At 36.4% G+C, this 239,659-nt stretch overlaps 46 protein-coding genes, 3 long non-coding RNA genes, 4 other non-coding genes and 4 pseudogenes across 73 annotated transcripts; 27 read left to right on the forward strand and 30 right to left on the reverse strand.

The window, feature by feature from the left end:
• The first annotated feature begins 222 nt into the window (after positions 1–222).
• Positions 223–3,223, forward strand: LOC106416057 (serine/arginine-rich splicing factor SR45). Its single transcript, XM_048741682.1, has 12 exons — positions 223–494; positions 581–646; positions 764–855; positions 1,058–1,104; positions 1,177–1,257; positions 1,353–1,524; positions 1,604–1,823; positions 1,895–1,960; positions 2,057–2,170; positions 2,431–2,497; positions 2,598–2,662; positions 3,005–3,223. The coding sequence occupies exons 1-12, from the start codon at positions 322–324 to the stop codon at positions 3,072–3,074; spliced, it is 1,233 nt and encodes a 410-aa protein (XP_048597639.1). The 5' UTR covers positions 223–321; the 3' UTR covers positions 3,075–3,223.
• Positions 3,224–3,313: 90 nt separating this feature from the next.
• LOC106416059 (DNA polymerase zeta processivity subunit) lies at positions 3,314–4,607 on the reverse strand. Its single transcript, XM_013856894.3, has 5 exons — positions 4,505–4,607; positions 4,344–4,424; positions 4,146–4,258; positions 3,794–3,983; positions 3,314–3,690 (listed from the first exon to the last, which is right to left on the reverse strand). The coding sequence occupies exons 1-5, from the start codon at positions 4,533–4,535 to the stop codon at positions 3,479–3,481; spliced, it is 627 nt and encodes a 208-aa protein (XP_013712348.2). The 5' UTR covers positions 4,536–4,607; the 3' UTR covers positions 3,314–3,478.
• On the forward strand, positions 4,528–7,610 carry LOC106415989 (UDP-glycosyltransferase TURAN-like). 5 transcript variants are annotated; one of them, XM_048741681.1, is made up of 17 exons: positions 4,528–4,637; positions 4,724–4,801; positions 4,945–5,053; positions 5,153–5,186; positions 5,265–5,320; positions 5,421–5,558; positions 5,637–5,785; positions 5,870–5,959; positions 6,042–6,108; positions 6,197–6,260; positions 6,335–6,440; positions 6,521–6,663; positions 6,728–6,900; positions 6,988–7,040; positions 7,119–7,194; positions 7,278–7,406; positions 7,485–7,610. In XM_048741681.1, the coding sequence occupies exons 1-17, from the start codon at positions 4,528–4,530 to the stop codon at positions 7,506–7,508; spliced, it is 1,599 nt and encodes a 532-aa protein (XP_048597638.1). In that variant the 3' UTR covers positions 7,509–7,610. The 5 variants fall into 5 exon arrangements, with proteins under 5 accessions (XP_048597638.1, XP_013712263.2, XP_013712265.2 ...); XM_013856809.3 differs by having other exon boundaries at positions 4,627–4,801; positions 4,903–5,053; XM_013856811.3 differs by having other exon boundaries at positions 4,627–4,801; positions 4,903–5,053; positions 5,442–5,558.
• Positions 7,611–8,059: 449 nt separating this feature from the next.
• Positions 8,060–10,072, reverse strand: LOC106415990 (post-GPI attachment to proteins factor 3-like). Its single transcript, XM_013856813.3, has 5 exons — positions 9,970–10,072; positions 9,522–9,622; positions 8,888–9,334; positions 8,629–8,816; positions 8,060–8,548 (listed from the first exon to the last, which is right to left on the reverse strand). Exons 2-5 carry the CDS (start codon positions 9,620–9,622, stop codon positions 8,250–8,252), a joined length of 1,035 nt encoding a protein of 344 aa, XP_013712267.2. The 5' UTR covers positions 9,970–10,072; the 3' UTR covers positions 8,060–8,249.
• A 148-nt stretch (positions 10,073–10,220) lies between these two features.
• Positions 10,221–14,524, forward strand: LOC106414445 (LOB domain-containing protein 3). Its single transcript, XM_013855108.3, has 2 exons — positions 10,221–13,031; positions 13,754–14,524. Exons 1-2 carry the CDS (start codon positions 12,852–12,854, stop codon positions 14,066–14,068), a joined length of 495 nt encoding a protein of 164 aa, XP_013710562.1. The 5' UTR covers positions 10,221–12,851; the 3' UTR covers positions 14,069–14,524.
• Positions 14,525–16,118: 1,594 nt separating this feature from the next.
• LOC111200638 lies at positions 16,119–17,080 on the forward strand. The gene has a single exon (XM_048741683.1). The coding sequence runs from the start codon at positions 16,565–16,567 to the stop codon at positions 16,970–16,972; it is 408 nt and encodes a 135-aa protein (XP_048597640.1). The 5' UTR covers positions 16,119–16,564; the 3' UTR covers positions 16,973–17,080.
• Positions 17,081–21,683: 4,603 nt separating this feature from the next.
• Positions 21,684–22,472, forward strand: LOC106414038 (auxin-responsive protein SAUR41-like). Its single transcript, XM_013854754.3, has one exon. It carries the CDS (start codon positions 21,946–21,948, stop codon positions 22,384–22,386), a length of 441 nt encoding a protein of 146 aa, XP_013710208.1. The 5' UTR covers positions 21,684–21,945; the 3' UTR covers positions 22,387–22,472.
• Positions 22,473–25,632: 3,160 nt separating this feature from the next.
• LOC106413911 lies at positions 25,633–26,820 on the reverse strand. Its single transcript, XM_013854642.3, has 2 exons — positions 26,500–26,820; positions 25,633–26,344 (listed from the first exon to the last, which is right to left on the reverse strand). Exons 1-2 carry the CDS (start codon positions 26,716–26,718, stop codon positions 25,829–25,831), a joined length of 735 nt encoding a protein of 244 aa, XP_013710096.1. The 5' UTR covers positions 26,719–26,820; the 3' UTR covers positions 25,633–25,828.
• Positions 26,821–38,563: 11,743 nt separating this feature from the next.
• LOC125578571 lies at positions 38,564–40,305 on the forward strand. The gene has a single exon (XM_048741684.1). It carries the CDS (start codon positions 38,577–38,579, stop codon positions 40,161–40,163), a length of 1,587 nt encoding a protein of 528 aa, XP_048597641.1. The 5' UTR covers positions 38,564–38,576; the 3' UTR covers positions 40,164–40,305.
• A 5,104-nt stretch (positions 40,306–45,409) lies between these two features.
• On the forward strand, positions 45,410–46,723 carry LOC106414197 (transcription factor MYB58). The gene is made up of 3 exons (XM_013854893.3): positions 45,410–45,644; positions 45,739–45,868; positions 45,954–46,723. The coding sequence occupies exons 1-3, from the start codon at positions 45,506–45,508 to the stop codon at positions 46,522–46,524; spliced, it is 840 nt and encodes a 279-aa protein (XP_013710347.1). The 5' UTR covers positions 45,410–45,505; the 3' UTR covers positions 46,525–46,723.
• An 887-nt stretch (positions 46,724–47,610) lies between these two features.
• TRNAR-CCG lies at positions 47,611–47,683 on the forward strand. Its single transcript has one exon. It is a non-coding gene; the product is annotated as a tRNA-Arg (tRNA).
• A 54-nt stretch (positions 47,684–47,737) lies between these two features.
• Positions 47,738–49,227, reverse strand: LOC106416226 (putative rRNA methylase YtqB). 2 transcript variants are annotated; one of them, XM_048741688.1, is made up of 7 exons: positions 48,974–49,227; positions 48,792–48,855; positions 48,510–48,708; positions 48,343–48,416; positions 48,097–48,252; positions 47,853–48,006; positions 47,738–47,786 (listed from the first exon to the last, which is right to left on the reverse strand). In XM_048741688.1, exons 1-6 carry the CDS (start codon positions 49,176–49,178, stop codon positions 47,877–47,879), a joined length of 828 nt encoding a protein of 275 aa, XP_048597645.1. In that variant the 5' UTR covers positions 49,179–49,227; the 3' UTR covers positions 47,738–47,786; positions 47,853–47,876. The 2 variants fall into 2 exon arrangements, with proteins under 2 accessions (XP_048597645.1, XP_048597644.1); XM_048741687.1 differs by having other exon boundaries at positions 47,738–48,006.
• A 4,633-nt stretch (positions 49,228–53,860) lies between these two features.
• Positions 53,861–55,673, forward strand: LOC106414458 (metacaspase-8-like). The gene is made up of 2 exons (XM_048741685.1): positions 53,861–54,374; positions 54,759–55,673. Exons 1-2 carry the CDS (start codon positions 54,029–54,031, stop codon positions 55,538–55,540), a joined length of 1,128 nt encoding a protein of 375 aa, XP_048597642.1. The 5' UTR covers positions 53,861–54,028; the 3' UTR covers positions 55,541–55,673.
• A 1,063-nt stretch (positions 55,674–56,736) lies between these two features.
• Positions 56,737–59,055, forward strand: LOC106416225 (putative ALA-interacting subunit 4). Its single transcript, XM_048741686.1, has 8 exons — positions 56,737–56,878; positions 57,429–57,487; positions 57,580–57,654; positions 57,735–57,848; positions 57,939–58,009; positions 58,084–58,381; positions 58,474–58,763; positions 58,886–59,055. The coding sequence occupies exons 1-8, from the start codon at positions 56,791–56,793 to the stop codon at positions 58,941–58,943; spliced, it is 1,053 nt and encodes a 350-aa protein (XP_048597643.1). The 5' UTR covers positions 56,737–56,790; the 3' UTR covers positions 58,944–59,055.
• A 188-nt stretch (positions 59,056–59,243) lies between these two features.
• On the reverse strand, positions 59,244–62,120 carry LOC106416223 (metal tolerance protein 10-like). Its single transcript, XM_013857077.3, has 6 exons — positions 61,761–62,120; positions 60,957–61,069; positions 60,625–60,870; positions 60,419–60,499; positions 60,109–60,339; positions 59,244–59,728 (listed from the first exon to the last, which is right to left on the reverse strand). The coding sequence occupies exons 1-6, from the start codon at positions 61,951–61,953 to the stop codon at positions 59,387–59,389; spliced, it is 1,206 nt and encodes a 401-aa protein (XP_013712531.2). The 5' UTR covers positions 61,954–62,120; the 3' UTR covers positions 59,244–59,386.
• Positions 62,121–64,568: 2,448 nt separating this feature from the next.
• On the forward strand, positions 64,569–67,507 carry LOC106411773 (DEAD-box ATP-dependent RNA helicase 36). The gene is made up of 6 exons (XM_013852593.3): positions 64,569–65,261; positions 66,012–66,334; positions 66,426–66,629; positions 66,709–66,790; positions 66,879–66,977; positions 67,166–67,507. The coding sequence occupies exons 1-6, from the start codon at positions 64,665–64,667 to the stop codon at positions 67,319–67,321; spliced, it is 1,461 nt and encodes a 486-aa protein (XP_013708047.2). The 5' UTR covers positions 64,569–64,664; the 3' UTR covers positions 67,322–67,507.
• On the reverse strand, positions 67,304–68,858 carry LOC106442536 (ankyrin repeat-containing protein BDA1-like). The gene is made up of 2 exons (XM_048741689.1): positions 68,164–68,858; positions 67,304–67,969 (listed from the first exon to the last, which is right to left on the reverse strand). The coding sequence occupies exons 1-2, from the start codon at positions 68,281–68,283 to the stop codon at positions 67,550–67,552; spliced, it is 540 nt and encodes a 179-aa protein (XP_048597646.1). The 5' UTR covers positions 68,284–68,858; the 3' UTR covers positions 67,304–67,549.
• LOC106414816 lies at positions 68,512–71,105 on the forward strand. The gene is made up of 3 exons (XR_001282940.3): positions 68,512–69,040; positions 69,955–70,463; positions 70,716–71,105. It is a non-coding gene; the product is annotated as an uncharacterized LOC106414816 (long non-coding RNA).
• Positions 71,106–71,133: 28 nt separating this feature from the next.
• LOC106414805 lies at positions 71,134–76,489 on the reverse strand. The gene is made up of 9 exons (XM_013855389.3): positions 76,297–76,489; positions 73,147–75,652; positions 73,004–73,081; positions 72,647–72,799; positions 72,362–72,525; positions 72,111–72,258; positions 71,900–72,022; positions 71,730–71,817; positions 71,134–71,492 (listed from the first exon to the last, which is right to left on the reverse strand). The coding sequence occupies exons 2-9, from the start codon at positions 75,523–75,525 to the stop codon at positions 71,290–71,292; spliced, it is 3,336 nt and encodes a 1,111-aa protein (XP_013710843.2). The 5' UTR covers positions 75,526–75,652; positions 76,297–76,489; the 3' UTR covers positions 71,134–71,289.
• Positions 76,490–83,489: 7,000 nt separating this feature from the next.
• Positions 83,490–85,087, forward strand: LOC106414811 (syntaxin-51). The gene is made up of 6 exons (XM_013855394.3): positions 83,490–83,657; positions 83,877–84,098; positions 84,172–84,377; positions 84,466–84,566; positions 84,638–84,682; positions 84,827–85,087. The coding sequence occupies exons 2-6, from the start codon at positions 83,881–83,883 to the stop codon at positions 84,956–84,958; spliced, it is 702 nt and encodes a 233-aa protein (XP_013710848.2). The 5' UTR covers positions 83,490–83,657; positions 83,877–83,880; the 3' UTR covers positions 84,959–85,087.
• LOC106414808 (probable ubiquitin receptor RAD23a) lies at positions 85,064–87,782 on the reverse strand. The gene is made up of 12 exons (XM_013855391.3): positions 87,602–87,782; positions 87,191–87,352; positions 87,015–87,053; positions 86,895–86,924; positions 86,734–86,807; positions 86,479–86,656; positions 86,291–86,401; positions 86,156–86,215; positions 85,927–85,974; positions 85,713–85,822; positions 85,525–85,609; positions 85,064–85,425 (listed from the first exon to the last, which is right to left on the reverse strand). The coding sequence occupies exons 1-12, from the start codon at positions 87,665–87,667 to the stop codon at positions 85,309–85,311; spliced, it is 1,080 nt and encodes a 359-aa protein (XP_013710845.2). The 5' UTR covers positions 87,668–87,782; the 3' UTR covers positions 85,064–85,308.
• A 331-nt stretch (positions 87,783–88,113) lies between these two features.
• On the reverse strand, positions 88,114–90,258 carry LOC106414812 (serine incorporator 3-like). 2 transcript variants are annotated; one of them, XM_048741690.1, is made up of 6 exons: positions 90,124–90,258; positions 89,676–89,911; positions 89,357–89,596; positions 89,159–89,270; positions 88,916–89,090; positions 88,114–88,830 (listed from the first exon to the last, which is right to left on the reverse strand). In XM_048741690.1, the coding sequence occupies exons 2-6, from the start codon at positions 89,857–89,859 to the stop codon at positions 88,300–88,302; spliced, it is 1,242 nt and encodes a 413-aa protein (XP_048597647.1). In that variant the 5' UTR covers positions 89,860–89,911; positions 90,124–90,258; the 3' UTR covers positions 88,114–88,299. The 2 variants fall into 2 exon arrangements, with proteins under 2 accessions (XP_048597647.1, XP_048597648.1); XM_048741691.1 differs by having other exon boundaries at positions 89,676–89,914; positions 90,124–90,212.
• A 633-nt stretch (positions 90,259–90,891) lies between these two features.
• Positions 90,892–91,369, forward strand: LOC106414815. The gene has a single exon (XM_048741692.1). The coding sequence runs from the start codon at positions 90,909–90,911 to the stop codon at positions 91,188–91,190; it is 282 nt and encodes a 93-aa protein (XP_048597649.1). The 5' UTR covers positions 90,892–90,908; the 3' UTR covers positions 91,191–91,369.
• On the reverse strand, positions 91,240–93,658 carry LOC106414806 (annotated as a pseudogene).
• A 337-nt stretch (positions 93,659–93,995) lies between these two features.
• On the reverse strand, positions 93,996–96,745 carry LOC106412385 (wall-associated receptor kinase-like 4). Its single transcript, XM_048741693.1, has 3 exons — positions 95,659–96,745; positions 95,446–95,568; positions 93,996–95,371 (listed from the first exon to the last, which is right to left on the reverse strand). The coding sequence occupies exons 1-3, from the start codon at positions 96,584–96,586 to the stop codon at positions 94,158–94,160; spliced, it is 2,265 nt and encodes a 754-aa protein (XP_048597650.1). The 5' UTR covers positions 96,587–96,745; the 3' UTR covers positions 93,996–94,157.
• Positions 96,746–99,124: 2,379 nt separating this feature from the next.
• Positions 99,125–101,567, reverse strand: LOC106414012 (annotated as a pseudogene).
• A 404-nt stretch (positions 101,568–101,971) lies between these two features.
• On the forward strand, positions 101,972–102,044 carry TRNAK-CUU. Its single transcript has one exon. It is a non-coding gene; the product is annotated as a tRNA-Lys (tRNA).
• Positions 102,045–103,013: 969 nt separating this feature from the next.
• On the reverse strand, positions 103,014–104,755 carry LOC106363117. Its single transcript, XM_022691429.2, has 5 exons — positions 104,340–104,755; positions 103,796–104,013; positions 103,590–103,718; positions 103,375–103,506; positions 103,014–103,304 (listed from the first exon to the last, which is right to left on the reverse strand). The coding sequence occupies exons 1-5, from the start codon at positions 104,668–104,670 to the stop codon at positions 103,191–103,193; spliced, it is 924 nt and encodes a 307-aa protein (XP_022547150.2). The 5' UTR covers positions 104,671–104,755; the 3' UTR covers positions 103,014–103,190.
• A 242-nt stretch (positions 104,756–104,997) lies between these two features.
• On the reverse strand, positions 104,998–106,838 carry LOC106364560 (phosphatidylinositol-glycan biosynthesis class F protein-like). The gene is made up of 8 exons (XM_013804108.3): positions 106,585–106,838; positions 106,437–106,502; positions 106,261–106,303; positions 106,013–106,067; positions 105,806–105,854; positions 105,616–105,683; positions 105,425–105,533; positions 104,998–105,319 (listed from the first exon to the last, which is right to left on the reverse strand). The coding sequence occupies exons 1-8, from the start codon at positions 106,777–106,779 to the stop codon at positions 105,206–105,208; spliced, it is 699 nt and encodes a 232-aa protein (XP_013659562.2). The 5' UTR covers positions 106,780–106,838; the 3' UTR covers positions 104,998–105,205.
• Positions 106,839–107,270: 432 nt separating this feature from the next.
• On the forward strand, positions 107,271–108,122 carry LOC106367092. The gene is made up of 2 exons (XM_022691430.2): positions 107,271–107,693; positions 107,791–108,122. Exons 1-2 carry the CDS (start codon positions 107,414–107,416, stop codon positions 108,003–108,005), a joined length of 495 nt encoding a protein of 164 aa, XP_022547151.2. The 5' UTR covers positions 107,271–107,413; the 3' UTR covers positions 108,006–108,122.
• Positions 108,119–110,970, reverse strand: LOC106367091 (vacuolar fusion protein CCZ1 homolog A). 2 transcript variants are annotated; one of them, XM_022691427.2, is made up of 10 exons: positions 110,742–110,970; positions 110,404–110,611; positions 110,226–110,319; positions 109,955–110,138; positions 109,820–109,858; positions 109,600–109,712; positions 109,015–109,518; positions 108,781–108,936; positions 108,485–108,702; positions 108,119–108,401 (listed from the first exon to the last, which is right to left on the reverse strand). In XM_022691427.2, exons 2-10 carry the CDS (start codon positions 110,577–110,579, stop codon positions 108,371–108,373), a joined length of 1,515 nt encoding a protein of 504 aa, XP_022547148.2. In that variant the 5' UTR covers positions 110,580–110,611; positions 110,742–110,970; the 3' UTR covers positions 108,119–108,370. The 2 variants fall into 2 exon arrangements, with proteins under 2 accessions (XP_022547148.2, XP_022547149.2); XM_022691428.2 differs by lacking the exon at positions 109,820–109,858.
• Positions 110,971–112,553: 1,583 nt separating this feature from the next.
• Positions 112,554–115,832, reverse strand: LOC125578572. 3 transcript variants are annotated; one of them, XR_007316681.1, is made up of 5 exons: positions 114,819–115,832; positions 114,484–114,743; positions 114,328–114,405; positions 113,465–114,240; positions 112,554–113,388 (listed from the first exon to the last, which is right to left on the reverse strand). It is a non-coding gene; the product is annotated as an uncharacterized LOC125578572 (long non-coding RNA). The 3 variants fall into 3 exon arrangements; XR_007316680.1 differs by having other exon boundaries at positions 113,465–113,633; positions 113,714–114,240; positions 114,484–115,832; XR_007316679.1 differs by having other exon boundaries at positions 114,484–115,832.
• A 262-nt stretch (positions 115,833–116,094) lies between these two features.
• LOC106367089 (DNA-3-methyladenine glycosylase 1-like) lies at positions 116,095–118,233 on the forward strand. Its single transcript, XM_013806788.3, has 5 exons — positions 116,095–116,876; positions 117,224–117,281; positions 117,397–117,480; positions 117,583–117,715; positions 117,804–118,233. The coding sequence occupies exons 1-5, from the start codon at positions 116,423–116,425 to the stop codon at positions 118,101–118,103; spliced, it is 1,029 nt and encodes a 342-aa protein (XP_013662242.2). The 5' UTR covers positions 116,095–116,422; the 3' UTR covers positions 118,104–118,233.
• Positions 118,234–118,250: 17 nt separating this feature from the next.
• On the reverse strand, positions 118,251–121,136 carry LOC106367088 (cinnamoyl-CoA reductase 1-like). 2 transcript variants are annotated; one of them, XR_001273784.3, is made up of 6 exons: positions 120,820–121,100; positions 120,551–120,705; positions 119,988–120,173; positions 119,393–119,745; positions 118,707–118,806; positions 118,394–118,621 (listed from the first exon to the last, which is right to left on the reverse strand). XR_001273784.3 is itself a non-coding variant. In XM_013806787.3 (5 exons), exons 1-5 carry the CDS (start codon positions 120,950–120,952, stop codon positions 118,417–118,419), a joined length of 1,032 nt encoding a protein of 343 aa, XP_013662241.2. In that variant the 5' UTR covers positions 120,953–121,136; the 3' UTR covers positions 118,251–118,416. The 2 variants fall into 2 exon arrangements, 1 of the variants encoding a protein (XP_013662241.2); XM_013806787.3 differs by lacking the exon at positions 118,707–118,806 and having other exon boundaries at positions 118,251–118,621; positions 120,820–121,136.
• A 502-nt stretch (positions 121,137–121,638) lies between these two features.
• LOC106367087 (sister chromatid cohesion protein PDS5 homolog E) lies at positions 121,639–126,323 on the reverse strand. 4 transcript variants are annotated; one of them, XM_048741697.1, is made up of 14 exons: positions 126,023–126,323; positions 125,505–125,708; positions 125,241–125,422; positions 125,023–125,149; positions 124,752–124,949; positions 124,612–124,662; positions 123,846–124,532; positions 123,661–123,753; positions 123,501–123,574; positions 123,359–123,410; positions 123,190–123,276; positions 123,048–123,094; positions 122,906–122,968; positions 121,639–122,817 (listed from the first exon to the last, which is right to left on the reverse strand). In XM_048741697.1, exons 1-14 carry the CDS (start codon positions 126,128–126,130, stop codon positions 121,899–121,901), a joined length of 2,892 nt encoding a protein of 963 aa, XP_048597654.1. In that variant the 5' UTR covers positions 126,131–126,323; the 3' UTR covers positions 121,639–121,898. The 4 variants fall into 4 exon arrangements, with proteins under 4 accessions (XP_048597654.1, XP_048597653.1, XP_048597652.1 ...); XM_048741696.1 differs by having other exon boundaries at positions 123,048–123,097; XM_048741695.1 differs by having other exon boundaries at positions 123,658–123,753.
• Positions 126,324–127,672: 1,349 nt separating this feature from the next.
• On the reverse strand, positions 127,673–129,101 carry LOC106367086 (40S ribosomal protein S12-2-like). The gene is made up of 5 exons (XM_013806783.3): positions 129,004–129,101; positions 128,840–128,885; positions 128,151–128,454; positions 127,993–128,058; positions 127,673–127,899 (listed from the first exon to the last, which is right to left on the reverse strand). Exons 2-5 carry the CDS (start codon positions 128,845–128,847, stop codon positions 127,840–127,842), a joined length of 438 nt encoding a protein of 145 aa, XP_013662237.2. The 5' UTR covers positions 128,848–128,885; positions 129,004–129,101; the 3' UTR covers positions 127,673–127,839.
• A 1,731-nt stretch (positions 129,102–130,832) lies between these two features.
• LOC106367079 (factor of DNA methylation 1) lies at positions 130,833–134,225 on the reverse strand. Of its 3 annotated transcripts, XM_048741698.1 has the most exons (9): positions 134,149–134,213; positions 133,847–134,043; positions 132,846–133,760; positions 132,577–132,758; positions 132,373–132,462; positions 131,994–132,281; positions 131,700–131,915; positions 131,292–131,524; positions 130,833–131,033 (listed from the first exon to the last, which is right to left on the reverse strand). In XM_048741698.1, exons 3-8 carry the CDS (start codon positions 133,753–133,755, stop codon positions 131,294–131,296), a joined length of 1,917 nt encoding a protein of 638 aa, XP_048597655.1. In that variant the 5' UTR covers positions 133,756–133,760; positions 133,847–134,043; positions 134,149–134,213; the 3' UTR covers positions 130,833–131,033; positions 131,292–131,293. The 3 variants fall into 3 exon arrangements, with proteins under 3 accessions (XP_048597655.1, XP_048597656.1, XP_048597657.1); XM_048741699.1 differs by lacking the exon at positions 133,847–134,043 and having other exon boundaries at positions 134,149–134,225; XM_048741700.1 differs by lacking the exon at positions 133,847–134,043 and having other exon boundaries at positions 132,846–133,763; positions 134,149–134,164.
• A 48-nt stretch (positions 134,226–134,273) lies between these two features.
• TRNAL-CAG lies at positions 134,274–134,353 on the reverse strand. The gene has a single exon. It is a non-coding gene; the product is annotated as a tRNA-Leu (tRNA).
• Positions 134,354–134,442: 89 nt separating this feature from the next.
• LOC106367083 (Golgi SNAP receptor complex member 1-1) lies at positions 134,443–136,109 on the forward strand. Its single transcript, XM_048741701.1, has 5 exons — positions 134,443–134,691; positions 134,906–135,145; positions 135,293–135,460; positions 135,575–135,688; positions 135,806–136,109. The coding sequence occupies exons 1-5, from the start codon at positions 134,653–134,655 to the stop codon at positions 135,917–135,919; spliced, it is 675 nt and encodes a 224-aa protein (XP_048597658.1). The 5' UTR covers positions 134,443–134,652; the 3' UTR covers positions 135,920–136,109.
• Positions 136,110–136,509: 400 nt separating this feature from the next.
• Positions 136,510–138,597, reverse strand: LOC106367080 (DCN1-like protein 4). 2 transcript variants are annotated; one of them, XM_013806776.3, is made up of 11 exons: positions 138,525–138,597; positions 138,365–138,440; positions 138,057–138,141; positions 137,836–137,910; positions 137,699–137,735; positions 137,536–137,619; positions 137,363–137,423; positions 137,169–137,275; positions 137,014–137,079; positions 136,827–136,944; positions 136,510–136,721 (listed from the first exon to the last, which is right to left on the reverse strand). In XM_013806776.3, the coding sequence occupies exons 2-10, from the start codon at positions 138,438–138,440 to the stop codon at positions 136,849–136,851; spliced, it is 687 nt and encodes a 228-aa protein (XP_013662230.2). In that variant the 5' UTR covers positions 138,525–138,597; the 3' UTR covers positions 136,510–136,721; positions 136,827–136,848. The 2 variants fall into 2 exon arrangements, with proteins under 2 accessions (XP_013662230.2, XP_013662232.2); XM_013806778.3 differs by having other exon boundaries at positions 138,522–138,572.
• Positions 138,598–140,316: 1,719 nt separating this feature from the next.
• On the forward strand, positions 140,317–141,012 carry LOC125578235 (leucine-rich repeat extensin-like protein 3). Its single transcript, XM_048740579.1, has one exon. It carries the CDS (start codon positions 140,317–140,319, stop codon positions 141,010–141,012), a length of 696 nt encoding a protein of 231 aa, XP_048596536.1.
• A 1,182-nt stretch (positions 141,013–142,194) lies between these two features.
• Positions 142,195–143,000, reverse strand: LOC125578236 (annotated as a pseudogene).
• On the forward strand, positions 142,961–143,859 carry LOC106367076 (pollen-specific leucine-rich repeat extensin-like protein 3). Its single transcript, XM_013806768.3, has one exon. The coding sequence runs from the start codon at positions 143,101–143,103 to the stop codon at positions 143,698–143,700; it is 600 nt and encodes a 199-aa protein (XP_013662222.2). The 5' UTR covers positions 142,961–143,100; the 3' UTR covers positions 143,701–143,859.
• A 165-nt stretch (positions 143,860–144,024) lies between these two features.
• LOC106367078 (chlorophyll a-b binding protein CP24, chloroplastic-like) lies at positions 144,025–145,226 on the forward strand. Its single transcript, XM_013806770.3, has 2 exons — positions 144,025–144,371; positions 144,517–145,226. The coding sequence occupies exons 1-2, from the start codon at positions 144,142–144,144 to the stop codon at positions 145,064–145,066; spliced, it is 780 nt and encodes a 259-aa protein (XP_013662224.2). The 5' UTR covers positions 144,025–144,141; the 3' UTR covers positions 145,067–145,226.
• Positions 145,227–145,249: 23 nt separating this feature from the next.
• On the reverse strand, positions 145,250–147,520 carry LOC106367077. Its single transcript, XM_013806769.3, has 5 exons — positions 146,320–147,520; positions 146,041–146,123; positions 145,803–145,914; positions 145,636–145,688; positions 145,250–145,561 (listed from the first exon to the last, which is right to left on the reverse strand). The coding sequence occupies exons 1-5, from the start codon at positions 147,098–147,100 to the stop codon at positions 145,403–145,405; spliced, it is 1,188 nt and encodes a 395-aa protein (XP_013662223.2). The 5' UTR covers positions 147,101–147,520; the 3' UTR covers positions 145,250–145,402.
• Positions 147,521–147,581: 61 nt separating this feature from the next.
• LOC106367075 lies at positions 147,582–150,383 on the forward strand. Of its 2 annotated transcripts, XM_048741703.1 has the most exons (6): positions 147,582–147,721; positions 147,936–148,272; positions 149,656–149,712; positions 149,797–149,859; positions 149,943–150,011; positions 150,096–150,383. In XM_048741703.1, the coding sequence occupies exons 2-6, from the start codon at positions 147,958–147,960 to the stop codon at positions 150,180–150,182; spliced, it is 591 nt and encodes a 196-aa protein (XP_048597660.1). In that variant the 5' UTR covers positions 147,582–147,721; positions 147,936–147,957; the 3' UTR covers positions 150,183–150,383. The 2 variants fall into 2 exon arrangements, with proteins under 2 accessions (XP_048597660.1, XP_013662220.2); XM_013806766.3 differs by lacking the exon at positions 147,582–147,721 and having other exon boundaries at positions 147,872–148,272.
• Positions 150,384–151,272: 889 nt separating this feature from the next.
• On the forward strand, positions 151,273–157,554 carry LOC111200397 (mediator of RNA polymerase II transcription subunit 15a). Its single transcript, XM_022691445.2, has 4 exons — positions 151,273–151,522; positions 151,953–152,064; positions 152,202–152,325; positions 157,201–157,554. Exons 1-4 carry the CDS (start codon positions 151,416–151,418, stop codon positions 157,281–157,283), a joined length of 426 nt encoding a protein of 141 aa, XP_022547166.2. The 5' UTR covers positions 151,273–151,415; the 3' UTR covers positions 157,284–157,554.
• Positions 157,555–158,590: 1,036 nt separating this feature from the next.
• LOC125578573 lies at positions 158,591–160,154 on the forward strand. 2 transcript variants are annotated; one of them, XR_007316683.1, is made up of 7 exons: positions 158,591–158,812; positions 158,912–159,155; positions 159,255–159,366; positions 159,524–159,599; positions 159,690–159,769; positions 159,870–159,941; positions 160,020–160,154. It is a non-coding gene; the product is annotated as an uncharacterized LOC125578573 (long non-coding RNA). The 2 variants fall into 2 exon arrangements; XR_007316682.1 differs by having other exon boundaries at positions 160,077–160,154.
• A 4,801-nt stretch (positions 160,155–164,955) lies between these two features.
• Positions 164,956–171,114, forward strand: LOC106367074 (mediator of RNA polymerase II transcription subunit 15a). 3 transcript variants are annotated; one of them, XM_048741704.1, is made up of 12 exons: positions 164,956–165,209; positions 165,810–165,930; positions 165,993–166,104; positions 166,437–166,554; positions 166,640–167,911; positions 167,994–168,064; positions 168,213–168,287; positions 168,485–169,636; positions 169,719–170,063; positions 170,134–170,337; positions 170,424–170,512; positions 170,613–171,114. In XM_048741704.1, the coding sequence occupies exons 2-12, from the start codon at positions 165,818–165,820 to the stop codon at positions 170,818–170,820; spliced, it is 3,759 nt and encodes a 1,252-aa protein (XP_048597661.1). In that variant the 5' UTR covers positions 164,956–165,209; positions 165,810–165,817; the 3' UTR covers positions 170,821–171,114. The 3 variants fall into 3 exon arrangements, with proteins under 3 accessions (XP_048597661.1, XP_048597662.1, XP_013662218.2); XM_048741705.1 differs by having other exon boundaries at positions 164,957–165,209; positions 170,131–170,337; positions 170,596–171,114; XM_013806764.3 differs by having other exon boundaries at positions 164,957–165,209; positions 170,131–170,337.
• A 6,582-nt stretch (positions 171,115–177,696) lies between these two features.
• On the forward strand, positions 177,697–183,696 carry LOC106367073 (protein TOPLESS-like). Its single transcript, XM_013806763.3, has 20 exons — positions 177,697–177,835; positions 178,052–178,174; positions 178,260–178,439; positions 178,524–178,796; positions 178,874–179,051; positions 179,125–179,248; positions 179,456–179,737; positions 179,812–179,991; positions 180,071–180,144; positions 180,235–180,426; positions 180,881–181,384; positions 181,466–181,552; positions 181,728–181,874; positions 181,950–182,060; positions 182,129–182,308; positions 182,398–182,526; positions 182,612–182,707; positions 182,789–182,977; positions 183,060–183,226; positions 183,316–183,696. The coding sequence occupies exons 2-20, from the start codon at positions 178,095–178,097 to the stop codon at positions 183,527–183,529; spliced, it is 3,387 nt and encodes a 1,128-aa protein (XP_013662217.2). The 5' UTR covers positions 177,697–177,835; positions 178,052–178,094; the 3' UTR covers positions 183,530–183,696.
• Positions 183,697–184,423: 727 nt separating this feature from the next.
• On the reverse strand, positions 184,424–186,155 carry LOC111200313 (arogenate dehydrogenase 2, chloroplastic). Its single transcript, XM_022691084.2, has one exon. It carries the CDS (start codon positions 185,581–185,583, stop codon positions 184,534–184,536), a length of 1,050 nt encoding a protein of 349 aa, XP_022546805.2. The 5' UTR covers positions 185,584–186,155; the 3' UTR covers positions 184,424–184,533.
• Positions 186,156–186,626: 471 nt separating this feature from the next.
• LOC106367071 (pyrophosphate-energized vacuolar membrane proton pump 1-like) lies at positions 186,627–189,588 on the reverse strand. The gene is given in 8 exon segments (NM_001315900.1): positions 186,627–186,833; positions 186,915–186,974; positions 187,044–187,454; positions 187,534–187,864; positions 187,935–188,021; positions 188,097–188,476; positions 188,551–189,125; positions 189,333–189,588. Coding segments are annotated over 8 exon segments (2,307 nt in total).
• Positions 189,589–197,312: 7,724 nt separating this feature from the next.
• LOC106364559 (F-box/kelch-repeat protein At1g15670) lies at positions 197,313–198,950 on the reverse strand. Its single transcript, XM_013804107.3, has one exon. The coding sequence runs from the start codon at positions 198,579–198,581 to the stop codon at positions 197,505–197,507; it is 1,077 nt and encodes a 358-aa protein (XP_013659561.2). The 5' UTR covers positions 198,582–198,950; the 3' UTR covers positions 197,313–197,504.
• A 3,338-nt stretch (positions 198,951–202,288) lies between these two features.
• LOC125578574 lies at positions 202,289–206,184 on the reverse strand (annotated as a pseudogene).
• A 5,400-nt stretch (positions 206,185–211,584) lies between these two features.
• Positions 211,585–211,666, reverse strand: TRNAS-AGA. Its single transcript has one exon. It is a non-coding gene; the product is annotated as a tRNA-Ser (tRNA).
• A 2,718-nt stretch (positions 211,667–214,384) lies between these two features.
• LOC106367070 (auxin-responsive protein IAA5-like) lies at positions 214,385–215,644 on the forward strand. The gene is made up of 3 exons (XM_013806760.3): positions 214,385–214,887; positions 214,978–215,062; positions 215,157–215,644. The coding sequence occupies exons 1-3, from the start codon at positions 214,560–214,562 to the stop codon at positions 215,212–215,214; spliced, it is 471 nt and encodes a 156-aa protein (XP_013662214.1). The 5' UTR covers positions 214,385–214,559; the 3' UTR covers positions 215,215–215,644.
• LOC106367069 (cyclin-A2-3) lies at positions 215,399–218,200 on the reverse strand. Its single transcript, XM_048741706.1, has 8 exons — positions 218,089–218,200; positions 217,212–217,543; positions 216,881–217,132; positions 216,694–216,786; positions 216,489–216,622; positions 216,075–216,420; positions 215,855–215,989; positions 215,399–215,780 (listed from the first exon to the last, which is right to left on the reverse strand). Exons 2-8 carry the CDS (start codon positions 217,425–217,427, stop codon positions 215,727–215,729), a joined length of 1,230 nt encoding a protein of 409 aa, XP_048597663.1. The 5' UTR covers positions 217,428–217,543; positions 218,089–218,200; the 3' UTR covers positions 215,399–215,726.
• Positions 218,201–239,659: the final 21,459 nt, after the last annotated feature.

Here is a 239,659-nt window from a genome sequence, read left to right on the forward strand (position 1 = left end):
TAGTTGGCGGTTTGGGATAAATGTACACAAACCTATACACTATATATATTATGTAGAAATTCATTTAAATCTATATTTAATTTTGAAAACAAACCCGCGCTTTTAAGCGCGGATCAAAATCTAGTACCATATTTAAAAGCCATCAAAAGTGATACATGGCCTTATAAGCTAAAAGGCCTTTTAAAATAAAACCCACCCACGAATCTTTCTATTGGACCAAACAATTTTTCTTTTCACAGTCTCCCCTCTTAACTTTTATCCGCTAGGGTTTTGAAGCAGCGAGAGAGAGGTTTCTTTCGCCTTCGCTCGATTATCGCGCCCATGGCGAAACCAAGCCGTGGCCGTCGTTCTCCTTCCGCCTCCGGATCCTCATCTCGTTCCAGCTCCAGATCTCGTTCCCGCTCCGGTTCGAGTCGGTCGAGGTCTCTTTCTTCTTCGTCTCCTTCCCGTAGCGTCAGCTCAGGGAGCCGCAGCCCTCCTCGTCGCGGCAAAAGGTTAGGGTTTCTTCCTCACCTCTGGATTTGGTAATGTTGCTCCTTTTAGGAAGTGGATTGAGTCCAAATCTGGTTAATCTTTATAGTTCCGCTGGGGCTGCTAGGCGAGGTCGCTCTCCTCCTCCTCCAAAAGGAGCCTCTTCACCCTCTAAGTAGGTCTAGTTAGAATGTTTGACATTGAACATTAACATCTTTCTTTTATCTCTCCCTGTAAAGAAAGATGTTGAGGCTTACTTTTGCTGACTTTACAATCGAATTATAAATTTCAGGAAAGCTACTACGCCTATTCAGGAATCACTTGTTCTCCATGTTGATTGTCTTAGCAGGAATGTGAACGAAGGCCATCTGAAAGAGATATTTGGTATGTGGATTGTTCTTTCGTATCCCTTCTTCCTCTGATTTAGTTACATGGTAACTGTGTACACCAGAGCTGATGATCTCAACTAAGATCAGTAGTATATTGGTCTTGGATAGTCGCTGGCATTATGGTTGTTGTATTTTGCTTGGCTTCAAGTTATATCTTCACACTGTGTGTTTATAATGGCTTTTTGTCGTATTTTTAGGAAACTTTGGTGAAGTTGTGCACGTAGAACTTGCGATGGACCGAGCTGTAAGTTGCTAGTTCGCCTTTTCTCTGTTGTTTCTGGCATTACTTGTTCCTAACTTGTTCTCACATTAACAGGTTAATCTTCCAAAAGGATATGCTTATGTTGAGTTCAAAGCAAGATCTGATGCTGAGAAAGCTCAACTGTCTATGGATGGTGTATGTCTCTCTTCAAATATGAACTGCACTATGTTATTATCTCAACATGTTATCTGAGAAGATTTATGCATGCATCTTTTGTTTACTTAACGCAGGGTCAAATTGATGGAAATTTTGTGAAAGCGAAGTTCACTCTACCACCGCGTCAGAAAGTTCCTCTACCTCCACCTCCTAAACCTGTTTCTAGTGCACCAAAAGGAGAGGCTCCAAAATCTGATAATGCCAGTGCTGATATTGAGAAAGATGGGCCCAAGCGTCCAAGAGAGAGTATGTTTTTTGTAATTTTTGTATTGTTGTATATATGCTTCATATGGTGTTAATGATTATTACCAATATATGTGATTAGCTTCTCCGCTACGGAAAACGTCACTTTCTCCAAGAAGGCGATCACCACTGCCTAGGAGAGGCGCATCACCTAGGAGATTGCCTGTTTCTTCTCCTCGCCGGAGGCCTAGCTCTCCTATCCGCCGTCGCGGTGATACGCCACCTAGACGCAGGGCAGGATCGCCGTTTAGAGGCCGTTCTCCATCTTCTCCCCCTCCAAGACGACAAAGATCTCCTCCAAGGTTAGCTGTGGTAGCATTTGTTTTGTATGGTGTTTTCAGAATCAATAGACTCACCTTTTGTATGTCGATAGGGGCTCCCCTAGAAGAATCCGTGGCAGTCCTGTTCGAAGACGGTCTCCTCCTCCTCTAAGGCGGAGGTAAGTCTATGAGTTACACAAATTACGCTCCTAGTGATTGTAGTATAGGAATTAAAGGTGTCACTGTGTAAATATTTTGAATTGGCCATGTTTCAGGTCACCTCCAAGAAGGCTACGCAGTCCCCCCAGAAGATCTCCTATCCGCAGACGTAGCCGATCCCCAATTCGTAGGCCTGTTCGCTCTCGTTCAAGGTCCATCTCACCCCGCAGGTATGTCTTTGATATCTCCTGGATTTTATTTGGTTGCAGTTGCATAGCTAAGATAGTGCATATGATGATATAAGAGCCATGCCATGGTTTTTTAGATTTTGCATAATTTACGCGTATACTTCAAGTTATACTGTGTGTTATCCTTGTAAGTAGGTTTGTTACATATTGGTTCATAGAGACGTTTACACCAAATATGAACAAGTTATATAGATCTATGTGGAGTCTGCAATTGGTGTAAAAGTGTCTTTGTTTGTAAGCAGGGGAAGAGGTCCAGCTGGGAGACGTGGGAGGTCATCTTCTTACTCTAGTTCGCCTAGTCCCAGAAGGGTAAGGGTTTGTTGAAGATCCCTTTTTACTTATAAAAATGTTGATGCCTTTGCTTAGATATGTGTTTTGACTTTCTGTGTGCGTTTATTAAAACTTACAGGTTCCTAGGAAGATCTCAAGGAGCCGCAGTCCTAGGAAGATTTCAAGGAGCCGCAGTCCGAAGAGGTAAAAAGACTTTCTTCGCTTAACACATGTCCAAAACAATTGAGTCTGCACTCTGTCGCATGCATTAGTATAAAAATGCTCGACTGTGAGCCCAACATCTGATGGGAGATATATAGTAGGAACGGACGCTTATAAATGATTGACTTGATAACTATAGAACTCCACGTGATTGATATTGAAGATCAATAATAGTATATGCAGTGGTGATAATCTTGGATATGGTAGTTAATTAGATTGTGATGAAGAACGGACAAAAGGAGTTGGTTGAAATAATCTGTACATGTTTTAGCCCACACTGTCTACTAATCTTATAGAATGGACTTGTTGTTGCGTAATGTGTAGGCCACTGAGAGGAAAAAGAAGCAGCAGTAACAGCAGCAGTAGCAGCTCACCGCCTCCTCGCAAAACATAATGTAATAAATCTCCATTCATCATGTCTCTGTAGAAGTTTCACCAGTAACCAAATGAGAGTTGTGGCTATAATGTTGGATGTTTCTCCAGTGATTTGGATTTCAGTAGTCTTATTTTATGAGTTATGATGACCACAGACTTTGATTTTTATATCACTCGTGTTATAAAGAAGCTTAAGAGAAGATGAAAAGTAATAAATGGAGAAAAGCGATCTTGTTGGGGCTCAAGTATTCCTCGTTATTCCATAAGAATTGACTTGATTTTCTAAAATCGTAACAATATACTTTTCTCCTTAGCGTTCTGCTGAGACGATACAAAACAGTTATGCATCAGGATTGAGAAAACGGGTCCACTGAGGCCCCAAAGCTCATCATTTCATACAATCGAGATCTGTAAGCTAAGACATCACAGGGCTTGACAAGGTTGTGTTTCAGACAAACTAGGGTGTTCCAAGTAAAGTTGCAAGCAGAGTGGTTCGCTGTTCAGGGACTTGACGGGCGTAATAACTGGCGGTTTCATCCACTGCTTTGTATCTGTTGGAATCCATAGCTCACCTTCTTTGCTTGAACCCACGTCAGGAAGTGACCTTAGATAAGCCGTTACCTCCCATCTACAATCTGTATAGAGTAGGCAAAAAGTTAAAAAGCTTTGGAACATAATAACATCGTTGTAAGATGTGACATCTAGGAAGTAAAATAGTGGAGCTAGAGATCCATTTACTGGGAGGAAGAGGCTTGACAAGGGGGTTTGCGACGGAAAGCTTGACTAAGAAGGACCTAAGCGCAAATTCCAGTTGATTCTCCTCTACTGAAGCAGCGGAAGACAGGTTAATGGTAAGCTTGAAGATGAACCTCTCCACAGGAACATTATCACTACTGAAAAAGATGACTGCTACTCTTTCAACAAGACCCTGCTTACAAACATTGTTCAAAGCGTCATTCTACAATGACCATATGTATGTTACCAAATAATTTCTGGAAAGAAAGGCAGATCTTGGAGGTGGGTTTTCTTCAGTGGTGGAAATAAAAAAGAATATGCTAAATTGCTAGTGTTTTCATTGACATACACTAACCTTTTGGATAAAAGGAAGTAAACCAGAAGCAGCAGAGTGAATATAGTCGCGTAGCTCAGGATGCCTTGCTCTTTGCACCACCACATTCATATATCTCCTCCTTTCAAACGCCGCTTCACAAACTCACAAGACCATGTAAATTCAACAACCGTATTAAATAACACACAATTCACAGCTGTTTGCATATATCTTACTCACCAGATGGGTAAAAGCCTTTGAGGAAAACAATCATTGTGATGGCTACTTCCAAAAACTCCACCAGAGTACGAGCAACTTCTCCTGAAAGCAGGAGATGAGACAAAGCCTCACTCAATCATCATACATATTCATAATAGTTAAATCTGAAACCAGAAAGTTACCTGTCTGACTATCATTATCCTTCATGTTCATCAGCGTCTCACAATCGCAAGTTGCTCGATTAGCCGTCGACGGGGGGCTCGCCGTGAACCTGAACTCCTCCTCGTTTCGTTTAACAACTCACGCGACAAACACGTGACTCTTTAATTATAATGGGCTTTTAGTTCGTGAGCCCATTTAATTACTTCTCGGGCCTAAGTTTATGTTTTTTTTTTCATTAGTGAATCTCTCTCTCCTCCACCTTGTCGGAAAAGTTTTTGCCCGGAGCACCGTAGACGGAATCTGGGAGATACCGTAAGGTTTGATCTTCTTTTCTGAACTCGTCTTCTTCTGTATCTCTTACAATTTCTATTTGAATTCGCATTTAAAGTGTTGATTTGGTAGTTTTTTCGTTGATTAGTAACAGAGCCTGAGCTCGATAAAGTTGTAATATTTAACTTAGAGAAGAGGATACGATGAGGGGGAAGAGAGGAAGAGCTTGTGTAGTGGTACTTGGAGATCTTGGTCGAAGTCCTCGTATGCAGTATCACGCTCTTTCTCTTGCTCGTCAGGTTCATCTCTCAATTTGATCACGTTATCTCTCAATTCAGTTCTTCTATTTGGTTGAATCAGTTTCGAACTCATTAGCTTGATTGTATCATAAACTGCAGGCGTCGTTTCAAGTGGACATTGTTGCATACGGAGGTAAAGATTCAAACTTTTAGTGTGTGTTCTTGTGACTAATAATTGCATTGTTTGAATGCTTTTAGTTTTCATCATTAGGTTCTATACCACATGAAGCTGTTTTAAAGCATCCATCAATCCACATTCATACCATGGTACTCTTCTTGGATCAACTCATCAAACATATAAACTACTAGAATAATTTAATGTAGATTCATCATCATCATCTGTTCTTCTACGTTTTGGATACCATAGGCACAGCCTCGGTTCATTCAGCTCTTGCCGAAGATGCTTTACCCTGTAACGCTCTTGCTCAAGGCATTTATCCAGTTTACAATGCTTTTCTGGTTTCTTTTCGTTAAAGTACCAGCACCTGACCTTTTCTTGGTTCAGGTAAAGTCTTTGTTCTTTTCACTTTTGGAATTTTCTAGCTTCTTCTTGCTATTACTTAAAGAGAGTTGTTTTCTGCAGAATCCTCCGTCAGTTCCAACACTCGTCGCTGTTAAGTGGGCGAGTTCATGGAGGCGTGCAGCGTTTGTTGTAGATTGGCATAACTTTGGATATACATTGCTGGCATTGTCCTTGGGAAGGAACAACGTCTTTGTATCTTTATACCGCTGGTAAGTATATATACAACCTTTTTATAATGGCTCTAAACTATTGATAGCTCTAAGGTTGAATTGATTATCTTTTGCATGCTTTAGGATTGAGAAGTATTACGGAAAGATGGCAACAGGTTCGCTATGTGTGACAAAAGCAATGCAGCATGAACTTGAACAGAATTGGGAAGTGAGGTGAGATCAAATCATAACTAACCAGTATAAAACTTATGTGATTCTAATTTTGTATGCTATAATGTTCTGAATTGAAACACAGAGCCAAAGTTTTATATGATCAGCCTCCTGAGTTTTTCCGCCCTGCTTTGCTTGAAGAAAGGCACGAGGTTTAGCTGGTCTTTTCTTCCTTTTTAGATTAGCTTTATCAATAACTTCCACTCTGAGGGTATCTGAAACTTTGGTTTACTTCCTTAGTTGTTTTGCCGAGTGAAGAAAGATCTTTGCCATCCATCTGGTGTCTATGACTTCATTAGTAGAGGTATCTCCTTGAAATTAATACTCCATGTTTCGATTACTTTTGAGCTGATACCAAATCTTTTAATTCAAATTTAGAGTTGGAGAATCAAGTGCTTGACGAAACCCTTTTTACTACCAAAACTAATGCTGACATCTTGCTGAAACAAAACAGACCAGCTCTTGTTGTGAGCAGCACAAGCTGGTGAGGACACATCATCATTCTTCTTTCACTTGTGGTATCATCTTCCCATGACATTGAATACTAGAATATGAACTTTGCAGGACCCCTGATGAAAATTTTGGTATCCTATTGGACGCCGCAGTGATGTATGATCGGCGCGTTGCTGCAAGATCGAAAGGAAGTGATACAGCCGAAATTTCAGAAGAGCAGGACCTTTATCCCAACTTGTTGTTCATCATTACAGGTAAAGATAATAATATTTCGCTGTTTCTGTTTTTGATCATGAGATTTTTACATTGTCCATGAAGGGAAAGGACCTGAAAAGGAGATGTACGAGGAGAAAATCAAAAGATTGAACCTCAAACATGTGGCATTCCGCACAATGTGGCTCGCAGCTGAAGATTACCCATTGCTTTTAGGTTCTGCAGATCTCGGTGTTTGCTTACACACTTCCTCGTCTGGTTTAGACCTTCCCATGAAGGTAATAAGTCCATTATGATTAGAGCTCATATGTGCTAATAAGGTTAAGTCTTAAGAGTGGTTTTCCAATTTGTGAACTGCGTTTCAGGTTGTTGATATGTTTGGATGTGGCCTACCAGTTTGCTCAGTTTCCTACTCATGGTAAATAATGAGCGACTTAACATTACTTTCGTGAACAAAGACTATAATAACGTTATTAAACCTTAAACAATCGTGAAGCATTCAAGAACTCGTTAAGGATGGGCAGAACGGACTCTTGTTTTCATCTTCGTCGGAATTAGCAGATCAGTTACTGGTAAGTAGTAACTCATTGTCTCTCTGTAAAGACACGTTTTAACCTAGCTAACACCAGTAATACTCTTATATTATCTGCAACAGGTCCTCTTCAAAGGCTTTCCAGGGAACTGCGATGCACTAATGTCGCTTAAAGCGGGTGCAATGGAGACTGGTTCTTCAGGTCGATGGGCTACAGAGTGGGAAGATTGTGCAAAACCTTTGATTACTCAGGTAAAATCCTTAAACTCTCTCATTATCTAAGACGCATATACTTTCGTTGAACTGCTTCTCATAACATGATCCATGCAGGTGGTGTCTCAAAATGAGGATTGATTAAGAGAAAAGTCAAAGCTGGGCTTGAGAATTTATTCACACAACTTTTGTAGAATCAGAATTTGTCAACACAATCATATATATCACAAGATTTTATCATAATATTAACAAAAGTCTCGAGTCCAAAAAGATTAGCATAAGCGTGTGTATGAATGAGAAACTAATATCATATACTTTCGTTGAACTGCTTCTCATAACATGATCCATGCAGGTGGTGTCTCAAAATGAGGATTGATTAAGAGAAAAGTCAAAGCTGGGCTTGAGAATTTATTCACACAACTTTTGTAGAATCAGAATTTGTCAACACAATCATATATATCACAAGATTTTATCATAATATTAACAAAAGTCTCGAGTCCAAAAAGATTAGCATAAGCGTGTGTATGAATGAGAAACTAATATCATATACTTTCGTTGAACTGCTTCTCATAACATGATCCATGCAGGTGGTGTCTCAAAATGAGGATTGATTAAGAGAAAAGTCAAAGCTGGGCTTGAGAATTTATTCACACAACTTTTGTAGAATCAGAATTTGTCAACACAATCATATATATCACAAGATTTTATCATAATATTAACAAAAGTCTCGAGTCCAAAAAGATTAGCATAAGCGTGTGTATGAATGAGAAACTAATATCAAATCTCAATTGACCAAAAGTAAGGACGGCCAAGACAAATCTCTGAATAAAAACATTGGAAATAAAAACTCAAGAAACCTCTGCATCTGTCAGACAAATAAGCTTACTTAGCCTTTGTCTTAGATTTCTTGAGAAGACTAGAAGTTCTGAACTCAGCATCGTCTCTAATAAAGCTCCACCAGAGAACAGTTAGAGGAATGGTTGCAGCATGCCAAATGGAGTGAGCATCGAAGTAGCCTTCATATGGAGGAAAGTCATATATCTCCAAAAGCATAGCTAAGCCTGAAGCTATCACCACCATCCAAAGTTTCCAGTTAGAAGGATGTCTAGAGACAGCAGCCCATCTTGCCCATAGGAGAAGCTGAGCGACTCCCATGGCCACACACACAATCATGTTCCAACCTGTAAACAACATTGTATTCACCAAGAATGTGAGAAAGAAAAATCATATTGAATTGGTTTCAGAAGAGTTTGCAGTGTACCATAGTCGAGCTTGTAGAAGTTAATATACAGTATGTGAGTGGTGACAAAAGCTAGCACTGGAGCAGATACCATGACTCTTGCAGCCTCTACCCGAACATCAAACGTTCTCAAGATGGATACAATGAGTGAGAATCCGATAACCGCTATTGCAGACGAGTAGTCCAACCTCTCAGTGATGTCAACATCCCTGAGAAAACCATACAGACAGCTCACCACAAGATTGTGGATGATAAAAAGTAATGTGTAGATGATTATTACCGAGTGTGGAAAACCGCACTCCAGAACCAAGAGTTCATTGACAAGAAACCGTAGATATGCCACAAACCGACGTACTCATAGTACGCCGTCTTATCTTCTCTGAGAGGCAACTTATAGTAAAGTGCAATGAAGAAGGAGATCCAGCCGTGGAAATGCATCGCTAGGTTGAGAACAGAGAAAGCAACAGAAGCAGGCTCCTGAATCCCAAGGAGACGCTTGAAAGGCCATTTACCATGATACTTGAGTGGGGGTTGACCGAGAGTTTCGCGTTCTTTCTCTCTATTAACCATACAGTGGTAACGGCAATCACCTTGGCATCCCCACTTTTGCCATTGTAGGTACAGAGGCTCTTGTGTGTACCATGGACCAGTGTTGGATGAAGAGTTGCACTGAGGAAAGCATAGTTGTCCAACGCAGCCGCTTACCTCGCATTCTCCAACACATGCCCTGATACAAATAATTGCCAGATAAATTCATAAATGTGCATTAGCCAAGATGCTAGCTACTCCTACCAAAACCCAAGCTCATGATAGAAACTTAAAGAACAAACAAGCTACCTTGAAGATTACTCTAACAATACAAAGCAAGATAGATAAGCTTTGTACGAATCCTAAGGAAGCTGAAAAAGACAAACCTGTAGTTTGGATCGGCATCGCCAAGACTAGCATAGGAAACACTGAGAAGGCATTGAAGCAGTAGTAGTAGTGACAGAGGTTTCCAGTAACACAATGCCATCTGAACAAAAGGAAGAGATCATTCTGGTTAATGAAATTTTGAAATTTCTCAAATTTCAAAATAATTCGAACTCGAAAGACTTTTCAGAATCTCTTCGTTAAAGGATGAAACTTTCACTTTGTGTGACGAAAACCCAACAGTATCCATGGTGCTACTTTATAATCTAATCCTACACTTTCCAGATTCGATCAGGTTTATCGAAAAATTCATAAATTTAAGCAAGCTCAGAACACAAAAGCCCACACAGAGATCTAGTAGTTACGCGGGAGATATATAGAGATAACCGAACAGATAGAATCAACAAAAAAAAAAGCTAGAAAAAGAGCAGATCAGATAGAACATAATACCTCCGTGTCCGTCAGAGAGTCTGGTGGTCTTGGCAACAAAAGAGAACCACAATAGATATCGAGGAAGGAGAAACAAAAAAAAAACACGTGTTTTACTTTTCATTTAAGCAAAACGACGCGTTTTCTATGTTTTCTTTTTTTTTTTTCTTATCGAACAGAGATTTTACTTTGTCAACGAGATCTTTTATGTCATTTTTTTACAACAATAATAACTAAACTAAGATCTTACCAACTCAGAAAACCAAACCGATAAGATGGAATCAACATAAAATACAGCTGAATGAGAACTCCGACACCTCGTATAAGTTTGTCCGCAACTAGATTAATTGCTTTTGGTATACGTTGAATTCTTACTACGTCGAAACTCTTCCAAGTGTGTAACAAAAGCTGGTCATTCGTCAGATAAAGACATTATCTTTACTAATTGAGAATAGTCTGTTACAAAAATTACGTCTGAAAATCAAAGATCTCATGCACTTTATAACTCATATCAAAGCTTCAGATTCTACGTTCCGTATTTATGTCATTTTCTCCTATATATTTATTATCTAGGGGATGAAAAATAATATATTCTTTGAAACTAGTATTGTATATCTTTACGTAAAAAGTATAACTCTATAAACCACTAGATTCCAAACAACTTTATTTTCTATTCAGAATTTATTTTTTCTTTTATAATAAGTTGGACGTAGTGTACAATATCACCATTTCATCAAAAGAATCCTATTTGGAAAGCAGAGAGAGAAAGCAGATCTGGTTTTGGGTCCGGCGTACGGCCGGCGCGTGAGCGTTCGTGCCGTCGCCGGAGCCCATTTTCTTTAGGTTAAAATCGTTTCCCGACTTCTTTTTCACCTCCTCTTCCTATTCGTTTTGTCGGAGCTCTGTCCAGTTCCAAACCGGAGTGGTCAACTCGGGGAGTGAACAGATCCACGCGGTGGCGCGGTGGCTGGAGTAACGATGCGACTGGGTGAAGGGTGAGGTGGGGTGATGTCGGTTTGTCAGATTAGGGTTTCCCGGGAGGTGGAGGCTCCTTCAGATCCATCGCCGCCGGTCTAGTTTCCGGGAGGCGGAGGCTTCGTTAGCTCCGCTTTCGCCGGCTTCGGTTTCCGGGGGGTGAAGGCGGTCTTTGCCTTGCGCCGCCGGCTTTTAGTCCCCTAGGTTTGTTAGGGTTTTGTTTTTATCTTTGGTTTTTGCGGTTTCAGTTTGGTCTAGTTGGAGGAGTTCGCGTCGAAAGCCGTTCGAAGCTCTCCGTTGTTGAAGGTGTGGTTCTGCCGGCGAAGCTTTCTTCCCAGTTCCGGTGACGAAAGGAGGCGGATGAGATCTCGGGTTACCGATTGATCTATCCACTATTGGGAACTCGCGGTTGGAAGTGTTTGCGGCGATGAGGCTTGGTAGCCAGTGAGTTACGGTTCTTCCGGTGGATCGTCGGTTTGATCACCGGGGATGGCTGGAAACGGGGGCACGCCGTGAGCGAACGGAGGCACCGTTTTTAGTTTTCTCTAGGGTTTCGTTTGGTGGGCCTTGGGCCTTTTTGTTGTAATTCTGGGCTTGGCCCTTTTAGTAATAATATCAACTCTTGACGGAAAAAAAAAGACGTAGGTAATAATATCAACTCCAAAACAGAAGATATCTACATCTGGCAGCCTCTCCCTTCAGGTACTTACTCAACGCGATCAGGCTACTATGCGGCCGCGATGAGGAAGAGTGAACAAAGACCACCAATCCAAGGACCCTTTGATTGGATAAAAGATGTCTGGTCTGCACCCTGCTCACCAAAGATGAGAATATTCATGTGGTCAGCGATACAGAGAGCGTTACCTTTAGGAGAACAATTACAACAAAGAGGAATCCGAGCTGATGCGTTGTGCCATAAGTGCAAAGGAGTTGAGTCAGCAATGCATACCTTTTTTCGATGCCCTTTCTCACAAGAGGTATGGAACCTGATCCCCCTCAAACATGTAGTTCACTTAGCTACAGGAAGCAGCTTCAGAGACGCTATTGTGGCCTTCCGACAAGCAGTCTGCCTTCCACCAACAGGAGTTTCAAACAACATCCTTCCATGGATCTGCTGGGCAATCTGGACAGCTAGAAACCTTGCAATCTTTGAGAACAGAACCCTATCAGCAATGGAAGTAGCAACCAAAGGAATCAGGTTAGCTAGAGAATGGAATATGGCACAAGACAAAAAGAAAGCCACAAAGAATACTCCACCTCGCCTCCATAGACCTCCTCGTGCTTCGGTATCGCCAGCAGTGCTAACGATCGGCAAATCAGACGCGGCTTTTGATAATAGATCGCATCGAGCATGACTCGCATGGAATTTCACAGATTCAGCAGGAACTATGATCATCCAAGGTTCCAGGATCCAGGACTCCATCGGATCTCCGCTAATAGCTGAAGCCCTGGCCCTTCGATCTGCAATCCTCTCAGCGGTGAACAGTGAGGTTACACACCTCAAAATGTTCTCTGACAACTCAACGCTCGTTCGAGCCATCACCAACGACACGCAGGCCTCGGAAATCTTTGGTATCGTAAAGGATATCCAACAGATGACCTCTGCTTTTGTCGAGATATCGTTTTCTCATCTTCCTCGTTTACAAAACATTGATGCCGATCTTTTGGCAAAACAGATTCTGCGTTTATCTCTGTAATGGACCCGTTAACGGGCTGACTTGGGCCTGAGGCCAGTTTCTTTAATTTTAATGAATGTGTCACAAAAAAAAAGCAAATCTAATGGCTTGTTACTTTTAGATTGGACCTAAAAGAATATTCATGTCGTAGTTTCTATTTTTCTCTATATAAACACAGTCCCAGTTTATTCTCTGAAGCCTTCCTCTCTTCTTAATCAATTGCTTTCAAGTCTCAGAAACTCTTTCTTCTAAATGAGACAAAAGGGTCACAGACACGGAGGAGCAGTGTCACCTTGTGCCGGATGTAAGCTTCTTCGGAGAAAATGTGTGAAAGATTGCGTCTTTGCTCCATATTTTCCGGCTAAAGAGCCTTACAAATTTGTCATTGTCCACAAGATCTTTGGTGCTAGTAATGTCAATAAGATGTTGCAGGTAAAATTTCACTTTTCTCTTTTGTTAAGTTACGTTGCTGTTTTAATTTATGACCGGGAATATAGTTTTATGAATATGAAACATTATTGTATAAACATGTACATATAAACTGACCAAGGCTTATGGCTGATGGTTCCTTCTTGCTGCAATCGGTCGCAATGGTTTAAATAGTGTCACGGAATAATTTAAAAAATTTAGATTTAAGTTATTAAACCCTTTAATTTGAAAGTGTAGGGTCACTTTCTAGCTTTGATATTTTCTTTTTTTAAACAAGAAAAAAAAGAATAGTGTACGAAGTCACTTTCTAGTTTCTATCAAAAGTCTATATTGCATATGTCATGTTAAAAGGCAGTATCATGACATTATTGCTTCTTATTTGTTATCTTATGACTAGTTTATAACGCGGTGATTAATTTATGTATATCTATAACCTCTTACTGTTTTCTACTGTTAACATACAGATGTCATTTACGAAATCATTACAAACAAACAACACGCATAATGTGTTTCAAACAGATGTTTACTACATATATAGTGACATTATGTAGTGCAAAATCATTTGATTCATCATTAAACATTTCAAAAGGAAAACGCCATCGATAATTTTATCTGATTAAGAGAATCAAAACCCTAAAACAACATGTTTTCAATGTCTATTAATATCAGACAAGACCAAGTAAAATATTATTAATGTCCTCAGTAAACCGATTTAACGATCGTAGGTGTTGTCGGGGAACCACCGGAGCGACTCCGTAAATTTGTTGGTGTACGAGGCCAACGCCAGGGTACAAGATCCTGTGTACGGATGTGTAGGAACAATTTCGTCATTACACAGACAACTCGAAACTCTCCAAACTCAGCTAGCTTTTGCTCAGGCCGAACTGGTTCATCTGAAGACGCTCCACCATGTTGACACTAGATCGCCGCCGTATATGGCAAGTAGCATTACTTTCCCCACGATCAAAGACTTCTCCAGTGACGTCAACATGACTTTTATGTACGATAATGGTGCCGGCGAGTCCCTTTGGTCGTGCTAGCTTTTCCCTGATCTATCCATGCAATAGTTAAAAAGGGCAAAAAAATAATCAGATTATAGCCAATTTATAGGCTATACTAATGAACGTAATAAGTATATATATATTAAAAAAAAACAAATTAGCTGCATGGAAGAGCTAGTAACAACTAAAGAAATAAGATTATAAACTTTATTTATGTGTTGAACAAAAACAAAAACTTTATTTATGTATGTCTTCTTTTGAGGATTTTTTTTCTTAACTAATGTTGGGAAAGTTAATAGAAAAGAGAGAGGCATATTAATGTAACATATATGATATAGACTAGTAGACTAGTAGACTACATAAGTTAATGTTTTACAAACTCATGATTTATAACTCTGAAAGAACAATATGCTATGCAAGTCTATAACTATGTTAATCTATACAATTTGAATACTATTATGTGATCATTTAAAGCAAATGCCACAAGGACCACGGTTTTTTACCTCTCGGTTTGCTTCTGAGCATTGAGTTCCTTGATGTTAGCTAAGAAGGCATAAGCGGCTCCTAAGAATGATAGATGACAAAGAAAATCAACAATTTGAAACTGTGGCTGATGTAAAACCAATACTAATTAAGAAATAACAACGAAGACTCAGACGCACCTGGCTTGCCTGACGAACTCCTTACCGTCCATCCAAGGTGTACGGTTCCTAGATGGAGAATTTGCAGCTCATGATTGCTGACTTGAAGGGTACCAGATTGTTGTCTTTGTGGTTTGGAGGGAAAATTGGCTCTGTATCTTTTTCATGTCTCTATTTTGAAGTCTTCTTGTCCCGATTTCAAATAAAAACTAACTTTTAATTACTTCTCCCTCCAAACCAGAGAAACTTTTGATTACTTTATTGTAGACTCTATGGTTTCTGAAAATTATTTTTATTTTTATTTCTAAAACTAAAAAATAATGTAGTGCGGTTTTGGTCCTACATTACCAAACTACAAAATTGACAAATACTGCCTTGAGTTTGCATTTATTATGTGTTATTAAATATTCCATGTTGGCCTATTGGAAAATATATAAACATAAAAAAAAAAAAAAAAAAAATCTCTCTCTCTAGAAAAGCTCTCTTCCATCTCTAGCCAGCCTCCGCCGTTAAATAGTGCTCCGGCCGACGGAGTGGGCTTTCACAGCCACCGTCGGTCCGGTTTTTTCCTTTTTTCATCTTTTCTATGCTTGCCTTTGTGTGTGGAAGAGGGATCTTGATCTCGGCTCTCATGATAGGTCTTTGACTCCGGGATGTTTTTGAGGCTCCTATGGCTCTATCGTCGCCGGCATATGACTCCGGGGGGCGGAGGTTATCTAAACTCTGCGCCGCGGCTCTATAGTGTGCATGAGGTTTGGTTGATGTTCCCGGGCTACTTTCTGTGTGTGAACTGTTTCGGATGAGATCTCAACATTTGTTGATTGATGCTCTCCGTTAATGAAGTGAAGGAGATGAAGATGAATACGGGTTTGGTTATGGATCTTGTAATCTTGTGATTGGTGGCGGTGTGGCTTTGGCTGAAATATCGACGAGGTTCGATGAAGCTCTCCGTGGAAAGGAGGCCTGCCGCTGAGGATGCATGTGATGTTGCAGAAGATTTCCGGGGTGGTTCTGATGAAGCGCCGCTTTGGTTTCCGGCGTTGGGGAAGATGATAGGGTTTGGCGACATGTGTTCTTTTCGTTGTTGAGAAGTCAATACGTGTCTTTGACGTGTGTGTTTTGGTTGGGCACTTGGACTTTTGGTCTTGGTTTTATTATGGGCCCGACTTTTAGTTTTTGGTGTAATATTGTAGTGGGCTTTGTACTTTGATCATGGTTTTTATAAAATTATCATTAGATGGAAAAAAAAAAATATAAACATAAAAATCCTAGACACTGTTATTGCAATAGTTAAAGGCTTCTCATTTTCTGGTTACAAGTTGAGATGTCACATCTATGCAGTTGAGCGGAATCTCCCAACACGTGTATAAATACATATTAATACCGTATCTACGTATGTCCAATTTTCTTAAATGTACAAAACTCAACCGGTTTTTGCCGGTTTGCATTAAATATTTATACGTTAAAATATACTCTAAATTGGAGCCTACTTGTCAGATTGATCTATCTTGTCGTGTGGTGAAACTCACAATCATAAAGCCTACTAATCTCCTTTATTTCCTGGTAAGTGGTAAACCGGAGTATATACTAAACATATGAGACTAAAGTATCGGTTAATATAGCTGGTAACTCAGGGAACCAAGTTTACAAAAAAAGAATAAAAACTCGGGGAACCAGGGACTCTATATAAATAATTAAATATAGTTTAACGGTTTAACGGTTCAAGAAAAAAAGTTTAACGGTTTAGATTTTATTGGTTTTCAAATTTTAGAAGATTGGTGTCCAACTATCCATATTAAAAACGGGTATACCCGGTTTATCTAGCAGCTATCGTGTTTGCCTACAAGGCTTTTAGCATTCACTGCATGTCTGGACCAGAGTGGTTTCTTCGAGTATGTCTGTGTGCGTATACACAGATACACGTACATGCAATTACATACACACATGTGTAGTATATATACACACATCTAGATGCAAAGAAAAAACATCACCATCTTCTGATCAATTATCTTTTGCTACTCGAAATAGACCCAAAGAAAAAATGTACTGTCTCCAAGTTGCAGCTTATCACTTGTTCTTCAACGCATCCCGGTTGTGTTATCTTCTCGCTTTGCTTATCTTTGTTTTTCTCAGATTATTTTATATTTTCCATGATATATCAGTTGTTAATCACGTCGGCGACTCCGGAACGGCGGCGTTTCGGGCTATTACTGATACAAAACAAGTTCATGGAGAGTTGAATGTAACTTTCTCTGGTGTTTTCTTAGGATCTCTAATCCAAGATATTGCTACTAATGTTTAATGTTTTCTAGCTAATGTTTTTTCGAGGACATGTTTTCTCGTTATGTATTATTCATGCACTTGCATATATGTTTAACGATGAATTCCTAGTCTTGATCTCTATAGTTCATTATTTTATTATAAAGCTTTAGTTTAATCCATTCTTTTATGAGTATAATTTTTCAGTTTGACTGCATGTTGTAGCGTAGTACTAGTAGCTATACCGTCGTGTCTATTAAGTCCGCTTCTAATTGCGTTAGTTTGAGGACGGAACATAGATTTAATTCGGTTCGATAGAGTCACTAAATACAGTATTCATATTGATTAGTTCACGGCGGGCAGATACAATAATATAGTATAATGCTTTTAGTTTATATATCATCGTTTACTAAGTATAATTAGCTTATACAATAAAAAATGAACACGGAAGTGACGGCTCCGTTCAAAAATATTGGGCCCTTGATCTTTTCAGAGGCCCAAAGTAAATTAAATTATTTCGGGCCCAACCGACAGGCCTCGCTGTTTATCATTCTTTTTTTTTTGTTAATAAAGGCAGATTTTAAGATATTTGTCCCTTGTAAATAAAACTGTATGTTCGATGTAGTACAAAAAAAAAACTGTCTGTTCGATACGAGATTGCTCCATAGTCCGTACGGAAGTAAGGAAAAAGGAGGACAGGCAGAGAGTTGGTGGGTCACACTCTGACTGTATGTATAAATGACCGTACAACCTAACCCACCTGCCACTCTTTAATACCTTTAATGACACGTCACTGAAATAGGTATTATATTATTTGATTTAGATTTTAGGAGTAAACTTGTATTTTCCATTTCGCTCTTTCAATTGAACCCATCCACTAGAGAAATCGATTGTTTTGTGCGTATGGACATATAAACAATATAGAAATTGTTGGAAAAAGAAACAATATACAAATAGTTGAAAATTCGTAAATGACAAATATATATAGCTACTAGGATCGTTAAACATGTCCTTTTAGTTTGTTTTGTTTTTTTCTGTAAACATGCCGTTTAGTTAATGTAACATTTAATTAAAGAACAAAACAGGACGCAAAGGGACAGGAGTGCCGTGGACAACTTGTCTAGTGACTCCGAATTTGGATGTTGTTCTGTTTCATATATAAATGTTTGATTACGCCTCGATGTTTTTATATGATTGTACCTATTTGAGTTTTTTTTTTTTTAAGAAGAAGTTGTATGTTTGATACATGCGAATAACGTTTACCAGACAAGAATTGGTATTGTATATCTAGACGAACAATATGAGTATGAAATGTTGAGGAACATCAATGAATTTTGTCGGCAAAGCAAAATATAAATAAAAATTTTAAATTATAAATAAAATAAAATGTTTAACAGGAAAAAATCCTGAAAATTCAAATAATCGACAAAAACGAAGAGCTATTTTCTGGATCCAAATTTCAATTATGTACTATTGTCTTTGACGTTTTGGTCTATTTGTAATAGTAGTATTTAAGAACGTTGGACATAAACTACCCGCGGAGTTTTCGTCCAACCATCTTTAATCTATTTGCCGATTTACTTTTTAAAACAAACAAAGCCCCGAATTAAAAATATTTCATTAGTTATTACACTAAACTACCAACCTCATAAATGAAGGGTTCAAAACATTTCATATTTCTTTCAACTCTGACATGATGATGTAAGGAGAACTTGCTACTCATACTCAATTTTGATGCTCTAAATTTCAGTAGCTCAAATGTCTAATCTAATTAGTAGTATTAATAATATACATAACGACGTAATATTATTAATATGTTCAAAAGTGATAAGACTTTTTGTCATCTAAAACATAACGATTCTGTGACAAATTTTATATAAGCAAATATAAATATAGTTTTAACAAGTAATTTTAACTATTCCACAAAAAAACTACATTAAGTCAAAACCTATTTTATATAATAATCAACGAATTGAATCAATTTATATTACTTTGGAAATCTTTCTTTAAATTTTTTTGATTAAATATAGAAGTTATATCATTTGAACAGTAAATTTTGTAAAAGCATTAACCAGTTATTTAGTTAAATGGTAGACCAAAAAAAATTCACAAAAATAGCATTTTATATCATACTAGCTAGCAACAAACACAGTAAACCAGTAACATGCTTTTTAAGTTTCCACAACAAGTAATAATGGTTACTCTCTTGACTTTGTATGGTTTAAATTTTACCAATCTTTCTATTTATATGATTTGATTTTGAGGTAGTGTTTATCAAAAGAAAAGGATATAGTTAACCTTTTTAAAAAAATTAGAAAATATTCTAAATTTATAACAAAATTAATAAATACTAAGGCTACAAATTATAGTTCCAAAGGTTTAACAATAGAACTATTATCCCTCAAAAAAATAACTATCCGGCTTATTTTTGATTAAGATGTTTTAGATCATCTGCAGCGTTATCGACTTGTGTCAATTATGCTGAAAAAGGCCCTGTTCGAAACTATGCTAGGCGCTAGTCGGACGATGATTCCAGGCCTAGCGAGTTACCGAAAAATCGGGGATTAATCAGGGTATACGTGGGAACTAGTTTTTATTATTATTATATTTAAATTAAATATATAATATAAATATATTAGAATGTAATAGTTTTTTGTATATTATTGAAGTTTTAATTTATTGGTTTAACAAAAGTTATTGTTAATGTCATATTTTTATTTTTTTATTAAAATAATGTTTATATATGCGTCAGTATATGTACATACGTCAAAGGACGTTGTGGTCTATTGGCGTTTGATGTTGTCAGCGTCTTAAGAGGTACAGGGATCAATCTACCGATAGAGTGTTTTTAATTAATTTTTTTTTTTTAAAAAGCACCTATGAAACAAAGTTCCACATCGGTTAAACATAAGGAGGGGTAATACTGAAGACGCCTATAAATACTCATTTAGAGTTGCCACCATTATAACTTGCAATTGGGTTTCCATAAACCTGTTGTAAGCCCAACTAGATTTTGACCCGCACGCCCGTGCGGATGTATTTTTTAAAAAAATATGATGCTATTTGATTTTTATGTCACTATTTAGGGTTGGTCAAAAAACTCGAATTCGAAGAATTGAACCGATCCCAATCCGAATAAGTAGTACTAAATCTGAACCGGAATTGATTAAATATCCGAATTATTCAAAATTTTGGTATTTGAAGAACTGAAATCTGACCCGATCCGAACCGACGTATTTTGGGTATCCAAAATAGATTTATATACTTATATATATTAATTATTTTTAGATTTAATATATATAAAAACATCCAGAATATATATGATGTAAATATATACAAATAATCAAACATAAATACTTAAATATATGATGTAAACATGTAAACTTTTAAGTTCACTTAAATACTTGAAAATATGATGTAAACTTCTAAGTTCGCTTAAATACTTATATATATGATGTAAAATTTTAAGTTCGCTTAAATACTTGAAAATATATACAGATAATCAAACATAAATATCTTAAATAGTTAAGATATACTCAAAACTCCAAAAATACTTAAATTATTATTAATTCTCTATCCAAATATTTAAACCAAACCTATTTAAATTGGTTATCCAAATCCGAACCAAATCCTCAAAGATCTGAACTGAACACGAAATCCCAAAAAGACCCGAAAATGAACCCGAACGCCCACCCCTAATCACTATTACATATATATCATATATGTGTCATCATAGGTTACAAAATATGTGTTATCATATAATTAATCGTATTTTATACGTACCATCAAATAAATTTTCTTATAATTAATAATATTTTATACATACAATCATATAAATAATCACATATATTATATTTTAAAATTTAATGTAAAATATAAAAACCATAATTTAAGTTGGTGTTTGAAATTGGGCTTTGTATTGTATTTTTCTTATATATATTGAAAATATTTTTATAATAGTTATTAGAAAATATGTTAGTAAAAATCAAATTTTGAATAAATATATATATATATATATATATATATATATATATATATATATATATTTGAATAAATTTTTGATATAAATCAATTTTAAATTATTATTTTGATTTGAATATATTATATATCAAATAACATAGACCCATTACTTTTTAATATAATGTAATGGACTTCCAATTTTTAGTAGCATAAGCCCATTATTATTTTTCCTAACTTACTATTATCCATGTTTCCAAACAGTATTATTTTTGTAACTACTATTCATATTGCCAAACAATCTCAATGTGTACTTCAACTTTAATAATATAGATAGTTCAATTTTTTTTTTAGTTTTAAGCATCTAAGACTGGTAATATTATGCGGTCAACGCGGTGCTGTGACCGATCAGGTCATAATCGCGGCGATTGGACTCTGAGCAATGCCTAAGCGGTCGCCTAAGCGGCTAGGCGGCCGCGTTTTCTAACAGGGGAAAAAGGTAAGAGCACCATTATCGCATCACTTTTTGCGTCTCTAAAGGGGTGGGGGGCCCATGTTTTAGAAAAAACCGTATGCAAAGTGGGCAGAATAAGAGACGTTTGCTGTGTGTGTTTTGAACTGTTCGCGGGCCCCACCGACACGTGGCGGCCCGCGATTGGTTCGAATTTTAATTTTTTTTTTTTTTTTTTTAAATTAGAAAAAAAGAAAAGTTAAAAAAATAAGAAACCTTTATAGGGTATATGGGATAAAGATGGTCTAATGGATATTTGTAAGAGTACGTATATATGAAGCTTTAGAATGTAAATAAATTAATAGATAAGTTTAACTTATCAGTAAACAAAACATAATATTAATAGTATTATTTTTCTGCAAGTTAAATTTCGTGGGTTGTACCTGGCAAGTACTGCCTATGTACTCTCACAGTTATGCTTTCGTCATCATCTTTCCATGTCTTTTCTCTCTATATATAACCCTCTTTTCTAGTTTTCTTACTCTCTCTCTCTCTCTCTCTGGTTTTGAACTTCATCGCTCTTCAAACCGTCGGAGAAAACAATAAAGATGAAACATCTAATCCGCCGCCTCTCTCGCGTTGCCGACTTAGCCTCCGAGTTCTCCTTCCGCCGATCCACCTCCTCCTCCTTACGCATCCGCCGCGGTCACCATCGTCTCCACATGCAACCGCCGTGGTCCATTTGTCAGGCGAGACGAGTCAACACCGTCCCCGCCGGTCACGTACCCGTCTACGTCGGCGAAGAGATGGAGAGGTTCGTGGTGAGCGCGGAGCTCCTGAACCATCCTGTCTTCGTGGGACTGCTCAACAGATCCGCTCAGGAGTACGGCTACGCTCAGAAAGGAGTCCTCCACATCCCCTGCCATGTCATCGTTTTCGAGCGCGTGGTGGAAACGCTCCGGTCGGGTTACAACGAGCCCGGGGAGATGCAGGAGCTCGTCGCGTCGTTGCTCTCAGGCGATGAGCTGTTACCTGGAACTACAGAGTAGCTCTGATAAGAATCCAAACGGCAAACTATGCTTTTCCTCAGATTATGTAAATAACTAAATATATACAAATTTTTATTTTTCTTTTATTTCTTAAGAGTATTGAGATTCTTCTAGTGTTGTCAACATCTGTCTTAGCTGTGATCGAGAAACTGAATTTTCGATAAAACCGAACCGAGACTGAAACTGCAGAAATAAAAGTATACATGAAAAAAAAAAAAAAAAGAGAAAACCAAAGAAACGTGGGTTCCCATACGTTTCACCGTTTGGTTTAACAAACTCAATTATACTAAATTGCACGTTTCGGGTTATACATAAGTGTCATAAGTGTATAACCTTTACCAAGAAACGTAAGATTTCAGACATTTACGACGGTAAACTTGGAATCCGAAATCTTGAGTTCAACTTTGCACTTATCAAACAAATTAAGTAGGAACATTCAACTCTTAAACGTTTGGTCTAGTGAGTAAGCTTGCATGTTTTGTTTTGTATTTTTCGAAAATCTGTTAATAAAGTATAGACGAAAAATAATACTGCGACACCATAGTATATCGGGTTTTAAAAAATTGTTGTACATGCAGTAGTACCTTCGAGGACACCCGACAAGAAGAAAGAGTAGAAACAACAGGTGTTTCTTTTGTAACAGAAGAGTATATAAATGCTTTTTGGATGTTTTATGTAATTCGTAGTGTTGTAAACACATTGTTGCTATCGGAATTTATATTCATGTATGGAAAAATATATAGAAAAGTCGTTGAAAATAAAATAATATCAGAAGTAAAAAGTCAATTCAAACCTCGTATAACAACTGGAGCAATAAGAACAGTTTTAGAAAGCATCGTTAGATTTTGATTACATGGATCAGAATTGCACGGTGTGTGACATTTTCTATTTTTTGGGCATTGTGTGGTGTTGGACTATTTGCCGGAAAATTGAGATGTATACTTTTTCATTTTTATATCCATAAATCAGCAAGATTTCATTGACGTGTTAATCAACATTGGTTTGAAGGAAGGTTGAGTTGGCAAATTTTATTGCACATGTGTTTCTTTATTTCGTATGATGATTGGGAAATTTAATTAAGAGTTAACGAGTTCGCATGAAGTAAAATATACTACTCCCTCTGTTTTTAAATGTAGGTAGTTTTAGCAAAAAGAGTTTGTTTCACAATATAAGTAGTTTACATATTTCAATGTACCTTTTTCATTTATTGGATATTGTGTGACCAATAAAATAATATTAAGTTTTTTATAATTGATTGAATTAATTGATTAAATGATATATTTTTTTAGATAACAACTTTCTAAGTATTTGTGCTTTTAAGTAAAACTACTTATAATTAAAAACAGAGGGAGTATAAATTACCGCTGGCATTCTTATAACCAGTATATCAACTATTGTATATAGATTCACTGAATCCTCAAAATAATAATTTATACTACTGCGAGCTTATATATCATTTTTATATATGGGTGTATAAACTATGAAGCACCAGCAAGGTTACAACAGTGGAGAAGTTAAAACCGCTTTGACAGATAACAACAGATTGAAGACGCATAAATAAATATAAACTGATGGACTTTTGTCAGTAGAAAACACACAGAAAAAGCAACGTGTTGGGCTTGGGGCGCCTATGAAGATAATCCGAAAATTTAGATGGGTCACAATTACTTCGTAAGCTAATGTCAGAGATATATAAAAAGAGCAACGTCATGTGAGCTAAATTCTGAATAGGGATTTTGCCCGAATATGGTTAACAAGAAAGTTATTCTAAGTTTCCATTTTTAGAAACATAAATATGTAACTAGTGAACTTTCACCATATGATGCGAAAGAAACCTGTTGTAATAATAAAAAATAATACTAAAACGAGTGTCCCTGATCTATATAGCAGTGTTTTGAGGCTTAAAAGCTGAGCCACCAATGACATAGCTCGATGCCTATGTTTGCTATTGCTAAGTTATTTGAACTTGGACAACGGCCAAGTAGCATCCGAGTTTGACAAAGGCAGCAGATGAATTATATAGCATCCATAATCTTTGAGTAATTTATTTGCTAATCATTCCCTTTTTGGAACGGTACTAGGTCGAACTAATTAACACATTCGAAGTTTCAGTAGGTAATTAAGAATCGCAACCTAACTGATAACTTTCAAGAAATTTATAAAGCGGATATGATGTTAATATTACGCCTTAAAGTTGAGGAAATTGGGACAGTTGATTAAGTAAAATCATATTCTCTTCAATTCTCCTAAGAGGGAGGCTGCATTTTACTTTTGACTCGTAATGCAATTGTTCCTTAAGGATACAACAATAAACTAACTCAACAACAATGTTGTTAAGACACTAGTTGACAACTTGGTATTTAATTTATGAGAAGTCAGTATCCAATTAATCAAAAAGAACTGCTTATTTGGTTTAGATATTGCTGTGGTCTAGTGTTTCGAAAAAATGTTGCTGGCTCAATAAATACATTGGAGTTTTTAATAATTCGATAAAGACAAATACCAACCAAAACGTATAAACACCGTATTCCTTCCGGAATGTGTTAAATGAAATAGTTACTATACGAGATATCTACTGTACGTCCCTACTCAAAGTAATAAAGTAGTTGCTTATATAATTTCTTACGATCTACTTTATGAATACATTTATTTTCAGAATATGACTTAGTTTCTCATAGACTTCTCCAATGTAATGAAGATAAATATTTGAAAACGACTCTCGTCACAAATAAAAACGGAATGAAATAAATGTATTTATATGTATGTGTGTGTGACTGTGTGTGCATGCATGAACATGCATCGTTTGCCTATGGAATGAAGCAAAATAAGGTCAGCGAAACTTTAATGACTCGTCGTTCCACTTAAATTCGCATTTATTCGTCAGTTACGCCTGCAGTAAACGCGTCATACTCCACTTTAACTTCTTCATTGGAAACAAAATACACTAATTAAAAAAGTAGAAATAGTACGGCGTATTAATTAATTTTCGTAAATCATATGGTTTCCTTATAGTTATTAATCCAGCACCAAGAAGTGTACCTGATATTTTAATAATCGGTTGCGATGAACTAAAAGAAGTAAACGTATACATCTTCAACTAACTTCGAACTAACATATGACTTTGGGCCTTTCCTTTGACAAAAATAAACACTTAATTTAATAACCTCTACGTTTATTAAAGATGCGGAATAAGCAGGAGTAGAGTTATGCAACAAATATTATCATAATATGAGTGCAGCTAGATTAAATATAATTAAACATATTGACCAAATAATCGATTTAACATGATGTCAAAATAATAAAAAATCGATTTAACATTTTGGTACCTCTTTAGAGTGACTTAAACAAGATAAACAAAGCAATTTTATTAACACCCATTATTTTCAGTTAAACCCCTGATTTACCTATGATTTACAGAACTTGAATCTACGATATAAAAATATCAAATAGATATGTTGAGATCAATTTTAGTTTTTTTCATGGCTGCCAAAGGAACAAACGAGTTACACCTAGGGCACTTCGGATTGTTCTTCATCACCAATACATACGATAAGCACCCTGGACATCCAACCGCCACCGGAGACGACGCTTCTGCGGTTAGATCGCAAACGCCATCTTCTGGCGATTTGCGTTTCTTTATCATCTCGGATGATTCTTTCCCCACCCTCTCCAGAGCTGACTTCACCTTGTCGAGTGTGCAAACACTCTGGAAACTCGAACTCGACGATGGTAAAGAGAGAGAAGAAGAAGAAGAAGGTGGTGATGAAGAAGGGACTAGCTTCAATTCAAGACTTGCGTCGTCGAAGAGACTTAACAATGGTCTTTCCGGAGGCTTACTTGAAACCGGTGGATAATTTAAATCTTGAAACCTTGGAACAGTTTGGTTGGATTGGTCTGAACGACGGAGATGAGTAGAGGAGCTCGTTGAGTTGCATTGTTGAAGATACACTTTCCCTGACTGTCATAAAAAACCATTAAATATCAGATTAATTGTTACAATTTACAAACAACTACAACACAAACATTCAATGTTTTAAACTTTCCACACATCTATTTGAAACGTTCAGAGAGCATTAAATAAAAACAAATTATAGAGAAAGCAAAGCAACGAACCTTCAAGTCGAGACGCTTTTCCCAGCCGTTGGGGACTTTCAGGTCAAGATCAAGCTCCAGATCATGATCATGATCGTCTCCTCCACAACCGGCGCTTCCGAGGAGATCACGAGTCATTAGCGCCACCGATGATCCCGGTCCGGAGGAATCCTTTGCCGTCATGCGATCGTCGTTGTACCTACCTAGTATCCGTACGATATAGCTTACGTCAGCAGTCATAGCAGAAAGCAGAGACAGACAGAGAGAGAGAGTTATGGGGACTGTAGGCAGAGAGAGAGTTATATAGATGGAGACAACATCTAAGACGAAGGAAAAAAAGAGTCTCGAGTTAACGTGGCCAGTTATAGCAAATTTAAAGCCAGTCACTTTATTTCATTTATTCTTAGAAAATACCCATACTAATAATACTACTTAGTATGATGGTGTAAGTTATGATTTTATTTGCATGACAATTTATTTACGTTATGCAAATAATTTTGTTTGTTTTCACCGTGAAAGATCCAACTTGATGTATAATTAACAACTTGGAGTTACGAACAAATTCATGCATAAGCATGCAAGGCTAGGTACTGGTAACCATGTACCAAAGCAACAGTAATGCTCTTGGACAGTTCACGATTTTAATATTTTTTGATGATCTACATTAAAGTATGTTTATTGCAGGTCTTTTAAAATGAAGTTTATATCGTAATATAAGATATGGTTTTTTAATTTTTAATTTAAAAAAACTAAGAGATGTTTTTTATGTCTCTTATTTAAGAAACGTCTTTTAGTTTTTTTAGTTAAAAATTAAGAAATCATATTTTATTTTATGATAAAAACATCAACCTAAAAAACCTGTAATAAACATGTTCTCCTGTATTTTACCTCCCAGTACAACTAAATGGATAAATAAATAGATTATGGAGGGAGAAATTCAAGGAGGAAGGAAACACAAAGTGTAATAAATGCGAAGAAAAACGCATTTATGTGCATGGAAACTCCACGTAGATTCAGCTTCTCTGATTTACATATTTACCCCCTTTGTTCCTTCTCACTTATCATATTTCCAAGTCCAAAATTTGAAATTTCACACTTAATCAATTAACTACGCATTGATGAGTAGACATCGGAGTATATGTTTAATGCAGTTTCGTCTTCTGCTGTATTGGGCACGTCAAAAATATTTAATGAAGTAGGTATTGCTATGAATGTAGTACTGAGATTAAACCAGCATTGGTATTATGATCAATTCTATTGGTTAAAGTATTTATTCCTGCGAGTTTCGAAAATCTTATTACAAGCAGATATACTTATTTTTAAAGGCAAATAACACAACTGTATCTTTGAAATATTTATCTCCATTATCGGCTTTACGGTCCTACCTATATTCTTTTTGTTGCTGAATACCAATTTTCGGCTATGGTTAATTGATCGTACAAGACAAAACAGGAAAATATATAAATGTTATTTTAATACTGAGTAAATATACCATTTAGTTTATATTATAGAGTGCAAGAATTTAAGTTTTAAGGATTAATATATACTGTATTTTTTTGGGTCTAGTCGTTTATAGTATGTTTTAAAATTGTAGGGTTTAATTATCAGAAATTTAGGGTTTAAATTTGGATTTCAATTTCAATTTATATTATTTTGTTAAGTTTTAAATTTAACTTTTTCGCTATTGTGATATAGTCAAAATCAGCAGTATATATATATATATATATATATATATATATATATATATGTATATTTGAAGTTGTAAAGAATGCTTTTTTTTTGTCACAAAAGTTGTAAAGAATGCTAACTTCAGTATAGTAATCTATACCTTTAGAAAAAAAATAGTAATTTATATAATACAAAATATTCTCTCTGTTTCTTAAAAATAGATATTATGGTGTTTCGAATATATTAAGAAAATACATTAATCATGCATATTTTTAAAAAAATATCAAATTCTAATGTTTTTTAACCAATAGTTTTTCAATATATTCAATTAATTTTATTGAAATTTGTAATTTTGTATAGAAAACATAAAAAAAAACTATTTTTGTGAAACAGTTTTTTTTTAAACTTCTATTTTAATGAAACGGATGAAGTATATAGGAGTAAGTTTTACTTTTCCAATGGCACATAATATGCAGATTTAAATTTAAATGGTAATACAAGAAAGTAACAAGAATACCAGCACAAGATAATGGTAATACAAAAAAGTAACAAGAATACTAATTTAATTTTGTGAGTTTTGTCAACATCAATCTAATTTCATAAACTTGAAGAGAGGGTACGTGGGTTTTCGTCGGAATGCTTGGCAACGAACTTTTTCGTTCATCCAACTAGTTAAATCATTGCCTTAGTTTTCAATTAATTTCAATTCGAACTGATCAGTATGGTTTTTCCTTGGGTCAAAACCTCTGTATTCTATATAACCATGTATAAACAATAGTTTCACTTTACAATGAGTCGCAAGTTTTTTTTTTCATGTACTATCTCTTTTTAATTTACGGGAACATGTGCCATCAAGCAAACCGAATTGATAATTTCCTCCTTTTTTTTTTACTTTGGTAGAATGCGTATAGTTAGTTGCCGTTTGACAACCCTCTTCTCATTGCTTAAAAGAGTATAAGCAATAGAAAGAAGTAAAATTTGAAAAACTGTGTTGATGGGATAACCAATCAGTTGGAGTTCGTGTGGGAAAAAAAGGGAGGTTTTAGCATTCAAGAGCCTTAAATAATAACGTTGAAAACGTTAACGTAAATAAATGTTTTAGAAGGTTAGGAAGTGATGATGCTCACGCATGATATCCTAATTCTTAGGACACCAGCACAACTAAAGCTCATAAATTTCAACCCCAACACACACTGTGCAAAATACATATCCACATACCTCATTGCCGGATTTGATGAATAGTTAAAGAAATAGATTTATTTTCTGAGATATGATCTACTTTTGAAAAATGCATGTACATAAATACGCTAACACTTATACGTAAACATTTTTTTGGTCTAATACGTAAACATTTTATTTGATGACATGTTGCATAATGAGTGCTTTTGGAGCTTTTTACATGTTTCTAACATTAGTTAATAGTTTAATAATAAGTTACACTGAAAACTAAACGAATAACAAAAATGTTTAACCCTATGAAAGGGAGGGACTTTTACATGGGATAGCTTTTTTTTTGCTTAACATTATTATTTGAAGTTGTTGATTGGAACAAAATTCAGTGCCTGCTCAACTACAAGGGCAAGCAGTGCAAACGCCCTAAGCCCATAATATTAGAGATCTAATTTTTTGTTATTTTTTGAAAAAATCCAAATTTTATTTAAAATAAAATAAAATAAATATACATATATTTCTAAGCTTTTTATTTTATATGTTTTTATATCTAAATTTGTAGAACATTTTAAATATATATATATTTTAAAAAATCATGCTAAAATTGTTTTTTTAATTATTAAAAGATCTAAAATTTTTTTTGCCAAAGACTCTTATAAACCATGAGCCGGCCGTGGAACAAATGAAGAATGTCACCAAACAAAACGTTACTTTAATTGCCTATTTCTTGCTGAGGTTAGTACGGCATGCAAATTTTGGGGGTAAACTTTCGAGGGGGAATTACTCCCAAGTTCCTAACTAGACGGCTAGGGCCTTGAATGCATATAGGGTGAGTGGGTGACCCATATAGTACTCCTTATGTTTATTAATGTTGCAAATTCTACCTTTTTCACACATTTTAATAAAATACATTAAATTTGTATAATTTTTGTGTTTATCTGTTTCATAATTTTAAGCTAATAAAAATTCAGTAAAGGCAATTAAGTTTTTTGAAATTTGCAATTAGTTAATAAAACATGTCTTGAAAATATAAAACATAAATATTTTTAAAACAAATTTTTTTTCTCTAGAATATGTAATATTAAGGAACAGAAAAATAGTATACTGGAATGAATTAAACTGGACAGATATTTATTAGTGGTAGCAAAATTGGTGTTGGGATTTGAATGCATTTAAATGCGAGATCGGTAAGGTTTATTAATACGGCAATTTATGGCATTTTGATCGTTATAATATCTTTTTTTTAGAAAAGCGAACTTTAATTGCTAAATTTGCATCTGAAAACCTTAAACTCCGAGGCCATGATGAAATTGTAGCAGCCTGAGATCAGATTCTCCACCACCAACTAATTCTTTCAATTTTGTTTTGTTCAAACCGTTGCTTCGATTATATTTTCTTCCAAACATCCATACCATATTTTTTCCGTTTCATTTTAATTATTGTTTTATACTTGAACATACAGATTAAAAATATATTTAATTTTGTATATTTATTAAATAAAATATTTATTATCATATATCTAACTACGTTTCAACTAACAGAAAAAAGATTGTAATATAGAATCTATTAATTTGCATTAAAATCATAAAACAACATTTATTTTGAAACAAAAAATTTACCTTAAAACAATAACTAAACTAAAACAAACTAAAACAGAGAGAATAATATACCGGAATGAATTAAACTGGACAGATATTTTAGTGGTAGGAAAACTGGTCTTGGGATTTGAATGCATTTAAATGCGGCAAGGTTTATTAATGTAGAAGCCGTAAAATACTAACGATAATATAAATACGATGTTAAGGAAAAAATAGACGATTCAAAAACCGAAATGGAAACGAAACCATGGAGTCGAGACGAATCTCTTTCCTTAACTCTTAATATTCGCTCCGTTAGTGCGACGGATCTGTACGAATATGAGTCCCAGGATAAAACCATGTAAGGTTATCACGCGGCACTCGTGAAGAACCTCTACGAACTAATAATCTACGAAACACTCTCTAGACTTACGCGTAAGAGTTTTTGCTGGTATTTTGCTGTGAAAAAGTTGAGAAATGAATGAAGATGAGAGGCGATATTTAAAGAGACGGAGACGACCCACTTCCCGCAACAGCTGCTGCACGTGGGCGAGAATCTTCCCTCATCCTCAAGACTCTCTCTTATCTCGTTTAAAACTTTCGAGAGGATAACATGCATGACGTTTTTATTTTCTAGACAAATTACTTGTCATTTTTAAATAAAATTGTATGCTGTTTTTTTTTCTCTCAAAATAAATGGCAAAACATTGAGCTTAATTTGGTCCAAAAAAATAGTACTTATCAGGCCTCCCAAGCCCAAACCCAAGCCCACGCCGAGCCGGCCGAGCAGCCGCAGCGCGCGCGTGGGGAGCTCTCTCTTCCTCTGAGCCGTTTAACACATGGTATGTGTGAGTGCATATATATACAGCTCGACTCTTCTCTTCCTACCCGATGTGGGACTTTGTAAATTTCATTTCATTAACCACACATAAGTGGGCTCTTAGGCACACAAGCCCATTCATTTGTTATTCACATATTTTAATTAAACCCAATTGATTTAATTGATCCAACAATTAATACGGCAATTTATGGCATTTTTATCGTTATAATATGTTTTTTTTTGAGAAAAGTGAACTTTAATTGTTAAAACTGCATTTGAAAACCTTAAACTCAGAGGCCATAATGAAATGGTAGCAGCCTGAGATCAGATTCTCCACCACCAACTAACCTTTTCAATTTTGTTTTTTTTTGTTCAAACTGTTGCATCGATTATTTCTTCTTCCACAGACAAACACTGTTGCTTCATGCACTAAATATGGTTAATTTAATTAGTTATTTTGTTTTATTTCTTTGCAATGTACACAATGTTGAATGTTTCTTCACCCAATTATTTTGATGACCTTTTAATGTCTAGACGTTGAAGTATATTTTAGGTTTGGTTGACTGTATATCGCAGTCACCGTCACCACCGGCCCACCGCTGGTATCAATTTACATCGACTGAAAACAAGACACACTCAGAGACTCACAGTTCTCGAGGGCTGGGCTTAGGCTAAAAAGGCACATACAGCGTATCACAAGCCCATGAAATGTAAAAACACAGCCTAGCCATTTGGTGGTATCCACATATAGAAGCCACAAATATGTAACGACTGAAAACCATTTTTTACTAAACTCATCAAATACCTGTTGTTCTTCTTATGTTGCTTAAAAATATTACTCCCTCCGTTCCTATAAGATGTATGTTTTGGAAAAAAAATTGTTTCAAAAAAATACATTTTTTACCTTTTCAATGTATGATTTTATGAAAAATTGTAAGTTTCAAAAAAATTAATAGTGTTTATTGAATTTCTATTGACTAAAAGTTATGAAAACAATGCATATTTAATGAGTTTTCTTAATATATGTGAAAAATCTAAAATATGCATCTTTTAAAAACAGAGGGAGTACAATATAAATTTACCTCCAAAAACATTAAGTTGAATTCAACTTTTTAGTATGATAGTTTATTCATAGAAATACACTGTTACTGTGCATGTTTAACTAGGCAAGATTAAAGTAAATAAATAGTACTTAATCCTTTGTAAACAAACGGTGCGTCATGCACATGTAATGTGATCGTCTAATCCTTTCTAATTCCACACCAATTACCTATTTTCTTTACTAATTTGTGCATTATTTTGGATTATAAATGTATGGATCCTGTGTTTGGATCTTGTGAGTGATTAGTTAGGTAGTCATGACTCTTTGAAAAAGCCATCACCATTAAGCAAATCTTCTACCAACCAACTCACATAGTATAATTAAAAAAATTAGTTATATATTTCCAAGAGTAGGTACCCTATAATGGTGTTACTTTGTAAATTCCATCATTGTTTTCAATTTATCAAACACATCGTCATGTAATGATTTGGTAACGTTAATCACCAATAATTTTGTTCAATCACATATACTACTAAACTAACTAAGACCTGAGTCAGCATATCCAATTCTAAACTAATCACCTGTCATCTAAATGATGTATTATCATTACATACTTTTGGTCACGACGTAGCGTAGCTTGTCATTATATATAAACTCAGGAAAAGAAAAAAAAACATGAGCATGCATATCCATTTTAACCAACTATATATTTTGTGTATATATAATACTCAACATGTGAGTTTTAAAATTATTTTAAATTATAGATATTGAACATGACGTACCAAAATATAAAGAATGCGGGCATGCTTTCTTTACTTAGTTACAGTACAAATAGACACATCTATATTTTTTTGCATTAATTATTTATGTTAAAGATCTCCTATTGATACACATTCAAATAGTTAATACAAAGTTGGTTTCTGATGTGAACATACAGATAACTTGTTCAACTAAACAATTGTTCAAACAAAAGTCAGTAAGTATGATTTTGACGTTAAATGCTTATATCAGTTGTATTAGACTAAAAGTGATGAATTTCTGTTTCTTTTTCTTTTTACTGGACACAAGGCAAACCAATACATTTCAATTGTATTAGCTTTCTCCTCCTCTCTGCCGGATTAGTTCAGGTATGGGTTTGGGCAGCTTGTATATGGAACTTTTGTTGATGCTTGTTGCAATACTTTACTTCTAAAAGTCTTGTTTTCATGCGAACATTCTTAGTGCTTCGTTGATGCTATGGTTTTTTTTTTTTTTGCGGGCTTTAGGATCAGACCAGTTTTTAAGCAGTTTGGATTTCAATCTCTATTGTAATCAGACTTCCGTTATTCACTTAATGACATTTACATTTTTAGCACAAAAAGAAAAACTAATATATATATCGCGCTTCTGGTTTTGCCCAAACTATTTTGTTTGGCAACCAAAGTCTTGTTTAAACTGCTACTTAAGTGTGAGCTAATGTCTCACCAAACTTTTACTTACTCTATATGTATATGTAAAGTTTCTGTAAAATATAGGGAAAAGGTGAGGTCAGTCCTCGTGATCTCATATTATGGACCAGTGGTCTCATTTTTAAAGCAAACTCCATTTAAGATTTTAGTTCTGAGAATAGTTAAGTATATTCGTAGGAAAAAAACGTTGTGATTAATTTAAAAACATGGCTTGTGCCTTCAATATATTGAAAGCCTAATAGTTATTAAGCCATTGTATAATGGACTAAATTGTTAAATAATAAGCAAATTGAACTAATTTTATACATTTTGACATATAAATAGTTTGGTCTGCCACATTTCTGCATTGCTTAATATTTGACATAGCTTTAAACCAAATGCTTGTATTGTACATATACGTTGGAAGTTCCTTGTCAATAGCTAGCGCCTAGTGGTACACATTCAAAAATCGAAGGCGGATTATTCAGTCACACCTTAATTAAAAATGTACTACAATTTCATTGTACTTGTGGTATGCGATTTCTTAAAGAAATGGGCAGCCGAACCAAACTGTAGACTAACAAAAAGGCATGCCAATAGCAACACGTGTGCTTTCGTCATGCAAATTCCAATCTTTTTTAATTACTTAAAAATTTATTTTCTTCTGTTCGTCATCGAATGTTACGTTTCAACCTTTTTCCATTTTATTCAACTTAGTTTACTAAAATTTCTCTTTCATTGGAACCTAATTGATTCAACTTTAAATAACATTTTCGTAAGTTGTTCACCAAACAAATGCAACCTATAATAATTCTTACTTTATTAGCGATGCATTCCAATGCCATAGCGAGACAACTTCAATATTGTTACATTCACTCCATTAACTAGGGGAATTTCAAGTTTTTTTTTTTTTTGAAGAAAGCCTTGGGAATTTCAAGTTTATCACTTTTATGGTATTATTATTTAATTTTACCATTACTAAATGAACATTTTCAGAAATATTTTTTCATTAAGTAGCAAAATACTCTTATACCATTGTTCTATATATAAATATAATAAATATTTTTTTATGTTTTCAAATTATATTTTTAAATTCGATTTTTTTTTATTTTTTTATTTTTATTTATTTTTTTTTCAAAATTTCTTTTGAAAAATAGAAAAAATATGTTTGAAACTATTTTTTATTTTATTTTTAAAGTATTTATTTATATATTTATTAGAATACTAAATTTCACATTCCAAAAATTATATCCCACTCTTCAACTTTAAACCGTAAGTTTATATTGGTTAACCCGAAGAGTATAAATGTTTTTACCCTTCATTAAAATTGAAGATATAAATGGTTAGTATAAACATGAAAATTGTATTATAAATGTGGTATTCATGACAATTTTTCTTAATTTTAATCATTTTCAGTTTATTTTTAATTTAAATAAATACAGCAACTGTAGACATGACAGCACTCCAATAACCAATTATATTGTTAACGTAAGCACGCGTTTGGTCATATCTTGTTTGGTATTGACTCAAAACCTCACCGTTGATTTGGAATCATAAACTCAAGTCCCTTGCTAGCTATGGGAGATGAAAACCAACTGTAAGTTAACTAGTTAAGTAAGCTATTATTTTTTTCTTCTATTAACAAGTAGCTAGTCTCTCTTCTATGGCTCAAAACTCGTCTTTGATGATACCATTAATAAAGCATTTCTTTCACTGAATTTTAAACTAGAAGTGCAATAGCACCAACGTCTGTGCTTAAACGAATTGGCCTATCACATCCGTGAATAAGAACATCTCCATCCTCACTCCATTTTTCTTTCTCTAAAATAGAGTAAAAATGAATGTGGAGTAAGAAATACTCCAACTCAATTCTATATCTCACTCCATAATGAAATTTATTCCATAAATGGAGTAATCTATTTTTTTTGTTTGTTCATCATTATAAAGTGGAAAATAGAGTAGGGTTGGAACAATTTTACTCTATTTTCACTTTTGCTCCATTTTTTAAAAAAAATGGAGTTTTACATTGGAGATGCTCTAAAGACATCTCTAACCTTACTTCATTTTTTTCTTCAAAATAAAGTAAAAATGAATATGAAGTAATGAATGATCCAACCCAATTTCATATCTCACTACATAATGAAGTTTAATCCATGAATGGAGTAATCTATTTTTGTTTATTCATCACTCCATTATGGAGGGAAAAATGGAGTAGAGTTAGAATATTTTTACTCCATATTCACTTTTACTTCATTTTAGAGGAAAAATAGAGTTTTACATTGGAGATGCTCTAAGTCAGCTATTATTTCAAATATGTTTATACTGATTTTACAGGTTAATCAATATTCATGGTGATTTAATGTTGAAATTTGAAAGGTTCATTTTAGATTTGAAAAGTAATGCCCAACCTTTTTTTACTGTGTAAGTAAAAATTCTAATGACAATAATATCTATTCTATACATGCCTCGTAAATTTTAGTTTAGTATTGGATCTAAGTCATTTTGATTACATACGAAATGAATAAATAAAGTATTGAAGTGGATGTATTGATTGTAATTTTTTTTAGGTTAACATAATTTTAGTTAATTATTGCTGAAACTTTGAGTATATATTAAATTTAATTAAAGAAGTAGAAGTATTATACCATTTTTACACCAAAAAGTATTATACCATTTTATGTTTTATACTCTTTCCGTTTCGAAAAGATTTATGTTTTAGAAAAAAATAGTTTTAAAATGATACATTTTTTGCATTTTCAATGTATTAATTTATGGTATACTGTAAATTTTAGAAAATATAATTGTGTTTTGTTCAAAAAAAAAATATAATTGTGTTTATTGAAATTATTTTGGTTAAAAGTTTTGGGGAATTTTACATTTTTTATGTTTTTCATATGTGTAAAATTCTAAAACATACATATTTTTAAAACAGAGGGAGTATAAGATTTTAAAGTTATAATTGTTTGTGAGTACTTTATATCTTTGTAAAAATACAGAATTAGCAATTAATAAGTAAACAGTTTATTTTCAGTTCGAAATAATATACTTATTATTATACAATTTTTTTAAAATAATTGCATAAATAATTATTATATACAAAAAATAAAGTTGATACGATAAAAAAACAATTTCAAAAACATCTTCAATCTCTTTTTTTTTTTACTCAAAAATAGAGTTTGTAATAAAAAAATTCTAATCTCATTCTAATTTTTTATTTTATAGTGGAATAAAAAATAAATTTACTATATAAAAATAGACTAATATATTTATTTTTTGTTCCTTACTGCATTTTCACTTCAAAATAGAGTGAGGTTTTTGTAAAAACGAATTCAAAATTACTACATTTTATAGAAAAATTAGAATTTTACATTGAAGATGTTCTAACAATGTTTTATATTAAAATGTTATTCGCCAATGATTTAAGTAACTGTTTCTGATGCACAATATATGTCGGTCTATAGCATCATTTTGAACGAACTTATAATTTTATCAATTAACTGGATTTTCTTATTTAAGGATCTGATAAAAGCTTGATCTGTTTGACGTTCTTCTTTTTTTTTTTTTGCAAAAATAAAACATGCATACGAGGTCACAGAAATTTATTTACTCATTCACAATTTCGGAAAACATAGCCTGTCGAACTCAATTTTGCACAGTACTTCTATTTTATTGAAACGAATGAGTTATTCAAACTATATATAATAGTGCCTTCCCTAATATGAGACGGCAGACTAAAGGTGAGAGCATCCTTACGTCTTGTTTGGCAGATTAATAACTTAAAGTATAGAGAAAATAATAATTATAAGTTAAGTTTTATTTTATGAATTGTCAGTTTACCAATTTTTTTTTCTTTTTAGTTAGAACCATTTTTCAAAAGTTGGTTTAGCCAAAGATAGAAAAATTGTAATGGCCCTTTCTGATTTGACTAAGAGAGACTTCATGATCCATGTAAGACCATGTATAGTTAGTCAATCATCAAAGTTATTAGTCAAAAATATATATCAAAGTTTACAATAAACTATTAATATTAAGTTATTAACTAATGTGTTGCGCTAGTCAATTTTTGTACACAATAATAATAACCACAAGGACAAACCTAGTTAGTATCTTTTTTTTTTTGGTAAAGATATATTCAACGTATAGAATGTGAGACTCAATATTGAAGTTTCAAACATATGTTTAACTGTGAGATAATAATTCCAAAATAAAAATATTTATTTTGACATAAATGGAAGTATATATTAGAAAAGAAGGAATCATGCCAGATACTCACCTACAATATAGACAAGTTTTAGACAAAAATAGTTTAATTGCATACAAGGAGAACAACTAGAATAATGGAGAGCGAAAAGGGCGTTTTTAGGGTTTTGGGGGGCGGCGAGCACGATACGGCCATGGATGATTTCGTGGACCAAGGACGTCCTCCGGGTGATCCACCAGACATGGCGGGCTCGTGGGTGAGGAAGGTCACGGGCTCGAGCGCCGGAGGGATGCCAAATCCGGAGGAGTTGATTGATGAGGCGTTTGTTTCAGAAAGAGTTAGGCTGGAACTTCCGAATGGAGAAGAGGGGGAACCGGTGATCACGATTGAACAAGAGGTGCTAGAAGCCATGAACGGGCTGTGGAAACACTGCATGATTGTGAAAGTTCTAGGGCGAGTTACTCCCATTGCGGTATTGACCCGGAAGCTTCGGGAGATGTGGAAGCCAAAGGGCTCGATGTGTGTAATGGACCTCCCGCGACAATACTTTATGATCAGGTTCGGAGATGAAGATGAGTATTTGGCGGCGCTTGCAGGGGGGCCTTGGAGAGTGTTCGGGAGTTACCTTGTGGTTCAAGCATGGACACCATCCTTCGATCCCCTAAATGATGATATCGTAACGACCCCCGTGTGGATTCGATTGGCAAATATCCCTATCAATTTCTATCACAAATCCATCTTGATGGGTATCGCTAAGGGGCTAGGAAAACCGGTCAAAGTGGATTTGACGACGTTGAACTTCGAAAGGGCCAGATTCGCCAGGATTTGTGTCGAGGTGAACCTGAGAAAACCCTTGAAAGGCTCGATAGTGATAAACGGAGACAGATATTTTGTATCATATGAAGGTCTATCGCAAATCTGTTCTAGCTGTGGGATGTTTGGCCACTTGGTGCATAGGTGTCCGAGTATAATCCAAGAGCGAACGGCCATTGACAGGACCCCTAGAGTTCAGAGAACCAATCCGGCGGAAGCACCTCAAGGTTCTAATGGTAACCCTGATCAAGCACGCCAGGAGGAGGACGGGTTTACGCTGGTACGTCATTCCGGTAGGAGAGGGGAAAGTTCGAGAAGTCAGACGGTGACAGGGAACCAGAGAGAGAGTTCTGGCCGAAACCTCCGGGAGATCCCGCGAATTAAGGAAACTTCGAATATTATGGTTTCGAACAGTTTTGGAAGGTTGATGGAAGATTTGGAATCCCCGGAGATAAGGCAAGAAGTTGTTGGTCAAGATGAGAATAAGGAGAATGAGATTATTCAGGGAAATGCGAATATTCAGGTTCACAAAAATCAAACAAAGAGTGTGAATCGCGAATCAGGAGTGATCTTTTCGGCGGGGAATTCAAACGGGAGTCGACCCAAAGTAAACCCACCGATAATAAAGAAGCAACTAGGAGGATATAAAGGCCCAGAAAACAAAAACACAAGGCCCAAACCAGTCTCGAAGTCAAAGCCCATGAGAGGGCTCGTGTTTGGTCCAACCGGGGGAGGGATCGAATTGTCAAGCAATGGGAAACGATTGAGAGTTGAGCAGGATAATCTGGGGAGAGCCGGTGGTCTCTTTCTACAGGACAGCCCCGTTAGAGTAGATGGAGTTCTTCCCCAATTGGCTGATAAGGGTACGGAGTCGAACTCGATCTTGGATGTGGTGGATGTGAATTTGGGAAGTGATGCAGGTATGCAAGAGGTCCCATCGGAGACAATGGAGTCTCAGGAGGCGTAACAGTTGTCCCCGGCTTTTCTTACTATTTCGTGTTTGTTAATGATGAAGATTCTTATGTGGAATTGCCGGGGGGCAAATAAACCCAATTTTCGACGTTCGATTCGTTACTTATTGAAGAAATATAGCACTGATGTTCTCGCAGTTTTTGAGACCCACGCACCTCAAGGTTCTAATGGTAACCCTGATCAAGCACGCCAGGAGGAGGACGGGTTTACGCTGGTACGTCATTCCGGTAGGAGAGGGGAAAGTTCGAGAAGTCAGACGGTGACAGGGAACCAGAGAGAGAGTTCTGGCCGAAACCTCCGGGAGATCCCGCGAATTAAGGAAACTTCGAATATTATGGTTTCGAACAGTTTTGGAAGGTTGATGGAAGATTTGGAATCCCCGGAGATAAGGCAAGAAGTTGTTGGTCAAGATGAGAATAAGGAGAATGAGATTATTCAGGGAAATGCGAATATTCAGGTTCACAAAAATCAAACAAAGAGTGTGAATCGCGAATCAGGAGTGATCTTTTCGGCGGGGAATTCAAACGGGAGTCGACCCAAAGTAAACCCACCGATAATAAAGAAGCAACTAGGAGGATATAAAGGCCCAGAAAACAAAAACACAAGGCCCAAACCAGTCTCGAAGTCAAAGCCCATGAGAGGGCTCGTGTTTGGTCCAACCGGGGGAGGGATCGAATTGTCAAGCAATGGGAAACGATTGAGAGTTGAGCAGGATAATCTGGGGAGAGCCGGTGGTCTCTTTCTACAGGACAGCCCCGTTAGAGTAGATGGAGTTCTTCCCCAATTGGCTGATAAGGGTACGGAGTCGAACTCGATCTTGGATGTGGTGGATGTGAATTTGGGAAGTGATGCAGGTATGCAAGAGGTCCCATCGGAGACAATGGAGTCTCAGGAGGCGTAACAGTTGTCCCCGGCTTTTCTTACTATTTCGTGTTTGTTAATGATGAAGATTCTTATGTGGAATTGCCGGGGGGCAAATAAACCCAATTTTCGACGTTCGATTCGTTACTTATTGAAGAAATATAGCACTGATGTTCTCGCAGTTTTTGAGACCCACGCCGGAGGTGATCGTGCCGGGCGCATATGTCAGAACTTAGGGTTTGATCAGAATTTTCGTGTGGATTCGGTGGGCCAGAGTGGAGGTCTATGGTTGTTGTGGAAATCTGATGTGGGAGATGTCGAAATCGTGAAACACTCCGATCAGTTTATTCACGCTAGAATCAGAAAGGGAGTGGATACTCTAAACTTGGTGGCTGTCTATGCAGCACCGACTGCAACCAGGCGCAGTGGGCTCTGGGAACAACTCAAGGAAGTAGTACAGCTGGCGAGTGAGCCAGTGGTTATTGGTGGGGATTTTAACACGATCCTTCGGCTTGATGAAAGGATGGGCGGAAGCGGACGACTTTCTCAAGATTCCTTGGAGTTTGGGAGCTGGATAAACGCCAGTTCACTCATTGATATGGGATTTCGAGGTCAGCAATTTACATGGAAGAGAGGACGAGCGGAGAGTCTCTTTATCGCGAAACGTTTGGACCGTGTTCTCTGTTGCCCTCATGCCCGACTCAAATGGCAGGAGGCAACAGTAACACACTTACCTTTTCTTGCGTCTGACCATGCTCCATTATACGTTGATTTGGAGCCTATACTACAGACGAACAAGAGTCGTCGTCCATTTCGCTTTGAGGCGGCATGGCTAACTCATGAGGGGTTTAAAGATCTAGTGACAGCCTCGTGGGATAGTAATCTGGATACGAGACTGGCGCTAAAGAAGTTACAAGGAGTTCTGAAAAGATGGAATAAGGAAGTGTTTGGTAATGTTCAGAGAAGGAAAGAAAGGCTCTTGACTGAGATTCTGGATGTTCAAAAGAGGATCGAAGGTAATCCAACGAATGAACTACTACAGAAGGAGAGTAGTTTGACAAATGAGTTTGATGTAGTGTTGGAGCAGGAGGAGATTATTTGGTATCAAAAATCTCGTGAGAAGCTCCTTACACAAGGAGATCGCAATACAAAATTCTTTCACACTTCAACGATCATCCGTAGGAGGAAGAACAGGATTGAGATGCTAAAAGATGAGCAGGGGCAGTGGCTGACCAATGGAGAAGAGCTAGAGAAGTTGGCGATCGCCTACTACAGGAGACTTTATTCTTTGGATGATGTGGAACAATCAGTGGAAGCATTACCTCGGGGGAGCTTCGCGACGCTGTCATATGCGGATAAACATGATTTGCAGCGGCCTTTCACTGCAGATGAGATAGCGACAGCGATCAGAAACATGGGAAGCTTCAAAGCCCCAGGGCCGGATGGATTTCAACCAGTGTTCTACCAGCGATGTTGGGATACGGTTGGAAGCTCGGTGATTCAGTTTGTGCTCGACTTCTTTAGAACGGGGGAATTACCGCAGAACACAAACAATGCAGTCTTGGTGCTTATCGCGAAGGTTGTGAGACCTGAGAGAATAATGCAATTCAGACCAATAAGCCTCTGCAATGTCTTATTTAAAACGATCACAAAGACATTGGTGGGAAGGATGAAAGGGATCATGAACAAAATCATCGGGCCAGCACAATCAAGTTCTCTTCCAGGCCGACTTACCACAGATAATATAGTGGTAGTCCAAGAAGCAGTCCATTCGATGCGCCGGAAGAAGGGCAGGAAGGGTTGGATGCTGTTGAAATTGGATCTCGAAAAGGCTTTCGACAGGATACGCTGGGATTTTTTGGAAGATACTTTACAGGCAGCCGGGTTCCCTGATACTTGCGTAAGGTGGATTATGCAATGTGTTACAGGACCATCGATGAGTCTGTTGTGGAACGGAGAGATGACTGATAGTTTCAAGCCACTGAGGGGCTTACGGCAGGGAGACCCCTTGTCTCCTTATCTTTTTGTTCTGTGTATGGAACGGCTTTGCCACCTTATTGATCGAGCTGTAGTGGAGAACAATTGGAAACCTATACGACTATCACGAGGAGGACCGTTGTTATCCCATATCTTGTTTGCAGACGACCTTATACTGTTTGCGGAGGCCTCAGTTGCTCAGATACGTGTCATTAGAGGTGTACTGGAAAGATTCTGCTTAGCATCTGGCCAGAAAGTCAACTTGGAGAAATCCAAAATATTCTTCTCTTTGAATGTTTCGCAGGAGATGGGAAGAATGATTAGTCATGAGAGTGGTATTCAAACAACACATGACCTGGGCAAATATCTTGGCATGCCGGTGTTGCAGAAGCGGATTAACAAGGACACCTTTGGAGAGGTCCTTGAAAGGGTTTCATCTCGCCTTGCAGGTTGGAAGAGCAAGACGCTGAGCTTTGCGGGCCGTGTGACACTTACCAAATCGGTACTGTCGTCAATTCCGGTACATACCATGAGTACAATTATGCTTCCACAGAGTACCCTTGATCAACTAGACAGACTTGCGCGCAACTTTCTCTGGGGGAGCTCCTCAGACCAACGGAAGCTTCATCTCGTGGCATGGGACAAAATTTGCCAACATAAGAATGAAGGAGGTTTAGGAATCCGGCGCTCAAAAGAGATGAATAAGGCACTGATAGCAAAAGTTGGATGGCGAGTTATGAATAATGAGCAAAGTTTATGGGCTCAGGTGGTGAGAAAGAAATACAGCGTAGGTGATCTCAAAGATATGAGATGGATGATGGCTAAAGGAACTTGGTCTTCTACTTGGAGAAGCGTGGGTCTCGGACTAAGAGAAGTAGTGGCTCGAGGGCATAGATGGGTGCTCGGAGACGGAAGACAGATTAAGTTTTGGTCAGATACTTGGCTATCGGATGATCCTCTATTGCTATCGCTCACATCTGTTCTGCCACAAGGTCAAGAAAATCAACTAATCAGAGATTTGTGGAAGGACGGCATTGGCTGGGATTTGGAGAACATTGCTCCGTATCTTACAGAGGATAAACGACTTGAGCTTCTTGCAGTCGTGCCTGATCACGTAACTGGAGCGAAGGATAGAGTAGCTTGGAAAGGAACCAATAATGGAAGCTTTTCTGTAAAGTCAGCCTACAGGCTGTTAACTTCTGTTGTCTCACCGAGACAGAACATGGAGAGGTTCTATCAACGTATATGGACGGTCGTAGCTCCGGAGAGAGTACGATGTTTCCTGTGGCTAGCTGGACAGCAAGTTATCATGACCAATTGTGAGAGATACAGACGGCATCTTGGTGCTGCGAACACGTGTGAAGTCTGTAAGGGAGCTCCAGAGACGGTATTACATGTTCTTCGGGATTGTCCAGCAATGGAAGGAATATGGAATCGTGTGGTTCCAATGGGTAAAAGACAGACTTTCTTTACCCAGCCACTACTTCAATGGCTGTTTACAAACCTGGGGGATAACCAGATGATAGGAGAGAGCACATGGTCCACCTTTTTTGCAGTAACGGTATGGTGGGCATGGAAATGGAGGTGTGGAAATGTTTTTGGGGACACTCGATTGTGCAGAGACAGAGTAAAATTTGTCAAGGATAAAGCAACAGAGGTGACCAGAGCAACATGCGCCCTAGGAAATCAGAACAGTGTGCCGCAACGAGAGGAGAGAAGAATAGGGTGGATAGGTCCGCGAGATGAGTGGATTAAACTCAATACAGACGGGGCATCACATGGAAACCCTGGTGATGCAACTGCAGGTGGGGTGTTGAGAAACAAATTTGGAGATTGGTGCGGAGGCTTTGCAATGAATATTGGTCGATGCTCTGCTCCACTGGCAGAATTGTGGGGGGTGTATTATGGACTGGTATTGGCATGGGAAAGGGGGATCACAAGGTTGGAGCTAGAGGTGGATTCAGCAGTTGTGGTTGGATTTCTTAAGACAGGAATTGAGGAGACTCACCCACTGTCGTTCCTGGTACGTCTGTGCCATGGCTATCTTTCAAAGGACTGGATTGTCCGAATTGATCACGTGTATAGGGAAGCTAACCGTCTAGCCGATGGGTTAGCCAACTATGCTTTTACTTTACCATTAGGAATTCATAGTTTCGATTACGTACCATCTGATGTAATTTCGATTCTTGAGGATGATGTCTTAGGCGTTTCTCGTCTTAGACATGTAGTGATGTCGTAGTTGTCGGACTTTTTTCTAATAATATAGGGAGGCTTTTCTCCCTTTTGCCCACCAAAAAAAAATATAGACAAGTTTTAAACTTAATCAAATCCGATTTGACAATTGTCATTGTCTTTCCTTTATAACATATTTCTCATTGTCAGGTCACACACCACTTCCTTGTATAAATACACATAGTACCAATTAGATTTGGTAGAAAGGAATCTCAAAAGTGTGTGAGAGAGAAAAGACAGAGATAGAGAGAGAGAGAGAGAGAGAAAATGGGCAAAGGGAGAGCTCCATGTTGTGACAAAACCAAAGTGAAGAGGGGACCATGGAGCCAAGATGAAGACTTGAAACTCATCTCTTTCATTCACAAGTATGGTCATGAGAATTGGAGATCTCTCCCCAAACAAGCTGGTAATATATCTGAGCTTACAGCCTCTTCCATTAGCTTTTCTTTAATCTCCTGATTCTTATTCTTTGTGTCTGCCTTTCTATGCATGCAATGAAGGATTGCTGAGGTGTGGCAAGAGTTGTCGCCTTCGATGGATCAATTACCTCAGACCTGATCTGAAACGTGGCAATTTCACCTTAGAGGAAGAAGAAACCATCATTAAACTCCACCAGAGCTTTGGAAACAAGTCTGTGTTATATCTTGTTAATACCATTGTGTGCCTCTCTATGTTTTGATTTTAACAATACCTTTTCTGCATTTTTGGATTTTAGGTGGTCAAAGATTGCTTCTAAACTGCCAGGAAGAACAGACAATGAGATCAAGAACGTGTGGCATACACATCTCAAGAAAAGATTGAGCTCATACATCAACCATAATGCCAATGATGAAGCAGCATCCAAAGGTTCTTTGAATAAAGAAGAGACGTCTCAAGAGTCATCTCCTAATGCTTCTAGGTCTTTTGGTGGTTCCAACACTGTTAGCAAAGAGGAGGAGGATGATGTACAGATAGGTGAAACCTTTGAGTATTTTCAAGATTACAGCGAGTTGGCGGGGTTGCTACAAGAGGTAGACAAACCAGAGCTGCTGGAGATACCTTTTGATATAGATCCTGACGTGTGGAATTTTCTAGAGGGTTTCCAACAACCTGAGAACAGTTTGACTCCAAAGGATCATCAAGAATCTGAAGAAGATGAAGTTGATAAATGGTTCAAGAACCTGGAAAGTGAACTCGGGTTAGAAGAAGATGATAGCCAACAACAACAAGAACAGCACAATGAAGCTAAAGAAGATTCACCCTCCCCATCACTCTTGGAGAGTTATGAGGTCCTGATAAATCATTAATGAAGAGCCATAAATGAACTCAATTTACTGATTATTCTCAATTAAGATGTACAATAGAGTAAAAATAACAAGATCAGGTAGGTGCAAGTAGTAGCAATAGCAAAGAAACGTAGAAACTACAGAGCCAAAAGATTGCTTTGTATTGAAACCAAGGAAACATGGTTTGAGATGGAATAATAATACCTATCAGATAGCAACATGAGATTGAGTAAGATTAATTGTTATTGTCTTGAAACTGATTCAGCAGCTACGGTTTCTAAATACAAACAAATAAAGAAGGCTTGAGTCCTTTTCAAAAATAGATGAAGTTTTGCCCTCAATTTGCGTACAATCATTATCATATCTCACAGCCAACAAATAAAAACTTGAAGAAAAGAAAAGAGAAGTTTTCTTGTATAACAGAGGAACTTACCCTAAAATGTTTTCTTAGCATTTTTATAACCATTTTTATGCACACATTCCACAGCAACGAGTTCGATAACCTGACATAAGTAATCATCTCTAGGAAACCCACAAGAAGTGATGACCACAGACGTGGAATGGCAACTGAATCTGATTCTACTGAAAAAAAAAACATAAAGGTTTCTTCTGGGATTATAAGCCAAATAATTAGCATTTAACAGTTGTGTGAATAATTCACTTCGATGTGTTCATCAGAATCCGACAAGACATTACACATTATGTAATGTCTTGTGTTCTAAGTTTTTGTTTAACCATCTCTTCTAGTACCAGAAACTAGTATCCAAAAAGTTTCTTGACACCACCATTGAGATTAGCTACACCTTTTAATCGTTTAACAACCGTTATCCAACTTGAAACGGGAGTTTTTTGTAGCAGGAAAGTACATTGCAAACACATTCTCATCTCCATTTTCAGAAAATGTTTTACAATTATAGTATGTTGGAATCTGGAATTTACCATTTTTACTTACTTGAATTTCTTCCATTGATTTTGTTGGAATCCTAGGTTTCCTCTAAAAAGAGAAGGAAAAAAGAGCTTCAGTAAAAAAAAATCTCATGGTCTATTGTTTTTACCGTTTCTCATATCTTTATGTCTAATACAATACAAATCAAGCTACATTCAAAAGGCCGCGTGGCCTAATGGATAAGGCGCTCGCCTCCGGAGCGGGAGATTCTGGGTTCGAGTCCCAGCGTGGTCGCTTTTTCTTTTATTTTTATAATGTTTTCAAATCTTGGGCCAGAATCCCCCCAAAAAAATGAAGCAGCTTCGTATACTAACAAAAACAAAATCTGAGGTTACAACTTACAAGTTACAACACTAATAAGAACATACCATGCAAGTGAACATGGTGATGTAAATGCACACAAAGCTTTTGTGAATCTAAAAAAAAATCACTTTTCTCTCTTGAACATGAAAACAAGAACCGGTGCTAAAGGTCGGTTCAACATTTGCAACTTGCAGCAGACCCAATCACTGACCGGTAAACTCGACCCAAAAGCTTCAACCACTTCTAACTCTTCCCTGAACAACAACAAAAGTGAAACAAACAATTAAAAAAAAACTTCAGATTTCACCTTATTAGATCATGGAAGCTTTTTTGTTTTTCATTACCTTCCACCAGGATGACCAATGTAAACTACCAAGCTTATGAGACCACCAGGCATCAAGACTCTTTCAGCAGCCTTCAATGCCAATAGTGTTGTATTCGAGGCAGTGATTATCGACTTGTTTCCACCTGGAAGATACCCTAGATTGAATGCAACCATCCTAATTTCATAAAACAAGATTGCATTCATCAAAATATCGCCATGGATTCATCAAAAAACGTTGCATAGGTTCATCAAATTCAAACCGTACCTCACACTAGAGTTTTCAGGAACAATCTCTTCCATCTTACTATGACACATGTTAAAGAGTTTCACCCGTTCCTTCTGCATTCCTTCAGCATAAATGGAACAAGACTCTACATAAGTAAGAACCAAAGCTCTATAGAACCTGAGGTTTGGTTAATCATCTAATCTAACCTCTTCTGAGCCAAGGGTTTGATCTAACAAACAAGAAGTGCTCTCAATGGCATCTTTTTGAATGTCCATCGCATAGACACATCCACCACAGCAATCAGATTCATCCGTAACCATCTTAAACATCGCTAAAGTATCGTTGCCGTTTCCACATGTAGCGTCAATGACCATATCACCCTTTTGGATTACCTGCTCCCACACACTGAAAAGTAATAACCAGATTGATGTTTTATCATGTAATAGCCAAAAGCTCCATACTTTAAGTAATGGGTTTAAAGTACTAACACATGAGCTACTTCTGTTGCCTTCTTCCTCCCAAATAGATAACCAACAAAGACATCTTCTATCCCTGAAAACGAAGGAAAAAGACGAACTTTTAATGCTAATCATGATCCGGAAGCTCCATAGTTACTCTATTTCTTTCCAAGTTTAGATTTTTATAGTAACCCAATAATCAGAAATTTGACCTGGAAGTGGAAAATTTCGTGGATGCGAAGGAGACGATGAGCTGAGAGAAGCAACACGAGAATGTCGAGTTCTGGGTAAAGAGTTTCTTTGCGTTGCGATTCGGGAATCGAAGGAGGATAGCGTTTTGCGGAAGGGAATGGAGAATGAGCGCGCCAACGTGGAGGATAACATTGACATCTCAGCTCGAAACAACCCAGCCGCCATTGCAGAGCTTTTCAAACGGAGCTTCGATCTCGAGTTTGACCTTTTCTTGCAGTATCCAATCCTCGGCCCAATAAGCTAATATGTGGGCTCATAAGAATGAAACCAAACGACGTCGTTATCGATCTATTATCTATGCATACATTTGCTGAAGAAGTTTTTTTTTTTCTTGCACATCACTTGTTGTGATCAGAATGTGATAGCTCGTCTGCATGCATGCAACAAAAATAAGAACATTAGGGTTATGAATTTTACAGCTTTCTGTAAAGTAGTAAACCTACTTGGCAAAACTTTTTTGACATGATATCAAGTCTTTATATAAAGACAAGAGTTTTAGCCAAAATATGTTACCTAGTATATAACATGTATAACTGATGTCAAAAAAAAAACATGTATAACTAATACTACTAAACGGGTATGTGTCCTATCCGTATAATTATCTGATGCTTTCTTAATTTCAAATTTCAAATGATGATATTATTATCTGTGTTTGATGATTAACTACCTCCAGCGAGAAAATCTTGTTTCCGGGTCTTTAAAGCATATCAATTTGGGTGGCTTTGCTTTATCATTTAGATCCTGACACTACTTGCTGTCACGAATATAACAAAACTTCATTGTCAACGAAGATTGGTGAGCACGTCGTTCTACTACAGTTTCCATTGAATAGTTTGAACAAATGTCACATACTTTCTGCTTTGGCATAGAGATGAACAGTGTTTGAATTACAATAGCTTAGTTAGCTCAGTTAACAAACTTAACGAGGGTTATTAGCTAGCAAAACAAACCCAGACCAAAATAAATGTTAAATTGGATTTCACATCACATATGCTACCTTAATTAAACCTTAAAACATATGCTCCTACGATGCCGGCACCTCCGATGCCCGCAGCCGAGATTCATCCCGATTTGATGGTGCCTCCGAGTGCTCCTTACTCGCAGTACACCGTAGAGGACATTCTCCGTCTGCCAGGCAGAGAAGGTTTACCAGTCATCGACCCCGACCGACCGGACGGAACTTTATGGTATGTTTCATTATTTTTTTATTCTTTTTAAATTATTTTATAACTTTAAAAAATAATTTATATTTTAAATTTGTATTTTTCAGGTGGGGGATTGACGGATGTCTTGCATCGGACGTAACCGACACGATAAAAGGTTACTTCTCCATGGCACATCCGAACTGGAAAATGACGCCCCACTACGTCAGAAAGACGTGGTTTAAAATTTACGCTGTAAGTTCTATTAATTAAATATATATCTTTAAATTTTTTAATTATTTATATATATTTTTTTTCTGAAAAACTAATTATAAATTATTTTTTCCAACAGCAAAAATATAATTGGGCCTTCGGGATCACTGAGAGGGTGAGGAAGAAGTTTGAAGCGAAGGCGAAAGTTCGCTTGTTGGACACGGTCTCCAACTGGAAGGGTGACTGGATCGTGAAGGGGTATGAGCGTGGCAAACCCGCTGAGCTCACCACGGATGTTTGGGATGGCCTCATCCGATATTGGCGTCTTCCTGATTCCATTAGAATCGCCCAGTCTTGCTCTAACTCCCGTAACACAGTCGATGAGCACGGGAACGGGCCGATGCTTCACACTACGGGCCAAAAACCCCACGCTGGTGTCCGTTTGGAAATGGTAATTAAAAATTTAATTATATTAAATTTTTAGTATATTTTTATATATATTCTAATTAACAACTTTCTTAAATGTTTTTTTAGGCCAAAGAGCCCGTCTCTTATGCAACTTTACGAGAGGACCCACAAGAACAAGGCGGGCCGATTTATAGATGGCAAGTCCGAGCAAATCTACAACGATTTGGCTGCTCGGGTTGAAGAACGCCAGACCCAGCTGACCCAACAGTCCACCGATGGATTACCCGTCACCTTATCCACACCTGAAGTGGATAAGCTTTACGAGGAGGTAAATTTTCTAAAATTTTAATTTTTTTAAATATTCATTTAATTTAACTTTAAATTTTTACTAACAAAATTTATTTTTTGTTTTTAAGGTTGTCCCTAAAAAAAAGGGACGGACGTTGGGGATTGGTTCCGTCAACGATGTTCCGAGAGCGACATCGTCTTATGTTCAGCGACGGGATGATGAAGTCTCTCAGCTGCGTAGGGAGTCCGAAGAGCTGCGTAGAGAGTCTACTCAGCTGCGTAGAGATTCTACTCAGCTGCGATCTCGTATGGGTGGACTCGAGGGCTTCTTGGACGTTGTAGCGGCCACAAATCCGGAATGGGCGACTTTGTTGAGGACCATGCGACAAGAAAATCCTATCCCAGGCCAGTCACCGACCGACGACTCACATGCCGAGGCGGATGTTCAGGCGAGGAGTGATGAATTCTACGAGGCGATTAATTAACGACCACCCAAGTTCTTTTTAATTTCGGTTCTTGTATTATGAATTCAAAACTTATTTATATATAAAATATTTTGGTTTTGATTTTTTTAGAATTTTAATTTCATTAATAATTTAAATAATTTAAATTATATTTATAATTATAATTTTTTATATTTCTATAAAATAATGAAACAAAGTAAATTCGTAGCTAATTTTGCGGCTTCTTTACGTGGAAGCTTAACGTGGTTTTTACGAGGAAACGTTTGGAAATCTATCAAGGTTTTTACGTTTTCTTTACGTGGAAAGCTTTCAAGGTATTTACGTTAATTTTACGAGTATTTATTTACGTGGGTTTTACGAGGAAAGATTTTCGTGGTAATTACGAGGAATGTTAGCGACGTCCTTACGAGGAATCTTTACGTGGTCTTTACGAGGAAAATTAGCGACGTCCTTACGAGGAATCTTTACGTGGTCTTTACGACGAAATATCCTCCTTCGCTTTTACGACGAAATTATTTCCTCGATAACTTACGACGAATTAGCGAGGATATATGCGTTACGACAAACGTATAACGACGAAACGGGTTTCCTCGCTAATTCGTCGTAACACTGCTTTTACGACGAATTAGCAAGGAAAACTGCCCTCGTAAAACTTGTGTTTTCTTGTAGTGTAAACCTTGAAACAAAGTATTTCTATGTAGTTTTTATAATCCATATGCCTAAAAGAAACCATTCAACAAACACGATAAGCATAGATTCAAAACCAAAAATTCACTTAAAAGTTAAACTGATACCAAAACCAAAACCTAAAGGGCTTAAATTAATTAGTCTCATAACTCATACGAAGCGAATTAATAAACTGACCTGAGATAGTTGTACTTGCAAGGGGAAATACTAGAAAGATAGTGTCAAGTGCCAACTCTTTATTAATTAAGTAGTAATAAACCGGCCACCCTTAGACTTATCCCAATGATATCAGCATAATAGCTATCATGTTGACCAACCACGAGTTGGTTTAGTAGATAAAACTCTTTGATTGCACATATTCAATTTTTGTTGAGAACAATTTAAATTTTTTTTTTGAATATCTTCTACATTTTAAATTAGTATCAGAGTAATTGTTTTTGTTATAAAATAAATACTGTTCTATGATTTCAATCCAATTTTTATGATATTAATTTATATTTTTACGTCTAATTAAATTAAAAATAATACGCTTTAAAATTTTAACAAATAAATTAAGATAAAATTAAACAGTAAACTGTTTTTTAATCTGTGTGAAAAAAATCAAAATCTTAAACGATTTCTAATTTTAAACAGATGGACAATTTGGATTTTACCTAAAAAGATGTATGAATATTCAGACTGAAAAACTTTTAACCATAAAAAAAAAGGCCTAATGTTTGTAAGTTTTCTTAATATGAAAGTTAGATATATCAATACTGTTAAAAGGGAAGAATTTTGAAAAAATCTACCTATGAAAGTTGTTTGGACCTATTATTTTTAAATTTTTTTGGACTTACCATGTATATTATAACAATAATTGACAACTTTTTTAACTTATAGACCCACGATTATTACTCTAACCATGCGAACTGTATACATTATTATTTATACATAACCACTAAAACAGATTGCTAAACCACCCTACCCAAACAAAATACATTACATGAACCAAAAAAAAAGCACACCCTATTAATTATAACTGTTACGTTAACGAAATATTCATTTCCCTCACATACTACCATCGACTACAAAACACGTTACATGTAAGACACTACACTACAAAGAAGTTTTATACAAGATTTGGGTGTAAGATTATATGATTCAAACACTAAATTTCATTAGTGAAATAATCTTCAAGATTATATGATTCAAACACTAAATTTTATAATTATGAAAAGCAAAACAAAACCAAACCAAAGCGCGGGTCAAAATCTAGTAACACGTTTATATGTATATCTGACATTAAAAAAAGACCAAGGAATTATCAAGTGCAACCGAAAGGCCACTAAGAGCATCTGCATTAGTGAACTCCATGGGGAGTTCACACAGTTTTCGAAAAAAAAAATATATTAAAATAAACAAAAGCAATGAACCTCCCTCTTAGAAGTCCACTGCACTGAACCCGGATCATCACTGTAGCGCGGGCCCCACGACACGTGGCAGCCCGCGATTGGTCCGGTTATAATTTTTTTTTTTTTTTTTTTAAAAAACAAAAATCAAACAGAAAAAAAAATAATAATAAAAAAATGCTTTGTGAACCCCTTCCAAGGGGTTCACTAATGCTGATGCTCTGACAGCACCCAACGAAGTTTCCCTCAAAGAGGAAAAGACAAGATAACAGCAAAGAATGCTAGCTAGTATTTTTATTGGTCATTAGTTAAATGCTAAATCATTCGATTATTAATAAACTGATAAATTCAACTTAGAAAGAAAGAAACAAAACAAGCGGAGACTCTTCTCCCCAATAGAAAGTTAGTTATTTATTCACTCGTCAATGGCAAAGAAAGCGCTTTTGATCGGCATCAACTACCCTGGAACCGCCGTCGAGCTACGTGGCTGTGTCAACGACGTCCGTCGCATGCAGAAGTGTCTCATCGACCGTTATGGATTCTCAAACAAGGACATAACGGTTCTGATCGACACAGACAAAACCAGCATCCAACCCACCGGCAAGAACATCCGCGAGGCTCTCAAGAAACTCATCGCTGAAGGAGAACCCGGTGATGTTTTAGTGTTCCATTACAGTGGACATGGCACGAGACTCCCAACAGAAGAAGGATTGTTCGACGCAACAGATTATGATGAGTGTATCACTCCTTGCGATATGAATCTGATCACAGGTATGTGCCCTTTTTTTGTAAAGAGGTTTGATTTCATGTGTTAGAATACTCTGTTTTTGAAAAGCAGAGTACTCTGCTATCGAAACTTGAGCAATACGTTACGTTTCCATTTGATATTTTTGATTCACCTTGAATCTTTTTACTTGTAAATGTTCTTTTTTTTTTTAGCAAACTTGTAAATGTTCTAAAAATCGTTTTAGACGGCAAAACGAACCTAAACAAAACTATTTCGGTTTAGGTGTTTGAAAAAACAGTCTATGCATCCGTCTAATAATAATCCTCTATAAAACGTCTATCTACCGCAATTTTTTTGTACATATTGTTGTTTTGAATTATGTTACCATTTTTCTAATAGTCATCTTCTTGCCGAACATGTATTTGTAGACAATGAGTTTAGAGACATGGTGGCAGAGGTGAAAAAGGGATGTCTGCTGACGATAATCTCGGACTCTTGTCACAGTGGTGGTCTCATAGAGGAAGCAAAAGAACAGATCGGGGAGAGCTACGTGAACAAGCCAAGATCTAGAATTGTTACTTTCTTGGTTAGCATTGTAAGGAGTTTGCTAACGACTTGTGGAATATCCTCGAATGATTCTCAGAGAGGAAGTGGAGGAGGCCACGATAGTTTCACTAGAGAGAGCGAGTTAGAGGACGGCGAGACAGTAGATATGAAAACAAGATATCTACCTCTCGATAGTTACATAACTCTTCTCAAGGAACAAACCGGACAAACCGATATCAAATATGGGAAAATCAGACAAACACTTGTTAAAGTGTTCGGCCAAGACTCAAGTCCGAATGTTATGCTCTCTAATTCGGTGAAAAGAAATGCTCACAGAGGATTGCTAAGTATGTTCGTAGGCAAGCGCGAGGTTAATACAGATGGTGCAGGATCTGAAGTTAAAAGTAAGCATCCCAACAACGGTATTTTGTTAAGTGGGTGTCAAACAGATCAGAGATCAGAGGATGTATACGTGACAAGAACTGGAAAGTCGTATGGAGCGTTCAGTGACGCAATTCAGACCATATTGTCGGGGACGAGAAAAGAGATAACGAACAAAGAGATGGTTTTGAGAGCTAGAGAGATTCTCAAGAAACAAAAGTTTGGTCAACGGCCAGGTTTATATTGTCATGACCGTTATGTTAATATCCCATTTATTTGCTAACACACATGGAATTCATTAGAGATTTTTTTTTATGGTATAAGTTTACTTTTTGTGTGATTTAAAAATTTAATTGAAATGCTTATATATTTTTTATTTGGGGATGACTTAAGTGTCTCAGTGACTAGTGATTCAAATAATGTACATGTTTCTCTCTACATGACCATTTCAATTAAAATGGTGAGGTGCTAACAACCACACTACGCAATTTTCATGGATAGTTAGAGCATGTACAACGCTATAAATCAGGCAATCCTTAGGAACAATTCTTAATGCTTTTTGATTAAAGAAATATTAAAAGAGGAGGATAAAGTTAAGGATAATCCTTAATTAAGGATTAAAATACGGAAATCCTTATTGTGCTGGCACACTTTGATTGGTCAGCTGAAAGTGTACGTGTTCTTCATCTCCACCTTGTCTCTTCCACATTATCTGCTTCACTCTCTCTCTCTTTCTAGAGCAATAATGGCTACGACTGCTTCTTTCTTTACAATAGCGTCGTCATTCTCCGAGCCCAGGATTCAGATCCGTTCCTCGAAGCGCACAAGCCTTTCACTCCAATACTCAATTCCGTATAAAGCCAATTCTCGGAGCAGGAGGAGACTCGTGGTAAGCTCCGTTTCAGCGCCCAAAGTTGAGCTCCGTACTGGACCGGATTATCTCATTTCATCCCTCCTCTCTAAGGTCTGTATCGGTTTGAGTCAAATACATTTTCAATTTTAAATTTTAAATTTTTAAATTTCTAAGATTAAGAAAAAAAAATTCTAAGGATTCCATATTAGATAATACCATTGGACCTATAATTATGTTAAGAGTTCTTAACTATTGAAAAAAAAAAAATTATTATAATATATCTAAGGATTCCAATGGTGGGTAACACCATTGGAGTTGCTCTTACCTCGTAAATTGTAGTGAGACCAGAATTAGATATACGTAAATTGTAGTTGTTGTAAATAACACTACATTGTGTACATAGGACCGGCTCGATCGATTTTATTATATGGTACTGATCAGATCACCAAACTAATTCCGGTTCAATAATAAACTTGGTCTTATGACTGAAGAAATCTCAGTGGAAAACTCAAACTCCGGTTAGACTATTTTTGCGGATATCCGAAAACTCAAATCCAAACCAGCAAAAACGCAAAAAAAAAAAAACATTATATTTCTTTTGAAAATTTATGGAGATAGTTTTTCTTATAGCCAGATATATATAGTTTCTTCTTATTTGTCAAAAAAAAAGTTTCTTCCTAATGAGCTTCTCTGCAACGTCCTCAATTGCCTTGGGCGGTGGATCCCCTGAGGCTTCTGCTGCCAAAATCACCTCAAAGCGTCCAAAATGTGATCTATAATTTTCATCCCCAAATTTTAGTACATTTTTTTTTCATTTTCTGGTTATTTTTCATATTTTGTTATCCGCTGATCTGATAAATGTGCGCTTTGCGGTCATACCTAGTTTTCTGGAATGTTTTTTTTTTTCCATTAAGCACCTTTATTTGTTTTTAATTGATCAATCCTTCTATGTGTTTCTATCGAGAGGAATTTATGTGCACAAATGAATGTCAGAAACTCAGATTCTTTGTTTGAGATGTTGCTAGGCTATTAACTGGAAATTTTAATTGTGTAGAGATATATCATATAGGCAAAAATTCACATTAGTGATAATCTTAATCTTGTACTACATGTTATACACAATGGCTGCTTGTATTTTCTCATTACTTTGGAATGTTTAAAAATCCATCTCATGTGAAATTTTGACTTGTAGTTTAAACCCATTTCTTGTTTGTTAGATTAACTCCCAGAAAATCAAACTTATATCTTCTTATAACGAGAAGCTGCTTAGATTTGTAAACTAGAAACCTAATCTGTTGGCCAACATTTTCTGCGTCAGATTCAAGATTTACACAACAGGAGCTTCCAGCATGCAAACCAATTCTTACTCCAAAATGGGTAAAGCTTCAAAAACTCATACAACGTCTACATTCTTACGAGTAGGGTTTTCAATGTTTACTATTGTAGTTCGTGTTTATCATCTTGTGCAGGTGATTCTGACCTTTCTTGTCTCCGGGGTTGTCTTTATCCCTCTCGGAGCGATTTGCCTGTTTGCGTCTCAGGGTGTATGTTTCTGATTCTGTGTTTTTTTTTCTCACTTTCAAGCTACATTTATTTCTGACTGTGAATGTAACTTTTTTACAAGGTCATCGAAATTGTTGATCAATATGACATAGACTGCATTCCATTATCCTTTAGAGACAACAAAGTGAGGTACATACAGGGCATAGAAGATAAGAGGTGTAACAGAACAATAACGGTAGATATTCATCATCTTTATATCTTGGTATACATATAGTTTTCCTTCATTACCTTTCTTTCACAACGTTCTTTTTTTTAATTATGATAGGTGACAAAAACTATGAAGAATCCTGTCTATGTATATTACCAGCTTGAGAACTATTACCAAAATCATCGACGGTAACATCTCACTCATGTTTGTGACTTTTCATGGAATCTAGGAGTACCATCTTTTGAGCATGTTTCTGGTGCAGGTATGTGAAAAGTCGACAAGATGGACAACTGAGAAGTCCAAAAGATGAAAACGATGTGAAATCATGTGCGCCAGAGGATACTGTAGGTGGTGAACCTATTGTTCCTTGTGGTCTTGTTGCTTGGAGTTTGTTCAATGATACTTATGACTTCACTAGAAACAACCAAAAACTATCTGTGAATAAGAAAGACATCTCATGGAAAAGCGATAGAGATTCAAAGTTTGGTAAAAACGTCTTCCCCAAAAATTTCCAGAAAGGATTTCCCATCGGCGGTAAAAGTCTTGATCCAAAGATTCCCGTCAGTGATCTTTTTCTTGCAGCATGAAGCATTTAATTTGATCAAAGAAACCAATGATACTATATGTACATTGTTAATATGTTTTTTGGCAGTTGAGTGAGCAAGAAGACTTAATAGTGTGGATGAGAACTGCAGCTCTACCAATATTTAGAAAGCTATATGGTAAAATAGACACTGATCTTGAAGCTGGAGATACCATAAACGTGTTGTTGCAGAACAATTACAACACTTACAGTTTCAATGGAAAGAAAAAGCTTGTGCTATCTACCACTAGCTGGCTTGGTGGAAGAAATGATTTCCTTGGGATTGCTTATTTAACTGTTGGTAGCATATGCTTGTCCTTGGCTGTTTTCTTCTCCGTCCTGTATCTAGCAAAGCCAAGGTATAAATCTATAACATTCTCTCCAATACAATGCATAGAGAATCTTTAAGAGTCTACATCACCAAAACTAGATATGTTGTAAGTGAATGTAATGTTATGGATTCTTAATATTTGTGTTTCAGGCAACTGGGAGATCCATCTTACTTGTCATGGAACAGGAGTGCTGGAGGTGGACGATGATAGATCTGTTTACTATGTTATGTTTTTCTTTTTTTTGTTGTAACCTTACTATCTTATGTTACCAGTCACACCCTTAGTATTCACTAAGCATAAATTCACAGACTTTGATTCATTAAGAAACTGTTGAGACAAGAAAAAGACTAAAGCAGTACCACTAAGACAAATTGTCTTAGACAATCATAATCAGTTTTGTAATAATATAAAGTATAAAAATCAACAACCACAATGCGTATCCCAGAACGTTCAACGATAACGAAACTACACTCGTTTTCACTCGCATATATATAGAAACAATAGACCTGAAAAGAAACAACATTCATTCGATTTCCATACAGACAAAACGACATGATGAGAACATAAACTGAAGGACTAACACTAGAAGATAACTTATCATTCACGTCATGAATCTTTTATGATCTGTGTTTTTCTACAAAGCTCAAAGTCTAATTACACTTGTGTTCAGGACGATGAGTGAACTCAAAGTCTATGTGAACAAAAGCTCGTTCCACTTCAGCAAGTTGCTCGAGCTTCTCCTGAAGTGTCTCCCCTATGTTGTGAGCCTCTTGTAGTCTCATATCCTCTGGCAAAACAATGTCCACCTCCACAAAGTAGTGTGACCCAAACGTATAGGCCCTGACAGTGTCAATATGCTTGATTTGTTCGTGATGGTTCCATACCAAGAATGTCAGTTTCGTCAAGAACTCTGGCGGCGCAGAGCGTCCTATCAGTGAATGGACGTTCTCTAGTACGGTTCTTGCCCATGTTCCTATGGTGTACAAAGCGATCTGCGACCATAAAAGAAAGAAGCATTATTGGAAGGAGAAATACCTTCAAATAGCAGCAATAAATCAAGTTTTTGTTCCAAAAATAACAAAAAAGAAAATAAATATTTATATATATGAATTTAAGACTTCGTGATTAGAGTTTATAGTTTAGTATTTAAAGGATGAGATCAAGGTTAGAGTCTAGAATGTGAGGTTATTTTGTGTTTTCATTAATTAACAAATGCTATTTTGGAAAAAAAATTGAATGCTATTTTGCTACAAAAACAAAAAAAATGCTATTTATCAGATGTGCCATAGTGTAACTAAACATTACTTGATTATTGCAAAGTTAACAGAGTTTTTTAATGAGTAAAATTGAAAAGATTTGAGAGAAAACTTACAAGTATAGCACCAGAGGGATCAATCCACCAGTAGAATTTGACAGCCAAGACGGCTGTTGCTAAGCCAATTGAATTAGTCACAACGTCAAAGAAGTGATCCTGAGCATAGGCCCTAACTATTTCATTCTGAAATCCCCTGCAGTAAAGCATGAGTAAGAACTTAATGATGGTGACAGAGACCATGATCCCGATCATCCATTTCTCCTCTGTGCTATTCATATGAATACCATTCTGTAACAAAATAAATAATTGGTTAGAAACATCAAATAACCGATGGAAGAAGTTACCGGAAGAAAACATTTTGATGTACCTTGGAGGCTAGTTGCCTTCCTGATTCTAGCAAAACTTGCAGTCCAAGAGTTGCCATCACGGAAGCAAACACAATGATGCCCTGTTATATATATCAAACGTTATAAGTAGGTTTAATTTCTTGTGAGACAATTAAAACTGGTCCTTGGTGAATCAGTACGTGAAGCAGAAACATTACAAAGAGTTAATAGAGAGAAGATCATATACCACAGGCTGCATGCGTCGTTTGCCTATAGGATAATGAAAGTGGTTTGGTTTGCTCATGGCATTAGCTGTAAACCACAGAATAAAACCAGACAAAAGATCCAAGAGAGAGTCCAAAGTTGAAGCAATCACAGCCATGGATCTACTCTCCATAGAGGCATAAACCTTTGCCACAAAGAGCACTAAATTTGTAGCGTTTGAGATGTGAACAGCCAGTCTCTCACTCTTTGCAAGCTTCTTCATTTCTTCCTGTTTACATAAAAAAATTGACGATCCATTAAGCTGCTTAATAGCTAGGACTGAGGAGCAATACCCTAAGAGATGCATAGCCGGACCTCAGTTGGAGCTCCAGATGTAAAACCGGTTTCGTGGATAGTCTCCATCTCATTGAAACCCTCGAGGAGCCTCTCTTGCTTTTTGTAGTATTCATACACTTTACGTTCCTTTCCTGCATTGACAGTTTGACACAAGATATGATGCTTAAATTAAACTTAAAACACTTTTCCATGATATGATGCTTAAAATTAAACACTTCTCCAAATTATTAAAGATTCAATACATATATTATTATTTTTTTTATCAATTTGGGGGCGAATCATCCATATATGTTAGTTATTGAAATTTTAGGAGCCCGAAACGACTTTTTCATCTTGTTATACTCTGGGTGTCGACGTTAATGGGTTTTAATTTCCGTATGATTAGTTCTACAACGCGTTGCATAAACCTCTGTAGAGAATCTGATTCAGCATCCACATAATTTTAAAACAAAGAATCTGATCTGGCATATACAGACTCCCAAAAAGCTTGAGATTCTATTAAAAAGCTTCATAACTTTGAATCAACAAAAGAAGAAAGTTTACTATTCCCTTGAATCGATCAACAGAAATGGTTTTAGTAATCAGAATACAATTATAGTTTTATATTCTGAATTTATTTTGGGAACGGTTAATATCTCACAGAAGAGTGTGACAGTTTATATAATAATCCAACAAGTACACATTTGCTTAATTACTTTTGTGTTTCGTGCACGTGATTACGTTCAGACAACAACTCATGTAACAATCTTCGATGATCCACACGAAACACGTTGAGCGAGAACCAAAAAGAAAACTGAAACACGAAGAACATATATAACTCACTGGGAGTACGGAAGTAACGAGAGAAGCGTGTACGACCGTCGTGACGGCCAGTGGACGAAAGTGAAGAAGGAAGTCGAAATGTCTCGAGGCTGAGACGCCACGATGATGAAAGCGGCGGCGGCGCATCGTCGTCGCTAGGTAAAAGCTCGACACTGTATTCATCTGCCTTACGGGTTATATGCTCCGTCGCCATTCTCCGATCAGTTTCTCTCTGCGTTCGAATTTTAAAAACCAAAAAGGGAACGGTGGTTCTTGGGAAGTTGTGAGAGACAGAGAGAAACAAAGATTTGTTGTTTTGAATATATGAAGAGGGAATATAGGAAGTTCAGTATACAATTCGCACACAACTCTCTCTCTCTCTATATTATGACGAGAAAAAGTTAAATAAACAAACAAAATGTCAATTACACATTTATTTTGGTGTGTAATATATAAAAATAGAATAAAATAATTTTTTCTTCTTAATATATGCACACATTTGATCAAGAAATACACGTTAGTATTTACAAACCTACTCTATTTAGAGAATTTGAGTTGAATTGGTGAAAGGTTATAGCCATAGTGAGGAATTTGGTATAATATATTTAGCAGTATGATATTTTATTTACTTTTAAAGTTTGTTAAGAACCGCATAGTGATATCTAGGGGTTGGTGTTCCAGTTTGGTCTGGATCTATTTGGATTTAGAAAGCTATATTTCAATTCCATTCAGGCTATTTATAAAAAAAGTTATTGAGAAATGTTTTTGTTCCAAATTATATGTCGTTTTCGGTTTTCTATGTAAAATTTATTAAAAATTAATGCTGTATGACCAATGATAATATATCTTCTATTTTTTTATTGGTTGAATTGTGGTTAAGTAAATAATTAATGATGTTTTTGTCTAGAAAATATAAGAAATTAATAGTTTTCTTAATTTACGTGCATAGCTCTAAAACGACTTATATTAAAAAACGGAAGGAGTACTATTTTAAATTTTTTAAAAATTAAAAATTCAAGATACTAGCTGGACGAGACGTCGTAGGGGATTTAAGATACACGAAATACATTTTGTCTTCTGTATTGGAAATGTGCACGTAATGTGAAATTAATCGTTACAAAAAAATATGAGACTTATATGTCGTTGAGTTGACGAAGCCAGGTGGTCACTGGTGGTGCAAAAGGCATGGTCCAAAGAAACCACGCCAAAACTTATATTACAATTTTAGCTTACAAAAAAAAAAACTTACATTACAATTTTTGTCAAAAAAAAAAAGAAACTTACATTACAGTTTCTTCATTTAAAAGAAGAAAAGGAAAATCAAAAGTTTTTTTTATTTGAGAACAACATGTAAAATAAAGTTTTTTTGTGGATTATGATAAAGACTGAATGATTAATTAATTTGAGATCAAAGTGGTTTCCCACGATCGCAAAAGCTTTTGTCTTGTATGCCTTTTGTTAACTCAAACTTTTCTACTTTATGCCACCATTTTCTCCGAGTGGTTTTCTTTATGTAACATCGTGTTATTAACAAAAAATCCCATATATCTCTAAAGTTTCTCCCTGCATATATCAATTTGTGTCTGCCATTTTTTCCTGAAAGTGGATGCGATGTCACTTCATCACTTATTTATTCGGTTCACAGTTAATCAATAAATTCGCTTGCTTAGTTATCGTATAAAACAATACTATGATAATTATCGTCATAATCTAAGAGCCACATTTTTGTGTACTTACGAATGTTCCACTTTCACTTACGTAACGTTCATAATTCGAACCTTAACAACCACAAAAAGAAGAACAAGCTAGGTACCTTAACGTTCATTGTCCAAGCTTATATCAAAGGTCCCGAACACGTCGATCTTGAGGCATCATCATGTCCACTTTGGCTCAAGTTCGAGCAAGTTCTGAGTTATTATAAAGAGTCCAAGAGGCATCAATGTTGATAACCGCAACAATTTTGTACTTTTTTTGTATTTCTTTCTGATAGAAACAAAAAAAAATCTGATATTGATGGTTTTTTGTTTCAATGATCCAGGAAGCTTGCATTATTCTATGAGACCATCGTCTATACATACATACACATATGGTGCAGATTAAATGATTTAGCTTGGACTCATGTGCTTGTAACTCAAGATTCTTTTCTGCTGTTTGTTTTCTCTTTTATTAATTCTTAGTGCTTAATTGTCATGTACGTGAATTGAGTAACAGGCACAGCGCCATAAAAATCAAACTAATTAATGACTTGTTCTTTCAAAGGGGTAGTAAACAATCTTGAAACTGGTTTGATAATTTATCGAACATCTAAGCTAAAAAGAAAACTTCATGTGAATGTGGAGTCAGCTAAATTAACAGTTTACTAACTTTGATAACAATTTTTTCTTTATAACTGTGGAAATCCTAGCTAGGCCTAAATACTAAGACGTTAAGTATGCGACTAGATAGCTAATGCTACTCTAACCTGCCAGAAACCTGCCGGAGCTCCTTTACCGATAGGCCAAAACAGGCCAAGACGATTTAGTTAACTTTTGATAATTGTTATAGTTAATTGTTAATAACTATGTAGATTTTTATACAATATTGATTTTTTTAAAGAATTTATTTTAATTTATTTGCAATTTGTAATGAAATAGACATAGATGGTTCTTGAAGTCACATACCAAATAAATCATTTTTCCCAACAAATACAACAAGCAATGGCTAAACTGAACTCGATCTTAATTCTTAACTGCTATATACCAATTTTAAATTCCGGTTTAATATCCAGGTTCATCTAAACCGGATCTGAACACCCCTAGTTTACGCGTCTATAAATACATCCAAAAACAATCTAAACGGCGGCTAAACGTATCTCTCCGTCTCTTGTTCATCTCCGGCGCTAAACTCTCCTCAAAGCTCTCAACTTTCTCTTCCAATCCAACGAAAATGGAAGAACCCACGTCGTCTTCAGAAGAATGCGGAATCACAATCATCGCCAAACCCCGCAAAAAAACCCTAAACCCCCAAACCCAACTCCCAAAACTCGACCCCACTCCCCAATTCGAGAAATTCACAAGCACCGACTCCACCACATCCGCCGCAAACTTCGAATCCCTCGGACTATCCGAGTGGGCCTCCGAGACCTGCAAGGAGCTCGGCATGCGCAAACCCACTCCGGTCCAGACCCACTGCATCCCCAAGATCCTATCCGGACGAGACGTCTTGGGTCTCGCGCAAACCGGTAGCGGCAAAACGGCGGCGTTTGCGTTGCCGATACTCAACCGCCTCGCCGAGGATCCTTACGGAGTGTTTGCGCTCGTGGTGACGCCTACACGAGAGCTGGCGTTTCAGCTCGCTGAGCAGTTTAAGGCCTTGGGGTCGTGTTTGAATCTGCGGTGCTGTGTGATTGTGGGAGGGATGGATATGCTGACGCAGACGAGGAGCTTGATCTCGCGGCCTCATGTTGTGATTACGACGCCTGGGAGGATTAAGGTTTTGCTTGAGAATAATCCTGATGTTCCTCCTGTCTTCTCTAGAACCAAGGTAATACTAAAAAGTTTCCACCTTTGTTACTCCATTTAGGTGTTTTTATAGAGGCTTATTGCCCATTTTATATTGGATTATTGATTAGGCCTAGAGACCAATTTCTTGAAAAATGGTTTAGTTATCCTTCTTTCTTATTTCAATTAGGTGTTTTATAGAGGATTATTGCGGATGTTATAGGTGATTATTGATTAGGCGGATGTCTAGACCCGAATTTTTGAACTCTAGACCAGTTTTTTGAGAAATGGTTTAAGAGAAATTTGACTGTGATTAGATGTTTTATAGAGGATTTTTGATTAGCAGACGTATAGACTGAACTTATAGGAGATTATTGATTAGGCGGATGTATAGACCGAACTTTTTTGAACCTTAGACCAATTTCTTGAAAAATGGTTTTAAAAAAATTGGACTGTAATTAGGTGTTTAATAGGGGATTATTGATTAAGCAGACGTATAGACTAAACTTATAGGAGATTATTGATTAGGCGGATGTATAGACCAGTTTTTTGCACACTAGACCAATTTCTTGAAAAATGGTTTAAGAAAAATCGGACTGTAATTAGTTGTTTTATAGAGGATTATTAATTAGGCAGACGTCTAGACTGAATTTATAGGAGATTATTGATTAGGCGGGTGTCATTTTTTGAACTCTATTTCGATTCTTGAAATTATTGTTGAAGAAAAATCACTGGTTGCAACCTTTTGATTAGTCTTATTGTTTTTTTTTTCTTGTGGTTTTGTTTGATTTAGTTCTTGGTGCTGGATGAGGCGGATAGAGTTCTTGATGTTGGTTTCCAAGACGAATTGCGCACCATCTTTAACTGTCTCCCCAAAACTAGACAGACGTTGCTGTTCTCCGCTACGATGACGAGTAACTTGCAGACTTTGCTTGAGCATTCTTCAAACAAAGCTTATTTCTATGAAGCCTACGAAGGGTTAAAGACGGTTGATACGCTGAAGCAGCAGTACATTTTCATAGACAAAGATGCGAAAGAGCTGTACCTTGTGCACATCTTGTCCCAAATGGAAGATAAGGAGATTCGATCAGCCATGATTTTTGTCTCCACTTGCAGGTTTTATTTCCATAGCTTTTTACGAGTTCATTCTATTGAGCTGGTGATTTCGTTTGAAGGTTCTGATTAGACTTGGTTTGTGTGTGTTTAGGACATGTCAAAGGTTGAGTCTTATGCTTGAAGAGCTGGAAGTGGAGAATGCAGCTTTGCATTCACTGAATTCTCAGTCTTTGCGACTCTCTGCACTCAGCAAATTCAAGTCCGGGAAAGTGCCGATATTGCTTGCTACTGATGTAGCCAGCCGTGGATTGGACATTCCTACTGTTGACCTTGTAATCAATTATGACATTCCCAGGTAACTTCTGGTGAAGGTTTTTTGTCTATTCTTTGTGCATTGTAGCTTACTGATATTCTAACTCCATGGCTCGCATTAGATATCCGAGGGATTATGTTCATCGTGTTGGACGTACAGCTAGAGCTGGTAGAGGAGGACTGGCTGTAAGCATTATCACTGAGGTATAGCTGGAGATTATATGGAATTACACGAGCATCGTCTCTTAAGTTTTCTAGTTCATTACCCTAATCTTTAAATTTTCTTTTACAGACCGATGTGAACCTTATCCATGAAATAGAAGCGGAAGTTGGAAAACAGATGGAACTGTACAACTACAGAGAAATCACTGACAGTTTAGAAGTCACAAAGGTAACATTCACTATGTGATCCATTAAAAGTTCTCGTCTTATGTATATAGCTTAGTTTTATACCATACCAGTTAAACCAGCCCAGCTGCTTCACCAGGGTGTCTAGTATTAGGTTTTAGTTTGTCTTTTGTATATAAGGCAATTTAACTTCAAATAAAGATACCCAAGTTTATAAATCTGTTTCTGCAGGTATCAAAAGCTAAAAGGGTGGCAATGATGAAGATGCTAGACGACGGATTTGAAGACAAGGTCAAAGACCGGAGGAAACTGAAGCGTAAGACACTCGCGGATAAAGGGATGCTGAAGAAACGGAGCAAAACGAGAAAATCCGCAGAAGAAAAGTGATGACTAAAATCATCTTAAAATTTTGTTCTCACAAGTGCATTTTGATCAGCAAAACTCTGAGAATCATTGTCTATTAATGTTCTTACTTTTAGTCTTTGAATCGAATCTTCTGGTGAGAAACATTCTAATGTATCAGTCACAAAAGTTCTTTTCCACTAGTAAGAACAATACTATGAGATTAAACTACTTCGACTGTTGATAGTATTGTGGCAAGGCCAAAAGACATTGTCATATCTGCCCAGCTAAGTGACCATCGTTGTCCGAATCTGGAGATTTTTCTTGCCAATAACCGCCAGGAGGACTAAGACCGGCCTGGTATGTGGCTGTTACTATCAATACAGCCACCACTAGTATCGCATTACGAAAATCGCTTGATTCTTGAGACCCGTGTCTGGTCTTGCTCAAATTGTTCACCCCTAAGAGCTTGTTTTTCCTCTCAATGGTCGATGTTTTTCTGCTTAAATATCCCGCAAGAGTCATCGAGAGAGGGAAAAGTCGTATTTCTAGAGCACTGGGGAGAAGCCTAGTTGCTCTGGTGAAAATAGGAGACGTGGGAGTTGGGAGTAGGTCCATTGCGGTCTTACAGTTGGAGTTCTTGGCTTCTGCGTTAACCGTCCTACGTAGCAACTTCATTATCGAGCGTATATCCTATTAGAACCTCACATTGATTACAAAATCAGACAATCATATAGTTTTGCATGAAATGAGATCAAGATCAGATCATAACCATTTTCATAGAGTAACAGAACATATCTATCGACCAACAAGTGCATTTTTGTAAGCAGGTTCTATCATTTTTGTATTAAGAAAAGGACACACTAAATGATCAGGGAGATATCTACCTCAGTTTGATTCATGGATGCAGCGATATGAAAGACTGTGTTACCATCTTCATCTTTCCAGTCCAAGATTTCTTCCCTGTTCACTCTCCGAAGCCATCCTAAAAGAACCTTAAATGCCATAAACTGGCCGCTCCTCGAGGCAATGTGCACAGCTGTCTCGCACTTAATCGTCAGGTCTTATACAGAAGATGGGCAAGCAAACAAGAACTCACTCAACAACTCTTGTTTACCTAACTCAGCCACTCAAGTTAAGGACCTTTGTTGTCCTAAATTTTCAGGCCACTCATTTACATATTATATCTACTATCTAATAATACCACTGGCATATCTTACTCTTTGGAAGAGCTACATCTCTTTTAGGATAAGATGTATTAGGGGACTTTCAATAAGAGCGATCGCATTTTAGCATAGTGTAAAATGTATATTAATTTATTTTCCACTACAGCGTCCTGAGTCTTTGAAACTATCGATCGAGAATCGCCAAGAGAATGTCTTACTACTAAAAATTATGGAAAATATATAGGGAAGAAGCAAGATAGAGAGACTGTTTCTAAGGTTTTCAGAAGAAAAAAAAGAGACTGTTATACAAAAAAAGAGACATGTCTTGATTCTGGTTTGAATTGAATCGTCTAAGAAGAAGATGGGTCATCTGTTTAATGAGTTGTTGTTTGTTGTATTTTATGTTTGTGTTTCTTGTTCTGCTTATGGCATGGAGTCATTGTATTTCAAAAGTTAATGAATTTTAAGTTTGAATTTTCAGAAATTAAGTTTCATGGCTTTGTGCTCTATTTTTGTGTTAAGGAATCTACTTTGAACACTGCAGATGGCTGAATGGGACGAGCTGGCTAGTTGCATTGAGAACAATGATCCTCTGTTTGTAAGTTTTTTTGTTAAAATATTATTTATTAGACATTTTTTGTATAAAATTTGTTAAACTTTTCAACTATATTTATAAATTTGTTATATATAAAATACATTAGTAAATTTCTATTTCAGATGATAATTAAAACTCTAATTAAAATTAGCAACAAAACATATTTTCTTTTGGTTTCAATTTATTCTTTTGTATCCTTATGCATGATTTTTATTTTATCATAATTTTTCTTTCTGTCCACTTTTCTTTTAAGTCGTAATACATAAATTAGTTTTAGTGTTTCAGTTTTTTCAACTAATCTTTTACGTTGTAAGAAGGTATGTTTGTTAGTTCATAGTTTTTCAGTTGTGATAAAAGCTTGATAGCTTAACTTTGTTATGACAATATTTTTAGATTGTGTTTACGGATTTTGATGATAGTCATATAATAGATATATAATAGATGGTTGAAAAATTGATTATAGAAGTCTAATGGATAATTTAGCATAAAAATGCAAAATATATATATATATATATATATATATATATTTCAGCAATAAGTATTTTTATCACAGTTTATTTTTCTAAACAAACTATAGACTTCAATTCTATTTAATGAAAATTTTAGGAGTTTTATACTGTTTATAATCTTGATAAAATGTGTAAAAGGACATAGTTTCAAATTTTGATTAGGGCAGTGAAAAAGATTAGTCCGGCACTGTGAGGAAGTCGGGAATCAACGTGATTAAGGGTATGTTTAACACATCAGAATATGCTCAACAAGTAGGGTAAAACAAAAGCACTTTCCTATCTATGTAATAATAATTAAAACCATTTTGTAAACCTTTGATATGTGATGGCGTCTTTCATTAAGGGTTTTTTGTCTGTACAATATATTGCTTGACTGAATCATTGAATATTTATTTTGGAAAATTTCAGGTCTTGAAAGAATGGAGAAGGTCATGAAATTCTTGTGGTCAGGCCACAAAGTCACGGGTGTTGCAGTGTTGTAAACTTTGTATTTTATGAATTTTGTATTCTTGTGGTCAGACGAATCATGTAAAGCTTTGTGTGGTCAGGCCATGAATCAGGTAAAGTTTCTTGTTGTATCACGGACTAGCAAAAGTTAGACAATATAAGTTTTATAAATAATACATTTTCTCCATTCTTTGTTTTTCATTCTCTAAACAAACATCTCTAAATAATATCTCTTCTCCATTCTCTTTTTTTTTCCATTCTCCTTCTCATGTTCATTCATTTTATTCACTTCTTTCATCTAAATCTAAAACAATTTCCACACATATATGGCATCTTCCTCCCACAACTCTCTTGAGGGACCAATTGATGAAATTTTCGATCAATATTTTGATCAATATTTCGATCAGTATTTTGATCAATATTTCGATCAATATTTTGATAAACATTTTGATCAAACGTTCGAAAATCTGGTAATTGATTACTGTGATCAAGAGGATGAAAGGAAAACAAAGAAAGAACTAGTTTTATCAGTATTCATTAAGAGACCCATTAGAGTCTCTATGGTTAATCATGCTTTTAGGTTTTAGTTTATCTTGATATGAAAAGAAAGATAGATCATTTATTAGCCACGAGATATTTATATATATATATATATATATCCAGACATTTAACTTCAATCAAAGGCCTGAGGCTTACTCAAGTCTCTAAATCTATATATGCAGGTATCAAAAGTTGAAAGGAGGGCAATGAAGAAGATGTTAGACGATGGATTCGAAGACAAGGCCAAAGACCAGAGGAAACTGAAGTGTAAGAAACTTGCGGATAAAGGGATGCTTAAGAAACGGAGCAAATCGAGAAAATCCGCTGAAGAAAACTGATGACTAAAATCATTTTCAAATTTAGTTCTCTTTTGCAGTTTGATCAGTAAATCTCTGAAAATCGATGTTTATTAATGTTCTTACTTTTTAGTCTTTGAATTTGATTGTTTGCATCCTCAAATCTTTTGGTAAGAAACAATGTATTAGTCGCCACAAGTTCTTTTTTCACATTAGTAAGAGCAATACCATGAGGTGAAGTGCATTTCTTATGCATCAGTCACAAGTTCTTTTCCACATTAATATCTGATGAACAACTTCACTGTTAATACAAACGCCTCAAACCAATTTTATTACTTTAACTTGTTCTTTGGTTTTGGTATTGGTAAAAGAAAAGGGAAAGGAGAAAAGGGTCAACAAATATCTTCCTCCTGACCCAAACACCTGGAAAGAGTAAACCTATAAATAAGAAAAGACTGTTTTACTTTGAAGCCTTATTGTGAGCTGGTGGTTTGGATTGGTTGGAAGTTGCAGCAGTTGACATCACACGTAAACGACCAGCGATCTCAGTGAAAGATGGCCTTGCCGTCGGAATAGGCGCCCAACACTCCTCCATTAGTATTCTCCAGTCTGAGTCACAGTAACTTGGTATGGTCGGCCTCAGTGTGTTGTTCACTATCCCACCTGCACTTGACCGTAAATTTAATGAGTTGTTACGATACACAGTCATGTCCAAGAAAAAAATAAGCCGACCAGACAACATACTGATGTTTGAAAATCATCTATTAGAACCTCAGTTTCTTTGAAAATCAGTCAAAGCAAAACTCAAACCGAACCAAAAAATTACTCTTATCAGACCTAGCCGTGTCTGGTAATCAGTTTCTATATCAAACCAAGGGTCGTAGGTCAGTGAATACGCACCTATAATAGCACCATAGTGCATATTCGCATATGGTTCCTCTCCGGTTAGAATCTCCCACAAGACTATACCAAAAGAGAAGACATCCACCTGCAGGTAAAAATGTAATATAACTCAGAAAGGTTTCGTTTCCATTCTTTTATACTCACTATGAAAACAGTTTAGTTTTTACCTTCTCTGAAACTTTGCTACTACTGCCGTTTAAAAGCTCTGGTGCCATCCATGGAAGGGTTCCACGTACACCACCAGATACCAACGTATTTCTTTTAATTTTTGACAAGCCGAAATCACCAACCTAGAGGAAGAACAAACGAGTGAAAAGTATTAAAGCACAAAATGTAATTCTGTTCAAAGATATTATCACATATGAATGAAGTTTTTACCTTGCAGATTGGGCGAGAAGGATCTTTCAGGTTCACAAGTAAGTTGTCACACTTCAAATCGAAGTGAACAATGTTCTTGGCGTGCAAATACTCCATTCCGAATGCAGCGTCCATAGCAATGATTAGTCTCTTACGACGATCCAGGTGTCTGGAAAACATAAGAATGAAAAGCAAAGAATCTTTAACTGTTTCATCAGATAGGAAAACACTGAGACGTTATAAGAGAGAGAGAGAGAGAGAGAGATATGTACCTATCTTTCCTGAGTAGAACATGTCTTAGAGAACCATCAACCATGTACTCTGTTACAGTAGCCAATGTTCCACCAGGTCCATCTTTCACAACACCATAAAATGCAACCACATTTGGATGATGAAGCTTTGAAAGTATCCCAGCTTCTCCCCAAAATTCACCAGTCTAGGACACAATGAACAGGGAATGCAATTAGCATCTCAAGACAACCAATGTTACAAATCTTATTATCACTTTGCATATGTCCTAGGAAAAATATGCAATAGAAAATTGCAGAAACACTCACTAATCTCTCTTGTTCAGATGATCGACCAGCAAAGCAACTCTTCTTTATCCTCTTGATGGCAACATCTGATCCTCTCCATTTCCCATGATACACTGTACCAAACGTCCCAGAACCAAGTTCCTTTAGCTCCTCGAGATCATCATTCATAATGATCTACAAACAATCAAGAACAAAAAAAACCAGACAAAGGTTAGAACCAGATAATTAACTTTAAAATCACAAACAGAAGACTAAATGTAAGCACACTGCTCAGTGGTTTAAACTTGATATTTGATTCTTCTAACATGTCTGAAAACTTCCTAAAACACTAACACAGATCCTTTCTTCAAATACAAAATAAGTAAAACTCCAGCATACCTGTAAGTCATTTTTATCGTAATCTGCCAAAGAGGAACCAAGTGGAGGAACAGCATTCCTTGTTTCTTTCTTTTCATCCTACAAGTAATCAACCTCATTAGTACATTCTCGTTTTGGAATCATGAAATAAGAGACTTATATACCTCATGTCCACTATCTGGCGTCCTTAGATTCTCAACCATAGCACCAAACTCCTCACTCTCTGTGACCTTCATCTGTGCATCCTCGTTAGCGCCAGCAACATAAGCTTGACCTAAATTCTCCTGAGGATCATCTCTGTTCAATGGAGCGACGTGATGCAGCTTGGTAATCCCTCCGCTATCTTCCATGTCAGATGGAAAGCCAGGTGGGAGATCATCTCTTTCACTGAACTGTTCATCTGCCAGTTTCCGGAAATAAGACCAATTCTTAGGATCATGATTCTCTACATTCAAACTAACACCAGCACCATCATGCTGATATGCATTGACGCCGCCTGGTGGCACGTCTTCAGAGAGCGCCTTTGCAAATATCTCAGAAAGGAAGTCCTGAGGAAACCTATCATTGATGTCAATAACAACACCTGAGGAAGCTTGACCTTCAGGGCTAACTTGACTGGTGGTTGCTGTGTCTTTATGGCTAAGGTTAGGAGCTTCAGCCTCAATACCTCCTCCATTAACCATTTGATTCTTGTTGGCAGCGTCAGGGCTTAAAATCTTATGCTCATTCGATGCCCCAACTTCATGTGATTTACCCTCTCCTTGCTTTGCAGGATCTTGCTGAGCTTGTGAATGAGACATTAAGAACTGAGAGCCTATAGAGTCATCAGACTTTGACAGGCGGTTTAGCATTTCCAACTGTTCACGAGGTATCCTCTCAGAACGGTATACTCTCCTTGTGGGTGGTAAAGGCTCCGAGTAATCAAGATCGATTAAATTTGACTCAGAGTCAGTTTGAGCAAGACCACATGTACCACTTGACGACGAAAGCTGATCATCCTCACCTGATACAGGAGTCTGCTCACGAACAACAGCATCACGGTAAGTAGCAGCAGGCTTCACAGGAGTGTTCTGTCGTGGATCTCTTCTTGGGGGCAACATATGTGTAGCATCCTGGCTAGGAACAGTTGGAGAAACTGATGGCTCCTGAACTTCGACATTATCCGCTTGAGGAGGACTCTGACGAAACTCAGGCTCTACATTCTCACGAACTCTCATCTCAGGTTTTATGTTTAGCTCTCTTCCCTGCACTGCTGCGTTTTGCTGTATGACACTAGGGTAAGGGTATGGCTGCTGCCCTTGGAAAGGCATGGAGATAGAGTAATTAGAAGAACTGTGTTCAGGATGCATTGGAAACTGCTGTCTTTCGTCATAGTATTGTGGGTACATTCCATAGGAGCTAGGTGAAACTGATGGTGGATACTGAAGAGGAATAGATTGAGGATACTGAAGAGAGGGGTTTGGTGGAATGGACTGAGCATACTGAAGAGTAGAACTCGGAGGAACAGCTTGCTGAAACTGAAACGCAGCACTGTGTGGGATGGATTGAGGAGGATACTGAAGCAATGAGCTTTGTGGCGCAGAGTCAGAATACTGTATAGAGGACGGTAACTGCGGAGGGGCAACACCGTTGGTGTTCCTAACATCCATCTCAGCTAAATTGTTTGCAGATCCATTAAGAGTAGAGTTGCTTCTTGAACCAATGTCCATATCATTAACAGCCACAACATACTGAAACTCAGAGTCAACATCATTCTGCTTAACCCCCAAAAGAGAACCATCCAAATCAGCGACGGAGAAGAGAAACATTCTAAGCTTCTGCGAGCCCCCACGGTTCTCCATCTCGTTATACTCCTCCATCATGTTCTGGAGATCTTCATCACACGTTACAGACACCAAGGCGTCGAGATCTTCACCGGGAAGCTGGTACTTCACCACATGAGTCCGGTAGTAGATTTCAAGAACTTTTTGCCTAAGCTCCTGCCAAGATATGTCTCTTCTTATGGAGATAATGTGCGTTTCGCCTCCAACGTATCTGAGCTTTGAATCGCCTGGACGCGGGAGTATTTTCCCACCGAAGCTGCAAAGGACTTTAACCTTTGCTGTTACACTACCTGAGGCTGAGGAAGAAGATGCATACCCATGAAAGTTTCCTAAACTTGTATCTTGACATAACGAAGCTTCTGGTGCTGACTGGATATGCCCAAGTTGATTTCCAAACTCATGAAGAGGGTAGTTTGTTCTGTCATATTCTCTCATCCCGTTTCCCACCATGTCATTAGCTGCATTGGGGTTTGCAGACCTTTGAGAAATCACTCTATCTCGCAGAAATTCCAGAGAGAACTCCTCTCCTGTTTGAATTGAGTAATGAAGCCCTGGCTTAACTTCTGAAGTGTTAGAATTGAGAGGCCGATCATTTGCACTCGTGGGGCCTGTTTGATTAGGAGTAAATGCTTGAGGTTGAGGGAGAGAGTCATTCATATAGCCAGGTTCCATATGGTGTTGCTGGAAAGGATGCTGTTGTCTGTGACTGTTTCTATCCATCACAACAACAACAAGAAGAGTCCTTCAAAATTATTCTATTTGCAAGAAGAATCTTGCATACTTGACTATAATGAACACACTGAGATGCCAATTTGCTTCAGAGACTGCAGAACCTTGAACTGATAAGCTGCAATGAAGACAATTAATATACGTTTAGAAGCTTTAATCTTGTTATACAATAAAAAAATGGCATGAACAATAGGCCTTCAGACACAGGGGCGAAGATAGAAGTTAATTACAGTGGGGGCATGAGGTAAAAAAAAAATAATTAATGGGTGCACCAATATAAGTTTTCACAATTATCTAACTATTATTGTAACTTTGCCTTAGAAAAATATGAAAATACAAGATACTAGTGGGTGCATATGCACCTAGTCTTCCCTTGCTTGCTTCGCCACTGTTCAGACATATTCCAACAGTGTGGATGAATAGATAAAGCAATGAAGACATCTAATACAACTTTAGAAGCTCTGAATCCTCTTAAAATAATCAAGAAAATGGCAAGAAGAGGAGGTCCTTCAGACAGATTCAACTGTGGATGAATAATTAAACAAATTAACTCCTAAAAGGATGCTTTTGAATCTAAAAATGGAAACTTTTTCATGGACTATTAATCCAAAACCTCAAACACAGATAACCCACAAGCCCATAGTAATTAACAAAAAGAAACAAAACCATAGTTTGATTCAGGAAGATTAAAAGGCAGCTGCTTTCAGAATTAAGAAAATGAAAGAAGAAGAACACCAAGAAAAGAAATGTATAGCTTTTAACCTGAGCGGTGAGCAAACTTAAGAAAGATTGTGGGAGCTAGCTACAGTCCAAAAACATCTTCTCTTTCTTTGATGGAATCTCAGGATAAATACATCAAGAACCCTAACGTCTTTCTTCTTCTTATTCTTTTGTTTTCTCTCACTTAGCTTTCCTCGTTTCTTACTCAAAGGATGGAGATTAGAGGAAAATATCTATACTATTAAAGCAGGATCCTATTGTCATAATTACCTTAGGGGTATGTTTCCTTCACTAACATTGCATGTTTTATTAAGGGCAATTAAGTGATATTAATAACAAATCTATATTGGGTCATTATTTTTGGATCCAGCCCAAATCAAATCTCTCTTGGGCCATTTGGGCCTATTAAAAAATCAGATTCAATTCTCACTTTTTTTTTTCCTTTGGGCCATTGAGTCCAAGTTCAAATAATTTTTTTTCAACTATTCTTAATTATTATTTTTTTCTTTTCTTAATATAATTTAAGCATTCATAAAAATAATTGAATTTTTTTTATTGAAAAGTATAAATCTTTATTAAAAGTATATAATTTTTTAATTAAAATATTAACCCCATAATAAAATTAATTTATCAGAGTTATACCAACTTAATTCATTAAAAAATAAAGTTTATTTTTTTTAACATAAATAGTCATTTAAAATGAAATCGATAAATAAAGATAAAAATTTTAAGTCTTTTATAAATTAAAATACAAATATAGGAAAATATGACATTTACTAAATATTTGTCAATTGAAAAAATAATAATAATAAACTCGCGCTTTGAAAGCGCGGGTCAAAATCTAGTATGTTTTTAAAATTACCAAATGGTCAGACTACACTTTTGTAATGGAAAAATACAAAATATTTAGTGTTAAGATTTTAACTTAACTCCGTCTGACTCGGTTTCTAAAAAACCAGAAGAAATCGTGAACCGTACATCTTTCGAAAGACGGAACAATGGACGGCCAAGATGATAGAATAAGATCGGTGGAGTATGGAATCAAGTTGAGTCAGTCCCGTAGCTTATGTTATACGGTTTGCATTAAATGTGCACTCTCATTATCATCAGATCCTAAACTTAATAACCAACGTGGCCATACCTTTTTTTATTTAAATTTTATCTTCGTTATAAAGACTCTCTTTTGATTTCATCAATTAATGCTTTTTTTCCTTTCCTATATATCTGTGTTACTATGGATTTCTTATGAATATGCAATTTCTTGTTTTGGAAATGCTGATTAATAATAATAATAAATCTAAATATTATATAACCAAATTATGATCTAAAGTTAATCTCTAACTCTAAAGTCAGTTTTGGAAATTTCAATAAGGGGATATATTATCTGAACATTGGGCCTACACTAACAAATACTAAGTTCTTGTTAACTTTCAAGTTTAAGCCCATTGGGCCTACACATCGTGTGTGAGACCTGCGTGTGATGCGACGTCGTTTGTAAGTGGAAACGTGGAAGTCAAAAACGTAGTACTACGAAAAGGAATCTGAGCATCGTCTTCGTCTGTTTGATGGTAATGGAGCCAACAGCTTTGGCTCAGCATGAATGTAAGTGACAACTAAAGAGACATTATCTTTTATTTCAACTGTATATATCTATGGTGCTTAACGCACTGCTAATATATTATAGGTTAAATTCATACAAGTCACAAGTCTTCGTTGATATGTACATCAATATAAACAAATTAAAATGGTCGAAACTTTTACTATCTTTATTTGTATTCCATTACAGTTTTTTTTTTGGTTTGTGTGGTTTGTCTATGGAGCCCATTGCGATTCACACGGTTCAAAGTCTTCGTTATATAACTATAACATAAGCGTCTTGAAGTTCCTCCCAACATCGTTCCAAAGAGTTCACAATGCGAGATTAGTACAAGCGTAACCCGCACGGATGATAAGTATAAGTATCAGTGCAGCTGCAGATCTGGTTATGAAGGGAATCCTTATTTACCTGATGGATGCCAAGGTGTGTGTATCAGCTTCCTTGTCACTTTGGATAGAGAGCTTTGTGTAAAATCCAATAGTTATGATAATTTAGTTTTATGTTGTTTTGCCCATAGACATTGATGAATGCAGAACTATATATGGGGTGTGTGGAAAGAACAAGTGCGTGAATGTTCCTGGATCATTCAGATGTGAAAAAACATGGCCAGCCATTCTAGGTAAGTTACTATAATTAATGTTTCATGTTAGGGGTGGACAAACAAACCGAACCCAAACCTTTGAGATTGTATAACATACATGAGTATAACATTTGGATCAAGGAGATATAAGGTAAACGATCTAACTTTAAGGTTGTGTATATTAGAGAGCTAACTTACATGATTTGAGATTACGAGATTGTAAAATATATGTCGTGATCCCCTTCTCGAACTTGCTTTAGAACATCAACGTTACGTACCCTTGAAAGTCGACAGCTTTCTCCGAATCAAAACACCATTAACGATACGCAACGAATAAACGAAGCAGAACCTGTTAGAATATAGAATATTCTCTTAGTAGATAAGATACAATCTTTGTGAAATCTTGTAGTTACGATACTCATGTAACAACCTTGGCTATTTATGCCGTGTGAATAGAACCACTCTCCTCAAGGAGATTAACCAAGCTTTCATGGTATCAGAGCACTAAGTGCAATCTTCTCCATTGTTCTCTTTCTCTCTCTTTCTCTTCATCGTACTCTCATTTCTCTTTTCTTCTAATGGCGGTTCCTCAAACCCACGTTGAAAGAGCATTTGGTGTCACGAACATCAAAACTCATATTCCAATCATCCTTGATTTGGAAGATCATAACTATGACGCATGGCGTGAACTATTCCACATGCACTGTCTCACGTTTGATGTCGCGGGCCATATCGATGGAACCTCGCTCCCTGATGGTGACAATGATGCGGCTTGGAACAAACGTGATGGACTCGTCAAGCTTTGGATCTACGGTACCTTGGCAAAGAAGCTATTCCGGAGTTCATTCAAAACCGGAGGAACGGCGAGAGATGTCTGGATCCGCATTGAGAATCAGTTCCGCAACAACAAAGAAGCGAGATCGATTCAACTTGACAACGAGCTCCGCACGACCGAGATTGGAGACATGACAGTGCAGGCTTATTGTCAGAAACTCAAGTCTCTCTCAGACCTTCTTGCTAACGTTGATGCCCCTGTAACTGACCGAACTCTGGTCATGTACCTCTTAAATGGGCTTAACGAAAAGTTTGATAACATTCTCAACGTCATCAAACACAGAGAGCCATTTCCGACGTTTGATCAGGCTCAGTCTATGCTTGAAATGGAGGAAAAGCGCATCACCAAACCGGCAAAATCAACAACGTCTTCAACAGACACAGCTTCTTCCTCAACGGTTCTCACGGTGACTGAAGACAAGCCGGTCACCAACTCTGCTCAACGCCCCAACAACCCGGCTTACAACAACAACAGAGGAAACAGACGTAATAACAGAGGAAACAGAGGTCGTGGCAACAACAATAACCGCTACAACAATCAGTCTTGGGGACCCAACACATACTGGCCACAACAATTCCTACAATGGCAGCAACAGCAATTTCAACCATGGGCTATGCAGCCAAACCAGTACCAGCGTGGCCTGTTAGGACCACGTCCTTCAGCTCCTCATCAGGCTCATATGTCTACGGCTCAACCTCAGCTTACAACTGATCTAGCACATGCCTTCAATACCATGACATTGACTGATCCTTCAGCGGGCGAGTGGTACATGGATTCAGGTGCAACAAGCCATATGGCTGCGAGTGAAGGTATTCTTAAGTCTAATCTGAATAAAAATATCAATCATTGTGTTGTTGTTGGCAACGGTTCTCGGATTCCTGTAGTCGCCTCTGGTAACACCTCTCTACCTTCTTTCACTCACCCTTTGTCCCTAAACACTGTTCTTATCACACCTCAGATTGTAAAGAATCTAATCTCTGTTAGAAAATTCACTAGAGATAATTTTTGTTCTGTGGAATTTGATCCTTTTGGGTTTTCTGTGAAGGATCTTCATTCTCGGACGGTTCTTCTCCGCAGTAACAGCTCTGGGGATCTCTATTCAGTTCCTACAAACCTGCCTCAACCGCAAAACTCTTCTACAGCTTTTCTTGCTTTCACGCCCAATGTTTGGCATAAGAGACTAGCTCACTTGAATAATCAGTCTCTCTTTTCTTTACGTGCTTTGAATAAAATTGCTTGTACTAATGACAATCTCTTCTCTTCTTGTGAGGTCTGTCAACTTGGGAAACAAGTAAAACTTCCTTTTCAAAAATCAAACTCTTTCACTACTAAACCTTTTGAAATTGTTCACTCAGATATTTGGACTTCTCCTTTAACAAGTATCAGTGGTTTCAATATTATGTCATTTTCTTGGATGATTTTTCTCATTTCCTATGGGTTTTTCCTTTGAGACGAAAAAGTGAAGTATTTTCCAAATTTCTCCAGTTTTATAAATATGTGGAAACACAATTTAACACTCGCATTAAAACGTTGCAGTGTGACAATGGAGGTGAGTATCAAAACTCAAAATTCCAGACTTTCTTTACCTCTAATGGGATGCAATTTCGTTTTTCATGCTCTCATACATCTCAACAAAATGGAAAGTCAGAACGTATGCTTCGAACTGTAAACAACGCAATCCGGTGCCTTCTTTTCCAAGCACATCTCGCATCCGGATATTGGGTTGAAGCTTTACACGCTGCAGTGCATATTCTTAACATCCTACCCTCGGTGGCAATACAAGATAAAACCCCTTTCTCAGTTCTTTTCAAAAAGAAACCGAGGTATGATCACTTAAGAATCTTTGGGTGCCTTTGTTTTCCAAATCTAAATCATTCTAATCTTCCAAAATTATCTCCTCGTTCAACTCCTTGCCTCTTTCTTGGTTACCCTTCTCAACAAAGGGGATACCGGTGTCTTGATCTTAAGACAAACAGGATCATTACATCACGCCATGTCTACTTTGACGAAAGCGTGTTCCCTGCTGCAGAGAAAACCACTTCTCCTTCTACCTATCACTTTCTGCAGCATCATGATGATCCCTCTCCTATCTTCAAAGCTATTCTTCAAAATAACTCAAACACAATTCCTCAAGTGCCTGTTGCTGCTTCTACTCAAGCGCCAGTGCCTTCTCAACCGCTAATCACTCAACCTCAGGCAGCACCTCTCGCTGTCCATGCAATGCAAACTCGAGGTAAAGCGGGTATCACTAAGCCAAAGAAGCAGTTTTCTCTTCTTTCAACTGTTTCGCCAATTCCCACTAGCCATAAAACTGCCTTGCAGGATCCAAACTGGACCCCAGCAATGAATGATGCTATTGATGCTTTTATTGAGACTAAGACTTGGGATCTTGTTCCCAGGCCAAAGAACACTAACATTGTGAATTCGATGTGGCTGTATAAGCACAAGTTTGATGCAGATGGGAAACCTTTTAAACACAAAGTGAGGCTAGTTGCTAATGGGAAGTCTCAAGAAGAAGGTGTCGACTACAATGAAACGTTTGCTCCCGTTGTGAAACCAGTCACAATACGCACGGTTCTTGATGTCACCCTCGCAAATGGATGGCCAATACATCAGCTCGATGTCAAAAATGCATTCCTGCACGGTCTTCTGGATGAAACTATATACATGCATCAGCCTCCGGGTTACACAAACAAATCTCATCCAGACTATGTTTGCAAACTTAACAAAGCAATCTATGGTCTGAAACAGGCTCCTACAGCTTGGAACTCACGTTTTGCCTCTTTTGTTACTAATATGGGTTTCAAGTGTAGCAGGAGCGATGCATCTCTGTTCATCTACAGCAAAGGTTCACGACGAGCCTACCTCCTGCTCTACGTTGACGACATAATTCTGACTGCCTCAGACGATGCCTTCCTCAAGAAAATTGTGACAGACCTACAGACCGAGTTTCCCATGTCTGATTCGGGCAAACTTCACTTCTTTCTTGGAGTTAAAGCAGAGTTCATTAACGATGAAATCTTTCTCAGTCAGCAAGCGTACACAACTGACATCATCAACAGGGCAGGCATGACAGAGTGTAAACCTCTCGCGACACCAGTAGACCTGAACTCAAAGCTGAAAGCTGAAGAAGGTGAACGTGTTCCTGATGCCACGCAATACAGACGCCTTGCTGGAGCACTGCAATATCTCACGTTTACGAGGCCAGACATAGCTTATGCTGTTCATCAAATCTGTCTCTTTATGCACGATCCGCGCATACCACATCTTCACGCTCTGAAACGCATCATACGATATCTCCAGGGGACAAAGGAGTTAGGCCTTCAGCTTCACAAGGGCTCTGTCAAACAACTGGTAGCATATTCGGATGCGGACTGGGCTGGTTGTCCAGACACACGACGATCAACTTCGGGGTACTGCGTTTACTTGGGAGACAATCTTGTCTCTTGGTCCTCAAAACGTCAAACCTCTGTTTCGCGATCAAGTGCGGAGGCTGAGTACAAGGGAGTGGCCAATGCAGTTGCAGAGCTAACATGGATAAGGAATCTAATGTTTGAACTTGGCATTCCAATCTCCAAAGCTTCGATCGTCTACTGTGACAACATAAGTTCAGTTTACTTAGCTCATAATCCAGTTCGTCATCAACGCACTAAACATGTCGAAATTGACATTCACTTTGTACGAGAAAAGGTGGCGCTGGGTCACGTTAAGGTTCTGTTCGTTCCATCCTCTCTTCAGTACGCTGATATTTTCACAAAGGGACTGCCCACCAGCTTGTTCAATGACTTCAGAACCAGTCTCACCGTTCGCTCTCCACACGCTGCGACTGAGGGAGGGTGTTAGAATATAGAATATTCTCTTAGTAGATAAGATACAATCTTTGTGAAATCTTGTAGTTACGATACTCATGTAACAACCTTGGCTATTTATGCCGTGTGAATAGAACCACTCTCCTCAAGGAGATTAACCAAGCTTTCAAAAACAATCAAGACTGATGGTGGAACTAAGCACACTCGGAGAGCAGACCCATATTCTGAAAAACCAAACGAAGACCAGAGAGAAAGCAGACAAGCATGGGAATCGAAATGGATATAGATTTATTACAGTTGGTCAACAAAATTCATAAATTACTTATTTGGTCCTTCACTTATGTATATTTTCTGTTTTGTAACCACTTACTTTCATGAATAAATTACTAATTCTAACATTCAATAAGAATTCAGCAAACGGCGTCGTTTAATCTCCATTTCATAGAAAACTACGTCGTTTAATCGCCGGTTCATGAGAGATCTCTCTTCTTCCTCCGTTTCATGGTGTTGCGGCGAGCCGATATACACACTACACGACACGATCTCCGTGAGAATTCGAAGCTTCCTGCAAATTTACTCTCGGTGAGCAATTCGAATCTCTCAACGCTGTTATTTAAGTCTCTGATCATTCTGGGGTTTTTCCATATTGTGATCATGAATCATGATCGTCCGATTATCTCAATCTCGTAATCCAAACAATGAAAGTTAATTCAAGCCAAAAGGCCTCGGCTTTACACGAATCTTTACAGTTAATTCAGTTTGCTCTAGATAAAAATCCATGCTTCGTTTGATGATTGCTAGGTGAATGGCGTCATCATCGTCGGATTCATGGATGAGAGAATACAACGAGGCTTTAAAACTCGCTGAGGATATCAACGGCATGATCTCCGAAAGGAGTAAGTCGGCCTTAACAGGGCCTGATGCTCAGCGCCGTGCTTCAGCTATACGTAGAAAGATCACTATTTTCGGAACTCGGTTAGATAGTCTGCAGTCTCTTCTTTCCAAAATCCATGGGAAGCCTATGTAAGTTCATTTCTGATTGCTTTACAAACCAGTTAAAGAGTTGTAAAGTGTTGATCTTTTTGACCTGTTGCAGTTCAGAGAAAGAGATGAACCGGCGCAAGGATATGATTGGGAACTTGAGATCGCAGGCAAACCAGATGGCGAATACTTTGAACATGTCGAACTTTGCTAATAGAGACAGCTTGCTTGGGTCAGAGATAAAGCCAGATGACACCATGAGCAGAGTTAGTAGCATGGATAACCAAGGGATTGTTGGGTTTCAACGACAAGTTATGAGAGGTAAAAGCTGTTTTGGGTAGTTTGTTGGCTTAGTTTTGTATTAGTTTCTTTATTTGAGTTTTTTTGTTTTTGTTTTTGTGTGAGTTAGAACAAGATGAAGGACTTGAGAAGTTGGAGGAAACAGTGATGAGTACTAAACACATTGCTTTGGCTGTTAATGAGGAGCTTGGCTTGCAGACTAGGCTTATCGTATGTTGTCATTTGTTTTTGACTGCCTTGATTTGGGTTTCATTGTTGTAACAAAGCTGGGTTGTATGCAGGATGACTTAGACTACCATGTGGATGTTACCGACTCTCGCTTACGGGTAATATATACTCCCAACTCTCAAAATATTTCAAGAAAAATATTATTGTGAATTGATACCTGATCTGATGGTGATGTTTTTCTTATTCTAAGCTAACTGATAATACAAGCATTGATCTATTATGTATGTTGTTTGTTATTATAGAGAGTGCAAAAGAACCTTGCTGTCATGAACAAGAATATGAGAAGTGGTTGTTCTTGCATGTCAATGCTTTTGTCAGTGCTTGGGATCGTTGGTCTTGCTGTTGTAATATGGCTGCTAGTTAAGTATTTGTAATCTCAACATTAAGTTCACTTGCCGCTTCTGTGTGAATGGTCTCAGTATATCTCCTAATGCTTTTCATTCCTTTTCTGTTGTGAGAACTCTTAATAAATATTAATATCATGTGTGCAGTTTTTGTATTCATTAAAATTAAATAACTGATAGCAAGTAACACGAAGAGACATAAATACGTTTGTAAGAGATCTTTAACGAAGAAACTCATCTGAATTCACAAATAAGATATGATCATCTGAGATTCTGAGCAGAGTAAGAATGAAGGGTTCAGATGAAAGAGGCTAGCACAAAACTTTTTCATTATGGTCTGATTTGGTTAAAAGGCTGTTTTTTTTTGTTGTGGTGGGAACTCAGTCTTCAAAATCTGCCGAGTTCTCTAGCAAATAGTTTGCAGCCAACTCCTCGTTACGGTCACACGCAAGGAAGGCTTCTATGACCAATGCTCTATCAAATCCCATTGCCTCAAGCTGATCACAAAAGAGGTTTAAGGCAAGAGTTAGAACAGATGAGACGAATGATATTTCGGAATGTTATAATGGTGTTAATGAATGTTTGTGTGTGTGTACCCGTTGAATCGCTTCTTGCTCTGCAGGGGTAACATTGACTGCATGGGGCATTTCTTGCTCGGGTTGGTCAAGAATATCCATTTCCCTGAGAGTTTTGCACAACCAATAAGAGACATTGAGTCATGAGATCACATATAGATCCGATTCAGCCAGTGGCCAAACCAAGAAAAAGATATGCAGATACACACCCGTCAGATCCTTCATAAGGCTCGTTGATTAACTGAAGAAACTCGGCTTGGTTCTCTTGAATGAGCCTCAAAAGTTGGGGGTTCTGCTTTCCAAGCTCTTGAAGCATAGGCTGTAACAGCAACAGAGATGAGATGCTCACAAAGGAATAACAAAAGTCAGGCTACTAGTTTCTGGACCCAAAAGCACTATAGAGAAAGGTAAAGGCTAGGTTACCTGCAGAATCTGGGGGTTGGAATTGACCATCGATCGTAATTGTTGGAACTAAAACAAAATGAATATACAACAAGATTAGTATTATGAGGAAGCTGCATCGAATGATTAAAGCAATATCATATAGGAGTAGGCTAGAATCCACGTCCCTGAAGGTGATGAAACAGGTTTCCAACAAATCATTCTATTTGATCTCACAGATGAAAAGACGGGGTAAGGATAGAATGACAACCTGATCATTGCCTCTGAGGAAATCAAGCGTTCCAAGTTCTCCAGCACCAGCTTCTGCTTCCTGGAATAATACAAAAATTCACGGAACTCAACTACAATAAACTCTTTTCGACGCACAAAAACACCAAGCTCTTACCTGAGGAAACAAATCCAAAGGAGATGAGTTAGGTCCTCCAGAGGTAGGAGGAGCGGCAAGGTCTGCACCAGATATGTTAGTTAACGGAACAGTTTCTCTTTCAGGAATTCCCTGGAAAGTAAAACAATTTTTAGCAGTTTCATTCCCTTAAACATCCACAGGACACTGTTAGAGAGAAGAGGGCATACAGAGTATAGATAATCCACCGCTCTCTCAGGGTTGTTATAAGCTGCACGAAGTGCACGAGCAACTGTTTCTTTGTCCCAGCTGCCTCCTCCCATTTCCATTATTTGTTGAACCATTTGCTCAGTACTACTGCCACTAGCTAAAGTTGAAGCAGCTTGAGCATTGGTGTCACTTGGTGCCCTACACATACAATCAAACGTCTCTTTAAATCCTCAAAATACAAAATTAAAGTCTATTGTGTCAAAAATAAAACTTACGCTGGTTGTTCTTGGGCAAGAGTGGAAACTGAAGCTGGCACAGGTATAGACTGGGTCGTCGACGCAGCTGCAGGCTGGTTGATAGGTACAAGTGTGTATTAAATGAATCCAGATGATGATTGCATAACAGCCAAAGAAGAAGGGATGTGTAAGAAAATTACCATAGCTGAAGATGTGGTGGTGGAAGTAGGCTGTGAGATAGGAACAAAGTATTTCCACTGAGAACACTGGACTGATCAAGTGATGGGCAACAACATAAGAAAATAAGAAGAAACACTTACCTGAGCCGAAGATGGACCAGCTGAACTTGCAGTTTTGCTCTATCAATGGCAAAAGAAAAGTATAAGTAATTTTCAGTAAGAGGAGAGACGAATAACAAAAGATGAATTTTCAACAAAAAAAAAAAATAATAACAAAACATGAATCTACATGTGAATCAACAAAATAAAGTAAGTACCTTGCTGAGCATAACAACAAGAAAACCTTCCTCGGTAACCTTATTCTCCACCAAAGTAGTTTCATCCTTCAAAACCTTGCCATTGTGAATCAACAACTGCTGTCCACATGGATAGTTGTCTTTGCTCTGCGAATCCTCAATATTCTTTTTCACCGCCATTATCTTTCAAAAACCAAACACAATAACATAAGAACACATACACAACAACAACTATACTCCACTCCACTCAACAAGACCAATTGAGAAACTTAAAATTCTGAATCTAGCTGCTCATCAAGTCGTGTATTACAATAAATTGGTATTGCAGCACGGAGATTTAGCGTCTCTTTATTCCAAAACATATCTAAAGTCACTGACTTTACATACAAAATTACACGTAGTAGATCTGAACGAAGGAGACAAAGGACTGACCGTGTCGGTGGGCAGAACCCTGATTTCAAAATGGCTACCCTTGAGAGTCTTGACGGTGAGCTTCATGTCGACGGATTGAACCAGGCGGCGTCGGGAAAGTCCGGCGAGGGAGCGAGATTACAGAGTGAGACCTAAAAGAGCGTTCTTTCCAACAACAACTGCCAAAAACAAAAACAGTCGCAATCAATCAGGCGAGCGTTTCGGATTTTAAAACGCGGCAAGTGTGCGATTCGCTGCAAGATGCTTCCAAATCCACGCGCATCGCACGTGACAAATATCTCTCGTATTTTCCATTTTTCATTTTTCCAGTAATATTTAGTTACAAAAATATTTAAAATCTTCATTTTAACCGACAACTAAAAATATCAAATTTCCGTGAAAACAAAATATGAAATCCATGATAGAATTTTTTTATTAGTTATTTAAGGGGTTGTCATAAAAAAAAACTATTTCAGTGAACTCCAAACTAATTTATTTTACAAAATAATTTTATTATTTTTGAGTATTTGCTATTTCAAGTCAAACTGAAATATTCATTCATAGTTATATTTATTTTACAAATGGACCAACAAAGGCCAAGCGTGAGATAACAGCAACACACGGGACTCAATTTTATAGTCGAATGATGATAAATCATTTTTTTACAAATTCAAGATTCATGAAAAGTTTTTCAGAATCTTTGGTTGGATTTATTAAGCTCAGAACTCACGGTCAGGGAAGAGAATCGGAGCAACAAGCGACCAGATGAAGAGACCAGCAGTGGCCCAGCTGGTCACAACACGAACCCACACAGACGGCCACCCGACATCAACCAGTTTACCACTTTCACCCACCGAGGTTGACCAACCAGTTAAGAGCATTGCAGAGTACATGCTCGCGAGGGAGAAGATGATGTGGAAGAATGCGTATGAGTATGTCACTGGCTTCTTCTGCTCTTTCTCTTCCTTGTCTTCTGCTTTCCCGTCTAGTGGAAGCAGAGGCTTCTCTCCTGCACGGGGAGAATCAGGAGAGGAGAGAAGCGTGGTGGAAGAACCAGCACGAACCGCGGAATAAACGACAGAGAGAACAGTTGTGAGTAACCCGATGGTCATGGTGCCTGTTGAAACAGCTTTGGAATGTTTGTGGAGACCATTGCATTCGTAGTCTCGGGGTTCACTCGCAAGTCCACTGTAACAGAGGTACATACAGTAGACAGATATAACTGATGCTGGTAAAATGCTTCCACCGACCTGCAAAACAAAGGTTAATTTGGCTTCATTAAGTCCAAAGATGAGATCAACAAGAAACTAAAGGTTTTAAAAGTCAGAAACTTACAGCGGGATGCAAAACCACAACAGCAAAGACGAAGACAAATATCAAAGTCATGACAATGAAGAAAGTGTTGAGTCCACAGTCGTGTCCAGATGGAGTAAACCAGTGGAAGAGAAGTCCAGAGAAGACGAATGTTGCCAGGTAACATACAAGCGAAACAACGAGCAACGCAGCATACCTGTATACAAAAACCTAGATTAGCAGTTGCATAATTAAGTCAAATGATTGAAAACATTTTCCACTAACCAGAACTGCTCGTCGTAGCCAACCCATGTGTCATTCCAACCATGAACGAAATCCAAAAGAAGTACAACTTGAACAAGAAGAAAAAATCCAGCACCAAACTTTGACATCGACTCTGAAAAAAGATGGTAAATTGATTCTCATTAGCTCTAAGTTAATCACTTCATCAGGAGCAAATAAAGGAGATATGATGGCACTTACCATAAAAGCTGATGACTTCATTGGGAACGAAGAACATTAAAATAACCAAAATGAACCAACAGATGACTTTCATCATCCAGCCACCATGGTGTATACCATCACGAGGGTCTTTCTGAGTCTTCACACCAATCATCATAACCGATAAAATCGAGAAAAACACGAAGTTCCCTAAGCTGACACGCAGCACAGCATCAGTCTCAAACCATTCCCGATCAGGCGTCTTGTGAAAATGGTTAATCCCTACACAAAAAATGCCAATCATTCATAAGCTAAAAGGTTACAATGACAAAAGAAACAGAAAAGAGAGAGAAAAACTTACAAGGGAGCTTCTCCATGAGAGGAGCAGCGACCTCACGGAGAATCCATGAAACGATCAAAGAAAGTGCAAAGAGGCCACAGTAAGCAATCCTTGCGGAACGTCTGCTGATACTAGAAACAACAGTACGGCAAGCATCGCATGCACAAGCAGCACAGCACGATGCTAGACAAGAAGCTGCCCACATCTCTTATTTTTCCCTCCTTCTCAAAGATCAAAGGGTTGATTTCAATATTGAGCTGCTAGTAAGAGAAGAAACACACAAAAATACATATCATCAAACAACCTTCTTCTTCTCATCTAATCATTATCAAAAAAATCCCTAATCTTCAAATTAAATTGAAATTGGATCAAATAATGTGACTTTTTTTCCACCAAATTGGAGAGGGAATCAAAATTGAAAATTCTAAACTTTACCCAAAGAAATAAGCCCTAAATCGAATTAAAATACCTTTGGATAACGATCGATCAAACCTAACAAACTCGGTGTACCTTTCCTTGCGATTCTCCTGGCTAGCTAACAAGGACTTTGTATTAATCAACGATGCAAATGCGATGACGATGACCTTTCATAATAAGCCCACTAATGACCCAAGGCCCAAATATTTAACTTTTTTTTCTTATAAAAGAAATGGAAGGCAAACACGCATAATCACTTTTTTCCTCTTTTTTTTTTTCTTTTTTTTTTGTACCCAAAAAAAGAAAAAAAAATCCCTAAATTTCCGTCGTATGTAACGGAATTAATAAACAGCGTACGGTGTCATCCGGCAAATCGCCATCTCTTCCTTTCGATATCGGAAACGCTTCCGGAGAATCATCGTCTAGCTGCGGCCTCATTTTTTTTTCTTCAAATTTGCGTATCTACGGAGCTGGAAGCAGCAGCTTTTCTTCTTCTCCACCTCTTCCTCTTTCACCGGTTCGTTTTTAGAAAGCTTCACCTACTTTTTGGATCCTATTTCGACGTTATTCTGATTATGTATCCTTAGATTTTGATCGCCTCGTTTCCTCGAATCTCTCTTAATCCAAATGTTTGTTTTGATCGATGCGATGGATCCAAACAAGCTTGGCTTTGTACCTTTGACGCTAATTCAAAATACTAATCTCGTTTCGAAATTGATTAATCTCCTGGCGATAGATCATAGATTTGATACGTTGCTCTATAAATGGCTTATGATTGAGAATCTGATTGGATCTTCTCTGTCATTGACTCAATTTGCAGGTCTGGTTATCAACGCCATGGCTCTTGATGGGATTGTTGTATCTTCACCATCGAGGAGAACTCAGTCTCTAAAGAGGCAGTGGGAAGATTTGGGCAGCTGCTCCACCGTTATTAAGAGGCATCGATATCTCTTAACAGCTTTGGTGCTTTTGGCCTTTCTCTGCACTGTTTATCTATATTTTGCTGTTACTTTAGGCGCTAGGCACTCCTTGTGCTACGGCTTGACGGGTAAAGAGAAGGCAATTTGCCAGTTACAACATGTCCAAGCTCTCTACAAAGGGAAGCTGAAATTTTTCTAGAGCGTGTCATCGACCTACATGATTGTTCTTGCTTGCCCTACTACAATTCTTTTTGTGATTCTATTGTGACTTTTGTGTGTATTATATTATTATTACAATGGTGAAAATTCCAGAGATTTATAATCGAAAACATAATTCATTTTTGTTCATTAATTAAAAATAAAAAGAAGTTTCTTACAGGTTTTTTACACTTATTGACCTTAGTGTTCCCCAATGACTATGTTTTCTTGATTTGCATGGCTTGAGCAGCCTTCATCATCTTCTTCATTGTTTATTAAATGTACTTTTAGATCTTCAGGTGATGAGCGGATCTTCTCCAGCTCAATCGAAACCTCTCTCATGTTTGGCCGCTTCCTTCCTTTCCGGCTTAGACACCTTCCAGCGACTTCTGCGACTGCCATCACTTGGTCCAGCTTGCTTTCCTCTTTGATTCGATCATCAACGATGTCAACCACTCTGTTTTCTTTCATGGCCTCAAGGAAATGAGTTGCTAAGCTCTTTCCTTCTTCGGACCGGACACGAAATAGTGGTTTTTCTCCTGTTATGAGCTCTGCCAAGACAACCCCGAAGCTGTAGACATCACTCTTGTCGGTATATTGGCTTGATAGGAAGTACTCAGGATCCATGTAACCAAAAGTCCCTGCAACTAGTGTTGTCAAGTGAGTTTGATCTATTGTTACCGATCTTGAAGTTCCAAAATCAGAAACCTTGGCTCGGTAATTCTCGTCCAACAGTATATTAGTAGTCTTGATATCTCTGTGGTATATTGGAAACGTTGAAGCTGAATGCATGTATGAAAGTGCTCCAGCAATCTCCACGGCTATTCCAAGACGCACTTCCCAAGTCATGTTGTAATCATCAGATTCATCATGAAGACGCTTGAACAGATCTCCATTTGGAATATATTCATAAACCAGGATTGGAACTTCTGTCTCCAAGCAACACCCCAAGAGTTTCACAATGTTCCTGTGGTTTATCTGTGAGAGAAGGACGACCTCGTTGATGAAACTATCCAGCTTATCTTCATCCACAAGTTTTGACTTTTTAACCGCAACGATCCTGCCATCCACCAGCATACCTTTGTACACAGTTCCTTGACCTCCTCGCCCAAGCACCCTCTTCACGCTGAAGTTATCAGTGGCTTTCTCCAACTCTTTTGAGCTAAATATCCTCGACATATCTACATTTCCATCGTTTGTAGTAGTTAGTTGTTGTTTCAACAACAAGCCTCCATTACGTTTGAAGAACTTCCTCCCACGAATGATCCTCCTTCGCTTCCTTATAAGTACGAACAAACAGAAGATCCCACCAACTAAAAACATTAGTCCCAACACACCAATTAGAACCCCTGCAGCATAAAAGGAAACACATAAGTAACACTACTTTCTCTTCAGCCTTGTAATCTACAAGATGCATTGGAACTCACCTCCAAGCAGGAAGGACTTGCCCGGCTTGGTTATCACGGGCTTGGGCTTGCACGTGTACATCGATCCACGCATGTTCTCACAAGTGCCTTCTTTACAGACACCAGGTTCTTTGCACATATCAGCTTCTACACAACCCCCTCGAAGGTACGGATTCCCTGTGAAGCCAATGGGGCAATAACAGTTCCTATAACTCATCTCGTTAAAGTAACCATACTCACAAAGACATCTCGTATCAGAGTCGTAAGAGCCGTAATGGGTCCAGTTTCTGCAACCTAAGGGGTTGTTTCTAAACTGAGAATCCGAAGTATCAAAGTACCAGCCTAGCTCCACCTCCGCGTAGCCACCAGCGTGGAACTGTTCTGGTGCAGTGACATTTGAGGGTGAGTATCTTTTGTCAGTCAAGAAGGCAACTCTGCAGCCTTCTCCTCCTGTGGCATCTATATCCACACCTATGACTTGTGGACGGTCCAGTGGTATTCTCGTCTGGCAGCATTTGTAGCCGTCACAGATTGAGTTTGTTACTTGTTGACCACTCTTGCTCTCTGTACAGCTCGATTCACAACCCAAGATCTCTGATTCGATACCCGTCATCAAGGCCTTTGTACCGCAGCCAACCGCCACAAGGCGGTTGTTATCTGTGATGAAGTAAGGGCTGCCTTTGCCTGTGATGTTCAAATCTGGTCTTGACTTTTTGAGTCCTTGACTAGTGTTATAACAATCCAAAGAAGTCACAGGACCTTTGATGAGCAAAACTCCATATGGTTTATCTCCATCTGGAAGAGAGATGTTCACCACTTCAGTATTGATCCGTGAGAGGAACGGAACGGTTGTTCCGGAAGTGGTGGTGTTGCAGACAACCTCGTACCAGTTGTTGAGATAGCAATCCTTCCCGCCGATTCCAAAAGGGAACGGGATCGAGACTCCTCCACAGGTTTTGCTACAAAAAGTTGAAGAGTTACCATTTTGAGATGTTGCTGCTGATGAGAGAAAACTTAGGACAGACGCTACAATACATATGAAGTTGCAAGTCTTTGTCTTCATAATTCCTTTTTTTTCTGTGTTTCTTGTTTGATCAATCTCAGTATTCAAGAACCAATAAGTTTAGAAAGAAGTGTGAAGGAATGTACAAAGCATTCAAATACAGGTCAACATGCCATGAGGGCTTATATATTGAATTAACAACTGAAGGTTGGATTATAAGAATCCAGTCTTTATTCTCCATACCATATGAAAGTAGACCGAACCTATTATATACATTTGACCATCGTCACCATGTTCATTCAGGATACAAACACAACGTTGACCAGTAAAATGTTAACTAAAAAGTCAATGCATCACCAGTCAAATGTAATCAAGGTAGTGGCCGTCACATGGATAATGAATTGATAACGTGAATACTCCATAATGCTTAATGCAACATGAAAATAAATATGTGTGTGTTATTACATGGTGAAAACAAGAGATTTGAATCTAAATCAAACATTTACTTTTTCATCACGAGGGTTTTATTATACATTTGTAGTGTTTTTTAAGTCGATCATCACCATGTTCGTAGAGGAACCAGAGGCTCAGCATCAGACGTTGGAGATGCACTACTAAAGATGGAAGCTGGAGCAGTCACCTCAAAGTCCCAAGTCTCTTCAACGTTAAGTTGCATGGTTTCATCCTCTTCCTCATCATCTTCCTCAATATGAACCTCTGATTCATGAGTTGCTGAACGAATCCTCTCCAGCTCAATCCAAGCCTCTTTCATGTTTGGCCTCTTCTTCCCTTTTCGTTTTAAACATCTCCTAGCTAGTTTCGCCACAGCCATCACTTGGTCCAGATTGCTTTCATCTTTGATCCGAACATCAACTATGTTCAGAACTTTGTTCTCTTTCACGGCATTTACAAAATGAGCTGCAAACCCTCTGTTGTCATCAGACCAGACACGGGTGGATGGCTTTTCTCCAGTCAAAAGCTCCACAAGGACGATTCCAAAACTATAAACATCACTTTTCTCTGTAAACTTGCTTGATTGAAAGTACTCTGGATCCACATATCCAAAAGTACCTGCAACATGAGTTGTCAAGTGAGTTTGATCTATGGTTATGGATCTCGAAGTTCCAAAATCCGACACCTTAACTCTGTATTTCTCATCTAATAGTATATTAGTAGTCTTGATATCTCTATGATATATAGGGAAAGATGCAGCAGAGTGCAAGTATGACAAAGCTCCTGCAATATCTACAGCCATATCAAGACGCACTTCCCAAGTCATCTTGAAATCATCAGACTCATCACGAAGACGCTTGCATAAATCTCCATTTGGCAAGAACTCATACACCAAGACCGGAACTTCTGTCTCAAGACAACATCCCAAGAGTTTCACAATGTTTCTGTGGTTGATTTGGGCGAGAACAACAACTTCATTGATGAACTCTTCTACCTTGTCTTCATCCATGGCTTTGGATCTCTTCACTGCCACGATTGTGCCGTCAACGAGCATACCCTTGTACACAGTCCCCTGACCTCCTTGCCCAAGAATACGATTCTTGTTGAAGTTATCAGTAGCTTTCTCCAACTCATTCGAGCTAAATATCCTCGACATCTCTACATTGCCTTCTCTTCTAGCTAATTGTTGTTTCAACAACATACCTCCATTACGTCTGAAGAACTTCCTCATTCGGTTAATCCTCCTCCTCTTCTTAACATACTTGTACAACCCGAAAACTCCAAAGGCGAAAAGCAATAGCGCAGAACCTATAAGAACACCTATACCAACCACAAAAATACTAAAATGTAAAGAAACAAAATACACAAGAATAGTAACTCAAGTTGACTGTTACCTTGAATCACTGGCTTGAGTTGTTCTGGTTTCTTGGGCTCACATTCAAACCAACCGGGCCGGTTCACACAACTCTGGTCTTTACACTTTTTGCGTCCTTCTTCTAGTTTACATTCATCAATATCTACATATTTGGTTCTTAGTTAGCAACAATCTTATTGATGACACAAAATGTGATAAGATTTAAGGAAAAAAAAAAACATCATTCTCTTACCTACACAACCACCTGGAAGGAATGGGTTCCCTGTATAACCCATAGAGTTACAATAGCAACTCCTAAAGCTAAATCCAGTAAAGTAGCCGAACGAGCAAATGCAACTCGTTTCGCTCGAGTAGCCGCCATTTTGTGATGGATCTGACACATTCAGACAACCAACAGGGTTTGGAACACGTGTATCCGAAGTATCAAAGTACCATCCTAGCTCTACCACCGCGTACCCATCACTATGAAACCGTTCTGGCTCTGTAACATTCACGCTAGAATACTTCTCGCTTGTAAGAAAAGCAACTTTGCATCCTCCTTGTCTTGTGTTGTTACCTTGGGTGATCTCCAAGTTAACTCCCAGAACTTGCGGCTTTCCTTCTGGTATCCTTGTCTGACAACACTTGTCACCACTGCAAATCTTGTTTCTGACTTCTTGGCTACTATTTCTTTCATTACAGGTTGATTTGCAACCGATGATCTGCGATTTGATATCCGTCATAACCGCCTTGGCATTGCAACCAACCGCCACGAGTTGGTTTTTGTCCGTGAAGAAATAAGGGCTGCCTTGGCCGGCAACGTTTAAAGGCGGCGGTGTAAGCGGTTGAGATGTTCTTGTAGAACAACCAGAGGAAGTTGCAGGACCTTTGATGTGAACAACTCCATAAGAATAGTACTCGTGATCGTCTGGAAGATAGATGTTCACCAATTCTCTGTTGATCCTTGAGAGAAACGGAACAGAGTTGCTGTTACAGACAACCTCGTACCACGGGTTTAGATAGCAGTCTTTCCCTACACCGAACGGGAATGGGATTGATAGTCCTCCGCAGACTCTGTTACACGGATCTGGAGGTTTTCTTGATGATGAGACGCCATTGATGAACAGAGAGACCACCACTAGTATAATAACAACTAGGAGGTTTTGAGTCTCTGTCTTCATACTCTTGTGTTTCTCAACTCTGTCTGATCTTTTCTAAAATATTTTTTGTATTGTGAGAATGGAAGGGAGAGAAAGAATAAAGATTGAGCATAGTTGGACGAGATGAGATTACATGAAATGCGTGGAAAGAGATGCAAAAAAAGAGTTGACCAGAGTTGTGTGAACTAAAAAAAGTCAATGGATTCATTATGACCTGACAAGAATGTAAAATGGCAATGATATGGCTAGTTGATAGATCACGTGGACTTTCTTAGTTTTGGACCAATCAAAACCAGCATGAAAGTCAATTGTCTATGTTGAATTTAATACGAGTATATGATGTTAATGTGTATGATTTTCCGTTTTAGCTTTTAGTTTCTTAAATTTAGGGTCCGAATGGTAACCGCGGTTTTGGTAATAAAAGCGGTGCGGAATTGAAGTGCGATACGGTCCAACTGCGGTTCGTGCGATTTATGGAATAGGTGCGGTTTTGATAGAATTAGCGGTACGGATTTGTGTTTGATTGGTGAAAATATAATATGCGGAATTGAAAAAGTTAAAATCCCTTATATATTAATTGAGAAACATTACAACCTTTAAGTGTAGCCACGTGTCATCACCAAAATGAAATTCAGAATCCTTAGAAAATATGTTGGTCCAATTAAGTATATATTATACTTTTCATTAAACTAATCATACAATTAATTAAAGTGTACAATTACTATTTTATTTTCTTTCCTTAAATAAAACCTACGGAATTACCAAATATGACTAATATATATATGACAATTAATGATTCTAATAATAAAGATTTGATAGCAATTTATATCCCATCCATTTCTTTTGTTTAATTTTATATTATTAAAATAAATTAAACAATCAAATTAGCTATGAAATTAAAATATAGATTTTTTCGTATATGTTATATTTTGAATTTTTAAAAATGACAAAATTACTAAAACTGTTAAAATTATTATGTTAAAAATTAATGATCAACGGTTTAACATTCCCTATATATTAATAGAGAAACATTTAAAAAGTTTAGAACCTGTAGTTTGTACTAATTAAAAAAGTGTCATGATGAGTTGTCACGTAACTTGAATGCAAATAACTAAAATGACACAAAAATGAGAAAAATATTGAAGATATATAGTATTGACAAGTGAACGTAAACTTCTCATAACCATAATTAACTTTTAAATTGCTAAATCATGATATAAAATGGAGCTGACATAGTTTCATTGTAACCAAATAGTAGGCATGAGATTCTTCGGCTTAAACGTTAGGTTTTTATGTGATAAATAATTTTTTTGTCTTAAAATATTTTTAAAAATAGGACCAGTTCATTAGTAAACAAATTATGTAGTTAACAAAAAAAGTTTTAAAAAATTGTTTAAGGGCCAAATATTAATTCGATCAATAATATAAATTTATTTTCAATACGATATTTCTTAAATAATTTTCATATAAATTTACCCTGCGCAAGGCGCAGGTCTTATCCTAGTATAAATATTATAAAGGAAACATATCATTATAACTAACATAACTAAAAAATTTAAATATTAACAAATATTTTTAAGTGCACATGATTTATTTTAAATTTAAATTAAAACCCGAGTTTGATATTGAACCGAGTCATTGACTTATGACGAGTTTAACTGATTTTTGACCAATTTTCTAGTTCGATTTTGTTGTAATTATTTTCACATTATTAATATTTATGATTTTTGTTTGTTTGTTTTCTGTTTTTTTTATAATAAATTAAACAAAAAGGAAAATGTTTTGGATTTAATTTGTAAAAATAAAAAGATATTAATTTCATAAAGTATTTTAGATGAATTAAATCTATATTTTTGAAAAAGTTGTAAGCTAATAAAGTAAAATATATTATTTAAAATAAATCAAGGGGAATTTTAAATATTAGAACTATTTTGAAATAACAATTCTAATATATATAATATTCATTAATTACTAATAAAGCATTTTGAAATAAAAAAATACAATTAAAAATGTAAATAAAGTGGTAAATAAAATAAATAAAAACTAATATTTAATACTTTAATTTTCTCATAACATATGTAGAACACTATATTTTGCTTTCTCATTTGTACAAATGAAATAGATTAAGCATTTTAAATTACTACGTAAATTTATTGTCATGTTTTAATAATAAAAAGAATATCTAGCTTCAAAACCAAAGCAATTGTGAGACACGTTACTTACATATTACAATGATAGTATTAGATGATATAAAATATTTATATCAATAAAATAACATAAAAATAAAAGCCATCAAGTGCGTTATTGGTTGGACCGCTGGTCATGGCCTGCTTTGATAATTCAAGTGCGTTATTTGTTTTAACACGAACAAACAAAAAACAGTTTTTGACAAGTGCGTTATTTTCAGAAAAACGCTTTTGATTTATGTTTTGTGTTGATTGGTGACATCTGCGGTTTTTCTGTCCCATCATAACAAATACGCACCGCGAAGGTGTTCCCATTCATAACCTTAGTTTAGCGAGTTAGAGATGGGTAGATGGATCATCGAGGCCAGCGACATAACAAAAAAAATAGTTGTGGCACACCATTATAAAACTTAGTAGCACATACTATATAACTCTAGCAACGTGTTGAATCATCTTTAACCGGTTCAAAACAGTTGATTAATTATCTTGATCTCCATGGCTTGGTCCTCTTCATTGTCGGTATTTAAATGACCTCGTGTGATAAACAAATCCTCTCCAGCTCCATTGAAACCTCTCTCATGTTTGGCCGCTTCCTTCCTTTTCGGCTTAGACACCTTCTAGCTAGTTCTGCGACTGCCATCACTTGGTCCAGCTTGCTCTGGTCTTTGATCCGATCATCAATGATGTCAACCACTCTGTTTTCTTTAATGGCATCAAGAAAATCAGCTGCCAATCCTCTTCCTTCTTCAGACCGGACACGAGTCAATGGTTTTTCTCCGGTTATGAGCTCCACAAGTACAACCCCAAAACTATAAACATCGCTCTTGTCAGTATATTGGCTTGACAGAAAGTACTCTGGATCCATATACCCAAAAGTGCCTGCAACTAGTGTTGTCAAGTGAGTTTGATCTACAGTCACCGATCTTGAGGTTCCAAAGTCAGACACCTTGGCTCTGTATTTCTCATCCAATAGTATATTAGTAGTTTTGATATCTCTATGGTATATTGGAAAAGATGCTGATGAGTGCATGTATGAAAGGGCTCCAGCAATCTCTATAGCTATGCCAAGACGTACTTCCCAAGTCATGTTGTAATCTTCAGACTCATCATGAAGACGCTTGAACAGATCTCCATTTGGAATATATTCGTAAACAAGGATCGGAACTTCTGTCTCTAGACAACATCCCAAGAGTTTCACAATGTTCCTATGGTTTACCTGCGAGAGAAGTGCGACTTCATTGATGAACTCTTGCATCTTGTCTTCGTCCACAAGTTTCGATCTTTTAACCGCGACGATCCTCCCATCCACCAGCATTCCTTTGTACACCGTGCCTTGACCTCCTTTCCCAAGGACCCTGTTCACGCTGAAGTTATCCGTGGCTTTCTTCAATTCCTTTGAGCTAAAGATCCTCGACATCTCTACGTTCCCGTCTTTCGTGGTGGTTAGTTGTTGTTTCAACAACAAGCCTCCATTACGTTTAAAAAACTTCTTGCTGTGGATGATCTTCCTTCGCTTTTTCACAAGTTTGTACAGCCCCAAGAGTCCTAGGACGAACAACAACACTCCTAGACCTATAAGAACACCTACACCAACGAAGAAAGTAAACTACTTGTAGTAGTCTCGTAGATGCTTACTTTAACTTACCTTGAAGCACAGAGGTCTTTTGAGGCTTGGTTACGATGGGATTGCAGCTATATGATCCAGGCCAGTTCACACAAGTCCTTTCTCCACAAATGTTGTGTCCTTTGCATTCATCTATGTCTACACACATTTTTAATCATACTAATTAATGACTTGATCATAATCAAAGCATGAAAAAAAAAAATTAAGAAGAAACGTTCACTTTTACCTATGCAGCCGTGTTTAACGTATGGGTTCCCTGTGTAGCCATTATTGCAATAACAGTTCCTATAACTCATCCCAGAGAAGTACTGATACTCGCAACCGCATTTATCAAATGAGGTGTAAGAACTGTAACGCGTCATATTTCTACAACCTAAGGGGCTCCTAAAGCGAGAATCCGAAGTATCAAAGTACCATCCTAGCTCTACCAACGCATACCCCAACGAATGAAACTGTTCTGGCGCTGTTACATTCATCGGTGAGTACCTCTTGTTAGTCAAGAAGGCAACTCTGCACCCTTCTCCTCCTGTGACATCTATATTCACACCTATAACTTGTGGACGTTCTAAAGGTATCCTCGCCTGGCAACATCTGAAACCATCGCAGACCGAGTTTGTTACTTGCTGACTACGTTTACTGTCTTGGCAGCTCGATTCACAACCTATGATCTCTGATTCTATATCTGTAAGAGATGTCTTGGCGCCGCAACCAACCGCACGAGACGGTTTTGGTCTGTGAGAAAATATGGACTGCCTCTTCCCGTGACATTCAAACCTGGCGTTGACTTTTCTAGTCCTTGACTAGAGCAGCCCAAAGAAGTTACAGGACCTTTGATGTGAACCACTCCGTATGGTTTATTACCGTCTGGAAGAGAGATGTTGACCAATTCGGTGTTGATCCGTGAGAGGAACGGTACGGTGGTGTTACAGACAACCTCGTACCAGTTGTTGAGATAGCAGTCTTTCTCGCCTATTCCGAAAGGGAAGGGGATAGAGATTCCTCCACAGGTTCTAATACACGAAGCTGAAGAGTTACCTTCTGGACGTGGAGGTGGTGTTGCTGCTGAGGATGAGCCATTGATGAGCTGCAGAGTTAGGACATAAACTACAATACATAGAAAGTTGTAAGAAGCTGTCTTCATACTTGTGTTTGATTCCAATCGATATTTTTTTAATGTAGATGGAGAAATCTTTGAGATATCCTAATAAGAAGTCCACTAACGCATTCAAAGAAGTTTGAATATAGACGCGTGAAGTGTTTTCAACCAGAAAAAAAAAAGTCAACTCCGTTTGGCCTCTTTCATTTCAATCATTGTACCGTTGACTTTTCCACTTAATGTGTGAACAAGCTTGAACGCTAAATAAAATTCTTCAATCTAGGAATATCCCATGAACACTATGGTCTATGGTCTTGTGTTGAGTGTTATCCAAGTATGTGATTCTAGCTTCACAATCACGGCTTTACTCGTGGGTGCCTAAATAAAACAACACAACGTTCGTTACTAAAACGTCAAGTTGTCTGAAAGTATTGTTATCACCTATCAGCAAGGAGCTCCAATTTATCTTAGAATTTAGTAATAGACGCTGTAGTCACCAAGCCCGTCTAGCTCAGTTGGTAGAGCGCAAGGCTCTTAACCTTGTGGTCGTGGGTTCGAGCCCCACGGTGGGCGTATTGTTTTTATTATGTCAGCCAATTGCATTTTTTATGTCATCCCCTACTAACCTTGTCGGTTTCGTAAGGTTTGCCACACCAGTGACTTGTTCCATGTTGCAACTATCTTTGATCCGGGCATCGATAATGTCTAAGAGCTTAGTTTCTTGCATCGCAAGAATGAAATAAGTTGCTTACAATGAAATTCTCTGTGGCTTTCTCCAGTTCTTTCGAGGTGAACACTCTTGTCTTTCTCAACGTTGCCTTCGTTCGAAATAAATTGTTGTTGCAGCAGTAGTCCTCAATTACGCTTATAGAACTTGTTCTTCCACTTATCTCCCTTTGCATTCTGATAACTTATACAACGACCATGCTACAATTGCTAAACACAAAAAGCCAAAGGGTAGACTAATACCTATACATCACAACAGTAAAAAGCTCATTCCTGTTTCTTGGGTTGTTTATACATGATGACATATTGCATAGGCTTACCAAGAACGATGGCCAGTGTTTTGTTTTGTTTTTATGGTATTACATTGCATGGATCCTGGTAAATTCACACAATCATGAAGAAAAGAGAGGAGGTATATATGTAAGAGCTATCTCTGCTCATTATGATCTGTTTTGTTGTAGGAGAAATATTGGCCTGAGTTATATTATGTGATGCTAAAGCTAATTTAATATATGATAAATTAATAACTTAATTAAAATAAATTATAGTCTTAAATTATTATTTTAGATCAAACTAAGTTTTTATTAATTAATATTTTCAAAATTAATAAAATATCATAATCATTATATTATTAATTTATAGAAGTTCTATTATATACATATATTATATTAATTAAATAGATTTGAATGTTTTTGTTAATCATGGATCAATAATGCAGAAAACATGCCAAGAGGAGTTTCAAGACGATGTCCAAAAGGGTATGATGATGGCTTTGTTTTGTACGAGAAGCCGGTAGGGAAGTGCGATAGGAGTAAATGCAAGCAAGATTGCGTACGCAATGGTACTTATCAACACGGCTTATGCCAAAGGAGTAAGCGCTACTCATATGAATAAGCGCTAGAAAATAAAATTACAACGCTGAATTAGATATGATCCTTACTACTCATATGATCCATACACTCTCGCAAATAGCACAGGAGGCTCTTGCTTGCTCTATATCACTTTAAGCTCTCTCAGCCATTCGGTGTGGAGCGGACATGGATCAGGTTTCCCTTCTGCAATAGCTTTCTCTGAGAGCGAGTAAAACCAACCATTCCTCCATTTAAACTGCAGTAAAACTAGTTCAGGCACAAGATACTGGTGCACACATATCGAAAGAGAGTAAATCAATACATACTTCTTTAACAGCGGTTGGGAAATGAGCAACAGCTCGAGAATAAGCGCACAGTCTCTCCACCATATCCTCTTCGAAGGTTAGTCCTTTCTCTGCAGCAGCAGCAGCTGCAAGTTCTTGGATCAGTCTTGACACCTGGATGCAATATGTTTAATCAGAACCAAACCATGATTTTTGAATGCTTAAAAACGAAACCAAGGAGTAGAAAGCTTTTGTACTTCATCTCTGTACTCTTTCTCCACCGTGCCCACACTTGCACCTGGGTGACGAGCTCCAACAAGCATAAAGGCGCAAATCCAAATGAGTTTCTCCAACATCTGCTTCTGAAACGATTCTTTGTCAAGAACCTAAACCAAAGAGAACACCATTTAGATCACTGTGCAGTTCTCATAGTAGAAGAAGAAAAAGATATATTTTATGTAACCTTGCAAGAGAGGCCACCAGATTGCAACCTTGCAGCTACAGCAGAAGCCCATTTCCCATAAGCAGCAGTTAGACCTTCCGGGTTAGTGTCAGTCTTTCCATCAACTGGAGGCTCACCAAGCTTTGACACAGCGAAATAAGCCAACACTTGGTCTGTATCACCCAAACCTTTGCTCTCAAACCAAGGCTCCATCATTCCATTTTGGAAGAACACCAAATCTGATTAACCACACATTAACAGTTTAGTACTTAGTTTTGGAGTTTTCACATATTTTTAGAAAAAAAAATTATAATACTGAAATAACCTTATTTTAATACATAATTTACACAAAAATTTATTATATATAATAATTTTCGTAATTAATATGAACAAAATATATAATACACTAGCTATAAAATTACATTACAACACACAAAAACTAACCTATATTTTTTTTGGTAATCAAATATTTTTTGTGAAACAAATAAAAATTTCAGAACTATTGTTTTCTTGGGAACGGAAAGAGCATATAACAAAGTCATGAAACTGAGAGTAAAGTTTAAACCTTTCCATCTAGACTGAGGAGTAGCTTCAAGAACAGCATCAAGATCATCATTCCTCGTACAAACCAAAATGGGTCCTTCGAAATCAACCGGAACCGCTTCTCCTCTCTTCACCAACACGTCATCGCCACTACCCATCTCCTGCAACGCTCTTCCGACTCTTCCTCCGCCTACGATCACAGCAGGAGCCACCTTTTTAGCGGTGGAAGCAGAGGAGGCCATAGCCATTATTGGCACGACGAGTTTAAGAGTCTCAGAGCGACGGGGGAGAGAGAGGCGAGTGGGAATGGAGGAGGAGGAGAGAGCAAACAGAGTGGTGCTGGCTTTAGCCATTGGCGATGATGATAATGGGCTTTTCGGACAAATGTTGTCGGCCTCTCTCTCTCATGGTTTACGTAAACAGTGATGGTTTATTAGCCACTCGATGTTTTGATAGCTTATCTCGGCTTTGGATGACTCATGAATCCAAAACGGCATGACTTTCGGTTTGATATAACGCGAACAGCGAGTAGTGGAGATGAGATGCTCAATCCGGTTAAACCGGTTCAAACCCATCAACAAAAATGTGACAACCGAACTTGTACCAAACCAATCATCACAATTCAGTTCATTGAATTTAACCATAATATGGTTTGAATTTAATCTCTCAAGTCTGCCATCATTCACTTAAAGAATTATTTAATTCTGAAACAATTGCTTGATTTTTTTTTTTGAACACATAAACAATTGCTTGATTCTATGTGAAAAAAAGGTACAAAACTTCTGTTCAAGCTAACAAAAACATTGCCCTATTGTAATCTCTCAATCTAGCAATCAAGTCAAAACAAACCGAAACTCATCCTGCATGTCTAGACACCATCAGTCTATTCTAGGCTACCTTCAAATGCTCGTCTTTCCTGAGGAAAAACATCGCACACAAGGAGACAATTTGTCCAACAATGTAGCCTCCTATAGCTCCATAACACACACATATAGGCCACTCCTGTTTAAAAAACAGCAACAATATAAGGATTAATTCTCCACCGCCATGACCAATAAGAACAAGAACCACTATCTTGGATGTATATCGGGGAAAAAGAGATATTACCTGCCATGGCCTTTCCCAGTCGAGCGGCATGGGCCAAGCTCCAAACCATCCTCCAATAATTGCTCCATAAGCTGGAATAAAGATCATATATTCTACATTTCCACTTGGTCTACAGGAGACAAAAAAAACACGAATTAGGAACAGAAATTAGTGTGAATTATCGTAAAAAAAAGGTAAAATATATAAGGTACTTCATCGAAGCGAATACACGATGCCAATCTGTCCATGACGCACCAAAAACTGCAGTGGCTGGTACAAACTATGGAATACAAAATTATTAGAGACAATCAATCAAAGGTTTGTTCCAAACTATATATGCGCAGTATCAACATTATTGTTTTTTTTCCAAGTCATAGGAAGCAGCAGAAAGAGGCAGCCTACCGTGAAAACAGACATTAGAAAGGACCAGTGAACTGTTCTTAGTAGATATCTGCATGTGATGAGAGGCAAATAATGATGTCAGCATTCGCTCTATGTCTAGAAGGGTGATGACAATCAAAATGAAGGAGCCTAATTTGTAAAAGTAAAAGTCCACAGACTACAAACAATATATCCACAAAAAGAAACAAGAATTTGGTGAAACATTACTGCATTCCAATAGGTGCGCCCAAAGAAATTGCTCCCAAAGCATTCAGAAAAGCGCCTGTCAATCAAACAAAAAACAAAGGGCTTGAAGAACTCACAAGTCACAATAGAAGGATACTATAAACAGAAAATTGAGCAGATTCCGACCCTTCTTAGGTCTTGACTTAAAAGAAAAGCTAACATATATTGCTTTTGTTCTTGTATTCCAAATGAATGAAAAAAGTTGAAAAGAAAAGAAAAGAAATACTAACCAGAAATGAGTCCTAATATGCTTCGCCCAATAGCTCTAAAACACTGGAAAGCAATTAGGAAACAAGTAAGGAGACAAGAAACCAAACGCGCGTGAAACATTAGAAGAAAGGAAGCATTTTTTTAGTAAAACTGCAAAATTGCGTGAGCAAAAGTCAGCTTCTTTAACTAAACTCACCGAACATTTCTCTGGGGCATTCCGTAAAAGGCTGAAGATGATTACTACAACCGGAAACTCAATACTCTGAAAGCTTAACATCAAAAAGTACAACATTAACTAAAAATCAACACTTTAGCAGTAGAAAACCAGTGCAAATGAAATTTACCCAGAGTAGAAACAGAGTGAGAGGTGGATCAGAGACGAGATCCACGGAGAATTTGTTCCGGGCCACCCAGAATCCGACGCCCAGAAACAATCCAGTAATTAAATACATAGAAAACGCCGCTAGAGCTGATATCGAATCATCGTTAGGTACACCAATGGAGCTATCTAACTTCTTCTTCTTCTTAGCCTCGTTCATGGCTTTCCCCTTCTCTCTCCTCTTCTTCGCGATCAGAACGAGTGAAGACGACGTAAAAGAACTTTTTTTTTTAATTTAAATATGGGCTTGAATGTAAATTAGCATAACGGGCCTTATGGGCCTAATATCTACTCCTCAATATGGGCTTGAAAACGTTACGCCTGCGAATCAAGGAGTCTCTGTTGACTTTTTTTTTTTTTTTTTTTTTTTTTGGTGACTTGTTCTCCATCTTTCCGACACGACTCCGTGACTTGAGAGATAAGAAGAAAATTGAGGAGGCAGACTATATTGAATGGATTGAAGGAAACCAGCTTGCGGAAGTTGATGAGTTTGAGTATAAGTTGAAAGAGGTGGAGGGTGTTTGTTTGTAACCCAATCATCTCAAAGATGTATCAGGCTTGTGTTGGTGCTGGAGGTCCTAAGATAGAGGAGGTTGATTAGAGCGGTGGAGAGTGAGAAAAGGAAAGTGGTCTAGTATGGACCATTGGCAAGTCTTTATTTGTATTGTGTGTCTTTTAAGTGTGGATAGGTGTTCAGTGTAATGGAACCAATAAAAGCAGTTTAGTTGTATGCGTCACTCTCGTTCACAAAGGTAATTATAAAAAAATCGGTGAATCTTCTTTTCTTGTTGGATATGTTTTGTCCAGAAAAAGAACAAAGAAAAGTATCTACAATTCTTCACTATTCATTTCAGAACATGTTCTGTCTTGGTCCCACTCACACACATATATACTACATACACACATTTGGCTTCGGAACAGTTGCAGCAAATCCACCAAAGCTCAGATCAGCAATGGAGAGAGGATGTATTACATTGTTCATCATCTTCCTCTTTGTCCTCTGCTTCCCCGTCTCATCAGATTCCCAGAAGCTCAGTCCATCAATAAGCTTACACGACCAAGAACAAGCCCATGGTGCTCTATGCCTCTATATTATTAATATTGTTTCTCTTACGTTTATTGCCAAACGTGTTTACTACTCACTCTTCTGTCTGTTCCCTTTGTATGGCAGAGGTTACAATCAAAAACATAAAACGAGAAGAAGATAAGAGCATCGACATCTTCCGGGTAGGGGTAGGAGCTCGTGGAGTTACAGGTGGAAGGGGTGGAGGCCGGAAAGCGTCTCCAAAACGTAACGCCGCCATTGACCACCGGCCACAGTTGTTCTTCTCTACCACCTCCGTTCTCTTCACCGGGCTTATAATGCTTTCACTCACATGTCAATAAGAATTATCATGTTGTGCCTAACTTGAGAGTTTAACATTTGTTATTTGGGTTATTGTAAACTTTGAACTCTTACCACATCTTATATAGAATGACAATACAGACACCATTTGGCATGAATTATAAACAGTGCCTTATCTTTCTCGAGCATGCTTTTAACAGGCCAGTTCTTGCAAAAGTATAATTCAGGCTACTATTTCTACAAATTAGAGACCACGAGAGTAAATGTTTTCCTCAGCACAAAGAACCATCTCTTTTCCATTGGTCGAACGTGGAATTCACAACAAAACTAATGGCTAAACAGAGCTTTTTGTACTTGAAACTAGAAGAAACCTCTTCCAAGAAGCAGAAGAAACAAAAGACTAATCTTAGTCCATCAAAAACGCTCCGCTGCAATACCTGATAAAATCCCAACACACATTTTTTCAGAAAGTCATAAATTTGTTACCAAGTATATAGTTCGCAAGTACAAAAATTGTTACCTGTTGCTGAATCTTCCAACAGCGTCTGTGGCATCAAGAAGAGTGTCACTGGCTTTCTCCAAAGCCATGTAAAGCTCTTTATCTCTACTCACACGGGCAATCACCCACGCGTTGTTCTTAGCTCTTATGCATATCTCCAAGTCTCTCTCCTGCCTTTTCGCACGGCTCTTTTCTAAATCCACTTCTTCTCTGAGCTTGTTTAGTGCAAGTAGAGACTCCTACTTTTTTGAAATAGTTTTGAGTCCAAGGCCTCGTCTTAATCTCAGCTAAGTAACTCATAATGTGAAAGACGTTACCTTAGCAAGTGTTGCTACTTTGCCTGAAGGAGAAGCTCTGGAAACTTCTAGGTCAGTATCAACTACCAAGTAACGGTAACCCTTCACATGATAAGCATTCTCACCTCCCCACCCCCTTGAGATCTTCTCTTCAATTTTCATAATCCTCAGCGATGCCTGAAAAAGAGATATTGTGTTATATCAGAAGACACCAGAAAAGAGTCCAAAAGAAAGATCAATGGGCGATGTGCTAACCTGTTCAATAACTTGCTGTTTCACGGCGCTTAAACCTCCATTGACAATGTCAGTTTCAGGCAAGAGAAGAAGTAAAGTGAGACTTTTATACTGATAAGCGAGGAGATACACTCTTTCTTGCGTCTCCTGAAGCCAGACTATAGGGATGGCAGGATCAGGTGAACCACCAGTCTCTAAACCCCAAATATCAGTTACAAGAAAACCATCTTTCCCTTTTTTCCACTTATCATTTTGTAGTGGCCTAATAACATGATGCAGGGAATCAATTGAACCAGAAGTAGATCTAGAAGAGGTTTCAGATGAACCAGTCCCCTTACGTAGATGAGACCAGGAACTGGCGTCAGAGGATAGTAGAGCTTGTGAGGTCAACCTCATTACAGCAAATGTAAACAAGTTCACGGTATCATCAGGTGAGAGAGTTGTTGAAACCAACAGATCTTGAAATAAGATCATAGAGAGGCACTGTAAGTTCCCAGCGCATGAGTCTAGTACTTGAACAAGAGACTATACATCCCAAAAAAATGCTCGTCAGATACCAATATATTATGTAAGTGATTAAAGCTTAATAGATATGGAGAAACAAACCTGAACTTCAAGTGCAGTGTCCCTTGCTAGAGTAAGCATTTGAACGGTTCCACGCTCACTCAAAGTAGTTTCACGGAAATTAGGTAGCTGAAGTTTCTTCCCAACAAAAAGATCTGCCCGAAAGAGAAAACCTTTGCATAAGCTATTTTACACACGAAGAACCAACTTGTCACAATCAAAAGCAAGGGCATTCGAGACAGCAACTTCAAAGCATTTTTACCACAGCACCAGTCTTCTGAGCGAGACCGCTTTTGAAATGCTGGCATTTAGTGACACAAAGTGAATTGAAGCTGGGAAGCAGAACAAAGAACAGTGAACAATATAAATGTGCTAAATTTGGGTGAGAGTTGCTTACTGCTTAAGTAGTCTGTAATGAAGGGATACAACTGTGCTCGGGTAAGCCCTCCTGTTGGTTCTTTTTCGAGTAAAGCTCTAACTGACCCGTGAAACATCACAAAGAGTGAGTGCACTTCTTTAAGCATTCCCCTGAGTGCATCAATCCTCCATATAGCTCCTGTATCCTTATTTTTCTCCACAACCTGCCAATGTCTCTAGATCAGATTTTGTTCATTGACTAAACACTACATTCGACGAATCGCTCATTAAAAGATAAAAGAGTGTCTTACCATCACCATCCAGATATCAGTTTCGGCCTCAAAGAAAACATGAGAATGCCTTTCTGCTTCTATAACCTCACAAGCTGCCTCAGGAGAGAAAAGTCTGCATTTATACTCACAAGATTCATACATACTCATATCAACTAACGCAAACCAAATCAAGAAGAGAGTGTATCAATCAGCTGACCTAGTAAAAGTAATAAGACCTTCACTGAGGCCGGTAACTGATAGCTGCGTGGAGACGTCTAGCTCAGGAGGATGAAAGAAGAGAATCTTGTCAAGCTCCTGACCTTCGGTTTGGCCTCTTCTCAAATCAAAGACGCAAAGGCGGAGACTTTCATCACCAGAGCTCATCGACGCCATTTCCCCCGTAAGCTTCTACGAGCTCATCAACACTATATACCATACAATTTCAAGGTATGCGTCAGAAATTTTGTAATCAATTAAAGGTTTCAAAGGCACATTGGTGATTCAACCAACCACTTGACAAACCCCAAAAGAAGAATCCTAACACGAATTGACTACCTTGAAGATGTTTCCAAATAGGAAAGTCGGAGTAGTGATCAATCTTAAGGTATTGCGACAGTCAAAGCTATGGGAGGGAGATTCTGATAAGGAAAGAGTTGACTTTTTTGTAAAGAAGATAAATGCGAGAAGGAGATAAAAGAAGTTGGATGGAGAAGATGATTGATTAAAGGTGAGGAGAGGAAGATTAAGCAGATTCGAGAGACGCTGTCTACTCTCTACAATGGCGTTTTTCAAAGTTACATAGCAAATATGAAAGAGACAAGAGTCCAACTAAGCCCAAACAAGCCCAACTACAGTAAATTAGTTAATAGTCGGTTAGGTTAGCATTCCGGTTAAAAACTGTCAGAACCAGTCGATCTCGATTGACTTTCCCTCAACCACATTTGTTATTTCCTAAGGGCTTAATAGAGATTGTAAAAATAGGCCTCTATAAAGGCCCATTAACTTTAATGGAATTTAGTTAACCTTATTGATAAATTAGAAATAATAATTTTCTTTGAATTTTTTTTTTAAATCTACTAAAACATATAATAAAGAAAATATAATACAATATTATTATTATCAACTCTCAAAAAGAAACAAAACTAAAAGATAAATTAGTTGGTAGAAATAGAACCAACAATCTTTGGTGATAGCGAAATTTTTTTCTAAGTGTTACCGAATCTAGAAACAATCTTATGTGGTAGAAATAAAAGAAGTTTAAAAGGGTAACAATAGACAAAACACTTTAGCTCGAAGAATAATCTCGACACTTCAAATATAAACCATAAAATAGCCGTCATCACCAATTTGTGTTCATTGTGGATTCTCCTATGTGTAGAAGATGTTTCCCAAAGCATAGGTATCAAATTCGGTGATCAACTATGTGATTGCTCGATTTTATTTCCATTCAGTTATACATTCATTCTATCATGATTATTTATACCGCACAAGTTATGAAATTATTTTTTTAATGATTTTACAATTGACAATTTGTGTAATACATTCAAAATAATGCAAGTTATACCATGAATTGTTAGTTGCTAATATAATAATTTATTATTTTATTATTATAAACAACAAGGCTGTATCGGACTTGGTCTTGAAACAAAACAAACAGATCTAAAATAATACACTTTGTGAAAAAAAAGAGGAGTATTTGTTTCTTAATAAATTTTACTAGTACTAGGGGTTGGCCCGCCCTACGGGCGGGTGAGTTTACAATAAAAATATTTAATATTTTAATTTTATAAAACATTTAAAAATGATAAATATATTTTTTAATTTAAAATTATATTGTAAATTTTATTAAAATTTGTTGGTTCGAGTTGAAAGAATCATTAATGAATTTTTAGTGTACATAAAACTATTAAATAAAAAAATTAAGGAAAATGTAATGATTTATATTTGTTCTTTTGATTTTTATTTCACTTAAAACAACTGATACATTTTTCTAAGAGTTTCAAATTTTAATATTTACACTAATTATTTCACACGATATTAATTAATCCATTTCCAAGATAAATAAATTGAAAATATAATGTAATGTAATAAGATTATAAAAAATATATTTTAAAGTACTATATAAATCGTTTCAATAAAGCCATAGATGATAATTTGTATATTTTATTTAACAAAAAATGAAGTTTTAATTATTTTTAAGATTTTATTAATTATCTTTTGTAAATTATTTTAGAATTTGTTGAACGTTGTCTTAATTGACAATATTTTAAATTGAAGTTTACTTGATTTTCATACCACATTATATCATATAATTTATTTCAAAAAAATTAGAATGAACCAAATCGTATTTAACCAAAATAACTTAAATGTAGTGTAACCATTAATAATTTGAAAATTAAGATGAATCTAACCTTATACAAATACTTTCTGTAAAACAAAAATTTCTTCAAAGACTAAACCAAAAGAAATAGTTCAATCCTTTAATTTTTTTTGTGTTGGCTGTTTTGGTGTTTTTGTTTGTTTGGATCATTTTTTACGTGCTAGTATTAGTACGATGTTGGTAAAAAAAATATTAGTATGATGCTGTTGGGGATCTAGAAAGTTGAATTGTAGGGATGCTTTAGGAAGAATTTTTAATGTCTTATATTTTTTTAAGTTTGTTTGTTATAGTCTAAAGTGAAATAAATATTTTTTATATTTCTAGAACTGAAGCTATAAAAAACGTGATCGGTAACTTTATAACAGCTCCTGCGACGAAAAAAAATATAATGTGAACTTAAGCTTCTAAGAAATAGAAGGGTTATAAGGTAGATCACTTGAGTAACTACTCTGTGCGAGCCTTCTTGAGTGGGCAACCAGCTCCTGGAAGCTGTTGTTCCTCTGCAATGATCCTGACAGAATTGAGCTCACCACTTGCTGTTCTGCTGCAGATGGACCCCTGGGGTTCATGTGGAGGTCATTACGTCAAATGTTCTGGTCAGTGGCAAAGCATGCTCAGGAAAATCCAGAACTCAGACCAAGCATATGCACAACTCTGATCATTTAAGCTTTTGAGCTGTTGTACAAACCTGAAGAGCAAGTAACATTTTCTCTTCTTCTTCTATGTAGGCTTCTGATCTTCTCAGACATCCTCTGCTTCAGGCAATTGCAGGAAACTTATATCGTCACCATGCAAATCGTCATCAGGATAGTTGTGCCCACCCTGTGAATGATTTTCTTTATGAAGTACAACGCTTCATGTATGTAAGGAGGAGTATAAATTTCAAAATATGATTTACATGAATCGCAAATGTTGCTGTGAGGGGACGCTGATGCGGTCAAAGATACGTGTAACAGTGAAGGTCTGATGCTAACTCAGTTAGCTCCAACTGGAAAGTGAACGTTCTGCCAACAATATTTTGCAGAAATTGTGGAACCTCGGCCCCTACAGTCTCCCACACCAACACCCTGCAAAAAGAAAATGTCTGTCAAGGCATGTTTCTTGATAAATAAAGTCTAGGCGATAAGATGTGGCCACTCAAGCATACCATAAGTTCACTGATTTCCGCCGCACGTACATTAGTCAACCATGAAATTTTGGCATAGAAAACAACAAACACTGCAGACTCTGTACCATCTAAAATGCACAGCTCCACACGATATCTTCAAGTTTTAAATGTTGCAAATGTCTTAGCAGGATATGTTGGTTGGCTTAAATGGTTTGTGCGATGTACACAAAATGTAGTTAATGGTCTGCTTACCTGACAACACCAACAGAGGTTAAGTCACACTACATGCAGGAAGAGATCCCATTAGAGCAGGATATGTAGCACCAGCCACTGCCCGTTTCAATCAACTCACCTTTTCCGGTGCACAAAATTCGGTAACCTGTGATGCAAGGAAGTGAGGGACATTAGTAATGAGACATATGCTAGAAGAAACAGTTAGGGATTTAACATGTGGGGTCGAGTTAACCACGTATGCGTTAAGCTCAAAGACCGTCACAACTTCAATTTTCTTCACACCTTCATATTTGGTGGAACTTGTGGAGCAGATCACGTCACCAACACCCAAACTACACATATAATTTTTATTTTGTGTTTTAATTGTGGTCTTTGAATAAATAAGATATAACTTTCTTATTGACGATCGAAAGACTTACTCGGATGAAGGTCTCACTTGCGTTTGTCTTTGTCGAAATAGAAATGAGTGCCAGAGGTTGTATTCAGTAAGAGACGGCCTGGAAGATTAACAAAGATGGTTACATATCACTATGAAACTGTAAACTTCTTTTAAAGATGAAGTTCAAGATAGCTACCTCCGACGAATTTTGGATTAATGCTGGTGGCTACGATCACCTTAGGCTCGACGCCAAAAGATATCATTGAGGGAATATAGGAGACAAACCTGCTCATCAGCTTATGAGAAGGAACTGAAAGATCTAGAATTTATCACCAAGTAAATTAGAAGAGACAAACCTTTGCATTAAGGAGGAGCATGTCAAACCCTCTCTTCCATCCTCATTGTAATCTCCACCATTAACCTCTGGCACTGACTTGTCGAATTTCTCATCTTCCTCTTTAAAATTACAACAAATCAGTGATTGGTGAACGACCTATCTATAAATAAACACTTGATTGAAACATAGTTTACCAATTTTTTGTTGCAAGGTTTCAGGTTCTTCTCGTAGTCAACCCTTGCGCTTTTTAGCCTTAGCAACATGAGGTCCTTTCTCCAGAATTATTGTGAAATTCAAGTATTGTATTTAGTTTAGAACATTAAAACTGAGATAAAGTACATACAACATCTGTAGGAATTTCTACTTGTCTCCAGAAGCTTTTCAAACTTGTTTATCCATACAAATTTAAAGTTAGTATGCCTTTGAAGATGAACCTAAGGTACAAAATAACTTTGAAGGTGAGAAGGAGACACTCACAGCAGCAACAGATTTGTTCTTGGGAAGCTTTTTCTTGAAAGTCTCACGGGAATCTTTACTTTAGATCATAAAAAGACAGCGTCAATATTTACACATAAAATTGAGCTAGAAAAAATAATGGAAAACCAAGAAAAATCCATCATAATCAAATTAAAAAGGGGAATAAGCGCAACAGGTTTAGTATGTTCACGTAACCATTGTCAAATACTTTCGACATCACAATAACAATCAAAGGATTCTACCCATCTAACCTGTAACAGATTTCGCAGTTTCCAGATGAAGAACTTTTGTACAGAGGAGTTAAAAGTTTAATACTTTATCGAAAAATAAGTTAAAAGTTTAATCCCTAGAAACTACTGATCAGGAAAAAAATTGAATAACTGAAAGGCCATGATTACATGAAAACGAACCTTTGCAGCCGCTTTACTACGGCATGTTCACTTTGCAATATTACCTACAGAGATCGGAATGCAATATTGAGAGGAAGAGCTTTATTGATTGAGGAGGTGGTGGGGAAGATGAACTTTTAAAAGCACATACTGAGAGAATTTGAATCGATAAGTAACTTAGTCACTTGGAAACTGGGAGAGACGTTTCAAGTTAAGCAGCGTTGTCGGATTGATTTTGGTTTTTTTAGATTTTGTGGAAAAGAAAATGAAGCCCACTATAAATAAAAGAAAAACTTGAAGCCCATACATAATTGTGTCTGATGTGTAAAAACGAAATGTGCTGATTGGATGATTATTTTTGATGACGTGGATAGCTTAATAATTTAGCATATTTGGCTTTTAGTAGTGTTAGATACTACGTGTCTGGTTAATTAAAACTTCTTTGTCTTGACATGGGTTTTCGTTACACGAGCAGACATTCCTAATCTAATACTAAGCACTAATTATTTTGCTTAAACAATTAAGTTTACAGTAATCAAACCCCATCTTATTGTCAGGTCTAGAAAAGAAAAGAATAAAAAAAAGGACAAAAACCAAAGGATGACGTGTTAAGCGGTGACTAGTGAACAACCTTTTCTTCTTCATTTGATTCCTTTCGTCCTCGATGAGAAAAGCTCTCTCTGTGATGTTCATCGCTTTCTCATTGTTTATAACCTCTGCATTTCCCGTGAACACTCTCTCTAAGCAACTTGGCTTGGTTTGCTAGAAAATTCTACAAACTGGGAATTGAAAAGTTTCATTAGCTGTAAAGTGTACGACTTTCGATACTAACCTCTCTCTCTATATCGGTTTTGGAAATAGCAAGTTTTGTACTTTCAGTGTTAGATCTGTAAAAGCATAAGCTTTGTTGATTGTGTGAGCGTCAAGAGTCAATGTCGGATCCACCTCGATTCCGATCGGTTCTTGGTCAAACCGGGAACAAGCTGGGGAGTAAACCGCCGGGGATGAAACTAGAGAAGAAGAAGAAGAAGACCAACGAGTCAAAAGATGAGAAAACGAAGAAACCAGATACTCCAGCTTCACCAACGACGACTCTGAAGCAATGCTCTTCGATTCTGAGACGGAACAGTGCTTCCATGACTGCTTCTTATTCCTCTGATGCCTCTTCTTCGTGCGAGTCGTTGCCTTTGAGCGTGGCGTCTTCTTCGAGTTGTAAGAGGCCTGTGAGGCGAAGTGGGTCTGTCTCCTCCGCCTCTGGTACATTGAGAAGGAAGCAGGTTGATGAGAAAGAAGACAAGGTTGCTGCTGGTGGTGGTGGTGCTGCTAGTAACGGTGATTGCTTCGTTGACGGTCGAAAAAGATGTGCTTGGATCACTCCTAAATCTGGTGAGAATCTCTGTTTTCACCTTCAATCTCACTTGTTCATTAGTTCTAGAATGATTCAAGAAGATGAATGGAGAAGAAAGTTATAGACTTGTTCTAGTAATTGAATTCTACATATACAGATGATAAAGAGTAACTCAATGTCACGATAATGTTTGAGTTTCTATGTGCGTTGTTTGTTGAGGCGTGTGCAGGTCTGATCACTTGTATGTTCTGAAACTTTGAGATTAGTTATCTTCGTTACTCTCTCATGCCAAGAGGCTATGTTACTCTCTCATGTGCCATATCTTTCTCTTTGCTTCTCTGCTGTAATTGACTAATAATGTTCTTCTTCTTTATTTCTTGTAAAGACCCGTCTTATGTTGCTTTCCACGACGAAGAATGGGGAGTTCCTGTTCAGGACGACAAGTACGTGGCCGTCCTCAAAACTATTCTCCTTTTATCAGAGATGGTCTTTGTCTCTTTATGCCAAAAATAAATAAATTATAAGAGTCTCTAACCATTTTGGCTATATACTGTGTAGGAAGCTTTTCGAGTTGCTATGTCTCTCTGGTGCTCTATCTGAGCTCTCTTGGACCGACATTCTCTCCAGAAGGCAACTACTCAGGTACCAAAACTAAGTTCTTCCTAATAATGACAGTATGAGCTTCTGATGTCGAGAGCTTTTTATGACCTATGATCTCAGATTTGCTTACTTTTGTTAAAACAGGGAAGTGTTCATGGACTTCGATCCAGTTACTGTTTCAGAACTGAACGAGAAGAAGGTAGCCGCCGCTGCCGTTTCCTTACTATCAGAGGTCAAGATACGTTCAATCCTCGATAACTCACGCTATGTGCGCAAGGTAATACAAACCTCAAAGACTCTTCTGAATCTATATTACACAACTTATAGATATCTTCCTGGCTGTTTATTACTGGTTTCATCTATAGATTATAGCTGAACATGGATCATTTAAGAAGTACATGTACAACTTTGTGAACAACAAGCCAACACTGAGCCAGTTCAGGTATGGACGTCAAGTCCCTGTGAAGACATCAAAGGCTGAGTTTATAAGCAAAGATCTTGTACGCAGAGGCTTTCGCAGCGTCAGTCCAACGGTTGTTTACTCCTTCATGCAAGCAGCTGGTCTTACAAACGACCATCTCATAGGCTGCTTCAGATACCAAGACTGTTGTTGCGTAGATGCAGAGACAGCAACAACCAAGGCCAAGAAGAAGAACGGAGAGTGATAAATAAATTAAATGTTTTTGAGTTCCATGTTGTTTGCTTTCAGAGATGATGTGACACAACCAGATTTTGCTACCGTACGGTGAAGTGTTCCTTTTTGCCTTTGAGGTTGTATAGATGTGTTTTGGGTTATTGGTTTATGCATATAATAAACATGAAGCATTGAAAGCCTTTATACAAAATCAAAATCCATCATACGAAACAGAGAGCAAGACATTCCGAAACAAAGGTTTCACATAACCAGAGACAATAATTAAACATCTGGTTTATTTTTCTACAACAAAGGAAACGTTAATACACCAGGGAATAAGTTATTCAGGACCCGATCCTGATACCGTTTTGGCTGGACTCTTCTGACGTCGAGGGAGGAGGAGGAGGAGGGAGGTGGCCCTTCTCTTGCAAGCTCTTAACTGTGTCGTAGAGGCTTTGCTTCGTGGATGTGAACTCTAAGCCTAAGTCCTTAATCTTTTGATTAGTGAACTTGTACGGCTTGGCTCTAGGGTTCTTCTCGTCCTTACACCTGAAAAATTAACAAACATTGTAATTACTTAACACACTCTAATTAAAGTTGGGCATAGACCAAAGACTAGCTCCATTACAACTACCATTTCAAAACAAATATAAAAAAGTCCACGTTAGCAGTAGGTGACGAGTGGACTTTCGAGTGTGTGTTGTTGGTACACCAACTTCAACTTTCACCACAAACTATAAAAAAAAGGAACATGGGACCAACTCGCATGCATCATTGAGTTGGTATCATGATAAGAGATAAGATAAAGAAACAAAAGCGTACATTAAAAATAAATTTAAAAAAAGAATTATATCATTGATTAAGCTATATAAAGATTTGCAAAGACACTACATACGACACTGTCGTCAAACTTAGCGTTACGTTATCGTGTTGTGTTTGCTGATTAAAGTTGGTGACGACTTACTAGATTTATGTACACTAATTAATGCGAACGTGTGTCATGTGTGCATGTATTTGTATGCAAAAGTCTTGCACGAATATAGATATGTAACTGAAATAGTGCTGGTTACTAAAGAATATAACTTGAGAGTTGAGTAAGGTCATTGTCCTAATACACTAGAGCTACCATCCTTATTAAAAGGTTTTTACTTGATTTCTTTTCTTCTTTTTTACTTGTGCAAAACACACATACTCAAACTCGTTGACTAAAAATGTTAATTTTCTGTGATTATAATTTTTAAAAAGTTTTATTCGTTTCTTTCTAGTTCTACTTAACTCAAATGATGGAATAATATATTAAGTGGCATTAGTTTCACTTACTTGGTTGGAAGTGGGTACTCCGGGAATAACTTGGCCAGAATCTCAACAACTTCGCCGCGGTGAAGTGCGCTCTCCGCCAGGAGATAACGTCCAGAGGCCGAGGGGGCCTCGTAGACCAGAACATGAGCTAGTGCGACATCACGAACATCCACATAAGCCTGAGTCAAATTAGCGTAAGTCTTAGCGGAGCCGGTTAGATACTTGAGAACGTGGAAGAGACTAGCGTTGATCGTCGGCTGTAACGGTGGGCCAAGAACCAGCACTGGATTCAAAACCACCATGTCAACACCTTTCTCCTCTGCCGTTTCCCACGCGGCTTGCTCCGCCACCATCTTGCCGTAACAATACCAATTCTATAAAACAAATAAAACTTTTTAGTAGACCAAATATAAAAAACTAACTATTTAATCTGAGTTAGACATCAAAGTATTTTAGTTTTAGTTTTCATGTTTGTTAAGTGCAAAAGCATATGATTGAAGCCTTGGATATTTCAAGCATAGAATTGTAGAAAGTGTTATTTACAATAAACTATTATCTTTTTTTATTATTTTCACACCAAATCTTAATTGGTAAATTATAGAAATAAAGTCAAGACCTTGGTGTTTTTGCAGAACTCAAGATCACTCCAACAACTTTCGTCAACGACGGCTTCAGGGTCACGGTTTGGGTCCATGTAAACTGCACCAATTGACGAGGTGATGGCCACGCGCTTCACCTTGGCTTCAGCTGCAGCATTAATTACAAACTTGGCTCCGTTCACGGCCGGCTCCACCATTTGCTCCTGGAAATTTACGTTACATGTTTTGAAATAGATGATTAATAATACTACATTTAATTTAACGTATTCATTGATTTGCCCCTCCGACAGTCTAATTTATAACCATAGTTTCTTCCCTTTGAAGTCAAATGTAATAAATTCATTACAAGAAAATGTTATTTCATTGTCTTGAAATTAAATAATACTTTACCAAAATTAACATGCAAAAGATTTTTTAACTTCTTTCATGCGATATTTTTCTACTAATAATAAGATTTGAACGACAAACAAAATCTAAAAGAAATCAGCTCCACTACCACTACCATAATTGTCTTTTTTTTAATCACATGTAGGTCCCTAACTTTATTCAATTATTCTCAGAAGAAGAAAATAATACTCACGGGATCGTCAGTGACCGGAGAAGCCGTGTGAAAGACGCCGTCACAACCATCGATAGCCGCCTTAAGAGCATCATAGTCCTGAAGATCTGCTTTGCACAGAATCAGTCTCTCCTTGGCTCCTTCAAGTTCTCTCAAATGTGTATTCTTTGGATCATCTGCAGAAAAAAAAGAAAACAATATTAAAATTAATATTCATCCAAGCAATTAATTAATTCAACCAGAAAATATTATTATTACAGTGAGCAAAAGAAGTATTAATATTATTGGACCTGGATTCCGTACGGTTCCTTTGACCGTGTAGCCTCTCTCAAGGAGTAACTTAACAATCCAAGAAGCGATGTATCCACCAGCTCCGGTGACGCAAACTGTTTTCCCGACCGGTGTAGATTCGTCAACTGGCATTTTTTCCGGTGTGGTCGAAAGTGAAAGCTTCGGTCTTCGAAGAGGCAGAAGCAAAATGATGAATGCGTACAAAGTGAGTTACGGTTTGTATATAAAGACTGAAAAGGAAGTTTATCCTTTTATGATTCCACACACCTAACCATTGTGATGAGTTTGGTCTACATATTTATATTTAATTTGCATATATGTATAGAAAGACAAAACATATTTATTATTTTATAAAAAGAGGGGTTGGTGGAAGAAGATAATTATTTGGAACAACAATACACCTTTAGAAAAATCTCATAAACTTGGACAAAACTTTACCTACAATCATTTTACTTTGAGTAATATATCTCTACCAATATTTATTGATGAAGACATTAATACATCTTCTAGACGATGTATGTGTGTATAATAATCATTGTTCAAGAAATCATTGATTAGACGGACGTCTAAACCAAACTTTTGATCATCTACACCAATTTTTCTTAAAAAAAAATTATAGAAAAATTGTTTCGCTTAGGTTCGAGCACTGGTAAAGGGGTATAGTAATGTGTGTGCACGTGTGTTTAGTAACGTGTGTACATGGGACAAGACAAGTCGCAAGTGTTATGTTTACAGTTTACTTACCTACTCCATCGATGAGAGGATGTTAAGATTTAGACATTTTTCTCCGAAAGTTAAAAATAGTGCGCCAAATAAAGGAAGTGCTGAAATGACTACACATATTATCACTGTTTTGTGTTTAGCAAATGCACACACACACACGTCCTCTAAAATGTATGTTACTTAGCTAGGTGACACCAGCAAACTAGTTCCACAATAAGACATAATAGGTCAGAAGACTCTCTCTACTAACAATAACACCATAAGTCTTTAAACAAGCAGCTTCACTAAACATAAAAGTTACCTAAACCACAACAATCAATCTTTATCATCACCTAACCATGCATGGCCCAATGGATCAACCTGAAACAGGGGTAGTACCAGCTTCTGCTTTATCAGTCTCTTCTCCCACTTCCTTAAGTGCTCTCTGATCATCTTCTTCAGCTTCATTTTCTACTTTACCAGTCTCAGTCACACTTGGCTCCTTTGCAGCTCCATGACTCTGGTCCTCAGATATATCCTCCTTCTCAATCAATTTGGCGTCTTCACTTGCATCTTTTGCTGATTCTCCCTCTCGTACCTCAGACATATCCTCCTTCTCAATCAATTTGGCGTCTTCACTTGGCTCTTTTGCTGATTCTCCCTCGCGTACCTCAGACATATCCTCCTTCTCAATCAATTTTGTGTCTGCACTTGGCTCTTTCGCTGATTCTACTACCTCTTGTACCTCAGACATATCCTCCTTCTCGATCAATTTAGTGTCTGCACTTGGCTCTTTTGCTGATTCTCCCTCTTGTGCCTCAGTTTCAGGTTCTTCATTAATCTCTTTCACTGGCTCTTTCTCTTCTCCATCAATTTTGAGTTCCGCAGTTGGCTCTTTTGCTGTCTCCTGTTTTTCTCCATCAGTTTCTGGTTCTGCATTTGACTTGTTTGTAGACCTCAGCTCTTCTCCATCAGTTTTGGTTTCCGCATTTGGATCATCCGCCAGTTCTTGGTGATCTCTCTTACACTCAGGCTCTGCATCGGATTTCAGACCCTCTTCAACCTTGGCTTCAGCTTCTTCCTTGTCATCACAATCTTTTTCGCTTTCCCGGGGAATATCTTTAGTCACCTTCTGCCTTTTTTTAGTCCTGCCAGTTTCAGCTTTCGGCTCTTTCGACGATTTAACATCTTTCTCTTCTCTGCTTTCTGGTTCATTGCTTAAGCCCTTCAGCGCACCTTTGGTTCGTTTCCCTTTCTTAATGGAGTTTGTTACAGGTTCTGTCTCCTTCGACGATCTGTATCCACAAATGTGAGAGAATTCATCCAAGAATCAAACCTTCTATATACACATAACTATAATTTTTTTTTTGTAAATTTTCATACCTGACGTCTGAAGAACTGCTAAGTTCCACATTTTTGCTCTTCTTGGCTTTCTGCCTTCGCATTCTGCATATAAAAGCAAAAAACATTCAAAGACTGCACAAAAACTGTGGGGGTGATTCAGAACCTTGAACGTTTCACTTACATGTCAGATAAAGGAGTAGAATCAGGCAGATCATCATCCTCCTTTTCCTGCTTTTAACATTTGGGGGGAGGAATCAGTACACATATCAATAAGATTGTTTGTTGTAAGAGATAAATGGTTACAATGTTAAGAAAAATCTCACCTCACTGGCTGAAGACTTATCCTGGATTATCTCCCAAGTTTCATTTTTAAGATAAATCGCTTCAGCCTCCCCATCAGAATACAAGACCTGCAGCAAGAGCAGCCGTAGAATTTTTTTTATATGAAACAAAGAGAGAACTTCAAAATACGAATTAGAGAAGTTAACTCACTTTATGCCTCCTCGTACGACCATCATAGGATTGTATGACGCCTTCATAAAACCTGTGCAAATATAAACGGTAAGATCGCTACCATTCATCACACAGTATCCAAATCAAAAAGTCATGACTCATGTTTCGCAAATACACTTACGTCTTGTCGAGTGGCCACCAGACTTTAACTCTCTTACCAACCAATTCCTGACCAAGCTTACTCTTATTGGACTCCTGCAAAGAGGATTATAAACCGTATGAAAACACGAGACAAACCAAAGCCTCATAACATAGACAGAGAAGGTAAAAATTCACACCACTTCCTCTTCAGCTGCCCGTTTCCTCTTGGGATTGCTCTTGGGAGTTTGTTCAGATTCTTTGGTCGCAGGCGTTGTTGCTGGGGAGCTCTTCTTCTGGACAGTTTATCCAATTATAAGTTAAAGTAAAGGGGGGAGTCATAGAGTGTAATATGTTGAAAAAAAATTTGGTTCATCAAATTTGATACCTTGCTCTTTGATGAATGGGGAATATCAGTTTTTGAATTGTTTTTCTTTGCTTCTGAGTGGACTTGTTTTTTCCCACTGGTCTTAGATTCTTCAAGTGGCTTCTTTGCTGATGTTTTCGCTGAACCATTCTCTGCTTTCTTCTCCTTTTTACTTGGCTTGGCAGTCTTAATGCTATCTTCAGGCTTTTCAATGTCAGTTTCCATTAAATCTTCTTCTTCAGGCTTATCCTTCTTCACAGTCGGTTTCTTTGATACTGGTCTAGCTAAAGAAGCCGCATCAAGATCTGTCTCTTCCATCTTACTCCGGCTTCGTTTACCTGACCCTTTCTTCCTAGACTTACCAGAGGGCGAGATAGAAATAACAACGGACTGATTCGTTTGAGCAACTTTACTAGGGGATGACGCTTTCTTGCCAGAGAGCTTTCCACGTGATGAATCATTCTTGCTTGATGACGTCTTGAATGAGTAGCCTTCCTCGGGATTCATCAGAGAATTGGGTTTTCGCCCTCTCCTCCTCGCAGACCCTGATTCTGTATCTGTGTCTGTACTTTCGGAATGCCCTTGCTTCAAAAGTTGTTGCAAATCACTTCCTTTTGTTACTTTGTCATCTCCATTGGCTCGAGTTCCACCTCTTGCAGTTCTCTTGGACCTAGCCCCCTTGACAGAGAGACCCAAATCCAGTTTTCCCTGAATCAAGAGGTTAAGTAACAAACAGTGTGAAAAGAGGTTAAACACTTACAATGAAAAAGACTATCAAATACAGTACCTGCAATGAGTCACTTGGAACTACTTGTTCTTCTAACGTCTTTTCACCTGCCTGAAAAACAAAACTATTGTCAGTTCAAGATTCAACCAAACAGCTACTGTATAAACAATCAAACAAAGAGCTCAAGGCATTAAGAACACCTCAGTTTCTTTGGGGTTAACAACGATTTGCGCTTCACTAGCGGCAGCTTCACTTTGGCATATAGACGAAACCACAGGAGAATACATGTACAAGCTAGTCCCTGTGGACTTCAAAGCTTCCATGATACACGGTCGAAGCGTAGAGGCGCAGCTACTGAGAACCTTCTCCACAAGCTTCGAAGCCATTGGTGAGACATCCTACGCCATGGCGACCACACAAAAAATCAAATCTCAAAAAATCTTGGTGACATAAACATGAACTAAAACTCACCTGGTTTTCTTTTTTGACAGCAGCCAATAGAATCTCTAGCAAATCCATGGGTACTTCTTCACTTTCATCTATAACTGTGGTCATTATCGTTTCCATCGAATGAAGTACCGCTTGAGGATGATCCGGGCTTAATACATGCACACAAAAAAATGCCATCAGCGTTACTATAAACCACATAAGAGTTAATCGAGCATTGTTAACTAATGTTCTATCTCTACCTTATGACTTTCAAGAACTGCCGAAACATCTCTAGGATAACGTCATCGCACTCCAAATCCAACATCACCAAGGAAGACCTGACCTTAGCAACAGTATCAAGAACAGCCTCAGCTTTCTTATAACTGCGAGAGGAAGCATCAGCTAGTTTTCCAAAGGCTTCTACCGTCACCTCGAAGATATCCTGTAAGCAACAGAACAGAAGCAAAGTGTTACTAGAACTCAATGGATAAGCAATTGCGAGACTAATGGTGTATGTAACCAACCTTCATGTGGTCATCGTGATATGGTGCCTCAGGGGCAGTTATCCTCATAATCTCCGTTAAGCAGGAGACAACGTAAACCCTAACATCAGAATCAGGGTTTCTCAAGAGACCAGCAGATATCAAAGCCTTGGTAGATGGTCTCAGGGCACTTTGCACAGCTACAATAGGATCTTGCTCCACGTTAGAGAGCAGAGTCTCCACTTTCTGCATAGATAAGTAAACATCAATTCACTCTAGGGATCTAAGAGCAACAGAAACCTAAAAGGTTCCACCTTTCCCCCAAAAGAAAAAACGCAAGAAGAAACCCTAATTTTTCCAATTCGTCAAGAACAGAGAAACCCTAAAAGGTTTCACCTTTACTACAAATCATATCGCATCAAACATTGAACAAAGATAAAAACGCAAAAAAAAACCCTAAATTTTCCAATTCGTCAACCCTAATTGCTTCCAGTAACCCAATTTCACCACAACAAAATCAGAGAATGTCGAGAGAGAGAGAGAGAGAGAAGGATTGGTACATGGAGAAGGTCGAGAAGGGAATCAGTAGAGGAATGAGGCTCGAGGAGATCTTTTCCAGCCTTGAGGAGAGCTTCAGGGAGTTCGCTTTCTCCGACAAGAGGACCCATCTCTCTCTCTCTATATCTCTTTTGTTCTTCTGAAAATTATCGAATGCCTAATTCAAAACCCTAGAAGACAATTAAACATTCTCCGGACCGAGAGATAAGAACCGCTGTCGTCGCCGCCACAAAATCCAAATGGTCTGCGCAGATTATAAAAAAAAAAAAACTGAAAACTTTATATGAGTCTGATGCGGCTTTTATATTAGTGGTGTTGACCATGCAATGAGCTGATCTATATACCTGTAGAGAGAGAGAGAGAGAGAAAATCATAAAATAACTCTCGTTAAGAATTACTTATTAAAAAATCGTTTTAAGTCTTAATTATGTCAAAAGTATTGACAAAAGAAAAACTAAAATCAACTATGTGGAGACCAGATCCCATTGTGGAACATGTGTTTTGCCATTTGATTATTAGGTATTCTATTTTTTTTTTAAATCATAACTAATTTTTTTTTCAGTTACCCATTTATTTAGAAGAGATCTGATTTTTTTTTGAACGACTGGTGATAAGTTTTTTGGGCTCGGACCACTGTCCGGGCCGGATTAATGGGTCAGGGTATTGAGCCGGCTCTGATACCATGTTAAGCTAGATGGGCTTTCAACCTAAAATCAATTGGTAATTAGTGGATTGACTCAAGTCACTTATATATTACTCAAGTCCCTTTCATATATCCGATGTGGGATCTTCTCTCCAATAACTGGCGATAAACTATAGTATGTTTTTTTTTTTTCTGTTATATCAAATCGGTTTGGAATTGCATTTTTTAAAAATTGAAATATTGTAATTATTATTTATCTTAGTCTGTTTAAATCTATTTTTCTAAAGATCTCTTACTCCTTAAAAGGTACTAAACGTTAGTTTTCATGGAATTAAATAAATGAGTTCATTAACTAAAATTTTTTAATTAATTTGTGAGATATATAAATGAGATTATAGATATGCTATTCATCAATCTTTTATACAGTTTCTTTCCGAATTTTCGTATCTACTATCCATAGGGATCATGATCGCCAACTAAATTTAGTTATACATGTTTGATAGATAAAATAAAAAGGCATTTTATTGGGTTTATAGTGTGGTTTACCAAAGCCGGGATAAATTAGTGGCTCGTATGACGATGTAGATTTGCATATGTTATGTTAATGTTGATATGGTGAAATGATTTGATCGCCGTTATTGATTTTTCAGTCATCTTTTTTTTGTCAATACTCCTCCAATATAAACTAACCGAGTATATTGGTGGTTAGTGGAGTTTGATTACATTGGTCTTGAAGCAAACAATATCCTAGTAAGCAACATCAGCATTTGCATTCTTTTGTTTAAATGAGATAACTTTCACAACATCCTGCAATTATAAATGAACGTGATCAAATAGAATTTAAATGTTGGAGAAGGAACATATACAAACATAGCTGAAATGGCAGTCCAAGCAAAAACTAAGGCTAATTTCAAACAAATAAGTTTAGTTATGCTATAATTTTCAATTTCAACTTCATTAAGATATTGAAATGCGAAATTTTGAACATTTATTTTGTGAAAACAAATAGTGGGCAAAGAGAACATAAGTAAATTGGGCCTTGGAAAGTAGAGCTACATAAAAGCAAAACTTGATAATATTCCAAACAAATCTCGAGAGCTGTCTGCTAAAATATCAAGTATCAAAACCAAGATAAAACAGTATTGAGATGAAAAGACATTGAAATGCTTCTTGAACTTAGTTAGATTCAATGTGCTTCTTGACGATATTGAGGGCAGTTGTATCCTCGCCATAGTCCTGAAACACCAAGCAATAAAACACATTAAGTAAATGACCAAATCAATTCAAAGAATTAAAGATTCCTCTTGAATTTAGACGTAAATACAATACCTTGACTACAAGGCATGAGCAGCCAACAACCTTCCTTGCATTACCCTCAGAGTCAATCTTGCAGAGCTGCAACAACATCAAGATTCAGCAAGGGAGCTCTTATAATTAAGGTATGTATATAGAGAGTGAGAAGATTAAGATAAAACTGCAGGACTTACACCAGCCCATTCACCGAGGGTCTTGGCACTTGGAACAGTAAGCAAGTTGATGTTGTGATCAGCGCAGAGAGCCTTGACAAGCTTGACGTAATCGGGCTGGTTGCAGTCTTCAGCCAAGACACAGAGCTGAGCAACACGCTTCTCAATAAGCTTAGCGCTCTCATGGAGACCACGAACAACACCACCGTGTGCACGAGCTTTCCTAAGAGTCAGCTCCAATGCAGTCAACAAGTCCATGTCCTCTGGGATTATAGCCGCTGGCTCAGCAACGGGAGGAACAACAACGGGAGCAGCAGCCTCATCACTGAATAATAAAAACAGTAATAAGGATTCAGACAAACAAAGCATATAATGTATCTCGCAAGTTCCTACTATAGAAACAGGAAGTTTAATTCAAACAATTAAAATGATAATTATACAATAAGTTTATGAACGACCAGAATACAATGCAGCTCTAATTCAAGTAAGACAATCTATTAAAATTATAGAGTTATCAAGGGCAACAACATTAGCATCAATGAAGCAAGAATACATTTGATTCAGAAAGATAGAGCTCCATAAAACATCAAACGCGAGAATAATTCCTAGTAAATAAGAAATAGAGATGGATGATCGTGACGTTAGCTAGTTAACACTGGTCCCGCATATCAGAAAATGTAGCATAACATCAACAGCAAAAAGAAGCTTACCCCGACATGTTGTGTCTTAAAATGAACTTCCGAAAAAAACTTGAGTCTGCCAAAATAAACCAAAACAAAATAAATAATACTGAGGCGTACGACATGGTCAAGACTACATGTCCGGAATGTACAGCGTTCGAGGAGCTGAATGAAAATAGAAAAGAGAGACTAACCTCAGAGACGATGACGGCTGCAGCGGAAAGGATGAGGAAGAAATTGGAAAAGAAGTTATATGCTAGTTACATAAAACCCTAATTTCACCAGAATTACATCTTAACAGATCGTTGCGGATCCAGACCCAGTATTTGGGCTTTTATCGGCCCATTTAAATGGGGTTTTCTTAATATTTTTGTTTTTCTATTTACCAGTTTCTAGTCTTCCAGATTGTGTGATATTGCAACAGTGCAACACCATGGTGTAGCAGAACAAATAAACATATGAATGCTTTTTATGATTCTTGTGTATCATACTCAGTTTCAAGCACTTATTCCTAGTGCAAATAGCAAATAGCTTAACCATTAACAACTATATAAAAAGATTGACCATAAACTATAGTTTAATATTTTTGTTGAGGTTTGTTATAGATATTTTGCTGGGGAAGGCGGAGAATATAATCAGTAGATCGAATTTTCTTCAACTCTTGGCAAAATAATAAATCGAATTCACCCTTTGCTTGTTGTTTAAAAACCTCTCCCTTTATTTCTGGTTCATCTGAATCTATTTTGTTTTCTGTGTGCCGCAAGTTTTCTTGTTTACAACTTCCACACGCAACTTAACCCCTAATTTGATAATCCCCTATATATTATTTGAGAAGCATTGCAACATTTTTTTGTAGCCATGTGTCATCACTAGAATGATTCTTAGAATCCTTAGAGAAATAGGTTGGTCCATCTAAATATATAATAAACTTTTTATTAAACCATAATAAATACATTATTAATGTGCTTCATTATTTCCTTAAATAAGATTACGGAATTGCCTAATATGGCTAAAATATATATGACAATTAATGATTTTGAATAATAAAGATTTGATAAAAATAAGTGTGTATTATAATTATATTTGTTTAATTTTAAACTATTAAAATAAATTAAACAATCATAGTAACCATATAAAAATTAAAAAAAATTATATATATATATATATATATTATATTTTTAATTTTTAAAAACGAGTATAAATTACTAAAACTGTTAAAAGTTTCACATTCAAATATTGTGATCTATGATTTAAAACTTTTGTTATGACATGATACAAATAATTAAAAAATAATATAAGTTGAAAGTCTCATTTAATAAGTATCAAAAAATAGATATATAAATATATGTATCATTTTAAATTAAACTATATGCCATATAAAAATACATAAATATCTTAATTTTGAAATTTACTTTGAACATTTTTTGATAAAAATTTTGAAAAAATATTGATAACTTAATTTTTTAAAATATTATAAATTACTTAAACCATTAATCCCATAATGAAAATTTTGTTATCATTAATTTAGACTTTTTACTATAACATATACAAATGACAAAAAAAAGAGCAAAAAACATCATCTAATAAATATTAATATTAAAATATATCATATATATGTTACTATCATTTAAATTTAATTATATATCTTATTAAATAGAAAAAATATTTTTTCGATTTATAAAATTTATTTATATGTTCGCATCAATTTAATTATATAAGTAGTAGATAATGACTTTTTTAATTATTCAATATATATTTATTATTTTATAATATGTTATAAACATATAATATATAAAATAATTTATATATATAATGTTCATTCCGCGCAAGGCGCGGATCTTAACCTAGTCTTTTATTATTACTTTGTTAAAATTTAGTTCTTAGGGCTCTCCTTCCTATTCTAAGAAGAAACCTAAAGATTCAAAAAATGATGTACTGCCTGAATGTTAATAATTTCTAAGGCCAAAATAAGATTACCTTCCCCCCCCCCCCCCCCCCACAAACTTATAGAACATGAAACAAGAAGCATAAAACAGAACATTGCTAATAAAAACATTGGATAACTAGCTGTTCGAAATCTTTCAAAGACACAAGTTAAAGAGCTAAGTCTGGTGGTTACATAGAGCATATAAGTATCTTCATTATTTTACATCACTTGAGCTCCTTGATTCTAAGTTATTTTAAAAGACTTGAAGCTTAACCCATTCCTTCTACTTCCTCCTTCCTGCAACCAAAAAAGTACAAGACCATTGGATTCTTCAGAACAAAACCAAGACCAAATCCGAATTAGACTTCTTCAACCGGATTCAACAAATTAAATACTGTCCCTGCTCTAATTTGTTACAAGAATTTTTTTCTCTTAACCATTATAAACCCTTCTACAAGGTTCTCACTCTTCAGGTTATGGAGTGTTTTGTTAGTTTAACTCAGCACATAACATATATACAAGAGACCTGTGTCAACTGAAGATAATAGACCATACCTTCAGGTTCTTTTGCGTTTCACAGGTTTCATATCGTTGGAAATGAAACTAATCACTTCCTTCAATGTTGCTTTCCTTCCTGCTTCGAAATTCCAAAGTTCTGGGGTGCTGTATCGACCACTTGGATTATACTCATTCATTTCCTCCAGAGCTGTTTTAACAGCGTTGTGCACCTCTTCTCCCCACTCTCCTTTAAGCTTCTTCAGCTTCTCATCCTCTTCGTCTACCACTTCCTGTAACCATCCAACACCATTACTTGCTGAACTTAACAAAACAGTTATGCGAAACATATTGGATAAAAGTACCAACATTCACATAATCACTGGTTTCTCCTATATATTTAACTGGTAAGAAAAACAACACATTTCTCAAAGCCATCATGGCGTCAGATAGTGGGAAAGAACATACAATTGCTTTGTCCCCGGTTCCTTCACGTTTGAACGGTTGCCATGTTGAATCATTGATGTTCTTCTGCCATGTGGAGCAAAGGGTAACACCTTCAACCATGGCTTCATCCGCAGAATATCTCTTCTTGCAAGCATTCAAGAAGGGCTCCAAGTTCTCAAGTTCTCCCATCCTCTTTACCCCGATATCAGATTCGGCACCCAACAACCCTGTCAAACGCTGAAGAAAAAAAAGAGAATTCACTCAGAGCTTAAACAACATAATAGGTCCGAATGGGAAAAATGCAAGTGTATGTACCGCAATTAATGTTTTCCGAGCTGCTTGAATCTCGAAATTGCTTTGACGTTCTTTTGTCATGAGGTCTGAATTCATCTGCTCTAGCTGTTCTAAGTCAGACTTCCTGTCCTCCAGTTTATCATTCATCTCCTTCATTGTCTGCTTGACCGCCTCATCATCAGCATCCCCCAAATGCTTCATCACTTGTAATTTGCCTTTCAGCTCCTGAATCTCCATTTCCAGTGTCTGTTTGGTGTCTAGCTGTGTCTTAAGCTCAAGGATCTTGCTCATTGCCTCATCTTTTTGCCTCTGGATTTTAATAAAAGGAGAGAATTTCAAACTCAAGACACAAATGAGGAAAGTTTTTTCTCCCCTTTGTTATACAGTTTGAGTTGTGTACCTTATGCTCTTCCACAAGCCTCAAAACGTTCTGGTCAGCCTTCTCCTGCTCATGAGAGGCTAACTTGAGGGAAATGTTCATAGCATCATTCTGCCAAACCAATAAAATAGAAATCATTATTAGTAGCTCGGAAAACATTGATCTATACATATGCACAGACGAATTGTTTCCTGAATATGACAGTGACTATGGACTGATTATTACCTTTTTCTTCTCTTCATCCAACTTTTGTCTCTCCAGTTCAGTAAGTGCTTCCTTTTTCTCCAACTCTTTGGACCAGTTCTTTAGTCTCAGCATCTTTGCTTCCAGTTCATTGCTTAGCCTCTCTTTATCTTCTAGGATCTTCTGGATACTGCGCATCGACATCTGATGCATCTTCTTTGTTTCTGAGGAGATAAATTAGAGACAATAATCAGACACCCTAAAACATGCTAGATGAATGATAAACATATTAGCTTTTTTCAGTTAAAAACCTTCTGCATAAGCTTCCTCCAAGTTTTTCTTCTGGTCCTTGACCCTCTTCAGTAACATAGCCGTCTCGTTGTAACTGTACTGAACCTTGTTCAGATCCTCATTAGTCATATCAATCATACTCGAAAGTTCTTCAAGAACACTGTTTCTATCCTCCGCTTTTTCTTGAGAAATATCTGAAACGGTTCTTAGCTTCCCCTCCTTGGAGAGGTACTCACCTATTACCCCTTCAGAGTTATAGTCTTCCGCACGTGCGCACCATCCATAAGCCTTGGACTCTGACTCTCCCCTCTTCTCTACCCACTCCTTTTTGCTGCAGCCTTCCCTCTCAAACTCCTTCTCAAGCTCCGTCGCACTCACAAACCCACTCCAGTCGCTGTTAAACTCAGCAACAACCCCAACAACACAATCTTGTTCGATCCAAAACACATTCACATCAACAGGCTTGAACCTAGAAAGACGCTTCAACCAATACGCCGAATCGAGCAGACCCTCCTTGTCATCATCAGTTTCTTTCAAAGGATTCATCACAATCCCCATCCATGGCCAGACGTAAACATCACCAGGCTTTGGTTCTGACTCGTTTGACAGAGGGAGATAAGGACGTGGAAGACCTTCTGCATGATCACCAGCAAGCTCGGTCTCTAAGTACTTAGCTAAGGCGAGATGATTAGCCTTCTGTTTAGCGCTTCTGCTTACGGATCCTTTGGAAACACCAGAGGCGTGTGCGATCAGCTCCTTGTATTTGTAGTCTTGCTTCTTCTTGCCTGAACAAAAGGGGCATCTCAGCGTTCCGTTTACTTTAACCTTGTACTGCCCGGTTTGGAGTTTCAGGTAGGGTTTTTGGGAGTAGTCATCGATCTCTGACTCGCTGATCTCGGACTCTTCATCAGGTGGAGGTTGAACATCCATCTTACCTGCTTTTGAGATAAGAAGCAATCAAGAGGATGGATGACTTATTCACCCAAAAAAAAGATTAAAAAATTCTAAAAAAGCGAATCACTTTTATAAGAAAGAAAACTTCACAGGATAGTTCATGCAGCAAAGGTTTGCTCAGATCATTCTGAAGATTGAAGCTAACGGAAAAGCCCCAAATAGACTCAATTTCCTAGGAAAATGAGTTCGCTAATATCAAAATCACAGGAGCAAGCATCATTATACAGAGTCTGCTACGGGATCCGCACGTGCACGATAAGTAACCTAACGAAAAATGCGAAGGATCTACAGAGTTAAAGCGTTAAAAGCACGAAAGTTCATTAGGAGATTTCGCTATGAAGACAGTGCGTAGAGAAAACTGGAGCTTACTCGCGACGGGGGAAGAGATGAGAACACGGCTGAAAGTGAAGAGAGTGAGGACTGAGGGATACGAAAAGTTAGGGCTCAAAAGTGAAGGGAGAGGGATTTATAACGATGAAAATAGATAAAACTAATGTCAAGAGTGGGGTTCGAACCCACGCCCTTTCGGACCAGTACCTGAAACTGGCGCCTTAGACCACTCGGCCATCTTGACTCTTGTTTACATGTTAATGATCCAGTTTATAGATCTAAACTTAGTGTAGGGTGAAAAACACTGGATCATAGCCCCCTAATCATCGCCATTCTCGAATTAAATTACTGATTACGCAAAACGGAGCCTGTTTGCCTCCGAACCAACTCTCTTCTTCTTCTTCCTTCTCTCCATCAGATCCGTTCTTCCTTCCCTCGTTATCGAACCAATTGGATCGCGAGTTGAAGGTTCGGTTACGAGGAGGAAGAAAGGTTATTCTTTGATCTGATTTTACAAAGGAGAGTTTTTGACTAATTGATACCATGGACGTTCCTAGCTCTTGGGATGCTTTACGTAAACAGGTAATTTTCTCGCGTGTCTATGATTCGTAGCTTCTGGGTAGCGAGTGAATCGATATTCTTCTTCTGGGTTTTAATCAATTTGGGGAATTGTTAGCCATAACTTGTGGGCTCAATCTTAAAGATGAGATTTTTATTCTATTGGATCTAGCTGTGACGTTAATGATAAACTTTAAAGGAAGATGCTTTGTGTTTTCTGCGTTTTGATTTTGGACAGGCTAGAAAGATTGAAGCTCAGCTTGACGAGCAGATGCATTCATATCGCAGACTTGTTTCGACCAAGGCGCTGATAAAGTCAGATGGTGCAGAGAGTGACCTTGAAGCTGGGATTGACTTACTGCTAAGGCAACTGCAGCAAGTTAATGCGCAGATGCAAGCTTGGGTTTCTTCAGGTGGGTCAGAGATGGTCTCACATACTTTAACTCGTCATCAGGAGATCCTTCAGGATCTGACACAGGTATGATCCTTAGATAATTATTTAATCTCTTAAGCTTGGGTTGATGAGGTTCTGATTACAATGCAATGAATGTTGGACTAGTTTAGGACTTAGCCTTTGTTGTGGAATGAGCCTTGTTCATGTATGTATGACTTATTCAAAATGCAGGAGTTTTACCGACACCGATCAAGTCTTAGAGCTAAACAAGAACATGCTTCACTTCTTGAGGACTTTAGAGAATTTGATCGGACTAGGTTAGACTTAGAAGATGGAGATGGCTCTACGGAACAAGCTCTTCTCAAAGAAAACGTGGGAATCAACCGCAATGCAGCTCAGGTAAATAAAATCCTTGTTAGACTATGCAGATGTATCATACATTAAGATGTGGTTTATCAGTTTAGTTGAAGACCACCATAGCTCATGTGAACTTATTGTATATAAACGGTGCAGATGGATGGTGTCATTTCACAAGCTCAGGCAACACTTGGTACACTCGTGTTTCAGCGTTCAACTTTTGGAGGCATCAACTCTAAGCTTAGCAATGTCACCAGCCGTCTACCCACGGTACAAAGAGCTTTCCTTTCTCTTATTTGCAAACTCTCTTTGCTCTTTACTTTCTTTTTGTGTGGATATCATATGTATACCTCACTCTGCAATGCCATGGTTAAACCCACTCTGCAGGTGAACACTATTCTGTCAGCGATAAAGAGGAAAAAGTCAATGGATACAATCATTCTTTCACTAGTTGCGGCTGTATGCACATTTCTCATATTCATCTACTGGTTAACCAAGTAAAAATTTTCAATTCATCTTTCTGTTGGGCCACGTCTGGTTTTCCCATGATGTTAATTTGTTATGTGATCATCCATCGGTGTTCTAGTAAAGAATCTAAAGATAAAAAAAACATAAATATTTTGTGTACAGCAAAACTTCATTCCTATGTTTTGCAGTTTTGACGAGCTTATACAACCATCTGTTTCTTTCATCTGATACTGGATTTTTGGCTCTGTAGCAGTGTTGTTGCTTTGAGAATGATACAAATATTTGAAATCAATCTGGCTTCAATAAAACTCTAATCATAAATGATTCATACTGTTACACCAATCTAACCTAATACTCGCATTCATCTTATTGCTTAAGAATGTGACAAGGAGAAGACATGATCTCTAAAGTCTCACTATCACCGTCCTTTGAGATGTTGACAATGAAGTCAATGACAAGCTTAACATTAAACATGGTTGCTTCTTCCTTCTCAAGCTAATCCACTGTCCCCCTGTGCAAATGGACCGAACCTGCCATCAGGCTGCTATTTCGTATGAAAACAAGTAGACAGATCATCATCAGACAGTGTCTGATGGTTATAAATGGTCTGAATGCGTGTAGAAGAGAGAGACATCTGATTTCATTCATTATACAGAAGTATTCAAGCACTTTCATTGGTTGCTAATAGAACTGGATATAATATTTCAAACATAATGTATTTCCCTCTATTGAAGTTAATCATATGTAACAAAAATCATATAATGTGTCTTTTTGAAGTTTGAAGGATGAAAACTCAAATAAAACTGTGCTGAATCAGTTTGTTGGCCCAACGATCCTGCAATCCAAACACACACACAGAGATTAGTCAGTCAATACCGAACTCAAACACAGACCTAAAGAGAGTTCGAGCTTAAACTGTGTGTTTGAAAAGATTACTTACTCAAGTGAATGATTTTCAGCTTTCAGGCTTGCTTTTCGCTAATCCACTCAACAAAACTGTCGAGAACCAATGGCCATGCAAGCTCTGGATTGTATTCTGTCATCTCCGGGAAACTTATCTGTATAAACACGTCTACTTAGTTGATGAAACTGCCAAGCAGGGAAATAGAAAGAGTTAGGAAACATACCTCATTGCAGAACCTGTAAAAGCCCATCCACTGATCCATGTTTATGACTTTGTAGTCGTTTTGGATCTGTGAAACAAAAACCATATGATGCTAAGATTGCAAATAAAAACATTCTGGACATGAAAAAAAAGATGTTATTTTAAAGTGATGAAGACCTTTAAATACTCGACAAAGTAGTCAACTTGGGCTCGGAAAGTAGATCCCATGACGATATCTAGGAGTTGACATATAGTCTCTATGTCTATGCTCTTCTGTTTTTCCTCTGCATTCAACAATAAACAAAGATCATACAATGATACAAAAGCCGTGAATTACAAATATCTCATGGAAAAGCTGAAGTTAATCTTACCTGTTAAGCAATAGCGGAAGGCATAAGCATAGAAATCTGCAAAATTTGATTGCCTTCTGACCTTAAAGAGATTAAAAAAAAACAAGGAAGAAAAGCTTAGCATGACTCAATGCTCAGAAGACGTCAACCAAACAATATATGACAAAATGAAACGAAAGAATAGAACTTTGAACCTCTTTCTCAAGCTCGGGAAGGGCTTTCTTCAGTTTACTAAGTGTATCAGCTCTTAAAGCTTTAAGACCTCTTCTCCACTCCTCCTACGGATGCACAGTACGTTAATAAACAAAAAGGAAAAAGAACCAAACTCAAATCGAGTAACAGAGAAAGTGATCTCACCTGCGTAAAGTAACCTTGTTTCTCAGCTTTCATTTTCCTGCAATGCAAGAAGAGTAAATGAAATATTGCTAAAAGAAAAAGAAAAAGAGATGTATTTAGAAAGTTTTGATGGATGGATGGATGATAGTAATAAGTACCAAGCAAGCATCAAGATTCTGATATCAGTATGAGGGACTTGCAGATTGGAGCATAGCTCCTCTATTCCTTCAGGACTGTTCAAGTAACATACCAAAACATATCAGAAGCAATGAATGTTATGGCGGGAAGTGGATATAACAGAAACGAACTAACTTCTTACACTCAATGGCACGCACACTAGGAAGAAACCGAGCTTGAAAAGATCAAAATAGAAACTTACTCAATTAGATTGGAAGAAGTGTTGGCGTATTGATTAAACAAATGGTCTATTCGATCCATCTCTTTACTCGTCGCCTTACTCGGACCTGAACCATTAACAAAAAGTCATAACAAAGCAGAAAAAGTTGATTCGAAAAGTGAAGTCTTTGGAAGTGTTTCACTTGTTTCAAAAGGATTCATCTTTAATCATTAATCAGCACACATCACAAAGAAATCAACTTTTCAGCATAATTAAACATAAATAAACCCCTAGGAAGGAAGATTCCGTTAAATTGATCGGGAAAGATAGAGGGAGAGGGAGAGAGGAACCTGAGCGAAAGAGATCCGTGGTGGAAGATGTGATTGAATCAGATTTCTTCTTCGATGCTGCAGAAGAACGACGCATCTGTAAAGAGAGAAAGAGGGAGAGAATTAGAGAAGAAGAAGTAATAAATAAGCAGAGAACACACAGAAGAGGAAAGAGTACCACCACGAACGAAAGCTTCTAGATGAGGAAAAGAAATCTGAGCTACAGACGATTAGTACCGCAACCTTTTTATATGTATCTACCCTATGTATTTTTATCGTATGTATATACAAAAAAAATCAAGAAAAATAAAAAAAGGTACATATACACACTTTTTATATTATTTTTATTTATTCTTTTTAGTTTTCTTACTTGCAATTTATTTGCAAGAATCAAGGTGTATACATGCTACTGTAATCGAGATGTATACATGTTATTGTGTTCTTTTTTTTTTTTTTGGAACAAATATGTTATTGTGTTCATGTTTGTTTACATTACAATTTACAAATACCTGAAGATGTCTCTGCTTCTACTATAGATGGAGTTCAATGTCACTGAATCCTCTCTGAATTACCTGACAAAATGGTCTAGCTGCGTTACTGGTCAGGAAAAGGGTTTTTGGTTCCATCTCTGACACTTCAATGCTCTCAAGTAATCAGGATTAAAACTACTGTCAAGAATCAAGATTAGCTAGGTCCAGTTTTTGCTATTGGTTGGTTCAGTTTGGGGAATAGTTGACGAGAGAGAAAAGACCACACTTTCAAATGCCACAGTAATATTTGCTATGTAGGCTCTCTTAATGATCCAACTACAGACTGATGAGTTTGAACTTCGTTTTATTTGTCTTGTGGTTCTTTCACTTTCTAGGACAAAGATGGTAGCTTCAGGAGCATTTTTTGCATATGTGTTTTCTTCAGTTTGTTCTATGCATTACATTTTATATTTTACTGTCGCATATTATTCCCCAACCAAAACCTCAGGCCATGTCAAAGTGCAACTAGCCAACAACTTGCACCATCTCTTCCTTATGCTTTGTTGCATTGCAAAGTGCAAACACCATAGAAGCACTAAAACCCTTTTAGACTTTGGATATTTATGGGTATATTCTTGTACAGTCTTGGCTTATATCGAGCTATTTGAGCTTTTGTATGATAGTTATTTATCCTAGTCAAGACACAGTGTAAAAGAGTCTTTAGTTTTCCTCTGGACATATCTTCCCAACATCATTTCATTTGAATCCACTCATTATAGTGACTGAAGCTGTGTTCGTTTCTTAGCCGTAAGACGCAGCGGCAGCGACCAAAGATTAAACGGGAATCACATCAACACACAACACCCATGACCGCAGCGGCGATTAACAACACGCAACACCGATGACGCAGGGGCAGTAGAAGGGATTAACAACACGCAACACCGATGACGCAGGGGCAGTAGAAGGGATGCTGAAAATTTTAGCGGCACCGGCGTCTCGTTTTTTCTGTCTCCGAAAATCGTTGGCGGTTACTTTAACTTCAGTTTCTATTATTTTGATCATCATCACCGTGCTTTTTCTTGCCGCAGCGGGAGCGTCTTGCGGTTAACAAACGAACACGGCTTGATACAGTTTGGAATGGTACTTGATTAGCTTCTGTGACTAAATCATCTGAAGAAAACAGTTATGAATAAAGTACACTTTTATAACAACTACATTGAAAGTCAACGTTTTGAAGGAAGATAAACATGGATTGAATGAGCAAACGCATTCAATTACAACAGTGGCACATAATTCTAGATTTTCTCTCTGCCATTGAAGTGTGTGATGATGATAATACTCATCTTCCTCTCAGCATTTACTTCTCCTACCTACATTTCCCATGAGATGAATACACATTATTCTTAATTATATTATTTGTTTTAAAAGAGCCAAAATGGACTATATTAAGCTCTCTATCAAATAAAGAAGAAAAGATCAAGCAAAGTAAAACAGAAAAGAAGGATGAGAACAAAACAACTTGTTGTCGTTGGATTTTTGTTTTCACTACTCCTTTTGGTCGACTCTCACACAACTGAGTCAATATCAGATCATGAAGAGAACGCAAACGCAAAAGCTGTAACCGTAAAGGATCATAAGCAGATAAACAGAGGAAGACGCAGTGGTAGCGGTCAGAATCGTGGACGCAGAAGCTGCGATCCACTCTTCCAATACTTATTCGGAATCTGTGGCCGTTGGCCTTTTCCTACAACACCTTCACCGGATAACCCTTTCCTCCCTTTTCAACCACCACGCCAGCCACCGCGTCCAAGACCACGTCCACCGCCGTTGGTTCCATCTCCACCACCACCGCGTGCACCATCACGTCCAAGACCGCGTCCAAGGCCAACTCCACCGCCTTTAGTTCCATCACCACCTCCACCACCCCCTACGCCTCTTGTTCCTTCACCTCCTCCTCCCTCTCCACCACCTATTTTCATATTCCCTTCGCCGCCGCCACCAGTACTAGCGTTCCCGCCACCGTTGGTTCCATCTCCTCCGCCGCCACAACCACCGCCATTATGGCTGCCACCACCCGTGTTCACTCTACCACCGCCATTGGATGAGTTTCCACCTATGCCACCAATAATTTGGGTGCCTCCTCTGGATGTTCCCGGTCAATCATCGCCAGCGGAGGACTTTGATCTGATAACTCCTTAGTTAATGGAATCCCCTACGTTGTAACACAAAGTCATGTTCTGTTTACTTCTCTAGCTTGTAAGATTACTAAATAAGTATGCAATGTAACGTAACGATTTTGATTTCCTCTAAAATCTATAGTTTCGTGAGTACGTCTCATCTCATGTTTCATAATCTAATGGGCTGGACTTAGAGGGATTAGAGAAACAGGCCCAATAAGTGAGTAAGGCCGTTCGAGATTTGGTTGGTAAAGGTGTAACTTTAATGTAGTGGGTCAGGTTGTTTTCTATGATGTAATAACGAGGAGCAGCTGAAGCAACGGCGTGGGATAAGTATAACAATTCTCGAAGTGAAGACTCGACTCTAATTCAATGCGTCTTTCTTCGAGCAGAGCAGAATCAAAAAACTAACGCCACGTTCTGCTTATTAGCATTTATTTACTTTCTTCTACTCTCTTCCTTACCTTTTGTTTGTTCATATCTGCGTAATAACTCCTCAATGCACACTATATCTCCACGTTCGATTCTTGCAGAGGGCGTGTAATTTATTTAACCAGTTTTGACCTGACCGGTTCTGTAGACCATGGTTTTATATGGTTTAGTTTCGGTCCGGTCGTTCCCATTGTTCACCTGGCCGGTTTGTAGAAGAAAAGGAAACATTGCCAGACCGGTTTTATATGTGACTTCGCCTCAATCCAACCATGAACCAACATGATTTCAGTTGATTTATAGATGTAATAAATAACTTCAACTCGTAACCAAATCTGTTATGCTGCTCAAAGTGGAGCTTACAATTACTAAAGTTGCTTATGCGTTTCATGTTGACTCTAAAATGGAATAGCTCTAATGCTTTGAAAGATTGATACTACTACATCACAAACAAACATAGTTCTGTCTATATTCACTTCAATGTTCTTTGAGTAGAGAGGCTGTGTGTGGGCTGGATAACACTCACCTCATGGCTCTAAATTATTGAGTCAGGTTTACTTATTGCTCTTTTGTATTGGATTGTGTAACCACATAAATATTCTCTTTATTATCAAAACTATTAATTGAAACCTTACAAAACTGAGGTCTTAGGTAGTGACAAACGTAAAAATGCCAAAAAAAAATTCAACATAATCAATCATCAAAGATTCGACTATAAATATATGTACATGCGTAGTTTAGTTCTTGCATGTCTTAGGGAGAAATAAAAAGAAAAGAGATGAAAGGACTTATTATAATATGTGTAGTTACATTCCTTTTGATTAGTGTTTCAATAACAGAATCAATAGAGAATCAACATAGACACAAAGGCAAAGACAAGCAAGGTTTGGTTAGAAGACACAGAAGAGCCAAAAGCAGAAGAAGAAGCTCAAGCAGAAACGGTGAAGCATTTGCAACTCAATGCGATGTGTTTTTCCGGTGTGTATTCGGCACATGCGGTCAATGGAATTTCCCTATAGTTCCTTGTCCTCAAAACCCTTTCTTGCCTCCTCCTCCTCCGGTGGTTACTCCGGTGGTTATACCACCACCAACTCCTTGTGTTAATTGTGTACAACCATCACCACCACCTCCAATACCGGTTCCTTGCCCACCACCACCATCACCGCCACCGCCAATCCCGGTTCCTTGTCCACCTCCACCATCACCACCTCCTCCTGCGCCTTGCATTACTTGTGTCACAGCTCCAGCACCGCTTCCTCCGGTGCCTTGCGTTACTTGTGTCACAGCTCCAGCACCGCCTCCTCCTCAACCGTGTATTGTTTGTACCACAGCACCGGCTCAACCTCCACCAGTAGCTTGTCCACCGCCACCATTACCGCCGGTTATCCCTTTTGTCCCTACACCAATTATACTCCCTCCATTACCACCTTTATTCCCAGTTATGTCACCACCAGCAACGCCTACGCCAGTACCAATCCTACCTCCACCTACTCCACTGCTACCTCTTCCTCCACCTACTCCGGTGCTACCTCTTCCTCCACCTACTCCGGTGCTACCTCTTCCTCCACCTTCTGCGCCTCTTCCGCCACCGTTATCTTCCTCTATTCCATCACCATCCCTTCCATTAGTATTATCTCCCCCACCACCACTACCTGGCGGCTCGGTTTCACAGCCACCGTTTATGATGACGCCAACTCCTGTATTAGGCGGCGGTGCTCCGGGATTCATCGATATACCTCCGCCGGTGCAAGACCTCCCTCCTATTTTACCTCCACCGGTTCAAGACCTCCCTTCAATATTGCCTCCACCGGTTCAAGACCTTCCTTCCATGCTTCCTCCACCGGCTCAAGACCTTCCTTCCATGCTTCCTCCACCGGCTCAAGACCTTCCTTCAATGTTTCCTCCACCGGCTCAAGAGCTCCCGCCAGTTTTGCCTCCACCCGTTCAAGACTTTCCACAGATTTTACCTCCACCGGTTCAAGAATTTCCGCCGATTCTACCACCACCGGTTCAAGAGTTCCCACCGGTTTTCTCAACACCACCAATCCTACAAGATCCACCAACAGAACCAATATTCTCCACGCCACCAGCTCTTGGAGAATTACCACCGCAAGCTCCCGTCTTCACCACGCCCCCAGAAGTAACGAATCCATGGCTACCGCCAGAGCAACCGCCGGTTACGTCCATACCAACCATACCGGAAAATCCATATCCAAACCCGGACATGGGTTCAAATCAGCTTCCTCCACCCTCTTGGGATTCACCACCATCTAATCGTTAACTTTCTATAAAATCTTCAAATTCTCTTCTTTTTTTTGTTAAATGATAAATATGTAACGTAATCTACACGTAATAAGCAGCAATGACGCATTGTAACAAATCTATGGTTATGATTTGCATTTCAATGAGTTTATAATCAGATTAAGCTCATCGTTGCCTCTAAAGGAGAGAATCCACGTGTCATATCCAAATTTGTCTCGTAAATTAGAAAATAAATATTTGCAAGAAAAAGACAAGCATGGATGATGTGGATATGGTGAATTTGTTTCTGACTTCTCATTGGTTAGAAATCTATCCACGACAGCCTCTGAGATTTCGTTAATAGATTCTCTATCATCATATCCACATTGTCCCTCTCTAAAGCTCCTCCCTTTGATTCTCTTTTGCTCCATAAAAACAGAGAGAACAAACAAAAAACCAGAGGAGACGTATTAGAGATCTCATGGCGATGGCGGCAGTAACCGGAGCTGTGCTCAGTGGGCTTGGTTCTTCGTTCCTCTCCGGAGGCAAGAGGAGTATCACCGCTTTGGGAAGCGGCGTAGGTACTGGAGCTGCGAGAGTTGGCCGGAAAACTCTGATTGTCGCTGCTGCTGCTGCTCAGCCGAAGAAATCGTGGATCCCCGCCGTTAAAGGTGGCGGCAACTTCCTCGACCCTGAATGGCTCGATGGCTCGTAAGTCTATAAACTCAAATCTCTCTTGTTACTAGCAATGATTAGTCTGAGTCTCGTGACGGTTCGGAACTATAGTTAGTAAAACGAGTCTTAAAGGAGTCGCCTTTACGCAATATCTGAGTCATTTGTGAATGGGTTTTCGCAGGCTACCCGGAGATTTCGGGTTTGACCCGTTGGGTTTAGGAAAGGACCCGGCTTTTCTTAAATGGTACAGAGAAGCAGAGCTGATCCACGGACGATGGGCGATGGCAGCGGTTCTTGGGATCTTCGTTGGTCAGGCATGGAGCGGCGTGCCATGGTTCGAAGCCGGAGCTGATCCACGTGCCATCGCACCGTTCTCTTTCGGGTCGCTTCTCGGGACACAGTTGCTTCTCATGGGTTGGGTGGAGAGCAAACGGTGGGTGGATTTCTTCAACCCGGATTCTCAGTCTGTTGAGTGGGCGACCCCGTGGTCGAGGACCGCTGAGAATTTCGCTAACTACACCGGAGATCAAGGGTATCCCGGAGGAAGATTCTTTGATCCGTTGGGACTCGCTGGGAAGACTCGTGACGGTGTTTATGAGCCGGACAGAGAGAAGCTGGAGCGGTTGAAGCTGGCGGAGATTAAGCACTCTAGGCTCGCTATGCTTGCAATGCTGATCTTTTACTTTGAAGCCGGGCAGGGGAAGTCACCTCTCGGTGCACTTGGTTTGTGAGAACTTTATGTCTTAGAGTCTGTAGATATAATTACTTTCTCCCAGAACATGATGCTGTTCTTCAAATATCATATCATTGCGTTAAAGTGACAAACAAATCATGAGTTCAGCTTGTGAACAATGTAAAATTATATCATGAAAAGGCTTATATATTAGTATATAACTCTATTATCAAATATAAATGAATAATGAAACAACAGAGAGTTGAGGGAGTTTCTTCACTAGAGAGTAAAATGCCTAACGGAGTTTGAACAGCTAAGTCTCAGTCCCAACAGGGTGTTGACCAAACCAAAAGAGTGTGAAAATAGAACCATGGGGGTTCCTAACGCAGAAAGCTTACTGATTGTAATTCGGGATCTTGTAATCCGGGGTATCACGAAGGCTGAGTTGTGACAGGACAAGGCAGTAAGAATCCCAGTCAGTTCGTCTTAGATATTTCAACAGCTTCTTCCGTTTCTGCACCATTGCTACAAGTCCCTTCCGCGAATGCTTGTCCTACGGTTATACAGTCACCGAGTATGACATTTAGGGATACAGAAGAATATTGGAAACAACTTGAGGAGTGTTACCTTTTTGTGCAGAGCAGAGGTCAAATGCTTGATTTTAGTAGTTAGCTGCGCCACTGCAAGGACAGTAGACCAGAGGCATCACAAGATAATCTAACCCAAACTCTGTCTCAGCAAATGTGATCCTTTTGATCGTTAAAGCCAGCATTCATCAGAGAACCACAATTTACCTTGCACGCGTGCAGAACCACAATCTGATTCCGACATCTTGAAATCTTCCCTGACTTTCGTGAGCTCAATTTTCATCTTCTCCGCAGATGACAGATTATCTGAGTGGAAGTACTTCGTAGACGCAGAGGCACATAAAAAAAACAGATCAATACCCACAGTTTAATCTAACGAACACAACAGAACATCATAGCATTGTTTTATAACATTAAACAAAAGAAGGAGAAAAAAAAGCCTTACAGTTTCAACTAGCTCATCTTTAGGAGGATAATGCTTGTACTCAGGAGTACCATCCCAATAGCCTAGAACGTCGAGATTCTGCACTGCAAGCATAGAAACCTCCTTAGATGACATAAATGCCATTTTCAACAGCAAAACATAGCTAAACCCTAAACCAAAAGATCTCAACTTTTCGAATAGTAAGCAAATACCAACAAGCTAGTATCGCAGAGTTAACCAATAACAAAGCTCAAAGCTTTCTATAAAACATTCGAAAACCAGAGCACAGGCAGAACATACGGGAAACAGCTTCGTTCTTGGCTTTATCATCCTCAAGTGTACCAATAACATTCCTGAGCACCGAGAAGTTCCAACGCTGATTCTTGACCTCTTTCTTTTCCACTTGCCTTAGCTTAACCAACCTCTCATTCAACTCCTCAAACGAGAACCACCCTTCTTCCTTCTTCCCCTCTGGCCTAAGCATCCTCAGCTTCTCACCCAATTCATCTTCCCTATACATCTTTAAATACTCCTCCGTTTCACCTTCCCCACCATTCCCATCCTCCATCTCTTTCCCGATCACTGACACATCCGAAGAACCAACGTTTCTTCTTCGTAATGACATTCCCGCCATCTCTGCGTTGGGCTGCGACTTCAAATTTTTCAAATTTTCCCGCAACTTACTCAAATCGACACCATGCCCTCTTGAGTCTGCTGCAACATTCTGCTTATAGAGCGCCTCGAAGGAAGTCGAAGGCGATTCGCTCTTCGGAGGAGGAGCGGCGGATCTACGCTGAAACTTGGCGAGGTTGATGCTTAAATCCTGTGACGACCCTCGCGATTGGTTATCGGAGAATCGGCTCCATCCGGGGTTCCGAGCTTGAGATGATTTACTCTTGAGAGTGGACTTGATGTCGGTGAAGGGAGAGGAGTAGGGAGAGTTCGCCGGAGACTGGGGAGGTTTCTCGACGGATGCGTTCGCCGCTTTGGGAGGTGGATCCGATGAGGAATTGGAGAAGAATCGAATCAAAGATGGGGTTGGTGGGAATCTGCGATAGCGTCTGGCGAGGAGAAGCGCCATGGTTTTTGGATGCTCTGTAGGGTTTAGGGGTTTGGGTTGAAGACGACGACGATCACAGATCTACAGTAATTGCGGTTTAATTGAATTCAAATGCCACGACTTTCCGGTTAAGTTTGGTTCAGGAAAACCGAATTTAATTCTTGAGAAAACCGAGATGACGTGTCTCGTGCACATTGTATTATCTTATGAAGGCCCATTTACTTGTAAAAAGGCCCATTAGTTTTTACTTTTTCTATTTCAAACCACGCGGTGACGATGAAGCCCTTTCCTTAACTTCAGTTGACTCTTTTAATTAAAAAGTCACCTACCATTTGATTGGAACTGTCCTCGTTTTGTTATAAACGTTAGATTTATCAAATTCTATATTCAGCTTATTCATGATTACAAGCTCAAATCTTATGCAAAAAAAAAACACATGTTAATAGTTGCCATCAAAAACTTTTTCCACAATATCTGCAATTACGAAATTTCCATACTGAGGATGAAAGTGATTCCAATAAGAAAGGCCTCACACGTCCACATAATTATCCCCAAACTGTATACTAGTGGATAAAAACCGAACCGTCACGCAAGCGGCTCGTATACACCAGACACGAAGCACAAAATAGTCCATGATGCCACGTAAGTATTCCTCTGGGTCCCACTTTAACCAAGAAAATAATAAAGACAAAAGTTTACAAAAGTACTATTTCAATCTATCTAACTGTGTGTGTGAAAACGTTCCGAATGTATGTATATATATAATCAATCCACTCATTAATATGCCACGGAGATTTTATTTTCTTCTTCTTCTCCACTTTTCGCCACCATTTCTCCTTCTCTCTCTCTCAAATAGGTGAAAAGTCCAAACCTAGGCTATGACCAACGGAGACTGGACTCGTGAGGCTATGTCCGACGATTCATTGGTGGCGGAGGCACTGATCTCCCTCCACCACGTTGAGCCGCCACCTCCTCCTGAGAAGAGCGGCGCGTCGGATCTCGAGCTGAAATGGACCGTGCGGCAGCGGAGGAGCAAGGCGACGAAGGGAGAGCATACACGTGCCAGTCCCTCTACGCCTCTTTCCTGGAGCGGCGCCACTTCTCTCAGCGGCGGTGGAGGTGTTGGCAACGGGGTCGCCGCCGTTGAGGAGTCCAGCTGCATCGTGAAATTGTCAGAGGCCGTTAGATCTAAGGTACCCCTTTGGTTTCTTTTTCAAAAAACTTTACGTTATTACTCTGTTTATGTGTTTGATGAATATAACCATCGGTGTACGTGGCCGGAAAAATAAACGCCGGTAGACTCTAGCCCACCTTAAGCCGTGTGGCGATATCCACTTTCACGTAATCTCTAGGTCTTCCTTTTTTTCCTCAACCACTACAATTGTTTGCCCATCTGTTTTCTCTTAGGGGCATATTCGTCATTTTGATCCGAATACAACCTTGCCCTTCTTCGATCTATACTGTTGCGTTGACCTTAACATCCATCACTACGTGACCGTACAACCGCATGTTCTTTCTAAACTCAAAATCTATCTTTTTGCTCTCTGCAATCTCAGTGTCAGTTTTGCTAGATACTCCACATCTAGAGAGTTTGCCTGTTTGGTTACCAAGTTCACGTCACGATGCTTCGTTATGACGAGATTGCCCCTTTGTCATTAAGGCTGTGAGAGGGTAATTAGGTCAATAAGCGGAGTTATTGCTGGCGTTATTTATAATACAGTATTTGCTTATACTTATGAGGAGGACCTGCCTCTTTTATGGGTTGAGAGGCGTTTTCGTGGCGAATTAGGTTTGGACTGCGTGTGTGTGTGTGTGTGGTGTAATCAGCTGCGGCGTAGCGCACAGTACACTCAACGTGGAAAAAGGGTCAAAAAACTTCTCCACGCGACACTTTGACTGCAATCCAGAACACCTTTGGTCAAAATATCATTCACTATTATAGTATTGGTGACAGCCTTGTGTATTTAGCTTTTTCTATATGTGTTAAGCTGCATTTATCTTACTAAAGTAGATGAAAGAACCCACAAAGTCGCCATTAGTAATTAAAAGAAAGAGATGGAACGTGATAGGGACAAATGGTTATGTGGATAATTTGTGACAATGTGTGGGGTTCTTGGCCAAGGGAAGACACGCGTAAAAGTCGTCCGAGTCACGCTCTAGTCACGTGATTCTATTCTTTCTTTTGAAGTTGGGGTGTGTCTCGATGTAAGGAGAAAAAGATGCACTTGTGTTCATATTTGCTTTTTTGGGTCTCTAAGTAGTTGACCAAGTACAAAGATTCCTTTGTTTGAATGGTTTCTTTACTGATTTAATTGTCTAAGATTTAGTGATTTGATTTAAATCTTTAAATAATTAGGGATATCTTGTAATGATCAACCACTTTATGCTTATGCTAATCCTTTATTTCATCGTATCATTAAGGATCTACTACACTTGCCATCTAGTTGAGAACCTGAAATTATGGATTCGAATTTACGATAAGAGTGGTCTAATGTGACGGTGGCTTGAACTTGATCTTTTGTTAGTATACGTTGTGAAAAGCCACTATCTGATCTTCTTAGTGTGTTTTCATGCAGATATCCCAAACTAGTGTAAAACCAACAACCCATTTCAAGAGATCAAGAAAGAAAAAGGTAAGCAAACCAAGGATAAAAATCTAGATTCCGATAAAATCACATTGTTATGTTTAATGTCTTAATCAATGTGGCTGTTAACAGACGCTTGCTGAACTTAAAGAGGAGGAGAGTTTACTCTTAAAAGAAAAGAAAGACCTGAAAAATGTAAAATTCCCTTTTCTCCATCTTCTTTTAACATCGTGTCCGAAGTCCAAATCTTTTATATGTCTACTTGTTTGGTGAATCAGGAACTCGCAAGTATTCGAAATTTGCTGAAGCAACAAAGAGCAAGAAACGAGTCATTAAAGAAACTCCAGGTTTAAATCAACCTACTAAACATGCACTGTTTTGCCTAGATATATATGTAAATAAATCTAATAACATATGGTATCTATGTGCAGGCTGCTGCTGAGACACAAAAGAATGATGATTCCTCGTTCTTGCTCCCTGACCTTAACATTCCTCTTGATAACAACACCCCGAGCTGATATATATAACTACAAAGCAGCCATCAAACATCAAATATTCTTTTGTTAGCCAGACGTTCTAGACTATGCATAACTGTAACTATATATGATATGGATAAGACTATATATAGATAATCATCGAAGAACAATGGATTCTGTTGACACAGTGGAGATGAGTTTGCTATTTTTTTCTTCTATCTCATAGATATTGATTCTTATGCTGTTGCAAGTTTTTGCCCTCTCTAATTCTTTCTCTTTCCCTCGCTCTGTTTCCCACTCTATTATGCTTATCATAAGATGAGATATAATTCAAGAATTATAAATTAAAGTATATATTACATAGATACATATCTTCTTTTATTGTTTTTTTTAAATTACATTTGAGTTTCCATCCTTTTGTAATGTACATTCTGATTCTCTATATTTATTTAGCTTTTTATTTTCATAAAACATCTATTGGTAATGTATGAGTTTGACGCAAAAGAAATTCTGCTTAGTTATTTTGGTAATTAGGTATTTTCTGCACCATTTGCAGTAATAAAATTTTTAAATTTAAATTATATTTAAAAATAAAATTTTATTACTATTTCATATTTGTTATTTTCTTACTAATATTTTAATATGGATTTATTTATTAAACATAAAATTAAGATAAATTTATTTTTTTCAATTATATTTAAGAATATTATATGTATATATTTAAAATTATAAACTTAGATAGATTTTTAATATATTTTTTTGGTTAAATATTTAAATTAAAATTAATAAAAAATGATATAAAAATTGTATAATTATCAAAAATTAAAACTAAATGGTATTATGTTTGGGCTGAGCAAGACGCATCACCTCTTTAGTGTTCAGCTGGGCCGTGTTACAAAACCTAGTATTTGATTTCATTTGTTCTTCTATTTTATGTTCACGCAAAGCTATTCGACTCTGCGCGTCGCAAACTCTTGATGACAGAGAGCTCCTGCAATCTGAGGTGATTTGTCTTTCGAAATTTTGATCTTTAGGTTTTCATTCTTATGGTTGACATGCTATACAACTTATGGTAGGCTCATTTTTACAATAATTATGAAAACCGATCAGTGAACGAAGCTGGTAGTGATGCATGCTCTAGAAACTCTTGTTTCCATTCTATCTCATCACGCGCTTTTCACAATGTATCCATGCCCTAGAAATATTTATAAGAGGAGATTGGACTAATCACACTTTAATGTATTTTTAATTGAGCTATAGAAGTCTTGAGTCTTGATGGGAAGTGAGCCTTTTCTTCTTCATAACGGAGAACCAGCCATGGCCACATATGACTGGAAAACTCAATTGTCATTTATTACGCGTCAGAAGATCGTCAACAAGATGTAAAGCGTACCAATCCATTATTATTTATTATATTATATTTTTTTTTTTGAATTGAATGTTAAATTGAACTAAAAAAAAAAAGACATTACATCAAGTGTTTTTCAAACATAAATCGCAACATTTTCGAACAATCTATTTATATCTTCGAACTTGATTAATATCCCTCTTTTTCCTATCCTCTAGTACCAAACCAAAAAGACATCCCTTCTCTATAGTCCTTGTCTCCTCTTCTTTGAACCACAGTGAACTGATTTCTCACATTCTTATCCAACCTCCTTATCATAACTTCTGCAGGCACTGTATCCTCTCCATGCCTTCGTCTATTTATTATATTATACATATCCTCTAGAGATAGAAGGGCATGTTAATATTAATGCTGTTATTTCCTTGATCAATAAGTTTATTCTTCTTACTTGATTTACTGCGCAGACTGGACACACTAAAGAAAGTCATTCCATTATCTGGACAAGAAGGAATCAACGAGCTTTGGGGAATTGCTGTTAGATTCGAGGAGAAAATTTTCAGGGGTGCTGCTAACCGGGTAATACTCACGTCCTTTCTTTGATTTAATATGGAGATTTTGTGTAGCATCAACATGTAAAAAGTTAACTTTTGTTACCTGTAAAGCTTAGGCCCCAATATATATGGGTATCTATTTCTTTTTGTTTCGACTTTCAGACTGATTACCTTCGGAAAATATCCCTCAAGATGTTGACCCTGGAGGGTAGACCGTATAATGCACCTGGCTCTTCCTCATCCATCCCTGCTGATAATAACACCCGGCCCTTGGAAGTGGATATGGGTAAATAACGTCCTTCTTGTAAGCTTGTTTTTTGGTGTGTTAATTTAATGCATTCTCCTTCTGTTATAGAAGTATTGGACTGAATGAATATTATTAGAGAGTATAATACAATATTTATACTGTGTACAAGAGGTATATACTAGGGATTACATAATGACTTAAACACCCTTATATACATATATCCTACACACCCCCTCAAGATGGAGGGAGTTTCATCACTCCAATCTTGGACATAACCTCATTGAATCGAGCTCGCGCTAAAGGTTTCGTGAGTGCGTCCGCCAGTTGATCCTTAGTAGAAACATGTTGAACGCGGAGAGCACCAGACTGGACATTATCTCGAACAAAGTGGAAATCAAGTGCAAGATGCTTCATTTTAGAGTGGAACACAGGATTAGCACTGAGATAAGTGGCCCCAACATTGTCACAATAAACTGCAGGAGTTGACGGCATCGTAACGCCAAGTTCATGAAGAAGGGAAGAGACCCAGCGAAGCTCAGAGGCAGTATTGGCAACTGAGCGATACTCGGCTTCAGTGGAAGAGCGAGCAACTCCTGTTTGCTTCTTGGAGCACCATGCGATGGGCGTAGAACCCATATAAACAATGTACGCATTTGTGGAAACAAAGTCATCTGTGTCCCCAGCCCAGTCCGCGTCTGAGAAGGCATGAAGATGTAGAGGAGAGTGTTTGCTGACGAAGACACCATGAGACAGAGTACCAGCAAGATAACGAAGTAAGCGTTTGGCGGCTTGCCAATGAGTATCGGTTGGTCGGTGCATATACTGAGACAGACGATTGACCGTATAAGCAATGTCAGGTCGAGTGTACGCCAAGTATTGGAGACTGCCAATCACCATCCGATATTCTTTAGGATCAGCCAGCGGAGTACCAGAGAGCAAAGAGAGCTTAGGTGTAGTGGCCTGAGGCGTAGAAACCGGTTTAGCATCCATCATATGCAGCTTTGTAAGGAGATCAATGATGTACTTTCTCTGCATCATATGAAGCCCTGTCCTCGTTCTTGTGACTTCGATGCCAAGAAAATAGTGTAGATCAGTGGGGTCTTTTAAGGAGAAGCGTGAGGCTAGTACATGTATGCATGCTGAAACCAAAGACAAGCTGCTCCCAGTTATGATGATGTCGTCGACGTAGACCAAGACATAAAGAATATGAGGACCATGAAGATAGATGAAGACAGACGTATCAGCACACGAGTTGTGACAACCCATTTGACACAAGAATGTTTTCAGTTCTTGATACCAAGCGCGCGGAGCCTGCTTGAGGCCGTACAACGCTTTCTTCAATGTGCAAACATGGTGTGGGCGGTCCGGGTCAACAAAGCCAGGGGGTTGTGAGACGTATACTTCTTCCTGTAGAGTGCCTTGTAAGAAAGCATTATTGACATCAAGTTGTTTGAGTGGCCATGATCGTGTCACTGCAAGATGTAGAACGAGACGAATGGTAACAGACTTGACGACTGGACTAAAAGTCTCAGCATAATCAATTCCATATTCTTGATTGTAGCCTCGAGCAACCCACCTAGACTTGTACCTGTCAAGTGTACCGTTAGACAGATATTTTAAAGTATGAACCCATCGAGAACCAATAACATTCTGAGTTGGTGTGGGAGGAACCAATTCAAATGTTTCATTTGCGATCTGAGCATTATATTCATCGCTCATGGAACGACGCCAATTCTCATCTTGCATAGCCTGGTTTATGGTTTTGGGTATGGTTATAGCAGGTTTGGTGGTGGCAACAAGGGTGAGCTTTTTGGTGGGTTTGGTGATATTGTTTTTGGAACGGGTTCGCATAGAGTGATGGTTGTGGTTCACAGGCAGTTGAGTTTCAGTAACAGGAGCAGGGTTGTTGGAGGTAGGTTGTTGTGGAAGGTTTGTAGGGTGAGGTGCAGAGGAAGGCTGCGACTGGGGAAGGTTGGTAGCAGCGGGATTTGGTGATGGTTGTGGTGGCTGAGGATGGTGTGTTTCAGTCGATGTAGCTGAAGAATCTTGTCCATGACTCTGATCGTTACTCTGTTCTGCAGAAGCAGAGGACTGAGACGACTGTTGGTGAAGATCCTGGCTCGGGGGCGGCATAGACGGCGAGTGTACGAGTGGTGGCGTCGAAACTGGAATAAAGGTAGGAGGAGTAAAGGTTGTCTGGATAGGCTCGTCAACAGGAGACGGCACTGGAATTGAAGCAGCAAAAGGAAACTCGGATTCAACAAAGGTCACATGTCTGGATGTATATATGCGACCAGTGGGTTGGTGGAGGCAGAGATAAGCACTTTGCGTAAGCGAATAGCCAAGGAACACACACCGGGTTGAGCGAGACTCCAACTTGTGATTTGTATATGGCTTTAACCAAGGAAAGCAAGCACAGCCAAAGACTCGCAACTTCATGTAGTTAGGTGGCTTTTTGAACAGAAGTGCATAAGGGGAGTGCTGCGACATGACTGAGGACGGTTGCCTATTGATCAAGTAGACTGCGACTGCAAAGGCATACGTCCAGTACTGAGTTGGAATCGATGCTTGATGAAGTAAGGTCAAGCCCGTTTCGACAATATGTCGATGTTTCCTCTCAGCGATGCCATTGTGCTCAGGAGTATGTGGTGGTGAGGTGTAATGAGAGATGCCGTGGGTAGCAAGAAATGAGCGCAGTGCCACAAATTCACCACCATTGTCGGAATAGAGGTTACGGACAGGTAAGGCAAAATGTTTCTCGACCAAGGTTTTAAACTGGACAAAGGTATCGCGCACTTGGGACTTTTGTTTGAGTGGATAAAGCCATGTATATCGGGTAAAATGATCAACAAAGATGACATAATACTTGTATTGATCAATAGAGAGGATAGGAGAGGTCCAGACATCTGTATAAATGTATTCAAGAGGTTGAGTTGAAGAGATAGAGTTGGAATAAAAGGGAAGTTTATGGCTTTTATTAATAAGACAATGAGAACAAGGCAATAGTTTTTGAGAAGAAGAAGCAATAGGTAAAGAAAATTGAGAAACAATGGTTTGCAAAGTAGAAGAAGATGGATGACCCAAGCGCGAGTGCCAGAAGTTGATGGTCGTTTTTGGTGAAGGAGAAGCGAAAAGCGAAATGGTATTTGAGGATGTGACTGGCCACTCGTACAACTCGTCTCTAGTTTTGCCTTGGAGCAATCGGACCCCCGTGCTGAAATCCTTCACCTGAAAGTGAGCAGGAAAGAATTCAACAGATACATTGTTAGAATTACACAACCGGTATACAGAAATCAAGTTTTTCTGTAAATTGGGAACATAAAGGACGTTTTGTAAACTAAGAGGGCGAGAGGGTGTTGGAAGAGAGGATAAACCAGTATGCGAGATAGGAATTGTCGAGCCATCTGCGATAGAAACTTCTTCCCCGCCAGTGTATGGCTGATGGAGAGAAAGATTGTTCAAATCGGTCGTGAGATGGTGGGTAGCGCCACTGTCAAGAATCCAATTATTTGGATTGTAAGCTTGCGTCATAGCCATATTGGCTCGTGGTTGCCAGGACGTAGGTGATGGCGTGTTGTAGCGGGAGCCAGAAGCGGAAGAGGGGAACGTCGAGCTTTGAAGCTGCGAGCAACGACGCGCACTATGTCCGTGTGTGCCACACAATTGACAGCGACCTTGATATCCTCTAGACTGTTGATCAGGACGTGGCGAGAACTGTTGCTGTTGCTGCCAAGTTTGGTTTCCTTTGCTGTTGTTGTTGCGACCCTGGTATGAGTTACGGTTGTTGTTGTTGTTGGAATTTCCTCGAAATTGGGCAGCATTGGCCGTGACCGGAACAACAGGAGCGATAGGAGTCTTGGCGTCAATCTTGACTTCAAAGTTAAGCAGTTTCTCATGAATCTCAGTGAGCGAAGGCGTGGTCTCGCGGCTCTCAATCTGATCAACAATCTGTTTGTACTCTTCCGGTAAGCCTTCAAGTACATACTCAACCTGATCTTCCAGCTCATAAGGCTTCCCAAGTAAGGCCAACTGATCGAAGCGTGTGGTAAAACCTTGCAGATACGCATCAATAGACATGGTACCTTTCGTCCAGGTCTTAATCTGTTGTCGGAGCTGCTTGATGTGAGCTCGGCTAGGCTTGGCGTAGGTAGCTGACAGAATCGCCCAGATCTGAGCAGAGGTTGTCGTTGTAGAGAGAATAGGCTGAATGTTCACCGTAATTGCGCCAAGGAGTGAGCTGTAGATCAATCTGTCTTGTCTCTTCCAGAGAGTATAGGCAGGATTCGTGGAGAGTTCACCATCTTGATTGAGCGTTGGCGATGGTGAAACAACAGAACCATCGATATAGCCGGTTAGATCATAACCATCGAGCAAAGCGTGGACCTGACGGCTCCACATCAAGAAGTTTGACGAAGTGAGTTTGGTAACGTTCGTCATGTTAAGGTTGAGAAGGTTTTGTGAGTCAGAAACTAGTATAGTTTCACTGGAAGAGGCTGGAGAAGTCGACATTGATGTCGTGAAAAGAGAAGAGAGGCGATGCCTTTGAATTTTATTTTTGGCGGCTGAAGAAAATTTTTGTGAGATCCCTAGGTATCACAGCTCTGATACCATATAGAAGTATTGGACTGAATGAATATTATTAGAGAGTATAATACAGTATTTATACTGTGTACAAGAGGTATATACTAGGGATTACATAATGACTTAAACACCCTTATATACATATATCCTACATGTGTAAGCTACATGTATATGGCCCTAAGAATAGGCACCGCCAATATGAAGTTTTAGGGGTTATATGTATCCCATGTCTGTGGTCTCGCCTTTTCCCCTCCATTCATTTGAAGTATTCGATTTTGTTTTCTAAGTATGTATGGAGTTATAAAATCTACCGTTAATGCTTTTTGTGAACAGGCCATCTTATGATCAATGACAATTCGGAGACTTCTCTCCTGAACGAAGAACCTTCCATGAACACATGTGAAGGGGGCCACTAAAAGCCATTTGCGTTTGGAACTTTCAGGCGATTCCATATATGTATTAATAATATTAAGCGGAGAAACCTTCAAAATTGAATAAAAAGGGTTATTGCGTTTGTATAATGACATGGACCAACTTGTTGTGTAATCAGTAACAAGATAAAATGTTTCTTGACGAGGAAGCAATGCCTTAAGTAAGGCTCCTCTTTGCGTTTGGATTTATGCATTAGTACGTTGTTTATCTTATTCTTGAGCCAATTTAATGACAAAAGTCCGTAGAAACAGAATGTTTTGCTAACGTTTTTGTTTGTATAATTGTATTGCTTGGACCTGTGACTATGTTACATAGATAGAGAAGTGTTATAAGGAATTGAGAAGTTCATGAGAATTGTTGTCAGCTTCGAGGAGTTAATTTTCAACACCCGTTATAAACCAGGTTTTCACGTTTTTGATTAAGCTCAATGTGTACTTTCTTGATATCTTCATCCTCTCCACTTCTTGATATCTTTGTTCCTTGAAGATGAAGAGTATGGAAGAGGGAAGCTAAGTGAATAATAAGGGGCGTTCAAAGCGGTTTAAATCTTTCAGGAAGACAGCTCCAAAGAAGAAATTATCATTTCAATTAATGAACTAGATTTTTGACCGTGCATCCGCACGAGTGTTTTTCCTATCTCTTATATAAATATATATATTTATTGTACGTAGAGTCGTGGTCAACATTATATTATTTTTGTATTAAATGTTATTTTTTATAAGTATAATGTAATATTCAGTTTTAATCAATTAAATCTGTTGCATATATATATATATATATATATATGCTAATATATCATATTAATTGTTAAAAATGTAAGAGAAAAATATTACTTTGTGAATTAGTTAAAATATAGATCATATGAATAATTCAAAAATATTGATTAGCCTGTATTAATTTAAATCAATACAATAATAAAAGGGGAATATACTCATTAGCTGGGGTGTCCACGTCGACAATTATAATCAACCAATAGGATTTTTTTTTTTTGCCATGTCACAGACCATATTGGGTTTCTAATAATTATGATGAAACACACGGTTCTTTTTTCGGACACAAAGTTTAACATTTTCAGAAGTTTGCCCATTTAATTTATGTAGCCCAGCACGAACCAAATCCTGGCCCACCAAAAGTCTATATGAACTTCCATCTTCTTTCTCGGCTTTGAAACCTTTGCTTCCACAACGTCTGGGATACCGCCTTCGTAACGCCTCTCCTCTGCATTCAATTAATTAAGATCCTTCAATTCAGCCATCCGATTACTTGATATTTAACTCACCAGTTTCGTATTCTTCTATACAGACTGTGTAAGAGATAGAAACAGAGAGAGAGAGAGAGAGAGTGGAGTTTACTAAGATAGAGATGGGAGGTGTGACTTCTTCAATTGCGATGAAGGTGGCGCTCTTCGGCCGTATCAGTTAACTTGCAAGGCAATCAGAGACAACGCATACGGTGGTCCGATGTTGGAGCTCTCTATCGAGCTAACTATTCAGCTTTTTGTCAATTTGATGGGGTTAGTTTTTTTTTTTTTTTTGTGTGTATTCAATTTCTACTGCTTGCTTCAGAGTCTCTCAATTTTTAAGATCATCGATACTTTCAATGATTTGATCAGAAAACGAGTACCGTTTCCAAAGGAGAGGAAATCTATCTAAATATATCCAAAGTACCAGGAGATTGTTAATATTCGCTTAGGTGATGGATCTATGAGACGTGGTCAGGTCATGGAGGTTGATGGCGAGAAAGATGTTGTCCAAGGCAATTGGCTGTACAGGTACAATGTTCTCAATAAACTTATTTTCTTTTGGTTTCAGGTTTTTGAAAGAACATCTGAAATTGACACCGTTCAATTCACTGAGGTATCTACTATGAAAGTCTCTTCTTTTAAGAGTTTCTGGGAACCAGTGGTTGCTTATAATGATTTGTCTTAACCTTTTCTGTTCATTGTATGATTTCAGTTACTGAAAACACATGTATCTCAATAGATGCTTGGGCGCATTTTTAACGGCTCAAGAAAGACAATTGATTATGGCCCTCCTATTTTGCCTGAGGCATACCTTGATATTTCTGGTGAGTGTTGATTGTGCTTCATTGTCTGATCTCTGAAACAAAAAATATTGTTGTTGTTTTATGTTGTATCGGTAATACTTATAAGAAGCTTAATCAACCCCAACTTACCCTGGATAGATGATACAAACATGAATAGATGGTCTCATGTTCCTTGCAGATGTGCATGAGACTATTCCTGAAGGCATTAATCTTAGAGGAGACATAAACGGCTGTGCTAAATCCTCATTCCTAAGGTACTGGTTCTCATTGGATATTAATTGCTATTGTTTTATATTTTCTAAAAAGCCCCTCAGTGTCGCTTTGTTGATGCATTTACGCCGCAGGCGTAGTGTGTGTATACATCTAGGAAGTCCTCTTCTGCAGCTGGGTTGATTGCAACTGTGGCTAAAAAAAACTTAAACTGGTGAGTTTTGCATTGTAATTTTTGAATTGATGAACTGATCCTCGCAATAATGCTATTTCTATGTTTTAATTCTGCCTAATGCCATCTTACTCTTTAGCAGGCTGGTGCTTTAACGCTTGATAATGGAATATGTTGCGTTCATGAGTTTGACAAGATGGATATGTAAAACCAGGTCAGTGATCATTTATTACTATTGATGATTAGTTTTCCTGGAGTGTTACTTAGATTAATGTTACATTTGGGTACCAAGGCTGCAATTCGAGAAGCCATAGAGCAGCCACAATAAGCACTATTTTTCTGTGTGTAGATCCGTCTACTTCCCATGCTTGAGGAGTATAACTTACTCATGCGGTAAAGAGAAAGAACACCGACTCCAATGGGCATGTACTTATCTGCTTTCCATCAGAATATTTTTGGCCAATATAAACTTCTCATGATACTGGTTTCTGCATGTTAAAAGATTTGATGAAGCTCCAAGAACAGCTCATAGCAGAACATGAGGCACTTTACGGGTCAAAACCGAGCCCATTTAAACCCCTTGGTGATTTAAAAGGCTCCTGGAATGTCAACCGGTGCCGGTAGTGCTGCAACCAACCGAAGACTTTCCTTTAAGAGCCGGAATGTGTGGGCAAAATGTGTTAATTATCATCCGTTTGTTACTCATAAACTTGCTCTGTACAACATAAAGGTTGGGGCAAAATGTGCTGCGAGCTCTGCATTTTGTTTATAGATGCCATTGGAAAGTAGAGATTTGTCTGTAACCTAAACGGTTTTATAAGCACTGCAAGTAGTGCATGACTATTGACTTTACGAGTCCACGAGATATAAATCTTTTGTTCTGAAAAGTGAAAATGATTTGCATTACTAATTGGAACAACAACCACCATATAGAGTTTAAACGAAATTGAAAAGATGCTTTATTACTAATTGAAAGAACAACCACCACATTGAGTTAAAAAAAAGAAATAAATATAAACAAGGTTTTTCAGTTTTGATCCGTAATCAAACAAGTAATAAAAGGAGGATATAAACCTTAGATAGAGTGTCCACGTAGACGAAAATAATCGGCCAATGAAAAACTATATTTTTGCCATGTCACCTCCTCTATTTGTTTTTACAAAATGATCCTTTAACTTTTTACTTAAACAATTATAACCGAAAATATTTTTTGGTGAAATGTATTATTTATATAAATATAATTATACTATTTATTTACAGAATAGTTGTAAAGAAATATTTAGTGTAAATAATATCAAAATTTTATAAAATACTAAAATAAATTGGGTTGGTTTTCAACTTTCACAAATAAAAAATATTATTTGTAAAATTAGAAAATAATATATCAAGAATATTCTTTTTCAGGCGAGAAAATAAAAAAATACATCGGAGACAAATTCATCTCTATTATGAAATTCATCTATTTTAGAGAAAAAAAAATAGAAGAATACATTGGAGATGGTCTAAGGGATGGCCGACGTAAATGATCGACGTTGAGAAGTCAACTTTTCTGATTCTTACTATTCTAATGTTTCAATATAATTTGAATATTCCTTTGGGTTTATAATAAAATGGTTTAAAAGTATTTTTTGTTTCACTATATAAATTATTTTTATATTTCAATGTAACTTTATACTTATTGGATATTGTATGGTCAATTAAATTATGTACATGACTATGTAATTAATTAAATTTATATATTAAATGGCAGTTTTTTAAAGTAATAACTTTTAAATATTACAGATTTTAATTAAAACTCGAAGATATAAGCCTCAGATAGAGTGTCCACAGAGGCGAAAATAATCGGCCAATAAGAAACAATATTTTTTACAAAATGATCCTTTAACTTTTTTACTTAAACAATTATAACCAAAAATATTTTTTAGTGAAATATATTATTTATATAAATATAATTATATTTTTTATTTACATAATAGTTTGTAAAGAAATATTTAGTGTAAATAATATCATAATTTGATAAAATACTAAAATAAATTGGTCTGATTTTCAAAATTGGTCTGATTTTCAAAATAAATAAATATTATTTGTAAACTTAGAAAAGAATATATCAAGAATATTCTTTTTTAGGAGAGAAAATAGAAAAATACGCCGGAGACAAATCCATCTCTATTATGAAATTCTTCAATTTTAAAGAAAAAATAGAGAAATACATTGGAGATGGTCTAAGGCATGATCGATGTTGAGATTTCAGCTTTTCTGATTCTTATTATTCTAATGTTTCAATATAATTTGAATATACCTTTGTTTTATAATATAATGGTTTAAAAGTATTTTTTGTTTTGCTATATAAATTGTTTTTATATTTCATTGTAACTTTATATTTATTAGATATTGTGTGACCAATTAAATTATGTACATTCCTGTATAATTGATTAAATTTATATATTAAATGACAGTTTAGTAAAGTAATAACTTTTAAATATTACAGATTTTAATTAAAACTGATTACATTTTGAAACATATGGAGTAATTTATAAACTAACTCTATATAGATATGATGACAAAATTGTAAAGTGGTCTCACCTTAAATTTCTCTCATTCTGTTCAATCCTAATTGGAAGGAGATAATCAACATCTAATATTATGTTATTCTCAGTATATTAGAAATGGTCGAACCGTAAACCAATTAAGGATGATGTAAGAAAGACATAAAAATGTATTTCCAGTTATCACAAATATAAAATCAATTGATAACAACTTAATTATGTCCAGGGTATGACAACATAGAAGAGTTTTCATACCTTATAATATTATAATATCTCACTATATTAGTGGCTAAATCAATTTTCTCTAGCACAAATATTGACTTCATTCTTGGAATTTAAGCTTTTCTATCTGATGATATTAGTATTTTGATCCCAAGAAAAAACGGTCGAACATACATTATAATTGGAGAAAAAAAACAAACAAAAATCAACCGAAAACTTTTAAGGTATATGAAACAAAAATTGGAAATAGCAATTTTCTGCAATTAAAGAATAATGCAATAAAATTGTAAAAATGCAAAATAAAACAAAAAATATACACATAAAGAAAGATTTAGTAAAATAAAATCATAATATAATTTCCATAATTGATAGTGCTCAGTTACACTAAAAAGTCTAAATTTACAACATACACAGTTTTATTTACATATTTAAACCTATTATCTAATTAAAATGATTCTAAAAAAAGTGCCAACATGAAGAGTTAGAAAATATACGATAAAATATAATACATAACGTTAAAAATACATTATCACTGATCACTAAAAAATCATGTTAGTAGTAATAAAAATGAAATGACAACACATTTATTAAAACCATAGAACGGCACGCAACAAGGTGTTATTAAAATATACAAACTACAAATTAAATATGCTCAACGTAAACATCCATAAAAATGAGACATCACATTTGGATATATTTAAATAAATAATTTTAAATATATTATATTCTTGATAATTTAAAGTTACTTAAAAAGAAACTAAATTATTAAAAAATCAATATACAAATAAAACTAAAGCAATATTTTGTAACATCAAAATAATAAATGAATAAAAAATACATTATGTTAATAAAATTGATTTTAGATTTTAAAGATTTTTAATTCATGTAATATTACAAAATTCAAAATTTGCTTATTATAATTAATATTTTACCTTTAGATCTATTAAAATAATATTCTAGAACGATATTCAATTGTCAGTTTTCAACTATTACACGTAAAAAAATATTATTAAGTACGTTTTTTTAATGAAAAGGGGGTTTTATATTTTTAGTAGGGTATTGGAGTACTTTTTCTTTTCGTGAATTTATTCGAAATGAGATTCTGATCTTTTAAACTAAGATAATTTATGTTCTATACATAATTATATATTTTTTACATAACTCTAAAATCTCAGGCTTAATTCTTCATATTTTATTAGTTGATTTTGTTACATATAATAAAAATATTTACTTCAAATTAAAAAAAAACAAATTTAAAAATTAGTTATATATAATTTAATATACATAAATTCACATAGAAATAAAAATGATAAATATAACAAATTTAAATATATTAACCGCGCGTAGCGCGGCGAAAGGATCTAGTATGGATAAAATTAATTGATCGTCTATTTTAGGGAAATTATATTAACATATAGAAGATTGTGACAATTCTCTTCGATTTAGTTTTTTTATCAATATACGTGGAAATCAATCTAAAATTTTGAACATATGACCATTGAATCCGGTTTAAACATAAATCATTCAAATCGTTATAGTTATCTTATAAATAGTTTGGTTCATCTCATTTCATATTAAAAACTGATTACATTATTTTTAATGTAAATTGATAGTTGCATAACCCATTATAAAGTGATTTTCGTTTAGAATGATAATTAATTTATGTATTCGACATGCTACAATTAAATTGATTTTGATATTGTTTAGTTGAATATGAGTTATGTTCTAGATTAAATTGATTTTGATATTGTTTAATTTCAGCACCAACCGAAAACCATTTTTGTAAATTAAGATAACGTTTTATGATTAAATTAAATGACAAAATAACAACTAATGCTAAAATGTAGGATTAGTTAGGTTCTCGGTGGCATGAATTCTAAATAATTAGGTGAATTAATAGTTAAGTGGAAATGGTACTTAAACTTTAATAAAACAGATGTTTATTTTTTAGCAAAAAAAAAAATTACCTTGAATAAAGGAAATTAGACCCAATAACCAAAAAAAAACTATAATTCACTAGATAACCAAAATCCCACCTTCTCTACTTTTTTTTTCTTTTCCTATCTCTTTATCATTTTACTACAAATCTAATTTCCTTTTTTTTTTTTGTTATTTCACGAATAAACCCTCGAACAAACCTGCAATAGTTAAAAGGAAAAACATGTATAAAGTATAAACATGTCCATTGGGTTGACAAAAAAAAACATGTCCATTGGAGTGTAGTGTGATAAGAAAAGTGACGTGGAGGTGATTCATAATATTAACAGCAAAGGTTAAAAAGTCTTTTCTTTCTTTGAACTCTTCTACCGCTACGGTCAAAAGAGGGCTAAACCACATGTGGAAATTAAAAACGTCGTCGCCTCAACGTAGGCATGTTCATATCTTAAGAGGGGGCTTTGGGTAATTTAAAGACAAATCCGTTGTCCTTATAAGCTAAAAGAGCGAGAAACGCCTTTGGCAGAAAATGATTTGAGACGAACAAGTTTCCTTCTTCTGCATTTTGCCCAGAAAAAAAAAAGATCCTTTCCAATCCCTTTCTCCATCAACATTTAACCCTAAATCGTTGTGAAAATTTGGGGTGAAAATTTTCGATTAAGCTCTGAAAATTTGTGGTGAAAATTTTCCGAATCTCGTCTCTTGTGATCGGGATTAACGACAAGACATGCGATACCGCCGTTTATAGATTGGTGGTTTCTGGGTTTCTTATAAATTAGGTGAGTAGATGAACGTTGTTGGTGTGATAAAGTATGTTTAATTCGTTTTCGGACAGGCTACTTGAGTTCGTGTCTGAGGCTTTGTAATAATATTACAGAAAACATAAAAATATAAACTTTTTGGTCTCTATAGGATTTGTTGATTCCGTATCTAATATCTGATGGATATATATATATATTAAGACATTCTGTGTCTCAATCTAATCCCAATGTTGTGTGGTCGTTTTGTTTCATGTTGAGTATGCTTATTCGTTTTCGGACAGGCTATTGTAGTTCGAGTCTGTGGCTTTTTGTAAGAACAGAAAACAAAAAAAAGAGAGGTGTGGTTACTGGGTTTTAAAAAAAATGATTTTTTTTGGGATCTATAGGGTTGGTGAGCAAGCTTCGGCTTCCTTGAATGGTTATGTTAGCCTAGCTGGTGATTTCTTGGCATAAATGTTAAACAAAAGGAACATATATTAAGACATTCTGTGTCTCAATCTAATCCAATGTTGTGTGGTTGTTTGTTTCATGTTTTGGTTTCTTCTCTATTTTCATTCATTTTTAAGAAATTTACTTCCTATTGATACTTTTGCTTTTTTCATGGCTTGTTAAAAGCAGGACACTTGATGGATAATAACAATTGGAGGCCTGATCTTCCAAATGGAGATCCTTCCATGGACTCTGGTGACTGGAGAAGTCAATTGCCACCTGATTCACGCCAGAAGATTGTCAACAAAATGTAACTTTGATCAATGATACTGTTTTTTTTTGTGTACTTATTCACTTGTCACTTGTATGCAGAATGGAGACACTAAAGAAGCACCTTCCACATTCTGGAACAGAGGGAGTTAACGAGCTCAGGAGAATTGCTGCTAGATTCGAGGAGAAGATTTTCAGTGGTGCTGTTAACCAGGTCATCAATCGTCTGCTTGTACATCTTTTTATTTTATTTTAGTGTTTGGTGTATATAAATATTTGTGAGGCAATAGAGTCCACAACCTGGAAATGAACGATTTTTGGCCTGAGATTTTGTGGATGTAGGTGATTTAGTGAAAGTTTCAATTAATGGTTGGGGTCCTATGTCTATCTAATTTTCTTCAAAAATTTTGGAGATCATAGACCAATGTTTCACTTGTCTATGCCTAGAAGTGGTCCTGTTTTTGGTACATGTAAAGCTTTAGTCTCAATATATAGGGTATCAAATCCATGTATACCTTTCTGATTTTCTTTTATTTCGAATTTCAGAGTGATTACCTTCGGAAAATATCCATGAAGATGCTAACTATGGACTCTAAATCTCAAAATGCAACCGGCTCTTCCTCATCTATCCCTGCCGCTAATAATGTCTCATCCATGGATATAAGTAACCACAATTCTCAAAGCATGTATCAAGTTTTTGGATGTCTGTTTCTCTAATATGGTGCTGTTTAATCTTTCCTTTTGAGTAGAACCCAACATTCAAGGGCACCTTCTTCCGGGAACTTTACCAAACAATCAGTCTCAAGCACCACCTCAGCCGTTGCTGTCCCAACCCATGCAGAGTAATACTGCCTCTGGAATGACTGGTTCTACTGCTTTGACCAATAATACTAATGTCACAAGCGTTGTAAACCAGAATCCCAGTATGCAAAATGTAGCCGGAATGTTGCAAGATTCATCCGGTCAGCATGGCCTTTCTTCGAACATGTTTTCAGGATCATCCCAAAGGCAGATGCTGGGAAGGCCTAATGCTATGTCTTCTCAGCAGCAGCAGCAGCAGCAGCAGCCACAGAGTGCACAGTTTCTTTACCAGCAGCAGCTACAGCAGCAGCTTCTCAAGCAGAATTTTCAGTCAGGGAATGTTCAGCACATTCAACAACAACAGCAACCAAATTTGCTGCAGCCCAATCAAATGCAACAGTCTGGCATTTCAACATCTACCTCAGCTGTGAGCTCATCACCTCTCCAGGGTCTCCACACAAATCAGCAATCAAGTCCTCAACAGTCTATGCTTCGTCAGCATCAATCTTCGCTGCTAAGGCAACATCCTCAATCACAACAAGCCTCTGGCATCCATCAGCAGCAAACTTCATTGCCGCAGCAACAGCCTATTTCTCCTCTACAACAGCAGCAAGTACAGATGATGCGACAACAAGCTGCAAGTGGGTCAGGCATCCAACAGAAGCAGATGATGGGGCAGAATCTTGTCGGGGATATGCAGCAGCAACACCAGCAAAGGTTACTGAACCAACAAAATAATATTTTGAATATGCAACAGCAGAAGCAACAAGTACCGTCCCAGCAGCAATTGATGTCTCAACAAAATAGCCTTCAGACAACGCATCAGCAACCACTTGGCACTAGTCATAGCAATGTTACAGGACTGCAGCAACAACAACAACAGCTGCTCAGTAATTCGAGCTTGCAGACTAACCAGCAGTCGGTGCAGCACATGTTATCACAGCCAACGGTTGGGCTACAACGAGCTCATCAGGCTGGCCATGGCGTGTTTTCTTCTCAGGGCCAACAGTCACAAAATCAGATGATACCCCTTCAGTCGCATCATCAGCAGCTAGGTTTACAACAACAACAACCTAATCTTCTACAACAGGATGTGCAACAAAGACTACAATCGTCTGGCCAAGTCACTGGTTCCCTGCTTCCACCTCAAAGTGTAGTGGACCAACAGAGACAACAACAACTATATCAATCCCAAAGAACTCTTCCGGAGATGCCATCATGTATGTTTTACATCCTTGTGAATACTTTACACAATCTCTGAATAGGATCTGATGCTGAACAACCCCATTTCATAAATTTTAGCTTCGCTAGACTCGACGGCACAGACGGAAAGTGCAAATGGAGTCGATTGGCAAGAAGAGGTTTACCAAAAGGTAGTTTAAAAAAAAAAAGTTTGCTATATCTTTTCCAATTCTGATGACACTAATTAAATCTTAAGAAGATAGATGCAACTAGGCTGGCGATTTTAGATATATATATCCGTGATGAGTAATCATGTGACCATTGTGCTTGTTTTTGCAGATCCAAACCATGAAAGAGGCGTACTTACCAGATCTTAGTGAAATCAATCAGAGAGTTGGAGCCAAGTTACAGCAGGTAAGTTACCATTTTTTTTTAACTAGGAGAATAGTTTGCATTAGTATGTCCTCCGCAACAGTAGCATGTACCTTATGAGACTTTGAATTTAATTTAATGCAAGAACGTTTCAATATTGCAAGTCAAGTGGTTGTAGCTTGCATCTATGTACTTGTATTTTTTTCTTAGTGAACACATTTTTTTCCTCTCTCGAGCAGGACGCTTCTCTTCCGCAGCAACAAAGATCAGAGCAGTTTGAGAAATTAAAACAATTCAAAAATATGTTGGACCGAATGATACAATTCCTATCGGTTCCAAAGATTAACATCATGCCTGCATTAAAGGATAAGGTGGCTAATTATGAGAAGCAGATTATAAATTTCTTAAATAATCACAGGCCGAGGAGGCCACTACAGCAAGGGCAGATGCAGCAACAATCAGGTCAGAACGGTCAGGAACAGTCTCATGATAGTCAAGCTAATACGCAGATGCAGTCAATGAGCATGGCAGGTTCTGTGCCAAGGGCACAGCAGAGTAGTCTGGCAAATATGCAGAACAATGTTCTATCATCTCGTCCTGGAGTTTCAGCTCCACAGCAGAGCATTCCGGCTTCTAGTTTAGAGTCAGGCAAAGGAAATGCACAGGTTACCATGGGATCCATGCAACAAAATATCTCTCAACAAGTGAATAACAGTTCTGCCTCTGCTCAAAGTGGGTTAAGTACACTGCAGTCCAATTTTAATCAAGCCCAGTTAAGTTCCGGTTTGCTTCAGCAACAGCACCTGAAGCAACATCAAGACCAACAAATGACGCAGCAGTTCAAACAGCAATTTCAGCAGCGCCAAATGCAGCAGCTACTACAAAAGCAGCAGTTAAGTCAGCAGCAGCAGCAACAGTTGCAAGCAAGACAGCAAGGGGCACAGTTCCAGCAACATTCTCTGCAGGGTCAGCGTGGTACTTATCCCCTTCAGCAGTTAAAACCAGGATCCCAGCTTCCTGCTACTTCGCCTCAACTTCTCCCAGGTGCATCTCCTCAAATGACACAACAACATTCGTCTCCTCAGGTCGACCAGAAAATTCTTATGTCATCTGTCAATAAGATGGGAACTCCATTGCAACCTGCACACTCCCCTTTTGTTGTCCCATCTCCTTCAACCTCCCTGGCACCTTCCCCTATGCAAGTTGAATCTGAGAAACAACCTGGAGCAATGGGAAACACTGCACGCCAACAACAAAGTGTAGTTCAATCCATTGCAATTGGCACTCCAGGGATCTCTGCATCTCCTCTCCTTCAGGAGCTTACTAGTCCTGATGGAAATAATTTAAATCAAAGCGCGGCTGAGCTGCCTATTGAACGCCTTATTAGAGTCGTAAGTAACATTACTAACATCCCATATCTTGTAGCAGAAACATTGCTTTGATTGATGTATACACTTTCTGTTGTTTTTTCAGGTGAAGTCCATCTCACCACAATCACTTTCTTCTGGAGTAAGTGACATCAGATCTGTTGTAAGCATGGTTGATAGGATAGCTGGTTCAGCCCCAGGAAACGGTTCAAGAACTTCAGTTGGTGAGGATTTGGTTGCAATGACAAAGTGTCGTCTCCAAGCAAGAAACTTAATGACGCAAGAGGGGATGACGGCGAGCAAGAAAATGAAACGTAACACAACTGCAATGCCATTAAGCGTTTCTTCATTAGGAGGAAGCGTTGGTGATAACTACAAGCAGTTTGCATGTTCAGAAACATCAGATCTGGAATCTACTGCGACTTCTGTTGGCAAGAAAGCAAGAACTGAGGTATGGATTTTCAGTTATACTTCCCTTAGGTGTATATGAAGATTGAGGACACTTTTTTGGACTACAGAAGGAGCACGCCCTTTTGGAGGAAATAAAGGAGATAAACCAGCGGCTGATAGATACAGTTGTTGAGATTAGTGATGATGAAGATGCTGCTGATGTTAGTGAGGGAGCAATAGCAAGCAAAGGGTGTGAAGGAACAACAGTAAGATTCTCGTTTAAAGCGGTTTCTCTCAGCCCAGCCTTGAAGGCTCATCTCTCATCAACCCAAATGGTAAGCATGAACGTTTCGTTTGGATTGAAAATCATTTTATTTTATCGTTTTTTAAGATAATGTTTTGTGCTTCTGTTCTGTTACAGTCTCCTATTCAACCATTGCGGCTGCTGGTACCTTGTAGCTACCCCAGAGGCTCTCCATCTCTCCTGGATAATCTCCCTGTCGAAACCAGGTACAAGCAAAATCATCCGAGTCATGTCTCTGGTAACCATCTATAAGAAACTGGATCATCTTCTTACCTTTAACTTAACATAGTCTGGTTTCTTGAACAGCAAAGAGAAAGAGGACCTGTCGTCCAAAGCTATGGCAAGGTTCAATATATTACTAAGAAGTCTGTCACAGCCAATGTCGCTCAAAGACATAGCCAAGACATGGGAGGCATGCGCTCGGACTGTGATATGTGAGTACGCACAGCAATTTGGAGGTGGAACTTTCAGTTCAAAATACGGTACTTGGGAGAAATTTGTAGCCGCTTCCTGAATCTGATATGCATCTCTTCACCATGTCCTTAATTTGTAATCCTGTGATTAACACTGTTTGTCAAAACTCTTTTTATATCGCTATGATTCTTACTTGTTACTGTTTTCATGTCAAAATTATATAAAAGGTCCCAACACACAAAAGGCTTTTTTGCCTTTTAACCCACTTTTTGTTGTATAGCATAAGTTTGTTTCTACCTGGGAGCTTTTATCTAGTAGTCAAAGATTTGTATGCAGTAGTACTGCCATTTTTCATTTATATTATATGATGTATTACTGAATATTTTCAGTTGTATTGTATAGTGTGTATTTTGTGTAACCGTTGGTATATTCCTCATTCGTTGGAGAGAGCGTTGCTTTGCTTCCGCCATGGATATGGCTCTCTTTATCGGTGCATGTGGTTGCTTGGTGAGCTATGGACTCATTTGGCTTTTCGTTACTCACTCTTCATGGTCTTCCCTTTTGGTTGGTGAGTAAGTCTTCACCTTTTTTCTCTGAGAATCGCTTGGAACTCTGCTCTTTTGTTGCTGTCAAGAATTGACATGCAAGCAAAAAAAAGATGATATTTCTGAAGATGGAAGGAGAGGTGAGAAGAGGAGATCTCTTGCGATCTCGTTACGACCGAGTTTGAGGATCATGAGGCAGTGTTTAGCGATGGAGATTCCTATGCCCTGGAGGAACTCGTGGTTGAAGTAAGCGATGTCTTCGTGTTCGAGCTCGTTCTTGGAGAAGGAAAGACTCCTCGCGGATGGGACAAGGTTCAAGGTTTAAGTTTTGTTCTCGACAGCCATGAAACCAATCCATGCAAGATTCTTTTGATGGTCTCAACAAAAGTTTGTCTCTTTGTGTGTGTGTGCCCGCGTGTGTGTTTGTGTATATAGAGAGGAAACTGAATAGGGAGGCTTTAACTTTTTTAAAGTGGCGGGCTTTGTCGTTAAGATGGGAGTGGTTTGTAGAATATGGGGTGAGAGTGTGGACAATGAAGAGTGACCATCAGTCACAGTGTGGGTAAAGCAGCAAACACAATGGGATTACATTATGTTTTAGAGCACTGTGTTATATAAACAAATTAAGCAAGGGGAAGATCTGAGAATTTAGGGTATCTGATTATATCATTTACAAAAGACACGAAAAGTCTAATCATATTGACTTCTTTTTTTGTCACAAAGTCTAATCATATTGACTCAAACGAAGTTCAGTGATAGTTAGACCAGAATCTATTGACAAGAGATTGTATACCTCTCTCATCTTCCCAAGATTTATTTACACTAATGAATATATCCAAAGATATTTAAAAAATATCCAAAGATATTTAAAAAATATCTCAACATTTTAAGATAGATATCTCAACATTATGCACATTCTCTACATAGCAAGAATGTATCTTTTATGGTCAGATATGAATGTAAATAATCTTCCAATTTATTTTCTTAGATTCGTAGTAAGAAAGTAATTATTTATTTCTTTTTATATTGGTTACAAATCTAAGAAAATAATTTAAAATATTGGCTATAAAAATCTGTTTTTTATACTTTTATATTTTTTTTACAGAAAACCTGTTATATATATGCTTGTTATATATATATATATATATATATATATATATATATATATATATATATATTTGATCAGGCCAAGTGAAAATAAAACAAATCGTAAGAAAACGAAGAAGATATTATGATAAAATGGCTATCACCAAAAATATTCTAGTTGCATTTGTTCTCACCATTCTGCTTGCCTTATGTTCATTGTCGTATAACATCTGATGAAAACATTTCTGGTACTGATATTCTCCAAATTATTTTTTTACCATGAACATAATTTCATCCTTTTAACAAAATATGTATAATATATGTTTAAATAGACTAACTTAATTTTCTAGTGATTCTAAAAATCATGTAGTGATAATACATGTTATATGTAAAATGTTCTAATGTTTATTTTTTAATATATAAGGGACGGCATATGTTGTAATGCTTATCTTTTAATATATAAGAGATATTTGTAGTCAAACAAAAGATTTTTTTGTTTTGTTTTATATTGGTCACAAATCTTCTTTTTTTGAACTGTATTGGTCACAAATCAAAGGAAATAAATTTAAAGATTATGTCCTTTTTTTAACATTGACTATAAAATACTTCTTTATGTATGCTTCTTCTTATATATATATTTGACCAGCCTAAGTGAAACAAAACAAATCATAAGAAAAAGAAGAAGATAGTATTATAAAATGGCTATCACCAAAAAGAATCTAGTTGCATTTGTTCTCACCATTCTGCTCGTCGTATCTTATGTTCATTGTCGTATAACATCTGATAACATTTCAGGTACCGATATTCTCCAAATTTTTTAAAAAAAATCATGGACATAATTTCATCTTTTTAACAAAGGTATATATTGGTTTAATGATTTATATTGAATAGGTTTTGTAATCAAAAAGGAGGATATGTGCTTCAAAACAAGTGAGTGTTTGCAACCCGGCATGGGGCCGGGGGAGTCATTGGACAAAGTTTGCATTGCATTTTGTCAGAGGATGAAGTTTAAATCAGGCTGGTGTGAATTCTATGGTAGTCCATGCTGTTGTTCCTCTAAATAAGCATGTGTTTGACTAAGAATCTAAGATATATATATATAATACAATACATACTGGTGTTAAACCATTAGACAAAAAAAAATACATACTGCAGTACAAGGAAACATAATTCGTTTTCAAACGTGTTAGATTTTTATTTAAATATACTAGTCGTTTCGCAAGTTTTCTTGTAATGATCAGTAGCTTTCAATGTTTTATTGTATCGTTAAAATATATATGAGAGTGTATAAAGTTCCAAGAATGGAATATTTTCACTAAAATGTGGTTACCGACGGCTCTTTAGGAATCAAACTACACGTTTAACACTTAGAATACCATGATTTGGCAGCTGGGAACATCACCAAAATCAATTGTTACGATATATAGTAGTGCATGTCTATGAGATAACTTCCATCGTCATTATGTGGAACAACTTTGATTACAAAAGATTGCAATGGCTCAGCCTCATTTTATGCGACGGATGCTCCCAGCCTCTCACCCATATGCAATTAAAAAAAACCGTAGCATGCCGGAACTACGAAGCACTACTTCCATGCTCGTGAAACCTCGATCTTTGTGACCTTTCTTAATGAAGACTAAAAACCAAAAAATAACATATGAACTTTTTAAAAGAATTCAGTCAATGCGACTGTTATTATAAAAAGAAATAACACTCTACGACCGTAAAGTATGTAAATTGATTTTTTTCATCACAATTCCATTTGAAACGTAAGGTATTTCCTTCTCAAAGTAGTCATTGGATATACAAATGGTACCAATTCAAGATCATTGACCAAAATATTTTAATAGTTATGGCAAATTATAATTAATTTGTTCCGATTTTTCATAATGATTATTTTTGGGTTAATTTAAAAAAATACTCTATTTATAGTTTAGAATTTGAAAAATAAATCTATATTTATATTTTGATAACTACACTTTCTTTAATGTGATAAGGCATTTTTATCCGTATTAAAATTAAATATCTATTTTAGTAACTAAAATACAAATTAAAAATGCTATATTATGATTATTAGTGTTTAAAATAAATATACGCCTAAACACAAATATATTATTTTACTATTTACTATTTTAAGATAGCATTGATAAATACAAAAGATTCTAAAATCTTTATAAATTTTATGAAAGCTCTGGCTACAATTAAGTTTTGAAAACATCACTTCTAGTACAATTCGATTCTTTGTATACAGATGTATGTATGTGCTAACTGACTTCAATCTAATATAGTTTTAGAGGAAATTATATTGCATCTTTTTAGAGGGGTTTCTATCTTGTGATTATGTTGACCGCTGGTTTTGGAATTTGTGATATGCTGCATGTGGCTTCTCCGATCAATGTAACTTCTCTATTTCACTGAGAGTATGGCTCCAAGCCATTTAATAGAGTTTCTGCTATTAAACTTTTCACAAAAATCAAAATTAGTTTGCACAGTATAATTATTAAACTGATGATGATAAACAACAATACGGGTATCACATTGATTCAGTCTGTTTTTTTGGTTGAATTTGTTAGTATAGATATTAAAATAATCATGATCACAAAATACATTAGAATTATATTGGATAATTTAGTCAATTTACTTATATAAAAGTGTTGTTTCCAAAAAAAACAAATAAATGTGTAGTTTTCAAATAAGATCTCATGTTATTCAAATTTTCTCTTATTTTCAACGTTTTACTTAAATTTTCAAAGTCAAAAGAGGTTGAGATTTTGTTGATCATTTGGTAGAACTAGGATTTCTGACTAGAATAACTCAAATTATATTAATATTTATATCAACCTAATTTATCCGGTGATACTATTTTTTTTACCATTACTCGGTAAAAATATGTTCTATGTGTCTACATAGTTCATGTAATATATGGTCAAATGTGCCTAAAAACTATTTCACTGGAAGAAAGAGGAGTTATCCACGTTACACATTTATTAACTACACATATATGCACTGAATTTTCTATTTTATATGGCCGAAGCAATATATGATTATAACCCCCCCCCCCCTCCACAACCTCTAATACTAAACATTAACCCAACCGATAAATATTAAACTCTAAATCCCAACCACTAAACCCAAACCCAAATATAAATATAGTATAAATTTATAATATTGTAAGCAAATTCAAAACTTAAATTAGTATAAAATATTATGTAATATTATACTATGCTATATACATAAATAGACATGAAAGAAAGATGAGTCATCTCCGTCACATGTTTATTGACCACATACATATGCACTGAGTGCTACTTCCTCTGTTTTTAAAAGATGCATATTCTAGACTTTTCACATATATTAAAAAACTCATTAAATATGCATTATTTTTTGTGAATAACAATTTTTCATAACTTTTGGCTAATAGAAATTTCATAAACACCATTAATTTTTCTGAAACTTACAATTTTTCATAAAATCATCATTGAAAAGGTAAAAAAATATATCTTTTTGAAACAATTTTTTTTTCTAGAACATACATCTTTTAGGACCGGAGGGAATATATTCTATATGACAGAAATAATACAAGATTATAACTCCACCCATAACCTCTAATACTAAACATTACCTCAATCTATAAATATTAAACCCTAAATCCAACCACTAAACCCAAACCCAAATATAAACTATAATACATACTCCATCTGTTTCATATTAAGTGTCATTTTGACTTTGTGCACACAGATTAAAAAAACAATTAATTTTTTGTATTTCCTATATAAAAACACAGTTACCTATACACTTAATCATATTTCAACCAATAGAAAAATAAATTACTGCATAAAATTAATAAATTTTGCATTGAAAATAAAAAATGATACTTATATTCCACATAGCCGAAATAGTATAAAATTATAACCCACCCACAAACCTTAATAGTTCAGAACGTTCTTTTGTACAAAACAACTTAACATAAATAAGATAACAAATGGATGATGTCTTGTAAAGCAATCTGATCGGAAATAAGCGGAATATGAAAAAAAAATGACCAAAGAAGATAAAAAATAATAATAAGGAAAATAGCAAAGCATTAAAACTTTTACGTGAACGTGTAAGAGAATGGGACACATACATAAGTGGAAAGTGACCAATCCCCAACACCTCATCTTCAAATTTATTTATTGTTTATTACATTATTATTGCCATTATTTTATTCAATTAATTATTAGTATTATTGTCTTTCGCATAAAACAGCACTGCAACGATATAACAAAACAAATCCTATAAAATATATTTTGGCAGTAGTTTAGACTATTTTGTTAGACTAAAAAAGTAAAAAACCATTTTAGTTGCCCGAGTAAAGAAACAAAAACAAATATAGTTTTCAAATGCAACTTTTTAAAAGCTGAGTTCGATAGAGAGGATATGTACTTGGTGTAATTTATCATCTAACAGTTTATTAAAAATGGGATAATAATTAGTAAAAAATATACAAGAATATTGGGAAGTTAGGGCTGAGCTTCATCAATGCGTCACTTATCTCGTGAGAGTGAGACTTTTGGACGGACACGCCTCTGATGGAACCCACCTGCATTGCTTTTGGCCGGACCCTTTTTCATTTTATTATTATACTACCAAAGTAAAGAAGATGCAACCACCATCCCTCAAATCTCTCTCTATTTTACTATTATCCTTTGAACTTTTTTTTTTCAATAGAAATGTGCACACAACCAAATAACCAATCATACACTAAATTTACCCATATTGAAAAAGTTAAAACAATAGTTTTTTAAAAAATAATGAATTTAATATGTTGGACAGAAAATAATCAGTAATACTGTAGTAAAATATTAGAAGAATTATTACAAATTATTCTCATATTCTTTATTACGAGTTGAACATTTCTCCATCACGTGATGTTCGATGTGAATAACCGCATCTGAAGAGGCAATTGCCTTCTCAATGTCATATCCGTAATAACAGTCAAACTCGAGGGTTAAAAAGAACTCATGATAAATAAAGCTTTTGTCGCGCCACGAGGGATCTGAGACAACTCTGACACATTGAATGAAACTCCAACCGTTAGATCTCCATCCTCCGCGCCATCATACGAAAATCGACGGTCGTCCAGATAAGTATAAACCCCCTTGTGACGTAGACGATCACACCTCCATGCGTTACAGCTGGCAACTAATATTCCGAGCTGAATAACTTCGAGAAATGTGGCCGATTAACTCCTAGGGATAAGCCTCTCTACTTATCACTCCGCTAGCTTTTCTTCGAGTGATAGCTTATTCCACTTATCATCACCCAATTATCTGTCACCTTCGCTTATTAAAATCTCCATTTCTGCAAGTGTTCATGTCCGTATTTATATCTCGAAGAGAGAGAGAAATAAAAGGAAGAAGCTTTATTTTTTCTTTTCTTTCTTGAGTCCAAAAATCAATCAATCTTCTTCTTCTTCTACATCGATCTCTTTCTTCCTTCATGGTAAGTAAAAGCTTCGTCTCTGTTTTTATTTTCCTCTGTACCCTTTATGATAAAAATAATCTCTTTTTAAAGCTATTTAATTCCATAGCCATTTCTAGGAAAGATTTTTAATTTTACTGATTTATCGTTATCTGCAGAGATGCGAAGTTTATTGATATTTTTAATTTAATATATAATCTGGAACGAAACCTAGATTTGAGCTTGTATATGTTGCAGATCTGGTGATAGTGTTTGGTGGTCTGAGTTGAAAAAAAGTCTCATGTCTTCTCTTAGTAGAGAGCTTGTGTTCCTGATCTTACAGTTTCTCGATGAAGAGAAGTTTAAAGAGACTGTCCACAAGTAAAATCTTGCCTCCTCCTTCGATCTAATGAACTGTGTTAGCTCTTTGTGTTTGGTTCTAATGCTGATTGGTTTTGTTAATTAGGCTTGAACAAGAATCTGGATTTTTCTTCAACATGAAGTACTTTGAGGATGAGGTGCATAACGGGAACTGGGATGAGGTTGAGAAGTATCTCTCTGGTTTCACTAAAGTGGATGATAATAGATACTCTATGAAGATATTCTTTGAGATAAGAAAGCAGAAGTATCTCGAGGCTTTGGATAAGTAAGGAGTGATGATGGAGCTTTGTTTTGTTAATAATAAAAGAGAAATAGAGTTTTGATTTGTGGTTTTTTTATTTAAAACTAGGCATGATCGTCCCAAGGCGGTGGAGATACTAGTGAAGGATTTGAAAGTGTTTTCAACTTTTAACGAGGAGCTTTTCAAAGAGATAACTCAGCTCTTGACGTTAGAGAACTTTAGGGAGAATGAACAGTTATCAAAGTATGGGGACACCAAGTCCGCAAGATCAATCATGTTGGTGGAACTCAAGAAGCTTATCGAGGCGAATCCTTTGTTCCGTGATAAACTGCAGTTTCCTACTCTTAGAAACTCAAGGCTGAGGACTCTTATCAACCAGAGGTTAATTTATTGCTGCTTTTGTCTTTAAGTTGTTGGCATCATCAATCAACTCATTACTTCTTTTTGTTAACTTGCAGCTTAAATTGGCAACATCAGCTTTGTAAAAATCCAAGGCCAAATCCGGATATAAAGACTCTTTTTGTTGATCATTCGTGTGGTCCTCCTAATGGTGCACGTGCTCCATCTCCTGTGAGTAATCCACTGCTTGGTGGATTGCCAAAAGCTGGAGGGTTTCCTCCTTTAGGCGCACACGGGGTAAGCTCTAGTCTCTTATCTTTAGTTTTTAACTTGCATTTCTCCTGAGGCTAAATGTCTCTTATCTCTCTAGCCGTTTCAACCAACGGCCTCACCCGTTCCACCTCCTCTTGCTGGTTGGATGTCTAGTCCTTCCTCTGTCCCACATCCAGCTGTGTCTGCAGGACCCATTGCTCTTGGTGGTCCTTCTATCCCAGGTACCACTCCCTTATCAAATAAACTGTGTGCGATTTACCAGAGACCAATAGCTCAACTGGAAAGGATCCTAACCATTGTGTCAGAGGTCTCCAGTTCGAGAGACTGTTGGGACGAAACTAATATTACATGATGTGTTTTCGGAAAAAAAAAACTGTGTGATCTATTCATTGTGCTTACAATGGAGCTCCTTTGATATTTTGGTGCAGCGGCGTTGAAGCATCCGAGAACACCTCCAACTAATCCTGCTTTAGACTACCCATCAGCAGAGTCTGAACACGTCTCGAAAAGAACAAGGCCTATGGGAATCTCTGAGGAAGTGAGTCTAGGTGTCAACATGTTGCCAATGTCATTTCCAGGGCAGGCTCATGGTCACAGTCCAGCTTTCAAAGCACCTGATGACTTGCCTAAGACGGTTGCACGAACTTTGACTCAGGGCTCATCTCCCATGAGCATGGATTTCCATCCAATTAAACAGACCCTGCTTCTAGGTCTGTTAATGAGCTTTCATGTAATAATAATAATCATCAGCGATGTTCTAAATTGGATTTTATCTGTGTACCAGTTGGTACCAATGTAGGTGATATAGGTCTGTGGGAAGTTGGTTCTCGAGAAAGATTAGTACAGAAGACCTTCAAAGTCTGGGATATAAGTAAATGTTCAATGCCTTTACAGGCTGCTCTGGTGAAAGAGCCTGTTGTATCTGTTAACCGTGTGATATGGAGCCCAGACGGTTCCTTGTTCGGTAAAAACAATCCACCTTTAAGTTAACATGTGCGCAAGAATGAAACTATATACCTCTTCCTTACGTTTCTCAAATGCAGGAGTTGCCTACTCGAGACATATTGTGCAACTATACTCTTACCATGGAGGTGAAGACATGAGGCAACACCTTGAGGTTTAATAACATTGACAAGCCTCTTCTTTTTTACATTCTTTTTTTTTTCACTGTGGAGATTTGTCTTGTTAATTATTGTGATTGTTTCAGATTGATGCTCACGTTGGTGGTGTGAATGATATTTCTTTCTCGACTCCAAACAAGCAACTGTGTGTGATAACCTGCGGTGATGACAAAACCATCAAGGTCTGGGACGCTGCGACTGGTGTCAAAAGACATACTTTTGAAGGCCATGAAGCTCCTGTTTACTCTGTTTGTCCTCACTACAAGGAAAACATTCAAGTAAGCTTAACTAGCCATTGATCTCCCTTAAGGCTTCAAATGGGTGGGTTGACCATGTGTCATGTCCATCTCCAAATATAAAGTTGACCATGTGTCGGTTTTTTGCCAGTTTTACCGGGTTTTCTCAAATCCCGGTTTTAAACCGAACCGTACTCCGCTTCTTCAGTGGTCACGGTCGGACCAGTTTGACCTGCCGGTCGGACCGGTTTGACCTGCCGATCTAGTCCGGTTTTCAAAACCATGCTTTTGAGTTAAATCAAATTGAGGAAAAATAAGAGTTTTAGAGAAATTAAGTTTTAGAGAAATTAAGTTTTTTCACCAAAATCGCAATTTCGAATTTTCCTTACAAAACCGCAAAATGAGGATATAATACTTATTCAAAATGTTGATCCTCCCTCCCTTCCATTACATGTTTATAGTTTTTTGACTTTTTTTTTGTTTTCTTGTCTACAAGTTCATATTTTCTACAGCACTTGATGGGAAAATCAAGGCATGGTTGTATGATAATATGGGATCTCGAGTTGACTATGATGCACCTGGTCGATGGTGTACTACAATGGCTTACAGTGCGGATGGAACTAGGCTATTCTCTTGTGGAACGAGCAAAGATGGAGAGTCTTACATAGTTGAGTGGAATGAAAGCGAAGGAGCTGTTAAAAGAACTTACCAAGGATTCCACAAGCGTTCTCTCGGTGTTGTGCAGTTTGACACAACTAAAAACCGTTATCTAGCTGCTGGCGATGACTTCTCCATCAAGTTCTGGGATATGGACAATGTGCAGCTTCTAACTGCCATTGATGGCGATGGAGGCCTCCAGGCAAGCCCGCGTATCCGGTTTAACAAGGAAGGCTCTCTCTTGGCTGTGTCTGGAAACGAGAATGTGATCAAGGTTATGGCAAACTCGGATGGTTTGAGACTGTTGCACACTTTCGAGAACGTTTCATCTGAATCCTCCAAGGTACTTAAAATTTAAGCTTAGCTTAAAATTACTTACAAACAATTGAAAAGTTTCATTAACACTTCATTTCTACATTTGCAGCCTGCAATAAACAGTCTTGCAGCGGCAGCTGCTGCTACGAGTGCTGCAGCAGATCGATCAGCCAATGTGGTTTCCATCCAAGCAATGGTAATTAATATTTTTAAATATTCAAGAAATCGCTAGAGGGTAGCTAGGCCCTTTATAGGGATTATTGATTAGGCAGACGCCTAAACCGATTTTTAGAACACTATATTTTCTTTGTTCTCTCACTCATTTCTATTTTCATCTTTCCATCATTCATCACCACCTCGCCTTTTTATAGAATGGAGATGCGAGGAATATGGTGGATGTGAAGCCAGTGATAACAGAGGAATCAAATGATAAGTCTAAGATATGGAAGCTTACTGAAGTCAGCGAGCCTTCTCAATGCAGGTCACTGAGACTCCCTGAGAATCTGAGAGTCGCCAAGGTATATATCATCAATATACATTTTCTGATCAATGTTTTCTTCTTTTTCTGATGATAAACCGATAACATTTTGCAGATATCAAGATTGATTTTCACCAATTCAGGAAACGCTATCTTGGCTTTGGCATCAAACGCTATTCATCTTCTGTGGAAATGGCAGAGGAATGAGCGCAACGCAACTGGAAAGGTAAACTTGACTGATCTCTCTCTAACTTTCTTGGTCAAATAATGATAAATTGTCATTCATTCATATAGGCTACAGCTTCTTTGCCACCTCAACAGTGGCAACCAGCAAGTGGGATCCTAATGACTAACGACGCAGCTGAAAACAATCCTGAGGAAGCTGTACCTTGTTTTGCTTTATCCAAGAATGATTCGTATGTAATGTCAGCCTCCGGTGGAAAGATCTCCTTGTTTAACATGATGACGTTTAAGGTAACTTATAGACACATATGTTTGATGTTTTGTATTATGCATTTTGATTCACTGAGTGATTGTTCTTGGCTCTGATAATGTTGTGCTAGACGATGGCTACTTTTATGCCACCGCCGCCTGCTGCAACTTTTCTTGCATTCCATCCTCTAGACAATAACATCATTGCTATCGGAATGGATGATAGTACTATTCAGATTTATAACGTCCGTGTTGATGAGGTAATGAATCAAAATCTAAAGAGAAGAAGCAGTGTTTTGTATGTTTGATATGATGGTCAACATGGTTCCTTGATTGCTCGTGCAGGTGAAGAGTAAGCTTAAAGGTCATTCAAAGAGAATAACTGGTCTTGCCTTCTCCAATGTGTTGAATGTGCTGGTTTCTTCTGGAGCTGATGCTCAGGTTCGAACCATCTTTTTTTTGCTTTTTTGAGAATCAATGGGACAAGATCAACAGTCTGGTATGTTCTTCTTGTTGTTGCAGCTTTGTGTTTGGAACACAGATGGATGGGAGAAGCAAAGAAGCAAGGTTCTGCCACTTCCACAGGGAAGACCAAACACTGCACCTTCAGACACGCGTGTTCAGTTCCACCAAGATCAAGCTCACTTCCTCGTCGTGCACGAGACGCAGCTTGCTATTTATGAAACAACCAAGCTCGAATGCATGAAACAGGTATCTCTCTCTCTCACACACACTGCAAGATCTGCAGTGTAATAATGCATTTGATTAACGATTGTATTGACTTCTTTAACAGTGGCCAGTGAGAGAATCGTCAGCTCCAATCACTCATGCTACGTTCTCATGTGATAGCCAATTGGTCTATGCGAGTTTTATGGATGCAACGATTTGTGTATTTAGCTCTGCTAATCTAAGGTTGCGTTGTCGTGTCAACCCTTCTGCATATCTACCAGCTAGTCTCAGGTAAACAACAGAGGATTCTTGAATTTTTTTTTTTTCTTAAAATAGTAAATCTTGATGAAGCTTTGGTTGTTCTTTTTTTTTTTTTGCAGTAACTCGAACGTACATCCTCTGGTGATTGCGGCACATCCGCAAGAACCAAACATGTTTGCAGTTGGTCTCTCAGACGGAGGTGTTCATATATTCGAACCGGTTGAGTCGGAAGGTAAATGGGGAGTGGCTCCACCAGCTGAGAACGGGTCTGCAAATGGCGCAGTTGCTGCACCATCCGTTGGAGCCTCTGCCTCTGATCAGCCACAGAGATGATCTGATCATATGGATCCATCTACCTCTCTGATTCTCTTTCTTTCTGTTAAAGTTCTTTTTTATCTTTTTTTTTTGGGTAGAAATATTTATGATCCAGAGATTCTTGACATGTTTAGTTGTAACATATATTCAGCGTAATTTAGTAGTAAAGTTTGTTTCTTGTGACATCATAGATTTTCATGCAGACGATACTTAGAATTTACATGGCATTTACAAGAGTGATTAGTTTATGTTGACGATAGTGACAGCAAACCAAAGAGATCCCAAAAGCTGCTCACATAGAAGAGAACTCTATGTTCATTTTACAGTCAGACCTCACTTCACTCTCTATGCTCTCTTATTATCTGAATATGATAATGCAATAACTGCTCCATTGGTACACTTAGACCTAGGCATTCATTTTCAATTCAGTTTTGGTTTTTCAGTTTTAGACATTTAGAAACAGTTCAGTTATTTACAAAATTTAGTTGTCATTTTGATTTCAGTTTGGTTTGAGCAGCAATGTTAGGAACGCGACTAATATTCGAAAAAAATTTAGATCCAATTCGGTTATGGTTTGGTTCTATTTTTTTGGATAATATAAATAAATAATGTAATTCAGATTTTCCAGATTATATATCGAATAATTTGGGTTATTCAAATAAAAATGTAAGGTAATTCAACTAATTTTAAATATTTGGATTAAGAAAATATTGGAATAATTTCGATTTTTGATTAAATCAATTTATAAAAAGTATCTTAAAATATGATAGATATTTATAATATGTATTTTAAAGATCAATTGGTTTCGATTTTTTGGTTTAAATAGGATCCTATTTATGAACTAAATTTGGTTTCAGTTGAGATAAATATGTCAAGGCCTCAGGTACATTAGTCAGATAATTACACAGAGCAAATGATTACCAACTTTTTCATGACCAAGATGAACACAAACACTCGATTCTTTCCAAAAACGATATAACTTTCTTTTTTTATTCAGAAACAAACACAAACAACATTGTAGTTTAAGAAGAAGATGACGATGACGACTCCTCTTTCACGCGAACAACACCATCGTTAAGCAACTTCTGCTCAGTTTTCTTCCCCTCCCCACCACCACCAAACATCTGCTTCCTATAAACCTGATGCAACCTCCCAAACAACTCCTTCTTAATCGACTCAAACGCCATATCCAACCTCTCCAGCTGCTCAAGCGCGTTCTGATTATACATAAACAAACCATAGTAAAGCTCAAAGCTATCACTCGACGTGTTCTCCACCAAATCAAGCAACGTCTCGTAACCTTTGGTGTTAATTGGAGAAGACTCGACTCCAAACTTCTCCAACACTCTCCCCATGGTATGCGTCACGAACTGGGACCCAGCGGCGTGCTTGTCGTGCTCCTCGCAGCTCATCTCCACCATCCGACAGCCTTCGCTCTCGAACACCTTGAGAAACTTGTCGCACCTCTCGTGTCGAGAGGATTCGTCTCCGATCCTGACCTTGTCGTAGACGAAAGGGAGGCCCGACCAGGAGTGCTTGCCGCTCTCGGGTCCGAACATAGGGTGAGTGCAGAGGATGTCGAACTCTTTCGGTAAGTACTTGAGGAAGAGGGTTTTGGGGAACTCTTTGACGGAGAGGACGTCGACGAAGAGCGTGCTGCGGCGGAGGCGCTGGAAGGGGAAGGATCGGAGGACGGATTCGGTGGAGAGGATGGAGGTGCAGAGGAGGACGACGTCGGGGTGCTGCTCGCAGAGGTCGTGGGGGTTGTGGAAGAAGCGGGCGCCGATTGAGGAGGCGGCGGAGGAGTAATCGGAGCGGGAGTGGGTGATTAGGTCGTGGCCGTGGCGGATTAGGGTTTTGGAGAGGAATTGGCCGAAGTTGCCGAAGCCTAGGACGGCGATTTTGAGGGCGGAGGATTTGCGGTACTCGGATTTGAGCTGGGTCTCGTAGTCGAAGATCTGGGCGGCGTCGATGGCGCGGATGCGGAGGGATCTCGGCGGAGAAATGGGTGGGTTCCGGCGGAGATTGGGTGGGGAGAAGAGGGGCTTCGTGGGAGAGAAATGGAGCAGCATTGTTTGGTGGTGGTGGAGAAGAGATTAGTGGTGATTTGAGGAGTGTGTATGCAAATGCCCCAACTTGTGGAAGAAGAGGATGGAGATGAAGAAGAGAAGCTATATGAGGAAGAAGATCGAATCCGATTAATACCACAACCACAAGGACCGTAAAATAAATTAAAATAATTTGTCATCAAGTGGAATTATGCTTCCCACGTTTTTCACTTTTCTGTAATAACCCCTCGTATAACATTATAATTAAGAAAATGACCCACAAGTTCTCTTTTTCTACTCTTAGCCCCTTAGATAAATAGTTCCAAAACTGTCTTCCCAACGAAATAAGCTCAAGCAAGTTAGAGGAGGTGGATAAATTTCGTGGCTTTGGTAAAATCTGATCCTGTGATCCACACTCTGTTGCCACTGACGATGAAAGGAGATTCTTGAGATGTTTAAGGAGAGTGTGTTGATGCTATGGAGGACGAGATGTTTAGAGGCTAACGAGCAAAGATGGGAAGCTTGCTTTGGAAAGGACGAAGCATGAAGTTGAGAAACAGGAGATCTCACCGTTGATGCAAGTTATGCCTTTGTATTTGAACAGTCGGATTCTAAGAGCATTGCAGGAGTCATTAGCCACTGAGCTCGCTTCCAGTATGAGTGTTGCGCTTGAACTGGAGAGGAATCTGACGGTGGCTTACAATCGGGAGTTGCTGGAGATTGTGGCTGGAGCCGAAGGTGTTAGTTAGAAACTAAAGTTGTTTCTAACCATCAAGTGTATGTGTAATAATGTTATGAAAGACGATTTAAAAAATGAGCTCTCAATCAACAAAAAAACAAGTCTCAAATACTCGGTGGATTTCTAAATTCTAGACAGCACAAAAAGTGATAAAGAGACAGAGAAAGCATCATTTGGTTTTGGTTCTTTAAATGAGCCCTCAATCAACAAAAACAGGTTTTGTTTAAACCACCTACTTCAAAACGAAAACAAGAATGGTAAAAAGGAGACTTTTGAATCGATTCTCCATCATCTTCTTCTTCATCATCATGATAACTCAAGTTTGAGATTAGAGGTACTTGAAAAGGATACCACCGTGAGTGGCAAAGAAGGGAGCAAACACAAGAGACTCAACAGCCATAAGCTTGATCAGAATGTTCAACGAAGGTCCTGAGGTATCCTTCAATGGGTCTCCAATGGTGTCACCTATCACAGCTGCCTTGTGTGGCTCTGAACCCTTTGGTCCAAGACTCTTTGCGTGTTCCGACACACCAGCCTGGAAAACAACAAATCTCAATGCTTAAGGACTTTGATTCTCATCTCTTAAAAAAATGGTTTTGATAAATCAGTTCTGTACCTCAATGTATTTCTTGGCGTTGTCCCAAGCACCACCAGTGTTGGATGCAGAGATGGCAATCTATTTATATAAAACAAGAACGTGGATGAGCATATGTTAAATTGCATTAAGTTACTCACAAGAATATACCTGAACACCGGAAACAAGGGAGCCGGCGAGAACACCAGAGAGGGTCTCAACACCAAAGAAGAAACCAACAATGAGAGGAGTGAGCATGACAAGGCAGCCAGGAGGAATCATTTCCTTAATAGAAGCATCGGTGGAGATCTTGACGCATGTGGCGTAGTCAGGCTTTGCGGTACCTTCCATGAGTCCAGGGATGGTGTTGAACTGCCTGCGAACCTCTTCAACCATCTTAAGAGCTGCACTTCCCACACTCTTCATCGTCATGGCCGAGAACCAGTAAGGAAGCATGGCACCGACAAGCAGACCAATGATAACCTTAGGAGTCAAAACATCCACGGTGTGGACTCCTGCACGGCTCACAAAGGCACCGAACAAGGCCAAGGAGACCAACGCAGCAGAGCCAATAGCAAATCCCTATATGGAACAGTCAGCATTATTAGCAAATTAAAACAAGCAACCAAGCTTGCATAAAGGGGCTTAGAATGCCACGTACCTTTCCAATAGCGGCGGTGGTGTTTCCAGCTGCGTCAAGAGCATCGGTTCTTTCACGGATGCGGTGGCTCATTCCAGCCATTTCAGCAATACCACCAGCATTGTCACTGATGGGACCGTAGGCATCAATGGCCAAACCAGTGGCGATGGTACTGAGCATCCCTAGAGCGGCAACAGCAACACCATACATAGCAGCAAAGCTGAAGCTAACGAAGATACTGATAGCAATGGCGAAGATTGGAATGATGACGGACTTGTAACCAAGGGCCAGTCCGAATATGACGTTGGTGGCTGCACCAGTTCTGCATGAATCTGCAACATCTTGCACAGGGCTGCAAGAACACAAGTACATTAGAGTTGTCCTATTGATGGTAATCAAAGATGGTGAAAGTAGTTTCTTACCTGTAGGCGTTGCTGGTGTAGTACTCAGTGACAAAACCAATAATGAGTCCAGCCCAAAGACCAACACAAACACACAGGAATAGCTGCCTGGAATCCAAAATTGTACAACCATAATTAGAATCTTACACCGTAGACAAAAAGCAGAAAGAAGGATCATATTACCAGTTCTGCACGACTTTTTGTGTTCCAAAGTTAAAGATGGTGAAGGAAGAAGGCAAGCCAACCCATGACACAACAGCGATTCCAACGGTCATGATAGCAGTTGAGATGATGAGCTGGTTCTTCAACGCAGGCTCAATCTCCTTGACAGCCTTAATCTCAAAGAAGTCAGTGGCGAAGAGAGTTGTGATCAAACAAACCAAGATACCCATTGAGCTGATGAGCAGTGGGTAGCACATGGCAGTGAAATCGTGGTTGATACCGAAGGAGGAGATGGAAGCAACAACAAGTGCGGCACATGATGCTTCAGCATAGGAACCAAAGAGATCAGATCCCATACCAGCAATGTCACCAACATTGTCACCCACATTATCAGCAATGACCTGTAACATAACCGACAAAACAAAGTCAAAAACTTTTCTGAAAAGTAAAAGCAAAAGCAGTGTCATGTACTTACAGCTGGGTTTCTTGGATCGTCTTCTGGAATATTCCTCTCGATTTTACCGACAAGGTCAGCACCAACATCAGCAGCTTTAGTGTAGATCCCACCACCAACACGTCCAAAGAGAGCCATGGAAGACCCACCAAGCCCGTAACCAGTAATAGCCTCAAAAAGACCTTCCCAGTCATCACCGTAATAGATCTTGAACACGTTAATGGTAATGTACAGCACCAAGAGACCACTAGCGGCGAGAAGGAAACCCATCACAGCCCCTGACCTGAAGGCAACAATGAAGGCCTTTCCAACACTTTTCCTCGCCTCCAAGGTGGTTCTAGCGTTAGCGTAGGTAGCAATCTTCATGCCGAGGAAGCCAGAGAGAACGGAGGTGACCGCACCGAGGATGAAAGCAATGGTGCTGAAAGCCGCGGTGGCCAACGCAGGCTTGCAGGTTTTGGTGGAGTCGTAGGTGCAAGGCTTGCTCTCCGTGCTGAATCCCTCGACGGAGCCGAGGAAAACGAAGATGATAGCGGCAAAGAACACCATGAAGACACCAACATATTGGTACTCCGTGAATAGGAATGAAGTTGCACCTGTCCCCAAACACACACCGAATCAGATCCTCACTTTTCAGACAAGACTAGATTCCAAAACACATCAGATTAAAAGATTACTAAACTAGTAGTAGTTTAACGTCCTTATCAATACAGTAAAACAACCTTCAATCACCAACCAAACCAAACATAGCCAGATCTAGGACAACGACCGTGAGATCTGAACAGAGTGTGACGAGATCTTACCTTCGGATATAGCTGTCTGAATCTCAGCGCACTTAGCGACGACGCTCTGGTCGTTGACACCTTCCTCTTCCTCGATGAGGTAATCTCCGTAGCCATTCTTAGCACCGCCGGAAGACGACGATGCGCCTTGGTCGCCGGAGACTTTCACGCGAGAGACGATGAACCATTGGAAGAGCGAGAAAACGATGCCGACCACCGCGCAAACCGGGATGAGGATCTCCGTCCAGAGCTCCGGGAGAAAAGCTGACGCCACCATTCTCTCCGTACGACGATAAGAGACACAACAAACAACAAACAACACAGAGATGAGATGAGATAGTGTTTCGATGGAAGATGAAATGAGGATATCGTGTCGTTTTATAACACTGCCTCTCCCTTCGCTTGGATGCTCTATTCAAAATCCGGTGCGGTTAGTTGCACCGTTCTTTACGCTACACCCTTAACGCTTGCTTTCATCTTGGCCGTTGATTTTAGGGCTTAAGAGACGAGGTGCGTGTGCGTTACTGCGTTGATGTCCGTCCGATCGTGGAGTACAGGATTAGCGCTCAGCTGATTTTGTAGTCAATCGTCTACGTGGTGTACATTAATTAGTTTGCTTTTTTTACACTTATTGGAATTAATTAGTTAGGTGGAGATTATGTTTATCCATGGTATATTCGAGTATTTATAGAGAGTGATTGTATTTATACTAGGGAAGTATATCATTAAATCCTCGTCATCATTTTCAACCAGTGATTCAGTGTACAGTCAGATACGGATTAAATTTAAATCATTTGAAAGAATAATGAAATTTAGAATGCCCTTTTTTCAAAAAAAAAAAAAAGAATAATGAAATTTATTTTAGCCAGATAACAAATACATGTAATTTAATGAAAGAATAGATCTAATCAATCTTATGATTAGTATGTTGATTTTTTGTGTTTCGGATTCAACTTACTTTTTAGCACGACACAGTATTGCTTTTTTTTTTAAATTAAGGATTTTTAAAATGCATATTTTTTTCATTTTTAATATATGATATTTTCAATGTAAATCGGGAAGCTAATAAAGTCGTGGATGCATTAGCCCGATTATAAATTTCTGCTACGTTTACATGTTGCTTTCATAACTATGTTCATGTAAAGATAATAAACTTTCTACATGAAAATTATGTACAAGTTCGAAATTATTAATAAAGTAAGAAAGAAGTTAGAAAAAAAAAGATGATATTTTAGAAATAAAATAAAAAATATTAAAAATCTTTACATTTTCTAAACAAAAGAATCATTAAATATTTATCTTTAACAAATAATAAAATAGATTGTATAATATCATTAGTCATATAATATAAATTTTTAATAAACTTTACATTAAAAATTAAAAATGTAATGTAATTTGGAACCAAAAAAAAAATCAAAACGTCGTGTATTTAAAAGCAAATGGAGTATAAGATTATGAATTAAAATTTAAACTAGATTTTGACCCGTGCAACCGCACGGGTGTTTGTTTTCACTTTTCCATACATAAATTATTGTTTTAAAATATAAATAGTATATATTTTTAGTGCTAATCATATACTTAAATATTTATATAACTATTTCAAATACAATAATTTTATAATTTACATGTTATAATTAATTAATTATTTAAACCTTATGTATTTGCCACTTCTTATTATATATTTATCTTATTGTATTTGCATTTAGTTATTAAGCAAATTAATATATTCATGAGAAATATATTTAAAAAAATATTTTGTATTTAATTTATGCTAAATTCTGACCCGTATTTCAAAACTGGATTTTTTTTTACCAATATTTTTATGCTTATTCATTTTAGATAATTTATTATTGTATATATAAAAGTGTAAGATATGTTAATTTTTAGACATGTATTATATAGTTTGTTAATTTTAACTCGTTCTATCATCATATTATATTTTAAATAAATAGTTTATATTTATGAAAATAAAATTTATAAATTTATCAATTGAATATAATTTTATCATATTTATTTTAGTATAATAATTATATTTTAACATGATCATGACTATAAAAGTAGATAAAATAGGATATAATTTATTTATTTTTATTTCTAAACGATAACTTAAAATATATTAAGTTATTGTTTAAATATTACACAGATTTATTAGAATTTTTAAAATATAATATATAAATATACATTATATTATATTTAAAATGAAAATATATTATGATTAAAGTAGTTACAAAGATTTTATATTATTAACTTTAAAGAAATACATGTTAATTTTTATACATGTATTATATAGTTTGATAATGTTAACCCATCTTACCAACATATTAGATTTTATTTTTCAACATAAATATTTTATAATTACGAAAATAAAATATATAAATATATAAATTTAATACAATTTTATTATATTTAGCTCAATATAATAATTTAAATTTAATATGATTGATTATGATTATATAATAACTAAAATATTATAAATTTTTTTATTTTTCATTTTATATAACTGAATATATTAATGTATAATAATATTTTAAACTAATTTCGAAATTAGTGAAAATATTTAAATATAATTTCAAAATTGAAGATCTTGTAAAAATCTTTTTAAACAGATTTGTTAAAATTTTAAAATAAATATATTTATATTTAAAATGAAAAGATATCAAAAGATACTATGATTAAAATATTTTAAAAATTATATTTATTATAAGTCTGAATTAAAATATAGTATGAATTTCTATGAATAGGTCCATTAGGTCCATTTTTAAAAAAATCACACATGAATCAAAGTTGTGACTTCTATTTTAATATATAAGAAGTTTAGAATTTTAAAAAGTAAAATTTAAATATTTTACCAAAAAAATAATAAATATATTTAAAAACTCAGTATTCGTGTTATGGGAATCGATTCTATAGTGGTACAGTGTACTTTAGCAACTCGCTTCGACGTTATACTAAACTCATGTTGGCAACAGGTTCGATTAGGTTTGGATTCCAAAACTTCTATTAGGTTCGTCTCATCTTATTCTTCGGACGAAAGAGAAGGGGTACAGCAAGGTACGGTGCACTCTACTGTATGTGGACATTTCCGCCAAAGAATAAGAGCTGTGAGAGGATATAGCGGAGGCCTTTTCGAGCGGCTACGTATTTATGTGTATTGAATGGTGTGCAACTTTCCAGTCGGATAAATACTCTTTTCTTTTTAAATATCTTTATTAACTTTTGTATTTCTGTGGAGCATTAATTATTTTTCTTGTACCAGTGAGTAGTGACCACTCATGCTCATCTTTTGTTCCCCTTTGCATGTTGCTAACGAATATGGAAAATTACCAAGTGATAAAATCTTTCCGAGTTATGTGGCCAACATTAGGACATGTACCTTTCAATCACGATTTAGTTTCCTTTATTTATAAATTATATAATCATATATATGGGATAGGTTATCAATCGTGATGGGATGTAAACGTAGAATTCAAACCAGTCTCAGCTAATTAAAGTAACAATAATTGAATTAGAAAGGAAGTGAATGATTTTACACGGTAACATAATGTGGACTTCCCATGATTATTATGATTAGGAGTGATCGTCGGCGCTATTGCAATTATAATGTTTTTCTAATTAAGGCAAACAAAGCTCACCAAAGTTCGGTGACATCTCAACGTTTATATTGACAATGCCATAAAATGGTGTTACGTCTATCTTATTAAAAACATCGTGGATATATCCATAAAAATGATCTCGTGGTTAAGAAGAAAAAAATAAAGATCTATTTATTAAAATGAAAGAACACTTTGTTTTATTAAAATGAGTGACGGATGGGTCATTTGTTTATCGGTAAAATGTTGAATGGTGGTTTGTGATTTATTGATGTGAATTATATGATAAAGAATACGTGGCCCTTTAATTTATTATTTTATCCACAAAGTGGTGTCAGATACTTTTATAGTATCTAGAAATATAATAGGAAATTTGTCAAATATAATCTTTATAAAAAAAATGTACCTGAGAACAAGATTTAGTATAACTGATATCACTCACATTATTTTAAAGAGTGACTTTTACTCTCTCAAATATTTTGATAAATTTGAGAACAAGATTTATTATTATTTTTTTTTTGTAAATTTGAAAAAATATTAATAAACAAAATTGGTAAATATGTTCATACTTCACAATATTTTCTTGCCAAAATTATTTGACATAATTGAAGTTATTGATACAATTTCAATAGCAAAACACAATAACATAAAATATTAATCAAATTTATTACAACTAAAGGAAAATAATTCTCAAGAAAACTTAGTCAAATTCACAAAAGATAAACCATTACATAAGTTTAAAGATATAACACTTTCATTAGAAGTCTTATGGAAAGTCTTTTCGAAAGACTTAAATTTAAAGCATAAAATTGAAATATAAGCGATAAATTTAAGAGGAAAATTAAAATTTAAGCAGGAAACTCAAAAATTTAAGTGAAAATTGAAATTTCAAATTTTTTGAAAGTTAAAAAGTATATCTTATGATCTAAGAAAATACATTAAACCATGTTACTTGATATTCTTGAAGTTACTTAACACTTTTTAAACTTAAATAAACATATCTTAAAGTTACTTAACACATGAATGTCGGTAAACTCATAATTAAAACCATTTAAGTTATGAATTTCATTCAGGAGCTCAAATATCAACTAATATACATGAATTAACAAAAAAATATTAAAAATTCATTATAGTTTTAGAGAAAATAAAAGTTTATTAAACATTGACGCATACGACTTCCAATGAGGTCATTTGGTAGACTTTTAGAAAGTCGTCCATTTGGGTTAGTTTTGCAATTAATTTTTAACCTAGACGACTTATATGGAAGTCGTTCATCTTTGTTTGTTTAAAAAATATTTGAGACGACTTCCTTATAAGTCATCTAGGGTAAACGGGTTAGTTTTGCATTTGACCGGATTGTATCAGAAATTTGACTATTTCTAGACGACTTACACATAAGTTGCCCAGTAGGAAATTAAAAAAACAATATTTTTGTTATACCAAGACGACTTCCATGAAAGTCGTCTCAGGTTAGTTTTGCAATTGAAAAATAAAACAAAAAAAATTATTTTTTTCTAGACGACTTACATGGAAGTAGTCCGCCCGACGACCTACATGGAAGTTGCCAAGATAAGCAAAGTTTGACCAGAATCTTGGAATAAAATCATCGACGACTTTCGTGTAAGTTGTCTAACGGACGACTTTCATGTAAGTCGTCTACAAAAAAAAAATCATGTTTTATTTTTCAATTGCAAAACTAACCTGAGACGATTTACATGGAAGTCGTCTAGATATAACAAAATGTTGATTTTTTTTAATTTTCTACTGGACGTCTTATGTGTAAGTCGTCTAGAAAAAGTCAAATTATTTACACAATTCGGTCAAATGCAAAACTAACCCGTTTACCCTAGACGATTCACATGGAAGTCGTCTCAAAATTTTTTTTTAACAAACAAAGATGGACGACTTACATGTAAGTTATCTCTAAAAACACATTTAAAAGTCAATTGCAAAACTAAACTATGCATTGACCAGAAGACTTCCATGTAAGTCGTCTACATCCATAAGACTTACCCGAAAGTCGTCTGGGCGAACAGAGCAGAAAAAAAAACTGATTTCATAGTTTCAACTAGTGAGATAACTTGTTCAGCACACATAAGTCTTCTCCAAGCACCCAAAATCTCAAACAAAAATGACTCACCAAGAATCGTAAACTTCAATGGCTCTATGAACCACAAAAATTTTAGAATCAAAATCTTAGGTTTTTTTGGATGAATATGGAGATAAAGTAAATAGATGTTGTTTTTAGTTCATAAGAATTGAGAAAGAGGAAGTGTAACTCGATTTTATGTGTATTAAGAGCTTCAAATTGGTTGTTCATAGTGGCTGGTGTATTGATGCCAATGGTAATCTTGTAAATACTTGAAGATGATGAGGTTGAGAGAGTTAAAATATCATTTTCAAACAAAAAAAATTAGTGGCATTTTCGTGATTAATTTAAATTTGTGAGATGAATAAGGCAAATTTTTTTTAAAAAAAAGATATATGTTAGTTTTGTGGTTGACTTTGAGTTTTTAATCTATTTTGAAAAAACCCCAATATAATATTTGGATTTTATTTTTGCGTGAATGGAAGATAGCGGGGAAAATCATGTATAACATTAATAATTTGTATGCACACTACACCAAACCAAGTGACCTTGCAAGAGTTAAGGAGCGGTCCCATGATATTCCTGCGGGTAAGGTGGGGTCCATCACCACCTCAAATAGATCAAGACCCTTGGATTGGTTGGTGTCTGAGAGTCCCTCTGATCCAACGTTCCATCTCTCTGTTTTAACAATTCCTCTGATTCGATCTCTCACCGACACAAGTTCCGGTAACTTTTTGCCTCATTTGTCTTGACACAATCACCGCAATAAACTAGGTTCATTTGTTTTAAATGTAATTATTATAATTCTTTTATTAAACAAAAATTGAAGTTTAGTCGTAATTGGAAGAATAACAGCTTGTTTTCTGATGCAACCTCCAATGTTTGTCTCTCTTTTCTTTTGTTTCGTAGTTTATCAAAGAAAGGGAAATGACAGATCATATTTGGAATATTCGATAGATATTCGTTGCCATTTGCAGAATTGCCCGCCAAACCATTTTATTCGTTTCTTACCCTAGGCTTCGTCATCGTTTTACGTGGGCCTCTATCTCTGAACATTTGTAGGTTTTGACCAAAACAGCTGGGCTTTGGTGACATTTTCTAAGTTTTTATAAATTATTGTTGTTCATGAAAACACAAGTATATCAACACATATGTTGAAGTAGACAAATAACTTGAGGTACTAAGAACTATAGCAATATTAGCAAGAAGAAAGCGAAAGGAAAGAGAGGAAGCTGAATCCGGCGATCTAAAGTAGGGCTGGGCAAATAAACCGATCCCGAAAATCCGAACCGAATCCGATCCGATAAAAATGAATCCGAACCGATCCGAACCCGACGTAAATACCGAATGGATCTTGTTTTGTGGTATTTTGGGTTATGGGTATTATCCGAACCGAACCCGAATCTAAATGGATATCCGATAAAACCCGAAATATTCAAAACCTCGAAAAGATCTTGTACCAAACATGATCTCAATTCCTAATATGTATCCAAAATACACTATGAAATATTGAACATCTAAAATACTTATCTATTACATGAAGGTTGGTGGTTCTATTGCATGAAGGTTGGTGGTACTATTACATGAATGTTGATGGTTGAAGATGGCCGTTGAATCTTGAAGTATTTAGATTTTGATTTTGTTTTCGTTAAACAATGTTTCTCATTTCACGAGAACTTGGTTTTCATTTCATGCTTTTACTTATTTGGTTTTCTTTTTATCAGTAAATTTTTTTTTTTCGTTTGATTTTGAATGATCACGGTTGATGTTCCTTATTTTTGAATCGATTTTATTTAATTTTTGGTTACAAAATAGATACAAATCAGATATTTTAAAACTGAAGAACCGATTTTACTCATGTTTTGGTCATAAAATAGGTAAAAATCAGGTACTTTTAAACCGAAAAACCGATTGGGATCTGAACCCGAGAGTATATTGGGTTGTACCGATTCTTTGAAGATTTACTAACCCCGACCCGAACCGATAGAACCCGAACCGGTCCCGAACCGAACTTTCATATAATCCGAATGGGGCTGATTTTGATAAACCCGAAAAACCAAAACCCGATTGGATAAAACCGAAACCCGTTTGGGACCCCGAATGCCCAGGCCTAATCTAAAGGTTGTAACTCTTAACGGGCTTCGAATATATCAACAAGAAGGGTGTTAAATTTTCAAATCATGCACTAATTGGGCCCCAACATAACACATCGATAGTTTAGTCTTGTCCACTGAAGCTTTCATCTTTTGTGGATCATAACAGTAACACTATAGATTAAGGATTTAGTTGGGCCTATTTGGACCAAATTTAATTATCCAAAAAAGTAGATCTACCGCAAATTTTAGTAACACTACACAACAATCTTTAAACACAAAAATGTAAAACCAATCAACAATAAATTTACAGTGAAGCTTATAACCTTTTCTTAATATCCCTAGAATACTTGTACAGTCACAACTACGAGAAACCAACCGACCAATCTTGCATCATTTCGCCTGAACGACGTCCCATTGCTTATATCTCCAAGAAACAACCAGCTTGAACGTGGCCTTTATATTTTCCATGTGTTTCCAGTTTTACCCATCGAGAGTTGCTCATATCCCAATTATACCCTACACTTGGTTCGCCGTACCGGGCCGAACCGATCACGACCACCTTCCCAGACCTCCTTACCGCCATGTATGATACATTGCACACGTCATCAGGTAGATTCACAACTTTCTGCCACGTGTCATCACTCTTCACCGTCAGATCACGACGGCAGCAAGCGTAGAGCTCACCGTTCTCAGCGGCTGCACAGACCGGTGGCCATGTAGACATCCCGTGAGCGAGAAAGTCTTTCGCTTCTTGACACCACTGCCGCATGGTGACGTCGAAACATTCAGCGGTTTTACTAAACTGCCCTTGCTCCTCCGTGGCGTAACCACCAACGACGTGGAATTTGCCAGCATGGAAAGTCGCCGCGCATTCGTCTCGCTCACGGCCCATATCTGGCAACAAAGCCCATCTATCTTCCGCCACGTCATACATTATAGCTGACGTCAGCGCGTTCTTGTCTTCGTCGTGTCCACCGGCCACTAACACGTTCCGTTCAGAATCCGAAGCGCAGGCGAAGAAGGACCGTGGCCCACCTGGCATGCTTGTCCCGTTACGCCACGTGGAATTCAAGAAGCTGAAGATGAAGACCGAATCAGAGGTCCGCCACGTGACCGGGTCAAGTCCACCAATCACAACAAGATCCGTCCCGACAGAAGCTAATCTACAAAACAGAGGCAACCCGTTGGATTTCCCGGGAACCGGAGGCAGCTCGGTCCATAAACCGGACTCTGGTTCAAGAATAGAGATCCGGTACACGGGCGTTGGAATGGTTTTTCCCGATCCGAGTTGTGAAACCGGGTCGAGACGAGCTTGAGACAAGACAACAAGCTCCTGGCTATGTCCTGAAGCTTTCCGGTGTCGTAAAAAATCAGGGAGACTGATCTCTCGCTTCCAGACTTTGCAGACGGAGGAGATCAGAGGAAACTGCTTGTAGGAGGTGCGTAGGAGACACTCGCGGGCTAGGGTTTCCAGAAGATCGGGGATAAGCTCCATTGTCACAGAAATATCAGGTTGAAGAGAGAAGAAAATGATGCGATATATTTTTTCAGACGAAATTATTCAGGTTGTTATATGAATGATGATGTGAGAGAGAGAGAGAGGTGTTGGCACTTTATATAGATAGTCTTCAGTCTTCTAGAATCTAGAAACTGAAAGTGAAATATTATAATTCGTTAATAGAACTTACTTTTTATTGTCTTAATTCCTAAATGAAGAATGCTACAGTACATTGGATTGATTGCCGCTGCAAACAAAATATTGTAATTATTTGTGTCAATAATATTAATTTCATGATTCCAATAAGAAAAATTAGAAGTAATGGTTAGACTACAAAAATGTGAATTTTAACATAGAAACGTAAGGTTTACGTTTTTTCATTGAGTAACGATCAGATCGGTTAATAGGAACAATGTGCGGTTATGGTTTACGTGATTGAGACGTTATACCAATCGAGACATTGTGGACTTGTATGATGTGATAGCCGTTGGGTTTTAGATATGCAAGCAGTTTTGTAAGCCAGTCTGATTAGCTAAATGAGAGTCTCGCTGCTTAATTTATTGTCTACCGTTTATTTTACTATTTAACTAATTAACTAATCGGAATGCCACTTGTTTTTTTTATTTGGGATATATTGTAGATTACTAGTGTGAGATTGTGTATTAATTTACTGATTATTCACGTTTAGCGTCTTAAAATTATCAGCTGGATTTGCGAAGAATGTAAAATATTAGTTATATAATTTAGAATATTAATATGCTCGACGTGGAACCAACGATACCGTGTGCCATAATTACTAAACTGTGTATAAATAACAAATAATCTTCAAGTATAACGTGTTAATGGAGATGCTTTACGTAGGTACATTATATTTAAGACAAATTTAAAAATACAAAACTGTAGTAGTGGATGTATAAAAATGTATATGATGTTGGGATTTAAATCAATGCTATATAAAGACATAATAAAACCGAAAAAGTCAAAATATGGTAGATAAAATATTCGAGATAGTATATGAAGGTCCATGTGATCCCATGTGGCCTAATTATTTACGAAGACATGCTAACCAATAGGCAATTAGGCACCCAAATGCTTATTATATGTTAACTAGGGGGCTGCCCGCGCTTCGCGCGGGGCTTATTACTTAGTTGTTGTTGCGTGTGTTTGATCTGGGTGTTCCTATGACGTTGTCAGTGGTGTAGGTCGTATGGCTAATGCATAGATGGGAGTTTGATATGTGACGTAAGTGGTCTACTTATCAAGTTTTGTCCTTGTTTATGTGCTTTGTGGTGGGTTGTTTTGGTGTAGGATAAAGTATAAGTTGTATGGATATTTAACTGGGCGTTGTGAACAATATTTAATTTTTGTTTTTGAATAAATTTTTCCTGTAATAATATTTGGTTGGAACTTTTTTTTATTTGTAGTTTTAGACGTTTGTCTAAGTTTGATTATTAGATTTAGCTGTATATTGAGGGTTGAATTTGAAACGTGGTAAACGTTTCTAATTTGATATGTAATCGAAAAGTATTGTTGTATAAATTAGGTAGAGGCCTCTATCTGGCTTTATAGATATTTTAATCGGTCAAATTTTACTATCTTTAATCTTTTTATGCCCTTTAATTGTATAATGGCTTGTCATCGTACAATTTTGTAGATGGGTTCTTTTGAATATTTAACCATTTGTTCTCTGAGTCGGTTTAACTTCATTGTGTATATTTAAAAACTGTAATAAGTGGCCAGCGTTATAATAAAGTCATTCAATAATAGTCTTCATATATTTACAACTATTTATGGTTATTGGAGGCTACAGAACTTATATATAAATAGAAACGCAAATGTGCACTCATGTTTTGATAAGCAATAAGCATAGTCTATCTTATGCAATTTCTCGGTAAATCTGTGCGCGGTAATAATGCAGGAAGGTGGAGTTCTAAAGTAGACAATATTAGTAGTAGAGAACAGCAAACATTAGTGACGACTGTAATGTGATAAATTTGATGGGAAACCTGCATGTTTTTTCTGGTTGCATTTAATCTGTGTAGCCTTTAAAAGTATATTCAGAGTTTCGGTGCTGAATTTCTTAGCTTGCTTGTAGTAGAAGCAAAGCCTGCAGGTTGTACCCATAACATTTTCATCGCAGCTCTTTGGAGGAGCCAGAAATACCTTTGACCCTCATCGTGTATTCGTGTTAAACCATTCTCATGATATCTTCAAGAAGAAATTGAGTAAGATCCACCTCTTTCCTCAACTCTGAGGTCTCTTTTTTCCATCTGCAGAATATTAAACCTTAGTTAGCTTTAACTCAGACCAAAGTTAGAAAAGCCAACATGAACTGAATCTTGATGTTCCTTAGAGATGGTTCTGTCTCTCTGAACAGCAGTTTTAGCTGATACAACTTGTACAAATAAAAGAGATAGTCTTTCTAAATCATAAACACAAATATGATGTTTTCTATCTATGCATACATGCGATTAAGAAGTCGTAGACGGAAAGATGAATTTAATGTATTTATACGTAAACACAAATCATAAATCTAAAATCAGTAGCCAATCTATCTATGTTTACATACGATTGAAAAGTTTGAATGACGATAATAAATTTGTATTTCATTGATCTCTTTTTGTTTGCCAATTTTTTAAATTTAACAAATGTTTTAGATATAATTTGATTGAACCAATTTTTTTCTTCTAAACCCGTACCGATACACGCGGCGCCAATCTGTGATTTCCTTCTTCATACGCACCTGCAGTGTGGTTTTTAAGCGTTAGTTTGTTAACTTGTTGATCTGTGATTTGCTTGGATGAGAGATGATTGCAGAAAGAGGAGATTTGTAATAAAAAATAAGACAATGGAAACATAATCGACATAACAAAAAACACAGTAGTCATTAAGTGAACCAAAGACCTGATCATCCAAGAGCAGCATATCTACGCCCATAAGTTCACCAGTTTTCATCATATTCCTAGATTCCCAAAATCGGAGTAGGCTTGTGACAACGGTTCGAGTACAACGCCCTAGCTTCAACTGGTAAAGAGAGATCTGGGAAGCGGCCATCATTCTTGCAGGAGTGTTTCTTAATTTTGAGCAGAGATGAGCGATGAATCTGTGAAAACCACCAAGCCGGAAATGCCTATAATAAAATCGGGAAGAAAGTGAAGAGGACGGAAGTGGTGAAGTGATGAGATGTAGTGGGGGTCGATTTAACTGAGATTGAATGTAAGGGTTAATGGTATCGTCTTTAAATGCGGTGCAGCCGTTACTCAGATCTAAGCTATGGTGGTTTTGATTATCTCGAAGTCGACGGTGAAGACAGTGGATCGACTTCAATCTGGGCTGATAATACCAAATAAATAATAACTTAGTAAGGCTCAATCTAGTGGAATTAATAGTATTATCTCGAGTATCAATTTAATCATCACTATCAGAGGTCCACCTACTCACGTAGCCCATAGTTGCATTTTCTTAACTTCGAAAGAGATTCTAAAATCGCAGGGGGAACAGTCTGACGTGTCAAGCTGAGAATCATTGAGTGCTGATGACGTGGCGCGTCCTGTGAAGAGAAGCTGCTCCTTTATATATATAGATATTCATAATATCAAATAATTCAACGTGGATTGTTATTGGACTGGAGCATACAAGGTATTAATGGTTTGTAAGACTATTGTTATTGTGTCATAATGAAGCTTTGAATTTTAAAATACACATGTGTGAATTGTAAATAATAATTTTGACATAAAAATATATGATCACTAGGGTCGGCCCGCCCTACGGGCGGGATCTCATATTTAATTTTTGATATATTTTAAATTATACTAATGGTATTATTTTACTGGTTGTTTTGAATATAATTTGCAAGAAATACATAAAGGTTGAATTCCATGGAGTACACTAACTTTAATATATGATTTCCGAACGTGCATTTTGGGTAAGTAAGGCGAAGTTTAATATTGTGTTTGTAACAAAATACTATAGTGGTGGTATCTTTTATCTCTCTGAGTGAATTAGTATACATCATGATGAAACTATATCTTCCGTGGATTTCCGAACGGTAAGTGTATTGTTAATAATCTAGGCCCAATAGTTATCGTTTTATTAGTAGCCCAAATTGCAGAGAAGTTAACTTGTGCCACAAGTTTTGAGTCATTCATAATTATGTAATAATGTAGAACAGGATTAGAATATAGTTTAATAGATATGGAATTAGAAGCTATTAGAATTTCTTTAAAGCAAACATGAAACAATGCATACAATGCAGGAAGAAGGGAAAAAAAAACAGTAGTAATTGAAACATGCATCGTAATGGGAATGGAGGTAACAGTAGACAAACATGCACCATAAAAAGCTAATGACTTCAAAAACCCAACTCATCACTTTGAACAGAGCAATCATACATTTTTAAAAAATTGTTCACTTCAACAAACTACTCATGAAACCACTTAAAATGATCTCACAAATGAAATGGTAAACAACGCAAAACATATTGAGCAAATGAAAGGATTACATCAATAAAAGTTAATGACTTTCAAAAAGCTAAAATGGGTTCCTTAAACCACTATGTAATTAAGCAACAATCAAATATCAGATACTCTATTATCTACTTTTCTATAAACGTAAATAGAGATGTGGAAAACAAACCAGTTCCTGCAGCTGTAATGGCCTGCCTATAGCTCTTATCTTGCCATCTCCAGCAACAAACACACCAACTACGCTCGTCTTAGTGGTACCAGGCTTGGCACCACATACCCATCCTCATCAAGCTCAAACTGCCCATCCAAGAAATTCGTTGCCGGCTCATGACCAATCGCAAATAACAACCCAGACACTTTCAAATTGAAACGTCACCAGTAACAACGTTCTTCACCTTCAAACCACCAGCACGCCTTTCTCTGCTGCATGATCTTCGACGCCCTGAACGTATCTCACCTCCTCCATTGCCGAGTCTCCACCGCCGAGTTTCCGCCGCCGATAACCACCAGAGGTTTGTTCCTGAAGTTCGGAGTGGCGCTGTCGCATACCGCACATGCCGAGATCCCTCCATTCCAGAAACCATCAGCGCCTTCGCCAGATCCGGCGAAGCTCAGCCGTTTCACAACAGCTCCGGTGGAGATGATGACGGCGTCGGCGCGTCGGCGAGCACAGTTCTCGAATCGGTGAAGAGCTTGGACGGCCTCGAGGAGAATTCGACCTTGGTGACCTTCTCCGTGAAGATCTCGGTGCCGAACCTCTCTGATTGCTTCCGGAACTTGTCGACGATGTTGATACCGAGGATGCCTTCGGGGAAGCCGGGAAGGTTCTCGACGTCGGTGGTGGTGGTGGTTAGCTGACCGCCGGGAGCGATGTCGTTGGCCATCCATCCTTCGAAGAGGCGAGGTTTGAGCTCCGTCCTGGCCGCGAAGGAGTTGGACGAAGACGACTAACAAACGCAGTAGAGCACAAAGATATGGAGACAAAGCTACTGTTTCAATTACGACACATCGTGGAGGTAACAATAACCGCATTGAAGACACAATAACCGCCTCTGTGACGCAATGACCGCATTGAAGACACATCGTGGAGGTAACAATCAATGGGAGTTAAGTCTCGGCTGAACCGTTACCGGAAACGTAAAGACAGGACGGAGGCGACCATGAAAACGCGATCTAGGGTTCCTCTTCACTCTTGTTTACGGGCCTGTTAACCGAAGCCCAAAACAATAGAGAGAAAAGGAGAAAAGAAAGCTCGGTTTGTGGAGAAGCGAGACACGCGTCGCGTCTATAACAAAAGACTTTCCACGTAGACACTGCGGGAGGGACTCGAACAATTTTTTATATAATTAGATATGCCTGTATAAGGATTAAATCGCTAAATAAATTATTAAGTAACTATATAGTTTGAGTATGGATTCAAAGGTAGTATCGTATTTTGGGACAACAATCATCATAAAGCTAAAAAATCAAATATTAAGAAAAACTAATATGTGTATAGAGATTTATACAATAATAAAAATTCAGTAAAATGTACTATTAGTATTATGTAAGTATTTTTCATCATCATCCCGACCCTACTCTATTGTGTATTTGTATATCTCTTTGCTCTAACAACGTAACATTGTATGGTTTACCAAAAAAAAAACGTAACATTGTATGTCATGTCCCAAACATATGAAAAATCCAAATTATTTTATACACAACTCACTATGCAATTAAATAGAATACTCCATTTAATTGGGCGTATAACGAGTCACACAAATCAAAAGTCGATGATAACACAAACTTTTTGAGTTTAACTAAGACGACTTTAAAGAGGCAACCTTTGGTCGCCTTCATAATTCATTGTTGATGTTTAAGATAAATGTTTTGTTTACTATGTAGCTGCCATTTGAATAACAGGAAATACATATCTTAACCTAAAGTTTATCATTTGTTCTAAAAGTGGGCATAATCCAAACGTGTTTTCTATACATACATGTGTTCAACCTAACCAATTTATTTTCTGGGCTAAACAGTTTCTTCATGAGATTATGCAGAGAAAAAAAATAAAAGAAATATGCAGCGACCTTTAGCACCGGTTAATTATGCTATTACAAACTATGGGAAACATTACATAGACGATATTACAACCGAAAATTCTACATGTCTAATTATGAGGATTTTCGTCTGACTGCATCACCATGAACCGCTCTATAAAATCTATTCATGACGGTATGCCTTGCGTCATGCCGAAGACTTTTTGTAAACTTTTTCTCCAATATTCTGCATAATTCACATTCTCTGGAAATTAAAACCCAAACCTTCTGGTACAAAAGCATTAATGAACTTTTAGTCAAACCACTAGACAAGGGGGTTTCCACTGCAACGACCTTGTGATTTTGGTTTTTATTTTTATTATTATCAACTCGTTTATAATTTTAAATAAAATTCTCTAAATTTATTTCAAATTAAGTCTAGACCTTTTTCATATATGTCTATAAGTAATACTCCCTCCGTTTCAAAGTGTTACATATTTTAGAGAAAAAAAAATTGTTTCAAAAGATCTATTTTTTTGCATTTTCAATGTATGTTTTATTAATTAATTGCATATTTCAAAAAACTTAATTGCACTTATTAGATATTTATTAGCTTAAAATTATGAAAAAGATAACCACAAAAAGTTATGCAAATTTAATGTGTTTTATTAAAATATGTAACATTTTGAAACGGAGAGAGTACTTTGCTTAATAATGACGACCTAACCAATTTATCAAACAGTACCCATTTAAAATTCTATAGCAATTATGCTTGAAAATTGTGTAAAATGGTACTCCCTATGTATCACTTTAAGTGATTTTTAAGGTTTTTGAACTTGAATCAAGAAAATACAAACTTCTGTACAATTTATTTTGGTTACATAAAAATATCATTAAATGAAATTAATTCAACCAATAAGAAAAAATTCAGTATTTTGCAATTGGTCACAAAGTTTAAATAATGGTATTAAATTATATCTAGAATAATGAAAACATCAATTTTTTTGAAACAATTTTTTTTCTCTAAACACCTCTTAAAGTGATTCGGAGGGAGTATTTAGAAAATAAACGACAGCTAGAAAGCTGAAAGTTTCCTCTTATTTTCATTTTCCTTCTTAATCATTTTTTTTTCTTCATTGTTTTTGGGCATCCAAAGAATATTATCAAAAGTATTTGCATAAGATAACTTGACAAGCAAGAAGATGATCATTTGACTGCTGAGGAATGTATAATTTTGAAAGTAATTGTTGTTCTAATCTTATCTAGCTGAAATGCATGTTTGCTTCTACTATTATTTCTTATGTGAACATCTAGTTTATCAAATATAGTTCGGTTACATAAATATATATGATATCTTATGGCTCTAATTTATGAATGAACTTGATAATATCAATATTTTCGTTTACAAAATACCAACTCAATTATTTAATAAATTAACGTGTTTATTCTTACTTTTTAGAAAGGAATACCTTTAGTTTTTACTACTTTTCAATAACAACTCTTACGATTGTCATTCAGCTAACAAAAGTCTGCTAAATACCAAATGCCTAACTGGTGCAATACATGAGATGAGACAACGTTTTATTATTATACCGAAGACAAACATTTTTTTATTCGACTAAAAATATTCTTATCAGAAACTGAGATACATGTTGCAAAAGATATCACGAATATTTACATCATTTGTATATATGTGAACATGTACATAATTTCTATACATGTGTACATGTACATCATGGCTATAAATGTGAAGGAATACGATGTATGTAGTTTTTTTAACATGATGTATGCAGTTTGTACTATTTTGGCGCTTCGTAAAGTTTAAACCACTTAACTTTATATGTTATTCCACCACTATTTGTTTCACTGATGTAGGATGTATATGATGTGATGTCTCACAAATAAAAAAAACATTATATGTGATCGTGATAATACGCTAGTAATTTACATTTATCGACAATGATACACAACACGAAATATGAAATGATACAAATAATTTGGAGAAATGGCATGTTCCATGCAACTTGGACACGTTCTAGGGTCCACCACATCTTCCAAAGTCCCTGAAACATATCCGTATACACTTGTACTGTAAGTTGAAATCATGCATTTATTTCCGTGTAAGTGCAGTTAATTAGGAAATAAAATAAAATGCTGGATAGTCCTAGGAAATAATTGAATTTGGTGTTTCGAAAAGTTAAATTTTACTAATATTTTACCACTTGCCTTGACTAACCCCTAGAGATTCACAACATACTAATTAACGTTCATATGATTTTCACTTTGAAATAAATGAAGAGCAACACATATTGGAAATGGTAAAGGTGATCTGATAAACGACAATAGCGAAATAAAAGGAACCCCAAACGGCACGCATCTGACCGCAAAACGTTGGAAAAACGATCACGGCGTCAGGCTGACAATAATTGGAAAATAACAAACGATAAGGTCACAATATCCTAACGGGAAGCATCGTCGGCTGGTTCTTCAGGTCAACGCAATAAACAAAACAAATAGTATTACAAAAACTGAATCATAAGAAAACGAACAAAAACATGATTTATTGTATAACACCAAATGAATCTAAACATATATCTTACCGATAAAAGAACAATATAGAGTAGATTTACTTTGATTACAGATGATACTGAATTGCGTATTAATTAAATCAAGTATACGTCGTATAAAAAAAGGAAATAAATCTTGAGTAATTGGCTTAGATACACCCAGAAACCCATGTAATTTGCCATATAACCTTGTTTCTTTTTAATATTTTTAATGACTATAATACCATTATCTCTATCTCTCTCTTCTCCATTTTATGTGTTCTAATCTCTTTATCTTTCGTACAAATTCTTCAAATCATCTTCTAATTCAACACAAATCTTTATTTTTTTATTCTGATTCTTTTGACACCCATAATGCTAATCTTATTATCTCACCACAATTTCAATGTTTCCAATTTCGAATCACAATCAACTTTTAGATAATATATATGTTAGTAGGTATTTTATTACTTATCTGCTATTATTTAGATTTTAATGGATTCTTAATCGATACATGAAGTGTTAGCTGTTACAAATAGATTTGGAGCTATTTAATAGATAACTAATCAATTGTTAATAGTTTCATTAACTGATATATGATTTGTTAGTCGATACATTTGTTTGATACATAGATTGTTAGATGATACTGAAATTATTAGCGGATATGTTAGTTGGTATGTAGATTGTTACCTGTTATGTAAATATTTAGCTGATAAATTTAGAGTTGCTTGTTTTCGACAAAGCATAAGGGCATTTTCGTCCGCACAGTGTCATAATGTTACTCCTTTTTGGGTTATCCATAATTATGGGTATTCAGCAAATTTAGACCTTAATTGGGGATATTCCACACATTAACTCATAAATCTTTGGTCAGCCATGCGAGACATGGTAGCTTTATTATTTACAAATATAGACACAGTACTTGACTCATAATTGTTTGTACGGTCGACATCACATGAAATAAAGCAGAAGTTGTAGATATCCCGTGAGTAGCATCAACTTTTGTATTTTGTTTTATACATTTCTTATATTATCCTTGCTTAGAGGTGATATAATTTGCTGATGTGTGTGATTTATTTTCTAATTACCAGTCAAATTAAGTAAGATAATTAGTAATAATCTGGTTTTTAAATACTTGAGCGGTGTTTATCTATCCATCCTTGTATCTATCAATCGTTGTCCCGAAGTCAAGCGCAAAAGGCGGACGGTGAGATTCCAGAAAGGTTCCTCCCAAAGACCAAGAGGCGTATTTACTCATCAGTTGAAATTCAGATGCAGCATTTATTGTCATAGAGAATTGAAGCGTGTATAAGAAGTAATATGGTCGGGTTTCAATTATTACGTTCTTCCAAATTTGTGAGTTTTTGCCAATATTGGCATCTTACCTAAAAAGTAAAATGGTGGTACTAAAGTCACGTTGCGACTTCTATCAACTGGTTAGGACCATAAGTGATAGTTGAACGACCAACTCAAATGTATGTTTCGCGACACGATCCAGGAAAAGTGGATCAAGACTGGGACGAATATTGAAGTCAAGTAAAAATGTATAGATAATTGGATCAACGTTGATATTTCGTATTTTTTTCTTTTCTATTATGAAATTATCGAATTAAAACCAAATTTAGCTATCTATTTAATGTGGAAAATAAAACAAAATCAAATCAAGTTAACAATTGTCCCTATTATATTCCATATAAAATAGTAAGAAAACATGTATTTTTAAAAATTCAAACTCAGAACTTCGAAGTTATAGTCATGAACCATTTATAAGAAAATTTGGCATGTTGACCCACGATTGATTTTAGTTTGGATAATTCAGCTTGCATCAAATAACCACCCTTAGTTAATAACTAATATAATATCTTTGATAAAAAGATTAAAATAATATAGTCAAAGGGGGCAAAAGGTACCGTAAAGGATACCAAAGACTTTGAGACTAATCAACATGACAAAAGGTAACTTGACATAGCAACATGAAAGAAACCAGTTGAAAGTTGAGACAGTTGCGGTTTGAAAAAGAAAAGAGTGTTATAGGTTTTGGACCCAACGTGCTAATAGTAAACGCGAAACATCATCATATCAAGAGGATTTGCTTTGAACACTCCCCCATAGGATTATGATTCTTCAGTGCAAGGCAGCTGGATCAACTAGCTCTTTGTAGACGATAAATACTTTATGCCGATAACAGTAGGCAAACCTTTCTAAACAAAGATAAAAATTTAATGAATTGGTAAAATAACGAATATGCGACTTACTCTCATGGATACGTCCGTAAAAGAATCTTTCACCTCTCCAGTATTCAAGTGGTCTTGACTTAGGCCAATTCCAATGAGACACCAAAACACCAAATTTGTTGTAGTTTTTTTTTCCAGTGGAACGCCAAAAAATATATCATTCCACCAAATTTGGTGTAACACTATTTATCACACCAAATGTTTTATATACATATTTTATTATGTTTCATTTAATAATGTAGTTCAATTATTATTATTAGTTAAAACATAAATATACTGTACTTTTTGCATTTTAAAATTATTATTACATGTATCTAATATATTTTTCAGAACCAGTATGATGTAATATAGTTTTATTTTCAAATTTCGATTATAATCTTTATTCAATTTAATCAGAGTCATAGTTTAGTATTTTTAAACCGATAGAGTGGCTTTGAAGCATTAGTAGCGAATGGATAATGTTTTCGTTTGCTCTGGTCACTTTCACTCTCACCATGAAGGGTTTTGCTTTGCTTTATCATATTGCTTTCGCAAGATCCTCTCTTTCTTCGTTTATTTGTATGTTTGGGTGAAGAGTTGTGAGCCTCCTCCTCCTGCTGAGAAGAAGTCAATAAAGAACTCTCATATTCGTTTTGTTAAGTAAGCTCATATAATTGAACTAAGCCTAAACACACAATATACTCTCTATTAACAACACACAACATCTAAGAAAAACAACAAAATCTAACGATTCTGTTCAGTGAGTTACTTTAAACATGGATTTTAAAACAAGGATCACTACAGTTAAGAAAACCTTTAGTGGTTTGCAAAGGATAAACATAGAAAGAATCAATGATGAAAAAACTTTGAGCCACAACTTTTAAGTGAACCGAGATTGTCAATAGAGGTGTATGTACAAGCTACATAAGGAGATATATGTTAGTTTGCTTGTCTAATTTTTGAGATTTCACTAAAGTTTGAAGGTGAAAAAGGTTATCATACCTTGCTGATATGGGATGATCTCAAGTAAAAGGTTCCATTCTTGCATCCTCTTTAGATGCATATTCCGCCTATATCAGAAATAAAGTCACAAGAGATACAAAATATGTTGATAAAAGTCATGAATAGTCGAGGAGAAACTAACCAGGTTGTGAGCAAGCAAACAAGCAACTCAGTCAAAATTTTGTCTGTGTCTGCGATTATATCTGCAGAACACAATGGATTAGAGCCTTAACAAAATGGTTAGAGAACATGATCAAACAAAACTGTAGCTCATGATATTTCTTTCCTACTACAAGTGCTCTCACTCACCATCTACTTCTCTGTCCTCTCTAAGCTTTGTTCAGAAAGGAACAGAGTTTTCCTTTTCTAAAGCTTTCAGGGCAATAAGATCACTATCCGTGTACGTATGCTTTGTATACATCCCGTTTTCTCCTGTAATTTGAAATTATAAGTATCTTATTGGAACATGCAGTAACAGAGGCGCCTTGATAATTGATATATGGCTCGTTGATTAACTGTTTTTCAACACCAGCGAAAAAAAATTCATATTTGAATGGTAGTGTTACATAATAAACAAGATAAAGGCTATGAACATTTAAAAAAAAAAAAAAAAAAAAGATGTGAACTCACTTAGAAATCTCCAGGTTTGGGATTATTTGCTAGGGGATCAAAGCTTGTTCTTTTTGAGGTAAAGCGGGGATTCAGTGGTAATCTAGGGTTGGGCGGGAATGATAAGGAAAATAAAACTTTAAAATCGTGAACGGCAGGATTCGAACCTGCGCGGGCAAAGCCCACATGATTTCTAGTCATGCCCGATAACCACTCCGGCACGTCCACTTTTTGTTCAGTTTGCCATAACTAAGAATTAAACTATATACATGTCATACGAATAAAACCAGAACGAGAGACAACCCAAACCGGTTCGGTTTTATGTTTATTGATATAAATTTGAGTGTATATAAATTATCACATTATAATGTTATTTAAGTTATATATTTAATTTTAATTATTAAATAAAATAAAAAATATTAAAAATTAGACCCCACGTATATCCCGTTTAATCCCCGATTTTTCGGTAACTCGCTAGGCCCGAGGTTGCCGCCCTACTAGCGCCTAGCGTAGTTTCGAACAGGGATCTTCACCAAAGCGAACCCAACCTGTACCGGGAAAGACAAATGCCTAACCGGAAATACGACTCAGTTTGGTTAATTTTCTATACGTTTTTGTTCTCTTTTAGGTTTTTTGTACACAATAAGAGATGCTCAAGGCCTTTGTCGTTCAGTATTGCTTTGCTCAACGATAACGATAAGAGAGGATTCAGTGAATGAGACGTGAGATTTTTATACAATGACGAAGATATAGAGAGTGTTACAACAATGACTGAGCAAAAGAAAGAAGTACACGATATATTATAATCCACCATTAATATTTGCAATGTCTCAAACTTTTTAAAAAATCATTATCTCAAGCCTTATAAAAATTCGTGTATGGTAAACATGTCTCAAGTCTCTAAAATGTTTTCTAATCGCCACTCCCTTCTCCTCGGGGTCGGATCTAAATACAAGGAGTGAAACAATCGCCTTTGATCACTAAAAAATGTTTATAACTTTCAAAATCTCAGATCCGACCATGTTTCTCATCATCACACGACCGATGATTGACAGAGAGGGCATGTGCTTTTCACTTTCAGCCATTGTTTTATACACTCTAAATGGAACATGTGGGAGCATTCAAGTTTTCTTATGGCTCTCTTTTTCTCTCCAAATTTCTCCAAGCAAATGCAACAAGACTGCATAGTTCACCACTAAAATAGTCAAAACAAAAATAAAGCAAAATATGATATGATAATGATGATACTCACATCATCATTAATCTGTCCCTGAAATTCAAATCCACCTTCTTGACCTTCCCCTTCAGAATCTACATTGTTTATTCATTATCTATGAGAAGTAAATATTCCAAACTCTTTTTGAATAATGCAACGCACGAAGAGGCAGATACCTGTGCATAATCGAAGTAATGCAACAGAAAACCTAATGCAGCTGAGAGCAACGAAAGTTATACATAACCTACAGAGGACGACCAATTAGACAAAGGTCATGAGTACCAATTAATTATAATTTAATTAATTATCTCTTGAGACATGGTTGTGAGTTGAACCTATAGAGATTAGGAGCATCAGACGGAGATGATTTGTCAAAACTAATCCAAGAAATTCCCCAAATTAACCACAAAACAAAGAAACATTCTAGTCCAGTCTTCACTCCCTCCATCACTCTATCCACTCTGCCACCAATATCGGTTTGGTTGAGAAAAAAAAACACACACAAATCTTTATTTTATATCACAAAGCTAGAGTTATTGTTATACCTTGTCTTTGGATATTCCTCAACTTGGTTACACATGCGCCAAGATAGAAGAAGCGTACCGGTAATACAGCCACAAGTGTGAACAATGAGCCATGCTAACAATTGCGCTCGTGGATGTTCGTCTTTTGATAGAGTCCAAACTACTAACGCTGCAACAATCTGGACAGAAGTGAATACAAACTCCATTGAATTCCATCCAATCGTACATGAACTTGAGCCTTCATCTGACGTCAATGGCGGATCTAGAATTAAATTTTACCCATGGCAGAATTATAGTAACTGTTTAATAACTTTAATAACAAATTTTCAACAGGAGCATTACTAAAATGTGTGCAAAACTATACTTACGTAATTCGTGGTGGGCAGTTGCCCCTCCCATATTAGATTCGCGACTGTCTGACGTTTCCTCATCCGTAGACAAGCTTGATGGAAAATCTTCATCGTTCGGGATGTCGATGGTATGCTGACCATTACCATTGTGGGTTTCACGCTCCATTATCACAAAGTCCTAGAGTTTCCACGGTTGATTTATTAGTTGGCTAAAGCCAGCCAGGAATATACATTCTACATGGTCGAAGAAACCCTATAAATATGTACAAGGAAATTTAACTTACAAAAATATGGAAATCTAGCTTTTTTTTTTTAAATATAACATATATGCACATTCCAAAAAATGTACAAGTTGGTGTGGAGATGCAGAGATATGTTGTGAAATTATGGGGCACATGTATGAATAGCATGAAGTATCTAGCATATATTAATTTTCAATTGTGGTCTCTTATGATTGATAAACGAATAAGTAAATAAATAAAATTTTGTATGACTGAGTACAAAACATGAACTTTATGGATGTAGGTGTATCACAACTTCGTGTGGGTGTTCTCTGTGTATAACTTGTCTTTGACCTAAACCTTGAGTAAAACGTGTTCGGTTGTCGAGAAACATGAGTATACTGCAGTATTGTATAATCGACCATTAATATTGTATTAAGTTCTTATGTCGTTGATTAGAGACATCAAAGTACACACATAACATGGGATGTCTAAGTAGATAGTATTGTGTATTTGATCCAACGGCTGACAAAGAAACCATACTTTTTGGTAACGAAATCGTAGCCGTCTGATTTGTCGGTTCAACGGATCCATGTTGTCGACCTTTGAACACGAAGCGGCAAAACAATGAAAAGAAATGTCTTTAGATTTGGACAAGATCTTCGAACGGGGCCGACAAGATAAACCAATGTTAAACGAGCTTGTCTCACACGGTACCCGTCTTGGTTCCCATGAAAACATATAAAACGTCCAACAAAATCAAAATGAAGAAAACACATTAACTTACATCTTCAACTCATTAACATCAAAATGGCTAATGAGAGTAATCTTGCACATGAAATCACCGAGCTACGGCTAGGTCTTCCAGGAGATATCATCGTCACAGGGAAGAAGAGGGTTTCTTCGGAAGTAGAGAGTGAGTTGAAATGTGAACCGGCGACAAAGAGTCAAGTAGTGGGATGGCCGCCGGTTTGTTCGTTCAGGAGAAAGAACAGCCTCGAAGAGACAAGGACTGCGTACGTGAAAGTGAGTGTAGACGGAGCTGCGTTTCTGAGGAAGATCGATTTGAAAATGTATAAACGTTACCAAGATCTCGCTTCCGCTCTACAAATTCTATTCGGATGCTTCATCACCTTTGGTTAGTTTGGTCTTCTTGATTTTGGTCTTTAATCAGTGCATTAAAGATCAAATAATGATATTAACTATAATGTTAAAATATGAAATGAAGATGATACATTGAAGGAAAGCGAATGCGTTCCAATATATGAGGATAGAGATGGAGATTGGATGCTTGCTGGTGATGTTCCTTGGGAGTATGTTATCAGTAACTTTGATAAATTTTTCAATTAGACAATTAATTACGTTTCATTTGATTAATTACTAATTATGAAATTATTTTATGTGCAGAATGTTTGTTGCATCATGCAAGAGGTTAAGGGTTATGAAGAGATCAGTAATGAAATGATTGTGCGTGAGAATTAGGGATATCGAAATATACATATTTTCATAGATTAAAAGAATAAAGCTCGTTGAATAATTCATTTTCATCACATAGACAAATTGTATTCTTTTATACATGTGGTTCCCATGCCTGACAGATAACAAGGCAATATCAATAATTAATAAACAAATAATATAAATATATACAATTTAATGGTATAAATATTTTAAGGACTTTATATCGAAAAATAAAATAACTTCCGAAACTGTCAACATCGCCTCAAAATGGGGGAACATGTACATTCTCGTTACAATTAAATAACCTCTTGTTACCAATAATATGAAACCGGGTTTGGAAGAACCAAACAACAGATCAAACTAAACCAAAGCTAAACCGAATTCTAATCAGGTATTAGATGAGTGGGAAGTGGGAACTGTTTTATAAACAAAAAGAGCAACAGATGAATGAAGACGAACCGGATCATCAACGTTACAGATTTCTCATCGGTTAGGAGTTAAACCGTTCGGTTTACTCCTTCAGAATAGTGTGTCAAGTAGTTTTGGAGATATGAGAACCGCCACAGATTTGAACTGCAAAACGCCAAAAAAAAAGTCTTATGAGGATGGAGAAACCAAACCGGGATTAGTACGCGGTTTAAACTTACTTTCTCTTGCCTATACTTCATGCGTATAGCACTCAAAGGGCAACCTCTGGTGTTAAGCTGCAGATCTTGCAAGGCATGAACGGATGCTTTCAGCTCTGACGCTTTGTACGTTGTGTAGTGCTCAAGTGTTAGATTCTGCATGAGAGAAAAAAAAAACCAAAAAGAAGTTAAAGATCCAAGATTTGTTGAACTAAACTGTAAGAGAAGCAACATGACAGACCCATGGGTGGTTTGATTGGTCCAATGTCCATTTGGCAAGAAAAACCGCTGAAGCAGCTATGACAGAAGGAAGAAACTTCAAGAAACGAGAGTCTAGTAACGTCAGCTCCGTTAAGTAGCTGGCTAGAAACTCCAGTTCACGGCGGCGCTGGCTCAGGTAAGATGAGGCTTGCGCTGCTGCTCTGAGAAACCTCCTTAAGAAAGTTTTCGGAGTGGGAGTGTATATCTGAAAGCTGAAATGCGCAAGCACTTGGTTCTCCATCTCCAGGACCTGATCTCTTGTGTAGGTGTTATCTGTCATGAGGCAGAACTCTTCGACACGTGGCGCACAGATCTCCTCATACTTCCTGTTAAAAGTTAAAGAGAAGTTTAATTTGCATCTGAGAAGAGTTTACTTTGGAAGAGGGAACCTTACGAGGCAATTAGCATGCAAGTGATGCCAAGGAGTTGAAGATTCTGTCTTTCTATGTGGTTTCCGTGGAGGAACCAGTCTATGAGATACACCGTGAGGTAAAGAGTGTCGGGTACAAGCGTGTATTCCTCAGAGACCTGTGGATTGAGATGGGAAACTTTTTGTGAGAAGTTAGCATTCAGGAGAGTGGCACTACTAAATCACTAACCTCCACAAGCCAATCAACGAGAATTCCCCTCATGGAGTGAGTAACATCCTTCTGTGTCCTCTCCATAAAGTCTGGAACCGGTCTGCGTTTAAGCTGTGCTAGGAGAGAAGTTACACATAAGCACAAGGACTCATCAAACTTTGAAATGCTTAGGCTTTATCAAAGTTAGCCTAGGGATTATTATTACCTCTGAAACACGCAAATTGTGGTAGATTTCAGGAGCGTAGAGGCAGCAGAGTAAAGGATCCTTGTCATCAGAATCAATGTCTATGACTTTTGGGAAATCCAGTGAAGTTGAAGTACCAATAACATCACTTTTACAGTTATCAGCTGTGTCGTTTGATACTTCTTCAGCTTTTGCATGGGTCTTGGACTGAAGATCTGTGACTTCTGAGGTATCAACCGATTCTTTCTTGACCTGCTTGATGATGTTTTTCGCCTGAAATGAACAAAACCCATGTTTCAGAAGATGCAAGACATTAACAAAGAAAAAAACATGATGCGCTTTTTAAAACAACCTCCTCAAGTTTAGCTGCATTGAAGCCAACGTTTGAGATATCTCCTAATACCACTCGCTTCTTCTTCTTATTGGGTGTGTGTGCAGTGATGTTCTTATCCTCCTCCGAGGCTGGTCTTTTTCTGTTTGCTCTCTGTTGATTACGTGTAGTAGAAGCGCGCAAGGAAGAGGCAAAGGCACGAGTGAAAGGACGAGAGACAGCGTTTTCTTGCACCATTGTTTGAAATTCCACACTAGAAGACAACAGCCTTGAAAGTCTCGAGTCTTCTTAGAACACAAAGATCAACGGTTAGGCCAATAGAGAGAGATCACTATACAAGGGAAATTGCTCATCTGCAACAATGCGCATAATATAATATCATAACCACACGATTCGTCTTATTTGGAAACTTTCCCAAAGGAATTGGTCCGTTGAACCAAGAATATATCAAGGAGAGATACATTTTCAAGTTCAAAGCTTCAAACTTTATGAGACTCCAGTAAGATTCAATGGTTAGTAGAATCAAAAAGTTATTTGATTTCCTTATCAAACAATGCCTACAGTAATGTAGAGATAGATAATACCGAAATAAATATCTCCCAAAATTTGGAAAAAGATATTCGTGAATTTACCCAACTGTTTCTTTCTTTTTGTTGGGTTTTACAGCAAAAACAAGAAAGGAGAGTTCTTTCTCGGGAAAACGAACAGATCCTGAGAAACCCAAAAGATTAAAACTCATGTTCTCTTCTTTGTTGTCTTTACATTCTAATTTGCAAGAAACCCAAAAGACAAACGCAAACGCAATGCAGGTAGAGTCTGTCTGGGATGCACACGCATGAGCATAAAGTTCAAATCTTTCAATTAAAAAAAAATATGTGAAAAAAGATTGAGAATGGACCTGCGAAGAGTCTTCACGGAAGAGTAGGTGCGGATCGAGATAGTGAAATCCGCTCTTGGGGGAAAGAGACCGTCTTTGGTTAGTGAACAAGACGGAGCATTACTGGTGTGGGTTTAAACTTTAAACGATTAAGAAGACACGTTTATAAATAATTTAAGCGCTTAAATATATTTTTAATGATTTATTAGCGGATTTAAACATATACTACTCCCTCTGTTTTTAATAAATAACGTTTTATAAAAAAACATTTCTAATTTGGTTAACTAAACTATTTGTACAATTATGATTCTAATAATGACACATTAATCACCCTCACTCTTTTACAGTGGCATATGTGACATGTATTCATAGTTTACTAATTTATGTGAAGCAACCAGTATCCTTGGTGGCCATATTAATACATCACCGTTCACTAATTACTTTTTGGTTCAAATGTTTTTTTTTTCTCTTTATCACTTTTGAAGTTAAATCTCTTGATTAGATTTGTCCAAAAAAAAAAAATCTCTTGATTAGGAAAGTAATTAACAAGAGTCCAAATGGGAAGGCCCCAACAAAGAGAAAACTTCATTGCGATTGGTGGATGTGAAATGCTAGGAGAAATCTTGTTCCTTCAGGCTATCCTTGATAGTCTTTTTCCTCTTTATAATTTTGTCGATGTTGCATTGTCAAAAAGCTTGTTTGCTGGTGTTGTGTTCTTAATCTTAAGAAAGAAAGATTCATTTGTTGGAAAGAAAACAGTAATAATCAATATGATAGAAGATAGGTTATAACTTATATTATATATATACAATCATGGTACTGTATATATTAACATTAACAAAACTCTTTTCATATAATTTGTAGAATACTTGAATATACCACAAAATCAGTTTTTGTTTTTAAAATAGCACACTTAAAGTTCAAAAATATATTAATTTGTGTGCTTGAAAAGAGTTTACTAAATTATTTGACGACACGTTCTTTAACTTTTTATTAACCTTCTTTAACTAAAGTTTGTTTTCCAGATTTTTTTTTTTTTTTTTTTGAGAAAGGGCTTGTTTTCCAGATTTTTTATTACTATAGTTTTAATATTTTCGTACTATTTTTAATGAATGATGAGGCAATGATAATTTCATTTGAATTAGCTACAGCATGTGATTATTAGATAATCAGAGCCTTGCGAGTTTTGAATTCAAAAATTTAGTTGGCTGTCGATCAAAAAAGTTTTACTACTATTATTTTATCTTGCCCTAAAGTTTAATAATGGCTATAAAAATGCTAGTGAGTGAGAGATGGACGTAACCGGGAAGTCATCATGACCCTAATAAGAATGTTTATCCACTAATCAAAAATTAGTTCTTAATGTTCAAAAGACAACCACACTCCAGACCAAAAAGTAAAAGCGAGATACTCCATTTTATTATCATACAAAAAATTACTGCATGTGGTGTGGTCCATTTTTGACTCTTGAACTTTAACTTTCCCTCCATTAACCACACACTAAGACAAAGAAATGTTCAAATGCATTATGTCAGGTGGTCCAAATCTAGTATAATGTTATAAAACATATAGTTATCACGTGAGTGCAATAGTAATTAAACGTTTGCGACTCAAATTTAAAACAAAAGACTAAAGCTGAATTATTATTTTTATGTTATATTATAGATGGTTCCTTTATTTATGGTGGACGTGTTAGAAAAATTATTGAAAGTTTTAAAGAAAATAAAGGTTAATATAAAAAAAAGTATAAAACTTTTGTGTTTAGGATATTTATTGTTTTACAGACTTTTGTAGCTCCTGTTATAAATTAGGCCCATATATAGGCCTAATGAACTGGACCCTAACCAACTAATGGACCGAAGTCGAATAAGTGACGCTGGAACCGAATGACCGTGTATGTGGTGGTGACACGTGGTTCTGGTCGCTTTTATCATTCGCCGTCGAGACGTACCTGACATCTTCAACATTCACTAAGAGCATCTCCAATGTAAAACTCCATTTTTTCCTTCAAAATGGAGTAAAAGTGAAAATGGAGTAAAATTCCTCCAATCCTACTCCATTTCCCACTCCATAATGGAGTGGTGAACAAAAAAAAAAGAGATTACTCTATTTATAGAGTAAATTTCATTATGGAGTGAGATATGGAGTTGGGTTGGAACATTTCTTACTCCATATTCACTTTTACTCCATTTTAGAAGAAAAAATGGAGTAGGGATGGAGATGCCCTAACTTGGAGAGTAATCCACTGAAAGCGGTCCCAAGATCACTTGAGATATGATAGTACGCACTTTAAGGATCCTATGACACTCCTGTCATCTTCACAGCTCCCTGTCCGGATGAATGTATGTTATCCTTCTAAGGTTTACTATAGACGAGCTTATGCTTTTCCCACAGTGATCAAAATGTTGCTCAATGAGTTAACACGCAGAGAGAGGGGAGATCATTATGAGTGCAGCCTTTTATCTATTGTGTTTATAAAAAAAGATATATTCTTAATTATTTCAATGCTGGAAGTGGGGATGAATGGCATGGAGAAACATGACGGATCTGAAAATTTGGGGGGTCAACCAATTTTCATTTTTTTTGTAAATTTCTATAATTAGGGTCTAAACAATTTAGAAGGCTAAAACTAATATTTCATTAGACTTGGCCTAAATCCGGCTTTGGAAAAAAAAAGGAGTGTATGGTGTTAGTAACAGATTTAATTCATGTATAAAAATTAAATCAAGAGTGAAAGATTGCCGCATCAGTTACATATTGTCTAATCTTGTATGTTCCCCATGTGGGACTCTAATATTACTACGCCTGCATGAAACTGATTATCTAATATCTTTGCAACACTCAAGAGTATGCAAATGATCGTGCCCACACTCATTTCATAATTAGTAGGAGAAGGCTAGAGAAACAAGTATACATTTCCTCTACCACAATTCAAAAGCCCAAAAGGTACTTATCCATATCAATTTGAGAACGGTTAATGTTAATTAGCTTAATTAATCAGTCGTTTCAGTTGTTATCGGTTCTAACAAAATGGAATCATTTCTACAATCGTATTCGGTTCAGGTGGCCAGTACAATGACACTGAGGATGTGGCTTTGGCTAGGAGAAGCAAAAAAAAAATACAGTGGAGACGCTCTGACAAACATGTGCATAGAAGCGTCGAGGAAAGGAATCTTAGGGATGAGATGAGGTCCATGAGGAACATGTATGATCTCGAAACATCCAATGACGATGTTTGATTTCGAAGAGTCACTGAACAAGGTGCAGATATGGACAAGTGGTTCCCAGAGTTCGAGTCGGCAAGGAAACCTTCCAAGTAAGACCTTTACTTGATTTATTCATTGCTTTCATCAACCATTCTCATTTTTCGTTCGTTCTTTCTACGGTTGTTCTTGTCGTGATGCCTTTCTCTAGTGAGGTTAGTTTTCCACTTTTCCCTATTATTTTTATTTGTTTAATAGATAGAGATACCTTCATCTCATTGGTAGTTTTTTGAAACAAAACACTGAGTTAATAATTACTTCTTTTTTCCAAGTATGATGATGATGTGCTATTGAATCAAAAAGCATTATAAAATTGTGGTTGGCTCTTGGGAGTTATATACTGTAAGAGACAAGAAAACACCGTTGCTCATCAGCAGAAAAAAAAAATTTTAAAAGGAATTCTACTTATTATGCAATAACTAGATAATCAACTTGGACTGTGATTTTTTTTTTTTGCCTATGGTGCCTATTGGTATCTCTCTGTTTCTTTTTTGGTCTTTTGTTCGAAGAGCTTTTCTCCTCTGATTTGTTTCGGAAACACTTGGATCCTCGGACCTTTACATTGTTTGAATGAAAGCGTTAAAAGAAAGAAAAATATATTGACCAAAACTAGTATTTACTGTTTTAGATCACCTAAACAACTTTAAAATCTATACAATCTTATCAAATGACCAAAAGATTTTTATTTGTATTTTTAAAATTTCATCAAAATCATCCAAATAACTTCAAAACTCACCTAGGTCCCATTAACATTAAACACCTTAAAAGCTTCTAAAACCCTTGGTTCAATACATCCCCCTAATTACTTTTCTTTTGTGTTCAGTACTTAGCTTTTAGTCTGATATACATATTTGGTGGAGACAATTCTTCTGGTTGGGTTGGTTTTCTAAATGGACAATAAGTTTTAAAAAGGCTGTTTTTTTTTTATTATACACAGTTTTCCCAAAGGCTTCCTAAGCCCAAGGGACTAATCTGTGTCGCTGTAGTCCGAATGTGAAATCCGCAGTGTGGCGGGAATCGAAAAAAATGCTGTTGTTGTCTAGTCTATCCAAAAAATACATTTTTAAACTCAACAATCCTAAAAATAAAATATTTATACTATTTTATCCCTAATAATATTCATTTTGATCAAATTATCGAGTAGTTTGAGATTGTGGTGTAGTTTAGATTACTCATTAGCATTTGATATTGATAAACGATGGAAGTCATCCTATCTTAAAGTCCTATATGTTTCCAATTCATTTTTATAGGGTGAGCTTCCAGTTTCTACTTTCTAGTTATATTATGCATTATTTGGATATTATCTAATTAAAAATCTTTAAATGTCGTTAAAAATTGATTACATCATTTTCCAAAGACTGATTTTCGAAGTTACGTAAAACTTCAAAATCTTTTTTTATCTAAATATTACTTCTTCTATTTCATATTTAATTGATGTTTTAATATTTTACTTTTGTTTCAATATCAATGATGTTTTCATATTTCTACGGAAACATATTGTTATTTGGTATTTTTGACCAATCGTATTTTATTGAATATTTTTTATTGGTTGGATTAGGTTTCATTAATGTACAATCAATAAAAATTTAATATTTCCTTTAATAATTGTGAAGAAATATTAAACACCAACTAACCTGAATAGAGGGAATACTGTTCAAATTGTATGAAAATTCTTACAAGACATTAAACAATTAAATAAATAAAATACTTTTGTCAGCATCACAAGTTTTTATCTTTGTCATGTTTCCTCATCTCTTCTAACATTGGAAATTGTTATTTTGACCTCTTCTTATCAGCAATATAATAACATATACAGAACTATAGACTATAATTTTTGGCAATAAGAAATAACACATGGTAGACTGTCTTATATCCAATAGAATAAAATGAAACTTTCTATATAAATCTTTATCAATGTATCATGTTATTTATCGACGCCTATTTTGGACACGAACTTATCAAATTAGCGGCCTTCAATTTTCGTCACTATCAACTAATGAAAAAGTGAAATGTTGTACACTTTGTGTAACATTGGTAGAATAATTGAGAGAAAAGTGACAAGAACAATAAAAGTATAATATTGTGTAACATTGGTAAAATCTCTAGATGACTGACTGTACATATATGTTCAGTTTCACCCTTGTAGAAAATTAAATGTTTTATGCATTTTAAGTTACTGTTTTATACTGTGTCTTCTTTAACAAAAAAATCACCTTTTGTGTGTGTGTCATCTTTTAACCTAAAATTAAATCCCGACGAACAAGTAACACATGACTGAAAACGATAAAAAAACATTCGGATGAAAATTTTGAAAAATATAAACTACATAAATATATAATCTAAAAATTTTGTATGAAAATTTTGAAAAATAAAAATACTCTATAAATTAATATTTTCTAAATTAATAAATACAATATATTAATAAAGGTTATATGTTTCAAATTGGACCGGTTAAAAATATGACTCAAAGCGATAAAATAATTTTTTTTATTTTATTTTTATAAATATATAGTCAAGTTAAAAGCATAAATTAATATTTTATATATGTACAATTTATATAAGTATCAACAAAACTTTTGATTGTGTATTTTAATCTATTGGGTTCAAACCTCTTGCAATTTTTCTACCGCCTTAAAAAGGGAACTTTCTCAATTTCTCCACCCGTCTGAAAAAGACAGATAATCGTTAGAGTGAGAACATGCAGTGGATGAGAGAGAGGATGGGAGAGAGGATGAAAGGAGAGGATGAGCAAAACCTAAACACTAGGAGTGATCGGAACAGTGCTTCCGCCTCTGCTACTCCCATTGACGAACTATGATCTCAAACTGCTGCTCTCCTGATAGGTAATAAAGTACCCTTCATAGCTTAGGTCAAAATAACTGACACCATTGGTTATTTGATTTTTTCGTCGAGCTTATAGCCTAAAAAGTATTGATGGTTTCGTTGATCAAGGTTTTGTTGATTTAGGGTTTTTGTTGTTTCCATCATTCAACAGATCAACATTTTCTCACGGGTTTGAAAATCAGCCGTAAATTTTCCATAAATTTAATGTAAAAGTAACTAATGAATATTTAGTAATTACAAATGCTTGTGGAGTTATATATGTAATTATCACATTAATTTCTCCAATACATATTATGCATCTTCTTCGGCCTCTTCTTATTTTCTTGTTATCGTATCGTTCTTTAATTAAATTTTTGCTCATGTTTTCCTAATTTTTACATATTTGCCAAATATTTATTTTCTCTCTCTAAATAGTAGTACAAAATATACAATCTAACAAATTCATCTTAGAATTATTTTCAATCATAACATTCCTTATTCACTATATTATTTTACTTAAATGCAAAACATTTTTTAAATCAAAATTCTCATATGTTCCGTTAAGTATAATCCGTCCAATCTTCAAAGCCTACTTATTTATAAAACATATATGTACATTATAAAAGATTAATAATTATTATAGATACGACTATATTTTATATGAATATGAAATCATTATATCGATTTCTATTTGTTGTTTTCTATTCATTATTTTATGTAGTATATAAATATAAAAAGAATTGATCAAACATTATTACACTTTCTATAATTTTAAAAACTAGCTACCATTAATAATTATTTGTAATATCATTTAGGTTCACTGGCAAGTGATAATATTTAGTTTTAGACTTACTTTTTATTTTAGATCTAATTAAAATAATTAAAATTATAATAAGGTTTCGTTCATTAGATTATGTAGTTTATAAATATAAAAAAGAATTCATCAAACTTTTTTATTCTTTATATAATTTGAACAATTAATTACCATAAATTATTATTTTAATATAATTTATGATTGAAAATATTTGATTGGAATAGAATTCTATTTCTTTATTTCATAATATCTCTTATTCCACTAATCTGCATTTTATTTTTATAATTTCATTCACTTATGATATCCCTAAAAATGATAACCTGTTATAGCCAATATATATGCGTCATCTTTCTGATTTCTTTAGAAAAAAAAATTGGAACCGATTAAAATAGAATTACTATTTATCCAAGTGCATATATAATTTATGATATAAATCATCATGAGAGATTACATAATTAAGTTTGCTTGACATGGAGTAATTTTTTGATGGATGGTGAGAAGTGATTTTTGGTATTGTTAATTGATGATAAGAACATGTGAAAGTTCTGTTGTGAGTTTTTAACCCAAAAAGGTTCTGTGGTGGATCATCTGCAAAGTTGATAAATTGGGTTTTATAACAAAGAATGAGTATGGATGATCGTTATGACCCAGCTACTCCGGCGATGTCACAGAAGTTACCGGCAACCGAGGCAACGAAGTAAACACCATGTTACTGTGATCAACATCAACGATAGAGAACGGGAATTTGTAATTCTAAGAAGTGCAAAGCGGTTTAGTGGAACGCGCCGGTGTTGTGGTTGAGTGAAACTAGACTAACAATGTTTGGATTATAATCATTTTGTTCGTTTTAAGCTTGTAATCAACATTTGAATTCCTGATCTTCGAGTTGATTAATGGAAGTAATTTTTTAAAAAAAGAGCGAGCATGGAACGTTAGTCTGACATATTAGAAAATGTGTTTTTAGCATTTTTGAATGAGGCTAGAAAACATAACGGGCATCGAGGTTGATAAACAACAGTGGTTAAGACTTGGCAACATATTTATGATCGTGCATACGTATCCCATACTTGTTTTTTTTTTGACAAAGGACTTGTAACTACATGAGGTAATAGAAAATTGCTTTATTATATCAACGAAAGCTTAGTTTTGATGATATTTATTTCCTATCAAGATTGACACAAACCGAACGAAAATAAAAAAAAACAAGTAATTTAATACCTCATGTAGTTGACAAAAAAGTACCTCGTGTGCTTACGTAACTTTTTTTTTTGAACTGTGCTTACGTAACTTTCACTGGATTTTTTTTTTGGGTCTAAACTTTCGGGTGTTTTTCAAAACCAACCCATATTTTCAAGTCAAACCCAAAACCAACCTCTTTTTTTTGTCCATACTATTCATCAATAAAATTTCTATACTATCCTTATATTTTTGAATTATTCACAAAATTGCCATTTTTATTTATTTTTTTATTAATTTCGAAATTAACAAAAAACCAAATACACCCTAACCATTTCTTCTTATTTACAAAAATGCCATCATCATCAATTTTTTCAACCACCATGAACCACCATTTTTGAGCTCTAAAGCTCTAGAATTCAATTTTCAACCACTTTTTTCTCATTCTAACCCAAAAAACTTCATTTCCTCTCATCTCCTCTACATTTCCATCTAAAAAACTCTCATAACTATCATTTTCATAATCACAAACTTCATATTTTCGAGTTTCTTCATTAGTAAATCGTTAAAGATGCTTCTTTTTGCTCATATTTGGAGTTTGGACGGTTGAAAAGGTTGGAAACGAGCTTTACACGGAAAAAAGGTAACTATTTACATGGTTTTCGTTCTTTTTCAGATCTGTGTCGCGAAGGTAGACTGTTTTGTATGTCTACGCCTCCGTGGAGACTTACGATGCAGTCTATTTGTCAACGTACGGGTTAGTTTTGCAATTGACCAGACAAATTTTTTTTCTAACGCAGACTTCCCCAGTAGTCTCCGTCTTTACCTTTAATAACAAAAATAAAACTTTCGGTAGACTTACTAAGACGTCTACCTAAAAGAGGTTAGTTTTTTATTTGACCGAACTTTTGACTTTTCAAAATAAACTTCAACGAAAGTCTACAAAATGTAGACTACCAACGAAGTCTATAAAAGGTCAGTTTTGCATTTGACCAAAACTTTGACTTCGTGGAATAGGTTAGTTTTGTGTTTGACCAAAAAGTTTAAAAAGCAATCAAAAATTTATTAAATTGTAGACTTCATATGCAGTCTTCTTATCTTAAAAAAAAAAATATAGACAGCGTATAAAGTCTACTTTTTTATTTTGGTCAAATGCAAAACCAACCTGTCGGATTTGAGAGTAGACTTCACAAGAAGTCTACACACCCGTAGACGTTCATTTCAATCTACTGATTGGAAGTCAAACTTGGTCAATTGCAAAACTAACCTCTTTAAAAAAAACTCAAACATGTAGACTGCATATGAAGTCTAGTTCTGAAAGTCAAATCTTGGATGAATTCTGGTCAATTACAAAAAGTAACATTTTTAAATATTAGACTGAAATGAAAGTCTACATGTACAAAATCACAACTTTTATTCAACTATAGAAATCAACCCGTAAAATGGTCAATTGCATAAACCAACCCAAAGAGTAGACCTATTTGACAGTTTACGTCTGTAAACTGAAAAGAACGTCTACATCTTCAGAGACTGAATATTAAGTCTGCATAGAAAAATCTATAAAAATGTGAATTTGTGTATTATTCATTAAATTTTTTCTAGTTTTTTTGTTTGACAGTGTGTGTTAGTTAATCCTAATGGGTTTGAGTGATTTTGAAAAGAAATTTTTTTATAATTATGAAGGTATAATTCATTTGATTTGACAATGTTGTTAGCTAATAATTGTAGATGTATTTGTAAGTCTTTGTTTATAGTTTTGCTAGTAATGCTGAGCTTGTTTCAAAGCTGAAGTCGGTGGCTGTGGAATATAAATTTACATTCTCAGCATATAAGACAACGAAAACTCTGTATGTGGCTAGGTGTCGTGTTCAAGGAAGTGGTTGGAAACTTAGAGCGAGTGTGAAGCATGGGCCAAAGACATTTTGGGTAACAAAATATTCGAAAAGGATGAAGAATCGGAAATGTTGAAGAATGTTCCTTGTGCATGATGGCTGTAGACATGGTAAACTTCTTGAAATGACACAAGAAGATTATGATCTGGACAACAAAATTGCAAAGATAGTGCTAACCTCTTCCTTACCAAACATCATTTAAAACAAATGACTCCGAATAGGCAAATACTCCTCTTATGCCTGTCACGAATAATCGACAAGTACGGAACTTGATCGAGTTATCTAAGACACACTTTGTACGCCTTTGTGTATCAAGCATGCGCCAAATACACTAGAAATTTTTGGATTGACTATATGTTAGATAATAAGTGTAGACGTTTTTGTAAATCTACAAATGTAGACTGCAGTTGAAGTCTACGTCGTAAATTCTATTAAAAGTGTATTTGTGTATTATTCATCATATTTTTTCATGATTTAATTATTTTACAGTGTATGTTAGTAAAATTTTAATGGTCTTGGATGAATTTCACAATTTAATGTGTTATAATTATACACTTGATACTTATTGCAAATTGTTTTGATTAGTGTTACTCTTGAAAATTTTTCGGAAAATTTTGTATAGATTTTCTTCTTCTCACATGTGTGTTAGTTATTATTTTAGCTTATGGTGGTTTTACTTGTTTGGTTGGTTAGATCTTGTGAAAAAATTGATATCTAACAAAAAATTAATAATATCATACAAGTGAAAACAACTAAAAATGAATATAATGTTTATAGATTATGCATTAAAAAATTATTTAAAAATTAATATTTTATTATGAAAGTTATTACAGAGCAATATATTAAAAAGTATTCTTGAGTATGTTTGATTTTTCATAATCTTGATGCCTCAAATAAAGTCATGGAAAAAGTACCTGCAAAATAAGATAGAGTTATGAGAAAAACATAAGATAAAAAATGAAATCATATTTTAGTAGACTTTTTATTAAGTCTACGTAAAGTTATTGTTTAGTAGACTTTAGTTGAAGTCTACACTAATGGAAAATTTTCATATCTAAAAGTGTGCATTTAGAAAATTTGAAAATACTTTGTTCTGGAAAATATTTCAAAAATGGTTTTTTTGTCATCCTTGTAACAAAGCAAAAAGATAATGTATGAATCTATAAATTTAGTTCATTATAAACACAAAATATCTTATAATGAATATATGGAAAGCTTACATTTTTGGGAAGATGATTTGAAAACATTGGAAGAGAATATCTGCAAAATAAAATAAAATTATAAAAAAAAGATAAAGAATTAAAATCATATTTGAGTAAACTTCTAATGAAATATGCTTAAAAGTCAAGGCTAGTAGACTTCATTTGAAGTCTACCAGCCGTAAGTTTTAAGTAGATTTCAAATGAAGTCTACTCTATCAAAAAAAAAATAGATCTGAAAAATAAATACATTAAAAATATGAAATAAGTTTAAATCTAAAAAACTTTTAAAAATATGATTTAATAGACAAAATAGTTATAAATTAAAGACAAATTAATATGAATTTTAATATGTAATTTTATTTGAATATAAATACTAGAACACATATTTTAAATCTATAGATGTAAACCTTACATTTCTAGGAGGAGAAGAGAACAACTATGGAAGAAAATACCGGCAAAATAAGATAAAATTATTAAAAAACATAGAAAAAAATTAAAGTCATATTTTTGTAGACTTCCAATGAAGTCTGCTTAAACTTTGTGGTTTAGTAAACTTCATATGAAGTCTGCAAGCTTTAGTAAACTTCTTTAGAAGTCTACACTGTCTGATAATTTTCAGATCTAAAAATCTATATATTTTGAAATGTGAAAATAATTTTAAATCTGAAAATACTTTACATAATAGAATTTATAAGGAAAACAAGTAGCAAATTAATGTAGAGAGCTTGATCTATAAATTTATTTAAATATAAACATGTAAATGCATATTTAAAATCTATTAATCTAAAACTTACATTTTTAGAGGAGAAGATGAAATCCATAAGTGATAATACCTACCAAAAAAAGATAATATTGTGAGAAATAAATAATATAAAAATATACATTTAAAATCTATAGATCTAAAACTTACATTTTTTAAAGGAGAAGATGAAAACCATGAATCATAATATCTAAAATGACAAGATAATATTGTGAGAAAGACTTGAGGAAATTTTAGAGAAAAAAGAAGATAATGAGAGAGTTTTAGAAACAATTGAGAGAATTTTAGAGAGAAGAGAGAGAGTTTTAGAGAGAAGGGAGAGAGTTTTAAAAACTTGTGCAGCCACTTTAGAGAGAGACTGTATAAATTTTGTTTATATAGGGAGACAAAAATGTAACTAGGTTAAAATTAAAATTTTGGAGTAGATCTTACTATAACATAGTAGACCTTTTTGGAAGTCTACTATAATAATTTAATTATTGTTGTTTATTCTTTATTATTTTAATAATTTTAATATATGATTTATTAAATTTTTTTCTTTATTTTAATAGTTATAGTATATGATTTCACTTTTTTATTCGTAAGAAACTTAACTTAGTTTAAATATAATGATTTTTTGTAAAACAAATTGAAAAATATAGACTGAAAAAGACGTCTTCAGATAAATCGATTTTATTGTAGGTCTATGAAACCCTAAACCACAAATCTCAAACCCTAAATGTTTTGCTTGATAATCAAAAAGTCTCATTTATACAAAATATAAACTACTAAACATTAATATGCAGATTTAAGTTAATAAAACAAAAAAAACAAAATCTAAAATCTAACCCTATGAAATCAACTACTAAAAGACATAACATGTTAGAACCTTTTGTTTCTAAACTATGAACATAGTCTAACACATGATAACCAAATTTGTATATATTCTTCAAAATTGTTCGATTATATGAAATTTTAATTTATTTACTTCATATTATCCATTATATTGATGATTAGTTAAAAATATCACAATAATTATTTTTATACATTTTCAAAATTAAATTATTAGATCAAATTAGAGTGTAAACTACAAAACAAGTCTATAAGGTAGACTTTGTAGGAAGTCTATATATATGTAGACTTCTTTTATTACATGTAGACTTCTAAAGGATATAAACGTAAAATACATTTCTGTTTTTTGTTTGGTCATAAGGGTTAAATAGTACTTTTACTACTCTTTTAGGTTGGTTTTGCATTTGACTGAAAGTGGGGTACACTTTTACATTTGACTTGAATATTTGGGTTGGTTTTAGCAAATGTCCCTAAACTTTCACTGGATTTCGTTGTGTTATTTATAGTTTACTTTCTGCGCTAGATTTTTAAAATGCGGATATTTTTTCGTGTTGAATAACATGATTGAAAAAATAAAAAACACAAAAGAAAAGACGAAAATAGCAATACCAATTCTGGTTTACTTTTTTTTTTTTGAAACTAAATTTTCTGGCTTACTTGGTGTTACATAATTACTATTACTAGTCCGTTTTCCGCGCTACGCGCGGATTATGGGCGTTTAAATTTATTTTCAATTTTATTATTATGTAAATAATTTTGTTCTATTTTCTGTATTTAATTTTATTATTTGATAGTTTAATAATAATTTTAGTGTCACTTCTACTAATGTATTTATTATTTGTATCATACACTTAAAAATTAAGAACAATTTTCTTTTCTACAATTTAAAATTATGATAAATTATGTGAATTAAAAAAAAATTCTTTTGTTTTGGAGTTTATAATTTATTTTACTTAATGTATTTTATTTATTACTCCCCCCGTTTCATATTGTAAATAATTTTAGGGAAATGTTTTTGTTTTAAAATGTAAGTAGTTTTCATATTTTTAGGTAACTTTTACATTAATTGAATATAGTGTAACCAATCAAATTAAATAGACTTATTTTTGATTGGTTAAATTATATCTAACCTATTTTATTATACAATACTTTTTAAAACATAATAATTTTCTTAATCTTTGTGCTTTTATGCAAAAGTACTTAAATTATAAAACGGAGGGAGTATATTATAACAAATTTTCGCATTGAGTATCAACAAAGATTTATAAATTGGTTTTTCAACTTAGTATTTACTGGTTATATTAGTATATGTCTTTATTAATGTTTTATTAAATATCCTTAATATTCTGCATATTGAAATTATTTTGTTTTTGCTAATCAACTGTATTTATCTTTCAGAGCTGTTTATATTTTTTTTGTTCATTGGTAACAAAAAATTATATGAGTATATATTTTCTAAATTATTTTATAATTATTTTATTTCCTTTTTAAATGTAAACTCGAATAAATGTATAAAATCAAATTCTATTTACCTTTAAAGTTATAAAACATTGGATTCAAATCTAAATAAGCAAAACAAACATATGTCGTTCCAGTTAAAATCATTGAGGTTATAGATTTCTCAGCTTGGCTAGGCACAAAACCTAATCATTCCCACAATATCCTATAATTTGTGTCAGTTTAAGTTATTATATATTTCTTTTTTTTGGTAAGAAGTTATTATATATTTCTTTGTGAGCACATACGTACTTAAAAACTTACTAACTTACCGATGTCCAAAACTTTTAATAATATAACATGTTAAATAAGTTGTAGATAATAAGCCGCTGGATTTCTAATACCAAATATAAATTACTATTTTTTTTCATTTAAAGCATTGAAATTGTGCACACATATTAAAAATATTTAATGTTATATATTTTCTAAACAAAAATGTTATTTAAACGTAATTCAATCAACAGAAAAATAATCTGTAAAATATAAAATGTTATATAGTATAAAAGAATAAAAAATTATATTGTAAATTTAAAACGAATTGTAATTTAAAAAAAAAAAACTTCAAAGAGTCATCTATTAAAAATATAGAGTGTAAAATAGATATATTTTTTACATCTGTGGATATATATAGACGACTTTTTATCCGACAATGCTACCTAATTTATGAAAGGTCATGTCTGATTATATCATTTTGAACTGTCCTATAGATTCACGTCTACTAATACTTCTTGAACCACGTGAAGATCTCATGTAAAAAAATTCTCTACTAATTTACAAAAAAAAATTTTGGTTTTGAATTGGGACTTTTGGTGTAAAATTATTAATGAACCATTAGTAAACCACTTCCACTTGTGGATATATTCTTTATGTTTCCTATTGGATTAAAGGGGCATCCGTTTCTTGTGCGGAATATTTACGTTGTTCATGCTTAATTTTGATGGAATTCAAATATGTATAGATGTTTGGTCAGCTTGTAAAAACATTTATTACACTTTAGATTTCATTTTTTTATTACAAATGATGTAACATCTACATATTTTATATGTGGTATATATAAACTAACGTCCTTAATTTGTAAAATTGTTTTCTTACTAAACTGTTAAATTAATCTTACTTTGTTATATATGTGCAACTTCTAATTTCATTCATAAAACGCTATGTTTGGTATCACGGAAAAATAAAAAATTTAGTCGTGTTAATTTGCTAAATGTAGGTGTCTTACCATTGCAGACCCAAAATTAAACGCTATAGTAAATGTAAAATATCTCAAATTTTAGTCAAAAAATACTTTAAGTTAATCTAGGCTTTATACACACACAAAATATCAATTATCTTCTCTGTCACATTACAAAAAAAAAAAAAACAATTATCTCCTATGTTACACAAAAAAATACTTTTAACTTTTGACCAGGCTTTATCATTTTTTGAGAAATTATGTATTTTTTTATATATGATCAATGAGAAAAATTAAATATAACAAATAAACAAAACTGTGTTCCAAGCCATCAAACATGCCAGATAATCATGATATACACAATAAAATTAAATAATTAGATAACTAAACTTAGAACATAGATAAAACTAAAAATAAATACATTTGAAGTATATATAGTTATATATGATTTCGCGTATCAACCACCATCACAGCTGTAGCAATAACCATGATCACCGATGCTATATTTTCCACCACCTTCGTACTCATTCAAAAATTCATTTTCCACTACAGTCGTTCTTGACAGAGCTTCACTAATGGCCATCAAGCACGCCCACCTGGAGAATAGGATGGTGATTGGTGATTGGTGATCGATCAAACATCACATATCTGAGCAGTGGTAATCAAGATAAAAAAAAGTATGTTAGTTCGATAGAGATAATGGGTTTGTAACATTAACAAAGTCGTACAAAATTTACTTACTGAACTTGGCAATCAAATAATCCATAAGATAAGTAGAAACATTAAAATGATGAATGATAAATGCATTTAAAAGAAACTCTACAACCTTTATATCTACAGAATCTATGTTCAATCCATATATATGTTTGAAGGTCTACGTTTTTCAAATGCAATTTGCTGTTAAGTTAATTCCATTATTATTTCTTATAGTAAGCTAATTCATATCAGTTGGCTCTTTACTAAAGGATAATAAGCCTAGTGTGAAACGATAAAAACTGCTGTTGCACACATGACACACCAAAAAAAAATCAACTTTCAAGTGCTCTGTTTAGAGTCCATTAACCTGGAGAGGAGACTTGGTAGATTCATCTTTGAGGATTAAGAAGAAGAAGTGTGTGTTGTTTCAGAAAATCATGAGCAACTTTATCCTCTCTACACATAAAAATATAAAACCAAATTGATATTAACAATATCAACATAATGTTGTTTACTAATCAAACCAATGGAAAAATCTCATTCCCAAAACAACACAAATCAAATACTTGAAGTTAGAGATTATAAGGAACAAAGGTATTTCACTTACATATAAAGGTTCACAATCGAGAGGCCTTTCTGGAATTCCACACTGGTAAACCCTACCACTGCTGCCTTCGCTGTACACTCGAAGAAAGACGTATGCCATGGTTAGCAACACAGCCACTTTGAAGATAGTGATAAACTCGAAAATCTCAAAAGAAACAACAACATAATTGACCAAACCGAAAGAAGGAAGGGAGAACAAACAAAATAGAGAAGGAAGAGCAAATTGAAAGGAGAAAACAAACGCGATCTTTGTTGCCGCAATCCGCTCTCACCCTCCTCGCCCACTTCATTGGCTTGATATGCCCTGCATATATCATCACAATTTACCAAGAATAGTTCATATATGTAACATCAGAATGAGTTATATCATCACTGAGATATGTCAAACAAAATCAGATCAAACACTAAGATTATTGCTAATCTCTTAAAAGATGAGAAAATACTTACAGTGGAAGAGATGCTTAGAGGAAGTTTCAAAAGGCATAAACTCCAACACAACAGGAATCTGTGAGCGAAGGCAGACCCATCAATGGAAATGATCAAATGAACCAAATTTATGAGAGCCAAGGAGATCTTTGAAGCATTTAAGAGAGAAAATAAGCTGATGCCTTACGCCACCGCCACCGACGCATACCTAAAGATGAATCCTTGTCCTCCCAAGTCGATAAGGAGGACTCAGAGAAGACGACGGCGCCGGAGGCAATTGCGCTGGAAGGCCTGTATGATCATCCTTCTTCCTTCTTTATCAGTTTGGTTATGTTGGCTCCATGAGATCAAGCGATCTTGGTTCAGGTCTTGTTCAAGGCACTGTAAAAGATGATGTTGTACAAAACTAAATATAACTCAATTTATCTTCTCCTTCATGAACACACTGCATAACCCAATATCCACAGCCATCAGAAACAAACAATAATAGTAGACAGAAGAATTTTCTATATACAAATGCAATAAAAATGAAGTCATATAATCAATATAGAGCACAAAATATTGTATACTCCTACCTTTCCGTTTGATTTAGCAGAGTTCATGGTTATAGCGTGATCTCTTTCTGTGGAAGTTTCCGATTTTGTCTGAATTTAGGTTTAGATGTAATGATTTATATAGGTGGAGAATGAAGGGGAGGTGGAACGAAACCATCAAAGGGGGATTGAAGAGTATCACTGATTGATCAGGGGGTCTGTTACGCCTTTTACAGTAGATGGAGACGTAGAAGACGAAGTGGAAGAGTCGTATTGATAGATGCTTAGGAGATAGGTTTTTGGCAGCTGGGCTTTACACGGGCCATGATTTAATTTTTGGAGACAACACGGAAGGTCCAATAACTCGACAAAGGTGTTGTGACATGGCAAATTAATGTCTTCTGATTGGTTGATTATTTAATCCAACGTGGACAGGCTCTCCTTTGACTATATTCCCCTTTTAGTATAGGTTAGATTAAAACTTAAAGTAGAAGTCAAGAAAACTTACTGAAACAATCCAGTATTTAAAGAGTTGATATTAAATTGCTTTGGATTCTTTGATCGACTATTTTTCGTAGCTTTTTCCAATGAAATAAATCTATGACATTAAACTGATCACGATCTAATTGAAAAAATAAATATAAAATATGAAGATAATGAAGTTACCTGAAAATTTGGTAGATGGTAAACATTTCTAAATGACCTAACTTTCACACGATAAACTTTGATGTTTAATAAATTCTTTAAATTTCTTATGGTATAAGGTAAGATTATTTTAGGAATATCTTGTTAGTAAAGTAAAAGAGTATATCTCGTGAATGGATTATACCCGAATTTTGAATGAAGTATTTCATTATAAATATTTAAATATTAAATACTTTAAATTATAAGAGAAGATATCTCGTTAATTGATTGCAATAACTTTTTGATTGACATGTTTTACTACATATAATTAAATATAAAATATACATAAGACAAAAAAAAAATATATACATAAGACAAAAAATCTAAAGAGTAGACTAAAATATTTTTGATATAATCATAAAACTATAGTTTTTGAATATAATAAATTATTTGAATATTAAATATTGATAATAAAAAAATACTCATGATTTGATTGACATATCTCAATATAAATATTTAAATATTAATGATAAATAATAAATAGTTAAAATTGATATTTGTCAGTTTTTGTGAATATTAAATGAATATTAAAATTTAATTTTTTTTAAATTATGTGACCATATTCGGTTAGCCAGTTTGTGTAGATGAATCAAAATAGATAAAACATATGAATTGTTTTGATATTCTGCATTTGTTTAAGAATGTTGAATCACCATTTAATATTATCTATTTATTCTAATCGATTTAATATTTATTAAATATGTGTATATTTTGTTGGAATATTTCCTAAATTAATTGTTTGGTTGAAATTAATTATAATGAAATGCTACAATTAAGGATATGGTCATCTCGTTTCTCTGCGACAAATATGTTGCCTTCAATCCTAAATTCATTTTGTTCTTAATCTTATAGAGAATCTGCTCGTCACTTTAGAAAAAAAAAACATGTATCATATAGATGTTCGTTTTTTTATCGACCACAGATGACATTCGTTTCAAGAGTAGCAAGGTAAAACAACTTGTATTTTCATGGGTTGATTCATCAAGTGGTTTAATGAACCTTAATAAATATACATATACTTAAAAGTTGGTATACAACTATAGATAAACAAAGTAGTATACTACCTTTACAATTACCAGTTTCAACCGAAATAAAATAGTTAATTATCAAATAGGAAAATAACATAACAAATAATTCATTTGCGGTGGTAATTGTACTTTATTGGCTGGGATCGAGTCATATCGGTATAACACATAATTCCAATACTCCAGGTAGCGTTTATACATTTTGTTATAAGACATTAAAAAACCCTAATAAGTCCAGAGATGGTTTATTTCATTACGCGTGGTGATTAGCAACCATGCCAAAGACGTATACATCTAAAAACCAAGAGATAAGTATCATACGTACAGTCTTATACTCCTCTTGCAATATTTGTATACTTTTTTTTGGTAAAAATATTTGTATACTTTCAGATTCATAATTTTGACTAAACGTATTTGTTACTAGTTTAAATAGAATAACAAATATTAAATTTTGATTTTCAAAACGCGTAATATCTTATGTTGTAAAAATTATATTAAATGTAGCAATTTTGTTTTGTTAAAAATAGGAAAGTGGATAAATCTATCTCATTTAAACTCATCTCATTTAAAATACATTCCATGCAAATTTCAAATCTCATTCTAATCCATTTAATTTTAATTTTAAATTTTAATATATATATATATATATGGTTGTCCATTTGGATCCAGGAACCAATTTAGATATGCTTAAACTTTTAAAACAGAAACTACTAAATTTAAATAAGTTAAAAAAGAATTGAATGGGATAGTCTCTCCCTTGTTAAGATGCCAGTGAAAAAAAGTCTCTCCTCGCATTTCATTGTCCAAATTCTTTTTTTACCACCAAATTATCACTGCTAGTCATAACATACATCAATATTAAAAAAAATTGGAGAGGGATTATCATTACTGCCTAACACTATATATGTGTATGTTCCAGAGAATCCTATGATATATGGTTCGTATCTTTATTTACATATTATTGAATGTCACATTTGCAATCTAGATTGATCGACGTTATCAGAAAAACATAAGTTTGTCATTGAGTATGAAGCCAAAAACAGTAGAGGCTTAAATGGTTTGTGAAAAGGCAAGTGGTGCTATGATAGTAAGCAAATCTGGTCACTTCACTTTTAATTTTATTACTCTTCACAAATTGACATTTGACTCTACGAAAAAGACAATTATGTTCTTTCCAGGAAACAATTTAAATATTTATAATATAGACAATTATGTTTTTCCAATAAAGATTAAAATTATTATTCTGCTGTCACAATGTCGATAACCATTTTTTGTTAAATTTGATTCATTTGGATAAGGATTAAAAACAACACATGGTGAAGTCGAAGGTACAATACATATTCAACTAAAATATATTTAACAATCTATAATAGTTAGCGGTTAACAAAAAGTTACCATGTGTCAACACAGAGTTTGAGAATGGGACGGAGTAGAAAACATGTATCGTTGCCACAACTCATAACTAGAAATCAAAACACCGAAAATCTTTACAGAACTTTTTTGGTAAAAAATCTTTACAGAACTGAATCAACTTTCGGCTTCTTTAAATCTAAGAGTGTTTTTAATCTCCATTGGATTCTCAAAATACATATACATATACACATAAATATTTTAAAACTACGAAAAATCTAACCGAAAGTATCTAATTTCTCCATTGAAAAAGCTCTAAATCTACATTTCACCATTTTATAAGTTTTATATCAATATATTTGATTTTTTCATACATTTTATTTATTCAGACATGGTTTGGAACAAGAGAAATAAACACTATTTTGTCCTAGATTTCATTTGTTTTCTTTCAAATTATTTTCTATATCAAAATATTTTTTTTCTAAAAGTATATTAAATGAGAAGATCTATCAGTTTTTTTCTTGGATGGAAAATTTAAAGAAAGATCAACTATGTATTTTGTTATTTGCTGCACTTGTATATTTTTTGTAGAGGACAACATTGGCCCTTTCTATTTTTTGTTCCTTCTTTTGGCCGAGCCAAAAAACACTTCTCTTTATGTCTCCTCCTTTTACAATTACATTTCAATCACTATTTTGACCACAACCGCAGGCAATAAACAAACTTTTTTTATAGTTGTGTATATAACTTACTTAATATTTGATTTAAAAGAAATTTATACTGTTCAATATTCGATAATCAATAAAATGTTCGATATACTTATTCCAGTGACCAAAGAGT

Source organism: Brassica napus, chromosome A9, assembly GCF_020379485.1.
Source record: "Brassica napus cultivar Da-Ae chromosome A9, Da-Ae, whole genome shotgun sequence".
Lineage (NCBI taxonomy): Eukaryota > Viridiplantae > Streptophyta > Magnoliopsida > Brassicales > Brassicaceae > Brassica > Brassica napus.

Excerpts from the sequence above, each read along its gene's own strand:
- LOC106416057 (XM_048741682.1), top strand. The coding sequence starts at position 322 with ATGGCGAAACCAAGCCGTGGCCGTCGTTCTCCTTCCGCCTCCGGATCC. Across the intron at positions 2,171-2,430 it reads AGGTCCATCTCACCCCGCAG|GGGAAGAGGTCCAGCTGGGA; the intron begins GTATGTCTTTGA and ends GTTTGTAAGCAG. Across the intron at positions 2,498-2,597 it reads GTTCGCCTAGTCCCAGAAGG|GTTCCTAGGAAGATCTCAAG; the intron begins GTAAGGGTTTGT and ends TAAAACTTACAG.
- LOC111200397 (XM_022691445.2), top strand. The coding sequence starts at position 151,416 with ATGGGAAGTGAGCCTTTTCTTCTTCATAACGGAGAACCAGCCATGGCC. Across the intron at positions 151,523-151,952 it reads CAGAAGATCGTCAACAAGAT|ACTGGACACACTAAAGAAAG; the intron begins GTAAAGCGTACC and ends TTTACTGCGCAG. Across the intron at positions 152,326-157,200 it reads GCCCTTGGAAGTGGATATGG|GCCATCTTATGATCAATGAC; the intron begins GTAAATAACGTC and ends TTTTGTGAACAG.
- LOC106367077 (XM_013806769.3), bottom strand. The coding sequence starts at position 147,100 with ATGGCGCTTCTCCTCGCCAGACGCTATCGCAGATTCCCACCAACCCCA. Across the intron at positions 145,915-146,040 it reads AAGATGAGCTAGTTGAAACT|TACTTCCACTCAGATAATCT; the intron begins GTAAGGCTTTTT and ends GCGTCTACGAAG. Across the intron at positions 145,562-145,635 it reads CCTCTGCTCTGCACAAAAAG|GACAAGCATTCGCGGAAGGG; the intron begins GTAACACTCCTC and ends GTATAACCGTAG.
- LOC106367086 (XM_013806783.3), bottom strand. Across the intron at positions 128,059-128,150 it reads CCCTCGGTGAATGGGCTGGT|CTCTGCAAGATTGACTCTGA; the intron begins GTAAGTCCTGCA and ends ATGTTGTTGCAG. Across the intron at positions 127,900-127,992 it reads GCTCATGCCTTGTAGTCAAG|GACTATGGCGAGGATACAAC; the intron begins GTATTGTATTTA and ends TTGGTGTTTCAG.
- LOC106416059 (XM_013856894.3), bottom strand. The coding sequence starts at position 4,535 with ATGAACATGAAGGATAATGATAGTCAGACAG. Across the intron at positions 4,259-4,343 it reads CAAAGGCTTTTACCCATCTG|CGGCGTTTGAAAGGAGGAGA; the intron begins GTGAGTAAGATA and ends GAGTTTGTGAAG. Across the intron at positions 3,691-3,793 it reads TGTCAAGCCTCTTCCTCCCA|ATTGTAGATGGGAGGTAACG; the intron begins GTAAATGGATCT and ends TACTCTATACAG.
- LOC106411773 (XM_013852593.3), top strand. The coding sequence starts at position 64,665 with ATGGAAGAACCCACGTCGTCTTCAGAAGAATGCGGAATCACAATCATC. Across the intron at positions 66,335-66,425 it reads ATTTTTGTCTCCACTTGCAG|GACATGTCAAAGGTTGAGTC; the intron begins GTTTTATTTCCA and ends GTGTGTGTTTAG. Across the intron at positions 66,630-66,708 it reads ATCAATTATGACATTCCCAG|ATATCCGAGGGATTATGTTC; the intron begins GTAACTTCTGGT and ends GGCTCGCATTAG.
- LOC106364559 (XM_013804107.3), bottom strand. The coding sequence starts at position 198,581 with ATGGAGCTTATCCCCGATCTTCTGGAAACCCTAGCCCGCGAGTGTCTC.
- LOC106367069 (XM_048741706.1), bottom strand. The coding sequence starts at position 217,427 with ATGGTGCAAGAAAACGCTGTCTCTCGTCCTTTCACTCGTGCCTTTGCC. Across the intron at positions 216,623-216,693 it reads TCGTTGATTGGCTTGTGGAG|GTCTCTGAGGAATACACGCT; the intron begins GTTAGTGATTTA and ends CTCAATCCACAG. Across the intron at positions 215,990-216,074 it reads ACCAATCAAACCACCCATGG|AATCTAACACTTGAGCACTA; the intron begins GTCTGTCATGTT and ends TCTCTCATGCAG.
- LOC106364560 (XM_013804108.3), bottom strand. The coding sequence starts at position 106,779 with ATGAACGAGGCTAAGAAGAAGAAGAAGTTAGATAGCTCCATTGGTGTA. Across the intron at positions 106,068-106,260 it reads CATATTAGGACTCATTTCTG|GCGCTTTTCTGAATGCTTTG; the intron begins GTTAGTATTTCT and ends TTTGATTGACAG. Across the intron at positions 105,320-105,424 it reads ACTGGGAAAGGCCATGGCAG|GAGTGGCCTATATGTGTGTG; the intron begins GTAATATCTCTT and ends TTTTTTAAACAG.
- LOC106415990 (XM_013856813.3), bottom strand. The coding sequence starts at position 9,622 with ATGGCATTGTGTTACTGGAAACCTCTGTCACTACTACTACTGCTTCAA. Across the intron at positions 8,817-8,887 it reads AGTGCGGTTTTCCACACTCG|GGATGTTGACATCACTGAGA; the intron begins GTAATAATCATC and ends TGGTTTTCTCAG. Across the intron at positions 8,549-8,628 it reads CTTCTACAAGCTCGACTATG|GTTGGAACATGATTGTGTGT; the intron begins GTACACTGCAAA and ends TGTTGTTTACAG.
- LOC106367070 (XM_013806760.3), top strand. The coding sequence starts at position 214,560 with ATGGCTAATGAGAGTAATCTTGCACATGAAATCACCGAGCTACGGCTA. Across the intron at positions 214,888-214,977 it reads CGGATGCTTCATCACCTTTG|ATGATACATTGAAGGAAAGC; the intron begins GTTAGTTTGGTC and ends TATGAAATGAAG. Across the intron at positions 215,063-215,156 it reads GCTGGTGATGTTCCTTGGGA|AATGTTTGTTGCATCATGCA; the intron begins GTATGTTATCAG and ends TTTTATGTGCAG.
- LOC106367073 (XM_013806763.3), top strand. The coding sequence starts at position 178,095 with ATGTCTTCTCTTAGTAGAGAGCTTGTGTTCCTGATCTTACAGTTTCTC. Across the intron at positions 180,145-180,234 it reads ACATGAGGCAACACCTTGAG|ATTGATGCTCACGTTGGTGG; the intron begins GTTTAATAACAT and ends TGATTGTTTCAG. Across the intron at positions 183,227-183,315 it reads TATCTACCAGCTAGTCTCAG|TAACTCGAACGTACATCCTC; the intron begins GTAAACAACAGA and ends TTTTTTTTGCAG.
- LOC106367089 (XM_013806788.3), top strand. The coding sequence starts at position 116,423 with ATGTCGGATCCACCTCGATTCCGATCGGTTCTTGGTCAAACCGGGAAC. Across the intron at positions 116,877-117,223 it reads TTGGATCACTCCTAAATCTG|ACCCGTCTTATGTTGCTTTC; the intron begins GTGAGAATCTCT and ends TTTCTTGTAAAG. Across the intron at positions 117,282-117,396 it reads GTTCCTGTTCAGGACGACAA|GAAGCTTTTCGAGTTGCTAT; the intron begins GTACGTGGCCGT and ends TATACTGTGTAG.
- LOC106416223 (XM_013857077.3), bottom strand. The coding sequence starts at position 61,953 with ATGGCGACGGAGCATATAACCCGTAAGGCAGATGAATACAGTGTCGAG. Across the intron at positions 60,340-60,418 it reads GAAGGCAACTAGCCTCCAAG|AATGGTATTCATATGAATAG; the intron begins GTACATCAAAAT and ends ATTTTGTTACAG. Across the intron at positions 59,729-60,108 it reads ATCCCTCTGGTGCTATACTT|ATCGCTTTGTACACCATAGG; the intron begins GTAAGTTTTCTC and ends TTATGGTCGCAG.
- LOC106416226 (XM_048741688.1), bottom strand. The coding sequence starts at position 49,178 with ATGGCGGCTGGGTTGTTTCGAGCTGAGATGTCAATGTTATCCTCCACG. Across the intron at positions 48,856-48,973 it reads ACGAAATTTTCCACTTCCAG|GGATAGAAGATGTCTTTGTT; the intron begins GTCAAATTTCTG and ends CTTCGTTTTCAG. Across the intron at positions 48,709-48,791 it reads GCAACAGAAGTAGCTCATGT|TGTGTGGGAGCAGGTAATCC; the intron begins GTTAGTACTTTA and ends ATTACTTTTCAG.
- LOC106367087 (XM_048741694.1), bottom strand. The coding sequence starts at position 126,130 with ATGGGTCCTCTTGTCGGAGAAAGCGAACTCCCTGAAGCTCTCCTCAAG. Across the intron at positions 123,575-123,657 it reads GGGCAGCTGAAGAGGAAGTG|GAGTCCAATAAGAGTAAGCT; the intron begins GTGTGAATTTTT and ends TCCTCTTTGCAG. Across the intron at positions 123,277-123,358 it reads GTCGTACGAGGAGGCATAAA|GTCTTGTATTCTGATGGGGA; the intron begins GTGAGTTAACTT and ends CTCTTGCTGCAG.
- LOC106416225 (XM_048741686.1), top strand. The coding sequence starts at position 56,791 with ATGAGCTTCTCTGCAACGTCCTCAATTGCCTTGGGCGGTGGATCCCCT. Across the intron at positions 57,655-57,734 it reads GCCTGTTTGCGTCTCAGGGT|GTCATCGAAATTGTTGATCA; the intron begins GTATGTTTCTGA and ends CTTTTTTACAAG. Across the intron at positions 58,764-58,885 it reads CTGTATCTAGCAAAGCCAAG|GCAACTGGGAGATCCATCTT; the intron begins GTATAAATCTAT and ends TTTGTGTTTCAG.
- LOC111200638 (XM_048741683.1), top strand. The coding sequence starts at position 16,565 with ATGTCTGTGTGCGTATACACAGATACACGTACATGCAATTACATACAC.
- LOC106367078 (XM_013806770.3), top strand. The coding sequence starts at position 144,142 with ATGGCGATGGCGGCAGTAACCGGAGCTGTGCTCAGTGGGCTTGGTTCT. Across the intron at positions 144,372-144,516 it reads CCTGAATGGCTCGATGGCTC|GCTACCCGGAGATTTCGGGT; the intron begins GTAAGTCTATAA and ends GGGTTTTCGCAG.
- LOC106442536 (XM_048741689.1), bottom strand. The coding sequence starts at position 68,283 with ATGGCATTTAAGGTTCTTTTAGGATGGCTTCGGAGAGTGAACAGGGAA. Across the intron at positions 67,970-68,163 it reads CATCCATGAATCAAACTGAG|GATATACGCTCGATAATGAA; the intron begins GTAGATATCTCC and ends AGGTTCTAATAG.
- LOC106414445 (XM_013855108.3), top strand. The coding sequence starts at position 12,852 with ATGAGACAAAAGGGTCACAGACACGGAGGAGCAGTGTCACCTTGTGCC. Across the intron at positions 13,032-13,753 it reads ATGTCAATAAGATGTTGCAG|GTGTTGTCGGGGAACCACCG; the intron begins GTAAAATTTCAC and ends TAACGATCGTAG.
- LOC106414815 (XM_048741692.1), top strand. The coding sequence starts at position 90,909 with ATGGCTCTTGATGGGATTGTTGTATCTTCACCATCGAGGAGAACTCAG.
- LOC106414197 (XM_013854893.3), top strand. The coding sequence starts at position 45,506 with ATGGGCAAAGGGAGAGCTCCATGTTGTGACAAAACCAAAGTGAAGAGG. Across the intron at positions 45,645-45,738 it reads ATCTCTCCCCAAACAAGCTG|GATTGCTGAGGTGTGGCAAG; the intron begins GTAATATATCTG and ends CATGCAATGAAG. Across the intron at positions 45,869-45,953 it reads CACCAGAGCTTTGGAAACAA|GTGGTCAAAGATTGCTTCTA; the intron begins GTCTGTGTTATA and ends TTTGGATTTTAG.
- LOC106367088 (XM_013806787.3), bottom strand. The coding sequence starts at position 120,952 with ATGCCAGTTGACGAATCTACACCGGTCGGGAAAACAGTTTGCGTCACC. Across the intron at positions 120,174-120,550 it reads CTCCGGTCACTGACGATCCC|GAGCAAATGGTGGAGCCGGC; the intron begins GTGAGTATTATT and ends GTAAATTTCCAG. Across the intron at positions 119,746-119,987 it reads AGTTCTGCAAAAACACCAAG|AATTGGTATTGTTACGGCAA; the intron begins GTCTTGACTTTA and ends TTTGTTTTATAG.
- LOC106414808 (XM_013855391.3), bottom strand. The coding sequence starts at position 87,667 with ATGAAGCTCACCGTCAAGACTCTCAAGGGTAGCCATTTTGAAATCAGG. Across the intron at positions 86,925-87,014 it reads CTGGTCCATCTTCGGCTCAG|CCTACTTCCACCACCACATC; the intron begins GTAAGTGTTTCT and ends CCTATCTCACAG. Across the intron at positions 85,823-85,926 it reads CCAACCCCCAGATTCTGCAG|CCTATGCTTCAAGAGCTTGG; the intron begins GTAACCTAGCCT and ends TTGCTGTTACAG.
- LOC125578571 (XM_048741684.1), top strand. The coding sequence starts at position 38,577 with ATGGATGATTTCGTGGACCAAGGACGTCCTCCGGGTGATCCACCAGAC.
- LOC111200313 (XM_022691084.2), bottom strand. The coding sequence starts at position 185,583 with ATGCTGCTCCATTTCTCTCCCACGAAGCCCCTCTTCTCCCCACCCAAT.
- LOC125578235 (XM_048740579.1), top strand. The coding sequence starts at position 140,317 with ATGAGAACAAAACAACTTGTTGTCGTTGGATTTTTGTTTTCACTACTC.
- LOC106367074 (XM_013806764.3), top strand. The coding sequence starts at position 165,818 with ATGGATAATAACAATTGGAGGCCTGATCTTCCAAATGGAGATCCTTCC. Across the intron at positions 165,931-165,992 it reads CAGAAGATTGTCAACAAAAT|AATGGAGACACTAAAGAAGC; the intron begins GTAACTTTGATC and ends ACTTGTATGCAG. Across the intron at positions 166,555-166,639 it reads TGTCTCATCCATGGATATAA|AACCCAACATTCAAGGGCAC; the intron begins GTAACCACAATT and ends CCTTTTGAGTAG.
- LOC106414458 (XM_048741685.1), top strand. The coding sequence starts at position 54,029 with ATGGCAAAGAAAGCGCTTTTGATCGGCATCAACTACCCTGGAACCGCC. Across the intron at positions 54,375-54,758 it reads CGATATGAATCTGATCACAG|ACAATGAGTTTAGAGACATG; the intron begins GTATGTGCCCTT and ends ATGTATTTGTAG.
- LOC106413911 (XM_013854642.3), bottom strand. The coding sequence starts at position 26,718 with ATGACTGCTGACGTAAGCTATATCGTACGGATACTAGGTAGGTACAAC. Across the intron at positions 26,345-26,499 it reads AAAAGCGTCTCGACTTGAAG|TCAGGGAAAGTGTATCTTCA; the intron begins GTTCGTTGCTTT and ends TTTTTATGACAG.
- LOC106414805 (XM_013855389.3), bottom strand. The coding sequence starts at position 75,525 with ATGGATAGAAACAGTCACAGACAACAGCATCCTTTCCAGCAACACCAT. Across the intron at positions 73,082-73,146 it reads CGCCAGATAGTGGACATGAG|GATGAAAAGAAAGAAACAAG; the intron begins GTATATAAGTCT and ends GATTACTTGTAG. Across the intron at positions 72,800-73,003 it reads ACGATAAAAATGACTTACAG|ATCATTATGAATGATGATCT; the intron begins GTATGCTGGAGT and ends GATTGTTTGTAG.
- LOC106367092 (XM_022691430.2), top strand. The coding sequence starts at position 107,414 with ATGTTTTGTCCAGAAAAAGAACAAAGAAAAGTATCTACAATTCTTCAC. Across the intron at positions 107,694-107,790 it reads CGACCAAGAACAAGCCCATG|AGGTTACAATCAAAAACATA; the intron begins GTGCTCTATGCC and ends TTTGTATGGCAG.
- LOC106367076 (XM_013806768.3), top strand. The coding sequence starts at position 143,101 with ATGATGACGCCAACTCCTGTATTAGGCGGCGGTGCTCCGGGATTCATC.
- LOC106414811 (XM_013855394.3), top strand. The coding sequence starts at position 83,881 with ATGGCGTCATCATCGTCGGATTCATGGATGAGAGAATACAACGAGGCT. Across the intron at positions 84,567-84,637 it reads GCTTGCAGACTAGGCTTATC|GATGACTTAGACTACCATGT; the intron begins GTATGTTGTCAT and ends GGTTGTATGCAG. Across the intron at positions 84,683-84,826 it reads TTACCGACTCTCGCTTACGG|AGAGTGCAAAAGAACCTTGC; the intron begins GTAATATATACT and ends TTGTTATTATAG.
- LOC106367079 (XM_048741699.1), bottom strand. The coding sequence starts at position 133,755 with ATGGATGTTCAACCTCCACCTGATGAAGAGTCCGAGATCAGCGAGTCA. Across the intron at positions 132,463-132,576 it reads TGGATGAAGAGAAGAAAAAG|AATGATGCTATGAACATTTC; the intron begins GTAATAATCAGT and ends TTGGTTTGGCAG. Across the intron at positions 131,525-131,699 it reads GAACCGGGGACAAAGCAATT|GAAGTGGTAGACGAAGAGGA; the intron begins GTATGTTCTTTC and ends GGATGGTTACAG.
- LOC106363117 (XM_022691429.2), bottom strand. The coding sequence starts at position 104,670 with ATGGCTAAAGCCAGCACCACTCTGTTTGCTCTCTCCTCCTCCTCCATT. Across the intron at positions 104,014-104,339 it reads TCCTCAGTCTAGATGGAAAG|ATTTGGTGTTCTTCCAAAAT; the intron begins GTTTAAACTTTA and ends GTGGTTAATCAG. Across the intron at positions 103,719-103,795 it reads CTGGTGGCCTCTCTTGCAAG|GTTCTTGACAAAGAATCGTT; the intron begins GTTACATAAAAT and ends TCTTTGGTTTAG.
- LOC106367080 (XM_013806776.3), bottom strand. The coding sequence starts at position 138,440 with ATGCGTCGTTCTTCTGCAGCATCGAAGAAGAAATCTGATTCAATCACA. Across the intron at positions 137,736-137,835 it reads AGAATCTTGATGCTTGCTTG|GAAAATGAAAGCTGAGAAAC; the intron begins GTACTTATTACT and ends CTTGCATTGCAG. Across the intron at positions 137,276-137,362 it reads CTTCCGCTATTGCTTAACAG|AGGAAAAACAGAAGAGCATA; the intron begins GTAAGATTAACT and ends TGTTGAATGCAG.
- LOC106412385 (XM_048741693.1), bottom strand. The coding sequence starts at position 96,586 with ATGAAGACAGAGACTCAAAACCTCCTAGTTGTTATTATACTAGTGGTG. Across the intron at positions 95,569-95,658 it reads CCTTCCAGGTGGTTGTGTAG|ATATTGATGAATGTAAACTA; the intron begins GTAAGAGAATGA and ends CCAAATATGTAG. Across the intron at positions 95,372-95,445 it reads ACTCAAGCCAGTGATTCAAG|GTGTTCTTATAGGTTCTGCG; the intron begins GTAACAGTCAAC and ends TGGTTGGTATAG.
- LOC106414038 (XM_013854754.3), top strand. The coding sequence starts at position 21,946 with ATGAAACATCTAATCCGCCGCCTCTCTCGCGTTGCCGACTTAGCCTCC.
- LOC106415989 (XM_048741681.1), top strand. The coding sequence starts at position 4,528 with ATGTTCATCAGCGTCTCACAATCGCAAGTTGCTCGATTAGCCGTCGAC. Across the intron at positions 5,054-5,152 it reads CTCTTTCTCTTGCTCGTCAG|GCGTCGTTTCAAGTGGACAT; the intron begins GTTCATCTCTCA and ends CATAAACTGCAG. Across the intron at positions 6,109-6,196 it reads TGCTTGAAGAAAGGCACGAG|TTGTTTTGCCGAGTGAAGAA; the intron begins GTTTAGCTGGTC and ends TTACTTCCTTAG.
- LOC106367083 (XM_048741701.1), top strand. The coding sequence starts at position 134,653 with ATGGACGTTCCTAGCTCTTGGGATGCTTTACGTAAACAG. Across the intron at positions 135,146-135,292 it reads TCCTTCAGGATCTGACACAG|GAGTTTTACCGACACCGATC; the intron begins GTATGATCCTTA and ends TTCAAAATGCAG. Across the intron at positions 135,689-135,805 it reads TCACCAGCCGTCTACCCACG|GTGAACACTATTCTGTCAGC; the intron begins GTACAAAGAGCT and ends CCCACTCTGCAG.
- LOC106414812 (XM_048741690.1), bottom strand. The coding sequence starts at position 89,859 with ATGTGGGCAGCTTCTTGTCTAGCATCGTGCTGTGCTGCTTGTGCATGC. Across the intron at positions 89,271-89,356 it reads TGAAGTCATCAGCTTTTATG|AGTCGATGTCAAAGTTTGGT; the intron begins GTAAGTGCCATC and ends ATCTTTTTTCAG. Across the intron at positions 89,091-89,158 it reads GGCTACGACGAGCAGTTCTG|GTATGCTGCGTTGCTCGTTG; the intron begins GTTAGTGGAAAA and ends TTTTGTATACAG.
- LOC106367091 (XM_022691427.2), bottom strand. The coding sequence starts at position 110,579 with ATGGCGTCGATGAGCTCTGGTGATGAAAGTCTCCGCCTTTGCGTCTTT. Across the intron at positions 110,320-110,403 it reads GGTCTTATTACTTTTACTAG|ACTTTTCTCTCCTGAGGCAG; the intron begins GTCAGCTGATTG and ends GTATAAATGCAG. Across the intron at positions 108,703-108,780 it reads AAGTAGCAACACTTGCTAAG|GAGTCTCTACTTGCACTAAA; the intron begins GTAACGTCTTTC and ends TCAAAAAAGTAG.
- LOC106367075 (XM_048741703.1), top strand. The coding sequence starts at position 147,958 with ATGACCAACGGAGACTGGACTCGTGAGGCTATGTCCGACGATTCATTG. Across the intron at positions 149,713-149,796 it reads AGAGATCAAGAAAGAAAAAG|ACGCTTGCTGAACTTAAAGA; the intron begins GTAAGCAAACCA and ends GGCTGTTAACAG. Across the intron at positions 150,012-150,095 it reads AGTCATTAAAGAAACTCCAG|GCTGCTGCTGAGACACAAAA; the intron begins GTTTAAATCAAC and ends ATCTATGTGCAG.